Genomic DNA, 214,441 nt, shown 5'->3' on the forward strand with positions numbered 1-214,441 from the left:
TGACAAAACACAAAGAAGGTACCAATGTGAGATTTCTAAAGATAGCTGCAGCACGCGACCCAAGGTTTAAGAATCTGAAGTGCCTTCCAAAATCTGAGAGGGATGAGGTGTGGATTATGCTTTCAGAAATCTTAAAAGTGCAACAGTCCAATGCGAGAAGTACAGAACCCGAACCACCAAAAAAGAAAATCAACCTTCTGCTGGTGGCATCTGACTCAGATAATGAAAATGAACAAGTGTTGGCCTGCACTGCTTTGGATTGTTATCGAGCAGAACCTGTCATTGGCATAGACATGTGTCCCCTGGAATGGTGGTTGAAGGATGAAGGGACATATGAATCTTTAGTGCATCTAGCACATAAATATCTTGCGACGCCGGCTACAACAGTGCTATGTGAATGCCTGTTTTCTCTTTCAGATGACATTGTAAACAAGAAGCGGGCAGCATTATCTACTGCAAATGTAAACAAACTTGTTTGTCTGAGCAATTGGCTGAACAAGAAGTAGGACCGAATGGACTTGCAGGGTCTAAAATTTTACATTGTTTTATTTTTTAATGCAGGTTTTTTTGGTACATAATTAAACTTACAAATGTGGAACTTTCATGATAAAGAGATTGCACTACGGTACTTGTATTAGGTGAATTGAAAACAATACTTTTTTTTTACAGTACAAATACTTGTAATAAAAAATAAACAAAGTGAGCACTGTACACTTTATATTCTGTATTTGTAATTGAAATCAATGTATCTGAAAATGTAGAAAACATCCAAAAATATTTAAATAAATAGTATTCTACTATTAATCGCATTGTTAAACTTTTTAAATCACTTGACAGCCCTAGTAAAAACACATGTGCACTATCTGATGTACAGCTTTGAAAGTCACTGCCAACTGTGGAGCTGCCCTGGTGGTGAATTGCAGGTCCTGAATTTTGCCAGTGTAGATTCAAATCTGTTGTCTCACTGCACAGTATAGTGCACAATGGCTGTATCAGCAGACCAGTGATAGCTGTACTTCCATTTTCTCTAGGTCACTGGCTTGCTCCTGGAGATGGTCTACATTCAGTGAAAATCATTACCATCTCATGGTTAAGTTTTTGCTTTGATGACCTCAATCCTGTTCCTCGTCAATAACTATTCAGTTTATAAAGCAACCACCATAACTGCCAAAATGGATGCTGGTTATGCCAGTGGCAAGAAAAAGGGAAACTACAGAATTAGTGTGCAACCACCCTCCTACAAGCCGTCCCACTGGTACTGAGGTACTCTGGCCAGGCAGTGTAGGGACATTTACGTCTGTGCTGCCCATGTTGTATGTGTTCTCTGGATAAATAGAAGATATCAGCCTCTTGCAATAAGGAGTGGGTCTTCTACTCCCACTTATGCTGTAGGATCCACAACGCCCCAGTTTGAAATTCTCTACCAGCAACCCACCCAGGAGTGGCATGTTGGGCAAACAGATGTTTAGTCTTGGGACGGCATGATTACAGTTCACTAGCACTAAGAGTAACTTAAAAAAAAATGCATTAGAACTGTCATTCCTTAGCTATGCTCTGCCTTAAACAGGCATGTAAGTATCCTGAGGTAGCTTGGAATGATTTCCACCCTATGTCAGAGAAACCTTCACACAGGGTACAATTTAAAAAATGGTCTTTAAATCCCATCATAGATGAAGTTCATCCTAAATAATTCTGCAGGGTGTACCTCTGACTTATCTATTTCCACTAGAGAAACCCAGGAATCAGCCAAGTTGAAGTCTGAACTATCCTTCCCCCATGCCCTGGCCCTTCAGCTAATCACAGAAGTTGTTTCTCCATGATAACTTTCTCACTGACATAGCAAACACCACAGCTTGCTATATTCCAAGGGATGTAAGTATGAGTGTGTCCAGATTTTGCCCTTGGTTACACCAATGTAAATCCAGAGTAACTCCAGTGAAGTGAATAGAGTTAGGCTGACTTTACACTGTTGTAAAGGAGATCAAAACCTGTCCCCCTGTCCTGGACACTGACGAGAATTATTGATGCCATTTGCATCTAGACTGCAAGTAGCTGGACTGAATCCTTTACTGTCTCCTAGGAACAATTTAAGGTTGAGGTGCACTGTGGGTCATCATGGCTAACTTTGCTTAGCATGGGTTGTTTTAGGTAGCAGAACATTGCTGCTTATTTCCGTGGTTCCATCCTTTTCTTACCACAGGTTCATTTGGTCCCTTCTCAAAGTGTGCATAGGCATCTTCTGTGTAACTGAAATCAGGGCTTCCTTGGGGCATCTGTGGAGGTGGGAAGGACAGGAGAATGTTGCTAGGAATGGGTGAGAGGGAATGGGTCACTTGATGATTACCTGTTCATTCCCTCTCAGGCACCTGGCTTTGGCCACTGTTGGAAAACAGGATACTGGGCTAGATGGACCTTTGATCTGACCCATTCTTAATGTCAGTGCAGCTTCGTGCCTTGCATGGTTTCAGAACTTCCTCCGGAGGATACTGAGAAATGCCAGACTCCCCAATATCATTTTGCTGCTATTCTTCCCAGATAACTTAGGTTCCCTGAATCCAACTCTCCTGTAGATGCACATTAGTAATCATGGGTACCTTTAATACATTTAGAAGACTGTGGCCACTTCACTGACGTGGGTCTCCTCAGAGCTCAGGGGTCACTTGCAACATGGCAAAAATTGAACTAATAAATAAAGTTTAAACATTTGTTTTGTTATCTTTAGAGAACACAGAATGCTTCCTGTTCCCCTCTGACACAAGTAATTTGCCATGGCAACCAGCTTATGAAACAGAAAAGTGTTTGGTGCATAAGGTGTTTGGTTGCTATGGTGAGGAGAGAAGCTGAGACCTTTTCCTCTTTGTTCATTGGTGGCCGTGCATCATCTAAGCAGGAGGGTCCAAGTAAAAAAAATCCTTGTTAGGCTTGTAAGACAGCGGACTTGCATTGCATTGTCTGACACATGGATCAAAACTGAAACAGAGTCATCAGTTGGAATTAAGGAAATGCGTACAAGGGCAGGGACAGGGCTGGTTTCTTAGAAATACAGGGCCAAATTCAGTCCTAGTGTAAGCCAGTGCAACTCCTGCTGATGTCATTGGAAGCTGCATCTGCTTACGCCAGAACTGAATCAGACATACCATCATTATCAATTTTCATATTTAGGATCTTCTTTTCCAAAGTTTGTCCAATGGGAAAGCTCCTCTCAGTAGATCTGAGAGATGAGGCTGGCCATAGAGTTCTTGTTGCCTCAAGGTAGACTAGGCAGTCATAGTTGTTCTGTTAACTCACCCTCTTAGCACGTATTGGGACTGTTTGAAAATACTGATTGCTCCTGAGTCACTGTGGAAAATTCAGCTCATTAACTCCACTCTGGGAAGTGAGAGTGGGCAGAGGAAACTGGTTCAGGACAGAAAGGGAGGATGGGGAACCCCAGAAACGTCCTCACTTGGACTGGGGGGGTGGGTTTATGCTGACTCTTATTATGTTATTTCAACAGCTAACAAACACAGCCTAGGAAAAGGGTGAATTTGGGCACTAAGTTAAGCACAAGTAGTCCTACTGCTCACATGCTTACTTATATGCCATGTTGTTGTAGCCATGTTGGTTCCAGGATATGAAAAAGACAAGGTGGGTAAGGTAATATCTTTTATTGGACCAACCTCTGTTGGTGAGACAGAGAAGCTTTTGAGCTACGCCGAGCTCACTCACTTTATGCTTAAAGTTAAGCATGTGCATAAGTGTCTGCAGAATCAAGTTCTAACCCAGTGTGTGTTTCTTCTGTGCTAGAATGGGGTAAGGATGTTGCTTGTTCACAAGACCCAGCATGAATTCAGAATGGAAAGATTCTTTTCCATTAAAAATGAAGATGCCAACAGAAGCATATACTCTTCTGGTTGATTTCATAGTCTGAAAAGTTATCAGCATCATTGACTGACATGCAAATAAGAGGAGCCAGTGGCCTAGGAGTCTGCTTCTGTGTGCACTTAAAAACATAAGTGCATAGTTAGTACCAGTAGCCAGGGGCACTCTTGACCTGAAAGAAGCAGATGGGAGACCAATAAGCCCACATGAGACTTGCAGCTGTGAGTTCACATCCTCTTAAGCAGCTGTTGTTTTTATGCAGCCATAAAGGTGTCTCTGATGTGGAAGCCTTTGTTCCCAACGATACCCAGAAAGAGTACAACCCTGGAAGAACTAATGTGCAGTAACCAGACTCTCACTGGTGGATAGACATTCATCTCTCTTAGACACCGGGGTAAGTTTTATGATCACTATGCTATTGATACCAGCTGGAATTAGGATCCCATATCCCACATGTCTTTACTGAAGAATGATCCCTTAAAGTTTAGGCTATTTATGCAGTGGAAAAGCTCACAAAGCTCAGGAAAGGACAGACAACCTTTTTCTGTCACTTGGGCTCTGTTGAATTTGCAGATAAAACTATAGTGGCTAATGACAGCTCCTTTCCTAATTTCTCATTGAGGCTGTAGAGAAAACTCTCATAGATAACAAGCTGTAATGATAGGCTTCTTTCCAACTGGTGCTATTATGTAGGTTCTTTATGTGTGGAGCAAATCTATACTGAGATGCAAACTCTAGCTTACTGCATAAAATGAATTACTGTATTGTAATTGGCTGTAAAAGTATTACTGTATAAGGAAGAGCTCTGTGAGCCTTCTACACCATAAAGAAACCACGAGATAAATGCAACCCATTGATAAAAACACCACTAAAATTATTCAGTAGTATAATTCAATTAATTCTGTTATACAGGAGAAGTCTGAGGATCAGCTGCAGATTGTACCAAAAAGGACAAAGCCCTAGGAGAAACAGCTTGAATTCCACCCTATGTCAGAGAAACCTTCACACTGAGGGGAGTGGCTTTTTCACACCCCTGCATGATGTAAGTTACATTGACTTAAGCAGTAGTTTAAACCAGTGGTTCACAACCAGGGATATGTATATCTCTGGGGGTATGCAGAGGTCTTCCATGGGGCACATCAACTCATCTAGATATTTGCCTAGTTTTACAACAGGCTACATAAAAAGCACTAGTGAAGTCAGTACAAACTAAAATTTAATACAGACAATGACTTGTTTATACTGCTCTATATACTATACACTGAAATGTAAGTACAATATTTATATTCCAATCAATTAATTTTATTATATGGTAAAAATGAGAAAGTCAGCAATTTTTCATTAAGAGTGTGCTGTGACACTTGTATTTTTATGTCTGGTTTTGGAAACAAGTAGTTTAAGTGATATGAAACTTGGGAGTATGCAAGACAAATCAGACTCCTGAAAGGGGTACAGTAGTCTGGAAAGATTGGGAACCACTGGTGTAGACAAGCCCTCAGTGCAAATGCAGTTTAATATAATACTTCTAAATTCGTGCCTCTCAGTAAAGAAATTACTAATGAAAAAGAGTGTTAAGGTTGCTTACAAGGTCCAGTCAGCTGCTAGGGGTCTGAATTCCAGACTTGTAAACAGGCCCAGTTGCTAATTGAGTTTTCAGCCTTCTTTGGGCAGTGTCCACATCTGATGGTCAAACAGATTCATCCTTGTGTCCTTGAAGGCCTCTTTGTACCAGATGAGTCCACGTTTAAGCCTTTGACCAGTCCTGTTTTTCCCCTGGAAGAGTCAATACAAGATTTTTTTTAAATCACCCATTTACTCTGATTCAACAAATTTTATTCTGCTAATTTCTCAAAACCCCTCAAATTAACACTGAAGAAAACAATTGTTGGAGAAATTTGTGTCACATGAAGATTGCAAAGTTCTATTTTATTGTCCGATCCATTCATGAACTGGTAGTAAAATTATAGACAGTTCTGAAGACCTACATATCCTGCTAAATTGCTGGTTTCTTTTTCTTGGTCACCTTTTAATGTAGTGGCTAAACTCTCACTCCTTTCTCTGCCAATTCTGACCACACCACTCCTTCCCATCACCCATGCTTAGTATCATTTTTTTTTATCTTCTTACAGCTAGTGCCCCACAAAATCCTGTCACTCCTTTCTCAACAAGGAGCCTGATGCTCCACTGCATTGCTCTCACTTTGCCTAGGGGGAAATGGTTACACACGACGCCCAGTTGGTGTAATGTGGAACCAACTCACAATTTAAATAGCTACATGGCAAAGGTGTAAATAGCTACACAACATGCAAGGCCATGAAGGATGCTGACCAACCTTTCTCTTTTCCATCCCTATTACCCAGGCCTTAGTGCAGTGTTTCCCAAACTTGGGACACCGCTTGTGTAGGGAAAGCCCCTGGCGGGCTGGGCCGGTTTGTTTACCTGCCGCGTCTGCAGGTCCAGCCAATCTTGGCTCCCAATGGCCGCGGTTTGCCGCTCCAGGCCAATGGGAACTGCTGGAAGAGGAGGCCAGTATATCCCTTGACCCGCACATCCCTCGTCCCGTGCTGCTTCCAGCAGCTCCCATTGGCCTGGAGTGGCAAACCGCGGCCACTGGAAGCTGGGATCGGCCGGACCTGCGGACACAGCAGGTAAACAAACCGGTCCGGCCCGCCAGGGGCTTTCCCTACACAAGCGGCGTCCCAAGTTTGGGAAACCCTGCATTAGTGTGTGCTCTAGTAATTTCCCACTTTTGGTTATTGCAACCTTCTCACTATATCCACCTTCTTCTTGAGCCTTAGTGATGGTGCTTGTGCTCCTGCTTCTGCCACATGAAATTCAAGCTTCTCCCCCTCCCGCTCAGTGAACGCCAGAAATTTCTTACCTTCCTCATGTTGCTCTCAAGCCGTTAGAGGCCACAGGAGATATCAGCCCCAATAATAGGCATGTGTAACAGAGATTCTCCTTTAGTTCATGTGGTAGGGGCATGTGTTTTTTAGAGTCAGAGGCCCTGAGTTCTAGCTCTGATCCCTTTGTCCGTGATTATGACAGCTATGTACATGTAGCCATGGGTTTACATCCCCCTCTCTGCCCCAAAGATCTTTCCAGGAAGGATCTAGAGAGCCACACACCCATATAAAGGAGATAATTGTTTCCCCACTTTCTGTTCCCAGTTCAATTATCCCCCTTCTTTCTCCTTCTGCTCCCTGACCTGGGAGAGTGAGATGCTAATTCCAAAGCTAGCCTCACTGTAGATAGAAAAACATATTCTTGCAGTAAGGAAAAGTTTCCCCCTCTCCCAGAACTGTGATCCAGGCACAAGGGACCTGAAGACACTTTTTGTCCACGTGGTTGTAGCACCATTACCTTCATTTAAATGTAAGTTTAAAAGCGGGGGCCACATTTTCAGAAGCAACTAATTTATTTTGAGATGCCAAATTTGAGATGCTTTAAACAGGTCTGGCTTTCTGAAAATCAGGGCCTTCAGCTTGGGGGCATCCAAAAATTGAACCATCCAAAATCCACTAACAACTTGTGTAAATCTTGGCCATGAATTTTTGAGCTGCCTCTGTTTGCTCTGACTGGCAAAGCATGACGTCCCCATGAAGAGGGCCATGTGAATTCAAGTGATTGATTGAATTCCAGCCCTTGGCCCCTTATAAAAATATGTGACTAAGCTAATGTTAATCTACAAATGCTGTACTAACACTGATTTTTCAGTATTCATTAGTAACACATCTTAATAAAGAAAGAACAAGGTGATAAATATAGTTTCCCTGCAGTATGCTGTTTAATCATCAGAATTTCCTGGCAAAGGGATCTGGGGGACTTAAATGATCACAAAGACAATTAAATAACATGCAATACTGTCTCTCTGTCATGCTATATGATAGACCTCAGGGAAAGGAATTGACCTCAGGACTGTCCAGTTCCCCAAGCTAATAGACATGGGATATTTCAGGTTTGATATGCTTGGTCTCTGGGTTGGGGGGACTTAGGAAGGTGCTGTGTGAATCCTCCCTCAGTCTCTTAACCTTAGACTATATCACTTTGAGGAAAATACTTGTGATAGCAACCAGGGCCAGCTCCAGGGTTTCTGCCAGCCCAAGCAGCAAAAAACCCCAAAAAACCGCGATCATAATCTGCGGGAGCTCTACCACCGCCGCTTCAGTCTTCAGTGGCAGCTCCTTTGCTCTAAGAGGCAGTCAGGGACCCGCCACCAAATTGCCACTGAAGAAACGGACGTGCCGCCCCTTCCCCATGGTCACCCCAACCACCTGCTTGCTGGGCTGGTGCCTGGAGCTGGCCCTGATAGCAGCTCTCCTGCACTAGTAAGTGCATGCTCCGTGAGCTTGCCCCTGTCTGTCTGTTTGGAGCATTCTCACGTGTTCACTGGGGGTCTGATCCGAAACTTATTGAAGTCAATGGTGTTGGGAGGGAGTAAAGTGATATTTAGGCCTGACTGAAGCCTGCTGTATATTTTAAGAGTCTGTTCTGATAACATTTAACAGCGTAACCATAAGTAGAAGCGTAAGAAGTGCATGTTTGATAAATGGCAGAATAATCGTATTTAGTGTTGAACATGAGTAACAAATTGCAGAGCAATCATGTTTGTGAGAACAAGAAAAGATAAAATAACGAAAAAGTTAGAAGGACCGGTTTGAACTAACACTGAATCTATACTGCTGGGAGAATAGAGTTAACAGAGAAATGAGAGACTAATACATATGTATAAAAAAAAACCAAAAAGTTATAACTAAGCTTATGTGTACACTGTACTTGCGTTCCTAAAACGTTTGTTGGTCAAGGGTGTGAAAAAATACACCTCTGACTTTTCATACCTCGACCGACAAAAGTTTTACCGACAAAAAGCGCCAGTGTGGACAGCACTGTGTCTGCAGGAGACGCTCTCCCACCAACAAAGCTACTGTCCCTCATTGGGGGTGGTTTTATTTTGTCGGCTGGAGAGCTCTCTCCTGCCAACAAAGAGCGGATACGCTGCATGCCTTACAGCGGCACTGTGCTGCTGTACGGTGCGCAGTGTAGACATAGCCTAAGTTGGTGTGATAAAGGGAGGTTGAAGCTGTATTGTTTGGTGCTGAAGGTGACTGATGAGATCATCCTGATGAGCTTCCTATGTGTGAGTAACGGATCGCTACTCTGAGTGTTTTGCCGTAATAAATATTTGGTAGACCCAGCTGCTGAGTAAGTGAACTTTAACCCAACAAATGGCATTTTTTTCATTCATTTCTGTGGGCTTTGGATGGGGACCTGGAAGCACGAACCTTGTTGCAGTGCTCCTATCCTGTCTGAAAGTCTCTATCCGTACAAACAAAAATGAAACTTAAGTGGAAACTGAACCCACAACATCCTGTAGCACTTCAACCACTAGCACCAACAGATTTTCCCTGAGTCCCACCTCACCTCAGGATCTTTGAAGGGGCAACAGTGGAGCAGTTCACTCTGGATTACCATGGAAGTGGCTAGCATGATCTATGTTTTTAAGTCACTTTAAAAAATAATAACAATGCAGTAATAATCTCTATTTTTATCACAGCGTTCATCTGTCTCAGACATGAATTAATCCTCCTACCATCCCTATGACAAAGGTAAATATCTTTATACCTGCCTTATAGATGGGTAGACTGAGGCTCAGAAAAGGAAAACAGCAAGTTTGAGGCAAAGCTGGCAGTAGAATCCCAGAGCCTTGACTGCCATTCTCCTGCACCACTCACTGGACCACACCCACTGGACCAAGAAGTATTAACTACAGCCCAAAAGAGAAATTAACCTTCATAGACAGAGCAGAAGGGTAAGGGCAGTGTCCAGCCAGAGCGAGGGCTGGCTAAACCATGTTGCAGCTGTTTGTATGCATGTATTCACACATGCAACTGAAGAAAGTAAATGAACACAACCAATCTAAGACAATGAATCGAACAGTCACCAGAACAAAGATGCAAGACACAGTAAATCTAAATGCCGTTCTCAGCCATTTGTGTGGAGTAATCAAGCAGATGGGAGTGTAAAAGCTCCCTCGTCACTTATTCCTGAATCATCTTTAGCATGTTATTGCCTAGCACTCTTGTAGCATGTTGTCTGCCAGATAATAAACGACTGATGCTTCATTCACCACTGTAATGAGCAGCAAAGAGTCCTGTGGCACCTTATAGACTAACAGACGTATTGGAGCATGAGCTTCATTCACCACTGCAATGAGGACATTATTAAAAATTATCTCTGGAAAATGATCCATCACATTTTGAATTGAACTCTGACATGGGAAAGAATGATGCATTTTTCTGAAAATCAAAGTTCAAGTTTTGGCTTACACTTTGAAAATGTGGATGCTTTAAACTTCCAGGGCAATCAAAGTGATTGTTGCAAAACACTTACAAAACACAGTGGTTTTTAGGCAGTGCAAAATGCCTAAAGCAGTCCCAGTGGAGATGTATTAGTGGACAGAATCCAAGGGAGGTCAAAGAAGTGTGGTAAACATGGTTGTAACCCAGGAACTTCTTAATATCAACTGGCAAAGGGCACAGAGGCGGTACATAGGGGTTACAGGAATCCCCAGAGTTTGAGGTGTACATAATAGTTCACGAAAGGGTGACATGTAAGGTCTCTAATGAAAGTCTGTGTCACACTGATTATCATCATAATTGTGCAATGTGTGTACAGATATTGTGTAAGGAGTATATATATATATATATATATATATATATATATATATATATATATATATACACACTTAAAATAATGTTCTTAAGATATGCAACTAGGGGGTTGGTCACCAGGAAAGGTGAAAAGCAGTTTTTTTCCAGGCAAGAAATGTTTATCCATCTATCTGATTACATGTAAATTGTGTATTGTCTGGTTCAGAATGGGAAACCATTTGCAGTCTGAGCCAAATGCTAGCAAAGGATTGCAATATCCCCAAAGAGATGAAATTTACAGGAAAAAGACGTGAACCAGCAGGGGATCCCCATTTACACATGAAAACAATCAGCTTCGAGGATATAACTGGGTAGATAGACTTGGGGAAGGTCTACACTTAAAACAGTGCAGTGCAGTTGTGCCACTATAGTGCTAATGTGAAGACATTGCTACACTGGTGGGAGAGCTTCTCCCATTGGCTTAGTTAGCTACTGCCTCTTGAGGAGGTGGTTTACGACAACAGAAGAAGCCCTCCCATCAGCATAGCGCTATCTACGCCAGGGGTTAGGTCAGTATAACTGCAGCACTCCAGGGTGTGGATTTTTCATACCCCTGAGCAATGTAGTTTTACCGAAGTAAGATTATAGTGTAGACCTCAAGTAAGGATATGTCTGCACTAGAAGCACTACAGCAACATAGCTGCAGCTGCGCCATTGTCACGTAGATGCATACTGCAGCGACTGAAGGGGTTCTTCCATTGCTGTAGTAAATCCATCTCTCCAAGAGGCAGTAGCTAGGTTAATGGAAGAATTCTTCCATTGACCTAGCAATGTCTACATCAGTGAGGCTTATGTCAGCTTAATTACTTTGCACAGGCCATAAATTTTTTTGCATCCCTGAGCAATGTAGTTAACCCGACCTAACTTTGTTGTGGAGACCAGCCCTAAGGCTGTATCTTTCACAGAGGCAGCAAGCGGCAGTGTTGCTTGTTTCATTAAAAGAAGATCACAGCCTAACATGGCTGAAATATGCTGGAAATATTTTGGGTGAGGAAAACCTCCTTTCTAAAGAAGATATCCTGTTAATTAAGTTTAAGTTTTAGAGCGCGTGTTATGGTTTTGTTGTATATGTAACCGTTTATTGCCAATATTCTTATTCACTATCACTTCAATCCCTGTTCTTTGATAATAAACTTATCCCTGTTTTCCTATTCTCGTTTTCATTATAAATATATCTAAGTGCTTTGTGTTCAGCAGAGCTGTGTTCTAAGGTATATCTAATAAGCTGCAGTGAATTGTTCCTTTGGGACCAGCAAGCCTGGTAATTCTGTGAGCATTCGGTGGATAAGGGACTGGACACAGCAGGGAACTCTTGGGAGTTGGTGTGTGCCTATCACTACCTGTACAGAGAGAGCAGCCTGCGGAAGCCTGGAAGGCAGTGCTTGTGTTGCCAGAAGCTGGTGGTTTCAGGGAACTGATCCACAAAAGGCACAAGCAAGCTATGGACAGGTGGTGGTGAGATGCCTTATGTCGCTGGGAAGCATCACATTGGTTTATCACCTGGGTGGTGCAGTTTATCACATTGCTGCAGAAACGGATCACACGGCTATTATTACCACAAGTGTGGAATTATGTACATGTTTACATAAATACCAATATATCTATACTTCCCTTCTGAAAAAATCTTATTTTACATCCCATTCCTGGGATATCAGGGCATGTTTGTGTATCTGTTTATAGCTGCGCACCCAGTATATCAGAGATAATGATATAAATTAAGGATTTACCTTAAGTCACTGATTGAATAGGTCAGATTTCTCCTTGCACCCAGCAGCCACATACCGTCCACCAAGACTGATTGTGACAAATCTTTATGAATATGTTTTAAGCAAATTTAGGATTTGTAGAAGGTGCTACAATGATAAACCTAGACAAGTCCTCTTGTCATGGGGTAGCTGGTCCCTGTAGATCAGGAGTAGGCAACCTATGGCATGCATGCCTAAGGCAGCATGCAAGCTGATTTTCAGTGGCACTCACGCTGCCCAGGTCCTGGCCACCAGTTCGGAGGGGCTCTGCATTTTAATTTAATTTTAAATGAAACTTCTTAAACATTTTAAAAACCTTATTTACTTTACATACAACAATAGTTTAGTTATATATTATAGACTTATAGAAAGAAACTTTCTACAAAAGTTAAAATGTATGACTGGCACGCGAAACCTTAAATCAGAGTGAATAAGTGAAGACTCGGCACAGCAGTTCTGAAAGGTTGCAGACCCCTGCTGTAGATAGACTAAGCCCAGTGCCCCAGCCCAGAGCTGGTGAGTCCAATCCAGCCTATTAAAGAGGGCGGGGCTGCACCTGGGCCACTAAAGGCCTGCTAATGGGCAGCTGGGGGATGGACTGAGATCAGCTGTGCCCGGGAGAAGGGAAGCCACAACAGAGTGGAGTTAGCTCCTGTGGTGGGTCCCTGGCACAGGGGCTCAGAGAAGCAGCCTGAGGCTGCTGCTCCAGGAAGGGAGCAGAGCTAACTGAAACTGGGAGGCTGCCAGGAACAGGAGTGCCAGAGACCCTAGGGGAAGGATGGGCCTGAGGCTAAGGCAGAAGTTAAAAGACAGTTTTCCTGTTTGCTTGCCAACCTTGGCTAAGAAAATGAACCTCCTTGCCAAAGATTGGGCGTGGCAGTGCATGTTTTGGGGCTGGGAAGAAGCATGGCCCAGTGACTCCTCTCCATAGAACAGATACAGCATGGACAGTAGCAGTATGTGCTATCCCACACACCACACTGTCCATGCACTGCAATCTTGGGCAGGCAGGATCAGCTGTAGGCTAAGAGAACAGTTATTTAATGCAATCTAGTACCTTAACATCACAAAGAGGTAAGGACCTGAGGCAAAGTCCATTGACCCTGAATTGGCTCCTGCTGAGTACAGTGGGTTCTGGATCAGGCTTTGAGAGCAGAAAATACACTTTTCTCTCATGTCAATACATTGCATTCACTCAGTTGGCCTTGATGTAGCAGTGAAAAGCCAGCTCCCTATCTCAAGATTACAGTTCCTCTGAGCTATTTTCTCCTTGACTTTTCCAGATCCTAAAACCACTTTATTCTTACTCATGCCACTACAGAAAACTGTTTAGTCTAGCAGACAACATAATCCATAAGTAATGACTGCGGAAGCTGGACTACACTTTACTACATCTTTATACACAGGCTTGCAGAAGCATCTACTCGCTGCTAATGTCGCAAGCTGTTCATTGATACGCAGGCAACTATCAAAGGGCAGTATTGAGGTCTAAACGTTTGCACTCAGTTATATATTGCATGTCTCAAGTCTGCAAGAAGTATTTTAAAATGTCATGCTTAAGCAGATACCGCACTCTAGGAGGTACAATAATATAAAGTTCTTGCATAAACACTCTTAAGCATTTCCTGGATGAAAGGAGTTTAAGTTTTAGGTATTCGGATTCCATCATGTCCAAGTCTGTGTCTGTTTCTACTCTAAGCTCTTTCCTTACCCCTTTCATTTCAGAGGCAGTGGTTGAAACATTCCTTATGTTTAATTCATGCTTTTATCTACTTTCCCTCATTTTACTGCCATCCAGATATAGGACTCTTTCACTGTCCCTCACGCAAGTCATTATCTCCTTTTCAGACAATCAGATTCTTTCCTAACTCCTGAGTTGTTGGCCATCTCGCTCAGCCCACTGAGCCTCCTAGCATGAAACACTGGCTGTTCTTTCTTCCTACTCTAGGGGGCAGCCTACCTCATCACAGTTTAACAATTCCTGTGTCTGCAGATGTTCTTGTAACTTTTTGATCCCTGGGATTTCACTTCACACTGCATATTACAGCAACAAAGATTCAGAAGATAACACAGATACCCTCAGGGAGCTGTGTTTGCAAGCCACTTCTGTTTTCTGAGCAGGTTCAGATGCCTGCATGAGCAAAAACCTGCTGTATCACAAAGTTATGTTTGCAAATACTCAGAGATATTCACTCAACATATTCCCTTGATGCTTACAGTGTAAATGATGAGGAAGTAATTTGTGCATAAGATTACAAACATGAAGTTGTATTTGTAAGATATGTATCCACTCTTAAGAGATTCCTGCCTTTGCAGGAGAATTGAATTAGTCACGAATAGGATTTTTCACTTGCTAAATCAGGGGTTCTCAGACTTTTGTACTGGTGACCCCTTTCACATAGCAAGCCTCTGATTGCGACCCCCTTTATATATTAAAAACACTCTTTTATATATTTAACACTATTATAAATGCTGGCGGCAAAGCGGGCTTTGCAGTGGAGGCTGACAGCTCACAAGCCCCCATGGGGGAGGGATGGCTCAGTGGTTTGAGCATTGGCCTGCTAAACCCAGCATTGTGAGTTCAATTTTTGAGGGGGCCATTTAGGGATTGGGGCAAAAATCTGTCTGGGGACTGGTCCTTCTTTGAGCAGCAGGCTGGACTAGATGACCTCCTGATGTCCCTTCTCACTCTGATATTCTATGTAATAACAACATGATCACCTCAGGTGTCTAAACCCCTGTGCTAAATTTAATGATCCTATTTTCATTGCAAGCACTAGGCAACCTTTTACACCAGAGGTTGGCAACCTTTCAGAAGTGCTGTGCCGAGTCTTCATTTATTCATTCTAATTTAAGGTTTCGCACACTAATAATATATTTAAACCTTTTTAGAAGGTCTCTTTCTATAAGTCTATAATATATAACTAAACTATTGTATGTAAAGTAAATAAGGGTTTTTAAATGTTTAAGAAGCTTCATTTAAAATTAAATTAAAATGCAGAGCCCCCCGGACCAGTGGCCAGGATCTGGGCAGTGTGAGTGCCACTGAAAATCAGTTCACGTGCTGCCTTTGGCACACGTGCCATAGGTTGCCTACCCCTATTTTACACCAAGCATGCTACAGTAATAAGCATGATATTTTTCATAGTCATTTACCAAGAGTTGCTAATGGGAGTTCTCTGAAAATGATGTTCTTCAGTGCAATCATACATTTGGAATGCCCAGTAGCCTAGTCAATAATCTGCACCTCCTCACGGGAGAGAGACCATGAGCCTATTCTAAAAGGCTCCTACTGACTTCAGTGGGCTTTGGATCACATCCTGTGATTTGATTTCTCAGGCTTTATTTTTCACTCTCCAGCAACAAGAGTTGTTTGGTCATGCTAAAGCAAATGCCTCATGGGGGAAAGAAGTGCCAAATGCCAAATATCTCTGGACACAATTCCGGACTCCTGATTAAGAGATCCACCCAATTATCTGGAATATAAACATGCGACCTCCTTCAGAAACTAGATGCTAACCAGACAACACTTGTACACAGGTGCACACGCAACAGATCAACTTTGCTTCCATCACTTTTTAAAGGGTATATCTAGAAAATGTAATCTTGGCATGAACTTTACTGGCACTCTGATCTGCTCCATAGACTATTATTAGCCTGCTAACCTGAACTACTCTATTACCCATTGTGTGACAGACTTCTCTTGGACAATGTAGTAATAACCTTTGCTTGGACAATTTGTTAGCATGTGTGTTATGTTACACTGGGAAGGATGTGCATTATACACCCTGGGCAGAGGTGTGTGTTGCATGGCATGGGGAAAGTGTGCATTATGCAGCGTGGGGAAGGCATACATTAAGCAGCATTGTTTAATAGAGTTTTGGATAGTTCTGTATATGTTAGCCTCCATTTTCCTATTTTTCTACAGTGCAGAATAGCACGAGTCAAACAATGGATAGTTGGCAGTCAGTTCCCATCAGAGAGGCATTGAATGTAAACCCCATGAGCCTATTTCACTAATGTATTACTCAAGTTTTATACTGGTGTAACTCTGCTGAAATGAATGAACCTGTGCCAATGTAAAACTGAAGTGAGGCATTGTTGTGAATCAATGCTCATATCCAAACACTCCCCAACTCTGGGGGAGCTCAGGTTCAGATCTTAACTTTGCTACTGGCCCCCATCCCGAGAACAGATCAAACTGGGTTTGTCCCCTTCCCATTGCTTTTTTCTGGAAAGTTTGGATCTGAATCCCAATCCAGGTCTGGACTTGGGTCCATCTCTAGTTCTAACATGGGGATAAGTCTGGGACTGTCAGGTGATTTCTCACACTCAGGTGGCTCCTTGGGTGCCTATAGCAAGTGAAAGAAGAGATCTATAAATACAGCAGGAGAGTCATGATCCCCTCAGGGATCATCAGTAGTCAAGTTCATAAGACTTTCCTTCTTTGATAGGATTATTGACTTAGTGAATAGGGAGGAAGCAGTAGACATGATATAACCTGATTTTAGTAAAGTTTTTGACACCGTTCCATATGACATTCTCATAAGCAAACTAGGGATATGTGATCTAGATAAAATTATTATAAGGTGGATGCACAACTAGTTGAAAGATCGTACTCAAAGAATAGTTATTCATGATTTGCTGTGAAATTGGGAGGACATATTTAGTGAGATTCTGCAAGGGTCAGTCCTGGGTCCCGTAGTATTCAATATTTTCATTAATTACTTAGATAAGGGAGTAGAGAATATGCTTATAAAATCTGCAGATTGACGCTAAGCTGGGAGGGGTTCCAAGCACTTTGGAGACAGGACAAATTGAAGAATTGGTCTGAATTCAACAAGATTCAATTCAATAAAGATAAATGCAAAGTACTTCACTTAGGAAGGAAAATCAAATGTACAACTGCAAAATTGGGAATGATTGGCTAGGTGGTAGTTCTGCTGGAAATGATCTGGAGGTTATGGTGGACCACAAACTGAAAATGAGTCATTAGTTTGATGCAGCTGAAAAAAAAAGGCTAATAAGATTCTGGGGTGTATTAACAGAAGTGTTGTATGTAAGACACAGCAGGTGATTGTCCCCCTCTGCTTGGCATGGGTGAGGCCTCAGCTGGAGTACTGTGTCCAATTCTGGGCACCACAATTTAGGAAAGAAGTGGACAAAGTGGAGAGTCCAGAGGAGAGCAACAAAAATGATAAAAGGTTTAGAAAACCCGACCTATGAGGAAAAGTTTAAAAAATGGGCATTTTTAGTCTTGAGACAAGAAGGCTCGGGGGACCTGATAGTCTTCCAATATGTTATGGGCTCTTATAAAGAGGTTTGTGATCAATTGTACTCTATGTCCACTGAAGGTAGGACAAGAACTAATGGGCTTAATCTGCAGCACGGGAGATTTAGGCTAGATATTAGGAAAAACAGATTTCTAAGTATAGGAGTAATTAAGCTCTAGAATAGGCTTCCAAGGGAGGTTGGGGAGTCCCCATCATTGGAAGTTTTTAAAAACAAGTTGGACAAACACCTGTCAGGGATGGTCTAGGTCAGTGGTGGGCAACCTGTGGCCCATCTCGGAAAGCCACTGGCGGGCCACCAGCCCGTTTGTTTACATTTGCATGGCCTGTTTGTTTACATTTGCAGTTAGCTGTTTCCGGCCAATGGGAGCTGCGGGAAGTGGTGGCCAGGCCCGCTGGATGACTTCTCGAGGTCCCTTCCAGCCCTACATTTCTGTAATTCTATAACTGTTCCCATTCCCTGTCTCTAATCTTCTGATGAAGTGGGCTTGCTCAGCCATGGCCAGTCCATCCTCCTCAGGCACAGGAGTTTCCCATAAACCATTGCAAAGATTCCAATAGGGCCTCCCAGGATGCTAGAGGAACAGTTGAACATAGCTAAATGTAGGTTCATGAAATGAAAGTGGTGGTGAACCCTTGCACTAGCAACTGGCTTGCAGGCAGGGGAGGAGTTGTCTGAACATATACCATGATTAAGGCTACGTTTTAGTCACAGGTATTTTTAGTAAAAGTCATGGACAGGTCACGGGCAGTAAACAAAAATGTATGGCCCATGACCTGTCCATGACTTACTATATACCCCTGACTAAAACTTGGAGGTGCAGCTCAGGAGAGCAGACCTGGGGGTGTCATGGGTGCTGGGGGGGATGGCTAAGGGGTCGCTGCAGGTGCTGGGGATGTGGGTGGTGGGGCTAGGGCAGACATCTTACCTGGCTGCTGGGAAGCGGCAACCCCAGCTCCTAGCTCCACATACTGCCTTTACTTTGCCCCAATCTCTGGTTCTGCAGGAAACCGCAGCCAATGGGAGCAGCGGAGGCGATGCCTGCGGCCAGAGGCAGCATGCGGAGCTAGGAGCTGAGGGAGGGGAGTTGCTGTCACCCTTCCGGGGAGCCTCTCCCCTCCAGGTAAGCCCCCATACCCCAACCCCCAGCCCTGAGCCCCCCCACACGCAAACTCCTGCTGTTGTGGGGTAGGGGGGCCCGAGACTGCCCCAGCAGTGGTCGGTGCACCTGGTCCAGGGGCTGCCCAAGCTGCTTAGGCGACCCCCAGGCCAAGTACTCCAGTCACTGCACAAGTCAGGGAAAGTCACATAATCTGTGACTTCTGTGACAAACATGGAGCCCTAAACATGAGCTGTTTCACAAACCATAAGATAGCAGACAGGCTGCTGACAGACCCAACTTTATTAAAAAGAACATGACTAGGTAGTGAGCCACTACACAAGAGCACTTTAGACATGCTGGCGGTCTGAAGTCTATATGGGCTCAAATATTTTTTATGGTTGTGGATGCTCTGAGATGCAGTTTGAGCAGTTTCCTTGATCTTTCCCTGCCTTGGTGAATTATGTATCAGAGCTATCTTTATACCAAAACCTCTAGCCATTGCTGTAAAATATACTTATTGTGCAGTCCAGGAGCCTGCCAACAATCTTGTGTCTTCTCTCATTCTGTACTAAAGTTAGTTGCTACAACAGCCAAGAGCATTATCTTATTTTGGGGGCCATGCAAAGACTGGGCTGCAGGAATAATGCTCAGAAATCAGACCTGTCCTGCCATTTTCAGGACAGGTAGCCACTATCCTTCTCATGCAAGGAGACGGTTCCCTCTACTGGCCTGCATCAGTGGCGATGTCACACAAGACAGTGATCCAAATACAGGAGGATACTCAGCTGAGGATTTCCAAAGGGTATTTTTATTGGAGTTGGGCACCTAACCCCCTTACATCCCTTTGAAAATCTCAGCACTAGATGCTAGCATGTTGCAGCAGTTTTCACTGCCTTTATCCTAGACTGGGCTCCAGACTGGGTTGTGTATACTGTCATAAAAGCTGATTATGGAAGAGAAAGTAGAAACAGCTACTGACAGCCAAGGTTCTTCTGATAGACCAAAACTGAAGCTGTAATCTTTTGGGCTTGTTCAACTTTAACTTGTACTTGCTGTCATTGAGCCAGAGAGAGGTACAAAGAATAAGTTCAGATTAAGTTTCTAGTAGTTTACATAGAGTGAAATTTACCCATGGGTACAGGAGTCGTGGAAAGCCTCCAAGGCAGAGGAACCACTATGGTCCTGACGCACAGGGAGCCATGAACTCCACATGTTGGACTTAGGTTCTGTTCAGCTCTGCAAAACCCAGAACAGAGAGTCTGGGAAGACGGAGGTCCCTGGGGCATGGTCACGAGGACCGTGATAACACAGATCCAGTTGCCACCAAACCCTTGAGTAGAGGTGTACAGGGTATGCAGCCTCTGATCCAGTCTGAGTCCTAGAATATAGTCCACAGCTGGAGGATAGATTTCTTCCCCAAAACTGCCTCAGAATTCCTTCCATAAAGCCCATTTCCTTTGTTTGAGGACAGACACTAACTGAGAAATTAACTCCCACTCTCAGCCTTTGTCTATACTGGGATTTTATCCATCACTGTAATAGCGATAGCCCTCGTGCAAAGCATTAGTGTAAACTAGGACTGTCGAATGATTAAAAAAAATCACAATTAATCACAGTTTTAATCGCACTGTTAAACAATAATAGAATATTATTTATTTAAATATTTTGGATGTTTTCTACATTTTCAAATATATTGATTTCAGTTACAACACAGAATACAAAGTGTACAATGCTTACTTTATATTATTTTTATTACAAATATTTGTACTGTAAAAAAGATAAAAGAAATAGTATTTTTCAATTCACCTCATACAAATACTATAGTGCAATCTCTTTATTGTGAAAGTGTAACATACAAATATAGATTGTTTTATTTTTGAGAGCAGTTATGTTAAAAAAAACCTAGAGCCTACAAGTCCCCTCAGTCGTACTTCTTGTTCAGCCAATCGCTAAGCTTCCATGCTGATGACAGGTTCTGCTCGATAACGATCCAAAGCAATATAGACTGACACATGTTCATTTTTCATCATCTGAGCCAGATGCTGCAAACAGAAGGTTGATTTTCTTTTTTGGTGGTTCGAGTTCTATAGTTTCTGAATTGGAGTGTTGCTCTTTTAAGACTTTGGACAGCATGTTCCACACCTCTACGGAAAAGGATAAATGGACACAAATCAGATATTAGGAATGCCAAGATACAAAAATCTGTAGAATACTTCAACCTCCCTGGCCACACTATAGCAGACCTTAAGGTGGCCATTCTGCAGCAAAAAAACTTCAGGACCAGACTTCAAAGAGAAACTGCTGAACTTCAGTTCTTCTGCAAATTTGACACCATCAGCTCAGGATTAAACAAAGACCGTGAATGGCTTGCCAACTACAAAACCAGTTTCTCCTCCCTTGGTTTTCACACCTCAACTGCTAGAACAGGTCCTCATCCTCCCTGATTGAACTAACCTCATTATCTCTAGCTTGCTTACATATATATACCTGCCCCTGGAAATTTCCACTACATGCATCTGATGAAGTGGGTATTCACCCACGAAAGCTCATGCTCCAAAATGTCTGTTAGTCTATAAGGTGCCACAGGATTCTTTGCTGCTTTTACAGATCCAGACTAACACGGCTACCCCTCTGATACTTCCACACCTCATCCCTCTCAGATTTTGGAAGGCACTTCAGATTCTTAAACCTTGAGTTGAGTGCTGTAGCTATCTTTAGAAATCTCATATTAGTACCTTCTTTGCATTTTGTCAAATCTGCAATGAAAGTGTTCTTAAAATGAACAATATGTGCTGGGTCATCATCCAAGATTGCCATAACATTAAATATATGGCAGAATGCAGGTAAAACCACGGAGCAAACAATTCACCCCAAGGAGTTCAGTCACAAATTTAATTAATGCATTTTTTTTAATAAGTGTCATCAGCATCGAAGCATGTCATCTGGAATGATGGTCGAAGCATGAAGGGACATACAAATGTTTAGCATATCTGAAATGTAAATACCTTGCAATGCTGGATACAAAAGTGCCATGAGAATACCTGTTCTCGCTTTCAGGAGACATTGTAAATAAGAAGTGGACAGCATTATCTCCTGTAAATGTAAACAAACTAGTTTGTCTTAGCAATTGGTTGAATGAGAAGTAGGACTGAGTGGAGTTGTAGGCTCTAAAGTTTTACATTGTTTTGTTTTTGAGAGCCGTTATGTAGCAAACAAATCTACATTTGTAAGTTGCATTTTCATGCTCATCAGTACTTGGATGAGGTTAATTGAAAAATACTGTTTCTTTTCTCTTCTACAGTGCAAATATTTGTAATAAAAATAATAATATAAAACGAGCACTGCACACTTTGTATTCTGTGTTGTAATCAAAATATATTTGAAAATATAGAAAAAATCCAAAAATATTTGTAATATATTTAAATTGGTATTCTATTATTGTTTAATAGTGTGATTAAAACTGCAATGAATCATGATTAATTTTTGTAATCGAGTTAATTTGTTTTGAGTTAATCACGTGAGTTAACTGTGATTAATTGGCAGCCCTAGTGTAAACATGATTTATGCGGGTGCAGTGTGATGTGGGGTAAGCTACCTCAGGGCAAACTGTTGCACTGGTATAAATTGGGTGTATACTAGGGGTCTGCACTGTTGGCTAAAAATCAGGACTTGAGTCTCCATTGCTCTGTTCTCCATCTGTCGTCAATTACATTGGTGAAAAGGGAATGTAAAATGCTGCCTTTCTGATCTGGTATCATTTCACATTTACTTTGCCCTGATATAAATTATGACACGAGTCAGATCATTGGAGAATCAGGCCCTACATATAGACAGGGGGGTGAATTTCACAGCTTATGCATGCTTGGCAAAACAAGTTCTTATGGAAAGAGTGTGATGCCAGAACTACAAAGGCTGTGACGACATAAAGTTCCTCTGCACGGCAGAGAACAAGTGATTCTTCTGAAAATGACAGGAAAACAAGGTATGGTCAGTGACCCTAACTCCCTTTCAAAAGCAATTCATTTGTTTTTCTTGGTTAATGTTGAAAACAAAGTTGTAATTCAATCATCAACAATAGAATTTATCCCAGAAGAGGGGCAAGGGACTACCTAGAGCATGAACAGGTGCAAATTATAAATAGCACCACCAAGTGACCCCTGTGTCCCACAGGGACTTATGCTACAGTTCATACCAGAGAGTTCTTTTCAAAAATGCCTGAATCTTCACTAGTTACATTTTCTTACAATTTACTTAGACTGTAAATTCTTCAGGGAAGGGACTATCTTTTGATATACAGTTGTACAGCAACTAGCAACGGTGGAGCCCTGATTGAGACCCCTAGGCACTACCACAATAATAAAAATAGTTTCAGGATCTGTAGTTCCTCTTGGCAAACCTCTCTGTGTGGGATGAGAGGCACAGTGATCATAATGATGGCTGCAGAGCAGTTCTAGAGGTGCTCCTGAGCTTGGGAGAGGATTCCATTCCCCGGGAAGCATTCATGCAAATACAGCATATTCGGGCTTTGCACACAGGAAATGGTTTAGCTCAAAGGAAATCTGGAAATGTAGGTGTACTGAAGAAAAATAACACAAGCTGGCAATTTTCAGGGGGTAGAGAGGATATCTCCCATCTACTGTGAGTTTCTGAGGAACCACCCCGAATCTGACCTTCCTCCAAAGATTTAGTTTGTGTACTGACATTTCCCTTCATTCCAGTGATTTATTTGGGAGGTGGAGAAGATATAACTAGGGAAATTTCCCCTTCTAAACTAGCTGACATTGGATCTCAGTGTTCAATAACTTCCCAGCTATAGAATGTATTTGTTCCTCTCTTCCCGTATAGATAGGAAGGGAGAAAAAGATACAGCAAAAGTTATTTTGGTATTTAAACCATTAATTAAATTCAAGGCAGATATGGGAGAGAGGCCCTTAGAAATTAAAAGATTTTTCAAAATTAATGGGTCACACTTAACATAGTATAGTTTCTTGCCTTTATTATACAATATGTCTTTCACATTAAATAATCACTTAAACCACCAATGAAATGCTGTCACTTCTGGGATGGAATACACCAGATGTTTAGCAGCAAACAGCAACAGTGAAAAACAAAATCACCCATTAAAGAGCAGTTGAGGGAGGCAGAATTATCATCTAAGGTGAAATCTATAACTGATCTATAACTCCCTAACTCCAAAAAGCCCCAAGGGGTTCTTTATTGACTACAGACCTTTGGTTTTACATCTTCCCTGGAAGATGGGACCTTTAACTCACAGCATCCCTAACACTAGGCCAGTGCCTTGGTTGAAACTGACTGAGTGAAGAGTGCCACCTACTGAATCACCAGCACGACTTTCTGAAGTGAGTGGATTTTCCTTGGGGATCTCCTTTCGTAGTGAGAAGGCTCAGCCCTGTTTTAGCTAAGGAGATCTGCCCAGATCACTGCCTGAGGTGTTAAACCGATAATATAGATTAGTTTTGCTGTTAGAAACCATTTTGAGTATATGTCTTTTCCTGTTTTGTTTTGTTGTTTAGAACCCAGATAATCTGCCTTGCATTTCCACAGAGTCAAGTATGGGTTTACATTTCTCTTGCCAAACTACATAACAGTGAGAGGGCAGGAACTAATCTGTAGCTCTGGCCCCAATGTAGCCTCTGGAAAGTACTTGGTTGCTCCTTGACTCTGAACAGTATTTCTGGGTTGTTTCAACAAACTAATGTCTTGGTTTATTTGTCTGAAGGAGCAGGGGCAGGAAAAGATGAATATTTCCACCGCTCCAAATTGGATTAAAAATACCCTTGACACCCTTATTGCAAGTTTTCCCAGGCCCAGCTCGGCCTGAAAGGTGAAGGCCTAGTACAATACACTGTATGTTTCCTGAAATATTTTTCCATTCATACTACAATTTACAAATTCAGATATGCTCTTCTCAAAAGCTAAAACAAATGCCCTGATTCAGAGTATCAGGGAAAGTGATTTAAATTGTCCAGTGGGACCTTAAAGACTAACAAATTTATTTGGGTGTCTTGTTTTTCTAGATACAGACTAACACGGCTACCCCCTGATACTTGATTTAAATTGGACTCTCACATTGGGTCCAGCTCGAAAACAAGGAACAGTTGCAACAAAATAAACTTATTGACCCCATGTTTTCCTATCTTCCTTTAGCTCTTTCAATAAGGGTACATCTACAGTACGAAATTATTTCGAAATGATTCTATTTGAATTTTCAGAAGCGATTTTATACATTCGGTCTTGTGTGTCCCCACTAAAGCATGTGAATTCGGTGGAGTGTGTGCACAGTACCGAGGCTAGCATCAAATGTCGGAGGGTGCATTGTGGATAGCTATCCCACAGTTCCCGCAGTCCCCACCGCCCATTGGAATTCTGGGTTAAGCTCCCAGTGTATGATGGGGTAAAAACATTCTTGTGGGTGTTTCTGGGTGTCTGTCATCAGTTGCTCCTCCCTCTATGAAAGCTAAAGCAGACAATAATTTCGCACCTTTTTGGCATGCAGACACCATACTGCTTTCAGCAGACAGTGTAGTATGGTGCACCGCTTCTCTCCTGCTACTATGAATCCACCTCACATTTCCTCTTGCCTTTCTATGTAATCTCTATAAGTATCTACTCTTTCTCTTCCTCATCGACCACTTCCACTGCCAACTCTGCTCGGCCATCGTGAACCAAGCAGCATAGCTTCCGCCGCCAACTCTGATCTCCCACTCTTGCCACGCTACTGAGCTTCTCCATGTTGTCTGTCCTGGGCTCCCGCCTTTGTGAAAGCTAAAGAAGACAACCATTTCCCACCTTTTTCGGCTATCGTGAACTGAACAGCACCTCTTCCGCTGCCATTCTGCTCTCCTACGTTTTGCGCCCTTTTTCCAGGATTAGCTATGCAGGCGTCATAGCGTGGCAAGCATGGAGCCTGCTCAGATCTCCGCTGCAGTTTTGACCATTGTAAATACCTCGCGCATTATCCAGCAGTATGTGCAGTACCTGCACAACTGGGCGAGGAAGCGACGACACTGCGATTACTATACCGATGAGGACATGGACACAGACATTCCTAGAAGCATGGCATGTGGCGATTGAGAGATCATGGTGGCGTTGGGCCAGGTTCATGCCATGGAACACTGATTCTGGGCCCAGGAAACAAGCACAGAATGGTGGGTCTACATAGTGTTGCAGGTCTGGGATGATTCCCAGTGGCTGCAAAACTTTTGTATGCGTAGGGCCACTTTCATGGAACTTTGTGACTTGCTGTCCCCTGCCCTGAAGCGCAAAATGAGAGCAGCCCTCACAGTTGAGAAGTGAGCGGCCATAGTCCTGTGGAAGCTTGCAACACCTGACAGCCAACACAATCATTGACCAGCTGCTCTCACGGGTAGCGACTTTGGGAAATGTGCATACCATTGTGGATGGCTTTAATGCGCTGGGGTTCCCTAACTCCAGCGGGGCGATAGACGGAACACATATCCCTGTCTTGGCCCCGGAACACTGGGACGACCAGTATGTAAACCGCAAGGGGTACTTTTCCATGGTGCTGCAAGCACTGGTGGGTCACAAGGGACGTTTCACCAACGTGGGATGGCCAGGAAAGGTGCATGACGCTCGCATCTTCAGGAACTCTGGTCTGTGTGAACAGCTGCAGGAAGGGACTTCCCAGACTGAATATTACTGTTGGGGATGTTGAAATGCCTATAGTTATCCTCGGGGACACAGCCTACCCCTTAATGCCATGGCTCATGAAGCTGTACACAGGCACCCTGGACAGTAATAAGGAGCAGTTCAACTATAGGCCGAGCAAGTGCAGAATGGTGGTAGAATGTGCTTTTGGACGTTTGAAAGCGCGCTGGCGCAGTTTACTGACTTGGTTAGATCTCAGCACAACCAATATTCCAATTGTAATTGCTGCTTGTTGTGTGCTCCACAATATCTGTGAGAGTAAGGGGGAGACGTTTACCGTAGGGTGGGAGGTTGAGACAACTCGCCTGCCGGTCAATTTTGCATAGCCAGACAACAGGGCGATTAGAAGAGTGCAGCAGCTCATGCTGCGCATCAGAGAAGCTTTGAAAGCCAGGTTCATGACTGGCCAGGGTACGGTGTGACACTTGTGTTTGTTTCTGTTGAAGTTACCTGCCCTCTATAGATATGAAAGGAAATAAAGTCACAATTGTTTAAAAACTGTTCTTTATTATTTGTTGCACAACACATTGAGAGAAATCAGAAGGTAGACCGGGGGCAGGGGAGATTGGGTTAGGGTGGTGGAGGAGGAGGGAAGGACAAGTCCAGAAAGCAAATCAAAATTTCGGATATGACAGCTTTCTGCTGCTTGTGCAGTCCTCTGGGGTTGAGTGTGTGGTCCCCATAGCCCTCCCCCCCATGTTCTTGGGTGTCTGAGTGAGGAGGCTATGGAACCTGGGGAGGAGGAAAGCCAGTTATACAGGGGTTTCAGTGGCAGTCTGTGGTCTTGCAGCCTTTCCCACATTAGATCCACCATACAGCGGAGCATGTCAGTTTGCTTCCCCATGAGCTTGACCATAGCATCCTGCCTGCTCTCATCGCACGCGTCCTTCCTCTCTTCGTGTTCATTTAATGCTTTATGGGACTCTGCAATTGTTTGCCTCCACGCATTCAGCTGGGCCCTATCAGTGTGAGAGGACTGCATAAGCTCGGCGAACATGTCATCCCGAGTTCGTTTTTTCCACCTTCTAATCTGGACCAGCCTCTGGGACGGAGTAGACAGGGGCCACGTTGAAACATTTGCACCTGCGGGAGGAGAAAAAGGTAGGGTAGTATTTTAAAAGACACATTTTAGAGAACAAAGAGGACACTCTTTCTCAGTGAAGCAGGCAATTAATAGTACACAGCACATGTTCTTTCTGTACAAGGTCGCATTTTGCCTCTTATACTGAAGTGCCTGCCACTTTGGTGTGAGTAAGCCATCACATGCAGCTGGGCAACAGAATTCAGCTTGCAGGCAGCCATGGTAAGCCCTAGGGGCATGCAGGGTTCTGCTTCTTCCGCATTCATTTCAATGCTTTCAACCTGCCAGGCCCCCTTTCCCATAGCAAGCAATGCCTGGTGGGTTTGCCATATAAATGGAGGGCCTGCAGGCTCTCTGAGATGATCACTTCACACAACACCCCCCCTCTCCCACACCCACCACGTGGCTCTGATGAGGCTCTGAGCAGGGATGAGCCCTTTAAACGTGAACAGCCCATGGCTGGGTTTCCCCCCAACCCCCACCGCGTGGCTCTGATCAGGCTCTCACTCACCAGAAGTGCCTTCTCCAGGGTCATGGTCCGGGAGCCCATCTCGGGAGTGGTGGGAGGCTATTGGCTCCAGCGTTAAGAATAGTTCCTGGCTGGGGGGAAAAACGGATTCCCCACTTGCCACCTGTGAACTGTCCTCTTCCTCCTCCTCTTCGTGCTCCAATAACTCACCCTCCTAGCTCCGTGCAACTCCCCCCTTGCAGGTGTCCACGGACAGTGATGGGGTAGTGGTGGTGTCACCCTCTATAACTGCATACAGCTCACGGTAGAAGCAGCATGCATAGGGCTGTGACCCAGAGCACTCGTTCACATCCCTGGCTTTTTGGTATGCTTGCCTGAGCTCCTTGATTTTTGTATGACACTGCTCTGTGTCCCTGGAGTAGCCTCTTTCCGTCAAGGCCCTGGAGACTTTCGCATACATATTTGCGTTTCTTTTTTTGGAACATAGTTCTCCAATACTAGATTCATCTCCCAAACATGCAATGAGATCCAGTACCTCCCCGTTCGGACCATGCTGGAGCTCATCTGCGAATCCGGGACTGCGTGGTATCTTGTGATGGTGGACTCTGCATAGCTGCCTGTGATGGTGGACTGTGCTGATGGTCACCTGTGCTGATGGTGACCAAACAGGAAATGAAATTCAAAAGTTCCCGAGGCTTTTACTGCCTACCCGGCTAGTGCATCGGAGTTGAGAGTTGTCCAGAGCAGTCACCAGGGAGCATTCTGGGATAGCTCCCGGAGGCCAATAACGTCAAATTGCGTCCACAGTACCTGTAACCCGAAACTGCGATCTGGATTTTAGCGCTACTCCACTTGCCAAGGTGGAGTACAGAAATTGGATTAAAGAGCCCTTTAAATTAAAAAAAAACTGGTTTGGTTGTGTGGACAGAATCAGTTTTATTTCAAATTAATTTGGCTAATTCCGAAATAACCACATACTGTAGACCAGGCCTTAGTGCTTTCTCCCTCATAGCTTCAGTTTCTCCTTCTGCTTGATCTGACAGTGAAGATGAAGTCCTATGCTTTTAACCTCTGTTTCTATGGAAATTATTGTGATGTCATCAACTGGGCACAATGACTTAAACCATATTAAAGGTAACAGGTTTATGAGGTAGTTAGATGACTTGAAATAAAGTTTTCCCTGGGCCAATAGCAAGTTTCTCTTTAAAGAGGCCTGTGAAAAATTAGCTGCTATGACAGTGATCAAATCATCATGGCTACAGAAATTACAAAAGAAATAAAATACCCCACTTATTATGTGATACAATAAAGAAAGCGCTGTTGAAGAACAGAGGATGGTCTAGTGGTTCAGGGGCTGGGAGTGAGGTTTTAGGGTTCAATTCTTTACGTCCTTTGTGACTTTGGACAATCTACCCTTTTCTTTTGTACCCCTTTGTAAAATGAAGATTGCAGTTGGTAACGAGAACCTTTCGTGGACCCCTTAGATATAGTCCGCGGACCCCCCCAGGGGTCCACAGACCACAGTTTGAAAAACACCGATCTAGATTATAAACTTTGTGGGGAAGAGAGACTGTCTTTCACCTTGTATACGTACAACATCTAGCACCATGAGACTCTGATCTTGGACGGAGCCTCTAAGACAGTGGTTTTCAAACTTTTTTTCTGAGGACGCAGTGGAAGAAAATTGTTGATTCCCATGACTCAATGGAGTTGGGGATGAGGGGTTTGGGGCGTAGGAGGGGTTCAGTGCTGGGGCAGAGGGTTGGGGTGAGGGCTGTAGGGTGGGGCCAGGAATGAGGGCTTTGGGGTGCAGGAGGGGCTCCAATTTGGGGGGGCAGGGGCAGGGGGTCAGGGCTTTGGGCTGGGGATGCAGGCTATGGGGTGGGCTGGGGATGAGGGGTTTGGGGTGCAGGAAGAGGTTCAGGATTTGGGGGGCTCAGGACTGGGGCAGGGGATTGGGGCACAGAGTTGGGATGCGGACTTACCTCTGGCGGCTCCCAGTCAGCAGCACAACAGGGGTGCAGAGGCAGACATCCTGCCTGTTCTGGCACCACAGACCGCACTGTTCCCCAGAAGCAGCCACCAGCCAATCTGGCTCCTAGGCAGAGGCACGTAAGCAGCTCCGTGCAGCTCTCACCCACAGGCACCATCCCCACCCAGCTCCCATTGGCCGGGTTCCTGGCCAATGGAAGTACAGAGCCAGTGCTCAGGGTGGGAGCAGCATGCGGAGCTCTGTGGCCCCCCAGCCTAGAAGCCAGACCTGCTGCTGGCCACTTCCAGGGTGCAGCACGATGTCGGAACAGGGAGGCACTAGCCTGCCTTAGCTGGCCAGCACCACCAATGGGACTTTCAATGTCCCAGTCAGCAGTGCTGACCAGAGTCGCTAGGGTCCCTGGGTGCTGAGCAAGGCGATCCAGTGCCTTACATGCCGCAACCCACCCAAACTTTGAAAAACACTGATCTAAGAGTTACTGTAATACAAATTACAAAATCAATTAATAATAAATCAAATCCATTAATGACTGTGAGGTGCTCAGATACTATGGGGATGAGGGCCATATATGCATTTAAATACATAAGTAGACGGGACATGACTCCAAAAGCAAAGCATGTCCAGTTTGAGGCATTCTAGGCTTGGTTTGCAGAGTTGGTGAGCACCCACAGCTCCCGTTAACTTAATTTACCACCAGTATGAATCCGTAGAGACTCCCTCTAAATCAGTGGAGTTCTACCGATGTAAGTGAGATTGGAATCAGGCCCAGAATTTTTATAGAATTTCATAAACTGTTTATTGTATATATTCCAAGTATAAGAAAATTGGTAGCAAAATTTCTGCTCAAGAGTGAAGTCAGACCCTTTTCTTCTCTCTCTGGATTTATATATATAAGAGAGTTCCTGGAGAGGGATCACATCAGTGCTGTAGTTTTTAATTTACAGTTTTCTTCCTGATCTTAGCTTGGCGCTGGGGATTGTGCCAGAACAATTACATTAACTCTGCACAGTTCAGGCACAAAGCTCCTGTATTTACTCTGAGATTGTGCCAGATTTTGTCTTACTCACTTATTGAAAGATGCATTTTCTCCTTGAATGTTTTAAAAAAAGTAGTTCAATCTGGAGTGATCATAACAAGCTTAATCGCAACAGAAGGAGAGAAATGGTTAATATTACCAAATACATATACAGACACTTAGCCCTATAGAATCATATCATTTCCCCCAATTTACATTTTGGAAACTGAGGCACTGAGAGGTGACTTGCCCTAGGTCATACAGCAGGTCTGGCAGAGTTGGGAAAAATGCTCCCATCTGCGGATGCCCAATCCAGTGTTGTTTCCACTGAATCACACCACTTTCCTGAAGCATGCTACCTCCCACGGTCTTCCTTCCTGTGAAAGTGAACTGCCAGCTTGCATTGACACCAGTGGGAATGAAGTGCTCCACACTGTGAAAGATTAAGCCCCGAATGATATTTTCTGATGTTGGTTGACCATCAAGCCCAGAAGATGTCTCGTTTATTTTTTTAAGAGCACTATGGTGTTTTCTTTGCAATACTGTATCCAAGAGCCATCTGCAGTGGTTGGGCTCTGACACACTTGCAGCAGTATGGTGGATGTGGCATAGCTAAATAACATTGGTCTAAATGACATTGGGTTCATGCTGGCACAAAAATCAAGGAGCTGCAAGTAAACAGCCCCTTACTGGTCCTCCTACTTCTCTTGCTCTGAATGGAGCATCAAGCTTGGTTACTGTTATTCCAAAGAAACAGTTGCTTTAGATACATCATTTTAAACCCAGACATTAAACCTCTGGAAATCACAAGTTAATGTTATACAAACAGTTCTGACTAAGGTGACCAGATGTCCCGATTTTATAGGGACAGTCCTGATATTTGGGAATTTTGCTTATATAGGCACCTATTACCCCCAACCCCCATCCCGATTTTTCACACTTTCTATCTGGTCACCCTAGTTCTGACACCAACCTTAGCTTCCATTCAGTGCAAAGAAACCAATGAATGGAGTTATTGATACTGAGCACCATCAAAGCATCTGTAATTCTGCTCTTGTAGCTCTAAATGATCACATCTGTGTATATTTCAGATGAACTGAACATGTGTATTCCAGAGCAACATAGCATGCATGGAATAGACTAGAGTGTACATAAATGATTATACTCTACCCCACAGAGTTCCTGTGTGATGCTGGACAAGCCACCTCTGCCAGACTTTTCAACAGTTGGCCACTACTATGTGATTCTCATTTTCTGGATGCCCAATTTGAAACTCTGAGATGGTGAAGTACTGAGCCCTCACTGGAGCAACTGAAGTCAATGGGAGCCCTGCCCTGAACAAATAAAGTGCTATAAAATTCTACTTTTTTGTTTGTTTGTTTTAAATCAGGCCATAGCATCTCAAATTGGGCACCCAAAATTAGTGGACACTTTTGACATTAATGACGTGATGCCTTAGTTCCCCATCTCTACAATCACAATAATGCCACTTTCCCTCCCGGGGTCAGTGTGACGATAAATGCATTAATGTTTGTGAAGCAGTCAGATGCTACAGTGATGGGGAAATTAGAACCAGAGGGGTATGGAAACACACTTTTCCAGTGAGTTTCACAGCTGACAGCAAAGGAATGTGGGACTTAGGAATAATAGATTCAATTCCATGTTCTTCAGGGGAGTGATGTCTAGTTGTTATTTGGACACTTCTGCCCATCCTCCAGTAACCTCTCCCTCTTCTGCTGCTATCCACCTACCCCCTGCCAGCTCCTGTTCTTTACTCCCCACTCTAATCCTGCCCCTGTCCCCACTCTGCTCCTATCCTCCCCCACCAGTTCCAGTCCTGTGCCCCCTTTCCCTGTCTCTTTCCTCTGTCTCCCTCCCTTTGCTCCAGCCCTTATCCCTTGCTTCTGCCAATGTTCTCCCCACAACCTTCTTCCAACCCTGTTCCTATTGCACCTCCTCTTCTGTCTCCCTCTGCTCCTGCCTCCTTCCTACTCCCAGCTCCTAACCCTCCACCCCCAGGCTCCTATCCTCCCTTCCCCCATTTTCCTTCAGTCTTCACCTCTCTGCATCTGAGTCAGGCACTTAGTTTTCTCCTCCTTCTCCTCCTCCTCGATGCTTGGGCACCCGCATGGCAAGAATTGGGAGCACAGGAGAGCTAGTCACCTTGTTGCCAGTTCTGGTTCCTGTTGCCATAGTGGCCTCTATAGCTAGGAGGAGCAATAGCAGGGAATGTTTTGCTCAGCCTTTGTACCCCTGAGTGGGATCACACTCATTTGATCAGTAAGGATGATCCATGCACAGTCTGGTCACACACAGGAGCTGTTGGGGGCTGGAGAATTTAGCAGTAGAAAGTATCTACCAAGCATGTGTGAATGATGATTTTTCAGAACCTTATGTTTTGACCAAATTTGGGCACAGTTTCATGGGAAGAGCAATAAGCACATCCATAACACAAAGGCAATCCACCTACCAAATTTCAAGTGCCTGCTCCAAAGTATGAAGATGCTAGTTTCTGAATGAAATGGTTATATGCACTCTTTTACCATCGGCAAAATAATCTGTTTTTCCCTAACCTTGTTCTGAGAAACAGATTAACTGGTTTAGCTGAGATTTTCCCAAAAACTTCAGTCTGAAGCAAAGACCTGCTGTGGAAAATTTCAGCTCAGGAAATTCAAATTTGGAAAAGTTATAAGCAACTGAAAACAAGATTTTATAATGGGAAGCATCAAGCAACCTTAAATACAGGTGTTACTACCTGCACTGCATGTTTGTTTGCTTGTTTATATTAAGTGTGAGATTTAATTCCAACACCAGTAGTGCTGTTTTACTGTAAGGAGCAGATTTTTTATAATCTTGAGTAAAAGATTGGGTTAGATTATGTTTGCACACTAGCTCTCTGGTAAGGACAGTTCTCTGATGAAGCATACTGTTGTAGGAGCAGCAGTGATCTGTATGCTCTGTATAACCTGTATGTTCCAAAGGTCTGTTACACCTTCTCTCCCCCTTTTGTCTCCTCTTCCTCTTTCATCTGACATTCATCTGATGAAGTGGGTATTCAGCCACGAAAGCTTATGTTTCAATACGTCTGTTAGTCTATAAGATGCCACAGGACTCTGTTGCTTTTTACAGATCCAGAATAACATGGCTACCCCTCTGATACTCTCCCTCTTTGAATACTTGTGAAGTGGCTTTCCCCCTCTCCCTCCCTCCTGGAATGCTTGTGGGATGAATGGGCTGCTTGAACAGCTGGAAGATCAGAAGAGCTCCCAGGTAGACAAGGTGGCTGGAACTCTAATTAGGCAGTGATCACACACCCAACGCATGGGCACTGTCCAAGGTGGAGTGTGACCAACCAGACGTGGCCAAGTCATCTCTAGTCGCAGGCCATGAGGACCAGGTCTTTAAAAGGGGAATGGGCCATGTGCTCAGGAATGCACTCACAAGCTTATACCTCCCACGAAGGCCCGTTGCCCGGACCGCCTGGCCAGTGGTTTGCTGCATTGCACTGCATTGCATTCCATCGTGCCTCGGGAAGACTTGCCTTCATCGCACTATCCATCGCTGCACTGTGGGACACTTACCTTGAAGGAGCCTGACATCTCCAGCGCTGTGCCTGTCCTGGGAGCGTGAGTATGCGAGTATGAGTGTGACGCTCTTCCCCTTTCTTTTGAGCTTAGCTCTCAGTATAATAAACGTGCTGCTTTCTGCCAAACTCTGGTGGGTCATTATCCTCCCTAAGCTTACTAGCTGGCCCAATTTCAGGTAACACATACCACTACCACAACTACTGTACACAAAAGTCTTACACCACAATCTTAACTCTCCCTTACTATGGATACCAACTCTCCAGTACACCCTTTACCAAACTTCACCTTTTAAGCATGCCAGACTTCCACAACTGATAGCAAGGGACAGGCCGAAGCAGCATAGTCCAAGCAGGAGGGTACTGAACTAGGACTCAGGAGACCTGGGGTCTATTCCTAGCTTTATTATTAACGTGAGTCAATTTGCCTTTCTGTTTCTCCTCCTTTTCTTTTTCTATTTTGTCTCTTTAGATTGCAAGCTTTCCAGAACAGGACTGTCTCTTACTTATGCGCTTTTACAGTGCCTGGCACAATGGAACTGGCTGGGGCCTTTATGTGGTCCTGTAATACAAATAATAATAAAGGAGGGTGCAGAAGGGGAGTGCAGAAGGAAAAGTTGAGGAATCGTCTGGGGGGTGTTTTGGTAAAGGGGGTGCTGGAAGTCTGGCATCCCTATGAGGGCAGAGTTAAGACTGTGATGCATGCAGTGGTAGAGTCCCTTCCTCTGGGTGAAGTAGAGGGTAAATACCGTGATATGGCTTAACTTTTCATTTCCTTGGTTTTGTGGGTTTGTGACAGGCGTACTATGTGTATAGCAACCTTAAATATTTCATAATTTTTTTTTTGCGGTATGATATATTTTAGGCCTGGATGGAGTTAAAAGGAGATGTGAGGGGAGAACTGCGCTGGGCCCTGTTGAGACTGGGAACATGTAAGAGATCTGTGGGGTTAGGTCCAAAGAAGTGGAGGGGAGGCTGGGTGAGATCCTACTGAGGCAATTGCATGGATATATGGAGGCAGGAGAGGTCAGACAGAGCCACACTGAAGCAACTGGGTCTGAGTACTTAGAGGGGTGTACATACAGAAGTGGAGAGGAATGAGATGGCTGAGTGTGCAAGATGAGTACACAGAGGTGAGGGGACTAGATGCAGCTGCAGTGAGAGGAGGGTGTGTATGAATGAGATGAGAGTATGCTGAAGTAGGGGGAATCAGACAGGGCTGTAATGAAGGGGATGGATGTGTACAGAATATACACGGAGGTGGTGGGCAGGAGATGGGTCCTTTGTGAAGAGTGTGGAGTGGATACACAGAAGTTGGGGGACTGGATGGAGCCACAGTGAGGAGGTTGTATGTATGTGTGTATGGTTAGGTATATGGCGATGGGGAGGACTGGACTGGGCTGTAGTGAGGACGACTGGGTGTAGGTATGGGGATACAGAGATGGTGGGGTGAACACAGCCACAATGAGGCGGCTTTGCATGTAGACACAGGATCAGACAGATTTCTAGTAAGGCATGTGGGTGTGAGTATGGGGACACAGAGGTGAGGGAATTCGATCCACAGTGAGGAAGGTGTGTGTATGTGTTTGTAGTTGTAGATGTAGGTACCAGTCACAGCTGTAATTGTGTACGGTGGGTATGTGCAGAGCTGCAAGTGTCAGGCATTAGGGTTGACAAGGCTCCAGATGCACAAATGGCATGTCTGCCCACAGCCCTGATGAGGTGTCAGTCACTGCAGGCTGCAGTGAGGCAGCCGGGATTCCCCATGCAGAGCCTCTTCCTGGTCTCAGAGCTGCTGTGGTACCTGTAAAGCAGCTAAGCCAGCTGCTTCTCTTCCCATCTAGCTGCTCTCGGCTGGCTGGCTGGCAGAGATGGTGGCTGGTACTGGCTGTTGTAGCACCGCACTGGTGGGCAGGTCAGGGAGGGGAATGGAAGAAGCTGGGAATTGGGGGAGAGGAAAAACAATATCTGTGAGGGATATCACACAAAGGGCTCTAAACAGCTGGGCAACTGTGTGCAAAAGCAGGGGTGTGTGTGTTGGAGGGGGAGGCTGGTAAAGGCAGAAACAAGGGGGCTGGATGATGTAATAAGCAGAAGGGTGTGGGGGAGGTGGGAACCAGTGGTGACCATAGTAAGGTTAGGGCCTGCATACACTGATGCAGGGAGGGGCAGAAGGGGACTGGATGGGGTGGTAAAGAGGAGGCTGGAGCTTGGGTAGGTACATGTGTATGTCTGGTGAGGAATGGAGCTGGAGGAGGTCTTAGTAAGGCTGGGGGTGGGAATGGACGCTGGGTCTGAGAGAACTGGCTAGGGGCGTAATGCAGAGATGGGGGCAGTGGGCACGCGCAGTTGGAGAAGACCAGAAGAGAGGGGAGGACTGAGGGGGCTGGGAAGGTGCGTTGGCCAGGTAGGTGCTGGCTGGACCAACGAGGAGGGTGGGGAATTTTGTGGAGGTGGCTATGCAGGGGGGGGGCGGGCACTGGACAGGGCTGGAGTGAGGAGAGGAAGAGGTGGGCACATGGGCAGGGATGGGTAGGCGAGGGTGGAGGGAGCTAGCCCATTCCCCTCTGAAGCTGCAGGCTGGGGCTGGGGAGGAGACAAGCAGGGGGCCGCATATTCTCTAGGCTTAAGGCTGCTGGCGACATTTCCCAAGGAGCTGGCAGGCCCTGCGAGAGGCAAAGGCGGCAGCAGGAGACAGCACCGGCCATGGCAGAACCCACCGCCCCGGGGCTGGGGCTGGGGGAAACGCGCGCCCACAGCTCTCCTCGCTGCCTGGAGGGAGGGGCTGGCTCAAGTGACTAGAGGTCATGAATATTTAATAAGCAAATTCAAATGAGTCAGTTGCCAGGGCAACCTGAGGCCTGGCCGCTGCCTGCTGCTCACACCAACCTGGAAGCCCGGAGGGAAGCAGGAAGGCTGCGGGTCGGCCTGCGTGGGGCACCCCCAGCTCCTTCACCTCTGCGGGGGCAGAGACTGAGTCTTTTCCCCTGTGGGGCGGGGGAAGATGTGCTGAGCTCCTTCCACCTGTGCTGGCAGCAGGAGATAAGCAGCAGGTAGGAGTCCGAGCCCAGGGGCTGGCTGCCCCCGGGAGCATGTTTGTACCAGAGGCTGTGGGGGAGACACAGCTACCCTAGGGCAGGAGAAAAGGGAAACCGCAGGAAGTGCCTTTCCTGTGCCCATAGCGCGCCCCCTTGCCCAAGCAGGCACTGGGATGGGTGTTGCCATACTTCAGCCCCTTCGTGCCTAGGCGTGACGAGGAGCTGCCCATCCTGGTAAAAACAGCGAGGAGTCCTTGTGCCACCTTGGAGACTAAAGCATTTATTTGGGCATCAACTTTCATGGGCAATAACCCACTTTAGCCCATGAAAGCTGATGTCCAAATAAATTTGTTAGTCTCTAAAGTGCCACAAGGACTCCTCCTTGTTTTTGCTGATACAGACTAACACGGCTACCACTCAGAAGCCCAACCTGGTGTTTGTGGGATTCTCCTTACTTTTGAGGGGTGACCTCCACATCATTTCCCAGTCTGGGCAAACATGGTTCTGTCTTTGGGGTGTTGCATCCTGGCGCAAGATCCTTATAATATAACAAAGTAGTGTCAGACCACGAGACTGCATAAATATCTTAGCCATGGTAGCCTTGCTGGTACTCTTAGCTTTCCACTACCTGTATCTTAATGATATGTCTCTGTGCCGCACATGTTGCGGGCTGCTATTTGCTTTCCAAGCCATTTGCTGTGAAGTTTGTGTTATTGAGACATTGCATTTTGAACACCAGACAGGGAGCCAGAAACTCCTGGATTCTAATCCTGGCTCTGTTTATTGTGTGACCTAGACAAATCCCTCTGTTTTTTGTGCCTTTTTTTCCTTATTTATAATATGAGGGTGATAACACTTGCTTACTTGATGGGGGTGTTCTGAAAGTTATTTAATGTTTGTGTAGTTCTTGGAGAATAGAAATGCTATGAAGTGTAAAGGACTATTCATTATTATTATTTATTAGTAACATATGCCCAATTGAACAGGAGGCAGCAGGCACTGACTGGTACAGTTAAACTCATACAATTATCTGAAAAGACTGGGAACACTGATTTAGACAAGCCTTTCAGAATAAGCAAACATCTTTTTTAGTGAATTTGTCTAATAAAATCTAAGGTTTTAAGACTGAAGACAGTTTGTGTTCCTGTACTAGAGCATCTACCATATTGGAGGGGAAAAAATCCTTTATACAGAATATTTGATGTTCTCTGCTTCTTTCAGGGTTGACAATTAATCTGTTTGGTTTTTTTTTAATTGTGCATTTAAATTGTACAAGTCTGTGGAGCTTTGAGGGGAAGCATATTGACATATAAATAACCCAGGCTAATCCCAAAATGTAGGGAATTATCCCTGATTATTTTAAGAGATGGGAATAATTTATTATTCATAGTTTTTGGCTGCTTCTGAAATGGACAAAGACATTTATTTATTTAGTAATTGCAAATGCTGGTCCTGTAGCGCATTAGGAGCCTGATTCTGCATAGGTGCTGTGCATTCTCAACGCCTGTTGACCTTCCTGGGAGTTCAGCACCATGCTGGACGTGCTTATCACTTTACAGGATCGAGACATAGTTTATTCAGGTGCAGTATGCTCCCAATGCACTATTGGGAGAGTGTTTGGGATGCCGCCTGTTGAAGGCAAGATGGTACATTGTGCCCGTGAGTTCCAACTAGAGAGTGCATGCTCCAGGGAACATGGCCAGCACTCAGCCATGAATCTTCTATGTAATACAGAAGGCCTCCATATTGGGTACCTATTTTGTGCAGTAATTTCCTGAATACTTTAGTTGTTTTCTTCATGAGAACAAATGTGACTGTTCTAATGTAAACATCTATTGCATTTCTCATTCTGACAGTTTTTTCCAGACAATACTTTCTGCAGTGAACATGCAGTAAATGTTGGTTTCAGCCTTTTGTCCAATGCTAGGCTAAAACAAACACTTTTCTTACCACATTGAGTCAGTTTGCTTCTTATGGCCACAAAGACAACTATTGTTTCTGGCGTTCAGTAAATAACTGTTGCCGGGCCCATCAGTTGTACTTTATTAAATCCTTTACCTCGTCCTGATTACTTCTGGAAGCTACCTTCAGTCTTTATTTCTTTATGCTGTTCTAAGTTATATTCGATTAGGTACTGTCATATTTTTATGATATATTGAGCACAGTCCTCTGCTGTTGTGGCTGATGAAGCAACAATTTTTCTCCCATTTATTACAGAATACTCCAGCCTTTAGAGTCCACTTTCCTTTTTATTTTCTTTTTATTAAAGACAAGCATCTTAATGTTGTTTTAATAGGACATGGAGCAGGCACATGAGACACTGCACTAGAAGCCCATTTGCTATTAAAGACCAATGGAGATGGATGAAAGTGTGACTAGTAAAAGAAAATTTCCATAAGAGGAGTGGGAGATGGATATGAAAAGAAGACAAAACAACGGTGGATAGAAAAGAAAAGGTGAAAGATAAAAGCTAGGGGTGAATGACTTTACTTTGTTTGTTAAAAAATTACAAAATACCCACAATGTTTCAGGCTTCTGCATTTTTTAAAATCTTTTTCTATAACACTCTCTATCTCTCTCTCCCACCCTCCATCCTCTAATCAAGTACCTGGATAAGAAAGCAGTGTGCAGTCATGTCAAAGTTCAGGATTGTTGTAATCTAAAAGCCTTGCTGATGCGGTCTCTCCCTGTGTTTGAGCTTTAGATAATATTCATTATTTTCAGCAAGTCACAGAGGAAGAGCAAATAATGTATAGAACTAATGACCTAAGCACTGGCTCTGGTATAAAGTGTGGTGGCTGTGAAGTGTATTCTTCAGTGATAGGATTGCATAGATTCATGCTGCTGAAGACTGACGTGTGCATTCCCTGACATCTTGGCAGCAGCAGCTCCGGGCACCAGCGTGCGTGCCTAGGTAGTCAAGCCATGGAGGGCGCCCTGCTGGTCGCTGCAAGGGCGGCAGTCAGGCAGCCTTCAGCGGTATGCCTGCGGGAGGTCTGCTGGTCCTGCGGATTTGGTGGCAATTCAGCAGCGGGTATGTCAAAGCCGCAGGACTGGCGGACTTCCCGCAGACGCGCCGCTGAAGACAGCCTGCCTGCTGTGCTTGAGGCAGCAAAAAAGCTAGAGACACCCCTATATATTGGAGGAGTAGTTGCTGATCATATGTTCCTCTGTAGCAGGAAGTGGGAGAACAGCAGTTTCTGGTGTAAGGATCTGGTGTCCTATTGAATGAATCTGTAACAAAATCTTTTGGTCTGTATCTTTCCTCGGTGGAGTGTTCATGTGTCAGTGGAAAGAATAAAAAAAAAGTCTATGATGTCAGCAAGCCACCTTTCATGACACTGTGGGTCAGATTCAGTATGTAAGCTGTCCTTTGACCAGATGTGAGTTTGGCTTCTCCAGGGTGGGTAACTACTTGTTCCATTGTCTAACTGAAACATATTTTGGGACAGAACTAGAATACAGCATCCAATCTTTTCAACCTGCAATAGTATAAAATTGTTAATGCTACAAAATTATATGAATAAAATTCCTCAGCTTGGAGTTACTACATTTCATATTAATGTGAAAGGTTTGATTTTTACTTCTGAGAATTATAGATATGTTATTCTTGTTAGAACATCCTTGAGCAACTCACCAACATGAATTTAGAAGTACTCAACTGACTTAAATTTGCTAGAAAAACTGAGTCTGGTTAGTGTTTTTGTTACCATTACATGTTCACAGAACACAGTAACAAATCCACCAAGAAGTATTTGATATGACATAGGCTACACATAGTTGCCATAATACAAGTTGGAATTTGATTTGCCATGGCAGGTATCATATAAAGGCTAATAGAACTGCATTAAAAATGGAAAATCATGGCTCAGGAGCTAAGCTCTTTTAAAGGGCACTGTCTGATTAAAAATGAATATTTAAAAAAAACAGATGGCTTTGCTTGTATAACTATTAACATCTCAGGTTATTAAAACTGGAAGAATGTTAAAAATGTAACTTACTTTTCACTGCATATCTGGTTTATTTCTTGCATTACATTGATCTTAGACAATTTCACTATTGTTTATAGTTGGTTACTAATCCATTTCATGTCCTCCTTTTTATACAATACCAGTATACTGTAGTGTTTGGATTGAAAATGGAAATGTTTTGTTTGATTATTGTGTATACAATACCTAAATTGATTTGACAGTGTTCCTTTAAATTTAAACCGTTTTCCTTTGCCAATTTTTTGGGAGCATTTTGTAGCCAAATGTGCACCTGAGCCATTTTCTGTTCCCTGATGTTTTCCTTTAACTTCTGCTAGACCTGGTTTTCTTTACCAGAAAACTTTGGTGTAAGCACAGTACTGGAAATGAGGACATTTTATGTCCTAATCTCAACACTCAAAGTGACTCCTTTTGTGGCCATGGCCACAATTCATATGACCTCTCTTCAGTAGCGGATTTAGAATTAGTGGCGCCCTGTGCTCAGCTTCATTTTTGGGGGCTTTCCTTGGGACCCAGCCAAGAAAAAGAACATTCTGTCATCTCCCCCCTTCCCCCGTTTTTTTCATTCTTTTTTTCTTCATCCTCCCCCTATAAGTAATAGAAAGTAAATGAAAATAAAGTGAGGTACCTTGATTGTTTTTGTAATCTAACTTATTTTTCCACACACCACTTGAAAATCACTGAGGTCTCGGAGGACCACTTAATGGTCTTTCCAAATATTGTTTATGCTGTTAGATAACTATTGTAAAGCACTTTGGATAAGAGCGCTTTATTTAAAAAAAATGTAAAAAAACATTGAGATGTGGGGTCTGGCTAGGACTTAGGGTGTGGAAGGGGGCTCAGGGCTAGAGGTGCAGGGTTTGGGAGGAAGTTGTACTTGTATGAGGTAAATTGAAAAATAGTTTCTTTTGTTCATCGTTTTTACAATGCAAATATTTGTAGTAAAAAATAGTAATATAAAGTGAGCAGTGTACACTTTGTGTTCTGTGTTGTGATTGGAATCAATATATTAGAAAATGTAGAAAAACATCCAAAAATATTTAATAAATTTCAATTGGTATTCTATTGTTTAACAGTGTGATTAAAACTGAAATTAATCACGGTTAATTTTTTGAGTTAATCATGGGAGTTAACTGTGATTAATTGATAGCCCTAGTATAAGTACAATGTGGCACTAGTTGTAAAAAGCTCTCCTTTAACTGGACCCCTTGTTACTGCCCTATTGTTATATGAGATACCTGGGTTCCATTCCCAAACTGCGGATGCTAGAAAATGCTTTGAAGGCAGCACACTTAAGGTGTGCCTTCACTGCGGAGTTAACTATGCAGACTGGCACTCACGTAAACCTCACCTGGGTGTGGGCAGCCATACTGCAAAGCCACACCTGAGTGACTGTGTCCTCTCTGGTGCTGCGCTCACCCTTCTATGTTCCTTGGATTTCTGTGAGCATATCCCAGGATTCTTTGTGCTGCAGTAGATTAAGCTGCATTGGAATTCTTTCCTAGTAAATTACTGGAAAACTTGTCTGTCCTTGTGGGCACATTTGTTGGGGGTAGGCAGGAAGGGAATTGTGGGAAGGCATTGGAGGACTATCAGCCCTCGAGTGATTTAGTCTGTGTCCTCACGGCAATGTGGGCAAGTTACCAGTCTATTGAGTTAAAATGGCACTTGGGTTTTAGCCTACCAGGTTTAAAATACCACTAAACTCAGGTGAGAGGGTTTTGTATGTGGATGGGTGAGGGGTTTGAGCAACACCAAAGTAAAAGCCAAAGCAAGCTCTGCAATGAAGACATACTCTTAGCATTGGGACGGTGTTTTGTATTGCTTTATAATTACCACGCACAGTCCAGACTGCCTTTGGTTATAAAGGATGTTGAGCTTCTGGGTCTAGAGGAGGGAGTAAAATGGTGGGGCTGTAAACCTTAATATCCCTTTTGGGGACAGAAAAGCACTCCCACAAATGCCAAAAGACGGAGATTTATTGTTGGTTTTTGTTTTACTGTTGTGCCCATCTGCTTTTCACACTCTTACCTTCCCAACTCTCTTCTTTTTCTCTCTCAGATCAGATTATTTAAAGTGCTGTTCTCTCTGAAAACAGATAGTAAAAATGGCATTGTGGTTTCTTAATTTATTGTTTTTTAATGAGCATATAACGCTACAAGTTCCACTCACTTTGAGTGAGAAGGTAGGTTTTCCAGACGATTGTCACCAGATCAGGATTTGTTCCTGGATCACCAAAGGTTTGTTGGTATAGTCAGGATCATGTTATCAGCTTGATATCAAGTGAAAGAGCAGGAAACCACTTTGATATAACAGGTGCATAGCTCAAACATGGACAAGTTTTGATTTTCTCACCTGATATAAATAATTCTCAAATAAATGTGAATGTTTTTAAATATAGCTGTGGGTTTGTCTCTCTTGTAATGGTTATTTCCTGTGAGGGTGTTTTAATCTTCTTTCCTACCTGATAATCTTTGAAATGAAAGATTCTGTGGTTAAAGTGCACTGTTACTTTGTGCTCTCCCCTGCCTTCCCATAGACTGTAAGATCTTTTGGGCAAGGACTGCTTCTTTGTTATATGTTTGTATGATGTACAATAGGGCCTTGGCTTCTAGGTGCCGTTGCAGTACAGATAATTAATAATAAAGCATAGCTATAAAGCATAGCTATAAAACACTCCATTATTAAGGCATGTCTGGGATTAGCTCTGTTTATTCTTATTTCTTAGTGACAAAATATTTTAAAGAAAACTGTTCACTTGAGGATTATCCCCAGCCTGGATATAACAGTTTTAAAGTAGGTCACATTTGGGGTTTGAATTGATGGATGCAAGTACTGTTCCTTAATCTTCACCATTTTACAAGCAGTCTGTTGTTGAACCATATACAACTTTATATTCAGTGCAGCAACTGGTGGAATTCTGTAGAATCAGTACAGATTAATTGACAAACAAGTTTCCCTTAATTAGAGAGTGATCTTGCTCTGATTCTTAGCACACCTAAAATATCATGTCTAGTAGCCTTATCCAATGCCTTCTGAAGTCAGTGAGGGCTTTCCGATTGATTTCTTTGGGCACTGGATTGGGCTTTAAAACATGTTCCTAAATGTTACTTTCTTTTCTAGAATATGGGCAAATCATAATTTTTGTATATTATTTTTCAGGCTACATGCTGAGGAAGCAATACTTTTTTGTTCCCAGTTGTTAAATCTGCTATGTAAGAGAAGAGAACCCTGGAGGTAACTTTGCTTTTCGCCAGTATACAAAGATTTGAACATGGAGTAGGGATAGAAATGGAATGGTATGGTATTCTGGTGCTTTCAGCACTATTCAGTCTCAGTTCTGCAGTCCAGTCCTAGCATCAGAGTCTCAGATCTTGGATTTTGTGTTTTAAGTCTTCTAAGCGAAAGCTAGTCTAATTCCTTAGTCTATGTGGAAATGAGGTCAGAGACGACTTTAACTTCAACTTCAGTTAGACCTATGAGACTTTATGCTAACTTGGCATGGCTGATTAGGAACGGGGAGACCTTCAGACTTCTTTCTGATAGAGTTGCTATGAAGAAGGAATATAAAGCATTGGAAACTCACAGGGATGGCTTTTTATATTCTAAATTATTAAGGCCACATTTAGGCAAAACTTTGCTCACATGCTTAACTTTACTTACAGTGAATAGTCTCACTACTCACTGTGTGTAAAGTTAAGTGTGTGAATAAGCCTTTGTAGGATCAGGGCCTAAAACTGAATGTTGAGCTGTGTCTTCTTCTGGGCTTGGAAAGTGTTTAGCATGATGGGTGCATCTGCACCTTTAATAATATTTCAGTACATAAAGGTAGCCTGAGAATATTCGGTAACTGCGAAATTAGTACTTGGGTTATTGTCCCTTAAATGTCACAGACGATCCAATGTATATGGAGAGAACTTGCAGAATACTGAACTGTAGATCAAATCTTTACTCAGCTCAAGAGAGTACAATTATCAGTAGACTCCATCCCTTGGAGAGGATTTTGGAGCTGGGGTGTAAAAAGAAGGATATTAAGTACTCCCAGGCAAAAAACTTCATTAAATTGGAGTTAAGACTGAAATTAATACCTATATGTTGGGGATGTGTGGGAGGAATTATGGTTGAAGTTTAGATATACTAACTTTTTTTTTTATTTTTTATTTTTTTTCTTTAAATAAAATTAAGGTTCCTCCGCAACTTTAATTATTTCCCCAGTATTGTGCTCCCTGGTTAGGGTGACCAGATGTCTCAATTTTATAGGGACAGTCACAATTTTTGGGTCTTTTTCTTATATAGGCTCCTATTACCCCCAATCCCGTCCTGATTTTTCACATTTGCTGTCTGGTCACCCTATCCCTGGTGTATCCTCCATGTAAGGGTACCATGTGTTTATGATAAACACAATTAGCTGATGTCTTAATTTCTGTATACCTTGGCATTTTAGCTATTAATCCATGATGATATGGAGAATTTAAACACTGTGGCCCTGATTCACCACTACATCCAAGCTGTGCTCAGATGCAGTGAAGGGTAGTAGCCATGGGAAGTCAATTATAGCTCCCCTATCCTTGGTTGTGTGGTGGAAATTAGAACAGGAAGGGGTGGGCAGTGCTGACCTCCACCACTAGTGTAAAGTCTTACACCAGTGAAGGATCAGAAATAGAAGAGCTCTGTTCGACCACAACCCCTGCTGTCCACATCATTCCCCCAGAAAGCCCCTCTCCTTTCCTTATATTAGGTGTGGGAAGAGGCTGGTGCAGAAGCAAACAGAGCCACCTCTGTCAGATTTCTGCTACCAGAGGGTCTCCCTGTGCGAGAGTAATTCTCTACCAGCACACTCTGGCCACTTTGTGCCACAGCAGCCAGTGAATCTAGCCCTGTATCCTTTGGCGCAGGGGTGGGCAAACTTTTTGGCCTGAGGGCCACATCTGGATGGGGAAATTGCATGCAGGGCCATGAATGTGGGGCTGGGGCAGCGGGTTGCAGTGCAGGAGGGAGTGTGGGGTGTAGGAGGGGGTGTGGTGTGCAGGAAGGGGCTCAGGACAAGGGGTTGGGGTGGAAGAGGGATGTGGGGTGTACAAGGGGGCTCATGGCAGGGGGTTGTTGTTCAGGGAGGGATGCAGAGTGCAGGAGGGGGCTCAGGGCTGGGGGTTGAGGGCTCAGGGCAGGAGATTGGGGTGCAGGAGGGGTGTGGAGTGCGGCAGGGGGCTCAGAGCAGGAGTTTGGGGTGCAGGAGGTGGATCAGGGCAGGGGGTTGGGGTGTGGGGTGCAGGAGGGGTGTGAGGTGTGGGCTCTCGCCTGGCGCCGCTTACCTGGAACGGCTCAGGATGACAGCGATGCCACGCCGCTAAGGGAGACCCCCTGCCTGCCCTGGCCATATGCCGCTCCCAAAGCAGAGAACCGTGGCCAATGGGAGCTTCGGGTTTGGAACCCACAGGTGAGGGCAGTGTGCGGAGTCCTCTGCCCTCCCCCCACCCCAGGGGCCGCAGGGACATGGTGCCACCAACTTCCAGGAGCGACACAGGGCATGCAGTGTCAGAGGGTGGCAATCCCGCGGGCAAGATCCAAAGCCCTGAGGGGTTGGATCTGGCCCGCGGGATGTAGTTTGTGCACCCCCACTTTGGTGGTTTGTAACCACAGATTGTGGACTTATATTCATTCTGTGGTGTACATAGAAGTGCATAACCTTCTAGTATTCTGCCTCCACAGGCTGCTAACAATAAAAACTATACCAATTGATTCAACTGTGATTTACTGTTTCATTGATTGCTAATAGCACATGTAATGGAGAAAGAACAACATTTGGCAACAAATCACAGAATTATTTAACGTAGAGGCATTTCCAGCACATATTATAAAAATTTCTCACTTTCATCAGAGATCTGGCAAAGTATTATACATCTTGCTCTTTATACATGCAGTGTGTGTGTGTGCAGGCTTTGTATTATATATGCACTTAAAAGCCACAAACTTCTGTTTTATATTTATGTATAATATAAGCTTGTGGTTTTAAAATACACTGCTTTTTTATTTATCTGTGTTACATTTATAAGAAAATGAAACAAAGCTTTCACCTCCAAGTTGCTGGTTCAAATCCAATCTGGGTTAATAGTGTGGGCCTGCTGCATAGAAGTGAATTTCACTCTGAATGAGCATGAAGACTGAACACGCCTCTCACTCAGGGTGAAATTCACCCCTACACAGAGGGCTGGCATAAAGGCTAGGTATCACTTACTGCCTGTTCTTAGAATTCAAGTGGAAGTTTCACCCCAGTGGTATCTCTAGGTCAGGGTTTATGCACACTGCTAAGATGCTGTGAGGAAGCTTTTGCTGTGGCTATCTCAGTCCTGTGGATAAATAGAGGACTTGGCAACTTTCACAAGCAGTAAATTCACACAGGAAGAATGTAAACAATGGGCCAAATCAGATTTTGCACCATGAGTGAATTTGGCCCAATGAATTGAAGCGCCAATTCAGCAAAGTACTTAGATACATACTTAATTTAAAGCATGGGCTAAATTCTCCCATTGATGTCAGTTGGACTGTGTTTAAAGTTAAGTGTGTGCTTCAGTGGTTTGCTGAATCGAGCCTTCATATGGTTGTAGAGCGAGGAGGGCCTGATTCTGCTCTCAGTTACACCTGTGTGAATTGGATATAATTACATTAAAGCCACTGGGTTTTCAATGCTATAGGCAAGAGGAGAATCGGGGCCTGATAGTCCAGATTCTTTATGAAAACAAGAGACGTGTCAGGGACTATGTGAATGGAATGTTTATTAATGCTTTATATGGTGATTGCTCTTAGCCCTTTACAATTTTGTCTTTGAAAACAAGATAGCATTACTGCAGTGGTCACTTCTTTCCCTGTACTTAAGAATAACAAAAGATGAATGCAGTAACATCTAGCTATCCAAGGTAAAAAGCTGTTGAGGGTGACTGCTATAAATAAAAAACATTTTAAACTTTTTTTTATTACACCTGCTAAAATAGAGTAGTGTAGGAAGCTGCATATTATATAAATTTTGCAGGGAATTGTTTTTCCCCTTTAGGGATTGATTAAAGTAACGGTAGTTTCCTGATGACATCATAGCAGATTCCAGCTGCCCAAACAGTCATTTTCCAGAAGAGGTTATCTGCAGTGCACTTACACAGAATTACTCTTAAAAGGGCACTTACCGTTCCCTTAGGACTTTTAAACGTAACTTGGAGTTGAATCCTTGGGAAACACAGAATTCTTTGTTTTCATTTAGTGACGATGGTAGTGCTGGGAGCACAGCCATGGCTTGTGATTCTGCAGTTAAATGAATAATACATAATCATGGATTGCAGGAAAAATTAAATACTTCAGTGTGGTTCCATATATTGAGAAGACAGCAGTATGTTTTTTATAGAGAATTTTCAGACCTGCAGCATAGGAAGAAGATAATGTGGAACTCCAGTGCCATACCTGAAATTAAACTCATTGCTGCTCAGCAGGGCCGGCGCTTCCATTTAGGCAACCTAGGCGGTCTCCTAGGGCACCAGGATTTGGGGGGGGCGGCATTTTGCCACCCTTGGCGGCGGGGAGTCCTTCCGTGCTCCGGGTCTTCAGCAGCAATTTGGCAGCGGGGAGTCCTTCCGCGCGCTGGGTCTTCGGGGGCAATTCTGCGGCGGGTCCTTTTCTTGCTCCGGGACCCGCCGCTGAAGTGCCCCGAAGACCGGGAGCGCGGAAGGACCCCCCCGCCGCAGCATTGCCGCCAACGACCGGGGGCGCGGAAGGACCCCCACCTAAGGCGCCAAAAACCCTGGCGCCGCTCCTCTGCTCAGAGTAACTTTTTGAAGTCATGAGCAGCCAAAAAGCAGAAAAGGCTACTTCTTCAGTGGCTGGCCTAGGAGAGCAGGACTGTGCTTGTTATGGGGTGCTGACTGATTTCTTTGCTTCCTTGGGTAGCTAAGGAAGAGCCTGAAGAGGAGAGAAGAGAGGCTTAACCAGGAGATGAGAGGGAAAGGAATAATAGAAGCACAAGGAGGGATGTGACTGACAGCAGAGAGATGGAAACTGAGGGGTTTTGGCTCCCATTCTTCAGATAAGAACCATAGGGACTATTTCACTGGTCCAGAAGGCACTAAGAGCTAACCAAAGATTTCAGTTTGTCACTTAGAGCTGTCTCAGGATTTCAGTGGCATTTGGTGGCTCATGTGATGACACTAGCACAATGTATACTGAGGAGTTACAACAAAAGATAGCAACAGTGACATTGAGGGACTTACAAATAGTAAAACTTCCAATTCCGGTGTGCTGTGTCCCCCATCTTCCCCTGGGACATTTGGGGCATTCAGCTATATTTATGTTTATATTTGTTAGAACAGCTTTAATATGTAGATCTATACATTTTCCTGGCAGAAAGCTGGATCAGTCTGTGTAGATGTTTTTAAAAACAACAACAGCCTATTTAAATTATGTGGACAAGAGCTTTTGCTAATATGTTGATGTATGAGCTTAGAAGTGCTAATGGCCAGGCACAGACCGAAGGGTGTTTCCCAGGTTTCAAGATAAAAAAGGGGTGAGGTGGGAATGAACATAGAGGCATATGCTTCTGGTAACTGCCATGTCTGAAATGCATATTTATATATATTTAATGAAGAATGCACTACAGCCTCATTAACTCTCTCATAAATTTTTTTAGAAAGACAGCAAAGTCTTGGAGCTTTACCAACTTGCCAGGACCTAATCACATCAATTTACTAGGAAGAAATTGGCAGAAGAGAGTTAATTAGTCTGTTCTACAGGGAGTTCTAATAACACAATAGTCCAAGGACAATTTTAATAATAATCTTTATCACTTATATACTGAATAACCTTACATGTTCATTGTTTTGTACAAGTGATCTTCACAACACACCTATAGTGAATGTAGGTAGGGTCAGTATTATCACCACCTTTTTAAAATGCAGCCAGTGATGTGATTTGTTGAGACTACTCAGTAAGTGTCTGGGAGATTAGAACTTCTGACTCCATGCCCTAACCAAGGGGTCGGCAACCTTTCAGAAGTGCTGTGCCGAGTCTTCATTTATTCGCTTTAATGTAAGGTTTCGCTTGCCAGTCATACAGTTTAACGTTTTTAGAAGGTCTCTTTCTATAAGTCTATAATATATAACTAAACTATTGTTATATGTAAAGTAAATAAGGTTTCTTAAATGTTTAAAAAGCTTCATTTAAAATGAAACTAAAATGCAGAGTCCCCCGGACTGGTGGCCAGGACCCGGGCAGCGTGAGTGCCACTGAAAATCAGCTCACGTGCCGCCTTCAGCACGCGTGCCATAGGTTGCCTACCCTTGCCCTAACCATTGACTTCAGTGGGGCTAGTCATGTGCTTACAGTTAGCCATCCGCTTAAATCTGTTGCTGAATAAAGACCTGTGTCCCCAATCCTGCAATCACTGATGCGTATTCTTAATATGGCATTTATTCAGATGAGTATTCCCTCTGAGGTCAGGAGGACTACTCATAATGTGGATTTCCTGTTTTGTTTTTTGTTTCTTTGATTGGGCTGAGGGTAGTTGTACTTGAGCTACCTTACCTGTTTCAGAATTTAATGTTGTTGTGTAGGATATGGTAGAGCCTGCAACTGTGTAAGAAGTTCAGCAGCCAGTCTGTGCTGAGAGTAGAGGAGAACCCTATGGAAGCTTTAGGATATCAATAGGGTTACAAGAAACCCTAGGGCAGATGCTTAGTGACTTTTGCTGTTGCTGCTGGCTACTGTCTTCCCACAGTTGACCTGTACACAAGATAGCACAGGAGCATGTGCTCACAGAAATCATAGAGTCCATGATTTTCCATCATTTTCTTTAGCTTAATTTTTCCCCCTTACTTCTCACCTGGAAAAAGGAACTTCTGTTACCATATACTGCATATACCTCCTGTGGGTGCGGTAGTTTTGCCAGCTATCCCAGCACATATTTCTGGGATTAACTGGATTTTTGTTTGAGCAGTGTACTTCACCGTTAGGATTCCTGCATCACGGTCTTGTATTTCTCATTTTGGACATTATTCCTCAAATTTCTGTCTCTTGAGGAAGTTTCAAGATGGTTGAAGTGCACCCTAGAAGATTGATATTATTTACTGACAACAACTCTGTTTCAACACAGACAATTTGTAATGAAAATATTGTTCTCTTTACTACTCCAGTAGATATAAGTAACAGATCAATAGCAGGAAGTACAGAATTGGGAGCATCACTTCAGATATTAAACCACAAATTGATCTGCTTGTCAAACCTTAAGTAAGTGCTGCATGAACACATGTGCCAGAGATGGGAGGACATTTTGAAATGTAGCGATGGACTGAAATGATGAGATAAATCATTTCTTTTATGTAAGTGGGTTAACTCTTTGGTGCCATTGTCTGCACACTCCTGCTATTAGCATGGTTGCATTTTGCAGTGATGGATCACATCAATAATTCAGGACTCTCAATCTACACAGCTCCAGAAAAACATACTGAATGTATACAGTAGGCAGACCTGTCACCTGATGGTGATATCTTTGCTAGAATTAAAAGGAACTATAAACCTTTATAAATAATCTAACAAAACAGCCATACAGTAACTCCTCACTTAAAGTCATCCCACTTAACATTGTTTCATTGTTAAGTTGCTGATCAGTTATGGAACATACTCATTTAAAGTTGTGCAATGCTCCACTCTTACGTTGTCTGGCTGCCTGCTTTCTCCACAGCTGGCAGCCTCCCTCCCCCATCCTCCCTAGTGCTTCCCGTCCGTCGGCAGACCCCGTGGATCGGCGCCTTCCCCCTCCTCCCCCCACCTCCTGCCCTCCGCAATCAGCTGGCTTGTGGCATTTTGGAGGAAGGAGGGAGTGGGGAGGAGTGAGGACTCAGCACGCAGGCTCCGCCTCCCTCCCCTGCCTCCTGAACGCTGCAAGCCAGCTGATTGCCCTGGGCAGGAGGCAGGGGGGAAGGAGGAGCCTTGCTTCTCCTGCCTCTTAAACGCTGCAAGCCAACTGATTGTCCCAGGCAGGAGGGAGGCAGGAGGAGCGAGGACTCGGCATGCCTCCCCACTCCCTCCCCTGCCTCCTGGTGGCAATCATCTGGCTTGCAGTGTTTTGGAGGGAGGGGGGAGGAGGGAGGACTCCGTGCGCAGGGGAGCTCCCCCTCCCTTCCCTGCCGCCCGAACATGGAAATCAGCTGGCTTGCAGCGTTTAGAAGGGAGGGGAGGGGAGAGAGGGGGAGAAGCCAGGACGCAGCCTGCCAAGTAAAGGGGGAGAAGGTGGTGGGGGAGAAGAGGCGGGTCAAGGATGGGGGCTTGGGGGTAGGGGTGGAGTGGGCAGGCCGGGGGTTGAGCTTCCAGCCCCTGGTGCTTGCAGAATAGGGGACGCTGCCCTGGAACCTAACCCACCTATTTACATTAATTCTTATGGGGAAGTTGGATTCACTTAACATCGTTTCACTTAAAGTCGCATTTTTCAGGAACATAACTACAACGTTAAGTGAGGAGTTACTGTATTTATTTATCTGTCGTCCATGTGGTCATATATCCATACAATGGACACTGTAGTCCTAGTCAGACACTGGACAATCAATTCTCCAAGCAAAACTAGGTTTCCTTCTATTGCTTTAGTCTTTTTATTTTAGTCTTCTGTTCTGCTTCATATCAGCAAGACCTGACTTTTTTTAACAATTTGGGGACTGGTATTACCCAAAGTTTTGGATAAAGCTAACATTGTCTAGACTAATTGGACCAAATTCTTCCCAGCAATCTGCATAGGAGTATGCAAGAAAATCCACACTGAACAAGGAAGAAGAAGGATCAAAGCTATTTGAATTGATTTCTGGCGTATCTGAAACAGTGGTGTAAGGATACTTCACAAAACTTGGATGAAAAGGAAACAGAGGAGTGTTACCTGACATGGCCTGGAAATCAGAGTTCATGATTCACACTGATATGTACATACTCCCTGGCCAAGGACAGACCATTAATATCTTCCTGTTCAGGTCTAACATAGGGTTTGCCAACCCCATCCCATTCTCTCAGAGATTATTCTCATACTTATTAGGAATAAATTCTCAGTGGGTTGTGTACAGACCTGGTCATGGCAATAACATGGGTGTAATTTGCAGCAGTACAGGACCTATGTACATTTGGGAGCTGTTTATTTGTTTTTCTATGTTCCAGCTGGAATTTGATCCTAGTTTTCAAGTTAAAACTTGCCTTTCATGATCATTGGAATTCTCCTCTGTAGGAACATGTAAGAAAGAGCCAACCATATAACAAAAACAAGACTTGGAGGTTATACTACGGCGTGGGCCTGGCCGCCGCTTCCCGCAGCTTCCATTGACTGGGAACGGCAAACCACAGCCACTGGGAGCTGCAGGCGGCTGTGCAAATGTAAACAAACGGTCTGGCGGCCCACCGGTGGATTACTCTGATGGGCTGCGTTGGGCCTGCAGGCCGCCGGTTGCCCACCACTGAACTAGACCATCCCTGACAGGTGTTTGTCCAACCTGCTCTTAAAAACTTCTAATGATGGGGATTCCACAACTTCCCTTGGAAGCTTGTTTCAGAGCTTAACTACCCTGATAGTCAGAAATGTTTTCCTAATATCTAACTAAATCTCCCTTGCTGCAGATTATTCCTTCTTCTCCCACCTTCAGTGGACATGGAAACAGCTGATCACCATCCTCTTTATAACAGCCCTTAACATATTTGCAGAGTGTTATCAGGTCTCCCAGCTGAGTCTTCTTTTCTTAAGACTAAACTTGGCCTTTTTTTTTTTAACCTTTCCTCATAGGTCAGGTTTTCTAAAGCTTTCGTCATTTTTGTTACTCTCCTCTGGACTCTCTCCAATTTTTCCACCTCTTTCTTAAAGTGTGGTGCTCAGAACAGGACACAGTACTCCAGCTGAGGCCTCACCTGTGCTGAGTACAGCGGGACAATTAACATACTTCCATACGTTGTTGACTCATATTTAGTTTATGATCCACTATAAACTCTATATCCTTTTCAGAAGTACTACATCTTAGCCAGTCATTCCTCATTTTGTACTTCTGTGTTTGATTTTTCTTCCTAAGTGAAGTACTTTGCCCCAACTTTATTGAATTTAATCTTGTTTAATTCAGACCAGTTCTCCAATTTGTCAAGGTCCTTTTGAATCCTTTCTCCAAAGCACTTCAACCTCTCCCAGCCTGGTGTCCTCTGTAAATTTAATAAATGCATTCTCCACTCCATTTTTCAAGTCACTAATGAAAATATTGAATACTATTGGACCCAGGACTTGCCCCTTCAGGACTGCAGTAGATACACCCTCCCAGTCTGACAGTGAATCATTGATAAACTATTGTTTGAGTATGGTCTTTCAACCAGTTGTGCACCCACCTTATAGTGAATTCATCTAGACCGCATTTCCCTAGTTGGCTTCTGAGAATGTAATGTAGGACACTAATCCAAAGGGGCACCAGACCTGCCATAATAACAGATACAAAATCTGCAGCGATATTTCTAATGCTACAATAATCAATACCACTCACAATACACCTTTCAAGATCCATGGGTCCTATGCATGCCTATCACAATATGTAGTGTACCTCCTCCAGTGCACTAAATGCCTCAATAACAACTCGGGGGGGAAACGAGAAAATCACTATGCTCCCAAATGAACTCATGCAGAAAAATGATAAATGACCTGAACAAGAGTTATCTGTAAGCCTGCACACATATACGCACTCTGTTGACTTTGATATTTCAAAATCAGTTGCTATAAGTTTTGTCCAGAGTAGTAGATCTGGGAACCAAATAATGGTCTGGTTCAGTATGAATTAATTTAGACAATTACTTCAATCCTATCACCTTAAACTTTATCTTATTCCTCCCTTGAAACAGGTTTGATTTGTTTTGTTTATTAAAAAAAGACAGTTTCCAGCAGTAGGAACTAGTCGACATGTTCTGACTGATCCAAAGAGCAGTCATTAACAATTCATATCTGTTTCACATAGTACAGAACATCCTATACTGCAGTCTGTTTTGTCCATGATTAAAGCTTAAGAAGCTGGAGAAAAGTAATTGTATGTTGTCACGTAGTGTGGGGGAGTCCGGCCCTGCACCTCTCTTCCTGGGACCCACGGTGACTCTCGGCCAGCCAGTAAAACAGAAGGTTTATTGGACAACAGGAGCACAGGTTACAGCAGAGCTTGCAGGCACAGTCAGGACCCCTCCACCGAGTCCTTCTGGGCTTTCAGGGTGCTTGGATTCTAGCTAGGATACCCTGAATTCCGCCCACACAGCCCCAAGCCCAAACTCAAACTGCTTCCCTCCTGCCACTCCCTTCCTTTGTCCCCTTCCCGGGCAAAGGTGTTGACCTTTCCCCTCCCTTACCTAGCTCAGGTTACAGGCCCTGGCATCGTCCATCCCCTAAAGTCCTCCCCTGCTCTCCCACTCCCCACACAGACAGTCCCTACTGCATCACATATGTTTTGGTATTTACACTGCCAGTATGAGCTTCTATGAGTTCTTTTCTGTGTCATTTACAATCCTCAGTGGTGTTGGGTAAGGTGCAGGGATGGCGGGGGCGGGGGGAAGTGGGCTATGCTGTTATTGGAGGAGGCAGATGAGTGTAATGGGAGGACTGGGAGGGAAGACCCTTCACATGAATATCCAAGTTTATTATTGTTAAAGAACATTTGTGTATAGAGCATAGTGTTTTATATAGCTAGTAAAAGACAAAGTCCCTGCCCCCAAAAAGTTTACAGTCTAAATTGGTCATGGCAAGACAGGACCTGAGAGGAGATCAGTATAGGCTAAAGGAGGAGAGAGAAATGGAACATACAGAATAAGAGTACTTGTGGCACCTGTGACAGACCCAGGCCAGTGGGGTACAGGAGTCTGGTAGAGGGCAAATATACTGGTCACTGGGTGAGTAGTTTTCTGTTCCCTGAGTGACCAGAGCAGGGGCTGCACTAGAGTAATCAGGAACTTGCTAGAACCAATTAAGGCAGACAGGCTGATTAGATCACCTGCAGCCAATCAAGGCAGGCTAATCAGGGCACCTGGGTTTAAAGAGGAGCTCACTCCAGTCAGGTGGGGGAGAGCCAGAGGAGAGGAAGTGTGTGTGAGGAGCTGGGAGCAAGAGGCACAAGGAGCTGAGAGTGAGAGGGTGTGCTACTGGAGGACTAAGGAGTACAAGCGTTATCAGACACCAGGAGGAAGGTCCTGTGGTGAGGATAAAGAAGGTGTTTGAAGATGGCCATGGGAAAGTAGCCCAAGGAGTTGTAGCTATCATGCAGCTGTTACAGGAGGCACTATAGACAGCTGCAATCCACAGGGCCCTGGGCTGGAACCCGGAGTAGGGGGCGGGCCCAGGTTCCCCCCAAACCTCCCAGCTCCTGATCAGACACAGGAGGAGCTGACCCAGACTGTGGGGAAGATCACTGAGGTGAGAAACTCTGCCAATAAGTGCAGGACCCACCAAGGTAGAGGCGGAACTTTGTCACAAGGTATGTCTACACTGTGGGATTATTCCGATTTTACATAAATCAGTTTTGTAAAACAGATTGTATAAAGTCAAGTGCATGCGGCCACACTAACCATATTAATTCGGTGGTATACGTCCATGTACCGAGGTTAGCGTCGATTTCTGGAGCGTTGCACTGTGGGTAGTTATCCCGTAGCTATCCCATAGTTCCCGCAATCTCCCCCGCCCATTGGAATTCTGGGTTGAGATCCAAATGCATGGTGGTGCAAAAACAGTGTCGCAGGTGATTCTGGGTAAATGTCATCACTCAATCCTTCCTCCGTGAAAGCAACGGCAGACAATCATTTCATGCCCGTTTTCCCTGGATTGCCCTGGCAGATGCCATAGCATGGTAACCATGGAGCCTGTTTTGCCTTTTGTCACTGTCACCGTATGTGTACTGGATGCTGCTGACAGAGGCGGTACTGCAGTGCTACACAGCAGCATTCATTTGCCCTAGCAGGGTAACAGAGATGGTTACCATCCCTATTGCACTGTCTGCCATTGTAAATTGGCGATGAGATGACGGTTATCAATCATTTTGTACCTTTTGCAATTGGAAAGTGGCGATGATCTTTATCAATCATTTTGTACCGTCTGCTGCTGTCATGGGTGGTCCTGGCTGGCCTCACTGAGGTCGGCCGGGGGCGCATGGACAAAAATGGGAATGACTTCCCAGGTCATTCCCTTCTTTATGTTTTGTCTAAAAATAAGAGTCAGTCCTGCCTAGAATATGGGGCAAATCTACTAGACAGCCAGAGAGCACAGCCGCTCCGGGTCAGAGCCCCAGAGATCCCGCAGAAATGATGAGCTGCATGCGATTCTAGGGGGTGCCCCTGCAACAACCCCACCCATTGCTTCCCTCCTCCCACACTGCTCCTGGGCTACCGTGGCAGTGTCTCCCCATTTGTGTGATGAAGTAATAAAGAATGCAGGAATAAGAAACACTGACTTTTTAGCGAGATAAAATGAGGGGGAGGCAGCCTCCAGCTGCCACGATAGTCCAGGCAGGACATTAAAGGGTGAGGGGGAGAGTAGTGCAGCCGCCCGCTGCTATGATAGTCCAGGGAGTACAGAATCTTTTCTTTAGACATGAAAGGGTGCGGGGGGGCCGATGGAGCTCAGGCTCCAACTGCTGCGATGAGGACGGTTACCCACCATTTTGCACCGTCTGCCAGGAATGATGGGGAGTCATTCCCATTTTTATCCAGGCGCCTCTGGCCGACCTCACTGAGGCCAGCCAGGGGCACTCACGGGCTGATGACAGTTTTCCACTGTTTTGTACTGTCTGCCATCAGGAAAGGAAGGGGAGGGGATGCTGCTGTTCAGTGACGCAGCACCGCGTCTACCAGCAGCATGCAGTAGACATACGGTGACATTGAAAAAAGGCGAGAAGTGATTTTTTTCCCTTTTCTTTCACGGGGGGGAGGGGGATAAATTGACGAGATATACCCTGAACCACCCTGGACAATGTTTTTGACCCTTCAGACATTGGGAGCTCAGCCAAGAATGCAAATGCTTTTCGGAGACTGCGGGGACTGTGGGATAGCTGGAGTCCTCAGTCCCCCCTCCCTCCCTCCACGAGCGTCCATTTGATTCTTTGGCTTTCTGTTGCGCTTGTCATGCAGCACTGTGCTGAGTCCCTGCTGTGGCTTCTGTCTATCATAGCCTGGAAATTTTTTCAAATGCTTTGTCATTTCATCTTCTGTAACGGAGCTCTGATAGAACAGATTTGTCTCCCCATACAGCGATCAGATCCAGTATCTCCCGTACGGTCCATGCTGGAGCTCTTTTTGGATTTGGAACTGCATCGCCACCTGTGCTGATCAGAGCTCCACGCTGGGCAAACAGGAAATGAAATTCAAAAGTTCGCAGGGCTTTTCCTGTCTACCTGGCCAGTGCATCCGAGTTCAGATTGCTTTCCAGAGCAGTCACAATGGTGCACTGTGGGATACCACCTAGAGGCCAATACCGTCGATTTGCGGCCACACTAACCCTAATCCGACATAGCAATACCGATTTGAGCAGTACTCCTCTCGTCGGGGAGGACTACAGAAACTGGTTTAAAGAGCCATTTATATCAATATTAAGGGCCTCTTTGTGTGCACGGGTGCAGGGTTAAATCGGTTTAATGCTGCTAAATTTGGTTTAAACGTGTAGTGTAGACCAGGCCACACACCTTAGAGACTAACAAATTTATTTGAGCATAAGCTTTAGTGGGCTACAGCCCGCTTCATCGGGCGCACAGAATAGAACATATAGTGAGGAGATATGTATACATACAGAGAACATGAAAAGGTGGGAGTTGTCCAATCAACTCTAAGAGGCTAATTAATTAAGATGAACTGTTGTCTGCAGGAGAAAAAAAATTGTAGTGATAATCAAGATAGCCCATTTAAGACAATTTGACAAGATATTTAACATGGGGGAAATAGATTCAATGTGTGTAATGGAATGAGGTTGAAGTTGCTTGGGTATCATATTCTGTATCAGTTTAATTTCTGTTTGTTTTTCATCATTTATAGTGCCTTGTAGAAATCCTGCCAACTCTCAAGATAAGTCAAATTAATCTTTGCTAAGAGAATGTAGTAAATACTGAAAAAGAAAACTAGTTCTTGTTCTTGTTTTATTGCTTAGGCCATATCGAAATGGAACTAAACTGGAACCTTGGCAGAGTCTTCCATCCAGGTTCAGCCACAGTCCGGGTGACTGATTTGAGGTGGCAAGGTCTCCTGAATCCTAGCCCATTGGTTAAAGATGATGGAGAGCTACTTATGGATGAATACCTTTCCCCCAGTAAACTGGTGAGTGGCCTCTTGTTTTTGTAATGCAGCTGCGAGGAGCACACTAGCATATAGTCACATTATCCTTGCTTGTTAGCAACTTTAATCAAGATTGGAATAGCTGACAATTAGAATTTCATGTAAAGTGACCTCTGTCTTAAGATCATTTAACATATACATTTGTCTGTTTCATATATAAATATGACCCATGTAGTTCCTTCCATGTTTGTTATTGACCTAGTGAGGCAGGCATAAAATAATGCATGTAGCATAATCATAATTCAAACCAAATCTAATTAATTCTTTCTAAAGTTCATTGAGTTCTATCAGAACATCAGAAGAGGGATTTCTACACGGACTGTGTGGTGGAAATTGGAAACGTAATTAATTTATTTTTTATTCCTGAATAGAGTAAAATCATCCAAACGCCACTCTCACTTGCCTATATGTTAGTCTTGAGAGCCAATTATAAAGTACTGAAAGTATTTTAAGTACTTTCTATATTTATCAAAGTGCCTATAGTTTTCTACTTCTCTCAAAGCATAATTGAAAGCCATTATGCTTTTTGACAAGGGAAAATGATCTTGGTGCAGCCTCTTGTAAGAGAATGATGCGTTGAAATCTATTGTGAAGAAACCCTTTATTTCACAGTGTGACGGTGCCACCCATAAGGCTTTATGGAATATATAAAACATATTCTAGTTATGTCTATATATGTCTATATATATAGACATAACTAGAATGTGTTTTGTTACATGTGCCATGTGACATATCTCTGTAAAGGTCATGATCTATTAATCCTATTTGTATGCATGTTATCATTTTTGTATTTGAAGTTATTAATATTGGCTGCATACTTGTTTGATTCAAAGTAGGCTGTAGTGAAGCAGTTGGTCAGCTTCCAGAGAAAAGACTATTCTCAGTAAGTGCCCCATCAAGAAACACTTAAGCCAACAATGAACTTGGAGACAACAATCCACATCTGGAGTTTCCCAGGAATGTGGATTGACTGATAAGGAACTCCGGGCTGGTCCACACTAGGGGGGAGGAAATCGATCTTAGATACGCAACTTCAGCTACGTGAATAACGTAGCTGAAGTCGAATATCTAAGATCGGATTACTCACCCATCCACACCGTGTGGGATTGATGTTCGCGGCTCTCCGTGTCGATTCCGGAACTCCGTTGGGGTTGATGGAGTTCCGGAATCGATATAAGCGTGCTCGGGGATCGATATATCACGTCTAGATGAGACGCGATATATCGATCCCCGAGCAATCGATTTTAACCCGCCGATACGGCGGGTAGTCTGGACGTGGCCTCAGTCATGCATGGACATGTGACTTGCCTGGGTGACTCCAATACTTCATTTTGTAGCTGGACTTTGCATAGGAGGGAGGAGGGGGTCAAGAGAACGTCTATTTAAGCCCAAAGGAGACCCTCCATTTTGTCTTCAGCTGGCTAAAGAGAGAGCCTCTCCACCCCCAAAGATATCTGAAAGAAACTGGAACAAAGGACAGTGACTGTATGGGGCGTGAGTGGTTGCTGGACCTAGACTAAAAGGAGATTAATCTGTAAAAGGAAGCAGTCTGGAACTGGTGAGGATCTTATCTGTATTCAGTTTCTTACTGTATTAGACATAGACTGGCGTGTTTTATTTTATTTTGCTTGGTAATTCACTTTGTTTTGTCTGTTACTACTTGAAACCACTTAAATCCTACTTTCCATATTTAATAAAATTACTTTTTACTTATTAATTAACCCAGAGTATGTTTAATACCTGGGTGGGCAAACAGTTGTGCATATCTCTCTATGAGTCTATGAGTCTATCAGTGTTATAGAGGGTAAACAATTTGAGTTTACCCTCCATAAGCTTTATACAGGGTAAAATGGATTTGTTTGGGTTTAGACCCCATTGGGAGTTGGGCATCTGAGTGTTAAAGACAGGAACACCTCTGTTAGCTGCCTTTAGGTAAACCTACAGCTGTTAGGGGATGTGATTCATACCAGGGTTTGCAGCAGGCTAGCAAGGCTGGCTCAAACCAGGCAGAGTACTGAAGTCCTAAGCTGACGGGGCAGGAAAGCAGGGGCAGAAGTTGTCTTGGCACATTGGATGGCAGCTCTCAAGGGGGGTTCTGTGATCCAACCCATCACACACAGTATATTGTATTTACTGAGTAGTAGTGAAGAACAGAAACCTTTGGGGTTCTGAGAAGCTGAGAAATGCTGCGGTGTGGAGAGCTAAGCAACAGAGAAGTTGCAATAAAGACTGCACCTTTCTGCGTGTCACAAAGCTGAGTTTCATGGCAGAACTTTGTACAAGAGTGATGGGGCTGAGGTTGTGTTTTGGACAGGCCAGGGGAGTGGTGGGAATATGGTCATTGCATCTGTGAACTGCCTAGACCCACTGGACCTCAACTCCAGATTTGTGGAAGGGTAAGTTGATGACAACTAAAAAGCCAAATGAGAAATCAGTCATAGCTCTAGGAAGAACAGAACTCTAACTCTGGTAAGTTTAAGTGCTCTTCTGCATTCTGCTCTACAAAGTACAGTGCAAGCACTCTGCTACTGGCTGTATACAGTAGCTCCTAGAGTCACGTGATTACCTCAGGTTCTAAGCTTTCATTTTAAGAAAGCAAAAGCAATTTTGTAGCCCTCACAGTTGGGAAGAGAAGATTGAACATGTGACCTGAGTGTAATCAATACAGTGATGTTTGCTTGAGTTTGCAGACAGCTTCTGTCAATAGCTCTGAGCGGTGAAGAAGTGCAGTGGACCTGGCCACCTATACAGATCCACCCATCTGCTGTAAGTAGTGAGGGGCACCTCCGCTGCCACCACCTCTCTGGGGTAAGAGGTGAATCCTGTTGTTCCCAGGGGTGAAAGTAACTTAAAGGACTTACTGATATGCTGGAGTCCTGAGTTGGGTGTGGCCTCAACCGGAAGAGACGTGGCCTTTCAAGATTTAAAAGAGCCCCAGGAACTTTAAATTACTCCAGAGCTACCCACTGCAGAGGCGCTGGGAGCCCTGGGGCTGAGGGGCGAATTAAAGGGCCTGGGGCTCTGGCCGTCGCGGAGCTCCAGGCCCTTTAAATCACCGCGGGAGCCCTGCGGGCGGCAGGGCTCGGGCTAGGACTGGAGTAGCGGTGGCAGGGCTCCTGCAGTGATTTAAAGGGCCCGGGGCTCTGGCCGCTGTGGCATATATAAGTTTTTTTTTATATAGATAGATAGATAGATGGTGTGGACTAAAAAGTGTCCAGAATTTTATGCAGTGCTGTTGTAGCCAGGTCAGTCCCAGGATATTAGAGAATCAAGGTGGGTGAGGTAATTTATTTTATTGGACCAATTTCTGTTGGTGAGAGAGACAAGCATCAGAGCTACACAGAGTTCTTCACCTTGAATGGTCCCTTAGGGTACGTCCAGACGGGTAGCGATTGACTTATGGAACATGCCCCCGTCGACTCCAGAACTCCACCAGAGCGAGCAGCGGTAGCAGAATCGACGGGAGAGCCGCGGCCGTCGATCTTGTGCTGTGAGGACGGGAGGTAAGTCGGAATAAGATACGTTGACTTCAGCTACGGTATTCCTGTAGCTGAAGTTGCGTATCTTACATCGACGCCCCCTGCCCTCCAGTGTAGACCAGGCCTTAGAATATGTGCTAACTACTTATGGTAAATGATCTGTTCCACCTTGCATTTTGCGGTGACACTCTAAGTACCTTTCCCAGACCTGAGGAGAAGCTGTGTAGTTCAAAAACTTGTGTCTCTCACCAACAGAAGTTGGTCCAATAAAAGATATTGCCTGACTCACCTTGTCTCTCTAAAGTAGCCTTTTGCTTTCTTAGGGAGCCTTATCCAAACCCACTGAAGTCAATGAAAAGATACCTATGGACTTCAGTGGGTTTTGGATAAGGTTTTAAGACATTACTTCAGCCAGCATGTATCCCTTCTCTTTCCAAAGCCTTATTGCTTTTTATTAAATAATAAACTATTGTGAGAAAAGCTTTAATGTTACCATCATCCCTAGCAACTGAAATTTCATTATACACTTTATTTTTTGTATTAACAGCCAGTTAGATCCTCCTACAAATATGAATCTCTTCCTTTTTTTCAGGTTTCAGAGTGGCAGCCATTTTAGTCTGTAGCAGCAAAAAGAACGAGGAGTATTTTTGGCACCTTAGAGACTAACAAATGTATTTGGGCATAAGCCTTCGTGGGCTAAAACCCACTTCATCAGATGCATACAGTGGAAAATACAGTAGGAAGATACACACCTCTACCTCGATATAACACGACCCGATATAACACGAATTCGAATATAATGCGGCAAAGCAGTGCCCGGGGGGTGGCGTATGCATTCTGGTGGATCAGCGCAAGATCAATATATCCGTTTCACCTATAAGTGGTAATATTTTTTTGGCTCCCGAGAACAGCGTTATATCGAGGTAGACGTGTATATACACAGAGAACATGAAAAAACGGATGTTGTGGCAACATCCTTTTTTTCATGTTCTCTGTGTATATATATCTTCCTACTGTATTTTGTACTGCATGCATCCAGTGAAGTGGGTTTTAGCCCATGAAAGCTTATGCCTAAATACATTTGTTAGTCTCTAAGGTGCCACAAGTACTCCTCATTCTTTTTTTCCTTTTTTTCAGTGAAGCTAAAGCAGTTTACTTTGTGTCCACACCCTAGTGGATTGGATCAGGTCCAAGTACTTCAAGGTTGCATGTTTTCATATTGATAGGGAAGCCCACTTATCAGAACAAGTATTAAATGAATGTGTTTTGTCTATCTGATTTCTACTGTATATGGTCACTTATTTGCCCTGGAACCTGACTTTTGTGTTGGCATTATTGGAACACACTTCCTCTTCAAAGGAAAAATTATATGACATTGTCAAGGAAACATTAACAATGTTTACAGCTTGTTTTAATAATATATCTAAGTTATCTATTCTTTGACCTTTATGTTAATCAAGTTGAAACAGCTGCTTCCATAAAGTCACTTCCTCAGCTTTTTCAAATGTAAAAATAGAGCCACTGCTCAAACACTTAATCTGAAACAAATCTTCATGTGAGAAGCTTTTAAAACAACCACATGCCATTAATTATCAAGATGTGTGAAAGGCTTTGTTTTATTTTTAAAAGCATATTTACAGTATCTTTCTTTTTGGGTGTTATTTCTGTGTTATAATCTCTGCAGTCTTCCAAAAAAAAAAATTGAATACAAGAGTGAAATTAAAATAAAATTCTCACACACACACTAAAGCCAGATGTATTTTTCATTCATGTAAGAACACGCTTAGGACCTGATCTTTCAAACTGTTGCGTGTGGGCAGACCTCTGCGCCTGCACTGAGCTCCACCAATGGGTCTTTGTACAGACTCAGGAAGTTGCAGGATCAGGAGCCTTATTCCCTCTCCCTCCGCCCCCCCCGCCCCGCACACACACACCCCGTGAAGCATTGTGTAAGCCCCCACTGAAATCTGTGATGCTCCATGCAGGCACAGGGATCCAGCTGCACAAAACATGTTGCAGGCTCAGGCTTTACTTCTTGGTTTATAGCTCTACAGGGTGTTCCACTCTTGCATCTGATTCTTGTTTTATGGAGGCACGGTTGGTTTAAGGAAATATTGGTGTTACCTTCGTGGTATAGTTTGATTCTTTTTATTAGTGTTCTCTCTGTGTGAAATCCCCCAGTGAAGATTTCAGATTAAGGATTGGTGAAGAGGCTCTGTTGCTAAAGACTCTCAAAGTGGTGCAATATTTCTGTTGTTTTGCCCCTTTGAAAGGTTTTTTTTTTTTTTCTTACGGATGGAAAGAATTTGGCCCAAACTGCTTAACTGTGAGGAAAATACTCAAAGTGTAATGCTTAGGCCTTGGCTACACTGGCACTTTACAGCGCTGCAACTTTCTCGCTCAGTGGTGTGAAAAAAACACCCCCCAGAGCGCTGCAGGATACAGCGCTGTAAAGTGCCAGTGTAAACAGTTACACAGCGCTGGGAGCACGGCTCCCAGTGCTGCAAGCTAATCCCCATGAGGAGCTGGAGTACGTGCAGCGCTGGGAGAGCATATAGCACATGAAATACATCCCAACCTCTCTACAGCAATGGAGCTCTCTCCCAGCGCTTGTGCTGCGACCACACTCGCACTTCAAAACGCTGCCACGGCAGCGCTTTGAAGTTTCAAGTGTAGGCAAGCCCTAAGTTTGTCAGGTCCGTACCGCAGACTTCCCATTTGGTTTGGTTCTGTATTGAAAGTAATGGTTGCACCTGGCTTGAATCACTAGTTTGACATTCAATTTTGAGAGACAAACCTTATGTGGGTGTCAGGAAGAATCAGCTCTCCCTTGGCAGATTAAGTCCATTTTAGAAAGTCAAATGCTCTTCCAGATATTTCATATTATTAAAAATAATCTTTTCTGTGACATTCTATACTTTGAGGGAGCGTACTATAACCCCCATATTCCTCATTGTCATATAATCGTGATCTTACATAGAAAGTATCCCTTGTAAGGTATCAGGGGAAAGGTTATGATCTGCTGAAAGTCATTTCTCTATCCATATATGTGTATCATTAATGCACATAAGTTATGAGAATTGTGTTGTATGGTGGTCACTAAAATATGCTGTAAGTTGGGGAATCAGCCAGACTTTAGCTCCCCAGAGGCAACAGCAAGGAAAGTAACCAATGCCCAGGTGGGGTGTCAAACAGCAAGGGAGCTACAATGCAATAACTCACCTGCATGAGGCCACACCAGGGGAATTGCTCGACCTTGCTTGGAGAGACTCAGCAATGCCCCCAGACATGCCTGGATTTGTGCTCCCCGAGCACATGGACTGAGGGTATAAAACAGACAGAGTGGATACATACTGGGCCCATCTCCTTCCCCCACCTTCGCTGCAAGCAACTAAGGGCTTGTCTACACTGGCAATTTACAGCGCTGCAACTTCCTTGCTCAGGGGTGTGAAAAAACACCCCCCTGAGTGCAGCAAGTTTCAGCGCCAGTATAAACAATGCCCCAGCACTGAGAGCCGCACTCCCAGCGCTGGTAGCTATGCTTCTCATTGAGGTGGGGGTTTTTTAGAGCACTGAGAGAGATCTCTCCTTGTGCTATGTCGCGACCACAAGGCATGTTAAAGCCGTGGCAGTGCTTTAGCGGTGCCAGTGTAGACTAGCCCTAAGACACTGAGAAGAAGACAAGACTCCAGCAGAGGAGATTGGCCCAGGTTTAAGGAACAAACCTGTATATTAAGGACTGCAATATCCAGTGGAATGAGAAAAACTGCTTAATTTAGATGTTGCCTAGTCTAATAGGGTTGAGAGTTTAGACTGCGTGCTTATATTTTCTTTTCTTTTGGTAACCACTCTGACTTTTTGCCTATCACTTAATATCACTTAAAATCTACCTTTTATAGTCAATACATTTGTTTAATTGTTTATATGTACTCACTGGTAAAGATAAAGTGGTGGGCAAATCTACTCAGGTTGGCAAAGGCTGGTGTATGTCCATTTTCCATTGTTGAAGTGGTGAACTAATTAATAAATTTGCACTGCCCATCCTGAGCAGTGCAAGACAGTATATTCCTGGAGTCCAGTGCTGAACGATGGGGGGATTTGGCTGGTGCCTTTCTCTGTGTGATTCATGGGTGGGTCTGGAAGCAATCATGCAATCTAGCTGGGTGTGGGGCTCCACATGCTGTTGTGCTGAGTGATCACAACTCCTGGAGGGGTTGCTGCTGTTCACTAGCAAGGCATTGTGAGAGACAGTCTAGGCTGGGAGAGTTCAGGGGGCACAGTCCCAGGCTGCATCCTGGTCCCAGGCTGCACCGTACAGGGATTCCATCACAACTTCTAGTTCTGAATTTCTGATGCTGTCAAGGTTTGTGTGTGTGATCTCTACAGCCGAAAGGAAACATTTTGCTTGTCTTGATTTTTATTGATCTTGCTCCATTACCTTGCCTGATAAATTGCAGCAGTGTTTTGCTCTGCAAAGTGATATACACATATTCAGACGTGGTTGTTACTTCCATTGCTGTAGAGAGGTTGGGATGTATTTCATGTGCTATATGCTCATTCTCTTGGGAGAAAAGAATATATCGGAGGGTCCTGCATCTACAGATTGGATTCTTACTGAACTGACTAAATACTTTCCTTTCCTTTTTTTGCTTGGCTGAAAGTTTGCCTCTGAGGTGAAAACAAAATAAATTTGACAAGAAAGCCACAGATGGAGCAAACAAATGCAAAATCTTGATGAACGATTACAAATGTGGTAAAGGTCTAGAAGAAAGAGAGAGGGGGAATTAGTTTCACTGGGATTTTATGACTCTCTGCGCTAGTGTAGCTCACTATGGATGTTAAGGAATCTCTGCGCCAAGACCCCATTTAGTCTGTCTTTTCTTTTATGCATTTTTACCTAATTTTTAATACTATTAGAAAGTATAGTGAAAGCTTGCATCTGTTGTAATAGAGTGTTTATCCTGCTGTTTAAACATCTGACGTTGCATACTGAAAACATCCTGACAAAAATCTTGATCATTTTGTTCATTAATTAGATTTTGATTTTACACAGTCATGTCTGCTTAGCTAATATACCATAATAACAAATTAAAAATTCTTATCATGTCATATCATGTGAGTTTGTTGCCTCAATGTTGTATCACTGTAGCCTTAACTATTTGGTAGGTAAACAAGGTCAAGAATCATTGCATAACAAGTAGATCTTTTGGTATATCTTTTGGTGTATCTACCCATGAGGAGAGGGAGAATCTTTAAAACAAATTAAAAACAAAAACGGATACATTTTTATATCTCTTCCTCACCCATTCTGGCAAAAACCTTGAATGTTGTTGTATACAATTACAACTGAGAATTTATTACAGAAAATATAAGAACTGATATTGGGAGATGCTCAGCACCTCTTGAAAGGTCCTGAGTGCTGTAAATTTCTTTTAGTCAGGGTCATTGAAGGTTCTCAGCAACTCAGCATGGAAAATATGCTGTTGAGTAGTTAAGCATTTAAGCGCCAATCCTGCAGGTTCCATCCTCATCTTAAACTCTGCCACCAGTACCCTCTCCTACTCTCCACATAAAGACCAGGAAACGCTCCATTCCCACCCATCTTCCTTCCATCCACACGCTTGATTATATGTTGGAGGCCCAGCATCAGCTGGAAGGGAGAGTAGGTAATGCATATGCACAAGGTGGCAGAATGAAAGTTAGTGTAGCAATGCTGGGTGTTTCCAGCCTATACATGGGGGGCATATGGCGGACAGAAGAAAGGTTCATAATGGAACCTTAACTGAGAATTTCCTGACTTTGTATTGTGTAAATTCTCAATTATAAAGTTCTAGTAAATTTTTAATTTTAAGAGGAATTAATTATTAGCCTTATAGCAATGTTAACATTTTTTTGTGGGGGAGTTTAAGCTACAGTTGGAAACATGAGCTTAGAATATCTGTGAAAAGCAAAAAACATGAATGGACATGACTCCAGTATTTGCATACGGGTATGTATTTAGTCAGAAAATAAGCTCATTACTAAGGAATTCCTAAATTTGTCAAATTAAGCAGAACCGGCAGAACAAATGTACAGCTTGGAAAAGCTTCTGTGACAACTGTACACAACTTGTTCTTCAAGGCTTTGTATAGCATCTCTGCTTGTAGAGGAGTACATAAAAAATCTGAGGAATAACGAAAACATTAGTTGTATGCACTAGTATTAAACAAATGTTACTTGCAGTTAAGGAATTTATATAGAGAGGTTTCAAGAGGGACTAGAATCTAATTTCCTAGCATTCCCAGGTGACTGTTCTGGCAGATGAGAAGCGCTGCCAGATCAGAAAACTTTTATTTTATTTTAACTCAGAACTCTGTTAAATATTTATTGCCTTTACTTGTCATTAGGAAGAATAGCTTTCTAAACTAGTGCAAACTTTACCATTAAATCCCTGTCAGCCCCTTCTGGTGATAGGAGTGGTGCATAAGACACCATGGAGTATTTTGCTAAAAATACTGGCGGTTTAGATTACTAATTGTCCCTACAGTTTCACATGGGAAAATGCTTTGAGACGTTTGTTCTTTAGGGAGGCACAGAGATGTCACGTGAACTTTATGCGTCTCTGTTATACTGACAATACATCAGTACTCAAGGAATTGCAAAGTACTTTTCACAGAAATCTCTCCTCATAAATAAATAGTACATGCTCAGAAATTCATTTGTTTAACCTCTGTTGTATAGAAAACTTAGGGCAGCCCATTGGGTTTGCTCGGCTGGACCAGACAATTGGGTCATGTAATTAAGCATCCCACATCAGAAAGGGATTAATATCTGATTCTTAAGAAAGTAACCTCCTCTGCCCATAAAATACCTAGTTTTTTTGTGCAGTGCTTTATGTGGGTGTGGGATGGGGAATTGTTTCCTGATATAAACAGATGATCATTTTATCCCCTGAGGCACGAATTTTGATTCTTTAAATTTATCTTTTCTCACAGTGATCATGAATTCATCCAGCCATCTTTCAAAATCAGCTGTTAGACCAGGTTGTCACCCCTTTCTGCTTGCTTTGGCTGGGACAAAGCAACTGAAAACAACTGAAGATTCCTCTGGTGTAAAGGGATCCTGAGGGGGCATAGAGCCTGCATATCTAGCTTTATGCCCTTTCCCTTTCTGGCTCCTGGCACAGTAGACAATACTGGAGAAAAGAGGTATGGCAAGAGTGACTCTGTGCTCCAGCAATTCCTACCTACCAAAATGTCCGTTAGACAGGGGTGGCTCTAGGCATTTTGCCGCCCCAAGCACGGCAGGCAGGCTGCTTTCGGCGGCTTGCCTGCGGAGGGTCTGCTGGTCCCGCAGCTTTGGTGGACCTCCTGCTGCGGGAGGTACACCGAAGCCGCGAGACCAGTTGGACCCTCCGCAGGCAAGCTGCCGAAAGCAGCCTGCCTGCCGCCCTCGCGGTGTTGGCAGAGCACCCCTCGCGGCTTGCCACCCTGAGCATGCACTTGGCTTGCTGGGGCCTGGAGCCTCGCCTGCCGTTAGAGCTGTGGACAGCCATAACTTTGAGTAGCCCTGAGACATCTCTAATTTATGCCAAAAACTGTTTCGGCCCCTGGCTGGCCCGAAGAACAAAGAGGTACAAAAATGACTTAGATCCAGTTTTACCCTACTGTCCACTTTCATCTGCCCCAAACATTTTTCTGCCCCAGCTTAGATCTTGCCCATAGTGCTTGAGCTTTACTTATTATATTTACACTGTATTTATAGCAGTAAATTCCACAGGTTGTCTGTATACTGTGTTGTAATGCTCTCCTCAAGGCAGCCCAGAACTATAAGCCATTGTGTTACCCTTCTGCCTTATCAAGAGTGATCTTTGCTAGAGATTACACTGTGTCAGCTTCCTGCCACTTTAGTCTGTCCAGGTCCCCTGCAAACTCCTCAAGACTGCCAGTCTAAACCTTGCTTTGCAAGTAGTAATCAGCAAACCCAAGTTCCTGAGTTCCTCAGAGATGTCTCTCTGTACTCTCCAGTATCTCTCACTGAGCACTCACAGAAATTACTAAGTTCACTTCCTCTGGAGAAACAGTATACAGTCAGGCTTCAGAGTGGTAGCCGTGTTAGTCTGTATCAGGAAAAACAATGAGGAGTCCTTGTGGCACCTTGGAGACTAACAAATTTATTTGGGCATAAGCTTTCGTGGGCGAAAACCCACTTCATCAGATGCATGGAGTGAAAAATACAGTAAGCTGTATATATATTACAACACATGAAAAGATGGGAGTTGCCTTACCAAGTGAGGGGTCAGTGCTAATGAGGCCAATTCAGTCAAGGTGGAAGTGGCCTATTCTCAACAGTTGACAAGAAGGGGTGAATATAAACAGAGGGAAAATTTACTTTTTGCTGTGTTAATGAGGCCAATTCAATCACAGTGGATGTCACCCATTCCTAGGGTGACCAGACATCCCAATAAAATTGGGACTGTCCCGACCAATATTTGGTTGTGATGCAATTTGTCACGATATTTTGCAGCACTCTGCTTTTTTTTTTTTTGGCTCCACCGGCGACCCGCCCCTCGCCCTCATGTGTCCCGATATTTTCTTCCTCTCATTTGGTCACTCTTCCCATTCGCAACAGTTGACAAGAAGGTGTGAATGTCAACAGAGGGGAAATTACTTTTTGTGGTGACACAGCCACTCCCAGTCTTTATTCAGGCCTAATTTGATGGTATCCAGTTTGCAAATTAATTCCAGCTCTGCAGTTTCTTGGGAAGGTGGTTTTTTGAAGTTTTTTTGTTGAAGAATTGCTACTTTTAAGTCGGAGTGTCCAGGGAGATTGAAGTGCTCTCCTACTGGTTTTTAAATGTTACAATTCTTGATGTCTGATTTGTGTCCATTTATTCTTTTGTGTAACGACTGTCCAGTTTGGCCAATGTACATTTCAGAGAGGTATTGCTGGCACATGATGGCATATATCACATTGGTAGATGTGCAAGTGAATGAGCCCCTGATGGTGTGGCTGATGTGGTTAGGTTCTATGACGGTGTCCCTTGAATAGATATGTGGACAGAGTTGGCAACGGGGTTTGTTGCAGGGATTCATTTCTGGGTTAGTGTTTTTGTTGTGTGGTGTGTAGTTGCTGGTGAATATTTGCTTCAGAGTGGGGGGCTGTCTGTAAGCGAGGAGTGGCCTGTGTCCCAGAGTCTGTGAGAGTGAGGGATTGTCCTTCAGGATAGGTTGTAGATCCTTCATGATGCGCTGGAGAGGTTTTAGTTGGGGGCTGTAGGTGACGGCTACTGGCATTCTGTTACTTTCTTTGTGGGGCCTGCCCTGTGGTAGGTGACTTCTGGGTACCCTTTTGGCTCTGTCAATCTGTTTCTTCACTTCACCAGCTGGGTAGTGTAGTTTTAAGAACACTTGATAGAGATTCTGTGGGTGTTTGTCTCTGTCTGAGGGATAGGAGCAAATGTGGTTGTATCTTAGAGCTTAGCTGTAGACAATGGATTGTGTGATGTGCAGGGCCGGCGCTTCCATTTAGGCGACGTAGGCGGTCGCCTTGGGTGCTGGGATTTGGGGGGGGGTGGCATTTTGCCACCCTTGGTGGCAATTCGGTGGCGGGAGGTCATTCCGCGCTCTGGGTCTTCGGTGGCAATTCTGCGGCGGGTCCTTCACTCACTCTGGGACCCGCCACCAAAGTGCCCCGAAGACCGGGAGCCATGGAAGGACACTCCCCCCCCCGCCGCAGAGTTGCCGCCAATGACTGGGAGCACGGAAGGACACCCGCCTAGGGCTCCAAAAACCCTGGCACTGCTCCTGGTAAAGTGGTCTGGGTGAAAGCTGGGGGCATGTAGATAAGTATAGCAGTCAGTAGGTTTCCGGTGGTGTTTGTTACCATTGCTTATTTGCACTGTAGTGTCCAGGGAGTGGATCTCTTACGTAGACTGGTCCAGGCTGAAGTTGATGGTGGGGTGGAAATTGTTGAAATCTTGGTGGAATTCCTCAAGGGACTCCTTCCCATGGGTCCAGATGATGATGTCATCAATGTAGTGCAAGTAGAGCAAGGGAGCTAGGGGACGAGAGCTGAGGAAGTGTTGTTCTAAGTCAGCCATAAAAATATTGTCATACTGTGGGGCCATAGAAGTGCTGCTGACCTTGAAGATATAAATCATCCCCAAATCTGAAATAGCTGTGGGTGAGGACAAAGTCAAAGTTCAGCCACCAGGTTTGCCATGACATTATCGAGGATACTGTTCCTGATGGCTTGTAGTCCATCTTTGTGTGGAATGTTGGTGTAGAGAGCTTTTTTGTTAGTCTCTAAGGTGCCACAAGGACTCCTCATTGTTTCTACATCCATAGTGACTAGGGTGGTGTTTTCTGGAAGATCACCAGTGGATTGTAGTTTCCTCCAGAATTCAGTGGTGTATACAGTCAATTGGTTTAATGGAGGACTCACATTTATTTCAGTATAACAGCACTAAGATGGTTTATAGTAAAATTATAAATAAGTTTATTAATAAAGAATAAACATTTAAGTGATACTAAGCAGAGGTAAGAGAAACAGAAAATGGTTACAAACAAACAAAAAACACATGCTTTCCATCCAGTACCTAAATCTTAACTTTAGCAAGTTTGACAAAGTGGGAATGTTCTTAATATTTCCTCTGAATACTGTATGGGTGCCTCAGTTTTCCTCTATGCATTTCTTAAGTATCTAGGTGGTGGGATAAGGGTGCGTGATTGTTGCAGAGCCCTAGAGGGCCAGTGTGAGCTGTCTGCACAGAGAATGGCTGACACACTGTCTCCTGGCAAATCGCGCCCTGCAGGGTGCCAACTGAAGGTGTTGGAGAACAAAGAAATCAGGTGGCCTCCTTGCCTGGGAAAGAGACAGAGGCCAGAGTTGGGGCTGGAGGGGGATTCAGTTTGGAGCTGGCTGGGGAAACGAAGGGAGACCCAGCACCGGGGACTGGGTTCCCTGTCCCCCAAGATGGACCTGACTGAGGGGTCCTGTTGTCTGTACCTACAGCTCAGTTTTGGACTGTATTCTTGTCGTCTAATAAATCTTCTGTTTTTCTGGCTGGCTGAGAGTCACGGTAAATGGCAGGAAGTGGGGGGGTGCAGGGCCCTGACTCCCCTATATTCCATGACAGCAAGCTATATTTTTTTCTTAAACAGTTTCTCACTTACAGCAGCTCCTACCCGTCAGGCCAGGAAGATCACCCATTCACTTGCTTAGAGGGTTCTGTTCCCTGTGTACCCCAGCGATGAATAACTAAAGGGTTCTCTTCCTTTCTTTTCATAGTCCAGTAAGATTTTGAAAAAAATCTTTGAAAAGTAAACCCAGACCAAGTTCCTCTTCCTGCTGGGTTGTAGACGCCATGCTGTCTTCCTCATCCTTTCGTCAACTTTTTTTTCAATTGGCTTAATCACTTTGTTTACTTTAGATGTAATTGTACTTCCAGTGTCTCTGGCCTCACCTTGCTCAATTTACATTGGAGACACAGGCAAACAGCTGAAACAACTTTCCTTTGTCTAGGGCAGGCTCGATTTATGCATTGTCTCCTAAACACATTTTAAGAATATATTTCCAACGTGCATATTTTATTCTTTATCCACATCATGCATTGATATTCTTGCCCAGTGTATCACCAGTTTACATATGATACCTTAGAAGATACTTTTTGGACACATATTATGACAACAAAAACAACGAGGAGTTGTTGTGGCACCTTAGAGACTAAGTTTTATTTGGGCATAAGCTTTTGTGGGCTACAGCCCATTTTTTCAGATGCACCAAGTGAAAAATACAGGAGCAGGTATAAATACGTGAATGGATGGGGGTTGCTTTACCTCACACTTGGTAAAGCAACCCCCATCCTTTCATGTATTTATACCTGCTCCTGTATTTTTCACTTCATGCATCTAATGAAGTGGGTTCTAGCCGACAAAAGCTGATGCCCCAATAAAATTGTTAGTCTCTAAGGTGCCGCAAGGACTCCTTGTTGTTTTTACTGATACAAACAAACCAGGCTACCACTCTGAAACCTGTAACTATACAAATTATGACAGTGTGTGTCAGGTCTGATATGAATTACAGTATAGTGAGCCCTCTGCCAGTGAGCACTGACAGGCTCTTAGCATTTCATTTTATTCTAAATTTTCTCCCTTTTAATTTTGTTGAGTGTCTCCATGTTCTCATGTTATGGGCAAGCCTAAAAAGGAGAGAAACTGGTGAGTGTTCAGTATGATCTTCATAATTTTGAATGTCATCATGAAATTCCTTCCCCAACTCTTCTCCTTTTAGGCTCCATAAATCTAGTTGTGACATGTTGATAGGAAAGATGCTTCATATTTCCAACTACTTTAATATTCCATGAAAAATGCCTTTGGAATAGGAATTTCTCCAACTATTCTTCACAACTCAACTGCCCTCTAACTGCCCTCTCTGCCTTCTGTTTGCTAAAGAGCTTATATGCAGTTTTGTTGTAACCATGTTGGTTCAAAGACTAGAGAGACAAGGTGGGTGAGGGAGTATCTTTAATTGGACCAACTTCTGTTGGTGAGAGAGACAAGTTCAGAGCTCTTCTTCAGGTCTGGGAAACATATTCAGAGTGTCACAGCTAAATACAAGGTGGAACAAATTGTTTAGCAGAAGATTTTGGGGAACCATTCAAGGTGAAGTGACCCGTTAGCACCCCTCCAGGAGGGAAGGGAAGTGGGAGGGGAAGGCAGGTGCAGAGGTGGGGAGATGTTAGTGGGTTATAGATTGTTGTAGAAAGCCATAAATCCATTTTCTTTATTCAGTCTGTGATTTTTGTCTAGCAAAGTTATGAATTTAAGCTTCCAACATCATCTTTAGAAGGTGTTGTGCAGGTTTCCTTTGAGGAGGAGGACTGATAGGTCAGATATAAAGTGATCACTTCACCTGCAAGTGAAGATGCTCTTTTTAATAAACTTGCATACTCTTCCTGTGGTAGCAGTGTCACTTGCAAGGGGCTTACCTGCTCTGCTGCTGGCTGTCATGCCAGGTACTCTTTCCTCATTGTTGCCTGTTGCACCAGGTGTGTCGTGAGGTTGGTTCCGTGGTGATTTTAGTAAAACATGAACAAATGGAAGAAGCTCAGCTGAGCTGATGGAGTTAAGAACTGGGAGCCAAACAGTTAAAGTATTTGGAAGACTCTCATGAGCACGTTAAATAATAAAGAAAGAAATACTTACATGAGCACAATATGCTCCCCCATCCCCCTATGCTTAGTCTGCATGTTCCTGGCTAGACACACTTGGCATGGAGCCGTAGGTGTAATGATGCTGTCTGTGGTAAGCTTCTCTCAGAGCCCTACACAGAGCAGAAATCTAAGGGGCTTTTTGAGCTGAAATCTGAGCAGGAGTCAATGATGCTAAAAATAAGGCTCCGGCGGAGTCCTGTCAATGGATTTTACTGCATAGCCACAACAAAGGGGAGTCAACAGCAGCACCACTCCTAAGAGAGTCCTGGTGGGAGGTAGAGGCTGGGAAACTGTGCAGAGGCAATGCAGAGGACTAAAGAGAGTCCTTTTCTGCAGATCTTTCAATCTGCTAAATTTACAGGCCTCCTCTGTGAATTGCCACAATCTCCTCCTCACTGAGAGAAGGATCAGAAATGCTAAAGCAGCTGAGCTTCCTAAGCCAGTTTTACCCTTCCATGGGACTGTCACATGGCATCTAGTACTAAACCAGTAGATGCACAAACCATGTTATCTGTTGGAAAAGCTTACTGCAACAGGGAATGTAACAGTGAGGAATTTCTGATTTATTTTGAGGATAACGTCTTTTTGATTTGAAGGAAACTACCTCCATGGAAGCAGGGCAGTTTCTGTGGGAGACAAATATGAGTGCTTCTCTGTGGTGGTTGTGGCAGGGACACTCACTGAGGTTCTGGATGTGCTTGGGGAGCTTTAGGCTAGCGCTTTATGCCTTTTTACCTCTCGCCTAATAAAGTCTAGTGGGAACAAAATACATTCTATACATTTTAATGGACCCAGTGATCTTAAAACTGTAGTTTAAAAATCAGTTTAACAAATACACCGCTACCCCGATATAACGTGACCCGATATAACATGAATTTGGATATAATGCGGTAAAGCAGCGCTCGGGGGGGTTGCGCACTCTGGTGGATCAATGCAAGTTCGATATAACGCGGTTTCACCTATAACGCAGTAAAAATTTTTGGCTCCTGAGGGCAGCATTATATCAAGGTAGAAGTGTACTTAAAACTCAGTTTTGTATTAATAGTGTCTTCTTTTAATGAAGAAAATGTTTAGATGCACTAGGACTGAGTTTGATCCCCTCTCTGTAAGTGGACATGGCCCATTAAAGTTAACCGTGTTGTGCCCACTTATATCACATCTCAGTTTGACCCAGTGAGTGGAAATATTGTAATTCCCACATCTCTGTGTTAAGTGTCTAAAGATATTTTGACACTTAACTCCCAATGAAATCAATGGGAATTAGGTGCCAAATACTTTTGAAGATCAGGGATTACATGCTTGTGTTTTTTCCCAGAACACATAAATAGAAGTGGACTCATACATATTGTCTTTCCATAAATCATTTCCCTGCCATTAATGTTATTCTCTGGATTAAAACAAAATAAACAAAGTATGCTGTAACTTTTTTAATGTTAAAATTTCTCCTATACATGGGGACCAACTAATTGCTTTCTGCTCCCTCATCCTCTTCTTAATACAGAGGCAAAGGACAACCCAGATTGTATAAAGAAGAATGCCAGTATGCATGTGCATGCTGACCGTTGGAGCTTTTGGTTGTTTTGAGCCTGATCCGGTGAGGTATTGAGTGCCTCTTGCAAAGTATGGAATGCTTTCAGTTCGTATTATTTAGCACTTCACCGGATTTAGCCCTCTGACCAAGGTCTTCAGAAGTGACTAAATATTTTGGGTGCCCAACTTTATAAAGGAGCCTGATTTTCAGAGGGTGCGTGCTCAGCACTTTCTGAAAATCAGGCCCCATTAAGACATTTCACATTGGGCACTTAAAAATCACTAGTCACTTTTTACAGTTTTTTTTCCTAAGAGTGTAAACAGCAAAACTATGAAAAAAAATATTATATTCATCTCACTGTATACATGTCCTTGATTGCAGTACGCATCAAGAGTAAAATTCATCCGTGTGCAGAGTCCTAGCACAAAGCTTATGTAGTAGTTGAAACCACAAAATAATGCTTCGGTTAGACTTAACTAGTGTGTAGATCTTGTGCTGGGTCTCAGTGCAAGGGTGAATTTCACCCTGAGTGCAGATTTTTTTGTCACTCTAAACAATACAAGTGTTACATGCAATCCGGAGTGATTTGAAACTACTGGAAGAGATCAATTTAGAATATATTGGAAGATAGCCATTGTGATGTGGAGAACATGCTGCCAAAATACTGGTTGGAAGCATTTCCACACCCTGTCACCTGCCTTACTGTCTGCGAGTTCACATCTATTTCTTCTTATCTTTACAGAAAGCGCTGACAGGGGTAGATGATCTGCAGCAAGTAAAGGCCCTAGAGATGCGTGTGGACACGAGAGAGAACAGCTTGGGAAACTTTGGTGAGAAAACACTTCATCCTGTGCTTAATCTCTTGCCATTTTATTTATTTTGGCGTGAAGGCGAAGCATGCTGCACATGAGGGGCTGGTGGCTCAGAAGGCAGTGGAATGTGCAAAATAAAGTCTTGTTAGAGATTTTCTTAAAACACAGGCATCAGTCAGCATCTTATCAGCTTTTTACTGTGAAGAGCTGAATAGAACCATAAATATTATATGTAAATAGGATGAACAATACCAGTTCAATTTCAGATCCATTCAGTTTGTGCTGCTTGTAGCTGGGCGATAAGATTTAGCTGATTTTGTTTTTCTGGTGTCTCATGCCTGATTTTATGCTGCTAGGATGAATAATGTTGCACTCAAAGGAAAACAAAAAGGAAAATTCCAGTCTAGTTTAATTACCACTATTCCTGGATGTGATTGTTCAGAGATCTGTGAGCCAACTTCAAAATCTGCAGTAGTCTTGAAGAGCTGCATTCAACACCCATAGTCTTTAAACTAGCGTGTGCAAGGTTTTCTGGTCCATTAAGGCTGCTCTGTGCTATTCCAGGTGCACAAAACAGCCTAAACTCACCTTAACTGCCCAGTAGAAGATTTTACTTGTAAATGGAAATCTTCTGGTGGCAATAGGTCCATCCTTTTGGTCCCTGATATAAAAGATGTCCGGTGGAAAGGGGTTACAGATAGGGGCCTCTATGTTCCCTGGCTGGTGGAACAGCCCCCTGGGGCCACATGAAATGGGGTGAAAGGTAATGCAGTCCTGAGGCTGCTGATCAGATCAGAAGCTGCACAGTTCCAAGCTTATTTTGGCCACCTTTGCCTTCCCATTCATAGTCCTGCAAAATGTGCATGTTAGCCAGATCAGGCGGTCAGTCGCTTTATTCTTCAATCAATCTGTGGTAGCAGATGCAACAGAACTAATTTCCTCTTGTCCAGTTGTAATCATTGAAGAGTCAAGTGAACAAGGTGTATTTGTTATCTCACTGCTATAGAGATTGGAAGATCCCAGCTCATGCTGACCTGCTTTCTTTTGCATAGAGTCAGTCTGTATCTGCTTACAGTACTTAACTATCTCATCCAGTCCTGTTAAAAATGGCCCATCTAACTATGCTAGAGAATGGGCTTCAGAGAGATTCTATGTGCACCACAATTTTAATGAATGCTGTCAATACTTGTCACTTATCAGTCTTCTTTCTGTGAATGTCAGTGGGCTTGAGAAGCAGGAAGGAAGGTACTTTGAGAGAACTCCTTGTACAGGAAAGTTTACATTGAGCTTGTCAGCGCCAACTCCTCATTTCTTGTTTAGCCTTTTCTTTCAGCAACATGCTGATTCTTATCATCACCAAAAACATCTCCTCCACCATGTTCCAACACAGAAACTATGGTACAGTGGGATGGTCTTGCTCCCTATACCCAGAGACCAACTCCAGGAAGTGGGTGGCAGAGTATTTTCACTCAATGAACTCCTTCTCACCTGCAGTCCACCAAAGTCTGTGGATGGCCACCTTTAGTATGCAAAGGCTGATCTTTTGAAGGAAGCCTTTTAATTTGCAGAGATTTTTAGATAGTGGTTTGAGAAGTAAGGTTGTACAAGAGTTGTGTTGATTTGTCCAGATATTTTGCACCATTTTCTTTGATAATTTTGATGCACAGATCTTTTTATGACATGCACATGATAATTTAGTGTATAATTAAATCCATCTCCTTTGCAGTTCATAATGCACTCAGATTTCCCTAACGGAGATGATGCACTGGGGGGACATGCAGGGTCACGTGCCCACCCAGATTTGCTGCTTGGCTTCACACAGAGTGAACATGCTCAGTAACTCTGCTGAAGCCAGCTGTCCTCACTCTCCCCCTCCACTATCGGCAGGCACTGGTTGTCTCCCTAAGGAAATTTCCTTTTGCCATTTCCATTCTTTTCTTCTCCAAAGCTGAGCTTCCATTCCTCCATATTTTTCCATTGTATATGACAAGCCAGTTACAAGACATACATCCTCCATGCCTTTTCAGCAGGGTGGTTGTTTTAAACCTGTAGCCCCTTCCATTGCCTGCTTCAGTCATTATCTCTGCTGTCTGTTCTTCCTCATATGCTTGTGCAAAAAAATGGATCTATTTATTAGATCTTCCCAATCATTCAGGCTAGAAAGGAAGAACAAAGAAAACTGTTTATTTACCATCTCACTGTTCTCTTTTCCTCTCTCTTGTGTTCCCCTCAGGTATAGTTCCCTTTCCCTCCTAGTACTCAAATAAATCTGTCACTCTCCAGTCCCTTCCTTAGACTTTTGCTAACTTTTCGGGATACAGCGCACTATCTCTGGGTTGCATGCAGACACTGTTTAGTCCAAGTCTACACAGGGAGCTGGCCTTTGGATCCTACAAATCCCATAGCTGTACATCCCCACTGACTTTGAGTGCTGCAAAATATCAAGCCAATCTGAACTGTAATTTTTCATAAGTAACTTTAGCCCTTTTCCTTCCAAAAACAACCTGGAAAATGGCAATAGGTGGCTAGGTTGGAAAGTTTGCCACTTGGATTATTCTTAAATTTCAGTGGTCATTCATTATCTCCCTCCACCTGACAGCTATACGGGGATGATTTTTTTTTTCTGTTTGGACCTGTGGAATGGGGCCTGGGTTTGAAGGGTTATCCCAGGACAATTTGTCTCTGTGGAAGGGGCAGTGCCACGTAGGCTGCCACTGAAAGTGCCAGACTCACTACAAATACTTGCCCAGCCAACTGCATTTGAACCACTTCTATGCTGAGCAGCTATTGTGGCCTCTGGTAGCTAATGTGAGAGACAGAATAGACGAAGTAAGTCCTGCATTCTAAACCTGACCATGACATTGATTTTTCTCGTTGGCCATAGTCAAGTCACTTAACCTCTCTGCTATATAAAGTCACCAGACTTTACATGGAAACCCTCCAGTAGCTAGGGCCCTGGCAGCCGCCAACTCCACAATTTATATTGAGAGCTTCCTCATGAAAATTTTTAAGCATTGATAGCTATGTACAGACCCCAGCAGGAGCACTCAAGATCCACATCTCCCAGAGCACAAGGTTAGGGCGACCTAAAGGTCTCCCCTGTTTATATAAAATTGGTCAGTTCACTTTTGGGGAATGGAGAGCTTTAACAAATAATCCAGTTGACTTTCTCTCACGTTGTCAGACCAGCCTTATGCACAGTGATATGATCCTGGTGGAGAGGAGCTGGTTATAGCAAAGAAAGGGTGTATGCAAAAGTAGTATAAGATAGTCCATGTAACAACATTTTTGCAAGAGTCTATTTTAAAGTAATTTTGGGCTTTATGCCAGCAGTTGAAAATTAAGCGCCATTATTGTTTCAGGTTGTTGCTGAAGTCTCCCGTGATTTGTTTTCTATGTGTTTTGTTGAGTGGCAGGCAAAAAATTGAACTCTCCTGGCAAGTCTCTCTTCAAGGTCCACAGCATTTGGATTTACTTGTGCACTCTCCTTTAGCTGCACATAGTGTTTAATTTAGAGTAAAGAAGATAGACTATTTTTTTTCTCTGTGTTTACCCCTTCAATTTTGATTGCTGACAGATCTGGAACTGTATTCCTGACCAAGTTATAGAAATCCCTGTTTAAAGTAATGGTGGATACATTCATCTAAGACATTACATGGCTTCTCTTATGGCTAGATGATTTTAATCAAGTTGCCCACAATGCTGTTCATTCTGCTTCAATTGTTACCTTCTGGCAGCCATTCTAAGTTGGATCCATTCATGGATCTTTGCATAAAGAGTCAGGATCATTGAAACAATTAGAGTGTGTCTACACTACAGGATTATTCCGATTTTACAGAAACCGTTTTTTAAAACAGATTGTATAAAGTCGAGTGCACGCAGCCACACTAAGCACATTAATTTGACAGTGTGCGTCCATGCACCGAGGCTAGTGTCGATTTCCAGAGCGTTGCACTGTGGGTAGCTATCTCATAGCTATCCCATAGTTCCCGCATTCTCCCCCGCCCCTTGGAATTCTGGGTTGAGATCCCAGTGCCTGATGGGGCAAAAAACATTGTCGTGGTTGGTTCTGGGTACAGCCTCACCCTCCGTGAAAGCAGCAGACAACCATTTCGCGCCTTTTTTCCTGAGTGAACTGTGCAAATGCCATAGCACAGCAAGCATGGACCCTGCTCAGCTCAAGACAGCAATCATGGACATTGTAAACACCTCGCGCATTATCATGCAGTCTATGCTGAACCAGGACGTGCAAAACCAGTCAAAGAGGAAGTGGCTTCGGCAGCGCAGTGATGAGAGTTATGAGGACATTGACACAGAATTCTCTCAAACCGCGGGCCCCTGCGCTTTGGAGATCATGTTGGTAATAGGGCAAGTTCTAGCCATTGAACGCCGATTTTGGGCCCGGGAAACAAGCACAGACTGGTGGGACCACATAGTTTTGCAGGTTTGGGACGATTCCCAGTGACTGTGAAACTTTCGCATGTGTAAGGGCACTTTCATGGAACTTTGTGACTTGCTTTCTCCTGCCCTGAAACGCCAGAATACCAAGATGAGAGCAGCCCTCACAGTTGAGAAGCAAGTGGCAATAGTCCTCTCGAAGCTTGCAAAGCCAGACAGCTACTGGTCAGTCGGGAATCAATTTGGAGTGGGAAAACCTACTGTGGGGGCTGCTGTGATGCAAGTAGCCAAAGCAATCATTAAGATGCTGCTACGAAAGGTTGTGACTCTGGGAAATGTGCAGGTCATAGTGGATGGCTTTGCTGCAATGGGATTCCCTAACTGTGGTGGGGCGATAGATGGAACCCATATCCCTATCTTGGCACCGGAGCACCAGGACACCCAGTACATAAACCGCAAGGGGTACTTTTCAATGGTGCTGCAAGCACTGGTGGATCACAAGGGACGTTTCACCAACATCCACATGGGATGGCCGGGAAGGGTTCATGATGCTCGCGTCTTCAGGAACGCTACTCTGTTTAAATGGCTGCAGCAAGGGAATTACTTCCCAGACCAGAAAATAACAGTTGGGGATGTTGAAATGCCTGTAGTTATCCTGGGTGACCCAGCCTACCCCTGATGCCATGGCTCATGAAGCCATACACAGGCAGCCTGGACAGTGGTCAGGAGTTGTTCAACTATAGGCTGAGCAAGTGCAGAATGGTGGTAGAATGTGCATTTGGCTGTTTAAAGGCGCACTGGCGCACATTACTGACTCGCTCAGACCTCAGCCAAACCAATGTCCCCTTTGTTATTGCTGTTTGCTGTGTGCTCCACAATCTGTGTGAGAGTAAAGGGGAGACCTTTATGGCAGGGTGGGAGGCTGAGGCAAATCACCTGGCCGCTGATTACGCGCAGCCAGACACCAGGGCGATTAGAAGAGCACACCAGGAAGCGGTGCGCATCAGAGAAGCTTTGAAAATGAGTTTCATCATGGGCCAGGATACGGTGTGACTGCTGTGTTTGTTTCCCCTTGATGACCCCCCCACCCTTGATTGACTCATTCCCTGTAAGCAACCCACCCTCCCCCTTCGATTACAGCTTGCTTAAGGAAATAAAGTCACTATCGTTTAAAAATCATATATTCTTTATTAATTCATTATAAAAAGAGGGAAAGAACTGACAAGGTAGCCTAGGTGTGGTTTGGGAGGAGGATAAGAGGGAAGGAAAAGGCCACTAAAAAAATTTCAAAGTAATGACAGCCTTTTGGTTGGGCTGTCCACTGGGGTGGAGTGGGCGGATGCACGGAGCCTCCCCCCACGCGTTCTTACACGTCTGGGTGAGGAAGATATGGAACATGGAGAGTGGTGAGGGTGGTTACACAGGGGCTGCAGCGGCACTCTGTGGATCCTGCTGCTGTTCCTGAAGCTCCACCAGACGCCGGAGCATGTCAGTTTGATCACGCAGCAGCCCCAGAGTTGCATCCCACCACTGCTGATCTTCCTGCCTACACCTCTCATCTCGAACGTCCCTCCTGTCCTCACGTTCACTGGCATCTTTCCTGTAATTTGATACCACGTCCTTCCACTCATTCAGATGAACTCTCTCATTGCTGGTCACTTCCATGATTTCCGAGAAAATTTTGTGTCATGTCTTTTTTTTCCGCCGCCTTATCTGAAATAGCCTTCGGGATGGAGTAAGGAGGTTTGAAAAATTTGCAGCTGCATGAGGGAGGCAAAAAAAGGAAGAGAAGTGTTTAAAAAGATACATTTTACAGATCAATGCTTATACTCTTTCACAGTGAACAACACTATTCACCTTACATAGCACATGTGATTTCACTACAAGGTCGCATTTTGCATCTTAATATTGAGTGCCTGGGGGTCTGGTGTTAGAGATCTCACAGACGCAGGTCCGGGCAGTAGAATTCAGCTTGCATGCATCCATGGTAAACCATTGTCTTTTGGCTTCTGCAGCCTTCATATACACAGTGCCCTCCTTTCCCAAATACCAAGCAAAGGCCGTTCAGTTCTGCTTCTTTCCTGTTAACATGCAGCAGCAGAAACCCCGCCCCCATCCAATTCTCTGGGATGATCGTTTTAACCCTCCCCCCACTGCATGGCTGGTATCATGGAAGATCACTGCTAGCCAAACGCGAAAAAGCTCAGCGCCAATCACCCCCCGCCCCCGCTTGGCTACCTGCAAGGAAGGTTTTCTTTTAAGCAACAGGCAAACAGCCCAGTAGGAATGGCCATCTCTGTCCCCTTAATTACATTCCTGAATTTCAACTAGATTACCATGAACGATATCACTGTCTCCTGAGGATAACACAGCGAGATAAAGAAAGGATGTTGCTTGAATGCCAGCAATCACCGGGACCATACGCAGCTAGGCTTTGTCATGCAATGATACCAGATTACTTGCTACATGCATGGCGTGGTCAAGTGTCCTACCATGGAGGACGGAATAAGGCTGCCCTGCCCAGAAACCTTCTGCAAAGGCTTTTGGAGTACCTTCAGGAGAGCTTCATGGAGATGTCCCTGGAGGATTTCCGCTCCATCCCCAGACATGTTAACAGACTTTTCCAATAACTGTACTGGCCGTGAATGCATCCCAAGTCCTCAGGGCAAATTAATCATTAAAAAACGCTTGCTTTTAAACCAAGTTTTTTATTTACAAAGGTACACTCGCCAGAGGTCCCTTTCATGGCTTCATTGTGTGGGATAGTGGCTTGGGAGGGCTGGGAGGGTAATTCCGTCAGGGTGAGAAAAAGCTTCTGGCTGTTGGGGAGAACGGAGTGCTGTGTGCTCTCTGCAAGCTCATTTTCCTCTTCCTCCTCCTCATCTTCCCCGTCCGCAGAATCCTCAGCCATGGCTGAGATTACCACCCCCACCACGGACAGGGGTGGGGTGCTGGTGGCGGACCCCCCTAGAATTGCATGCAGCTCAGCATAGAAGCGGCATGTTTTCGGCCCTGCCCCGGACCTTCCATTTGCTTCTTTGGTTTTCTGGTAGGCTTGTCTGAGCTCCTTAACTTTCACATGGCACTGTACTGAGTCCCTGGTGTGGCCTCTTTGCATCATGGCCTTGGAAATTTTTTCAAATTTTTTTTTCATTTTGTCTTTTGGAACGGAGTTCTGTTAGCACGGAATCCTCTCCCCATACAGCGATCAGATCCAGTACCTCCGGTGCGGTCCATGCTGGAGCTCTTTTTCGATTCTCAGGAGACTGCATTGTTACCTGTGCTGATGAGCTCTGTGTGGTCACCTGTGCTGATGAGCTCTCCATGCTGGTCAAACAAGAAATGAAATTCAAAAGTTCGCGGGGCTTTTCCTGTCTACCTGGCCAGTGCATCCAAGTTCAGATGGCTTTCCAGAGTGGTCACAATGCTGCACTGTGGGATACCGCCCGGAGGCCAATACCGTCGATTTGTGGCCACACTAATCCTAATCTGACATGGCAATACCGATTTCAGCGCTACTGCTCTCATCGAGGAGGAGTACAGCAACCGGTTTTAAGAGCCCTTTATATCGATATTAAGGGCCTCTGTGTGGACGGGTGCAGGGTTAAATCGGTTTAACGCTGCTAAATTCGGTTTAAACGTGTAGTGTAGTCCAGGCCTTAGACAGACAATGAACTCTTAACATCAGTGAAGCAATTGTATATGTAGTATTAAAACTTAAAGGGAGAGCCTGTAATATTGGAGAGAGATGTTGTAAAATCCTAGGAAATAAGAATCCTGTTGGGAGAATTTTGCCATGATGCACATGGAATGCTTTTTCTGTTAGCTCGCTAAGGAGCCCATGAGAGTTAAACTGTTTGGAAGTTACCACAGCTCGCATTACCATCAGATAGCTTGCGCCCAAGAGCATAGAATGTCTGAGATGGAGGACTGGGTTAGAGGAAAGATAGATGGAGGGCTATCTTGGCTTGTCATTCTGATTGTCACCCTTTCTACCTTCTTGAATCCCTTTTCCACACTAACCCTATATGCATGGAATAGAATGCCCTTCCTGAGTTAGTCTGCAAGGCCACTCCCCTCCCCTCAGTCACATCTCCACTTAATACCCTTTTCTACTATGAAGCCCATAAGAAATGAGTCAAACACATTTATTGACATACTCTTGTTTTTAATACATTTTTTGCTTAATCATCCTGTGAACTAGCCTTTGCTGAGTAACTGCTTAATTTTACTGGTGTAACCTAAGAAGAAGGATGGCATTGGTCTTGTTAAAGCACGGGACTGGGATTGAAAAGATCTGTGTTGTGGTTTCTGCTCTGCCATTTACTTCCTTTGTGACCTTGAGCAAGTCATTTAATCTCTCTGCTGTTCAGTTCCCCATCTGTCAGTTGAGGCTACCAATACTTCCTCTTCCTGCTCTTTGCCTGTCCTGTTTATTTAAAATATAAATTCTCTATAGCAGGGACTATCTCATATGTGTCTATTCAATATCTAGCACAATTGGCCCTGATCTTGGTTGGGCCCTCTAGGTACTACTATAGGCATGTGCAGCACATTTTCATTAGGGTGTGCACCCAGGGAGCCCTGCCCTAGCCTGCCCCCACCATGCCCCCATCCACTCCCTCCTACTTCCTGCCCCTTGACTTCCCCCCTCAGAACCTCCAACCCCCCCCTGCTCCTTGTCCCCTGACTACCCCCTCCTGGGACCTGAGCCCCTAACTGCCCTCAGGACCCAACCCCCTATCTAAGCCTTCCTGCTCCTTGTCCCCTCACTGCCCCCCTAGGACCTTACCCCCTACCTGTCCCCTGACTGCCCTAACCCTTATCCACACCCCTGCCCCCAACCAGACCCATGGGACTCCCAGGTCTATCCAACCACTTCCCAACCCCTGACAGGACCCCCCAGAACTCATGACCCATACAAACCCTCCCTGCTCCCTGCCTACCCCAACCCTTCTCCATACTCCTGCCTCCTGACAGGCCCCCCCCCCCGAACTCCCGACTCATCCAGCTCCCCCAGCTCTTTGTCCCCAGCTCTTTGTAGCATATCTCCACAGATCCCCACCCTAACTGCCCCCCCAGGACCTTCCTTGTTCGCTGTCCCCTGACTGTCCTGACCCCTATCCACCCCCCGCCCCCTGACAGACCTCAGGACTCCCATGCCCCATCCAACCCCGCCTGCTTCCTGACTGTTCGCTCCAGAGACCCCCCCGGTCCTACCCCCCCCCAGGATCCCACCTCCTATCCAACCCAACCTGCTCCCTGTCCCCTGACTGCCCCCCACGCCATATCCAACCCCCCAGGCCCCGGACCCTTTACCATGAGGCTCCTAGCAGCATGTTCTGTTCCACTCAGAGCCAGACACGCTGCCCCATGGGAGCAGGCATCCCCGGCCCCTCAGAATGCTGCGTGTGCGATGTTATGGCTCTGGATGAGCAGGGAGCATGTCTGGTTCCCCGCGGAGCCAAACACTGCCCCGCAGGAGCATGCAGCCCCAGCCCCCAGAGCACTGCGCACGCGGCGGCATGGCTCCAGGGGATGGGGAAGGGGTAGGAGGGGCCGGTGGCTTGCTGCGCTTGGCTGGGCGCTCCGGCCTGGGAGCACAGACCTCGTGGCTTGCCGCACCAGGAGAGTGGGCCCACCCCTACATTAGGGTGTGCCTGGGCACACCCGGCACACCCCGTGCGCACGCCTATGGGTACTACTGTGCTACAAATAATTCTCTTCCAAACCCCTGAACTGTTTTGTTACCTTCTTCCTTGCATCATGTTTGACATTAGATTGCTAGATTTTCAGGGCAGGGATCATGTCTTATTTGTGCTGTGAGGGACATCTAACGTGCTTTTGGTTGCTATAAAATAAGAAGCAACAAGAGAATATAACTTAGTTTCACACAGCGCTTTACATATTTAAAGTGCTCCAAAGACTTTTGCAAAATAATCAGATTAAATATTTTCAGTGCAGTCTGCAGTGCCTGTATAGAAAAACACAGAAGCCAATATGTGGCTGATAATAGCTCTCAAACAGCATTGGACATATCACATAAGTAGCTCATTTGTTGAGAGATGATTCATGGATGTGCTGGGGATGGGAGTATCCCAGGAGGTGCTGGTCAAAATTCTTCCATCAAATAGAAGGGAAAGTTGGAATGATTTCCTTTTTCTGGACTATTATCATTATTTGTATTATCTTAATGCCTTGCCAGAGGTGGCTTATCCCTGGGGCTCACAAAAATACTTTTCAAGAACGTAACTGATTAGCTTTACAATGGCCCATATGGCATCAAACTGATGATGCTTTTCTTATGGTTTGGAGAAAGAGTTCAGACCGCAAAGTGACTGGAAGGTTTGTACTGGGGAATTCCCCCTCTCTAGGGAAATTTCCACCAGTAGAAAACTGGTGGAGGTAGAACCATACCAGGTCTGTTGCTCAACTCTACCAGCTTCTGTGTCTGTCACTTAAATAGAACATTTGTTTCTGACAATTTAAAGGGGTTCTAGTGTACCGTGTTTTATAAAATATGTCATACAACTACACCATATAGTGAAACCAGGATACCCATAGACACCATTTTAAAGTCTTTCCTTCATCTATGATAACTAAAACAAGATACATTGCACTGAATTGTAAGATCTAGAATTATTCAGAGATTAATAGAGATGGTGGCTGAGATACAGAATTTGTACCTGTATCCAAATTGCTCCAAGGTTTAGGGGAGTTTGGTTTTGTGGTTTTGGTTCAGAACTGCCTCTAGAAATAAGTGAAAAGAAAAATGTTCCATGGGATCAGAGTAAAGAATTTAAAATAATTAAATAAAGGTTACTCATGATTATGAAACTTACAAAGCCAAGCAGTAAACAATAGATTATATGCAGAAAATACATGAAAGTAGATAATAATAACAAAATAAAGGTAGGATTTTTGGAATCTTAGTCAATACAATTATAACTAAGGCTATGTTTTAGTCACAGATATTTTTAGTAAAAGTCATGGACAAGTCAGGGGCAGTAAATAAAAATTCACAGCCTGTGACCTGTCCATGACTTGTACTATATACCCCTGACTAAATTTTGCAGGAGGGGGGCAGGGGCACTGCAAGTGCTTGGGGGGGTCAGCCCGGGGGCGCCGTGGGTACTTGGGGGGCACAGTGGGTGCTCGGGGAGTAGGGTGACCAGATGTCTCAATTGTATAGGGACAGTCCTGATATTTGGGGCTGTCAAAAATATAAAGGGAAGGATAACAACCTTTTATGTATGCAGTAGCATAAAATCCCTCCTGGCAGATGTACTGAGGGGGTTAAGAAGTTCAAATAACCTGGTTGGCACCTAACCAAAAAGACCAATAAGGAAAGAAGATACTTTCAAATCGAGGGTGGGTAGGAGGGACAGGAGGTTTTGTTTGGGCTCTCTTTGTTTGTTCCTTCTCTGGACTGAAAGAGAGACCAGGCAGGTAAAACCGCTCCTGAAAACATACCTGAAATAATACATCTAAAATTGCAGAAATTGTTAGTAAGGGCAAGGAAATGCATTAGATTATCTTTTGTTTTAGCTTGTGAATTTCCCTATGCTAAGAGGGAGTTTTATTTCTGTTTTTTGTAACTTTGAAGCTGAACCTAGAGGGGAGTTCTCTGTGTTTAAATCTTTTTATTACCCTGTAAAGTTACCTTCCGTCTTGATTTTGCAGATGTGATTCTTTTACTTTTTCTTTAAATAAAGTTTTTTAAGAACTTGTTTGATTTTCAGTGTCCTAAAGACAAAAGGTCTGGTTGGTACTTACATTATTCTCAAGCCTCCCCAGGAAAGGGGGTGAAGGGACTTGGGGGAATATTTTGGGGGAACAGGGACTCCAAGTGACCCTTTTCCTGAATTTTTGTGTAAATCACTTATTAGTGGCAGCAATACCATCCCAGGACAAGGAAAGGAATTGTACCTTGGGTAAGTTTTAACCTAAGCTGGTAGAATATAAGCTTAGGGGATCTTTAATGCAGGTCCCCACATCTGTACCCCAGAGTTCAGAGTGGGGAGGGAACCCTGACAGAGGCATTGTCTTATATAGGCTCCTATTCTCCCCCTACCCTGTCCTTACTTTTCACACTTGCTGTCTGGTCACTCTATTGAGGGGGAGCAGTCTGGGATCCCTGCTGGTGCGTGGGGTGTTAGCGGGACTGGCGGGCTCCCTACCTCGCTCCTCGTGGCTCCCCAGAAGCAGCGACATGTCCCTCCCTCAGCTCCTAGCTCTGCGCACTGCCCCCACCCAAGTGCCAACTCCACAGCTCCCGTTGGCAGGGAACTGTGGCCAGTGGGAGCTGCAGGGGGCGGTAACTGTGGGTGGAGGCAGCACACAGATCTAGGAGCTGAGAGGGAGGAACATATTGCTGCTTCCAGGGATCCCCTGAAGATACACACCACCCAGAGCCCTCACCCCCCCATGCCCCAGCCCTGAGCCCCCTCCCTCACTCACCCAAACACCTGCTGCTGCTGTGGGGAGGAGAAGGGCAGTGACCTGAGACTGACCCAGCAGTGGCCAGTGTGGCTGGCCCCGGAGCTGCCCGAGCTCCTCAGGCAGCCCCCGAGTCAGCCGCATTGGCCTCCGCAGAAGTTCCGAAAGTCATGGAACCTGTGACTTCCGTGACCTTCGTGACAAACTTGCACCCTTAGTTATAACATGATGGGCTTGTGACAAATAAGATTGCACCTTCTGCTGATTGGCTCAAGAATCACATTTAGAAGACTGTACAGTAAGGGGATTTCAGTTCCTCAAATGAAGTATGACTTGGTTGTAAGAAGCATATGCTGCAATTCGATCACCAGTTATTATAAGGTAGGCAACAGCATATAGAGAGAGTTGTAGAAGAGAGAATCAAGAGCGAACTATAAAAAACATGGGGATATGTTGCACAGAGGGAGATAATAATGTAAATCTTCCTTAACTCTTTAGAATAAGTCATTATTAGTCAATAAGGATATCGAATCAAACTGAGCAACACATGATCACCACCAAGCAAACCTTCTGTTAATGCTTGTTCTTGTCAGGAATGATGCCACATGGTGCTTTTCAGAGGGGAGTTTCAAAGGTTGTAACTGTGAAACCACTGCAGCTAACATCCAAGCTTATACTGAGAGAATGTAGAGGTTGGAATATTGCACAACTGAAATCGTATCAATAACTTTTCAAACATAGTCTAGAGTGTTAGAGGTGGTCAAGACGGGTAAGAAGTGCATCTGAAAAATCTGTGGGCTGCTTGAGCTTGTGAGGTCGGGCATATGTTTCCTATGTTCTTCAACCAGTTCTACAAAATGATTCTTTATTCTGATCCTGCAGGTGCTTATCTCCCTAATCTAAGACAACTGAAATTGAACAACAGTTTACTTGTATCTGTGAGGTAAGAAAGAAACCATAATTGGAATAAACATGAGGAATATGACGCCTTTCCTTTCCCTGTTTGGATGATAAATTGTTCGTTTCTGCTGCCTTTATTCCCTCCCACCTCTTAAAAGCAGTATAGGAAAATTCTATTTATGTCCAATAACCTACAGATTTAGGGCCAGGATCTCAGCTGGTATAAATCAGCATAGCTCCACTGTTACCAATGGTGTTACACTGGTATACCCTAACTGAGGATCTGGAATAAAATGCTGGCCTCATTGACGTCAAAGGGAATTCTGTCATTGACTTCAATTGGGACAGGATTTCGCCCAAGTCTGTAGTGAGATGGGTTATTGTGGTGGGGTATATAAGCCTCGCACTGGGACTGAAGAGGTTAAGTAGCCCTGCCCACTCCTCCTGCCGAGCATGCTACAGCTGTAGGTGGGTCTTAAAAGGGAGCCAGACAGCTCAGCAAATGCCTGGCAGGGCAGGGAGAGAAACCTAACCTGAGAGCTCCTAAAGAAGGATGCTCCGGGAGCCTTTCCCTGGGAAAAAGAACCTGCCTTCTGAGCCCAGAGGGGTGGAAGGTTCCATTACTCTTTCTTCACTACCTTGTGTCAAACTGTAAGACTTTGTTGAGAGAGTGGGCGGTAGGAAGTGGCCCAGGGAGGCAGCCTTAAGGCATTCCTGGCTGCTGGACATTGTTGCCTCTTACAGAGTCCTGAGCTGGGGTCCAGGGTCAGGGCTGCCCTACCAACCACGCTTGTTACGAAGAGCATGAAAACCATCACTTCCAGACTCGCTCTTGGGGAAGTAAGGGGAGAGTAGAGACTTGGAAAACACTGCAACTGGGGCTGGATGCCCGCAGTGGGTCAACAGATAGACTGATCCCCCCCAGTTGTGAGGGCGTGGGACCCAATATCTTCCTTGGAGCCTAATTAGTGACCTGACCAGAGTGTCAAATCAACACCCACCAAAAGGCAGACCTCCAAGGGCATGAGAATGGCCAGTGAGAGACACTGGAGGCAGAGTGAGTAGAGACCTAATATCCTAAACTTTAGGCGACAGCAACAGTGAGCACTGCCCAACACAACTTGAAGGAGAATGTAGTCTCTCATCCCAGGTCTTCTGAAGGGCCTTGCAGGTGGGGGAAAGTATGGATCTAGACAACTCGATGAAGTGACGGATGGACAGCCAGCAACTGCAGGCCTCCCAACAGCAGCAGGAACAGAACCAGCTGTTTCAGCAAATGGCTGCCCAACAGTAAGCAGCACACATCAACAGCAACAACAGCAGCTCATCTGGGAGCTTGAGGCAAAACAGCAAGAGCAGCAATAATGCCTGGTCCAGCAGGTGGCAACCCTTTTATAACTGAGAGAGACTAGCACCCCTGCCCCAAGGTTTCTCATAAAACATACAAAGATAGGACTTCAGGACAACCTGGATGCTTTCCTCTTCAGTTCTGAAAGGGTCACCACAGCAGCTCGATGGCCATCTGTACACTGAGCTATTTTGCTGGCACCTTATCTTACTGGGCTGGCTCAAGCTGTGTATTGGAGCCTCAGCTCTGTGGATACGCAAGACTATGCACAGGTCACGGCGGCTATTTTAGACATCTTTGATATCAGTGCCGAGATCCACTGACAGCGCTTTCACCGGGAAAAATTTCTCTGGGGCCTGACCTTGTGCAGCAGCCCAGAGCTTTAAAGAACATTGTTAGTGGTGACTCCAGTCCAAAAAGCAGACCAGGGAGCTGGTGGCCAAGCAGGTCATACTGGAGCAATTTTTGGAAATTCTCCTGGCTGGGGGATGGGAGCAAGTGTTGTGGCACAGGCCTGAGACATTAACCCTCATAGTACGGCTATCAGAAAACTATATGGCAGCTGCACGCCCAGCCAGTGGAACACCCAGGCCTGAAGATGCTCATTAAGATCTACAGACTGTATAGGCTAAGGATCTCTCGGCCTGGCAATGGGAGCAAGCTCCAAGGAACCAAATACCAAGCCTAGTCCACCAGATGATCCACAGCTATGGCAAGACCCCAGAAGCCTGGTCTCACTAGGAATAAAGTACTGGGGAAAAATCCTATCCTGAGGGAAGGCCCCACTCTGACACCCAGCTTCCCCTAGGGCAGTCAAGGGATAGGGCAAATCCCTTGATCAGAAGTTGTTTTTCACATGGACAGTGAGGACATTTCTGCTGTGACTGCCTGTTAATGGTTAGCAACTCTGAACAGGCATGGACAGCTGATACCATGGCTAGGAAAAGAGGCCTGATCAAGGTATTAGTTCCTGTGTGGGCTACTGGGGTAGAAGTATACTTGGGGTGCAGCCAAACATTGGTTAGGGAACAGCTAACAGTGTCCCCAAAGTTGCCTCCGAATCCTATCTGCTTCCAGTGTGTTCATGTGGATATGTGCCCATATCCCACAAAGGAGGGACAGTCAATTGTGGGAAGCCTTATAGGAAGAGTATGAGCAATTGTGGCCTATACACTAGATTACCTGGTGATTTTTGGGCTGGGATTGGGAGTTTTTCAGGGATGTCATGAAGTCATGGGGTAACAACCCCCTGGAAGGGGCAGGCTCTCATGTAGAGGCCCCTGAGTCACAAAAACCTAAAGTTATCAGGAGTCGGAGAGACAGAAGATCCGAGCAAAGGGAGCTCCCGCAGAAGCAGTGCCCTCCCTGCATTCAGGAGAAGCAGAGGATCTCACAGTCCCTAGACTTAAACCTGCTGGCGGCAGATGTAGATTTTGTAACAAACAGAAGGACAACCCAACCCCAAGCAGGGCATATGCTTGCTCTTTATAAATATATCAGAGGGATTAATATTAGGGAGGGAGAGGAATTATTTAAGCTTAGTACCAATGTAGATACAAGAACAAATGGGTATAAACTGGACACTAGGAAGTTTAGACTTGAAATTAGACAAAGGTTTCTAACCATTAGAGGAGTGAAGTTCTGGAACAGCCTTCCAAGGGGAGTAGTGGGGGCAAAAGACATATCTGGCTTTAAGATTAAGCTTGATAAGTTTATGGAAGGGATGGTATGATGGGATAGCCTAATTTTGGCAATTGATCTTTGATTGTCAGCAGATAAGTATGCCCAGTGGTCGGTGTTGGGATGTTGGATGGGATGGGATCTGAGTTACTGCAGAGAATTCTTTTCTGAGTGCTGGCTAGTGAGTCTTGCCCACATGTTCAGGGTTTAGCTGATCACCATATTTGGGGTTGGGAAGGAATTTTCCTCCGGGGCAGATTGCAGAGTCCCTGGAGGTTTTTCGCCTTCCTCTGCAGCGTGGGGCATGGTCACTTGCTGGTGGATTCTCTGCAGCTTGAGGTCTTCAAACCACAATTTGAAGACTTCAATAACTCAGACATAGGTTAGGGGTTTGTTATAGAAGTGGATGGGTAGGGTTCTGTGGCTTGCTTTGTGCAGGGGGTCGGACTAGATGATCACATTGGTCCCTTCTGACCTTAGAATCTTTGAGTCTATATGACCAATTTGCCAGTATAAATTGATGAGATGGTAAATACATGACTGATGAAGCAGTGGTTTTTATTTGAACTCACAGAGGAGAGACTGTATCAGGTGGCAAAGGACCCTCAAATCAGAGAAGTAAGGAGTACAATTTCTTGTCCTGAAGAAATTCTGCCGCAAAGTGCTGCACTGGTGCATGCAATATCTTGAGGGGACCGAAGGAGGCAAGAGAAGACCCTTAAGAGGGTGGCCCTCAAATTTTATTGGTGGGGGCACAAAAAGAGATTAGGGACTGTTGTGCATTGTGCCCAGCATGTCGATGGGCAGGGCCCCAAAATTTCCACCATGGGCGGTGCATGAACCACCAGCTGGGAGAGGCTAGCTTCCAGCCAGGGCCGGGTCTAACATTTTTGCTGCCCCAAGCAAAAAAAAAAAAAAAAAGAGCGCCACTCTGCCCCCGCGAGCACCGCTCGACCCCTCCCCAAATGTCACATCGCGCCCCCCAAGTCCCTGCCTCCCCAAGCGTCATGTCATGCCGCCTAAGTCTCCGCCCCCACCCCCGCCCTCAGCGCTGCCTGGCTGAACCAAAAAAAACAAAACCAAAGCCTGAGCGCCACCCCGTCCCAAGGTGCCCCCCAAGCACGTGCTTGGTAGGCTTGTGCCTGGAGCCGGCTCTGCTCCCAGCCTCACCCCTTCCACCTGCAGCCCTGGAGCCAGGCCTCAGAGCAGAAGCAGCGGCCTGGGGGCAGAGTTTGGGGGGGGGCCATGCCGAGCTTCCCCCAACCTATGATACCTGCCACTCATGAGCTCCACTACTCCCTCTCCCAAAGTGATTGGAGTGCCCTTTGAGAGGATCAGTACGAACCTGATGGGACCACGAATAGAGTGCAGGTACCAGTGCATTCTGGTGATAATAGATTGTGTCACACAGTGCCCAGAGCCCATCTCCCTTTGCTCAACCACTGCAGCCTCTATCGCCACCGAATCAATGAAGGTTTTTGCACAGGTAGATACTGAAGGAGATATTGATTGACCAGGGGATCAACTTTATTTCAAAGCTATTGGGGGAATTGTGTGATCTCTTGAAAATCAAGGTCTTAAAGACATCAGTCTATCACCTTCAGACATATGAGCTGGTGGAGTGCTTCAGTAAGATGCTGAAAGAGAAATTTATGACCTTGGATCCCTGTCATTGGTAGTGATTGCTCCCACCTTGCCTTTTCACGATCAGCGAAGTACCACAGGCATCTATGGGGTCCTTCCCATTAAAAGAAATCTTTCTAATAAGTTTAGCAGATTTGATCAGACAGTTATTAAGAGAATGGATGACATGGAGCCCCATGATGTCATTTGTTTGGAGTCAATTTCAGGCACAAAATGCTCATTCGATCACAAACGTCCTTATACATAGGGGCTCTGAGTCAATGGGAAAATGGTTAAACAAACAGTACTTAAAAATGAAACTCCTCATGTTTCATACTATGTATTTAGTTTTCCTTGTCCCCTTATTAATTATTAGATAAAGCCTATTTTCATGCTGGCCCATCTATACCTACTTGCTTGAAATGCCACATGACTTCAGTCATTTTCGTAGCAACCTGCTGTTGAGTCATAAACACAAGATTACAATTTTGCTGCAGGAAAAGATATGTGGTGAAAGGAATGATTTTGTTGAAACCATTTTTGCCAATATCTAAGGGAATATGGCAGATATTGCTTTTTGAATTAAACTTGCATTCTAGTTTGCCTCAGTCAGAAGATCGCTTTTTAAACAAAACAGATTTCCCAAAATTTCTTGTCCATGATATTACTCCATAGTAGAGATTTTGTGGAATGTTTGAAGGAAATTGGACAGTGCATAAATGTAATATTAGGGTTCCAAAAATGTGGAATTTTTCAATTCAGGTGTTTTGTTCTGGTTTTTTGCCTTTAATGTTTCAAAACCGGCATGGCCTAGGCACTCAAAATGTGTTTTACTCTATTGCCCTTCACATGGACTGCTGCCTCTTGCTCCTTTTGGAGATTTAGGAGGACAAACTAAGTATTAAAGGGGATTAATTGGAAGAGGTTTGGCCTAAGTTTCAGATTTTAAAAATTGAATTTGTCCCAAAACATGAAATTTTTGATCAAAATTATTTTTCATTGGAAAAAAATGAAAAATTTGCCCAAAATGATTTTTTTTGTTTTGGGCAAAAAGCAACTTTTCCTCAAAAGTTTTGATGAAAATATTTTGACCAGCTCTATCAGTTTTGCAAAGTCCTGTTGACTTGAATTGAAGCTTTAGGGAGATTTTTCTCTTGTCGTTGTACTTGAGGAATCCAACTCCTGGCATGAAAAGATTTAACAAAATAATTCCTGACACCTGACATTCTTTTGGCCTTAGAAACTATCAAGAGTTAGTCTTTAGTTTAGCAGTAATTTGATCAAATACAATTCATAACTGTTTTGGCATGGATATCTGCTTTAATATTACATATGACACTTGCCAGGCTCAGAAGTACCAGTAGAAGCCAGCTCACACCTCTTTTAAGTAAGCATGTCTTCTACATGTCAGTTAAATGAAATTGCAGGGAGTAGGCAAAGAAGAGACTAGAACCTGGCAGTGTTCCCAGACCAGAATTCTGCCTGCTTAGTTAAAAACAAGCAGCTCTGCTAGTGCAACATAGCAGTGGCTTTCAGACATTACTTCCCGTCTCCAGCAGCCTGTCTTGGGATAAACCTGGAATACTTAGGGGCCAAGCCCACACAAGCACAGTCTGTCTACTTGAACTATATTTTTGAGCATCTGTATTGTGTCAATTTAATACCTGTTATTACAACATCCTAAAATAAGATGCTGTCATGGGAGCAGCTATGACTGCGATAGTTAATGCTGCATAATGGTTTCCATCCTAGCCCTCTGTTTTTAGTCACTCATAACTGTCCAGAAATTTCACTTTTTGGGTTGAAATTTTCCATGCTTGATCTCTGTCCAAAAGGTGATTTTTTTTTCTTAAAGAGCAAATAAGAGATTTTATGTTTTTGAGTATGAGGATAGTGGGGGAGAAATTCTCTTTTCTCATTATAAAAAATAATTCCTATGAACTTTTTTGAATAGCCATAAAGCCAGAATGGTTGGGAATAAGAAGCTGAAAACTGGCAGAGGCATTTTTAGTGATAAATTCCAGGTTGTTAAAGGTAGACTGGACCACTGTTCAAACAATGAAAATATGATGAGTATATCAAAGAAGTGTGGGGCTGGAAGGGATCTCGAGAAGTCATCCAGTCCAGCCCCCAGCACTGAGGTAGTACAAGTAAACCTAAACCATCCCTGACAGGTCTTTGTCTAACCTGTTCTTACAAACTTTCAGTGATGTGGATTCCACAACCTCCCTTGGAATTAGAAATCAAACTATCCTTGCAATTAGAATTTTTTTCCAAATATCTAACTAAATCTCCCTTGCTGCAGATTAAGCTCCTTCCTTCTTGTCCTACCTTAAGTGGACACGGAGAACAATTGATCACAGTCCTCTTTAATACAATCCTTAACATTTTGAAGACTGGAATTTTTTTCCCAGATGTTGCGCATGTCTCTAATGTGATAGAAAGAATATCAGATACTATATTGTATGATATGACAAATAGTGTGTGGTCTTGTAATTAAAGACTGTATCATAATGCATGCACATGAGGAGGCATGATGCATATTGTCACTTTCCAACTTATGTGCTTATCCAGGCAACCTTAAATTTCTCAATGTTTTTGGCTGGAATTTCCTATTTTTTTAAAAGGGAAAATAATAAAAGCATTTTTTAAAATCTGAAAACAAGAGAAGGCCACTTCTGGAAATCAAACCACTTATATTTAGGTGCATAAATGAGAATTAGGAACCTACCTGTAGGCAGTGGTGAGCTGGAGCTGGTTCTCACCAGTTCGCAGGAACCGGTTGTTAAATTTAGAAGCCGTTTTAGAACCGGTTGTCCCAGGACAACCGGTTCTAAAAGGGTCGCCCTGCCCCGGCTCCAGCTCACCTCTGCTTCCTGGGCTCCTCCCCTGAAGGCTCTGCTCCTGCCTTCTCCTCCCCCTCCCCTGCTTCCCGCGAATCAGATGTTTGTGCAGGAAGCCTGGGACTCGGGAGGGCTCGGAAACAAGAAGCAGGTTGGCAAGATAAGCTGGGGCGGGGGAACGAGGAGGGCTCCAGGGAGGCGTGGCGGGGCCCAGCCCAGTCCTGCTCCAGCTGAGCAGCCCCAGGCCTGGCCAAATGGCTCCGGCCCCGGGCCCGGCCGAGTGCCCCGGCTCCGGCCCCGCAGCTCCAGTCCCGGCTCCGGGCCTGGGCCCGGCTAAGTGTCCTGGCTCTGGCCCCACGGCTCCAGCCGAGTGGTGCTGGCCCCAGGGCCAGAGCCACTCAGCCAGGGCCAGAGCCGGGGCCGGAGCTGCTCAGCCAGGCCCAGGCCAAGCCAGGCCCGGGGCGCTTGGTCGGAGCAGAACTGGGCTGGGCCCCGCCACGCCTTACTGGAGCCCTCCTCACTCCCCCGCCCCAGATTACCTTGCCAAGCCTGGCACCAGCCAAGCGGCTCCCCACCTGGGCTCTGGCTCAGCCCTGGCCTGGTCCAGTACCCGCAGCCTGGCCTCCAGCGCTGTAAGGGGGCAGAGAGCAGGGAGGGGGTGTTGGAAGAGGGCATGGGAGTTCGGGGGAGTGGTTGGATGGGGTCAGGGCGCTCAGAGGGCAGGGAACAGGGGGATTGAATGAGGGCAAGGGTCCTGGGGGGCAGTCAGGAAGCATCAGAGGTTGGATGGGGCAGTGGGGGCCAGTCAGGGGCAGGGATTCCACTTCCAGGGGCAGTTGGGGACAGAGAGATGGGGTAGGGGCCCCGGGGGGCCATCAGGAATGAGAAGAGGGGTTGGGGCGGCAGGGGACAGTCAGGGGACAGGGAAGGGGGGTGGATGGGGTAGGGATCTCGGGGGGGCGTCAAAGAATGTGAGGGGTTGGATTGGGCAGGAGTCCCAGGGGGGGCACAACCCCCTCGTGAAGTGAAGAGGAGGGAACCGGTTGTTAATTTTTTGACAGCTCATCACTGCCTGTTGGTACCCATTTTTTTAAATCTTGGCATTTAGGTCATCTACCTCACACTGGAGTTAAAGTTGTGAGTGTGATTGTGAGGAAATAGAGGTTGGTTATATAGTATGTTGGAACTGAAAAGGAGTTTGATGTGGAGCTGAGGAATCATTTGGGTAGGCTGACGTTTCATTGGTATGGCTCGTGAGTTGAGGTTGATTGTTGGCTTAAAAGGTGATTTCCTGGAGTTTTTATGATTCCATTGGTAGGGAATGCAGCTGAGCAACCTTAGCTGTAAATTCATGAGTTGTCTTTTTTGTGGGGGTAGTTTATAAGGTTTGCATTACTTTGGGATACCTCAGAATGGAAGGCACTATATAACTGCAAGCTATTGCAATATATCACATAGATGGACAATAAATTGTGGTTTATTTGTCAAATATCTATATTTTTTCAGTTTCAATGTTTTTCCTACAGAGGTCTTTACTTTTTGAGAATATAGTATATGATGAAAAGGAATTAGTTCAGGTCCTTGTCAATTTGCTACATTACACTGATTTTATGAGGTTCTCACTTATTATCTCTATCCTTCTCGTATCAGCCAAGAAACTCTAGATTTATGAACTGATAATTAAGGAAGAAACATGGAACCTATTCTGAAGAGTGTGAGTTAAAAGACTCTCTTTCACTGTTTTGTGATGACACATTACTTGTCTTCCTAATGATTACAGCAAAAAGAACTATATTTCAAAACTAATGAGCTTTCTTCTAGTTTGGCTAGCAGCCTATATGTTTTATCTAATAACTTTCATTCTAATTTCAGTGATGAATAAAGAGACGTGTGTAAAATGTTAGACATTTGCCTTCTTGGAAGGCGCATTTTTTTTTTTAACTGAAGTTGATTCTTGGTAACTTTGTGTCCATAAATTTATAGCACAAGCAATAGTTAACCAGACTGAAAACTCTGCTCTACCAGCTACTACCCACTACCTCCCATTCAGTTGTAGGGGTTGTAGCTCACGAGACAGCTGGGCTTCTCCAAACCTCACTCTTGCAGTTCCTTACAATAGAGAACTAACATCTGCTGCTTGGGGGCTGAAATTAATGTTACTGCACGTATGTGGTTGAACTGAGACGGGAAAGGTGGGTGCACATCAACAGAGCTCAGAGGATGTGGGAGGGAAGTAGGAACTGAGTAAAGATAATGCAGAACTCTGTAATCCAAATACAGACACATTTAAAATGTATCTGTGCTGCAGTCTGTGTTACATTCGGTTCTGAAGCTGGCCATGCAACCCCATTCCTAGGCAATCCCACTGAGATTGCCTAGGAATCTCATGTAATCAACAGCCAGACATGCTGCCTCTGTACTAGGCAGGAGCATGCAGCTCTGCCGCCCAGCGTGCTGCCCACACAGCAGTGTGGCTCTGCAGGGCCGGGGGGGGACAACGTGGCAGGGGCCAGGGGCTCGCCTCCCCGCCCAGGAGCTCAGGGGCTGAGCAGGACGGTCCTGCAGGCCGTAGTTTGCCCACCTCTGGCACAGGGGGATAGAAATCCCACCCAAATAAGGGATGTTTGGGACAGGTACCTTTGAAATGCGGGCACCATTCTCCCCAGTCTGGTTTTCTGCCTGTTACCTTTCACCTATATCTTTCATTTCCATTATTCTGCTACTTTCCGTTCCCCTTTAACTTTTCCATTTTTGAGATACTACATTTGGTACATAATTTAGATGCTGTACATGCATACAGTAATCCTTCTGCAACAATTCTTAGTGATGGCCTGAGAAATAAATCTCTCTGGATTCTTTTAGAATATGAAAGTTCCAAAATTCTAAAATGTTTTGTAAAATCATTTTCGTTTACTCTTTTTATTAAAGATAAATATAATTCTTGACATCTTACTGTTACTGTTTATTTGCATTGTTGTAGTAGTTGAGAGGTGTGAGTGCCACTGCATGGAGACAGACTCATGAGCTTTCCGGGGACTAGCATGCTACAGTAGCAGCATGGAAGTTATTTATTTTATTAATTTAGCAGCAAAGATGCAGAGCAACTCAGAATAATCTCACTGCCCCTCTGGCTCTTGTCTTAGTCCTCATCTCCAGGGCTTCTCAGTCCTTACATCCTTCCCCAGCTGAGGCGTCTCTGCAGCCAACTCTTGCTTGCTGAAACTCTCCAGCACAGGCTGTCTGCCTGACAGGTGCGGTGGATGCAGCCCTCTCCCAGGCCCTTCCCCATATCTGCCCCTCTCCTTGTTATGATAAACAGCTTCCCAACAGGGGAATCATCGTATGATCATGGGCTTGGGCAGCTACGCTCATGTGAAACCCCGGGTAAGAAATTGTTGAACCCCGGGTCCCATCTTGAGATTCCAGCATCTACACTGCTTTATGTGGGCCCAAATCCAAGCATCCATATCCTAGGCATTCTAGTGCCCTCCCAAAATGTGGCTGCTCTAGCCCTTTGTTTGGGGTGGAGTGGGGGAAAACTTCACAGTCCACCAAACTTGACTGTTCAGAAGACAAAGAAAGTTGGCCCGTTGGATTATGGAATACTTTTCACAGATTCTCAGAGCACGAGTCCAGTGAGGCTGCATCTACACTGCAGAGCCATAAGGCTTGAACTTCTAGGTCCTGGCTTGACTCAGGCTCAGACCCTCTACCCGCCGTGGAGTCCTGGAACCCTAGGTCTAAGCCCTGAGTTAGTGTGATTTGTGTGTAGATGGAAAGGGGGTTAGGCTTGAGCTTGAGTTCAAATCCTGGGCTAACGTTGCAGTAGAAATACCCTTTGAGAACTTTACTTTCAGGGAGGGTTTGAGGTGAAAGGAATATATGTATGTTGAGGAAGAAATAATGCCTGGATGTTGCACTGTTTTGGTTTTCTGTTTTTATGCTCACACCCAGAACACTCTTATTTACTCCACTGCTTAAGCTCATGCAAGTCCATAATTTCATAAATATTTTGCCACCCCAGGTCACAGCGTGAATGGGAGGTAGGATATCTTGCCCTAGATAATTTGAAAAAATGGTTCATTGTACCATTTCTTTCCAAGTGCTGATATCTCTGCTGCGGCAGGACCATCTGGGAACTAGATTCTGGTATCCCTAGATCCCTGCCACCTCATGGCACTATCTCGCTATCTGAACTCTGGCTAATTATTTTAGTAGTGAACCTCCCAGTAGGACTAGATCATGCTCTCCCAATGAAAAAATCCTTGATTCCCCTTTCAGCATTTCCTGATAATTTTTCCATGGAAGAGAGGGGGAAGTGTTTTCATCATGGAAAAAGCAGGGAAATCAGCCCCCTCTCAAAACTGATCGATTTCCTGAGACCTACTAGAGGCAGGGGCATCGGCATAAAACTTTGAGCCTGTGTACTAATTCAAGGTCCTCTCACTCTGCCTCTTCCACGTATCACTGTCTCTGGAGCCCCTCTTTAAGTGCAGAGTGGCTCAATCAAAAGCATGGATAGTGTGCTTAGGCTGTATCAGCTGTACGGTTGGTTTCCTGTGGGATCCGTTAAGGGCAATGATGTGAATTTCCTAGCCTGCCCCTTCCTATGTGAAGGGTCTGGGAATAGAAGGATTATGACCTGCCCCTTTGCACATTGAGGGGCAAGACTATCCCCACTCCAGCATTAGTGTCAGGAAGCAAAAACTCTGTATACCCGAACCTCTTCTGGTTCTCACTCTCTGGGTACCCCTTCTCCCTTCCTTTCCTCTTTAATGAAAATGAAACTTTATCATAGCCAAAGAAAATGTTTTAATTGAGCCCAATCATCATTGGTTTGGGTTGTACTTAAAAACATTGATAGTTTACAGTACGTAACTAGTTCAAATGGCCACATTGCAATATGAGTAAATTGAAGGGCCTAGTCTCAGCTGGGCCTGAATCCAATCTCTAATTTTGCAAGGTGCCGTTTTGCACCTCCAACAGATTGTAGACAGAAATGGTGGTATCTCACTATCAAGAGAGGATGCTTTTGGGGTTAAAACACTGGACTGGGATTCAGAAGATCATGTTCAATACCTTGATCAGCCACGATGACCTTAGGTATGTCACTTACTCTCGCTGCACCCCTCTTCCCCATCTGTTAAAAAAAATTGTTATAATTCTCCCTTTGCCTGTCCTGTCTATTTAAATTATAAGCTCTTTGGGTCAGGGATGTCTCTTTCTCTGTTTGTGTACAGCACCCAGCACGATGGGGCCTTGACCCAGCTGAGGTCTCTGTGCACTACTGTAACACAAATAATAATTATAATAACTAATGGATTTGTGTCTGCAGACAAGTATTTAGATGCGCAGCTATTACCATTTGCATCTGCAACTTTTCTACCCACCGTATTAGTGTTCACTTATGGGAACTTAGGCCCAAGTGATCTTTTTAGTCAGTGATGAAAGCGAATGGTTACAGTCAATCTTTGAGGAAACTAGGGTGACCAGATGTTCCTATTTTATAGGGACAGTCCCAATATTTGGGGCTTCTTCTTATATAGGCGCCTATTATCCTCCACCCCCTGTGCTGATTTTTCACACTTGCTGTCTGGTCACCCTAGAGGAAATCCAAAGACCTGAGAGTTGGGGAGTAATGGTAATTCGACTGCTGCTGGTAGAGCTGCCCAACCTTAACCATCTCCATAACAGCAGTGGTCCAAGCAGCTATCAGAAAGGTATGTCCTTATATAAATAGGTCAGAAAACCATAACAATAGTGTAATGGGGGGGTTGTGGGTTGTTTTGATTCTTTCCTCCAGAAGAGCCCGTTGTCTGCAGCTTTTTTTTTTTTTTTCCGGAAACAGTTACATTGAATAGAAAACTATGAGCTTGAAATGCAAGAGGGAAATGCAGCAATTTAGATTTATTTGCCTAATGGTAAATGGCATGCAACGTAACTAGAGGGTGGGGAGGTGAAGAAGAGATGCAGATAATATATATGATCAGTTCTGAGAGTTTGATTTCTGTAAAATCAGATTTCAATTGATTTAGTGATTTTCATCTTACATGAGCGCATTGCAGCTCAAAGGGAACCTGTTGCTATTCCACAAAAATCACACATGCACGTGTATTTCTTTCCCTGTAGGTCTATCATTTCTGTTTCGCTGTTTGTGACAGCCACGCCGCCACGTGTTGTGATCTTAACAGACTGCACAAGTCAGGCATGGTTGGGATGGGTCAGTACTTGCATAAAAGAAATTAATTGACACCTCCATGTAATAGGAAATGGTGTCAGTTCTTTCTGACTCACCACCAATATTCTCTGTGTGGTATCAGATGATGCTATAGTGCCAATGGAATTGGTATATTTTAGATGAGACAAAAAACAAGGTTCCTCACTACATGTGGCCATTAAAGATACCACAGCACTCTTTGTGACTGGTGTTCAGGCCACATTCCAGTTTGGGTAATTACATTTTTTTCACCTAAATTCACCCTGGAGTTTCATATGGAAAAGGAATTCTTCACTTCCTTCCTTAAAATGTTATGTAGTGCTATGGCACAATGTTAGAACCACCCAGAGATGGCTGGATTTCACTGCTGGAAGAAGTGATCCTTTTTTGTTTAGATCTGCATGTGTTAATTTTGTTGTTCCTATACTCCTGGCTCTTTGTAAAGCTTCACAGTTTTTAGTGTGGCATCTGTAATTAGTTGACACTATACTTTACAAATATTGTATATCTGTAAATACACTAAACAAACTGTGGGTAATCAATGTGTTTATACTTTTTTAAAAAATAATGGTAGCCTCTTTTTAGAAGATTGCAAGAACTTGGTGTTTGAATCTTGGAAGTCTTCCTAACATAATACAGCTATGGTAAATACCACATCATAATAATAAATGTAAATAATGGCAGAGCTATATTTGCTTCATTGAGGTGCTGGGAACATGTAATCTGGTTTCTTGGTGGTAGAGAGGGCCGGGATAAAATTTTCAAAAGGTCTGTAGGCACCTAAAGATGGAAATAGGCAGCTAGTGTGATTTTAAAAGTGCCTTTCTAAGTTAGGTCCCTAACTCCCATTGACCTGCTTAAGTGCCTAAATACTTTAGAAACTCTGGCCCCATGCAATTATATGCTGTGCTCACTGTTTTGTACTGTAGAAATTGTGTGATTTCTATTGTGCATCAAGGGCTTGATTCTCCAGTGCTCTGCAGCTGCTTTGTGAAAACCAGGACGTGTTGGGGACCAAATTGAAAAAATCCAGAAAAAAAACCACTTGTTGGTAAGAAAAAACAAAAAAATTCAGTTTGGGTCAAACAAAACTATTTGTTTAACCCCCACACCACACACATGTTTTTTGTTTTGTTTTTTCATTTTAGGTTGTTTTCGGATGTTTTTCACCCTCTCCCTCTTTTTTATATTTAGCTACATTTCTAAATGAACCACTGTGTTGAAACACAAAGTTTTGACCATTTTGAAACTAAACATTTCTAAATGGAAAGTCAAAAAGGCTTGTTTCAAAATGGCTGAAACAAATGGCTTTGGTTTTTTTTCTCTCCTGTGGCTGAAACTGTTGGCAGAATTTGATCTGAATTTGCAAATAGTTTCAGTGCATTAAAAATGCATTTACTGTCCTCCCAAAAAGTTTCACCCAGCATCAGTCCTTAGTCAAGCAAATCTCCCATTGACTATGATAAATAATCTGGGCTCGGTGGTATAGAAATAAATCTTCCTTACTGTGAAATTCACAAATACACAGGTGTAATAATTAGATGAAGTAAGGTTTCCATCTCTCTCTTTACATTATAGTCTAACAGCTTAAGTGCCAGTCACAGCCTATTTATGTAGGATTTGTTCATTTGTTTGTTTCCAAAATTTTTGCATCTTGGAGAATTTTTTTAAATGTTCATCTTAAAACAGTTAACATACATTGAAAGAAAATCATTTCTGTTAAAAAGAACAAGGAGTACTTGTGGCACCTTAGAAACTAACAACTTAATTTTCTTTAATAGAAATAAATAAATAATCTCATTTTCTACCATCTGTACTCTAGCAATGGCTTCAATGGGAATTTTTCCTAATGTCTGGTCTACACTTAAAATTTAGGTCAATATAGCTGTGACGTTATTGACACGAACTGTGACCGTATAGAACATTGTTGCAACCAAGGTCCTATGGTTGCACCAGGTCTTGTACAGAGGAGGTCAAGTGGGATGTCTATGGAAAGGTTATAGTTTGCTGGTTATGATTATGCTGTCTGTATATGTGTATCATTTTTGTATTTGAAGTTATGAATATTGGCTATGTACTTGTATCTTAGTGTGTTTGATTCCAAGCAGCCTCAGTGAAGCATTTGGTCAGCTTCCTGAGAAAGGACTATTTTCAGTAAGTGCCCAATCAAGAAACACTTAACTGATGATTGACTTTGGGAGACACCAATCCACATCTGAGCTTTCCTGGGAACGTTCAAACTAACATGTAATCCAGGGGTCGGCAACCTCTGGCACACAGCTTGCCAGGGTAAGCACCCTGCCGGTCCAGGCCAGTTTGTTTATCTGCTGCGTAGGCAGGTTCGGCAGATCGCGGCTCCCACTGGCCACGGTTCACCGTCTCAGGCCAATGTGGGAGGCCTGAAGCCACGGCCAGCACATCCCTCGCTGGCCAAACCTGCCGACGTGGCAGATAAACAAACTGGCCTGGCCCGCTAGGGTGCTTACCCTGGCAAGCCGCATGCCAGAGGTTGCTGACCCCTGATGTAAAAAATGGCATCGGCCTGCAAAAAGCTGAATCATTCATGGACGTGTGACTTCCCTGGTGGCTACAAACTCCATCTTGTTGCTGTGACTTTGCAGCATAGATGCACCCTTAGTAAACTAATCCAGTTGGTTTACTTAAAAATTAAAAATTACTTAAAATTTCACAGGAACATCAGTTTGGAAGTCATTGTGCTGCTGCATTGGAGAATTATAGGGAGACATTGAAAATTCATAGAGGGCTTTACGTTATAGCATAGTATGAAACTCCTAGAATTAAACAATCTTGTAAGTGAGAGTCTGTTCAGTCATTTTTAAACGGCTCAACATTTTCTGTCTAGGTTTTAATATCACACCCATCTCTGTGGAATCTAGGTATCTGGTCTCATAGCAATTTATTTTGGTTTTTTGAGATAACATTTATTTACAACTTCCAACAGGACGGAAGTTGAATAGTAATCTAATGACTGGCTTCTTTCTTCTTAATTTTTATATGTTCAGTTGTTCTGGTATTTCATTTTTTCTGATTTTTATGTGTATTAAAGTTGTTGGAACAAAATGAAGTTGTTTTTTTTTTAAATGCCAGTGAGCTGTCTCTATAATTGATATTGTGCAATCAAGGCACTTTTACCAAATATTCTTCCTACTTACTCGCAGTCAAAGCACTTTTACCAAATATTCTTCCTACTTACTCTCTCCAGTGTAGAAAGTTTCAGGGGTGTTGATTTTAAAGTGTCAAAACTGTATTAAAGCAAAGTGGAAGCACATCTCTCTTATTTTGCTAAACCTCAAATCTGGAATGCAATGTAAAACAAAGACCCAAAATTAAAAATACAAAGACATTAACCAGGCAGTAAATTGAAAACGTTGAGTTATTTACACTAAAGTAATGCATCCCATTCTGCAACCTTAACTTTATTATTTGTTATTTCCGATGTACATCATTTTCAACAGTTAAAGCGAGGGAATGCCAAATTTCTGTGCAACATAGATAGCTTTGGGGCTAAAAGAGGAGACAGTTGAGATGCAGTTTTATTTACTGTGTATCTAAATTTTCCTCCATTTGAAAGTTCAGTTGCCTGTTCAGAATATGTAATGCTGATGTCAAGATGGAGTATTACATATTGAGGTAGACAGCCTTTATGGGCAAAACTCCCCGCCTTTGCCACGAGTGGAAGCATAATGTAGAAGGAAGTCCCAGGGCTGTATCTGGCTTATGAGCCACACTTTAGCAAATCCAGCTATTTTTAAATTTGTGGAAACTCAGTTAAAGCTGTTAGTATTTCATTATTAATACTCGGTTACCTGCTAAAAGACTACCAAGTAGATAAAATGACAAGCAATTTTCAAGATCAAAAGGAAATTAACACAAAATTACATATACCCCACCCACGCATACATATATTCATGTGTTAGTGAATTATTATTCCTCATTCCAGGTACATCAGCTTTGATCAAGCCAATTATTCTGCTCTGAGTTTTTTGACAACTGAAAATGAGAACATTTTAAATTAAAGCTACATTTCAGAGACTTCCCCTTCATAGTACATTATAACTTATTAAGTCGTACAAAAACTCTTAGTTAATTAAAACACAATTATGACCCCCTACAAAACCAGTGTATTGATCAGCTCTCCTGATTTTGTTTGAAACTACCTTGGTTCAGTTAGTTCAGATGAGCAGGATTTCATATAAAATAGGGTTCTACTCTGATATGCTCTGAATTGTGAAACAAAATATTTGCAGATAGTGCTGCAAGTCTTATGTCATGATTGCTATAGTACATGAATATACTACAAAAGTGAAGATAGGTATAGCCCTGAAACACAACTTGGAAGGGTTGGTTGTATCCTTGCTGGCCTCCTCCACTCCTGTCTGCTTCAGCAGAGCAATCCTAGCCTAGTAAAAGATGCTCGGAGAGTTCACTCCTATGAAAGACAGACTCCTGGGGTGAAATATATGCCCTGTTGAAGTTAATGGGAGTTTTGCCATTGACGTCAATGAAGCTAGGATTTCACCCATGGAGTGCAGAAATGTCTCTAGCTGCCTTGTTCATAGCAAATTTGTCTATGGATTAGCCCGATCATTTTTCCAGTTTAAAGCTACCAATATGGTTGCACAGCCCTGGACAGCAAACACTCAAGACAAGTAACTACCAGCAGCAGTGAGATTCAGAGGAGAAAAACAGTTTGAAGAGAAGATGGACAGTTGTAGATTCTGGGCCAGATCCTCAGCCTCAGACTTGAGTAGTCTAGATGCGTCAGTAATTGGAATCCCTGGTACTGTAGCCATCTCTGCACCTACCCAGCCCCAGGTTAGAGGAAGTGTTGGGAAGAGGGAGTATGGCCAGGGTCCACTCTTCTCCAGTGATCACAGGCTGTTGCAGCAACTCTTCGGGAGCTATTGCTGCTGGCTGCAAATTAGAGCAACTCTGAGGCTGGAGATATAAAGGTCCCCAGTGCAAAGGGTTATGGACTGGGAGCCCGGAAACCAGGGTGCTGTTCCCAAGTGACTGGTGTGTGTCTGGGCAAGTCATTTCCTTCTCAGTGCTTCAGTTTCTGCATCAATAAAATGGAGAATAATGATAGTTTGAGCTCTGTAGAAGAAAAGCGCTATACAGTGCTTTTGCCCCCGCTCCAAATCTGAATATTTAAACAAGAAGAACCCATACAATATTTCTATTAGGAGAAAAACTGACTGTCATCAATACTTGGAAAATAAAGGTTTTAGTTAGTACGAAAGTTCTTGAAAAACCCTATTAAAAACATTCAGCGACACACTGGGCTGCAAAGATATCCACCAACACCACCTTTTTCATTCACAGTGAAATGCAAGTCTGCATTTGCGTGTAAAAAAAGAATAATGGAAATAGAGTTTCACACAACACACTGGTTATTAAACCCAAAGCTGGTGTCGATGCAAGCTTCCTATTCAACTTATGTGACTTGAGCACACTTGCCTTCCCCTGATGTTTTCCACTTGTAAATTTACCAATAGCTCGATAAAGCCTCATTCTCACTTAGTTTTCAGAGTCTGATGTTGCAGAACAAGGTTAGGAACACTTGTTAAGAAAAGACTGCTCAGTTCTGAAGGCAAAATGAGGATGAAATATTAGGCATTACAGCAACGTAGCATTTTAGTGTAACAATAGGCTTTTTGCAACAAAAGTCTGGACCTTATTCACCACTGCCTTGCACCAGGGCCAATCATTTGTACCAATGCAAAGTGGGTACAAGGTATTAACATATCAGAATGGGAGCATTTTCCACCCACTGCATTCAGGTGTAGATGACTGCGAGGTACAAGACAAAGGAGAATCATTATTCCCTAATTATATTAGCAAGTATACAAAATACAAAGTAAGCCTCCAATTCTGCCATCAGATCCACTTGGGTAGATCTTTGCCCCTGCATAGAGCCCCTTTGGCTGCAAAGGGACACTGCAGGGACATAAGGATATCCCCTTATCTGCTTGCTGAGATGGGGGCTGTGTCACAGACTTAACAAAACAAGAGAAGCGCACAGACGCACACACTGTTTTACAGTTCTGAGTACTTTATAGCCATTTGAGAGAACAATGACACTATTATGTAATCTTCCCATTTAAGCATATGTTATTGATTTAAGTAACATGCAAACTTTAAACATTTTTGCTTCTGATGTTAGAGTTACCCATACAACCAAACCATTGTATACTGACATATGGACGAGATCTCTGTTATCATTACACTCCTTAATAAGTCTCTCTTGATCTCTATAACTCAGTGAGAAGATTTCTTTGTTTTTTCTTAAGCAGGAAGCCAGTAACGTGGTCATTATTTTAAAATCTGTATTTAATGGTGAAAGTTGGCTAATAGCTAGCATATTAATCTTTCGGATGGCCTTCTTTGGAAATGAAAAGAACAGCCTCTAAAATGATTTTGGAAGAATATTGCATGTTAGAATTCACTAAACAAAGATATATGTGTTTAGAAAACAGTTATTGTTTGCAAATTGGGCGACTTAGATGCTTTGTGGTTTAGCTGAATGGTTCTGAATAATTTTGAAATTAAACAGTACAGTGTTCCCACTAATAGACATTTAGGACCTGATTCTGCTCAAGGCTGCATTTGTGTAAGTGTGGAGTAGCTCCGTTAACATCAGTGGAGCTTCTCTATACTTACACTGGCAAAACCAAAGCAGAATTTGGCTTTTAAAGTCTGGTCTCCATCCAGTAGAATTTTGGCTCAAGTGAACTAATCCCCAAAGAACCAGTGTGCTGGATTAAAAGGAGAAGAAGTTATTGTTTTTCAAAATGTCATTAGTTATTGTAAACCAAACTTGTTTTTTTCCCCTTATTTCAAAGAGTGATGAGCTGTCTGGAGAATTGGATTTCACAAAAGAAATCATGAATGGTTCTGTGCAAGTTGAAGGATGTTGCAGTACCCTGACAGGAACATAGTACTGCGGTGGTAGGAATTCTCTGGACAAACCTGTGTGGAGAAAATTGGAGCATAGTTTTCATACTGTTATATTCATTTTCTTCAGCCAAAATCAATTTGAAGTGCAGCTTTAAACTCCCATGAATAGAACTCTCCAGCATTCTTCACTGCCTGCAGTGGCTGTGTGAGTACATATTGGTTTCTTAGCACAAGTTCGTTCTATATTTTTGGATAGTAAAGAGCGTGTTTTGGAACTCTGTTCACACTCCTCACACACACAAGCTGAGGCCTGTGCGTGAAATGATGATTGCTTCTGAAAGCTGCTGGTTTGGCACCCCTAGAAACTGTAATCCTTTGTTCATTACCAGAAGATACAGTATGGGAAGTGGCAGCTTCTCACACATAGCTTTGTCAGCGTCACTCAAAGATGACATGGAAGAAACACTTGCAGGAATGAGAGGGTAGTTTAATCTCTATGCCCCTTCGTTTCTTAGCCTTTCTGCTACTTAATATCATTTGTGGTGATCGGGACACTTATCCACTAGGAACAGAAGTGTCTATTATTATATGTGTTTGTGTGCTCCGTGCCTCCTAGAATGGAGTATGGTTTGTCCCAGATCCTGTTTTATACTGTACATAATCATCTGTCTAACTTATCTTCATCATTCATTAGTGCTGGGCTCTACATTTCTTATCTGCCACCTCTCCTAGCTGCCAGAAACACCTCAGCCTTTTTGTGGAATTTCATCTCTACCCAGAAATTAAAATATAATGGAGATATCCTATCTCCTAGAACTGGAAGGGACCTTGAAAGATCATTGAGTCCAGCCCCCTTGCATTCCCTAGCAGGACCAAGTACTGATTTTGCCCCAGATCCCTAAGTGGCCCCCTCAAGGATTGAACTCATAACCCTGGGTTTAGCAGGCCAATGCTCAAACCAATTACTTCTTAGTTAGATAATCCCTGCCCCATAGAGCTGATTTAAATGGTAAGCTCTTTGGGAAAGGTACTGTCTTGTTATCTGTTTGTACAACGCTCTGCACAATGGAGCCGTGGTCTCCGATTTCTGCCTTTTGCTGCTACAGTATATAAATAATAATAATTAACCTAGCACAGTGGTATGAAGGATCATTCTGTATCTTCAAGAATCTTCATAAACACTCTTTCCCTAAAAATTGTAATCTTTTCTGGGCCTCCTCACACTAAAATATAATAGAAATGGATTTTTCCTCTTAATTTCCATCATAAATTGTGGTTAGAATGTAAATCTCCTCTTTTCTGTTTTTATTAGTGAGGCATCAGTTCTGGCTCTGTAGTTCAGGTTCAGTTGAGCGTTGCACTTAAATATATGAACTTACACACAAAATGTGATCAATACGTGTGCAATATTTCCCAAGACTTGCTAATCCCCACAAACTTGTACATTCCAAATGAAGCAGAGCTGGTTCCAGATGAGGCACTCCCATCTTTTGGAATTTCTTAACTTTTCTTCCAAAAGGTCAACAAAAATGTAGAAATACTTTCAGAAATGCAGGTGCATGCAATTATCTTGTCAGGGGCAGCCTACTCTGAGTTCAACTGCTGTTTTACCTTGCAGTCTTTTAGCAGCAGCATTCTCAGTGGGAATTACAGTGCGTTAATTAATCTGGGAATTTTTTTGATGCTGCAAGTGTGAACTTTTTTTTTTTTTTTTTTTGCAAATGTGATCCAAAGCTTTCAAAATGCTCCTTGTGTTAGCTCAGAAATAAAATATTCGCAGATGTGCCTTGCTGTTACAAGCAGTCTGACTTGACATTGTTTTTTATAGAAGTGATATAAAAATACCCTGGGACAAATTCGGAGCTGCACCACTCAGGATTCTGGGCAGTTGCAATGGCTGGCACAGCCCACAGCATAAGTTAGAGGAACCCCATTGCTGTCTCAACTTGCAGTAGCTTCCCTGAACCCAGGACAGACAAAGAACAAAGTGCTCTGGCCAGTCCCCTCCTGCCCTAGAAAATTCACTGGCATCCCTCTACACTGGATGCTGCATGGAAGGAGTGGCACTGGGTCACTTAGTTTAATCCAGTGGTGCCCTTCTGTATTTCCCAGGGTCGAGTTAGCTTTGCTTTGTGCCCCCCTTTGTAAAGGAGAGCACAGACTCAGGCCCAGCGATGGCAAATTGTACATCTTATACAACTAAGGTTCTTGTACTTTATTGTGACTCATTCTTTGATTTGAGTTAATGGTCAGCTTTGCAGCTTTGGACAGTCAGTCAACTTTAGCCCCATATTTAGGCATTGTAGAAATAATTACGTTTTTATAAAACCCAAAACCAAGATAAAGATTTTAATCTGGGTTTTTTAATGCCAAAGAAACTGTTTTTGTAAATCAGCAACAGTAACAAAAATTGTCTTGCTAGTGTTTACATCCCAAACGTTGCAGCATTCTGCATGTGCCTGTGAGCCTGACACAGGCTCTGATTCTTTTGTCACACCAGTTCTAACTACATTAGCTTTAAAGGAGTTGCTAGTTGGATAAGAATCAGTTCCAAAAACTATAAACAGAAGCAGAACTGATTTATGTATTTTTATTATCTAGCATGAACTTTGACAAGTAAGTTAGATTTCTAAAGTTTGCTCAGAGGTAAGAACTTCAAAAAGTAATGTTTATTTTACACAGTGCCCCCTTAAGGCTGTGTCCACACTAGGAAATACATCATGTCTGAAGATGGATTAACTCAGTAGTTCTCAACCGGAGGTCCATGAGCCCTTTCAGGGAGGCCGCAGAGGCCTGCAGCTGAAACCTGGTGCCCCAAACCTCAGCACTGAAGCTGTGAGCGGTATGGGGCTAAAGCTGGTGGCCCCCCCACCCCTGCTGGGAGCAGCACGAGGCTGAAGCTGACGGCCCTCCTCCAAGCCCCCAAAGCTGGGAGTGATGTAGGGCTGAAGCTGGCAAACCTTGCCCCCTCCAAGCTATGAGCAGCAGGGGGCTAAAGCTGGGAGCCCCAGCACCCCACCATCCCTGCTAAAGCTGGGAGCCGCACTGGGAGCCCCCCTCCCGCCCATACACAGCCCCTAGCTACCCCCTCCCTTCACCCTGAGCTACGTCCCTGCCCGTACACAGCCCTTAGTTACCCCCTGCCTGCACCCTTAGCTAGCCCCCTGCCCACATACAGCCCCGAGCTACCCCCTACCTGCATCCTGAGCTACCCCCCTGTCCACACACAACCCCTAGCTATCCCCTGCCTGCACCCTGAGCTACCCCCTACCCACACACAGCCCCTAGCTACCCCCTGCCTGCACCCTGAGCTACCCCCCTGCCCATACACAGCCCCTAGCTACCCCCTGCCTGCACCCTGAGCTACCCCCCTGCCCACACACAGCCCCTAGCTACCCCCTGCCTGCACCCTGAGCTACCCCCCTGCCCACACACAGCCCCTAGCTACCCCCTGCCTACACCCTGAGCTACCCCCCTGCCCACACACAGCCCCTAGCTACCCCCTGCCTGCACCCTGAGCTACCCCCCTGCCCACACACAGTCCCGAGCTACCCCCTACCTGCACCCTGAGCGGTTTTCAAACTTTTTGAACTGAGTCTCCCCTTTGAGTTACATTTTTTGGATGCATCCCCCCACAGCCCATACAGGCTGGGTGGCCTGTTGAGTGAGGCTAGGGGTGGAGGTGGTGCTCCTCCCCTGGACCCTGCTGTGCTGAGCTGGCTTGAGCCCCACTCATCCATGTTAAACATGACTTAGCATCTGGAGTAAACAGGGACAATTCATGTTTACAAATGTGAGAGAAGGTCACTTCGGAAGGGACTGGGATTAAACTTGACTAGCTAACACACTTTTAAAACATGACTTGTCCTTGTACACACTACAGGCACAAATATGTTTAACACTGATAACACTGCTGGAGTCGGTGGAGCTCTGTGAGGGTGCTGGGGTCCGCATTGCAGAATCATCGCTGAAACTATGAAGTGGTGGCAGTCACTCTAAAACAGTCGTGTAAAAAATAGATGTAAATTAATATATTGTTTGGACTTAGCCTCGGTCATTTTAATTCGCAGGAACTCTTAGGAGGCAAACATAATACCAAAAGTTATGATTTGAATAATACACATTCAAATAGAAAGTACAAGACACAAACAAATATTATTTTGGGGGTTTTTTGGCTAAAATTTGGTAAAATATCAAGTTCTGATTGTTTTCCATCTTGTCTTTCACTGCAGCATATGGAGAATTTAACAGAAATAATTTGCTTTCCACTTTAATAGTGTGAAAATATGAATATCCTGGGTAACCTTTTACATTTACCTGGGTCTGATGATATAGAGAAAAGGAGATTTTCACCCCAAAATAACACCACCCACATTTCTCAAAGGCTAATCAGCGCGTCAATGGGTCATGAAATGAGCAATCCATTTTCTTCATATTAGTCATAATTAACAGGTTTGAGTTTATTGGTGTGTTGCTCAGGCAATAAACATTGCCATGCTTGGTGGCAGCTGCTTCATTTTTACATTGTTTCTCCCCTCCATCCGTTGCTTTTATAATTGTAAATTTCAGTAAATATTGCAGTTGGTGCATTCTTGCCTCAAAGATGCCTTGAAATCAGTTACTTTTGAATAAAACAATATACAATGGAAATATTCACTGGAGAGGCTATTTACAAATGCTGGATGGTTGTGATGGCACATTGTGACCCTTTTAGTTCAGAGGCAAACCCTTCTGGATGAACAGACCTAAGCTGGTTCCTGGAAAGAAACCTAACAATTATGCCTCTTCTGCAGGGTCTTATCCAGTACCAGCAGGATTTAAGCAAGTGAGTTTGTTCATCAGATCAGCTTTATGATCCTACCAGTTAAGGAATTGTATAACCTACTGACATCAGCAGAAATTGGTCAGTGAGTCCACAGAAAGGACTGTAATCTTGATAGTGGAGAAGAATGATTCTTCTGTGCCTATTGTTTACTTTATCGTCGTCGTTGCTGTGGCCCAGATTCTCAGCTGGTGTGAACTAAAACCACTCCAGTGTAGTCAAGGCATCTATGCTAATATACATGAGGATCTGCCTTTAACAGCAGCAGTGATACAATAAACAATAGAGACATAAAGGAATCACTCTTCTCTGCTACAACGGAAGCCACAGGCTTTGGACTAGAGACTGGTCAGTGATGGTTCTTAGGTTTTGTTGTTTGCTATGTTCTATGAAGAATCTAAAATAAATACGACTAGGAAGTGAGGAAAACTTTTTTCATTAGTATTGAGACGATGCAGTGTTTTTTCTATGGTGGGGAAAGTCTGGGGTTGGATACAGTGGTCTCTTCTGGGTTTGTCAAGCCATTGTATCTTATTTACATTTAAATGATATGCACGTGTAGCTCAATGATAGAGGATTGATAGTGCTACAGACCTTGGGCTTGATTTGTCCCTACTTCTGTACTTTATGTAGCTATTTATGTCTGTGCAAAGTCAATGGGACAACTCATGCACAAAGTTAAACATACTTAAGTGCTCTTCTGGATTAGGGTCAGAATGCTTAGAGCGTTACAGAATCAATCCCTTACTCACCTGTTGCTAGGCCTATGAGGTGGACAGATGGAATGGGGTGGATTACCATTTTCTGCTGATCCAAGCAATATTATTTGCTAAAATGATTATCACTTCCAATGCAAGGAGAGGAAAGGTGTTGTATAAACTGTGATAAAAGGCAAGAGCAAGGGGTTAAAATCTGATGTATTAATTTGGATTATGCTTATAAAATATGTAGTGAAAACAACAGAAATAAATTCTTACAGAATTTGTAGCATTTATCTAACTTGCTTTGAATTATGGAATAATCACCAAAGTGTAAACCCTTGGCATAATTTTAAATGGATTTCTTGAATTGGGAGCAGATCTGTTCCATGAGGCGTGTTGTCACCGGAGATGAAAAGTGGGTTTGGGGGAAAAGATTAGAATAAAACAGTTCACTATACAACCTTAATCTCTTTCTTCATCTATGAGAGTTGCACTGTTTCTCTATATTTCCTCCCTGTTGAGGATACAGACTATGGGGCTTGGCTACACTTGCAGGTGTGCAGCGCTGGGAGTTACAGCTGTCTTCGTACAGCTGTGGAGGGAAAGCGCTGGAGTGTGGCCACACTGACAGCTATCAGCGCTGCAGTGTGGCCACATTTGCAGCATTTGCAGCGCTGTTGGGAGTGGTGCATTATGGGCAGCTATGCCACAGAGCACCTCATCCCATTTTGGCGCTGTGGGTTGTGGGAAGGAGACGGAAGGGTGCGTTCATTCTGCTTCCTGTCCCAACGCCCCCTGATGCATCGCTTCACATCCCAGCAGTCCCTGTTTTTCCGTCCACGTTTGGCGCCATTGTGACTCTCCCAAAGGTTTTTGTGCAGCACGATTTCTGTGGGAAATGGAGCCTGAACTGCTGAGGAATATGCTGACGAGTCTCGCCAGCACATCACGTTTGGCAGTTGAGCTATTCCTTAAGCTCCAAAGTGATGAGGAGTCTGACGATGATAGTGAGTCGCCTGACACGTACGACATGAAATTGCTGCTGGCATTCACGGAAATGCTCAGCACCGTGGAACGCCGCTTTTGGGCTCGGAAAACAAGCACTGAGTGGTGGGATCACATCGTCATGGAAGTCTGGGATGACGAGCAGTGGCTGCAGAACTTTTGGGACTGTGTGCTGAGCTCACCCTCACCCTGCGGCGCAAGGACACGAGATTGAGAGCTGCCCTGCCAGTGGAGAAGTGTGTGGCTATTGCAATCTGGAAGCTGGCAACTCCAGACAGCTACCGATCGGTCGGGAACCAGTTTGGAGTGGGAAAGTCGACCGTTGGGATCGTTTTGATGCAAGTTTGCAGGGCCATTAATCGCATCCTGCTAAGAAGAACCGTGACTCTGGGGAACGTGCAGGATGTTGTGGATGGCTTTGCACAAATGGGTTTCCCTAACTGTGGAGGGGCGATAGATGGGACGCATATTCCTATTCTGGCACCACCCCACCTAGCATCCGAGTATGTTAATCGGAAGAGGTATTTCTCTATGGTTCTCCAGGTGCTTGTAGATCACTGTGGGCGTTTCATTGACATTAACACAGGTTGGCCTGGAAAAGTGCATGATGCACGCATCTTTCGGAACAGTGGCCTGTTCTGGAAGCTGCAGGCCGGGACTTTTTTCCCAGTCGGAAAATCACAGTAGGGGACGTTGAAATGCCCATTGTGATCCTTGGAGACCCCGCTTACCCATTAATGCCTTGGCTCATGAAACTGTATGCAGGGAAGCTTGACAGGAGCAAGGACCAGTTCAGCTACAGGCTGAGCTGGTGCCGAATGACTGTGGAGTGTGCTTTTGGCCGTTTAAAAGGGCGCTGGCGATCTCTGTATGGGAAGCTAGACTTGGGGGAAAGCAGCATCCCTGCGGTTATATCCGCGTGCTGTACCCTCCATAATATTTGTGAAGGGAAGGGTGAAACATTCAGTCAGGAATGGGCCTCTGAGGTTCAATGCCTGGAGGCTGAATTTGCACAGCCAGAGAGCAGGGCTACTAGAGAGGCCCAGCACAGGGCTGCAAGGATTAGGGATGCCTTGAGGGAGGAATTTGAGGCTGAAAACCAACAGTAATGTTTGGTGCCTTGCACGGGAGTGAAGTGCAGTGGTTACAATGTTAGTAGGAATCTGTTTTTCCTAAGCTGATTTGCAGTGCCTGTTTCTTTCCTGGGCTAAGGTATTTTTGACTTTCTGCAATAATAAAGACTGTTTTCAAAGCCAAGAATTCATTTACTGAAAAGAAAATAACTTTATTGACAGACACACAACATTTTGGGAACCTAAAAGGGCAGGGGGGTGCTGTGGGGAACTGTACAGTCACAGGTTTGAATATGTTCTGTCTGGAGTGCTGTGCAATGACTGCTGCACTTCAGGATGCCTAAACTGCATGGTGATGGGGACTGAGTGCAGAGGGTAAGGGTCGTAGTTCTCAGGGCTGGTTGGTGAACGTACAGGTGTTGGAGGCAGCTGGTGGAGGTAAGAACCTGGATGCTGGGGAAGGGGGTTTGGAGCTGACATTGGGGCACAAGGGAAAGAGCTTTGGGAGGAGGGGGGGCCGGCGCGGTAGTGCTCTGCCTGCATGGCTACGAGCGCCTGGACAGAGTCCGCTTGGCGCACCAGGATGCTTATCAGCTGCTTTGTGCTTTTCTTCCTGGCCGCTGCGTTTCTCTGGCGGATCCTGCTTTCCCTTTGTCACGGAGTGTGGGGGAGTCCGGCCCTGCACCCCTCTTCCTGGGACCCACAGTGACTCTCAGCCAGCCAGTAAAACAGAAGGTTTATTGGACAACAGGAACACAGGTTACAGCAGAGCTTGCAGGCACAGTCAGGACCCCTCCATCGAGTCCTTCTGGGCTTTCAGGGTGCTTGGATCCTAGCTAGGATACCCTGAATTCCGCCCACACAGCCCCAAGCCCAAACTCAAACTGCTTCACTCCTGCCACTCCCTTCCTTTGTCCCCTTCCCGGGGAAAGGTGTTGACCTTTCCCCTCCCTTACCTAGCTCAGGTTACAGGCCCTGGCATCGTCCATCCCCTAAAGTCCTCCCCTGCTCTCCCACTCCCCACACAGACAGTCCCTACTGCATCACATCTCTCCCCCCTTCGAGACTGAACTGAGCGGGGTCACTCTGCCCAGTGACCTGGGGAAGTTCAGGGTCCCCTCTCCGGGACAACGCATCCGCTGTCAGGTTGGCACTTCCCTTCACATGGACCACGTCCATGTCATAGTCCTGCAGGAGCAGGCTCCACCTCAGGAGCTTGGCGTTGGCTCCTTTCATCTGGTGCAGCCAGGTCAGGGGAGAGTGGTCGGTGTACACGGTGAAGTGTCGCCCAAAGAGATATGGCTCTAGCTTCTTAAGGGCCCACACCATGGCCAGGCATTCCTTCTCAATGGCCGCGTAGCTTTGTTCCCGGGGTAGCAGCTTCTTACTCAGGTACACGATGGGGTGTCTCTCCCCCTTTTCATCCTCCTGCATTAACACCGCCCCCAGTCCCGTGTCTGAGGCATCGGTGAACACCATAAAGGGTTTGTCAAAATCTGGGTTTGCCAGAACTGGGTCGCTAACCAGAGCCTCCTTCAGCGCCCGGAAAGCCTCCTGGCACTGCTCAGTCCAGATCACCTTGTCTGGCTTCCCCTTTTTGCACAGTTCAGTGATGGGGCCGGCTATGGCACTGAAGTGGGGCACAAACCTTCGATAGTACCCCGCCATCCCAATAAAGGCCTGGACCTGCTTTTTGGTTTGGGGAGCAGGCCAGTCTCTGATCACCTCCACCTTGGCTGGTTCCGGCTTCAGGCAGCCGCTCCCCACCCGATGGCCCAGGTAAGATACTTCAGCCATCCCCACCTTGCACTTCTCAGCCTTTACTGTTAACCCAGCCTTTCGGAGTCGGTCCAGGACTTGTTTAACCTGGGACACGTGGTCCTCCCAGGTCTGGCTGAAGACGCAGATGTCGTCAATATACGCCACGGCAAAACTCTCCATCCCCCTCAGTAGCTGATCCACCAGGCGCTGGAAGGTGGCCGGCGCTCCCTTGAGGCCGAAGGGCAGGGTCAAAAACTCATAGAGCCCCAGAGGGGTGATAAAGGCCGATTTCAGCCTGGCATCTGCGTCCAGCGGCACTTGCCAGTAGCCTTTGGTAAGATCCATAGTGGTGAGGTACCGAGCACCTCCCAGCTTGTCTAGGAGCTCGTCAGGCCTGGGCATAGGGTAGGCATCAGATACGGTGATGGCATTGAGCTTTCGATAGTCCACACAGAACCGGATTGACCCATCCTTCTTGGGAACCAGCACTACTGGCGAGGCCCAAGGGCTGGAAGACGGCTGGATCACCCCCAAAGCCAGCATGTCCCTGACCTCTCTTTCAAGATCCTGGGCAGTTTTACCAGTGACCCGAAAAGGGGAGCATCTTATAGGGGGATGTGACCCGGTCTCCACCCGGTGGACAGTCAAATTAGTGCGTCCAGGCTGGTTGGAAAACAGCTGTCGGTATAGATGCAGCACCCCTCTGATCTCAGCGTGCTGGCCCGGGGTCAGCTGATCAGAGAGGGGAATCGCCTCCAGGGGGGAACCAGCTTTTGTCCCAGGGAATAGATCTACTAAGGGGTCATCTCCCTGCCCCTCCCAATGTCCACACACGGCCAACACCACATTCCCCCTGTCATAGTATGGTTTCATCATGTTCACATGGTACACCCGACGGTGATGTGCCCGGTTTGACAGCTCCACCACATAGTTTACCTCATTCAGTTGCTTGATAACCTTGAAGGGGCCTTCCCAGGCGGCCTGGAGTTTGTTTCTCCTCACGGGGATGAGGACCATCACCTGATCTCCGGTAGCGAAGGCACGGGCCCGTGCCGTGCGGTCATACCAGACCTTCTGCCTCCTCTGGGCTCGGGCCAGATTCTCCCTGGCCAGGCCCATGAGCTCGGCCAGTCTTTCCCGAAAGGTCAGGACATACTCCACCACTGACTCTCCCTCGGGAGAGGTCTTCCCCTCCCATTCGTCCCTCATCAGGTCTAGGGGCCCCCTTACCCGCCTTCCATACAACAGTTCGAAAGGTGAAAACCCGGTAGATTCCTGGGGCACCTCCCTGTACGCGAACAGCAGGTGAGGTAAGTACTTGTCCCAGTCCTGCGGGTGCTGGTTCATAAATGTTTTTAGCATCATCTTCAGCGTCCCGTTGAACCTTTCTACCAGCCCGTTGGACTGGGGGTGATATGCTGAGGCCCAGTTGTGCTGGACCCCACATTTCTGCCATAAGGACCGGAGCAGGGCCGACATGAAGTTGGACCCCTGGTCCGTTAAGACCTCCTTGGGGAACCCCACCCGGCTGAAAATTGTCAGCAGCGCATCTGCCACTGTGTCGGCTTCGATAGAGGACAAGGCCACCGCCTCGGGGTAGCGAGTGGCAAAATCCACCACCACCAGGATGTATTTCTTCCCTGACCGGGTCATCTTGCTGAGGGGTCCCACTATGTCCATGGCCACCTTCTGGAAAGGTTCTTCTATGATGGGTAAAGGCCTCAAAGCCGCTTTCCCCTTGTCCCGGGCCTTCCCCACCCTCTGGCAGGGGTCACAGGATTGGCAGTACTGTCGGACATGGGTAAAGACCCCAGGCCAGTAAAAGTTCTGTAGCAGCCTCTGCCTGGTGCGTCGGATTCCTTGGTGCCCTGCGAGAGGGATGTCATGGGCCAGGTACAGCAGCTTGTGACGAAACTTCTGGGGAACCACCAGCTGCCTCCTGATCCCCCATGACTCTACTTCCCCTGGGGGAGCCCATTCTCGGTACAGGAACCCCTTCTCCCACAGGAACCTCTCCTTGCAACCTCTCCTCATGGTCTGTACCGCACTAAGGTCAGCCCGGTCCCGGTGCTTCCGCAAGGAGGGATCTTTCTGCAACTCGGCCTGGAACTCAGCAGCTGGGACAGGGATGGGGACCGGCTCTCTCCTGCTGGCTGGGTCTGAGGCCGCAGCCTCTCTGCACTGTGCCCCTGGGTGTTCCCCGCTCCCTGGGTTAGGGTCCTGCACCTCGGGTCGAGTACCTTCCCCGTTGTCAGGGTGCAGTGCCCTTTGCCGACTCTGACTATGAGTCATGACCAGGGCACTCTGGGTGTTACTAGGCCAGTCCTCGAGGTCCCCTCCCATTAACACGTCAGTGGGCAAATATCGGTGTACCCCCACATCCTTGGGGCCCTGCTTGGCCCCCCACTTCAGGTGTACCCTTGCCACAGGCACCTTGAATGGGGTCCCGCCCACGCCCATCAGGGTCAGGTAGGTGTCGGGCACCATCCGATCTGAGGCCACCACCTCGGGCCGGGCCAGCGTCACCTCTGCGCCCGTGTCCCAGTACCCAGTGACCTTCCTCCCATCTACCTCCAGGGGAACAATGCACTCCTTCCGGAGGGGCAGCCCCGCGCCCACCCGGTAAACCACAAACCCGGAGCCTGGCGCATCCACAGGTGGTACGTTGCCAGCCCCCCTTTCCTGGGAACGTAGCCCCTCCTCCGATTGGGTTTTTACCCAGTCCACCCTCTGCGGGTTGGGTCTGCTTGGTCGGTCCCTGAGCTTGGGGCACTGGGCCCGTATGTGACCTCGTTGGCCACAGCGATAGCAGCCCATGTCTCGTGGGTCCCCTTGAGTGAGTCGGAGGGACCTGCCGCTGGATGTTCCCCTTTTGAGGGGGTTCTCCATAGGACCCCGCTGGGAGGTCCCATGATGACTCTCTCTCTGCGTTGAGGCAGGCTTGCTCCTTCGAGACTCCTCCCTGCCATCCCCTGCCCGACTGTCCACAAATTGGTCGGCCAGCTGGCCTGTGTGCTGTGGGTTCTCCGGCTTCTGGTCCATCAACCACAGCCTCAAGTCGGACGGGCACTGCTCGTACAGGTGCTCCAGTATGAATAGGTCAAGCAGGTCCTCTTTAGTTTGGGCCCCAGCTGTCCACTTGCGGGCATACCCCTGCGCCCGGTTGACCAGTTGTAGGTATGTGACCTCACGGGTTTTACGCTGGCTCCGGAACTTTTTCCGGTACATCTCAGGAGTCAGCCCAAACTCGCGGAGCAGGGCCTGTTTGAACAGTTCGTAGTCCCCTGCCTCCGCCCCTTTCAGTCGGCTGTACACCTCCACGGCTGTGGAGTCCAGTAAGGGGGTGAGAACTGCGATCCTGTCTGCAGGGTCAACCCTGTGCAGCTCGCAGGCATTCTCAAAGGCCGTCAGGAAGGTATCTATGTCCTCCCCCTCCTTACGCCGGGGCAGCAAGTGCTTATCAAACCTCTTTGTAGGCTTGGGTCCCCCCTCACTCACCGCAGCCGGGGCCCCACTGCTCGTCAGCTGGGCCAGGTCCAGCTCATGTTTACGCTGTTTCTCCTTCTCCTCCCGCTCATGTTCACGCTGTTTCGCCTTCTCCTCCAGCTTTTGCCTCTTTAACTCGAGCTTCTCCCTTTCATATTCCAGCCGCGTCCGCTCCACGGATGCCGAGCGTTGCCGGGAGGATCCCCTGCTGGGGGGTGAGCTTCGCCAGGCGGATCCCCTGCTGGCCGGGGGTGTCACGGTGCCCTCGGTATACACTGGGCTCCTCCCCGCCCTTCCCCTAGGCCTAGGAAGGGGGGGTCTCGGGAAGCCCTCGTCCGCCGCCTGACCACTCCCAGCGGGGACAGACACTGGTGCCTGCGCTGCATCTGCCCGGCTGCTTCCCTCAGAGACAGGGCTCCGTTCATTCATGCGGTCTCCCTGCTCCAGCTGGGCAATCAGCTGGTCCTTGCTGAGCCTCCCTGGGTGCAGCCCCCTCTGCTTACACAGTTCCACCAGGTCACACTTGCGCCGCTTGGCATACATCTTCCTGCTGGGCACTCACAGGCAGGGGTGTTCGCCGCTCCCCACGGTTTCCAGGGGGACCCCTAGTGCACCAGCCCTTCTTGAGGTCACCACCTCTCTGCCAGGGTCGAGCTGCAGACTCCTCCGCCCCTGGGACTGCTCGCTGCAATCCCCCGGGGGACCCTGTTACTGCAAAGTCCTTCTCACTGGGCACACACTCCCAGGGGTTAACCACCCCTTCGTTTTACTGCTCCCCAGCCACTTACTGCAGGAAGCGCCGTCCACGGGGTGCAGTATATCCCACCGCTGCCACCAGTTGTCACGGAGTGTGGGGGAGTCCGGCCCTGCACCCCTCTTCCTGGGACCCACAATGACTCTCAGCCAGCCAGTAAAACAGAAGGTTTATTGGACAACAGGAACACAGGTTACAGCAGAGCTTGCAGGCACAGTCAGGACCCCTCCATCGAGTCCTTCTGGGCTTTCAGGGTGCTTGGATCCTAGCTAGGATACCCTGAATTCCGCCCACACAGCCCCAAGCCCAAACTCAAACTGCTTCACTCCTGCCACTCCCTTCCTTTGTCCCCTTCCCGGGGAAAGGTGTTGACCTTTCCCCTCCCTTACCTAGCTCAGGTTACAGGCCCTGGCATCGTCCATCCCCTAAAGTCCTCCCCTGCTCTCCCACTCCCCACACAGACAGTCCCTACTGCATCACACCCTTTCCCTCCAGTCCTGCAGTTTTTTATTCTCTCTGGCAGCGTGATCCATAACTGCTTTCAGCAGGTCGTCTTTGCTTTTTCGCGGCTTCTTACGCAGGTTTTGGAGTTTTTGAGCTGTTGATAACATGGGCAGCCGAGAAGTCAAGGTCGCTTGTGGAAAGGCAAAAAAGGCAACAGTTAACAGAGGCAGCATTGTTTACATCTCAGACAGTTATTCCCACACAGTGAAGGAGTTTACAGTCTTCACTTTAGCATAATTTTCCCATGCCAAAGAGAGCGCACATAACCCACAGGAGCCCCGAAATGGTGAGTAAGGGGGACTGATTCCTTCAGGGCTGTGCAGGGGTTTCTGTGCGTTGGGGAAAGCAAACAGCTGCAGGGGGCACCTACACTGAACAGTCTCCCAACATTTTCCACAGGAGTTAATCCTGGAAGATATCTCGCTGCTGCGGGTCACCTGGGAAGAGCGGGAGAGTCTTCTACAGCAATGCAGATTCCGCCCTGGCCCCTATGCAGCTTGCCTGTGTGCAGCAATGGTCCCCCCACCCCTCGCGGCACAGTGGTGCGGACCTGTTATCCTGACTGGGACAAGGACCACGGTGGCTCTCCCTATAAACTTGCGCAAGCGCATTGCCCACACTATGGCTGAAACTTTTGAAGAGATTACCGAGGCCGATTACTGCAATGTGATAGACTACATCAATGGGCTATTCCACATCTAGGCATGCATGCATGCAGCCCTAACCTTCCCTCCTCCCCCGAAACATTTCCATCCTGAAAATAAAAGCCGCTTACGGGAACCCGCTCTTCTGCTTGTCCTTCACCAAACACCAGCTGCTGCGACTAGCTATCTTCCTCCTAGCTTGAGAAGAGCTCCTGACTGCATGCCTCCTGGGACTCCGGGGTGTCTCCCCCAACCCCAGTACCCTCACTCTTGGTTTCCTCCTCCCTCGCTCCTCCTCCACCTCCACCTGCTCTGAAGTGTCCATCGTGGTCCTTGGATTGCTGGTCGGGTCACCCCCAACTATCGCGTCCAGCTCCTTGTAAAAACGGCAGGTCATGGGGGCAGTGCCGGAGGGATGGTTTCCCTCGTGGGCTTTGCAATAGGCACTCCGCAACTCCTTCACTTTAACCCTGCACTGCAGCACGTCCCAGTCATGGCCCCTTTCCAGCATGGCCCTTGATATCTGCCCATAGGTATCGTAATTCCTATGGCTAGAGCGCAGCTGGGACTGCACAGCTTCCTCCCCCCAAACACTGATGAGGTCCAGCAACTCACCATTGCTCCATGCTGGGGCTCGTTTGACGCGTGGAGGTATGGTCACCTGGAAAGATTCACTGATTGCACTCCACGCCTGGCTGAGCAAACAGGAAGGGGATTTTTAAAATTCTTGGGGCATTTAAAGGGCAGGTCACCTGAGGCCAGGGCAGTAGAGTTCGAACTGATGATCAGAGTGGCTGAGCAGGCATTCTGGATTCCTCCGAATACCCCTGGAGGCCAATAACAGAGCTTTTGATGACCACACTGGCGGAGCAGCACTGCATCACCAGCGCTGCAGTCGTTATTCCCCAGGCCGTGGTGGAGTACATGCAGCGCTGTAGCTAGGGAGATACAGCGCTGTATGTGCCTTGCAAGTATGGACAGTGAGTAAGTTGCAGCGCTGTAAAGCCACCACCAGTGCTGCAACTCTCCAGTGTAGCCAAGCCCTATGAGGAAACAATCAGATTTTCCAATGTGGAGGAAACAAAATGTCTTTTAAATTTCTTTTTCCATTTGAATTGTTTCTCTTACAAGGGACCTTGGAAGCACATTGTCTCATCTCCAAGTATTGTGGATGGCTCGCTGTGGGCTCACAGATTTAGATGGAATCTCTTCCTGCAGCTCTTTGAAAGTAGGTAAAACTAGGTCATTTCAATATGCTCCTATGGTTGATATCTTTTGGTTAATATTTCTCTTTCTGTAATTGTACCATTACTTTTTTTAAAGTTCTTTAAGAATTTTGATTGGGCACCTTGAGTTTGTATTTATTACTCTTTGAAGATGCTAAAGCAATTATTTTTTACTACAACACTGTTGTGTGATCCTGAACACACTTACTTATTTCCATGATAGTCTCATTGACTTAAAATGGCAGTAGCCATGATAGGAAACACTATGCCCAAGCTAGTACCTAATCATTCTCATTGATGTTTCTAGCCCTTTATAGTATGCAATATCCTAAAGATTTGAAGTCAGTAAGTGGCTTAATGTACTTTGGGCAAGTCTGTGGTTTATATGTTCTGTTTACTTCTGTTGAGGAACTCTATATAGCCTATAACAATATTTCTGACCTGAGCCAAGTGAGCTTGCTGGATCATCTTGAGATTCTGGACCTGGAAGGAAACAATATTGAGGACATCAACCAGATTCAGTACCTGGGACTCTGCGGCAAACTGAACAGTCTCACAGTGGAGGGGAATCTTATTTGCCTGAAGCCAAACCCAGAGTCTTCAGAGGTGAGAACCTTTTTCAGATTGCTTCTGTTAAATTTTGCACATGTTTATCTTGAGTTGATAAATCAGGTATCCACAGAAATACTTCCTTTGTGGTGTTGTTATAGTAGGTCTTTTCTTTCTCCCTTTTACATTCTATCCCTCTTTCTCTATAGTTTTTTTTTTTTAAAGGCACTTCCCATGAACACAAGGAAGAATAGAGGAAGCATTAGTATCGATTGACAAGACCTTTTCCCAAATGGTTTCAGGGGAGTGTTGATATTAGTAGGAATCCCTTTCATAGCACATCTACTAATACATGTGGGTGTAGGGAAAAATAAACTAGCAAGCAAATTGTTCTGACAAGAATAAACACTTCTCCCACACGCTAGTGGACATATTTGTGCAACATTAAATCTATTACCATCTGCTGCAAACCTGCCCAAGAGTGCTAGAGTTTAATTTCTTCCTGCGTTCTAGCCAGCCAAACCTCTTTCACTGCTCACCAGGGAGCATGGAGCAGGCTTTTAAGATGTGTTTTTTAAAACATCCATTACCTTTTAGCAAGAAAATAATATTTTCTCAGTCCTCATGTCAGTCTTCACGGTGAGCATTCCTCATTTCCATGGCCAGTGGGGCAGCCAAGATCTTTGCACTGAGCCTGTGCTTAGGATCAGGCCTCCAGAAGAACTTCCCAGAATTCTCTGCCTCAAAGCAGACTCCAGGGCGCTCCTCTGAGCAGAGCTTTCAGAGAGCTTTTGAAAGATTTTTAATTAACTGTGTCTTAGGTTTCTTTATGGCTTTGAGGGTTTCTTCTCAAAACTGCTAAACTAAAAAATTAGAAAATTCTCGTGGCTTTCTGAGGAGAGTTTGAAGGACAGCACCTCTCCTCCCCTCAGAAATTGCAGAGACAGCGGGCTGCCTGCACCCAGCTCCCAGTCGGCATATGAGCGAGGTCCACACCAAGAGAATTGAGCAGGCCACAGGAACCCAGCTCCTAGACAGCATGTGGGTCTGGTCCAGGCCAAGAGGCATGAGCAGGCAGCAGTGAAACTGGCCCCAGATGGCATATGGGTCAGGCCCACACTGAGAGAGCTGGGCAGGTCACAATTGAACCAGCTTTCAGTTAGCATGTGGGTGAGAGCCACATTGAGAGATTTGAGCAGGCCACAGGGAAGCCTGGCTGAACATGTGGGCAAGGTACACAAAGTGTCAGCTGAACAGGCCACATTGAAGCTCTCTTCACTGAAGCCAAGCCAGAATTAGTGGCATGGAATGAGGGGGAAGATTTTCAAAGTCCCCTGCCTCACCACAGCTTGCATTGCAAAGCATGTATCCTGCATATCTCCCTAAGGAGTGAGGTAGAGCCAATGAGACAAAGATCCCACTGGTATCAGCTAGGCCTTGCAGATAAAACAGATTTACCTGTAAGTTCTCAGCTGCTCTGAAAGGTGCTAGCTCCTGCAGCCTTTCTGGTACTAATGAGTCATTTTTTTTTATTGGAAATGAGATCAAAGTCTTTCAGCCAGGACACCAGTTTGCATCTTGTCCTAGTTCAGGGGTCGGCAACCTATGGCAAGCGTGCCAAAGACAGTACGTGAGCCAATTTTTAATGGCACGCTGGGGCCTGCCGGGACTCCAGTGTGCTATTAAAAATCCTGCTGGCGCAGCAAATCGCAGGGTCCGCGCTCCCAGGCCGGAGCGTCGGCTGAGCGCAGCAAGCCGCCAGCCCCTCCCCTGCCTTTCCCCCTTCCACTGGAGTCTTGCCGCCACGCGTGCAGCGCTCTGGGGGCCGGGCTGCATGCTCCTGCGGGGCAGTGTTTGGCTCCATGAGGAGGGAAAGACACTTCCCGCTCATCTGGAGCCCTGCCGCCGCATGTGCAGCATTCTGAGAGGCGGGCCTGTGCACGTGGCGGCAGGGCTCCGGATGAGTGGGGAGCCTCATGGTAACGGGTCCAGGGCCGGGGGGGGTTGGATAAGGCGTGGGGGCAGTCAGGGGACAGGGAACAGGGTGGGTTGGATGGGGGGGTGGGATCCTGGGGGGGTGGTTGGGGCGGGGGTCTGCACTCGTCACACCAAATGGGAGCTGCCCAGGTAAGTGCCCCCACACCCAAACCTCCTGCCCCAACCCTGAGCCCCCTCCCTCATTCTAGCTCCTGGCCAGATCCTTCACCCCCAGCCCTGTGCTTAGTGCACTCCCACCCCCAATTCAGCGCAAAGAGAGGAAAAGAATGGGCCAGAACCAGGGAGAAGTTAGGTACCCACTGTACATGGGCAGAGCCGGGACCCCAGACCAGCAGTGGGGTGAGCAGGTCCAGCAGCTGGGATCTTGGCTGGCAGGAGCTGGCGGATGGAACCCCTGAGCGGCAGTGGGCTGAGTTGCTGAGTCCACTGCCGGTCTGGGGTCCCGGCTGCCGATCCCGCACAGCCCACTGCCGGTCTGGGGTTCTGGCCGCCAGACCCTTACCGGCCAGGGTCCCGGCTGCATGGCCCGCTCAGCCCACTGCCGGCCTAGGTGAACAGAACCCCAGACCGGCAGTGGGCTGAGCGGGCTGGCGGTGTAAGATCAACATTTTAATTTAATTTTAAATGAAGCTTCTTAAACATTTTGAAAACCTTGTTTATTTTACAACACAACACTGGTTTAGTTATATAATATATAGACTTGTACAGAGAGACCTTCTAATAAACATTAAAATGTATTACCGGCACATGAAACCTTAAATTAGAGTAAATAAATGAAGACTCAGCACACCACTTCTGAAAGGTTGCTGACTCCTGCCCTAGTTAGTTTAAAACTATTTTTTTTAATCGCTTAATATGGTCCCACCCAAGTGTTCTGTATCCTCACATTAGGGGCCAGTCACCCCCAACATTTCTTATCTATCCTTGCAGTGCCTGAGAGGCCTCTGGAAACCAGTCACATTGTCTCTGCTCTTTGGGGACTAAACTTCTCAAACATGAGAGATCATGGAGCTTTGTCAGATAACCCTACTGCAATGTGTAAAAGCCTCAGCTTCTTGTGCTGTGATTTCAGAAGGATGTCAGCAATACAGTGTAACAACACTAATCTTTCAATTTCTCCTCTTCCTCATCCCCCTCTTTTCATAGCTTTTGGGAGAAACCCAAAATGACCATTTTAAGTTTGAGACTGCATGATTGTTGTCTCTCATTATTACTTTCATATGGGTGTAGTAGTAAAAAGCTGACATGCCAAACCCATGAAAAAAATGCAGAAATTGGGCTTGTTTTTGGCTTAATTGGCTTGTGAGTTGCTTGTTGGCTAGTTTTTGGCTTGTAGCTTGTTGCTTCTTTTTTTTGATTGGCTCCCGGCAAGCAGGGGCAAAGGGGGGAGAGAGTCAGGGGTGCACAGTGGGCCCATCACACTCCCAGACTGCATGCCAGGGGGATCTAGTCACATAGAGTGTTGGGGTTCTTAAGGATTGGCTTGTTTTAGCCTTGTTTTGAAATGAGATTAGCTTGATTTTTGGCTTATTGTGAAAGTCAGGGTGCTTATTTACCACGTGAAAGTTGGCAACTGTGGTAAAAAGCATATTATCACCAGTGTAGAAGAGTAAGGCAAAGCACCTAGAATTAGCAACACACTCATGTGATTATCTTTCCATCCATATTAAATCCTTCTCCTGTCTCTTAAACGACATAAAATACCAATATTCAAGTTGAAATATACCAGCAAAAACTAAAACCTGATATGATTCAGGATTTTGAATTTGGATATCTACCAGATTAATGTGTTAATACAGTGACTCTGGATCATTCTGATAATCTGTTTTGTGGTTTCAAGGAATTCCAAGAGGAGAGGAGACCACCAAAATAAAACTTTAAAGTGGCATGTTAAAGTGAGAAACTCTTTTTTCCACTACATGCATCCAATGAAGTGGGTATTCACCCACGAAAGCTCATGCTTCAAAACATCTGTTAGTCTATAAGGTGCCACAGGACTCTTTGCTGCTTTTACAGATCCAGACTAACACGGCTATGCCTCTGATACTTTTGAAAAGAAATTATCAAACTTTTTCATAGCGTAGGTCAGGTCTTAATAGAGAGATTGTCATGTGGACAGGCCCATCCTCTTTGCAGTCAAAATAACCATCTCTCCTCCCTTCCTGTTTGGATTGCATAACATTCCAGTGGCAACTACAGCAATTTTATACATGCAAAAATAATATTAGAAAAATGCTGAATGTGATGTACAGTGCATGCATTTAACAAGTTAATTCCAGTTCTAGAGATGTTGTTGATTCCAGCAGTATTTCCTTTACTGAAAATGGGGTCTGCCATTGGGAACAGGTAATAGCTCTAAAACTGGAATCTTTGAATCTGGAAACTTTAAATCGTGCACTGTAGCATCTTGAGACAATCAGCAGAGTCAGATTAATTCAATCAACAAGTTCTCTGGTGCATCAGGAAGTGCTCTGCAGACCACTGGTGGTTTGTGGATGACAATTTGGAAATCACTGTTTTAGAACATTTATCCGATAAACTGAAGAAATGTATATTCTTTGCAAGCTTTCCGTGTACATGGAGTATAGTTATTCTGGGTAAAACAAATGATCCACCATCATTTTCTTCAGACAGCTGTAATTGCAGGTCTTCATCAATTCTCAAGAGATAAACATGAGATAAACAAATTAGGTTGAATGTTAATTGCAGCACAAGTCTCCCAAGTTATTAGTGGTAGGCTAAAACCAAGATACAGTATTTGTAACCAAGATGTTTTGGGAGGTAATGTATTTTCTAGGAATTGGAGCATTCTACATTGATGTTACAGAGGACCGGTAATGCATGAGTAAGAAAGAAAGCAAAGAGATGGCACTATGATTGCAGGGCCAGCCTTAGGGCCGGGAAATGGGGATCACGCCCAGGGCGCCATAGTCAGGGGGGCACCAAATGGGGCTCGGGCTTCCCCTGCCTGGCTGTGGCTGGACTTCTCTCTTCTCTGACCCCTCCCCCATGCTGGGCCAGTGGGCTTCTCCTTGACCCTGACCCCACCCCTCTGAACCCACCTTCACTCGCTCCTCAGCCAGTTGGCTGAGGGCTCCGGCTCAACCCCAGACCCAGGGAGCCCAGAGTGGCGCGGCTGGGGCTGGTCTCTGGCAGTGCAGCCCACCGCTAGCTGTCCGGAGCAGAGCCGAGTCCGTCCCTGCCTGCGGCCCTGCGCCACTCAGTCTCCAGTGCGGGCCAGCCGGGCCAAGGTCAGGAGGAGCGAAACTTCCACATGAGTGGGAGGGGTGGAGCTGGGCCGAAGGGGAGTGGGTGGGGAGAGGGAGGTGGGACTTAAAGTGACAGTGCACTCACTGTCTTCAAACTTCCCTAGCACGTGTGCGCACACACACACAGGCTCTCACACCCACATACACTCTGTCTCTCTCAGTCCCCCAACACAGATTGTCACACACACACAGAGTCTCACACTCCCCAACACACACAATGTCACACAGTCCCCAAACACACAGTCACACACCCTGGCTCTGTCTCTGGCTCGCTCTCTCACACACATACACACACTCTTTGTCACACACACACACTTGTATTATTATTGTTGTTATTACTGCTTGGTACTTCCTGTCAAAATACTCGTGGTTAGCCAGGAGTGGCTAGGGGCTGCCGGAGGGCTATGGGCTCTGGCAAGATACAGCCCCCGTGTGAGAGTGCAAAGCCTGCCTTGAGCCACAGGCACCACAAGCTACCGCAGAAGCAAAGAAGTATGTGTGGCAATATACCATATACCATGCCACCCTTACTTCTGCTCTTCTGCTGACAGTGGTCTAAGAATTTGCTAGTTGTAGCAGTTTCTCATTGTGACCTTATCTGATTAAAACATGACCATGTAGATCATTGTTGCAACCATTGTTACATATTTGCAACAAATCTTGTACAAAATGTGACACGTAAGATGTCTATGAAAAGGTTATGATTTGCTGAATATGTTTATGCTATTTGTATATATGTATCATTTTTGTATTTGAAGTTGTAAGTATTGGCTCTATACCTGGATTTCAAATGTTTGCTCCTGGGGTAACACCACAAGGTAGTTAACCAGCACATCTTGAAGGAACTAGTCAAAGTAAGTGGCTCATCACGGAACACTTAACTCACAATGGACCATGGGAGACGCCCATCTACATTGAATGGACTTTCCTGTGACTTCCTTATGAAGTATAGGTAATGGCCTGGAGGTGATGTTGGGAGGGGAGCCCGTAGGAGCCAGGGGTGATAGGGGGAGGGGGACGCCAAAATACAAGTTCACCCAGGGTACCATTTTCACTAAGGCCGGCGCTGTTCCTCTGTATCACATGCCATATAACTTCCCCGTTTACTCTAAACCATTCACATCCATAGAATTCATTTGTGTAAGAATTTAAGCTTGAAAACTTAGATAGCATCCTTAAAAGCTCAGTCATGTAGTGCAAGTGTGAGTATTTCAACCCATGCATATAATAATTGTGAAGATTTCTTTCACTTCCTTATGTTTAATTATTGGCTTGATCACATCTGTCACTGAAGGCAACAGCACAGTGTAGTGTTTTAGTTGTCATGTTTTTTCTTTTCAGAGATCCAGTAGGCTGTGCCTTAACAAATTGTTCTACAGTTGTTTTCCTTCTTTGTCGTTTCAGAGGTGTACTTCAGAGGCAGATACTGTAACTATTTATAACTGAAGTGTTTGTTATTGACATTTCATTCCTTGCTGAAGATGTGATTAGAAACAAAACTCTCTACAAAAATAAATCCATGCCTGCTTCTAGTGGAAAGATCATGTCTTCTTGCCTGTTTTTATTCCCAAAGAGATAATACAGTGCAGTTTCTGTCACTCCATAGTTGTAGTTTACTACAAGAACCTACCAATAGGTACTAGAGCTATAAGGAGTTCATGTCTATCCCCTTTGCTGCCCATCACCAAATGTAGTAACATATTCAGAAGACATAATTATCACTTGGTGTCTTCAGGCTGTAAAAAAACAAAAGCACTTGTGATAGAGTCATGCCATGGTGGAAGACAGTAGAGGCAACAAATGGCTGATTAATCTGTCTTCTCCTAGAATGACCCTGTCATAAATATAAAGGGAAGGGTAACAGCCTTTATGTATGCAGTAAAGTAAAATCCCTCCTGGCCAAGTGTACTGAATCATTTTACCTGTAAGGAGTTAAGAACAAACCATGTTAGACCAATCTGATAGTTTTCTTTGTTTGGATAACAAGTCTTGTGGATAAGGGAGAAATGGTGGATGTGGTATACCTAGACTTTAGTAAGGCATTTCATACGGTCTCGCATGATATTCTTATCAATAAACTAGGCAAATACAACTTAGATGGGGCTACTATAAGGTGGGTGCATAACTGGCTGGGTAACCGTACTCAGAGAGTAGTTATTAATGGTTCCCAATCCTTCTGGAAAGATATAACAAGTGGGGTTCCCCGGGCTCTGTTTTGGGACCGGCTCTGTTCAATATCTTCATCAACGACTTAGATATTGGCATAGAAAGTACGCTTATTAAGTTTGCAGGTGATACCAAACTGGGAGGGATTGCAACTGCTTTGGAGGACAGGGTCATAATTCAAAATGATCTGGACAAATTGGAGAAATGGTCTGAGGTAATCAGGATGAAGTTTAACAAAGACAAATGCAAAGTGCTCCACTTAGGAAGGAACAATCAGTTTCACACATACAGAATGGGAAGAGACTGTCTAGGAAGGAGTACGGCAGAAAGGGATCTGGGGATTATAGTGGACCAAAGCTAAATATGAGTCAACAGTTTGATGCTGTTGCAAAAAAAAGCAAACATGATTCTGGGATGCATTAACAGGTGTGTTGTGAGCAAGACACGAGAAGTCATTCTTCCGCTCTACTCTCCGCTGGTTAGGCCTCAACTGGAATATTGTGTCCAGTTCTGGGCACTGCATTTCAAGAAAGATGTGGAGAAATTGGAGAGGGTCCAGAGAAGAGCAACAAGAATGATTAAAAGTCTTGAGAACATGCCCTGTGAAGGAAGGCTGAAAGAATTGGGTTTGTTTAGTTTGGAAATGAGAAGACTGAGAGGGGACATGATAGCAGTTTTCAGGTATCTAAAAGGATGTCATCAGGAGGAGGGAGAAAACTTGTTCACCTTAGCCTCTAAGGATAGAACAAGAAGCAATGGGCTTAAGCTGCAGCAAGGGAGGTTTAGGTTGGACCTTAGGAAAAAGTTCCTAACTGTCAAGGTGGTTAAACACTGGAATAAATTCCGTAGGGAGGTTGTGGAATCTCCATCTCTGGTGATATTTAAGAGTAGGTTAGATAAATGTCTATCCGGGATGGTCTAGACAGTATTTGGTCCTGCCATGAGGGCAGGGGACTGGACTCAATGACCTCTCGAGGTCCTTTCCAGTCCTAGAATCTATGGAGCTCAAATAACCTGGTTGGCACTTGACCAAAAGGACCAATAAGGAAAGAAGATACTTTCAAATCTGGGGGAGGGGGAGAGGCATTTTCTTGCCTTACTTACAATTTTTGTAATCTTAGATTAATCATTTCAGGTATGTGTTCAGGAGATGTTTTATCTGCCTGGTGTGTGTCTCTCTCTGAAGAGGGAACAAACAAAGAGAGCACAAACAAAACCTCCCCCTTCGCCTCCCCCCCCCCCAGATTTGAAAGTATCTTCTTTCCTTATTGGTCCTTTTGGTCAGGTGCCAACCAGGTTATTTGAGCTTCTTAACCCCAAGTGATTCAGTACATCTGGCCAGGAGGGATTTTTATGTTACTGCATACATAAAGGTTGTTACCCTTCCCTTTATATTTATGACAGGGTCATTCTAGGAGAAGAAGATTAATCAGCCATTTGTTATCTCTACTGATTGGAGGCCTCCTCAGAGAGGCATGTCTTCCACCATGCTCTAAAAGAGGCAACTCACAAATTCACTTTGACCCCTCTGTGGGGAGTTCCACAGCCCTGAGGCCATCACAAAACCCATTCTACCCTCCATTCCTTAGAGTTTCACCCTGGGCTCTGTCCGATGCTTTGTTCCTATAAATGCTTTTGCCAACTGACTGAGGTATAGAAAATTCACCTGGGAGGTAAAAAAAATTGAGGTAGACTTACATTTATGTTCCCCGCTTGGGCAAGTCTAACATTTCAAGCTGCATGCCATACTGTACCCCACAGTACAGCCTCGGTAAGAGCTTGTGTATTTTTTTTTTATCTACAAAATGATTAACTAGATTTACTGCTCTTTCTTCAGGCTCCCTGTTTGCTTTGTGTAATTTGATTTTCAGATGACCTCATCTTCCTCTGTCATCTAAACCAAAAGCAACAACCTGGTGATAAATACTGTAGCCCCTATGACAGCTGCTGTTCGCAGTATTGCCATGTGAGTGTAATATGATGCATCTCTCAAACAGGGCAGCGCTATAAATTGTAAACCTATAGCCAGCGCCCTGTACAAAGTACATGTGCTACGTGAAGGGATGGCGATTGGTTAAGGCTATTCCTAAATTAAGATTAAAGAGTCAGTTAGTCAGGTTAGTGTCTGCCTGTTCTTAGTAGCAACCAGAAAAGATATGCTTTATTTGACAGATACCCTCTGCCAGATTGTGTGTTGCTTTGTGGGAAGGGAATGGACAGTTGTTATACATACTGCTACTACAGAAAGATTTCTTTGTGTGAGAACATTACGGGTGGGCAAGGACTTGGCTGACTTGAATTGGTGATATAACATGTAATATTGTGAAAGATAAAAACTCTATCAGGACCAAACGAGTGACTTATAGGTAAGGCTACATTTTTGTCATGGGTATTTTTAGTAAAAGTCACGGACAGGTCACAGGCACTAAACAAAAATTCATGGCCTGTGACCTTCCCATGACTTTTACTAAAAATACCCATGACTAAAACTTGTGGGGGAGGGCTGCCTGGGAGTGCCTCAGGTGCTGAGGAGGGAGGGCGGCCTAGGTGAGGCAGCCCGGGACCCTGCTGGTGTTAGGAGGGGGGTTGGCGGGACTGGCAGGCTCCCTACTTGGCTCAGTGCCACCATCCCCTACCCCAGCAGCAGCAGCAGAGTTTGGATGTGGGAGGGTGCAAGGGGTTGTTGGCATGGGATAGGGTGAGGCTAGCTCTGGGTGGCGCTTACCTGGGGGCTTCCCGGAGGTGGTGACATACCCCTCGGTCAGCTGCTAGTTGGAGGCGTGGCCAGGTAGCTATGCACGCTGCCTCTGCCCAGGGCACTGCCCCCACGGCTCTCTGTGGGCTGAGACTGCCCCAGCAACAGCCGGTGTGACTGGCGCAGGGGCTGCCTGAACTGCCCTCAGGCCAAGTGCACCGGCCGCTGCAGAAGTCACGGACGTCATGTAAAATCATGGAATCCATGACCTCCATGACAAACTCGCAGCCTTACTTATAGGCAGATGTTTACATTCGGGTGAGCCATCCCCTCACACTCCATCACCAGGACAATCTTGCTTTGTGCTTTCTTTAAACTGTGAGTGAATTTGAGACAGTCAAACATTGTCTGCTGCCTTCTTGAATCTAAATTTTTTTTAACCAGTGTTGCAAAATGCATGTCCTAACCCACCTGTATGCCTCAATAAATTTTCCCAAAGCTGAGATGCCATGTATAGATGTCTTTGCAGTGTCCTAATCTGTTAGAAATGCCCAGCATTCACCAGGAGATTCAGAACCATAGTGTAATAACCACTGTATGTAACACTAAACCTCTCTCTCCTACGATTCATAATTCCTCCATCATTGCGATGTGCACGTGGACCATTTCACATCTAATCTGAAATGTCAGTTTATTAGTCCAGAAAAAGCTGCACCCCCTCAACATGTGTCATAACCAGCCTATGTGCATAGGAGGGGTCATTCCAAAATCTCAGAAAAAAAAAAGCCTGATAAAGTTCATTTGAGCCTTTGTGCATCTGTCCTTGGCATGCGCCCTCTTGCAGGCAAGGGGCTTAGATTTAAATTGAGTCATCTCCTTTAATATACAGAAGCACTCACCGTGCCTCCCAGGGCTGCATGTGCACATGGCTTACAGTTTTGCCTAAAGTCGCAATCTAGCTCTGAGAGATTTGCTCCTTATTGATCCATCAGACACTGAGTTTGGCAGCCTTCCAGCCCAGGCATATCTTTTTAGTCACACTATGGTCTGAAGTTGATGCTGCAACCAAAGAATTCCAAAAGTAGCGAGAGGGGGGTGCTTATGAGTTGAGTTTGTCCAATCTTCCCTTGGAGAGCAGTGTATTGTTTGCAGTTTTGTACGGCACCCAGATGCTATGGTAATAGGTGCTGATGTAATTGATTAAATACATTGCAAATAAGCCTTTTATTTTGTGCAACTTGTGTTGTCAGCTTGAGTAGCAGTCTCATCAGAGAGAAGCATAATGAGATTTGAAATGTGTGGTTACATTTCTATTTATTCTTTGAAGTGGGTTGGTTTGCCCCTTCAAAGCATTCTTCAAACTATCCAGCATTCATACAAAGTGAACAGCTCCATATTGCTTGTCGTAGTCCGGTTTCTCTAGAACAATCTGTTAAAATGACCACATTCTCAATTCTTCCAGGTGCCAGATTATAACTACAGAGCTGAAGTGAAAAAACTCATCCCTCACTTAAAGTATTTGGATGAAATACTAGCAAATCAAATCACCATCCCTCCCTCCAGGAAGATGAACAAGGACTGGCTAATTGTCAAGGAGTCCATTAAGGAGGGCAGTTTAGCCAAAGACATTTCTCGGTTTGGTACGTCAAATTTCTCACCATTTATTGGTGCTGATGTGTAAGAAAGAAAGAGTGCAGCTGGACTCTGAGATCCCAAGCTGAGCTTTCAGGGCTGGGAGATAGGAAACTCAGTCTCTTCACTTGGAAAATGAGCAGATTGGCTATGGAATTCACGGTGGGACAATAAATATGGAACTTCACCATGTCATTTTCATGGTCGTTCTTTGGAATGTAACTGCATTTCAAACTTATGGGCAGAACCTCTGCCCCATTGAGGCTGCTTTGTGCTGCTCTTAACCAGCCAGTGGAGGATTCTTCCCTCCTACATTGGGGAATCCTCTGGTACTCTAAGGATGCCATATTGGCTGCTATGCCTTTGAGTTGGGTGAATGGCTAGGAGAAATGGAGTATGGCTAGAATGCCTCTGCTCTCCAGTGATTGTCCAGAGGTGGCTATGAAACAATGGGAGTAATTTGGAGCAGCCCTGAGGCTAGCCCTAGGATCAGAGAAATGTAAAAGTGGCTTAAACCACCCAGCATCTGTGATCTGCAGCTGAGGTTCTAGCCCTTTGTATTCTTCTTGTATGTATGCTTTGAACTGAGCAATTCAAGTGAAATCTTGGAAATGAATGTGGTAAACAGTGTGATGGCACATAAATAGTGACTTATGTAACTACATGACAGTACATTATTTGGCAAAACTGGTTCATAAGAACAACCATACTGCATCAGAACAATGGTCCACCTATCCCAGTATCCTGCCTTCCGATAATGGCCAGTGCCAGATGCTTCAGAGGGAATGAACAAAAAAGGCAATTATGGAGTGTTACATCCTCTGTCATCCAGTCCCAGCTTCTGGCAGTCAGAGGTTTAGGAACACCCAGAGCATAGGATTGTATCCCTGGTCATCTTGGCCAACAGCCACTGATGGACCTATCTTCCATGAACTTTATCTAATTCTTTTTTGAACCCAGTTATAGTTTTGACCTTCACAACATCGCCAGGTAATGCGTTCCGCAGGTTGACTGTGCGTTGTATGAAGAAGTACTTCCTTATCTTTGTTTTAAATCTGCTGCCTGTTAATTTCATTGGGTCACCCTGGTTCACATGTTGTGCTTTTATATACTGCATGACATGTGCTTTGCCATGGTCAGTTAAATATTACAAAGTATTTCCTATCACTGCTTCTATTGCTTCCCATTAGTGTGGGCAATATGGTTGGCTTCCTGACCCCCACTGTTGTGGTATGCTTGCCAACTGTGCGCCATTAAAAATATAGTTTATTTTGGAATATGTGCACACACTTGTCATTTATTTTAATCCCAGTGGTCCAAATAATTGGTTACAGTAATAGGTATCATAGGAAAAAATCTGTAAAAATATGATCCTTCAGTAATCCCTCTGTTGGCTACATAAGGTTGATTTACAGAAAAATAGTAAAGCAGAAAGAGCATAGAGTGGAACACAGAACAGGGCATTCATATAACTTTATATTCTATTCATGTTTGTATTTTTGTCTTTGACATTAAGCACTCAGGTTAGGAAATTCCAAACATTTTCTCTTCTTTAATAATGTTAAGTTAGCTGCTTTGCACATGCTAGATATTTTATGGTTTTGCGTTAATAACAAAGGCCAAGATATTTTTAATAGATAGGTGCCTAAAATTAGGCTCCTAAATAAATGGGCTGATTATTAAAAGTCTTGTGCACCCAATACTGCTGGACTGTTTTTCTTTTGCCAGCCTATTGCTTAATATTTAAATGGTTTAGAAACTGTGTGAAAAGTGCAGGTGTTCATGCTGGAGGGTGGCCAGATAAGTGTCCCAACATGTGGAAGTGGCAGACACTGTGTGGCTGTGCTGGGTGTAGTGTTTCCTTTTAAGTTTCTTGAAGCAGGAATTGCATTTTCTTCTGTTCTCTCTAGCACCAAGCATGTTGCCATTGCTTTATCATGACTGTGCAATGGTAGTGTATTTTAAATGTTGCATTCTTAGTTATATCATACTGAAATCTCTCAGATGCTCATCCAGAGGCAACAAGAAGAAGACCTGGCTCTGGTCTGAGACCGACTACAGCTCACTTCATGTCAGCTTCCAGACCCTGGACTGTACAGAGGCCTGCTAGTGCAGGGGGATCTAGCAATGTCCATTTGCTATCCTGTGGTAGCACCCTTCCAGACTCCACTGTCTCTGATGAGATATTCCTAGAAGATGACTCCAGTGACTTGACACATGGTGATGAATTTTCTTTGTCTGTTCTTCCCCCACCCACCCCTCTTTCGACCCCCTCTCAAAGTTCTTCCAGCTTTATAAAAGCACATGTGCTCTCAGTGTCCCCCGTCTATACTGACGGCACATTGGATTGTCCATAGGTTTCCAAGTGTGAAGCCCGCACAGTGAGCTTGGGATGCTTTTTCATTTTCTCCTGAGGCAGAAGCTGAAAGTCCTTTGACGACACCCTCCCATTTTACCCTTTAATCCCCCTTCAAAAGTTGTACATTGCTACAAAGTGCCCTAATGAAAGGCTGGCTATGTCTCCCCACCTGCTATTTGTTAAGCAGTCTCCCCTCAGGTAGGGTTTGTCCTCCTATTTTTATTCAAACCTGTTCTCAGTAGCCCTTATCTCTAGACCCCAAATTGGCTGGGGTCACAGATCTAGTTTATATGAAAACATTCAGAACTATTGGACATATCTTTGTGTTAAAACACTGGAGTAATGTCCTAAGATAAACTGTCCCTACAAACGTCTGGAGTTCAGAAGCTGTGTTACATGCCCCCTTCACAAGTAGGTCATAAGGTCAGCGTACATGGTATGCAAGCTCAATACTTATATTCCTATAGGGGTCATTGCTGTGAGTGAGTGACTGTATCCTTAGTTTCCAGGGCTGCATCTCCCAGTGTGAGGGATCTCGTCACTGATTTAAAATTTCTGGCCTGCTGGCCAGCCCAGAGGTCTAATTGTAGCGCAGTACTCAGCAACCTGGTGGCTGGCTCTTCCCTCCTGGGAATACTGCAGAGTCAGCACCACCCTTAGAAGGAAGTGGAGGACTGTCTGTCACTCTGCAAAAATTTTTCTGTCTAATTCAGGCTCACTGCTGATGACTGAGATTTGAATGTAGCTCCGTCCAAGCCCCTCTCAGAGCAGACAACAGTGTAGACAAGGAGCTGGAGAGTGAGGAGATCTTAACGTTAGCTGTAGCAGAGCTGACACTCCGCTGTAATTAAGAGGAAGACAAAGGAGCTTCTGAGGACTACTGGCAGGATGCCCAAGGATGGCTGAATGGGAAATGTCTGGCAGAGTCCTGTTTTGATCCAGTTTTGCAGGCTCCCTAGGATTTCTTCGTCAGTTGTCACTGAGAAGGCCAGAGTGCTGCAATCTAATCAGCTCTTCGGATGCTGATTAAGTGTGTCAAGTTGTGTTCATTTGCCCCAATATTTTGAGGCTGTCTTTCCAGAAAACACCAGTTTCTTCTCAGCTCTCTGAGGCAGGTAGTTCAAATGCTTAGCAGTACTAGCTGAGCCAGTGAAGCTGTCCAGAGCCATGAAGCAGCACCTTGCTAGAACTGGATACTCCGCATTTAGCAAAAGAAATGGAGACCAGCTCCAGACAGTTGATGAATGAAACATGTTATATCCTCGAGAACAGAATCTCATCAGGACTGTAAACTGATTTAAGAACCGTACGAAGTGTCAAAAGCTAGTGAGAACTGCTTTGTTTTGTTTCTTTTTGCTAGGAATCAGCCGAGTTATATGTGGGAACCCTATCAAAGCCCTTCGTGCACGGAGACAAAAGCTAGGTGTACGTTATCTTTCCTGTATGCTTTCCATTCCTGCCTGACACACCCAGATCAGATAAGTTCTGCTGAGATAAGCTGAGACCCCTAATATATTTTATGGATTTCCACTCCAGTCTATAGTCGAGAAAACTATGTACAAAAGCAGTGAGTCTTGGAGAAGGCGGGATGTGTGTGTGTCTAAAGGCCCTGATTCAGCAAAGCGCATAAGCATGTGCTTAAGTGTCCTGCTGAGTCAGGAGATATGGAAGGTCAAGTGAGGCATGGAGAAGGGCAGGAGAGGAAACTTGGAGAGCTGGAAGATCAATGGATAAATAGAGAATGGTGAGGGGGGTCATGAATCTGAGACTTCCAGGCTTCCTGTTCTGGGAGGGATTGGAGAGATCTGGGAGGGAAGTGTCAACACAAAACAAACCAATTGTGTCATTTAATGAGAAAGTTATCGGATATCAGCTATGATTGTATATAAGAAACAGAGGAGAGAAACAGCCGGTAGAGAGAACCGTTACTTTCGCTTTAGGAAATTAAAAACAATGGACTGTAAAAGAACACATGAAAATTACATGCCACATCCTCCATTCCTTACTTACAAAACTTGCATCGACTTCCCTGGGACCTGAGCAAAGCACAGGTAAGGACCACAGGATTTGGTTCTGGCTTACGCTGGAACCCAGGCTCTGGGAGGGGGAAAGGTCACAGATCCTGGCCTCCAGCCTGTGCCTGAACATCTACACCGCAGTTAAACAGGCCTTTAGCCTGAGCCCCACAAACTCAAGTCAGCTGGCATGGGCCAGCCATGGGTATTTAATTGCAGAATAGACGTACCCTTGTAGGCCCTGGTTCAGCAAATCATGTAAGCGTGTGCTTAACTTTATATGTCCTCTGCTGCGTTGGGGCCATGTCACTCACATGATACATAGATCACTACAATGTATATAATTTTACATGTTATCCCTGACAGCAAATATTAGAAAAATCATTGGGGGAGGGCAAATTGAAGTGTCCCTTTTCTCTGCCCCACCCTGCCCAATCAATGAAGCTTTTTGGAATTAATTAAAACAATGAGAATTAATAATAGTGTAGTGTAGCACAGACTGTATAAGGGCACCATAATCATATGCTACATATCACATCCTGCTGAAATGCCTGTTGGTGCAGCTATTACAGGTTCAGGTCAGTGTGCCTAGAGCTACGTATCCATGGGGCCAGAATTAAACGTGTCATTACTCTCCCAATCATCACAGTGCTGGGTTTCTGGAGTGAATGTATAAGAAATGTAGTATCCTAACAGGAGTTGTAGCTGGGATTATCATATTCAGTACAATTTGAAAAAATATCAAAATAAAGAACAGGGTCATGGATAAACTGAAAACCCAACCGTTACATCAACATTCTGATGGCCAGAGTTTGGAAACTGCACTAGAGGGAGAGTTGTTGGCAAAGAGAGGTGAGCAGTAAAGTAAATACCAAGTTATCAGTGGTAACTTTTTTCATTTTATTTTTTAGTCTGTAGCAATGAACCCTTTTCAAATGCCTGGTCCCAAGATGGAGCACACCTATGACTCTGAAGAAGCTGAAGATCTAAGCCGGGAAGATGTCTTTACAGAACTGAGGGCATGGAGAGAGCAGCATAACCAGTAAGAGTTTGGGGTGATTCCTAATAATATTACAATAAAGCAGGGACTCAGTGTTCCACCGCCGTAATAAGGTGAACTCTTCAGCCACCTGGTGGCAGTTTGGGGGAATTGCCTTTAATTTTGTAAATTTATATCTAGGCCTGCAGAGACAACACAGTGGAATCTATTTGCAAACTCCATGCTTAGTCGCCCTTTCTGCTGGAAACCGCATGGGAGGGACGAAGCAGGAGGAAATCTCTGGGGCATTGTCCATGTTGATCCTAGGGGAGGCCAAGATGTCCATGCTGGTTCTGGGTCTGTGAGCCCTCCCTCAGCCCACTTCCTGGCAACCTCCTTAAAGGGACCTCCCTATTGAGGGGGTGGGTGGGCAGAGGAAAATTAATACAACCTGGCAAAACTCCATAAAGCAGAAATGGAAAGGTGGACTCCTCCTTCCACAGCCACTACTTATGCCTACTCCTCCCTGAGCCCAGCAGCTACTTCCCATCCCCTCACCATGTGCAGATTCCAGACCTCTGGAGTGCCCTCTGTGTGGCTAGCGGCAAGTTGTGAAGTGTGTGTGGGATCAGTGGGAAATTGTTGCCCTGCAACTGGTTCTAGCAGTGTTCTCCATTAGACAGTAAAGGCAGGATTTGCAAAAGCAGTTGGCATTCACCTAACTAAATGGGAGTTTTCTCACTGACTTCAGTGTGCTTTGGATCAGGCCACTTTATAGACAAAATTCTTCTCTGGTGTGCATAGCAGTTCTCTGCCCCAGTATTCCATGCACAAAGGCAGAAAATAATATTGAGCTGCACTTCCTCCATGGATCTGAGGGGTGACTATTATCTTAGAGATAAAAATGCCTTTATTTTGACTCTGATGCTCTTCCTTGAAATCTGTCATGTTTCACTTGGCTAATTAAAGGTTGGCTGAATCTGAAACAATAAAAAACAGGCAGTTTAGGTACCTAATTCATAGCCCATTTTTGCATGTGAGATGTAAGCCAATCCAGGTGAATGTAAATCCACGTTACCTATATTTGTCTCTAAACAACAGCGACCCCACATGCATGTACAGTACTCAGAACAGTTCATGTGTACACTCCTCTAAGATAGCACAATGAGGGTCAGCTAAAACCGTAGAGCTTATCATTTGTCAGGTGTCTGCAAATCATTCAGATGGAGAAGGTCCCCCAGGTGCTGAAGATACACAGTGATGAGGAGGAGGATGAAGAATGCAGCATGAGTGACAGCTGTGAGGATGAGCTAAGAGAGACATATGATGAGGACCTAATTGAAAGGATTTCTCCAGATTCCTCCTGCCAGTCTCGTCTTTCCCAGTCCTCCTCAGGTACTGGTCTCACTTAGCCTTCTCACTTTCTAGGGAAGGGTTGACATGTATTACTTTTGTCTGTTTCTCCTCCAAGATTACACCTGTCACTTCTGTGGGAAAATCTGGAGGGCATGAATTGAGCTCCTCAGCCACTTTAAAACTCACCACTGAACCCCCGTGGCAGACATCCTCCTCGCATCGAAGGATAGCCGAAGAAAGAATGTAATCATTCATAGTTCCTCTCAGCTACATGAGAAGGAATACAGGAGATGCAATACCTGGGAGTGTGTTTTCTTGTCACCCAAGCAGTATAATAAATTGCATTCAGTTAGGACATATAAGGCTGTATGTCTCTCCCAGAGGTTTAGTGACACAGTTACTCAAAGGCCATTCTTTTGATTGTGTCCTTAGCCTAAATTCTGTACATCAGTCAATTAGGTACAGTTTAATCTTTTTATGGCCAGCAGCAAATGGATCTCTACTATATATAGAATCTTTCTAAGGATAAATATATACAACATTGCTGTGTCATGCATAGGGCTCTGTTTTCAGTTTTTATTTTATTTAATTTTTCTTAGGAATTTATCAGTTCTTCATCAAGTGCTTGCTCATATCCATTCCAATTAGGTGTGTATGTGCTGCGTGCACGTCCGTTGGAAGATTTTTACCCTAGCAACACTCGGTGGGTCGGCTGGGCGCCCCCTGGCATGGCGCCACTGTGGCACCGAATATATACCCCTGCTGACCCGTCTGCTTCTCAGTTCCTTCTTACCGCCCGTGTTGGTCGTTGGAACAGTGGAGCGCGGCTTAGCTGATCTCCACCTCCCTAGCTTTTCACTCATTCTAATACTTATTGTGTATATAGTTTATTCTCTATAGTTCTAGTTAATAGATTTTCGTAAACGTAGTTAGTGTATATAGTTCAGAGGGTCGGGGATTAGCCCTTTCCCTCACCTGGTGCCCAGGTCCATGTCTGGCTCACCAGATTTCAAACTGTGCTCGGCCTGCCGCCGGCCGATGCCCACGGGAGACCCTCACGACTCCTGCCTCAAGTGCTTGGGGGAATCCCACCTTGCAGACAAGTGCCAGATCTGCAAATCATTCAAGCTGCGGACGAAAAAGGAGCGGGACTTTCGCCTTAAGCAGCTCCTAATGGAGGCAGCCCTCACTCCTCCACCTTTGGCACCAGCTGCCGGACAGTCCGCGCCGGGGAGAAGTGCCTCATCGGCACCAGAGAGCGCCAGCACCGCAAAATCATCTCGGCACCAGCCGTCACTGGCCCAGAAACCGGCCCGGCACCGCTCCCTCTCCCCGCGTGCCAAAAAGCTCAAAGCTCCTGCGGCCCCACTATCTGCACCGCAGTCTGAGCAGCAATCTAAGTCGAGCCGCCCGGCACCAGTAACTGCCGCGGCACCGACAATCTCCGCACCGTTGATTCCGGCCATGCAAGAGCCGTCGAGTCCGGTGCATGACAGCTCCCCGGCACATGCCTCGGCAGAGCTTATTGTTCCCACTACGCCAGAGACATTTCCTACAGTGAGGGAACTGATTGAGTTAACGGAGCCCGCCCTGCCTCAACCCCCAGCACCGCTGGTGCGGGTCATTCAATCGACAGGCAAGCCTGCCATGGTAAGACCACCTTCCATCGGCACCACAGGCAGACAGCACTCAAGATCGAGGTCCCCCCAACGTTCTCGATCTTGTCACCGCTCCAGATCCAGGTACCGCTCACAGTCCTGGTACAGATCTCCTCCTCGGTACCGGTTGTACTCGCGGCACCACTCGAGATCCCGCTCACCGGACCGATACTCCAGGCACTGGTCCAGCTCCGGCACCGTTTGCACCACAGCTGCTCTCATCATAGGTCGTCAAGATCCCGGTCGACCTCCTGGCACCGCGCCGGTCGCAGGTCCCGATCACACTCTCGGTACCGGTACAGATCCTAGTACCGCTCTTCGGTGCGGCACGAAATACGGTACCCTAGAGATAGGGCTCATCCTCAAATGGTCTCCGCCCCGTCATGGCCATCGTGGCACGCGTCTGAGTCATTGCATGCTGATAGTGCTGCCTATGCCGATTCAGAGACACACACAGCTGTGTTTTCCATGAGGCTCAAGGTCCAGATCTGAGTTACTGCAGAGAATTCTTTTCTGAGTGCTGGCTGGTGAGTCTTGCCCACATGCTCAGGGTTTAGCTGATTGCCATATTTGGGGTCGGGAAGGAATTTTCCTCCAGGGCAGATTGACAGAGGCCCTGGACGTTTTTCGCCTTCCTCTGCAGTGTGGGGCATGGGTCACTTGCTGGTGGATTCTCTGCAGCTTGAGGTCTTCAAACCACAATTTGAAGACTTCAATAACTCAGACATAGGTTAGGGGTTTGTTATAGAAGTGGATGGGTAGGGTTCTGTGGCCTGCTTTGTGCAGGGGGTCGGACTAGATGATCACATTGGTCCCTTCTGACCCTAGAATCTGTGAGTCTATGAGTCAGACCAAAGTCCTCATCAGTGGTCCTTTTGGACGCCTTGGGCATATCACCAGGCCCAAGGCGAACCCACAGTACCATCACATTCCGCCCCGTCAGAACATCACGCACCGGAGGCCATTGTTAGACATCCCTCTCCAGCGGGTACAGATCAATCTCCTCAGGCACTGGACCCTGACATACCTCCTGACCAAGAGTCCCTACAGGAACCACTCGTACCAGGTCTGTCATCCTCCTCTTCACCTGACAAGGCAGTGGCCGGTACATCCTCATTGGGCCCACCCCCTATCGACCTCCGAGCTCACCAGGACCTTCTGAGGCGAGTCGCCTTAAATATCAATCTCCAGGTGGAGGACGTCCTGGAGGTTGAAGACCTGGTAATAGACATACTGTCAGCGGATGCCCCAACCCTTGTAGCTTTGCCATTTATCCGCTCCATCCAAGCCAAAGCGGACACAATTTGGCAATCTCCGGCGTCTATCCCTCCTACGGTCAGAGGGGTGGAAAGAAAGTACATGGTACCCTCCAAAGGGTACGAATACCTATATACCCACCCTCCTCCTTGCTCCCTTCTGGTTCAATCCGTCAATGAGCGAGAGCGCCGTGGCCAGCAAGCCCCTGCCCCAAAATCGAGGGAGGCTAGACGGATGGACCTGTTGGGACGTAAAGTCTACTCTGCAGGGGGCCTCCAACTTAGGGTGGCGAACCAACAGGCCCTGCTCAGTAGATATAATTATAACACCTGGCAGTCAGTGGGTAAGTTCACTGAACTGGTCCCACAAGACTCCCGCCAGGAATTCCAAGCCCTTCTGGAGGAAGGAAAGAAAGTGGCACGGACTTCCCTGCAGGCATCTCTCGACGCTGCCGATTCGGCAGCCAGAACCGTGGCCTCGGGAATCACGATGAGGAGGATCTCGTGGCTGCAAGTGTCAGGTCTACCTCCTGAACTGCAACACACCATCCAGGACCTGCCGTTTGAAGGCCAGGGCCTTTTCTCCCAGAAAACAGACCCTAGGCTACAGAGTCTTAAGGACAATCGGGTGATCATGCGTTTCCTTGGGATGCATACCCCACAAACCCAATGAAGGTCTTTCCGTAGCCAGCCTCAGTGCCCTTACCCCCTGCCCAGACTGCTACAAGACTTTGGCAGAAGGTATGGTCGCGGGAAACGCAGACGGCAATCTGGGTCCCCAGGTGGCCACAATACCGGTCCCGCCAAACCAGTGCCGGGTCCGAAAGCGAACTTTTGAAGGTGTGCCCGAGAGCAGAGCACCAGTCCTTCCCCAAGATCCCCTTCAGTTTTCCAACCGCCTTGCCTCCTTCCTCCCTGCGTGGTCCCAATTAACCTCGGATCATTGGGTCCTACGCACGGTGGAATTTGGATACCGCCTCCAATTTATTTCACCCCCACCTTCTCACCCTCCCCGTCCCTCTTCAGGGACCCCTCTCATAAGCAATTCCTCTGGCAAGAGGTTTGTACGCTCCTCTCGATTGGAGCTATAGAGGAGGTACCGGAGGAATTAAGGGGCAGGGGATTTTACTCCCGATATTTCCTAATCCCCAAATCAAAAGGAGGTCTTTCACCCAACCTGGACCTGCGAGGACTCAACATGTTTTTAAAGAAGTTGAAGTTCCGCATGGTATCCCTGGGGACCATTATCCCATCCTTGGATCCCGCAGGCTGGTACGCTGCTCTCGACATGAAGGATGCATATTTCCACATCGCTATTTATCCCCTGCACAGACGGTACCTACGGTTTATGGTGCACCGCCAACATTTTCAATTTGCAGTCCTTCCGTTTGGCCTCTCTACAGCCCCTCGCGTCTTTACAAAGTGCATGGTGGTAGTGGCCGCCTTCCTCCGTCATCGGCAAATACATGTGTTTCCTTACCTAGACGACTGGCTTATTCGAGGGACCTCCGAGGCCCAGGTCAACAGGCACGTAGCCATCATCACGGACCTATTCGAGAGACTGGGCCTGATGATCAATCTAGAGAAGTCTACTCTAGTGCCCACTCAAAGAATAGAATTCATTGGGGCCATTCTAGACTCCAAACTCGCAAAAGCCTGCCTGCCACTGCCCCAGTTTCAGGCACTAGTCTCAGTTATAAAAAGCCTCCAAACCTTTCCGACGACCTCGGCTCGCACCTATCTGAGCCTCCTCGGTCACATGGCCACATGTACTTTTGTAACCAAGCACGCCAAACTACGCATGCGTCCCCTTCAAACCTGGCTCGCCTCAGTGTACCCTCCAGGCAGAGATACCATAGACATGGTGGTCACCATTCCTCAGAGCATCTTAGACTCCCTCAACTGGTGGCTAACACCCTCCCTGGTTTGTGCAGGACTGCCATTCCATCCAAGGCAGCCCTCAGTGTCCCTAATGACGAATGCGTCGTATCTCGGCTGGGGGGCTCATCTAGACCATCGTCGCACGCAAGGCCTCTGGTCATCTCAAGCGGCCTTGCACATAAACGTCCGGGAGCTGAGAGCAGTCCGCCTGGCGTGCCAGACATTCCTACAACATCTGCAAGGTCGTTGTGTTTCAGTGCTTACCGACAACACAACGGCCATGAACTACATAAACAAGCAGGGAGGGACTCGATCCTCCCCCCTTTGTCAGGAGGCGATCCAAATGTGGGAATTTTGCATAGCCCACTCGATAGACCTTGTAGCATCGTTCCTCCCAGGGGTCCGGAACACTCTGGCAGACCATCTCAGCAGATCTTTTCGGTCTCACGAGTGGTCGCTTCGCCCGGACATTCTACATTCCATCTTCCAGAAGTGGGGCTTTCCCCACATAGACCTCTTCGCTTCCCGCGACAACAGGAAGTGCCAGAAGTTCTGCTCCTTCCAAGATCTCAGCCCGGGCTCTATATCGGACGCCTTCCTAATCTCATGGAAGAACCAGCTGCTGTACGCCTTTCCACCCTTCCCACTGGTGCACAGGGTTCTCTTAAAGCTCCGCAGGGACAGGACTCGCCTGATCCTGATCGCCCCTGCGTGGCCCCAACAACACTGGTACACCACGTTGCTGGACCACTCGATAACCAACCCGATCCTTCTGTCCCCTCATCAGGATCTTATAATGCAGGACTATGGCAGGCTTCACCACCCAGACCTGCAATCCCTCCATCTCACAGCGTGGCTCCTGCATGGTTAACCCAGTCGGAGTTACGCTGCTCTGCCCCAGTGCAAGAAGTACTCCTGGGTAGCAGAAAACCTTCCACCCGGTTTACATACTTGGCCAAGTGGAAGCGATTTTCTTGCTGGTGTCGAACACTGAATGTAACACCCACGGAGGTTCCCATTCCCACTATATTGGACTACCTCTGGTATCTTAAACAGCAAGGCCTCGCTATCTCATCACTGCGAGTGCACTTGGCAGCTATTTCTACTTTCCACCCAGGAGAAGGTACTCATTCCATCTTCTCCCGCCCTATGGTCTCGAGGTTCCTCAAAGGTTTGCAGCATCTATACCCCCTAGTACAACGCCCCGCCCCTTCCTGGGACCTCAACTTGGTCCTGACGAGACTTACGACTCCTCCATTCGAGCCATTGGCGACCTGCTCTCTCCTATATTTGTCATGGAAAACAGCCTTCCTTGAGGCCATCACATCGGCTAGGAGAGTCTCTGAGCTTCGGGCTCTGATGGTGGACCCCACCTTACACGGTGTTCCACAAAGACAAGGTGCAGTTACGTCCACATCCAGCATTCCTCCCTAAAGTAGTCTCGGCCTTCCATCTCAACCAGGACATATTCCTCCCGGTCTTCTTTCCTAAACCGCGTAGATCTCGTAGAGAGCAGCAGTTGCATTCCCTCGACGTCCGCAGGGCGCTCACCTTCTACATTGATGGAACGAGACCCTTCCGCAAAACGCCCCAACTTTTTGTGGCAGTGCCAGATTGGATGAAAGGCCTACCCGTCTCTTCTCAGAGAATTCCTCATGGGTAACGGCGTGCATCCGTACTTGCTATGATCTAGCTCGTCTCTCCGGGTCATATTACCGCTCATTCTACCAGGGCTCAGGCCTTGTCGGCCGCCTTCCTAGCTCGAATACCTATCCAGGAGATATGTCGAGCAGCTACGTGGTCTTCAGTACACACCTTCACTTCCCATTATGCCCTGGTGCAACAATCCAGAGAGGACACAGCCTTCAGCTCAGCGGTTCTACATTCTGCAGTATCTCTCTCCGACCCCACTGTCTAGGTAAGGCTTGGGATTCACCTAATTGGAATGGATATGAGCAAGCACTCGAAGAAGAAAAGACGGTTACTCACCTATGTAACTGTTTTTCTTCAAGATGTGTTGCTCATATCCATTCCAAAACCCGCCCTCCTTCCCCACTGTTGGAGTAGCCGGCAACAAGGAACTGAGGAGCGGACAGGTCGGCGGGTATATATTCGGTGCCATAGCGGCGCCACGCCAGGGGGCGCCCAGCCGACCCACCGAGTGTTGCTAGGGTAAAAATCTTGCGATGGACGTGCACGCGGCGCGCACACACCTAATTGGAATGGATATGAGCAACACATCTCGAAGAACAACAGTTATAAAGGTGAGTAACTGTCTTTTTTTATTACCACAACAACAAAAATAGGTAAAAATCAGTGCAAAAAACTATTAATATTTTTCTGGGTAAATATTTGGGTTCATTTTGGTGGATGGAAAGATGGAAAAAAGTATTCAGTAGATAAATGCTTTGAATTTCGTTCATCAGTGTGGTTTGCTGCAGAACTAAAAGAGAACTCAAAACACAATGCCACCTGTGAGTTTAAGAAAACAATATAATCTCTAATCCCCAAATAAAACTTTTGATTTGAATAAACAGTTTACTGTTGTGGACTTAGAACTATTAGCCTATAAATATTTTCATTTACTAATTGGGCCACATCATTTGCAGCACATACACTTAACTTCATCCTTTTCTCCTGTTTTTGTTTTTTGAACACTTTTGAATACTTCCTTGTTTCTGAAACATATTTTGATACAGATTTTAGGTTTCTTCCCATTTTAGTGTGTCAGATCTTTAAACCGTTATCTGCTAACAGCTTGAAATGTGTATGTGGTGGGCGTGAGATTCATCAATACGTTCAGATGTGCACACACCTCAGAGCTTGTGTACGTGCCTGTTTGTTTGTAGACTAGACTAATACATCGCCTTATTTCAACAGGCAACTTTGTATATACACACAGACTAATGAACTCTCGTAATACATATATCTCATGCAATGTATTGTATTTTCCTAATAAAACAAGTTATTTTTATATATTTGAATGATACAAAAGTAGGGTGGAAATCAGAAAAAAACAGAATGATACTTTTTATAAAACCTGGGAATTTTTTAGTAAAAATTGGTTTAAACTGAAAACGAAGGAGCTTGGTCATAGATCATTATCAGGATTCTTCTCCTTCCATGTGTGTTACAGCTGGGGATCATATGAGCTGAACTATAAATGGTAAAAAGAATATACGAAAACATTCTTAACATTTAGGTGCTTTCCCTTATTCTAATGCTAACATGAGAGTCGTGTTTGCACTTCTGAGTTTGGTAAAAGTCAGTATCCCTTGATCTTCAATTTTCTTGTGCCTTAAACATCAGTGAGTTGGGATGCACTCCTCTGAAATGCTCAGAGGTCTCCAATCTTATTGGAAGTAACAGGAGTTGAGGGGACTCATCACTTGATCCACTGCCAATTGAAGTGAAAAGCAGTCTTTCCAGTGACACCAATAATCATGGAATTGGCCCATTAAGAGTTAGGTGAACTAGTCATGCCAGGAAATCAGTGTGCTTCCTTGTTATGTTTCAGATTCATCACATGCCCAAGAAAGTGTGTTGCCCGCTAGTCTGAATCGTTCTCTGGTACCTTCTCCTCCAAAGTGCCCCTCACCTGCATCCATACAGGGTGTTGCAGCTAGACCCTCAAAAGTGAGAGACATCAGGGTCAGACGTCTGAAAGTGCCAAACCAGAAAGAAGCAGCTCAACTGAAGGAATATCCCCAATCAAGAGTTAGCACAGAAATCGCAGCCCAGTTTGTGGGTGAAGAGATTGCTATTCTGAGTCTGCACAGCACACTTGCTGCATGTGAGGCATCACCACTGAGAGCTGAAGGGAGGTATTGGACCAGCGAGAGTGTTGGCAGGCAAACCAGGAGGCCTATTTCAGGACCAGCAGCTGTTGGATCAACAAGTGTCAGGTATGCTCGCTAGTTAGGTGACTTTTCTATGGCATTCTGGTAAGCATAGAAGGGACTTCACTGGGGGAGAAAAGGTGCAGCCTTGTTGACTCTGATGTATATTACACCACAGAGTACAAACTCTTGGCTAGATGGTATCTACCATATACTCTGTAGAAAGCACGGCTTGGTATCTTGGTGACCTATGCATCATTTAGTCCTTCCAAAACTAAACTAGTACAATCTTACATTACTCATACCTTGGTTACTTCTAACATTCAGTCTCGAGATTAGTCACATCAGAGACACATTTTTTCCTTGAAATTTACAGTAATTCGCTTTAAAAGAAAGTTCAGGGGAAAAGGCCTTTCTAAAAATAAAAGAGGGTGTAAAGTAGATAGGTGTCATGTAAACCAAAGCTGGTTGTGATTGGACCCTTCTATTGCAATATCAGCACCTTATTTCTCAAAATGTGGAAATTTTGATTTCCAGGTAACATAATAGTTGTGGTATAGTATCAACACAGGAGCTGTCCCTTGTACTATTTGTTCGGGTCACTCCAAATGAGAGTGAGCTACTTTCTAAAGCAGAGAAAAGTTTTACTCTGCAATCTAGCTCTTCAGTTACCTGCATGCTACTCCATGTTCCAGCCATACCCAGGTAAAAGACATCTGCTGTGCGGCAAGGTAGGATTCCTGCCCACGAAATGCTCGTGGACAATGATGACACAGCAGATATGAGGGGGGCCAGCAGTGAAAGAGTTAAAAATAACCCAAAAAAACAAAGACCCAGTGAATTACATTTTCATATTATGTCCTGATTCGTCTTCTCAGGAGAGAAGTTCAATATCAGCCTTTCTATCAGTCCTTCATCCATATGGAGACTCTGCACATCTGCAGAAATTGGCGAGCAGTCTAGTATTCTCAAAACTGACTGAAGTAGCAGTGTGGACTCCTCAGAGAGTCCTGTTGTGCCAACCTTCCTGTTGTGCCCAGTGCTGGAAGTTCTTGGTGCAGTTCTCAGGTGAATCCAGGGGGCTCACTCAGTTCTCCATAACAACTTGTGCCATCTCACAGTAGCAATTTTTTCTTCCCTTCAGAGCCACTGTGGACAGAAGTCCCCCCAAAGTGATCAACCATCACCAGCCAGTTGTCTGCTCATCCACAAAACCCCCAGAGAGGTTTGCGCTGAGGAATGTGGTCCGTCCTCTGACTGCCAAGGCTGCCCTGCAGAGCTTGCCAAGCAGGCCCAGTGTCTCAACAGCTACTCAGAGCAAGATGCCAAAGTCATAGAAAATACCCCAAGTAGCCGTGTATGTTGGAGCCGAGTCGGACAAGCCCACAGTGCTCAGTTGGAGTTTGTGTTCCCCACACTTAGCACCAGCAGCGCTGATGCTGTGTTCTGACTTCTTATGAGAGCCGAATACGTTGATGGAGCTGCACAAGCAGAGCTGTTTGAACTAACAGCTTGATTGGTCTCAGTTAAAGCTACAGCTGGTCAGAAATGCTTGCTTGAAAAAGCACCTTCTAATCAACTCAACAGTTGATCAACCTCATTAAATAAAAAGCAGCTATTTGTATAGTCTTTGTGTGCTGAAAGGGACAAGACTTGGCACACTTGGCTTCTCTGCATTAATCCCCAGCTATGTTACTAGGGAGCCTGCAGTGATGCCCCCCAGGAAAGGGAAAGTTTGCAGTCCCCTAGACTCTGTGCTTGGCAGCGGGCACCTGAGGGCCCTCAATTTTCCCTCTTGCATTCAGCCCGCAAATACTCATGCACGTGTCCATCTGCTGTCAGCTAAACAGACTCATTGCGTATGCTCCTTGGATCCTATATGTTCAACACACAAGTGAAACAACTGAAAGTGGAGGGGGGATTGCTGCAAAGACCAGTTTAAAATGATTGTATTGCAGATGAGTGTGCGTGTTCCCTACTTACCTGGGGGGATAGCAGAAGTCCAACATGCAGGAAGTCTGTCTGATTTTAGCACTAATTTCCATTCTCCCATTGACATTTAGCATTTTGATCTGTTTCTAAGCTTTCATTGTTCCCCTCAGCTCTATGGCTAAGGGAAGGAATACTGAAGATGCAACTCATTGGAACATCAGTGTGTCAGTCTGCCGTGTCTCTGCTCTGAAGGAACTCTCAGCACTTCCCCAGGACTGCTGTTCTATGACTAGACATCCCAGGTCTGAATTTCACCCAGCGACCTTTGTAAATAAGTTTCATTGGGTCCAGCTGGCTCCCTAGAAAACTCTGTCACCCTGACATTTCAGAGCAAATGAGTGACGAGCAAACAGACATGCAGAATCAAACATTCCCTGATTATTCTTTCAGAGCAGTTACATTTTCCAAATGCATGTGACTTAATTATTTTAAGTGCTTCATCAGCAACAATGAAGTGGGTAGGGAAGGAGCAGTTCTTGTTTTCCATAGGGTATACATTCTATGCTGGGGTAAGATTTAAAGCACTATGAGCTGATCTAAATGATTGCACACTGTGATATAGGTAAGAATGACTGTGGTGTATGCTCTGAGCAATGTCAGGTGTTCTCAAACCAAGCATCAGAAAATCTTTTTTTTTTCTACCTTCAAATTAATATGTTGCAGATATTTTCTGGGAAACAGTTTATAATACATTAAATTATGCAATTATCCCTTGCATAATTTGTTGCCTTTACCTCACTGCTAATATAAACAAAAGGAATAGGATGTACCATAGAGCCCAAATCCTTCAACTTGGTCCCACTGCTCTGATACCCATTCCCCTTACAAAATAGTTGGAGGAGAAGCCAAGTTCACATTCTCTCAGTGGGCATAAGAAAGAATCATCAATCAGATACAATAAGTATTGAGTGACAAGCGGTTCCCCAAAATCATATGAGTGTTGGAGGGATTCCTAGTCAGTCATTGCCCAACAAAGTGCTTGTGTAGTTAAACTGGCATCTAAAATTGACTCTGTGCCAGTGTCGCTGACCCATGAACAAAATAAATGGACAGTGTGGCTCAATCGGATAGAAGAGAGAAGAATGTTAGGGCCTGATTTTCAGAAGTGCTGAGCACCCACACTCCTGGGTGAAGTCAGTAGGAGTTGCGGATGCTCAACACTTGTGAAAATGAGGCCCTGCTTATAAAAACTATTGTAAAAGTGAGTGGTATTTAGGACCACCTGCTCCAAATGGCCCCTAGCTACGCTCTCAATTCCTGCTTGTGACTTTGTATGTGCAGAATCCTACATTCTCATGCATAAATGGGGTTTGGGCTTGCAAATCAGGCAACTGGGTTTGTCTGCCTGATCTGCACACAAACGGCACAGATTCAGAAGCCACTTCTGCAAATGGCTATGGGATTTTTTCCAGGAAAACACAGGCTTGGTTCTGTACTTTTATCGTGCAAGGGGCCTCTCCACTGTATTCCTGTGGTGGGGGACAGGGAGAAATGATCACTAATGTTTTTGTCTATGGACTGGTAAGTTAACAAGGAGCATTGTACAGGAGTAGAGTAAGAGACATTTGGGAAGTGCCTTCGTGGGCTTAGTGGTAGCAATCCCTTCCATTTCTGATCTTTGTCATCATTCATCTCAGTTATCCAGACCTTCTCTCCTGCCCCAGTAATTCTGCTGTCGTCAGATGAGGAACACATCACCAGCAGACCTTACTCTCAGCCTTCACCATGGGCCTCCTGACTGGAAGAGTGGGAACTGGAGCCACCAAAGGCCGCTCCACAATGATCTTTCCTACAGTGTTATGACTTTGCTCTTTGTGGAGTTCTCAAGTGATAAATAACAGCCTTGTGGGTAGCACATCCTCTCAAAACAGCCACCCCCCCATTACTGAGTCTTCTCCCCTTGCTGAAATAAGCCAAGTGGCACCACATTCACTGGAGCAGCATGGCATGTATTTAAGAACCCGTGCAAGTTTCCTGTGTCACCTATTAATCAGTGCATCATCTAGCAGGGCAGTATCTCCTAAGCTGCATGTCAGTAGTGGTAGGTAGGTAAGTCATGTGCTTGAAGCCGTATTTAGATCGAGCACTCTTCTGTCCTGTCAGCGCCACCGTAGGAATTGTTGTATCCAGAGCTGTCTTGAAGACCTAAAAAGTGAAGGTATCATATGTAATAGGCATGTTATAGCAGATGGGGAGTGCCACTGGGTACCTGGCTGGTGTTTGCCTTTCAAGCTCTAGTGAACACTATGGAGTTCATCCATGTCTAATGTTCTCTAATGGGAGGGATTCTTTTATTCCCAGGAGCCTTAGGGTTTCCCCCCCTACTCTGAAATTCAGGACCTAGTCCATTGTGATGGGTCTGTCTGCAGCTTGAAAGCTGCTCTTAGAGGACAATGACAGGAGTATGAATTTACTACGGGCCTTACTATGTCACATTGCTGCATCACGATGATGCATCTGCTCAAATACTGCTGTGATAGAGGCTCATGATGCATCATGGCACGAGGACAGATTGTCCCACACGGACACACCAGGAGGTGCTCCAAACATCCACGATCCAGCACTCTGATGGCACAGAGTCATTATTTTAACTTTGGGGACACACACAGACAAGTGGTTGCCCATCTTCCCTGTGCTTCCCTTTTCTCAGCCTGCTGCTACAGTCACCTTACAGGAGAGTGAGGGTCAGGAGCAAACCCTCTGGAGTGTTGAAGAGGGGGATTGTGCTTCACAGGGGTGACATACTTAGTCTGACTGGACTCACGAATGGCTACGCTCCCAGTCACTGTCACAGGAGACAAGTGAACTATTCTCCCACTCTCCCATAAATAACACCCAGCTTCCATACATTGGTTTGCAGTTGCAGATCTCAAAGTACTTTACAAAGGAGGGTGAGCATTGTTATCCCCATTTTACAGATGGGGAAACTGAGGTAGGTGACGTGACTTACCCAAAGTCTCACAGCAAACCAGTGGCAGAGCTGCTGACTCCCAGGGGCCCACGCTGCCTCCTTCCATATGTGGCATAGTTAACTTTTTCACTCCCTGGGAAAATGCTAAGTTCTAGAACGGGGTAAGGGGAGCTCAGATGACAGCAGAGCCAATTAATAGTTGTTGGGGCTTAGTGGACAGTTTTCTATTACTGGTCTGAACTCCGCACTCAGCCTTCAATACATCCTTCCCCAGGGGCCTGGCCTCCTGAATACTACATGTAAGCATATGTACAATGGGATTTAGTGTGTAATGAGACCTGCAGAGCAGCATAATGCCAGCGAGAATGTAACAGCAGGAAGGCTAGTTAAAGAGAGGAAACTTGTAATCACAGCCTGACATACAAAGGAAGAAGATTGGTGGTCTCATCTCTCTTGCTAGCGAATGCCACATCAAAGCGGCAGAGAACCACTGTACAATTATCAGTCCCTGATTCCAGAGCTGGCACAGTGAACAGGCTGTTGCATATCAGGGCTGAGCTGTCCTGGCAGAGCTGTGGGGTCAGAAGCTGACACTGGTTTTAGCTAGTGTAATACACCCTCCAGCTTTATAACTGCCAACAAAAAAATAAAAAATCCAGGGCCTTGTCTTATCAATCTACTAAGAAATGTCGAGTGGGATGGGATGCATGTGGGAGGGGGGGGACATTTGGATTTAATGGAAATGAGATTAGCTGTGGATTTCTCTGTATATTATTTCCCTGATTAGAATCATGCACTGGCCTCCAGGGCAACGGACGGATCTAAGGGGCCTCTCCCATTCTTTTCATATGAATCTCAGCAGAGTCCCAGTTTAGGATGCTAGTAATCACAGACAGGTCCCGTCAGTCTTGTAACGGGACAAGAACTGCTGATGCCTTTAAGAATCTTTCAGAATTAATGGGATTTGCTCTTTGCTGCCAAATTGATATTTACAGTCTAAGCAGGAGACGGGGGAAAGAACCTCTCCCCCTCTCCAGCCGTTAATAAATCAGCACCAAGGGAAGGAATTTTCTGCCAGACAGCCGAGGCTCCTCAGGACACAAGCTGCTCATTGTGAGTCTGTTCATTTCCCTACAGCGCTTCCTCCTGAGTGCAGCAAGAGAAGCCCGTTCCCTCCTGCCACCTCTTTCCTCTTGCCTCGCTGTGATGCCTTCATTTCAGGCTGCTCTGTCCTGGCTGCTTATCTGCTGCTGGCAAAGCCTGCATATTCTGGGACTAGGTCATGCTCTGGCGCTGTCACAGATAATAGACATATTGCACCTTCCTCTGCACCTTGCTGCAATGTATTGACAGTTGCTGTATCTTTCTTCATGCCCCTCATGGGCACGAGCAGGCCCAGGCAATGCTTGCCACCGGAGAGCAATGAATATCCTGGGACTGTTGCCAAGCATCTGTTCTGCTCTACAGTCCCTGACCCTGCCATAGGGAGCTCATGGATGCATTGGGTAAGGGAGAACAATAGACTAGCCAGCCGAGGGTGCAGATTTCAAATGGCTAGCTGGGCCCTGCTTCCCCTTTCCAGCTCTGTCTGACATAATGTGCGCCTTAAACAACCCATCTCCTCCCACACAGCTCCCCTCCCTCTGTGTCCAGCACTGCCAGAGAGTTACTTACTCTGGGTTTTGGCTCTGCAGTTGGGGGCTGCCTTCCATAAGGAGCAAAATCCTCCTCTTCCTCCTCCTTCTCTTCGCTGGATGAGAAGCATTTCTCCTTGACTGCCATTGAAGAGAGAACCCCAGAGACTTCAGTGGGAGAGGCGTGCGCTCATGAAAACACATTTGAATCGTGAGGAGACTCAGGGAAGTTTCCTAACTTGCTGTTTGGATTAGGTAATGCCAAAAGCCTCCACCAAAGCCAGGGCCGCAGTATGCTCTGCACGGAGTGCACACCCAGAAGCAGGAGCAGTAAATGTCAACCAAGCATTTCAGCCTGTCCTAGGTGGGAAGAGGCAGGGGCCCCACACAGTTCCACCCATTATTCCCCCAAGGCTGTATGTAGGTGTGGAAATGTAGTCTAGTCCAAAATGAGTGCCCTACGTTGCCCCAGAGGTGTCTGCATCTCCCTGCTGGGTGAATAAAACCCTGACATTCTTTCCGTGTACCGGAATGGGGAGCTGGGTTGAAGAGTTTGTTTGGGGGTGTGTGACAGGGTCGTCTTCCCCTTAAGGGCAATAATGCCTCGTGGTCAGCCCAGGGCCGGTGCAAGAAAGTTTCGCGCCCTAGGCGAAACTTCCACCTTGCACCCCCGCAGCCCTGCAGCAGCTCCCCACCCCCCACTCCACCCTGAGGAGTCTCCCTCTGCGGCAGCCCTCCCCCCACGGCAGCTCCCCCCCACCCTGAGGCGCTCCCCCCCACGGCAGCTCCCCACCCCCTGGCCCGGGGAGCCGTGCGGTACCTCCCCACCCCAGCTCACCTCTGCTCTGCATCCTCCTCGAGCACGCTGCCCCTGCTCTAATTCTCATCCCAGGCTTGCGGCGCCAAACAGCTGATTGGCGCCACAAGCCTGGGAGGTGGGAGAAGTGAAGCAGTGACTGCGCGGTGGAATCCCCAGGCTGCTGGCGACATGCTGACCCAGGGGTACCTCTGGGCTGCCAGCTGTGGCTCAGATTCCCACTCCCTCCCAGCGCAGCGGCTGCTGAAACAGCTTTAAAAAATTGAGGGGGGGGGCACTGCTTTTTGGTGCCCCAAAATCTTGGCGCTCTAGGCAACTGCCTAGTTCGCCTAAATGGTAGCACCGGCCCTGGGTCAGCCCATCCCACCAGGTGGCGTAGCCCTTAAGGATCTGAGAAGTCCAGTAGATCTACAGAAGGCTCTAATGGGGGATACGGATAGAGAGAAAGCAGTGCTAGGATTGAGCGGTGTCTGGGAGGAAATCCCATCACTGTAGTTTTAAGAGATCAGGGTCTTGCTGAAAGGGCAGGGCAGGGCAATGCTAGTCCAGAACTCACTCAGCTCCCAGGAGGAGAGCTGGGGAGACTCCTGCCTAAGGACAGCCTGAAAAGGAGCCACCCAGAGAAGACACCCGGAAGGGTTCCAGAAACAGACTGCTCCTGGGCTTGGGGACACAGAGTCTCCTGAAGGAAGGAGCCAGAGATTTCTGGTTGGACTCAGCCTGAGACAACAAATGTCCCCGGGTGTATCTGAGAAAGCTCCTGCTTGTGCTTTTGGCTCTTGTTAATAACTGAGACCCTTGGAAAGGGGTGTGTGCTTTCATGTAATAGGTTTGTCTGGACTCATTTATAACCCAGGCGAAGGGCAGTGAGGCAGGGCTCACCAGCTGGGCCATGCTCAGCCAATCAGGGATGCACAGGAGAGACCTCCATGCCATCACAGGGGGACTGTGAGAGAGTCCCAAAGCTGGCAGGGGAGGGGCAGAGGGCTGGAGATCTGTGGGAGAGCACAGGAGGGCTATGCTGGGTTGTCGGTGGAACACACTCAGTGCTCTAAGGAAGAGTACATTCACTTTGCCAATGTGAGGCAGCCCCATAGCTGCTGAAAGCTGGTGGAATTCCTGGGAAGTCAGCAGTGCTACACGCCACGGGAGGATCTTCTTGATGTTGATGGTAAAGAGAACGTTACAGTTGCCAGACTGAGGTGTGCCTTCTTTCTGGAACCTGCAGTGGGGTTGTGGGTAAGGGTGATCATACTTTCCAGTCCTGGGTGAGGGCCTGGCGTTATGGGCAGAGGAAACAGGCTGAAAGCAGGGAACAGGCACTTTGCAGTCAGCCCTGGGGGTTGGGGAGCCTTTTCATGGCTACCTGATTCACTGTGTGCATCCACTGACATGAAATTGTTTTGTTCAAAATCACCTGAATGCGGGTCGCCTGACACCCAGGGTGAATGCCACTGTGCAAGTCAGTGCTGGATTGGCTGAGCTTGCTTAGTACCAAACTATTTTGTAGGGTAGGTAGCACGGTGCTGCTCTGCACCAACACACCTGATATGGCAGGTAAATTCTGGGCTGAGAAGGAGACAGTCTTGTGAACTGTCTCTCTGGGTGCAGGCTGGATTTTCCTCTTGCCGCCCTTTGAAGGGTCTCCCCGACTGTTGCTGTTTGAAGGGCCAACAGGAAAGTGCTTCCTGTCCCTGTGAGGAGAAACAGGACCCATTCACGATGCACCACGTAAGCTGGCTGGGTATCAGTAATCTGTTACTAACACTTTCCATCAGTTTCAGTCAATTCAGGGGCTTTGTCTTACTGCTGAGAATGTTTCAAACCCTCAGCTACTGGTATGGTAACTCATTTGCAGGGAACCGCCAGCCTTTCTGAAATGTGCAATATCAGCTCAGATCAATATTCTGTCTGCTTTGGCGCCCTGCATCTCACCCATGGAAAGCCCATAATGCACCTAGCCAGTTATGCAATGCTGTCGGTGGGAGAGAATATTCCTGCCTGACCCCAGCAGCAGCACCCAGCTGAGCCCTGAAGCAGGAATTTCTGTTACACCCATGCTCAGCACAAATATTATCACTGCGACAGCTCAGCTCTTATATCCTGGCCATTTGGGGGTGCCTCCCACTTGACTCAATAAACTGCCTTCTGCCTGTTGGCCAAACTTGGCTTAGCCTCTGTCTCTTCTGATTTCCCAGCTTCAACTTCCTTTATGCTACCAGCTGCTGCTGCATGATTCTCCCTGCCCCCGACTCCTAATGCAGCGACTAGATCAGGGGCTAAAGGCCTAGCTGAGCCAGAAAAACCTCTAGAGGATCAGATGTTGCACCCCTTGGCCCTGATTTTCAGCTCTTCTGCCCCTCCACTTGCGGCAGGAAGGGGAGAGCTTGGCAAACGCAGCTTGAAGGCATCGTTTGGTCTTTCCATGTTCTGGGGCCAGGTGGTGGCCTCCCCACCCCTGGGAGTAAGTTAGAGAAGCTCCAGCATATGGTCTGCCTCCCATGGCCTTGAGTGGGTGTTGGGAAGAAGAGACTAGCCTGAGCACAGCGCATTCCAGCCAGCCCGTCTCCACTCCCAGCCTTCCATTCCCCAGCCTGGCCTATCTCCAACCTGCCCTCTCCACTGGGGCCTCCACACCAGCAGTGAGGTCCCTGCCGGGATGGGGTAAAGGAGCCTTTGTGTGACTGAGCATCGGGCCCCTTGTGCCAGGCCTGGGAGAGGAGCTTTGCTGAGTGTTTCGCTCCAGCCAGGGTTTTTACTTTGCCTTCTGCAGTACAGCTGGTGGCCTGCCTATACTCCCTCTGCGTGGCGCTGCAGGGACCCAGGGCTGATCCTTCTGGGGCAGAGGTTCTTCTGCTTCCTCCCCTTCTCCAGCGAGTGGGAACTTGTCCACCGAAAGGTCCGTGTTATCCGTGTAGGCCTCTGCGGCCGCTGTGAGTCTGTGAGGGGCTGTGTACCTGGAGAGAGTCTTGAACAGGGCAAAGCAATGAGGGGAGGAAAGGAAAGAGAGAGGATTATTCTCCAGGCCCCTCTACCGGCTGGATTTATTCCTGCTCGGTGCTTGTCATGGCCCTTCCCACAGCCTGTTACTGAAACTCTGACCCCAATGGGAGCAATAAACTGACCACCACCCAGCAGACTCTGGGGATGGAAGAAAATGCTGCATCTGAGGTCAGGCTTGGCTCTGTAGGGAGGCAAAGGACAACTGCTGACTGTGGAATGACCAGTGCAGCCTTGGGGCGGTGTGGTGACCGACAGGGAAGTGGCTGCTGTTTTGCTGTGAAGCCTTAGAACACTGCGAACACCTGCAGATTTCAGGGTCTGTCTTTCGCCCTTGTGGAATCAGAGGGATGTTGTATAACCCAGACATAGCTCCCAGGAGAGGCTCAGTGCCGGGGAACAGGAACAAGGCCACAAGGCGACATCAGTGCAAAAAGGCTGTTGTCAAACTCAGGGCTGCAATTAGCTCTGCTTCCAGCATCGATCTCAGCTCAGATCCCTGAGCTTCCTGTATTTGGACACAAGGGGGCAGCTTTGTTGAGAAGATGATTGCACTGGCAGCTGCTGGGCAGTGTACCTGGAGCAGCACAGGTGTAGCAGGAAAGTCTTCACCAGAGAGATGAAAGCTGGGAAGCTGAAAATCAAAACCTTTTGCTCATGGGAAGGATACCCTGCTTGTGTGCTTCCCCTCCCTGCAGCCAAGGGGAAGCAAAGCAGAGACACGCCAGCATGCTGGTGAGCGACAGCTTTACTTCCTGGCAGCTGTCACGCAGCAGGGGCCTGTGTCCACTGCCCCCAGTGGCAGCTGTGACAGATAGAGCTGAGTGCATGTCTCCTGAAAACTCACTGTAACGGGCCAGAGAATCCCACTGAGGAGGCTGCTCCCTGTACTCACAATCTTCATCCTCCTCCTCCATAATGCTTTGCTATCTAGCTCCATTTATTGGACACTTGGTCATGGCTCCAGGCATCTCAACCACACAACCATGTCCACTTGCACAGTCCCATGGGGAAAAATTGCAGCCAAGCTCCCCACTCCTTGCCTCCTTCTCCCTCCCTCCCCCCAGCATGCTGCGTCCCTGCTCCTCCAGCACTTCCCGCTGCCTAACAGCTGTTTGGTGGTGCTTAGCGCTTTCCAGGAGGGAGGGGGAAGGAGCAGAGACGTGGCGCGCTCAGGGGGGCACCTGGGGGAAGGAGGTGGACTGGGGGCGAGGCAGGCTGAGGGCGGTGCAGGGGTGGGAAGAGGTGGGGGGTGGTTGAGCACCCACCCGGCAGAGGGGAAGTTGGCACTGTAGAAGTGAGTGGCAGGCGGGGGGTGGAGATGCGAATGGCGGGCGGGTGAGCGAGCAAGCGGGGTGGCAAGCGATGGGTTGGGGACTAAGGAGGGATGCAGTAAGCCAGCAGCAGCCAGGGGATGAGGAGGGGCCTGGTGGGGGGCAGGACCTGGGGCAGAGGAGAGCGGAGTCTGGGAGGAGTGGGGGTGGACTGTGGGTGGGGCTGATGGCACCCCAGTGTGTTCCGATATTTTAGTGTGGTGATCTGGTCACCCTAGGCACAGAGTCAGCTCCATGGCAGGCAAACAAAACTCTGGCTGAAACCGACACGCTGTGCTCCAGCCCTGAGAGCTCCACCAGTCACCAGCTGGTCCCAGCATCTGCCTTTTACACTCTCTGTTTTGCTGTATGTCCCAGTTGTACAGACACCTTGGACTGAAATGCGCCACCAGTCAGCACTGTGCAGGGGGCCTCCTGATTCACTGGGTGCACTATATTGAGTTGCTGAGCGGGCTCCAATATCCCAGCAGCACCCTCCACCATGGGACCCACCCCTAATCCCAGCCCAGTGCAGAGGACAGGCCCTGGGTGGGAGTGGAGAGTGAGCCTACCCTGCAGAGGCAGAGGCTCCCCGCTCTGGGCATTAGGAGCTGGTGCACGGGGGTCACAGATCATCAGTTGAGCTCGGCTGGGCCACCCCTCCATCATGCCCCCACACACCAGGTCACGATGCCCGGAGTGGGAGCCAGCCCCGCGGGACAGGAACCACCGCTGTGGGATGAGTGTGATCCAGCTGCGCCTCCAGCGAGGACCTGCCTTCCGCACTGGCAGCAACAAGGGTCACTGTGGCAGGGCTAGCCACAGAAAGGGCTGCCCCAGGTACACCAAAGTAAAGAGCATCCCCCCTAAAAGGGGGATTTGCCTCCTTCTGCTAGGAGAAGTCCCAGGAGCTTCCCCCAAGTCTCTCCCTGTTCTGGGGCAAAAGGAGCCAGAGGTGGTGCTAGCCCATTGGGGGCCCTAAGCAGGAATAATTGGGGGCAGCCCCACTAACAACACATACTAAACAAGTGAAAAGGGGCCCCCCTTGAGCTGCTTGGGGCCCCAGACAATTGCTTAGTCTGCTTATGCCTAGCACTAGTTCTGAAAGGAGACCGTTATAAACCCAGTCCCATTTCCCAGCAGGCTTTGTCAAGAACCCAGACTATGATCCTGGCTGCCGTGGGGACTACACTTCCCAGCAAGCCCTGAACTAGCTTTGCCCCTCACGGGGGGAAGGAGAGGGGAGATCCCACCCCCCCAGGCTGGCCATGGGGGAACACAGGTCCTGAAAGCAGTCAGGAGCCTGGGTTTTAACCTATGGCCCAGGCTGCCTGTGAAGAATCACTCCTTACATATTAACCCAACCCTGACATATCAATCAGGTCATTAGCAGGGTCACAGATATGTGTGTGTGGCAGAGATCATCCTGCAGGCATGCTCTCTAGTAGACCCACACTGTCTGGGAACGTTCCCATGATGTGAGCCCACCTTGGGGCCATCAGTTACACCTGACACAGAGAGGTATACAGAGTAATACAGGATCCCTCCCACGCCGGCATCCCCCCAGGTGCAACTCACCTGGCCCTTTGTATTGCTGAGGACTGTGGTGCATTCTGGGCCCGTTCTGAAATACTGCTGGGTCCTCAGTGTCACGTCTGCAGGTTTTTTATGAGTGCAAGCAGCTCCTGCAGCCCAGACCTAAAAACCAGGGCAGACTATTACTGCTGATTATTTGTTTTAGTGAAGCACCTAGGAGTGCTAGTCGTGGACCAGGGCCCCATTGTGTGCAGCGCTGTATAAACACAGAACAAAAAGACAGCCCCTGCCCCAAAGAGTTTACAGTCGGCTGAACATGTCCTGCTCCCGGGAAAGGGAATTGTGTCTGTGCAGCTCCCAGAGCTCATGCCATATCGCTTATGCCAGCACATTCCTTTCCATTAAAGTAGCACCTGGCATTTCAATATCCCCTATCATTGGAGGGCTTTCAAATACCTTCCTGACATTAGCCAGCAGGGTAGCTTGCCTCAGCATACGCATGGGGGCAAGATTGGGCCCCCCAGGAGCACAACACCCCTGTGTGGTAGGTATGGTTGTTTCCATTTCACAGATGGGGAAAGAGAGCCCCCAAGAAATGACTCACCAAGGTCACTGTGACGTTGCAGTCTATAGGATTTTATAAAAATTTGATGAGTGAATATAATGTAACTGGAATATGCTTCATGCAAAAGGTCTCTTGTAAGGTATCATTACAAAGCTTATTGTCTGGTGGTCATCCTATTTGTATAAATGTATCACTCTTGTATCTGAAACTAGAAATATGAAATATAACTCTGAGGGCCTATTGTAATTATGCAAAGCGTGGGCCATTAATAGTGGTTTGGAATCTTAATGGCTCCCATAACCAGGACAATTGACTGGATGGCTGTTTTCAGACAAGCCTTCCTGTGAGTTGGGCTGGGAGGCATGAAGCCTTGGGGGTTTTACAGTGACATGGGATCATGTTACATGAACTGGAATCCATCTTTAACCTGGTGCTTTTCCAGTGCGGGGGGGTGGAAACCCAGAGGGACAAAGAATTCCCACCTTACGCAAAAGATATATAAATGGATGGAACAGAACAGAGGAGAGGAGCCATCACGAAGAATCCCCTAGCTACCACCCGAGCTGGAACAAGAGCTGTACCAGGGGAAAGAATTGTGCCCAGGCCTGGAAGGTGTCCAGTCTGAGGAAAAAACTTACTGAAGCATCTCTGAGGGTGAGATTATCTGTATTCAGTTTGATTAGACATAGATTTGCGCATTTTATTTTATTTTGCTTGGTGACTTACTTTGTTCTATCTGTTACCACTTGGAACCACTTAAATCCTACTGTCTGTATGTAATAAAATCACTTTTTACTTATTAATTAACCTAGAGTATGTATTAATACCTGGGGAAGCAAACAACTGTGCATGTCTCTCTATCAGTGTTATAGAGGGTGAACAATTTATTAGTTTACCTTGTATATGCTTTATACAGGATAAAATGGATTTAGTTGGGTTTAGACCCCATTGGGAGTTGGGCATCTGAGTGTTACAGACAGGAACACTTCTGTTAGCTGCTTTCAGGTAACCCTGCAGCTCTGGGGCAAGTAATTCAGACCCTGAGTCTGTGTTGGAGCAGACAGGAGTGTCTGGCTCAGCAAGACAGGGTGCTGGGGTCCCGAGCTGGCAGGGAAGGCAGGGGTAGAAGTAGTCTTGCCACATCAGGTGGCAGCTCCCAAGAGGGTTTCTGTGATCCAACCCATCACAGTCACACAGTGTGCGGCAGTGGAGCTGGGAATGTAGTCCAAGGCTCCTGCTTTAGCCAGTAGGCTGCCTGCTTTACTCCTTGTGATGGTAGCCAATGTTCCATGCTCTGTAGCTCAGGCTGGTGATATCTTTCCATCTGCCTCATAATTTGGCCAGGAGGCTTCCGAAGCTGCTGTGCCCTCACTGATGAGGGGACAGGGTCTGCTGCACTGGGGCCAAGAGTGGTTAAACCGGTAAAGGCCTCTGCAAGACACACCGTGTCAAGTGTTGTTTTAAAAGTGGGGAGGGCTGGGCTGGGCAAAACCCTGTTGGGGGAGTGAGCTTCACAGCCCTGGAGCCCCCACAGCTCGGGCTCTGCCACCTCCCACACCCACCTCAGGAGTGCTGGAGGGGGATGCTGCATAGCCTGGCAACTGACTCTTGTATAAAACTCTGTGTGTTGTTTGTGGTTCTTCCCTCACCAGTTTCCCCTTCCCACTGAGTCAGGCATCACTGAGACTGCACCAGGGACATTGTGATTTGAAGAACTCAGCTGGAGGAGGTTCCTTCCGTCCTTTGCTGAACCCTAATGAGTGAGGCAGCCTTTGTCCTGCCCTCACCCTCTTGTTTGTCCGGCAGCAGCATGCAGGGCCCTTTCTCTCCTTCCCTCCTTTGCTTGGGGCAGGAAGGGAGGTGTGTGGGGTGGGGTGGGGTGTGTGGGGTGGCTTTAAGCTCCCTTTGCTTTTCTCATTCTCGGGGGCCTACTTGCCCTTGGTATAAGTTAGAGCAGCTGCAGGGCTGCTCTGATTTACACTCTGCCTTTCATGTCCTCTCTAGGCGATGCAAGAATAGCCATAGCTCAATGCACTCTAGAAACATTCCCTGACAGTGACCAGATGTCCTGATTTTATGGGGACAATCCCGATATTTGGGCCTTTTTCTTATATAGGTGCCTATTACCCTCCACCCCCATCCTGAATTTTCACACTTGCTATCTGGTCCCCCTACATCCCCTCCCCACCACAGCCCCCTCTTTCAACAACCTTGACACATCTTGACTTTCCCTTTATGCTGAGGGCTGGGACCAGAGCTGGCCAAGAGCTATGTGATGGGGTGTTCTCCCCACACACCCCTGAAGGGGTTAAGGGGTCTCAGAAGGGGCTAATTAACCCATCAGGCTGAATGTGGGAGAAGACATAGGCTTGACTGACAAGCCTGCAGTGGAGACGGAGCCCATTTGGCCAGGAGTAGATGGGGCTTGTATAAAGCCAGGAAGTGACAGCAGTAGGGGCTGCGTCTCTCTCTGGGCCAAGTGAGCAGAGCCCTGGGGGGAAGGTTTACTCACAGGGATGGTGGAGCTCGAGAAGCCTGTGGAGGACAGAGTAGGAAGAGGCCCAGGGAAATGGCAGCAAGGGTTGAGATGGTGCAGACCTGGGCTGCTGGTTGTAGGCCCCTGGACTAGGAAGCAGAGCAGTGGGTGGGCTGGGTTTCCCTACAAGCCATTGGGACAGTGGCACTGCCTAGAAAGGTACTTAGGCTGCTGGTCTGTTGAGACTCTGTTACCCTGCCAGGGGAAAACTCTATAGGAGCTGGCTGGAGACCAAGCCACGAAGGAGAGGCACTGCGACTCCTGGCGAGCAAGAGAGGCAGCAGCTTGAGTGAGCAAAGGAAGGGTGTGTCTGACCAGGCAGAGAAGATGCTGCAGCGGTGAGTACCCTGTTACTAGCCATTATGCCACCTCTACGCCAGCCCTGCACAGCCCTTTAAGGGCACATTATGCCACCAGAGGTGTCAGCAAGGGCTGTAGTGTAATGGAGAATGGGGCCCAGAGTCTCTGGTTTTCTTAGTCACTCAGTTCTCGCGTTTCCAGGCACTGAGCAGGCAGTGCATCATGCCACAAATGGGCCTGCTGCTTACCGTGACATGATGCAGTGCGGGCAGCATGGTGTCTGGGGGGAAGCGGTAGATGGACACAGGGTACCCTCCAATCCACTGCTGGATGATGAAGCCACTCAGGTCCACGTCTTGATCCAATGAGGTGTTGAGGATTCGAACGAATTTGCCCTTACAATTCACGGTGATGATCTTTAGGAATCCTGTGTCCCTAGGAGTCCTGGGGGTGCGGAGACAAATGGAAGGAAAAATGCACCAAAGGAAGAAAGAGGATAGGAGCTTCTCTTCCTCACCTACTGCTAGCAGACAAGGAGAGACTGAGAGAGAGAGACCTATCAGTGTCTCAGCTTAAACTTCTTCTGAAGTAGATAGGAGGAAATTCAATGAGGATAAATGCAAAGTACTCCACTTAGGAAGGAACAATCAACTGAGCACATACAAAATGGGAAATGACTGCCTAGGAAGGAGTACTGCAGAAAAGGATCTGGGGATTCTAGTGGATCACAGACTAATAGGAGACAACAGGATAACGCTGTTGAAAAAAACCCCAAACATCATTCTGGGATGTATTAGCAGGAGTGTTGTAAGCAAGACATGAGAAGTCATTCTTCTGCTCCACTCCGCGCTGATTAGGCCTCAACTGGAGTATTGTGTCGAGTTCTGAGTGCCACATTTCAGAAAAGATATGGACAAATGGGAGAAAGTCCAGAGGAGAGCAACAAAAATTATTAACTGTCTAGAAAACGTGACCTATGAGGGAAAATTGAAAAAATTGAGTTTGTTTAGCCTGGAGAAGAGAAGACTGAGAGGGGACATGATAAGTGTTCAAGTACATAAAGGCTGTTACAAAGAGGAGGAAGAAAAATTGTTCTCATTAACCTCTATGCATAGGACAAGAAGGGAAGTTTAGTTTGGACATTAGGAAAAACTTCCTAATTGTCAGGATGGTTAAGCACCGGAATAAATTGCCTAGGGAGGTTGTGGAATCTCCATCCTTGGAGATTTTTAAAAGCAGGTTAGACAAACACTTTGTCAGGGACGGTCTAGTTCAATGGTTCTGAAACTTTTGTACTGGTGACCCCTTTCACACAGCAAGCCTCTGTGTGTGACACCCCCACCCCCTTTTAAATTAAAAACTCTTCTTTACATATTTAACACCATTACAAATGCTGGAGACAAAGTGGGGTTTGGGGTAGAGGCTGACAGCTCAAGATCCCCCGTGTAATAATCCTGTGACCCCCTGAGGGGTCCCGACCCACAGTTTGAGAACCCCTGGTCTAGTTATTATGTAGTCCTGCCTTCAGTGCAGGGGACTGGACTAGATGAACTCTCAAGGTCTCTTCCAGTCCTACACTTCTATAATTCTTTCTGCTTCCTAGTTACATGACAGCAGCTGCCTGTATCTCTGTCTGATGTTCTCAGAGGTGCCAGGTCATGGCACTCACCTTTCATGTTCTTTGCCTTTGCTCAGATCTGAGGGCATCACAGATGTCTTGCAAACCCCTATCCCACCAAAACTGGCATGAGTGAGATGGCACAGATCCTGGGACTGGTCCGTCTTCAGATCCAGGGCTTTTAAAAGAAAGACACAAACTCAAAATGGTGGTATGGCTACTGAATATTAACATGTGCTAATGTAACCCTCTGAAAGAGGAAACCGTGGTGGAGGTCAGTCTACCCAGTTCTACTCAGAGGTAGGATTGGTTTCAAATAACATCCAATTTACTATGTATATTTGCTTTTTATTTTGGGTTCACAGATTGTAAGGCTAGAAGGGACCATTACGATCCATTAGTTTGATCCATTGCGTAACACAGGCCATAGGATTCTACTCCGTGATTCTCATGGTAACTTGTGGTGGAACTAGTGTGCATCTTCAGAAAGATGTTCAAGCCTGATCTGAAGACTCCAGGTGATGGCGAATCGACCATGTCTCCTGGTCAGGTGTCCCAATGGCTAATCCCCCTCCCAGTTAAACGTGCATCTTGTTCCCACCCCCAGCCAGGCTGCAGGTTCAAACACTGCTCGAGGCGCTGACCTTGTGATGTCTGATGCTGTGCTGTTACAGGGGCTGTCCTCGGGAAGAGTCACTACACAAAATATCTGGCTGGATGTGTTAGAAGCCAGTGCCCTGACGGTGCTTTGCCAATGGAGAAGGCCTAATGCTGATGTCCTGGCCAGCATTCCCTCTCCTAGAAGAGACTTCTACTCAGTGCCTGTGCAGGGGATGTGACACCCATATCCCTTGTGGCCATTCCGATAGCTGTTTAAGATCCCAGAGGCTCTTGCGGAAGAGTAAGGAACACCGCCGTGTGTTCTGACGAACTTCCCTGCACACTTTGTCCTCCTGCTACTAATGAAAACCTCAGCACAAGTTTACTGTGCTTCAGTGGTTCCAACCTGGGGCCTTTAATGGGTTACAGTATTCAAAGCGGTGAGTGAGCTATTGCTCAGGGCCCCATGGGTGCCAGGTCTTCCTGTGCAGTCCCTCTAATCTCTAACTGGCCAGAGTGCCCTAGGCTCCACCGCAAGCAGCAATCCTGCATTGGCAGGGCCCAGTGCCAGCTAATCAATTCTGTTTTCGGGTATGTCTATGCTTGGAGCTGGGGATGTGATTCCCAGCTGGAGAAGATGTTGTTGCACTAGCTATCAGCGAGCTAACAGGCTAAAAATAGCATAGCAGTGGTGATGTGAGTGGTGGGAGAGGGCTCCCTGCTCTGAATACATACCCAGTATCTCTGGGCATGCGCTCAGGGTGGCTAGCCCCTCCTGCTGCTTGTGCTTCTGTGGTGATGAAAGCTAGCACGGGTTTGTCTCCTCTACTGGGAATCATGCCCTCAGCTCCAGGTGTAGACATACACTTAGTGTCAAGTGTTTGGTGATGCCTGGTGTGTGACAAGTGCTGTAGAAAACAGAGTGTAATAGGTGCCTGGGATGGTCAGTTCTCTCTTGTAACAGTACAATGCAGCTGGGTGGGGTTTTTTGAACTAAGCTTAGTTCGTTGGGAGGTTAGTTAAAGCTGCCATCAAGTTACAGCTGCTGTAGATCCCAGGAGGTGGCTGCAGGAGCTATTTATATCATGCAAGAAAAGATCATCTTGTGATTAAGGCACTGAACTGGGACTCAGGAGACATCATTAATTCTGAAGTCTGCCACAGACTTCCTGTGTGGTATTGGGGAAGTCATTTAATCTCTCTATATAATGGGCATAATAAAGCTCCCTTTGTCTATTTAGTCTATAAACTCTTTGGAACAGGGGCTGTCTCTTACTATGTGCGTGCTCGGCACTTAACACAATGGGGCCTTGATCTTGGATAGGGCATCCAGACAGTAGCATAATAATACTTCAGTAAACTCCCCAGTGTGGTTAAAATATACTGAGGGTATGGCTACACTTGCAGCTGTACAGCACTGCTGCGGGAGCGCTCCCGCGGCAGCGCTTTGAAGTGCGAGTGTGGTCGCGGTGCCAGCGCTGGGAGAGAGCTCTCCCAGCGCTGCAGGCACTCCACCTTCCTGTGGGCATTAGCTTACGCTCCCAGCGCTGGGGCACTGTTTACACTGGCGCTTTACAGCACTGTAACTTGCTGTGCTCAGGGGGGGTGTTTTTTCATACCCCTGACCGAGAAAGTTGCAGAGCTGTAAAACGCCAGTGTAGCCAAGGCCTTAGTTCTTGTAGTTTGCCAGCTGGACCCTGACTTCAGTAATGCCAGCGTGACTGTACTGAAATTGGTAGAATAACTGAAAACATTTTTTAACTGTCAGGGGACCACAGTATTGTAACTGGATCCCCCAGGACAGTAGTTATCACATTGTAAAGGAGACATTTAGCATCAACTGTAACTAATTCTCACCCTCTTGGAGGGATTAATCTAGATTACATGAGCCCAGGCCACGTGTCTGCAAGTGATTCCCCTAATGCTAGATTGTATAAAGTGGCAGAATTTAAACTTACAACCAGAGTGTTTGGGCTGGATGTCCTCCCAGGATGGTGGGAGACTGTGGGCCAATACCACAACTTCAGAACTGCTTGGTGCAGAACCAAGATCTGATTTTGGAGAAGAGATCACCTCCCACCAAGAACTTTCTGAGTGTAGTTTCCTCTCCTTTTTCGCAGGTAAACTAGCTAGCTCTTGAGTTCAAGTCAAGTTGCTAAAATCATTTTTCCATCTGTAAGAAGATAAAACATTCAAGGTCTGGATTGATGTACTGTTATTTATAAAGTTTGGCAATCTCTACCCCAGAAATAGAATGAATTAACTAATGAACTATGGGGGAAGGGAAAGTAATCCTTACTAAGTTTGATAAGTAGGAAAAATATCTCGTGTATGTTCTGGCCAGACCCTGGGGGTAGCATATGGTCTATCAGTAGTATATTTAAAGATGAGTTGAATTGCAGACTAAAAGCAAACAACTTCAAAATGTTTTACTGGATGCTTCAGATAGCTCAGAAATGAGAGGCATTCAATACAGAATAAACTTTATATGCGGCTTTCTACAAAGTCCACTTCCTGCCTCATAATGCCCCAACATGCAGTGTGCTGGTAACATGCCCACTCCTTACATCTTATTGTTGTTTTGTAAAATAAGGGGTTTTCTTAGAAAAATTGCAAAATACAATATACAGGTGCTCCCCTGGTTACATAAACCCAACTTACGGAAATCCGGACTTACGGAAAAAAGTTCTGTGAGTTCCGTAAGCTTTTTTTTTTTTTTTTTTTTTGCATAATTGTCGGAGATACGTTCCTGACTTACGCAAAATTCCACTTACGCAAGGCGTTCCGGAACACCAGACTAGTTTTCACACAGCTTGAGTTCCAGCTTCCTTTTCATTGTTTACCAAGGACCACATCCTGTCTGGAACTCTGTCCAGCAAACAGACATCTAGTGGCTGAATAATATAATGTAGATAAACCGACATTGCAGCGGCTGTCATCTCCAGTGAGTTCTGTGCTTTACGTGATAGCATTAGCGCAATGCATGCTGGGGCTGGAGCGGGGTAGCCTTCACACAGAAGAACTTGAAAAACGGGACGTTTTAAGCCCATTTTGTGGTCAGTGCCCCTCATAGACAGTACATAACACTGATGTATCTGGGCTTAAAAATATTGTTTGTAGCAACCCTTTAAATAATGAGTCAAACATCAGTACCTAATCAAATGTATTGCAAAAGCACTTTTTAGTGTGTTAGACAGCTAATAACCAGACAGCTATAGAAAAAGGCAGGTCTATGTGTGCTGACAGGAAAACCCAATGGCTTGCACCAGTGCTTGCTGGATTACTCATATAATGCCATTTTTCCTCTTCTCTTGTTTAGTTTCTCCATAGTATGAATCACTACAAAATACACACACACACACACACACACACACACACACACACACACACACACACACACACATGCGCGCCACAGTGCTGTGTTGCCTTGACCAGCTTTCTCAAGGGAAACTGAGTTTATGAGCAATGCCTGGAGGTTGGCTGATGCTTGGGGGAAACTTGCCAGTAAGGAGAGGGACACACCCCCATACATCCACAATGGAAAACAATGAAGCAACAGACCATAGTAGCTATTGTGGCTATTCATTCTGAGAGGCACATCCAGGGGCAGAGTGAGTGTTTCCCTAGATACATGGGACCCCTGGTTAAAGAGGATTGATTACAAGGCGGTAGTTCAGTGTGATGGGGTGGTATGCTCCTTAAGAGTAGTGGGGCCTAATGGTCAGCCCACCCCATCACATGGCAAGCCTTTAAGAGTTTGAAATGTCTGACTGTATATACAAGGACTTGGGAAAGCGGAAGTGGTTCTAGGAGTAAGAAGTGTTTCGGGAGGAAATGCCATTACTGTTTCTTTAAGGGCCAGGAGCCTTACAGAGAAGATGGGGCAAAGCTCCCCTCTCTCCCAGCTGACTGGGGATGAGTTAGGAGAAGAGGAGCAGTGTACATGCTGCCTCTTCCCTGGTAGCAGGGCAGACACCAGGATACAGCAATAGCATAAGGCTGGCTGAGAAGCCGGAAGGCTCCTTGAGGAAAAGGGGCCAGCTGAGGGGGAAACTGGCTAATCCACAACTCCACTTCAGAGGGGAGAACTGGGGACTCCTGCTTAAGGAAGGGCTGAAAAGGACTAACGCAGAGACAGAACCAGGGAGAGTCCCAGAAACAGACTGCTCGCAGGTGTGGGGAAGCAGAGTCTCCTGAAGGAAGGAGCCAGAGATTGCTGGTAGGGCTGGCCCTAGACCAAATGCTGCTCCAGTGGTGGAGGGTTTTCGCCACCTCACCTCCATTTCGGTGCTACCCACACCACACATACACTTTCACAATTACACAATAAAACAAAGTTCACAATATCACAGCTAGGCTCTCACTTCATTTCACTTAGTTCTTAGTCTCATTGACTGACTGGTGACGTTCCTCCCCTTATATACCCGCCAGGGCATGGCCCACAACATTCTAGGTGGTTTGAGGAAAATGTAGTTCTCAGAAAGTCTTTAAGGTTCCATGAGATTCTACAAAGGTCCAGAATATTCTAGGAGGTTAGTGAAAAATGAACTCACTATGGAATACCTGAAACATTTTACTTCAAACATTCTATTTTCCATTTTGGCATTAACAACAAAAACAGCACCCAAGCCTGGTGTACCCCAAACCTGGCACCCCAGGTGGTTGCCTGGGTTGCCTGCCCCTAAATCTGGTCCTTGATTGCTGGTTGGACTGAGCCTGACACAACAAATGTCCCTGAGTGTATTGGGGTAAGCGCCTATTTATAGCTATGTCAGTCAGTACATGAAACTTTGGATAGGGGGTGTGCTCGTTGATTACCAAGGTCTAGCCTTGTTTATAACTTAGGTGAAGAGAAGTGAGCCAGGGCTCATTGGTGGCACCATGCCTGGCTGAAAGGGGCAGACTGGGGTGACCTCCATACCATCACACTTGGATAAGGGCATGAGAAGGGGGAGTAAGTGGGTTAGGGTTCCCCAGTGAGGGTGGCGGGTGTGAATCTTGCACTCCCTGTAGCAATCCTGTTTCTTCTGTATGTAGCTCACAGTAACAGTGACAGACTAAACACAGTCCTGCTGTAAATCCATTCGGTCTGTTTCTCTCTCATGCACACCAGTGTAAATCAGGAGTGACTCCAACAATCCCAGTGGAGTTTCACTGGGGTAGAACTGGTTTAAGTGTGAATTTGCCACGTAGCCTTCACTGGGGTGCCCCCGACCCTAATTATGAAGCCACTAGCAGTGCTGCAAACATCAGTATTGTGGGGATTATCTAATAGCCCTGTGGTAATGGAGAGCAGGCAGGGAACAGTCACTGGCTTTGCCGTACCTGGCCTCTGACTCTGCAGAGGATGTGCCGTAGAGGTTGAATTCTGCTTGAACTACTTCTGATAGCTCGGTTCTTCCGTTGTCCTTTTCCATCTCAAGTGTTGTTGGATCTCTGTCCTAAAAAACCAGAAGAAGATGGTGAATCTGCCAATCGCTGTCCAGAACTGCAGTCTGTGTGCCAGGTGGATCTCTGCCAACTGCTAGCCCCTTTGGTGTCCTCTAGATACAAATGCCACAGCCAAGAATAGTGGCAGAATGTCTGTCATGTCTGCAGGGTTCCAAGGCTGCATGGTTCCCTACAAGTTTTTGGACACCCCAAAGATCTTGCTCTGCCACGTTCATTGAAAGGGTTGGACAAGGGCCTCACTACCAATGCCAGTCCCAGAAGTGTTTCTCTTCCCCTCCTTGCCCCTCACCAGCTGTTTAATACAATCACACACCGAAGGCACATCAGGCAGTGAAGTGGAGTCTTTTGGCAGAAGGGTCTTCCAGTCCCTGATCTTGCACTTAACCCTGATTCTACCACCCACCATGGAGTTGTGCACTGGACTGACCTTGAAGAATGAATCCAGGAAGCTCATGTGCTTGGGGATCCTTCGCAGCGCCATGTTACTAGGCTCTGCAGCTACGTTGTTGTTTCCTGTCTCTGACCAAAGCTACGTGGAGAAATGCAAGCAGCACATTAACAGAGCCACTCCGTCACTTGTGACCTCTTGAGTCATTTGTCCTGTGTGAGAGTGTTATCCGAGTCCTAACTTCGGTCTTCCTTTCTCATCCCCCCTCCCTCTCCATCAGGTGGACTCAGGTGCTGCAGCCCCAATGCAGGGCATGCGCTTTGATCCTCTAGCTCATGGAGTCTCATTACGGGGATCAAAACGGGGATCCCAGTGGCATGTGACCACCCGCCCTTCCTATACTGGTAGATGAGAGGTGGGTCCTGGCTCAATGTACGAAGAGTCCCAGGGTGGAGGAGGCCTGATATGACACAAGCTAAAGCAGTGATCCTCAGCCAACGTCACACCCTCTTTGTGGACATGCTAAAGCACAATCCATGTTCACTTACTCAGGGGTGAGCATTCAGTTCTGTCCTTAAATAACCTCCCACTCCACCCTCAAACACCAGTAATGGCCTTAACTTGGCTGTGAACTGTCTTATTTATGTCTGTGGTTTTGGGATATTTCTGTAAGTGGCTTTTTTTTTTTTGCCCCCAGAGCAGTCTCTATGCTTTCTCGTGCAGCTGTAGATCTGTCCAGTGGGAAAGATCATAAAAAGCAATACCAGAATTTAGTGCAGTGTATCACTGTGGGCTGCTATTGGGCCAATCAGGTCTTCACTCTTATCTGTAGGGTGGAAAGCGTGTTTATTCACTTGGCATAGAGCCTAGGAGAAGACCCTGAACAGGACTTCTAACCCCACTGTACCAGAGCCAGACTGCTCTCTGTCCTGTGTCGCCGTACTAGCTGGATATTGCCTTTCAGTTTTTTTAACCATGCTTAAGTTGTCAACCGAAGCAGATGTGAAGAAAGAAAATAACATCTCTGAGAATCAAAGGTCTGTCCTGAAAAACACCATGCTGTCTTGTTTTAGACTTGCAGTCTCTATAATCCATGCATGGGCTAGTGGTTACAGCAGGGAACGGGGAATCACAACTTTCTCCTTGACTCTGCTACTGTATGTAGTACAGCTACTCCAATTCCCTTTCCTAAAGGACAGTAATGCTTACCTGCCTACCAAGAGTGGGACAAAACTAACTGTCCTGGAAGAGCTTGGAAATCATTGGAGGAAAGGTGCCATCTTTGTGCCAAGTAATAGGATGATTTTGTAGCATGCCCATTGGTGCAACTGTGCTGCCACCTAGTGGGCAGGGTGCCTCACAATCAATTCACTCACAGGTGATGAAGTGTCTCTGCTACTGGGGTCATAAATATTATTACCTGTTGTCAGAAGAAAAACCTGTTGCTTTTGCCAGGCTCCCTTCCCCCAGCTAAGCAGTTAATACAGTATCAGGTAACAGGAGAAGATGGCAATGAGTCGGTGACAATGCTTAAAAGTTTGCAATCCTGAAAATCCTTGTCTACGGTACAGGAAATATCTCCTGCTGCCAATGGATGTCAGCAATAAGTGCAGTTGTCCCAGTTTAACTGCAAGAGTAGCCAAGTACACACCATGTTCTAGCATCGTTTCAGAAACTGGTTTGTGCTTGGCTATACTTGCAGCTGAGTCATGGCCCACACCCTGTTCAGCTGCACCCATGGGTGCAATTATGATAGTGTAAGCAACACCTAAGAGCCACTAGCTCACAGAGGGGGCTTTGCTATTTTGGTTGTGTTTGTTCTGAATTCCGCTGGGTCTCTACTTCTCTTTCACATTTAACTTATTTTTAAATTCCTGCGTCTCCCATTGCTTAACTCCATTCTCCTGCCTCTCCCTCCAACCCCCGGCTTGGTTTTCCTTTTGAATCTCAAGGACTGAATTCTAAAGAGTCCAGGCCTGTTTATCCCCTTCTCTTAATGGGCTGAGATGCACTTTGCAGCCCCTCAGAGCTGCTGAAGAGCATACCCCTCACTGGTCCTGCAGGTCATCCTGGGTTGCTTCATTCTTTGCATATTGAGGATCCATCTGCCTTATTCGTGATTGATTGTAAGGTTTGAAATATAATCTCCCCCCATTAGTTCAGCTCTGGTTCTGTTTATTTCACTGGGGTGTGTCATGTTTTGACTTCAGATTCCAAAGGATCTCCCACTCCTCTCTTGTGTGTCTGTGTGAAGATGCCCATAATCAGACAGGGCCATCTGCTTTTCCACCACTTTGTTTGTTTTGCCTAAAGTCACAAAGGCTGATTTTAAAAACAGAAGGAAGCTCAGCCATGTGGGGAGAAATAACATGTGAATTCCATATGCAGCAAAGGCTTATTGGATATCTCCCTCTCGTGGCCAAATAGTATAATGAATGTAGGGGTTGATTCTGCTCCCATTGAAATCAATGGCCAAATTCTTACTAACTTCAATTTTGCAGGAATAGCTCCCTCCTTAGCAGTGACGATTATGGACTTGCTTTCAGCCAGTGTGGGATTCTGACACCTCGGCAATGCTGGGTTCATTTTTCAAATTTTATCATTTTTTGGCTTTTCTCACTGGCATTATCTAAATTGCTGAGGTGCCCTAATCTGGCATAGTGTGTTCAGTTCTGGCCACCAAGCCTCAAAGGATACCACAAAATTCATTACGGTCAGAGACAGCCTATGAGAAACATGGCAAAACTGCCAAGGAAGCAAAGAGTTTGTTTGCCTTAGAGAGGAGAGGAGTCAGAAGGACCATGAGACACTGTACAAAGTAATGAACGGTACCGAAAAGGCAGATCAGGAAAGTGTTACAAGAAGGGAAAATAAACAGGAGCAAAGGTACAGGCAATGAAATGGAAAGGTGGCAAATCTGAAACTGCTCAGAGGAAATATTTCTTTCCACACACACGCTGCAAGGTTAAGCTGTGGAAGTCACTGTCACAGGATACTGCCGAGGATTGAAAAAAGGGAGATGAGGTCTAGATGGCTAGCAAGTACACCCTGAGTCACAACACAGGATGTTAAACAAACAAGAAATTGGGAGGCTTTCTTGCATCTTCTTCTGAAGCAATGGGTACAGGCCCCAGAAGGGGTATCTGCACTTTTGTCTATTGCACATAGACGTGTGTGTATGGTGCTGGCATTAGCGCACTAAAAATCGCTGAATCGATGTTGCAGCAGAGGCTTACGATAGCTACCTGAGCTCGGACCCAGGGTTAGGGTGGGCTTGAGCTCACAGGGCTAGCTCAAGCCTCTGCTGGCACCACAACGTCCACGTGCTAGTGTGAGCCCCACTCACCCAAGTCTGTCTGCCTGGGCTGCAAGGCTCCTTGCCAGCTGCAGTGTAGCCATACCCAGAGCCTAGACTAGCCGGATGAGCGCTGGTCCGACTCAGTCCGTTAATTCCTAGGATCCTCTAGTCCTCTTCTGGGGCAAAGAGGGTGGATGGTCCCTAGCAGTCCCCTTTGCAGGGTGGTCCTTAGGCCAAACCCACAGGCTTTCCAGCAACTTTGTGCCACCAGAGCAGACCCCAGCACCTGCCTCTAAGCCTACAGAGAAGTTTTGTTAACTCTGCACATTTCTCCTCCTCTCTTGATGGGTTTTAACTCCTCTTTCCACAGCTCTTCTGAGTCCCCTCTGCATAAGCCACACTGCCAGATATGAGGGGAGTCACAGCAAAATGTGCCCAGCTCCCCATGTGCCCTTGCTGCCTGAAGTCATGGGCACTGTCTCCAGCAGCCTGTGGGCCGTATGGCCCAGCTAATCCAGCTCCGCCTTCTGTTCCTGACCTCATGTCTCCGTAACTGCTGACAGAGCCACCCTCAGCTGACCTGCCCCATGCAGAAACCTGCCTTAAAGAGGGAACGCCTCAGCTGCTCCTTACAAATCTATTTCCAATTGCAGGGGAGGTATTTTGCCACGATATAAGGGCAGCCCTGGCTGTGACCTGCCCCCACGTGCACCCCCACACTATCCTCACCCCTGCTGAATGCCTTCTGCCTGAGCTCTGCTCCGTAACCACATTACATCAAAACTGAGCCATCCAGGGCATGCAGCGCTGTGATTTTCCCTGGCCTGGGGCCATGCCTAGCTTCCGTCCGCTTCTGGATTAGAGCGGAGCTGCCTATCACATACCATTGCTGTAATGCAATTTGCAGATCCCCCAGCACTGCAGGCTCAAACCTGTTCCAAAGTTCTCGCCCCTTTGCCAAAGTTTCTGTGCCAAATGACAGTTCTAATTCCCAAACAGGAGACACTGTGCTTAGCTAGATTGGCTTTGGAATTTCACACACACATTCCTTATAACAGGGCAGCTGTCCAGGAGGGGGCTAAAGGGTGGATTCTAATACCAATGAAGTCAATGGGAATTTTGCTATTGGCTTCAGTGGGAACCAGTCCAAACTCTAATTTTGCACCTTTCTTATTCCTTTCTGCTCTTGTCTTTTGCTTGTGACTTGCTCTCTCTCTCTCCACGGCTTATGTGCGTTTTAGCAGACGGTTATCTGCAAGATCCTTGTCTGTTTGGCCCCTATTCACACTGGTATAGAAACTGATAGCTACAATAGTGCTGGCACAAGGCTATTACTAGCAGGGCTCTAGCACACTTTCCTTGACCAGTGTGTGCAAGTGTTGGTGTTTTTATTTTGTCTGAGATCTGTGTTGTAAAACCATGCTGTGGATTATATAGGCTGCATAGTTAAGCACCTTCATTTTCAGTTTAAACTGATTTTTACTGAAAAAAATCCCGGGTTCTTCAGTGGTGTTTAGTTTTTTTCCAATTTTCACCCTACTTTTGTATCATTCAAATATGTAAAAAAATAACTGTTTTATTAGGAAAATGCAATACGTTGCGTGAGATGTATGCATTATGATAATACATTAGTCTGTGTGTATATGCAAAGCTGCTCATTGAAGTAAGGCTGTGTATTAGTCTAAAAGAGACGCACAATAAACAAACAGGCACGCACACAAGCTCTGAGGTGCTTGCGCATCTGAACATACTGATGAATCTCACACCCACCACGTACACATTTCAAGCTGTTAGCAGATAACGGTTTAAAAATCTGATCCACTAAAATGAGAAGAAAACGAAAATCTCTGTCAGAATCTGTTTCAGAACACAAGGAAGTATTCAAAAGTGTTCAAAAAACAGGAGAAAAGGATGAAGTTGAGTGTATGTGCTGCAAATAGTGTGGCCCAATTAGTAAATGTAAATATTTATAGGATGCTAGTTCTAAGGCTACAACCGTAAACAGTTTATTCAAATGAAAAGTTTTATTTGGGCATTAGAGAGAGATTGTTTTCTTAAACTCACAGGTGGCATTGTGTTTTCAGTTCTGCAGCAAACCACAATGAATTCCATTCATCAAAGCATTAATCTACTGAATATCTTTTTCCCTGTCCACCAAAATAAACCCCAATATTTACCCAGAAAAAAGTTTTTCCACCGGTTTTCACCTGTTTTTGTTGCTGTGGTACTAAACATTGATAAACTCCCAGGAAAAATTAAATGAAAATAAAAAAACGAATGGCCCTATGCATAGTTTATGTTTGGCTTGCCTGAGTCTCATTCAACAAAAGGAGATCCTATTAAAACTGGGCCTGGAAACTGAATTCTGCGAGCCATAACCTTGTTTAAACGTGACTGGCTTGAGCAGTTATCCTCCCAGTGTGCATATGTGTGAGTGTACATAATACTTCCATTCAGCTTTAAAAGCCCTGTAATGCTGTACACCCTCTGAGAAATTCCATTCTGAATAGTCAACAGTCTTGTATTTCCCGTGATTATGTCTGTTAAAATATACACATGAGAAGGTGAGTGTGAGGCAGGGGCAGAGGGAAGAGAGGGAGCAACAGGGAGAGAAGAAGAGAAAATGCAAAGGAAAACAAACTGTTTCCCTATGGGACAGGTATTTATGCACATCCAGTCTTATTTTAAAAACCAAGTATGTTTTGTGGGTATGTGGAGGTGGGGGGATTTAAAAGCAAATCCCCATCAGATGCGCTTCAGGCAGTGATTTAAGACATTAAATAATTTAATTTAAAATTAAAAGTGTCACAGTTCACTTGCAAGTTTCAAAATGGAGTTCTGCACTAAAGAGACATTTTTATGCACAGTCGGGACTCCAGGTAATAAGAAATCCCTCCCTCCCTCCCTCCCTCCTCTCTAGTTGCTCCTCTCTAAGATACCTGAGCAGGCATGTGGATTAATTTATCCCATCTCTCCCCTGTGAAGTAGGGAAGTATCATTAGCCCCATTTCACAGATGGGTAAACTGAGGCACCCAGCTTAAGCAACTTGCCCAAGGTCACACAGTATGTCTGAGGCACAGTCCGGAAATCAGCCCTTATCTGATGAGTCCTAGGGCTAGTGCTTCCCATGAGCCCATCTAGATATGTGCTAGTTATCCTTAGCAGCAGCCCTACAGCAAGGAGGCCTCTTGATCATTGACTGCTCTTCTGGTCCACAGTGTCCAGACCTTGCCATGTTAACCATGGCAGCTTAGTGATGCCCTTGGCCAGAAGGTAGTAGACTGGGCACCCTTTCTAGCCATGTACCATTAAGTTTATACTGAATATTTCTGTAGCCTGTCCCATCCCCGTGATAGCTGACATCCTTTCAGGTCTATACCGGCATCACTGTCGAACCTTACTGAGTTCGGAGTGTCTAGCTGCTCACATTACATGAGGCAATTCAGTCGGAATCCTGTTGTAGGAAGACACTTTCAGCCTGAAGCTTGGAGGTGCTGATCTCCAAGCAGGCAGACTGGCATGCTGCTATTGTTTTTTGTAAGTCCACAGCAAGAGGCAAGGATCTGGGTTTGAACTAGAGGGTGAGCTGCAATTGTTCCATGACTATGAACCTATATAGCTGGCGAAGTCAGTTTGAGTCTGTCCAGTGACATCATGGGCTTTGGATCAGGCCTTCAACTGGTGAATAAAAATTATAGAATCATAGAATATCAGGGTTGGAAGGGACCTCAGGAGGTCCAACCCCCTGCTCAAAGCAGGACCAATCCCCAACTATATCATCCCAGCCAGGGCTTCATCAAGCCTGACCTTAAAAACCTCTAAGGCAGGCGATTCCGTCACCTCCCTAGGTAACCCATTCCAGTGCTTCACCACCTCCTAGTGAAGAAGCTTTTCCTAATATATTACCTAAACCACCCCCACTGCAACTTGAGACCATTACTCCTTGTTCTGTCATCGGGTACCACTGAGAACAGTCTAGATCCATCCTCTTTGGAACCCCCTTTCAGGTAGTTGAAAGCAGCTATCAAATCCCCCCTCATTCGTCTCTTCTGCAGACTAAACAATCCCAGTTCCCTCAGCCTCTCCTTAACACGGCGACCATGTAAAGAACAAATTCTGATCTAATAGCGCCCCTGGCAATGCTGCCAACCTGTGACAAATGAGATTTTAAAAGGATGCTGCTGAGTTACAAATCTTGGATTTTTAGTGGTGGAAGAAAGCAAGTTTCTTTCCCTGGGTTACTAATGTAGGTTACTAGACTTGGAAAAAAACTAAAAATCAAACTCAGTAACTGACTTCTTACCTGTTACACCATTTCCTTTTCTTTATTCAGACTAGAGAATGAAAATGGACTAGTCAGTTCCCCTTCTTAGTTCTCATTCACCAGCCCAGTGCTGTTGTGTTTGGGTTGCAAACAATGCCGGGGAGGTTTAAATGTAAACTCAAATCTTCTAATTAGATTAATGGCATGGAGAAATAAAGCTTGGGAAACCATCACCATGGAAAAAATGACAGATTGCTTCATACTGGGATCAAGCAGATCTTAGTGTATGGTCACTGTGTTTTTTCTTTTGAACAAAATAAATACAGACAACAATAAGAGGCTCACCAAACACAAATGGGCCTTTTAAACTTGACAAATATAGAGGGGGAAAGCAGATGAGGAACAGGTCAAATGATTCCTATATGAAGGGATATACTTAGCAGTTGACTATAACTTACATGCAATTTACGAAAGGAAAATAGCAGAAGAAGGGAACGCTTCCAGAAAGTCTGCTACCTGGAAGGCAAAACAACTATTTACATTTGGACACTATGTGCAGCGGTGGGTAACTAGACTTTTATTTGTTTTGTCAATTGTCTAGAAGTCTAAGTGCCTCTTGTGTGGATTTTTGTTAAAGGTTAAATAAGGTGGAATTAGGAGGCGAGAGATACATGGAAATGGTTATGATTAAGATTGATTGTACTGGTGCTGAAGTATGAATGTGTTAGGTAAGGTTAATCAAGAAAAACATCTACATAATTTGATATTGTTTTTCAGTATGTTAATGACAAAATGAAAAATGTGTTTTTAAACAAGCTTTTCATTAGAATTGGGGGCAGGGCCATTTCTATGCCTGTTCGATCTCGCAAAACCTCTTTATTATCGTAGTGCATAAAGGCCCCAGCTGAAAGCGGGAGCCCATTGTGCTTGGTGCTGTATGAACACATACTAAGACCCAGCCCCTGAAGTGTGTACACTCTACATTAGACAAGACAGACAAAGGGAGCATTATTATCCCCATTCAACAGATGAGGAACTGAGGCACAGAGAGACAAAGTGATGCAGCCATAGTCGCATAAGATGTTGATGGCAGGGCCAGAAGTTGAATGCACAGCTCCTGAATCCCAGGCCAGTCAACCCCTGAACCACAAGACCATTCTTCTTCACCAAAAAGACCCAAATTTGTGGGACTAAACTACCAGATTGTAGCTGTAAGACCTGTAAAGAGACACTGACTTCAAAATTCCTTCAGCCGAAGAGTGAGAGATGTTAAAAATTTTTAGCCCAAATGAGCATGTCTCTCTCAAGAGGCCTGATCAAACACCCACGAACGTCCATGAACAGCCTCCCCTTGCCTTCTGTAACCTTTGGATCTCAAGCACTAACAGAGTGAGACTTGGCACATCTCCGGCATTCTTAGAGTTCTTTCTAAGCCACAAGGTGCAACCTAAAGCTGTGCACCCACTCCCTCCAGCCGTGTGGCAGACTCTGAATGTATGGCACAGAAACTTCCGTAAGGCCTGTCCACTTGCTCTTTCTTGATAGATCCATTTCTCCTGGAATATTTACACTGGCTCCTAGCCACATTTCACCCCATTCTAATTGGCCTATAACCAGAGCTGCAAAACTTGACTCTGGGCTCAGATTTTGAAATCTCCAAAATGTGTGGTGTTTGAATCTGGGCTTCCAGCTCAGGCCTATCTTTTCTGTCTGTCACATGCAAAATGCTTGGGCACTGAATATGGTTGTGTAAAGAAGGTGCAATAGAGGAATATACATGATGATACATGTTCCTTCTTCTCTCCCCCTCCGCTCTCCTTGAATTAGCCACTTGGTTGCACTGCTCCTCTGGCTTTATGTATTGATGATAATAAAGTAATTGCTTGTGACAGGCGCTGTTCTTCCCTGATTCAGCCATACACCTTTCCTAACCTTTTCTGCTAAACTCCCAGAGTGCAGTCGCACAGGCCTCCCCCTGCAGCTCAAGTGACTGACATCTCACCGCTTCAGCTTAGAGCATTTCTCTTTTCCCAGAGAGGCTTTCACAGCTGATCGCCACTCAGTGTCCCCAGGGAGGCAGGCAGGGACTAAAAGGGTAAATAAAAAGGCCTTCTCAAATCTGCCCCCTACTCCAGGCCAGCCACCTTCATTTAGACCTGGCTGGCTCACAGGAGGGGTGGATGGCTCTTCGTTCCCATCTTAATTCTCATTGCTTGTTGGGGCAGGGAATAAAGAGGTTCAGACTCCCCGTAGTGTGTACCACTGCCTGTTACTGGACAGGATCGGTCAGGCCAGCCCCAGAGTGTATCGCTTTGCAAAGGTCTCGCCCTCTGTTGCCTAGGGCCTTGCAAAGAGAAGATGTCGTTGCCACTTGAACTCTGAGCAGTAGGCACAGTGCATGCCGTGGATGAATCTGCTGGATCTTTACTGCTTACCTTCCCCCTGCCCAAACTCGGCAACATACTTAAGCACGGGACTACTTTTAAGCACATAGGGGAGAGTCCCACTGAAATCAAAGCTTGAAGTGAGGCCCCTGTTTAAATCTCTCATTGAATCAGGGCCTGAATGAGCTGTGGGGGAAAGGATCTGTTCAGTGCTCAGCCAGTAAAGGGCTCCCTAATCCCTAGCATCAGGTACAGGAAAAAGAAGCAACATCCAGAAATATCAGGGGATGAGCGGCAGCTTGGAGCCAGAGGTTATGTGGGAGCAGGAAGTATCGCCAGCTGAGGCTGCTTGCTTAGGGTATGGCTACACTTGGAGCCGTACAGCACTGCCGCGGGAGCGCTTTGAAGTGCGAGTGTGGTCGCAGCGCCAGCGCTGGGAGAGAGCTCTCGCAGCACTGCAGGTACTCCACCTGGTGGGGGGTGTTAAACCCCTGAGCGAGAAAGTTGCAGCTCTGTAAAGCGCCAGTGTAGCCAAGGCCATAGTATCACTTATTTAGTGCTGGCACGGTGCAATGCACCCAGTAGTTGCGGTCCCTGCCTGCAAGAGCTTGCAATGCAAAGGAAAGCCGTGCAGAGGACAGAAAGCATTGGAAGAACCAGCAATGACTGTCCTTCCAGCAAGACTTCAGTTTTAGCCACCTAGGGTGACCAGATGTCCCGATTTTATAGGGACAGTCATGATTTTTGGAGCTTATTCTTACATAGGCACCTATTACCCCTCCCCCCCCCGACCTGATTTTTCACACTTGCTATCTGGTCACCCTGTAGTCACCTCTCTCCTCCTTCAGTGTCTTGCGAGCCCCATGTCAGCAGGGAGGGGAGCACCGAGGGTACTGGTATGGCAGACTGCTTGGGCAGGGCAGTGAATCATATCGGTTCTGGGAATGGCCTAGCTGTTTGTGGGTCAGAAAAGCAGCAGGGCGTTTCTTGTTTTTATGCTACAGAAAGGTGGCTGGGAAGAGAATCTGTGGAGAACGGTCCTCGGGTGGAGGAATCTGCAGGGAAGTGATCAAGCACCAGCTGGAGGACTGGAACACCCAGCCTCTAATGAATTACAGCATGGGAGTGACATGGACTCAGATCTCTGGCCGGCCAGTCTGCATGCGAGCCTCCCCCAGCAAGGCCAGAGCGAGTTCAGAGAGCGCCACAGAGGCTAGGCAGCACACAAAGGGACTGCCGCTGAGCCCGGCTCCTTCTGGTGCTGTCTCCTGGAAACGGGGTAGCTCTACAGTGAGGGTGGCTCACACTGACAGCAAGGAGCAGGGTGAGGCTCGCATCCCCTCCCCCGGACTGTGCTATTTCTTTGCCTCTGCCCCTGCACCACAGGCACCCCTCTTTGTACACCATGGCCCTGACCCTGCCAGGAATGGAGGTGGCAGGGGTCACCATCAGGCTTCTGGGAAGGGACCCTGTGCACTTCCCAGGCCATCCCTCCCTGTCTCTAAGGCTCCACACAGGAGGAGGGATGAATAGCCCCCATCCCAGCTGAGGGCAATGTGCTCAAGGCCCTGAGGGATGGCAAAGAGTTTGCAGGGAAGCAAGGCTGGAGATCAGGGTGGTGGTTGACTAGAATCGGGGCCCAGGAGTGTGTGGACGGGGACAGTGTGGGCAGGAAGAGAGGAGAGCTTGTAGGATAGTGGCCACCCCTTTGCAGAGTGGGTGGGGTTTCTGTCTCTGGGGTGATGTGTGTGTTCATTTTAAGAGGATGCTTTGACAGTGCCAGTATCCTTGTCTCCCTGCTGACTGGGCTGGTAAGTCATGGACCGGTGGATTTGTCTGTAGAGCAGGCAATTTAATCTCATTCTAGTCCTGTTGCCTGGAGACTGCAGCCTTCATCTCTGACCCCTAGTGCCTTTCACTTCCCACTCCTCCCCTTTCTCCCTCTGTTTCTTTGCTCTCAGCTCTCTAAAGCTTTAGTTCCTACCTCGAAACTCTCCATTTCTGGCATATCATCCTGCTTCACACTGGCCTTTGTTCCTTGTGGCTCTCGGAGGCCTTGGGCGGGTCTTCCAGGCTGTGACTTCTTCAGCCTCATGATCTCTTCGTACAGTTGCTGCACCAACAGCTCTGATTTGCAGAGTTTCTCCTTCAAGAGCTGCATCTCCTTTTAAAAAAGGAAAACTGTAAATGCCAAAGCCAACCACTTGGGGCCATATTCCCTGCTGGCAGCACCCCCAGTTCCAGCTCCTATGCGACTCTCATTTTTATCATGGGACACTTCACTCCCGCACCATCAATATCTGTGTCATTTCCCTGCTGTTGGAATGAGCCTGGAAGGTGACGGTCAAATTGGCCTCAGGCCTGTAATGACACCCCGCCACTGCATTGGGCTGTACCCGCTACCTCTAAAGCCCCAGCCACTACCACAAACACACTCTCCTGTAAGCAGCAAGCTACAGCTCACCCAGAAAGAGAAAAGAGATGGATGAGTGGTTTGACCAATGAAAGGTCAGTCCCAAAAGACATAGTTTGTGTCCCACATGTAGCCTTATGGATGTACTGATTACTGATTAATCTCTTAGACTGCAACAGTGTGCTCCTAGGGTCTCTTAATGCTAATAATATTCCTGATGTTGTAGCCCTCAGGAGACTGAATCTTTAACCAGAGCAGTCTAAGAGGTTAGTCAGTAATCAGTACACCCATCCATCAGTTCATATTAGCCAGGCTGCAGGTAAGACCCCCCCACAACCCACCTTTTGGGGTCTTTTTCTTATATAGGCTCCTATTACCCCACCCCCACCCCCATCCTGATTTTTCCCACTTGCTGTCTGGTCACCCTACACTCACCTGAGGGTCTTGGACTAGATTGAACATCCAGGGCACAGTCCATCCTATCACAGCTCCGTACATATTTTCTTACGTTCAGTCTATAATAGCTGTGATGGCCTCAGTGCAGAACATTGCATGGGCCCTGTTGTTAAGCATGACAACAGCTACCTACACTGGACAGTCAGCGCACTGATGTGGTTGTTGTTTAAAAGTACATGTGTGGATGAGCCGGTTTCTGCTAGAGTGACTTTGAATTTGTTTGTAGTTCTTATCGGTGAATATTGGCCTGTCAGCAGCTCAGCAGTCTGCAGATGTGGCATGGATGTCATTGGACTCATTTTGCCCATTAATGCCCATGCCTGCCTCTTTCAGAACTGATCTCTCTGTCCTCATTTATAAAACAATGGTATAGGGTGTGTCTGCATGCTACTTAGGCCTGGCCTACACCTAAAACTTAGCTCAACACCTATTTACTTTGCTCAGGGGTTTGAAAAATTCAGATGTTGTTGATCTGACCTAAACCCCAACGTAGACAGCTCTAGGCTAACAGAAGAATTCTTCCGTCAACCTAACTGTGAGGTAGATTTACTACAGAGACAGAAGAACCCCTCTCTCGCTGTAGTAAGTGTCTACACTACTGTGGCATGGTTGCTGTGCTGCAGCTGTGCCACTCTAGTGTTTCTAGTGTACACATAGCCTTAGCTCTGAGAATTACAGGTGATTTTGTTCTGTTATCCAGCTCCACAGTTCTTTCACTACTTCTATTGCTTGTGGGGTGCCCAAGCCCTGGCTAGCCTGGTCCGTCAGGGTATGTCTACACTGCAAAAAAAATGCCTGTGGCACCAAGTCTCAGAGCCTGCCTGGGTCAACTGACTGGTCTCGCAGGGCTTGGAGTGCCAGGTTAAATATAGCAGTGTAGAAGTTCCTGCTCTGGGTGGAGTCCAGGGTCTGAGATCCTCCCTGCTTGCTGGGGTTTTAGTGACTTACCCTCATATGGAGCTCCTTTTCAGCCTGCAATTCAGAGCTCAGTCTGTCTATTTCCTTTTGGAGATGCTCTGGCTGGTCTCTTTTGGTTTGGTACCTGCAGAAACCCACAAGATCATTACACTTCTCTTTCCAATTCCAAACCATGTTCAGAGCTATCTCAATACAATAGACATGTTTCAGCCATTTTAGAGACAACCACTGTGCTTAGTGCCTTATAAATGCCTAGACAGACAGCTAGCCCTAATTTCCAGTGTTTCCTTGTGTGTGTGTGTTTCTGCTTCCCTATAGCCAGAGGATGAATGAAATGAGGTCACAGGAATTACCACCATTGTCTCCTTTTGAATTTCTATCTACACTGCCTTTCCATCCCCTGGGTAAGACTGGATAGGGACTCCCTTTCGAATGCATCAACATTGCTCGTGGGTTAGTACTATGATCTTTACATCAGCAATATGATCGTTATGTTCATTACTCTCCTGAGCCCCTTGCAGCTTCCACATCCTCTTCCACCCCTAGCCGTAAAGCAGTTTGCACAAAATTGTATATGAACTTTTCCTGATGGGGGTGGAATCACTGGGGACTGAAGCCCCCTTCCCTCCAAACTAGTTTTGTGACACATTAACCAAGTTATACCAAGCCAGTTTAAATGCCTGGTGTCCTTATCTTGCAAACTCTGGAGCAATAACAGAAGCTCAGGAGGCTCCAGTATAAAAAGGCCACCCAGAAGGGTAGAAGCAAGAATCCTCTAAAGTTACGTACCTGAGGCAACTAGTGTGCTGAGGCTGAGGCAGATAGTCTGTCTCTGATTATTAATATACTGGATTTAGGGGGAGTTTTATTATAGTTCTGCTACTGTTGATTGTTTTAGGGGAACACCCATTTTCTTTTCAACTTTTCCCCATTTAAAACGTTGCATTGCAGCAGGAGGAGGAGTGATATAGCACAGTGGTTCTCAACTGGGGTATGTGTACCCCTGGGGTACACAGAGGTCTTCTGGGGGTACATCAACTCATCTAGAGATTTCCCTAGTTTTATAAGAGGCTACATAAAAAGCACTAGGGAAGCCAGTACAAACTAAAAGTTCTTACAGACAAAATAAGAAAGTATGCCATTTTTCAGTTCTAGTGTGCTCAGACACTTGTATTTTTATGTTGGATTTTGTAAGCTAGTAGTTTTTAAGTGAGGTAAAATTTGGGGTATGCCAGACAAATCAGACTCCTGAAAGGGTTGCAGTAGTTTGGAAAGGTTGAGCACCACCTCAGTGCTAGAGCATTTAACCGCAGATCAAGGGGGCCCCCAGCTTCAAATCCAGATGCCCTCTCAAAGCAAGATGAGTGATCATGGACAGGCTATGCACTCTGACTGGCTCTTGTAACCCCCTTCATCCCATTCTGAGCACACAGGGTCTGGACCTCCGAGCCTCAACACATGCAGTCAGATGGGGCCAGATCAGGGCTGGTGATTAGCAGTCAAGTGATAGGCTCTTACTGTAAGTGACTTGCCCTGGGTACAGACAGTGTCGCTGGTGGCCCAGGAAGCTGAGGTGGAAGGGCTGCCTGTGAGCTCTCTGATCAGGTACCAGGAAGCTTGCCATGTTAACAGGAGATGAAACTTGAGTACTGTCTCCTTTGGGAAGGCTGGGAGCCACATAGGGCTTCTGCCCTGTGCTGGTTCTGACTCGTGTCTTCTTGACATCACTTCTGATGTGTTGATGTCACGACTGGTCAGACAGCTTGCCTTTCTGATGGGAACATTGCTCCCAGGCAGGATGTGCTCACTCTTGGCTTTGAGTGCAGTGCGCATGTGATTCAACACGGGTTTTTCTGTGGTATGTTCCTTAAATGCAGGAAACCCAGAGTTGTCAGCAGAGCGGGAGGAAACCGAAAGGATCTGAGGGGTCAAGTCAGCATTTGGAAGCCAAGCCAAAACCGCAAGAGTGTGTGTGTATGTGTGTGTGTGTCTGTTGTAGCCGCAAGCATCCCTCTGAGGAAATACTCTGGAAACACAGACCACCACGGTGCCAGCTATGATCCAAGAATGAAAAGGCGAGTGGCTGTACATCAGGTTGAGGTTCAGCCAGCAGGACCCCCGTCAGGTCCAACTCAGACTTTGCCAACTCCAGGGGCTGAGCTGGAATGCACAAAGAATGCACCAAATATACTTCAAAGAGGGAAGCTCTTTGCAGGCTCTTGTCTCCCGCTGGGTCCTAAAACCAGCCAGGTAAACCATGGCTTACAGATCATTGTGATAACACAGCAAATAGCAGCAGAAAGGCTGTGCTAATCTCCCTCCCTTCCATTTCTTTTGCAGGCACCAGAGGCTCAATTCAACTTTCCCCATGCAGTCATTTACATATGTGCAGAGTCCGTGCAAAGTGGGTATAAAAGCAGGAGAAAATCTGAATGGTAACACTGCACACCCACTCAGGGCAGGTGTCAATGACTACACAAGGTGCAAGGCAGGGGAGGATTACGACTAAGGGGCTATACAAAGGTGAAGCTGACCCTAAATGTTCCCTGTTCTGTCGAGGTGTTTGTATTGTGCTCATCCCTGCAGTGTCTGAGCACCTGATGATGTGGCTCCAGTTGAAAAGCAGTCCCAGAGCATGAGAACTACACCCACAACCATCACTTGTCAGCACTACTTCAGGCAAACAGGAACACATGTGACTTATGTCAAAGGCCATTTTATAACACAGAGCAGCTCATGCAGCTCTGCTAATAAGCTGAATCCTGGACAGTCCTGTAAGAACTTTTCTGGGATGAGCTGTGATCTAAGAGCAGCAGTGACTGTAATACGATCATTGCTCCTTGCTCACTGTGGTATAGTCATTGCTCCCCAGGCCTATCCAGAATGATCCCATATGCCCTGCTCTGGAGCCCCAAGTGATTTAGGATCTATAAGGCCAGACCCACAGCTGATGTAAATTGTCATAGCTTCCTTGATTTCAGTGGAGCTAGGACTATGTACACCGGCTGAGGAGGTGGCCCATATATCTGTGTCCTATAATGTATCCATACGGGGTTTCTAGGATACAGGGAGGATGGAGTTTTTTAATAGGCATGGTAGCTGTTCTCTGCCACATACAGTTTATTCATGTTCTGGATCACGGAGCTTGAATGGCTGTTTATATTTTCACTGCCTCCCTTTCAGAAGGAGTGCAGCCTTGTTTGCACGGTGATTCATAGGCAGAGCCATGATGTAGCATGCTCCCTTCCATGCCCTGAGCTCACCGGATTTCCTGGTGGCACGAACTTTGCGCCAGAGAGCAGGCTTTCAAATCAGTGGCACCAGCAGGAGCGGGATCCTCTTATCTGTCATTTCCTGGAAATCTTTCATCTTCCCATCGCAGGCTGCACCAAAACCAAAGTTCCATTTTGTGTTTGTCTTGCAAAGAAATCTCAGAGCTGCCTGGCTTTTTTCCTCTAGGGATTGTGTCTAGTTGAGCAAACAGCCTTTGCTTTTGCTCTAGTCTTGTTTTGGGCTGGTGCTGTATGCAGTTCTTTTCCACAGTCACATCACTTTCTTTCACTCTGCTCTGTTTCCCAGTGAGACAATTCTTGGCTAGCCTCTTGGGCGTTAAAGGCCAGACTTTCAAAAGTGCTCAGCACCCAAAATGAGGAGCAGATTGTCAAAAGGGCTCAGCACCGAGGGCAAGCAATGGGAGATGCTGGGTGCTGAGCTCTTTTGAAAATTGGACCTCAATTATGGGTGCTGATGTCCTGGAAATCTGTTCCCACCGGCTTGCTCCTGCTTCCATTGACTAAGCAAATTGACACCTTGATGCACATTAAGTTTGCAGAGTCTGACAGCTGGATTTGCTTCAAGGGTTTGATAATCAGAGCTGCTGAGCATCTATGGCACTGCTTGGCTTCAGCGGGAGGTGTGGGTGCTCAACACCTCTGAAAATCAGTGCCTGGGTGTATGTATTCTGCATGTGAGCCGAAGGCAGCTGCTATATTTGGGGAGCCAAGAGGAGCTGGGCTAAGCTTTCTCACCCTTACTAGAAGAGATGCTCTGTCTATGTTAGAGTGACTATAGAGTGACTATAGAGTGAAGTAGCTAGTCCAGGGGTTGCTGAGTCATCACCTATTAAGGCTGTAGGGCCTGAAATCTGGAGTTGCCATGGAAGTAATCTGACAAGTATTTGACAAATATGCAAGATATCATTTGCAAAAATTCTCTGTTCGCCTCCCTCCTTCTCCAAAGATTTGCTCCCTTCAGTTCTCCCCTGTGCTGCTCTCTTTGACTCTCTTCTCTCATTTCTATTTTCTCCCAGCCCCCTGCAATCTATGGCAGCCTTCTCTATCACTCATGTTTCCTTATACACTGTCCACCCTACAGTGTGTTCCCTGATTCTAGAGACCAGGCCTAGAACGTGACCCCTGAGGCCCCCAACCCACCCATGGCCATTGTAAATCAGGGCCCATAAATTCATGAGATTCACTTAAAAATCATGAGAATGTAAAATAATATCAATACGTTTTGAGGCAGGAGTCTTGTGGCAAAAGTAGCCTGTGCTCATGCATTACTGGTTGTAGTCTAACGCATACCCACACAAAGGGGGTGTATCCTAACTTTTGGGTGCTGACTTTGCAACCTTAATAATGTTGTTTGCCTGTAGTTTTTTATGGAGGCGATGTGGATATATAATGGTGAGATGGACCTTTTCACCCAGGCAGATTCCCCTCCTTTTGCCAGTTTTCGTGTTGTCACTCAGTGGGACTTTGTCACATTTCTCACCACACCAGTGTCTGACCTCAACCCCTTCTTTTCTGCTGCTCACCTTGTGGGGGTTGCACTCACTCTCTGTCTCATGCTCACTAGCTCCTGCAAAATGAAGGAGAGCCGGGCTGCTGGCTCCTTCTGAGCGGCGCATCTCAGCCCCTGGATTTCCAGGTCCCTCTGATGCAGCAGCAAGCGCAGGACATGGGTGTCATCCGTCTTCTGCAGGACCTTCGGCTGCACAGGCAGGGCTCTGCAATGGAACCAAAGGATATATATTCCATTAAAATGATAACAATCCAAAACCATGCTCAGATCACGGGGAGGTTCAAATGTTCTGTGCACCTCTAGAGTATGTGCTGCTTACTCAAGCAGCTCATTAAGGATTTAGGAGTCTTAACTTTAGTCATCTGGTTTTGAAAACTTGGCCATGGTACTTTTCATGCATATATGAATTGAACAGTGGATGGTTTTATAGAGGATGAAACGAGCACAGAGAGGTGAAGTGACAAGCCCAAGGTCACACAGTAAGTCAGTGGCAGAGCAGGAAATAGAATGCAAGTTCCCTTCAGTTTGGTGCCTTATCAGCATCTGAGTGAAATCTCTGGATGAAGGATCAGAGGGCTGGATTCTATGTTTCATTATAGTCCATGGACCAGGGTGTAAATTCAAGACTGTATACGCCCCACGGTGCACAATGGCATGCATGCCCACAGGTGTCAGTAGAAGCTTTTCACAGTGATCAAGCAGAGAATATGATCTCAGTGTAGTAACTAAACCGTTAGTGATTATTTATCATTTGTTTAGTGCCTCACTGAATGAGACAATCTGCTCCCACTGCTACTTCTGTTCTTGTGTCTCTTCTTTCCCCATCCTCCTCTTTCTGTTTATCTCCCTCTTCCTGGTCTTATTAAACTTCCTCTGCAATTTTGTCTGTGTTTTCTTCCCTGAACCATCTCCTCATTCCTTCCTGTGGGCTTCCCTCCCCCTCACCAACTCCCATTCTGGGCACTAAAATGAACAGTGATTCAGTAGTTCATGTGGACACTGAAACATCAACATTTGGGTTTTACAACAGATACTCTGATTAGATGAATAGGTGACTAGGGAATTCACACAGCTGAGTCATTGTTTCAGGCTGTCTGCAGATTCAGGCAGACATCACAGCATCACCTGCACTCAGGATACACTTGCACAGTTACCTTTGCCGCTGTGAAGGCTAGAAACTTTTTTTGTTTTAAAAGATGAAAACTTAGATTATACAGAATCTGAGTGTCCTGCAAGCTATATAAACACAGTTTGTGGACTGTCCGTCTAATACCCCTGCCTGGAACCTTCCTGAAGATTGCCCATCACTACCCCTTACTATTCATTGTTGCAGTTTACCAGGAGACAAACCTTTTGAGACACATTAGTGCTGCTTTAGGTGGACAGGCGACAGCGGGAAAATAAAGGGACCCAGGAGCTCTGGGTATATGATGCTGAAGATCAGGAAGGCAGCCCCAGAAAATAAATAGTAATAAACAGCAAGGGGAAAATGTAATATGTGGGGAAGTGCGGGGTGGATTTTTCTCTTCGCTCCCTGCCTGTTGGAATATTTTCCTATAATCACCTTGACCAGGCAATAAAATAAAACTCTATTTTCATAATGCTCCTCACTTTCCTCAAAAACTACAGGAAAAAGGCCTTCTGTGGTACCCAACTTCCCATACTCTTCTCCCTTTTCCACTGGCATGCAGAGCCCATGCATCTGTAATGTCACCACATCCCTGACAGTATCTGATGCACAGGTCCCTTTCCCCTAGAGGTGTCCAGGCATCCGGGGCCTCTGTAATGTTTCTTCCCCACGTTCAGGTGTAACCCACCACTGTGTGTGTGTCATGTATCCTCTCTGTGTCTGATCCACAGAGTTTAACCACTTGCCACCGCTCCTGGCTAGGAGGATTCCTCTTTTAGTTCAAGGAGCAGAGGCCTGGGCCGAAGGTCCTGGGTTTAAACTCTGCTGTAAACCAGTGATGGGCTACTACTACACAGGTATCTGTTGTACAGACCTCTTCACCCCTCTGATTCTGTAAAGTCTCTTCCTCATCATGCCCACGTATCTGGCGACAGACCCCTTTCCAATGGCAGTGCCTATGAACCTAGTGCCTCTGCAATGTCCCCTCCCTGTTGCCCAGACTTTGACCACCTTGGCTGGCAGTTCCCGTTCATCCAGTGCCTCTGTAACATTTTGTTCTCATGTGCCTCTATCTGTTTCACAGGCCACTTTCCGATAGGCTGGAATTGCCTATATTCGTGGTGCCTCACTAAGGTCCCCTCCCTACTTGCAGGTACCGATTGTCTCTCTTGTCCGCACAGAGCCAGCTTTGCAGCAGCCTGGATTGCTTGTTGGCTTATTTATTTATTTATCTATTTATTTTTCCCTTCAGAGCCATTCTTTACTCCCATATGTTGTAATAATTACAAGTGATAAGTTAACAGCTGGTCTGCTATTCTGGGCCCAGCAGAGCCGCCCACCTCTTCCTTCCCTCCCTCCCACAGCTCTGGGTCAGCTTTCTGGCTCCAGCAATCAGGGGTTCCTATGATTTCTTAGACCTCTAAGAATCGGAGCTTTTCCTCGATCACCATCTGTCTTCCCCTCTCCCTCCCTCCCTCCCTCCCTCTCGCCATACGGCAAAGTGGTGATTTTGTGATTGTGACATCCATCTGTTGCCATGGAAAAGACTGAAATAGCAAAGGAATGTGACTCCTCTTGCTAGGAGGCCACAAAAAGAGATAGTGAAGGGTATTTTTTACCCCCGTTGGCATCAGCGTCCTTCAGTGTCACTGATCATAACTGAGGGCCTAGTAATAATCCCATGACAGGTGTTGTACAATACTGGGAGTGATTTTGATTGGGTGCTGTCTCCTGGGCCTTGCGTGTCACTTTCTTGACCTGTTGTTAGAGATTGCAAACAAGCAGCTCGAAACAGTCTAAAGCCCTGTGGCCCTGGCATTCAAGTGTGGAATCCCCATCCATGCCCCCAGACCGACCCAATCCAAACACAATTGCTGACAAGATCATGACATTACTATTTATCCAGTCGCTTTTCCCCATGGAGCCCCTGAGCCACCTTGGCCTAGTACGCAGCTGCTATTGCTCCACTCTCAGAAACTCATGCTAAGACCATCCCATGAATCAAGTGTCAGGAGCTACTCTCCCACCAGTAGGTGGATCATTTCAGTGATCTACCACCTTGTGAACAGTGTCCCAAAGGACATTCAGGGAACTGGTCTTTTATAGCACAGGGAGGAGCACAATCACCATTAAACATACTCTCTTCGTGGAGATCTTCTAGAATCCCTCATTTACTCCCCCCGTCCATCACAGAATCTAGGGCTAGTCTATATGAGAAGTGCAACGCTGGCGCAGCTGCACTGCATCTGGTGAAGATGTTCTATGTAGATGGGAGAGAGCTCTCCTGTTGGCGTAATAAAACTACCTCTGCAAGAGGCAGTAGTTATGTCAGTGGGAGAGCGTCTCCCGCCAACATAGTGCTGTCCACAGCGGTGCGTAGGTCGGTGTAACTTATGTTGCTCAGTGCGGTGTCTTATTCACACCTCTGAGTGACATAAATTGTACTGTCATAACCTATAGTGTAGACAAGTCCTAGAAATGTAGGCCTGCAAGGGACCTCGAGAGATCATCTAGTCCTTCCACCTATGCTGAAGCAGGACCAAATAAATGTAGACCATCCCTGACAGGTGTCCAATCTGTTCTTAAAAACCTCCAATGGCAGGGTATCCACAACCTCCCTTGGAAGCCTATTCCAGTCCTTAACTTTTTAACTCAAAAGGTAGTTTTTCCTAATATCTAACCTAAATCTTCCTTGCTGCAGATTAAGCTGATTACTTCTTCTCCTACCTTCCTAGACACGGAGAACAATCTCCTTTCTAACAGCCTTCAAAATATTTAAAAACTGTTACCAGGTCCTCCAAGTCTTCTTTTTTCAGAACTAAACATACCCAGTATTTTTAACCTTTCCTCGTGGGTCAGGTTTTCTACACCTCTTAATAATTTTGTTACTGTCCTCTGGATTCTCTAACTTGTCCACATCTTTCCTAAAGTTTGCAGCCCAGAACTGGACACATTGCTCCAGCTGAAGTCTCACCAGTGCCAAGTAGAGTGGGATAATTACTTCCTGTATTAATAACACTCTTGCTAATACACCCCAGAATTATATTAATGTTTTTCACAACTGCATCTCATTGCTGACTCCAAGAGGTAGCAAGGTTTAGTGGCTCGAGCATCGACCAAGAACCAGGTAGTTCGGAGTTCCAGCCCTGCCTCTGCCATTGAGTCATTATGTTGTCTTAAGTGACAACATCTCTCATCTCTGGGGATAATACTTTGCAAATGAATTGAGAGGAGGAGCTGGTTGATATGTGTACAGTGCTTTGGGAATGTAACATACAATGTATGTTTTTAGCAATAGTATTCTCTTAGTTTTAGCACCATGCATTATCCCAGTTATGGATGCTAGACAGGGACCCATGTTCTCTGAGCCATTTGAGGGTGGAAAGAAATCAGAACTATCTTGTGAGGATTAACCATCCCATTGTTCAATGACACTCCTGCTGGCTAATTAATGGCCGCATCATTGTTCCTTTTAGACTCAACCCTTGCTCTCAGCTAGAGGAGAGCTGTGTTAGGTGTATGGCCCGGGAAGTGATAAAGAGCCTTTGTATAGGTGCTGGTCTGAAATCATGTGATGTCCAGGTTTCCTTACTTTCAAATAGGTCAAGTTCTCTCTTACGGAAGGCGCTGCGCATTATGGGTGCTCTTATGCAAATAACTTGCTAACATTCTGCATCTGGGGGGAAATGCCAGTAAGCTTGCCTGCTTTTCAGAACTCTCCAGAAACCATGCTTTAAAATGAATAGTGGAAATAAACTCAGGCATGTAAATCCACAACATTGGTTCTCATTTACATGCCTTGTTACAAGGTAACAAGGTGGAGTTTGCTAACAGTGACCAGGAATTTATTTTAATAGCAATCCTCTAGGCCCAATTTTCAAACCAGGGGCTTGAGAGGGAACCTATATCCCATATTAGAGGATTCTAATTGGTGCTTGCCACCAGCTGTGTAAAAAGGGGACTTTCCTGCATGCTGTGTATCTGAATGCAGGACTGCCTGTCCTAGTAACTCCCCAATTTTGAAAATTGTATTCCATGTGTTAATTAGAATGGGCAAGTGGTAGGAAATGAGAGCTATGAAGAGAGAGAGGTTTTTGTGGTAGGACATGGTATTGGGACTCAAGAAAATCTGGATACTATTCCCTTCTCTGCCTCAGACTTTTGAGTGGCCTTGGGTATGTCCTTTCACTTTTCAGTGTGTCAACGTAGTCTCTCTAAAATAGGGGTAATACTTACTTCCCACACCAGATTTGTGAAGCAATTGATGGATGTGAAGGGCTTTCAGCTCTTCAGAGGATGCTATTGATATACAAAGGGGGTGTTATGCTGATGGCACATTTGAAAACTTAGCTGCAGAACGAGTGCATTGATACATACTTGGGCTGTTGCTCAGGGGCCTCAGAAAGAATCCAATAGCAGCCTGTGCCATCTTCTCCCTGGCCCACATCCTCTCTGGCAGGCTGCATGCTGCTTTCAGTGTCTATGGGAGGAGACTGATTGTAGATGGTGGTTTTTCCCAGACCCTCACTCCTATTGGAGTGCAGCCTGTGAAGCTTGTCTTCTTTCTGTGTTTCTCCCATGGATCTAGGATCATCTCCAGGCAGCAAAGGCAAATTCTCTGGAGGCCTCCTAGGAAAGGAGAAATAATTGTGTATAGAAAGTGTCTGTTCCTCCCAAACGAGCCAATATGATGCCCTTCCTTCTTTCCCTCTCATCATGGACCTCTCCGACATCAGGAAATGATGCTCCAGCTCTCACCTCCACTGATGTATATTATTATTAGCCCCACCTGCTACCACTTGCTTACCATAGGGCCTTAGTCACGAGGCGTAAGACTTTATAAATAATTCCACTGGGATAGATTGTGCCTTTAAGCACAGCCCTAAGCAAGGAGTTCTGCATAAGCGACCCTCAACCAGGAATAGCCCCAGGAGGCATCGTGCCTGAGACATAATTCCTTGCTCCAGGAGAGAGGGGGGTGAGGAGTGGGCTGTACCAGCAGCAAACTTCAACACTCCCTTGCTGGCTCAGCTCCACGGGTTGTGGCATTTGGTGGGGGACCCAAAACTTCTCCCATTCCTTGCCCCTTCCTGCATGCTCCCCACTCCCCTGCTCTAGATGGGAAGTAGAGCCCAGAGCAGGACTATTTTTAATTCTGCTCCCATCAGGTCCCCTGGGATCCTGGTCCCACTGCAGGGCTCTACACTAGTCCTGGGCAGGGCTCTAATGTGGAGTAAAGTGGGAGCTGCGTGCCTGTAGCCCATGCAGCCCCCACAAGGATTTATGGGGGTGGGGAGGGTTCTTAGTCCTTTTACTCCCCTGCATGGGTCTGTAGTCCAAGGGCTTGTCTGTACTTAAAACACTGCAGAGGTGCCACTGTAGACAGTGCTTCAGTAAAGAGACTACCTATGCCCACAGGAGGGCTTCTTCCAACAGTGTAGGTACTCCACCTCCTGGAGAGGCAGTAGCTAGGCTGATGAGAGAATTCATCCATTGCCGTAGCGCTGTCTACACAGGGGAGTTAGGTCGGTTTAACTGCATCATCCAGGGGTGTGGATTTTTCACAGCCCTGAGCGAAGCAGGTATACCAACCTCATTTTCCAATGAAGACCAGGCTCAAGTCACAGTCTAGCACTCAGTGCAAAGGCTGAGGAGGGTGCTTATTTGCCTCTATTGTCCTTGTTACTAAAAATCAGGAGCATAAGAAACTAGAATACCCAGCTAACTTGAGTCTGAGTTCAGCAAGAACAAAGGCTACTCCAGGTTGGGGGATTAATGAAGATTTTACAACGTTTCTGTTCACCTACTGCAGCATAGCATTTCCCATTCTCTTATTCTATTAATGATAATTATATATACAAACATGTTGTATAGGCTAATAAAAGATGGATAGTTTCCGCCTTATTGCTTGCGCTGTGTTTGATGTCATCATAATTGTGCACCTGATTCAACAGTGCGTTACTCCAGCTTTACATAACTGTTTCTCCCAATAAAACCGATGTGATGCTGAAGTCATGCAGCTTGGATCACATGCTGTGTGTGCAAATAAAGTGCTTATGAACGGTAATGGAGACTCAAGTCCTCCATCTACAGAACAGGTGCGGCATGGACAATGAGAGCGCAAACCTTACCCATGCTATCCAATTAACGGGCCTCAGCTCTGATGTGGGAGACCTCTTGTAAAGTGTCCATGGCTCATTCAGTCCCCAGCCTCCCTGCTGAGACTGCCAACCAGGGTGCTAACTGCTTTCCAGTTGTGGTTTGTGATGTGGACACCTGTCCCTAGGAACTGGACTGAAAGTATCAGACTCATTTCACATATGGGCCACCCAACAGAGAAATTGAACTGCCTAAACTAGGGGCAAGGTTGGGTTGAATCGAGGGTCAGAAACACGGGAGGGAAAGATGGTTGATGAGTACAAAATACACAGGTAAGTGGATCTAGTACATGCAAGGAAGAAGAGAGCTCCTATTGTGTGGACAGTGCTTCCAATTTTGTGGACACAATCCATAGCATTTAGACCTGGTCTGTAGAAAAAAATAATTTTGTTATATCGGTGCAGTCCCCTAGTGTGCATTCAGTTATGTCAATAGAAACATGGTTATTTCAATATAACTTGTTCTGATTAAACACTTCTCTGTTGACATAACTGCATCTCTGCTAGGGGGCTGCATTGATTTAATTAATCACTGAATAAACTGAATGTAGGTTAGGCCTTAGATGTCTAAGTGCTATGATTTGTGCCTGTAATTAAGAGCGGGTGAAAAATTGGGCCTATAAAAATAGAGGCTGCTTCTTATATCAGGATCTTAATGTCTCCAGAGAGGTCTGTATTCTAAAATAGGTCAGTCTCTGCATGTATGGCGGCAGACGGAACAGGTGCAGCCTATGGTTTTCTACCTCTCTGTTGTATATCAGATCTTTAAGAGTCTGGGCTTAATGACACTAAGACCTGCTCTATGCTTAAAAGTTTTATTGGCATAGCTATGTCGGATAGGAATGTGAAAAACCTCACAGCCCTGTCCACAAGAGTCCTAGTCTAGACACGAGTATACCAGCAAAACGGTCCTTTGGCTGTTGTAGCTTATTTTGTTCGGGGAACTGGGATAAGCGATACCGGCAAAAGAACTCTGTTGCTAAAAGAAGCTGCATCTCCGCTAGGGGTTTTTGCCTGGTTGGCTATACCAGTATAGCTGTACTGCCAACCCCTTTCTAATACAGACAAGACCTAAGACTTGAGTTGTGTTGATGCTCCTTTACTGAGGATTTATATCCCGCCCTTGCAGAGGAATGGACTCCATTGATACATAGGCCTCTTTCCAGTCAGCTCACAGCTGTGTGTCTGGAGGTCTTGTCTTGCCTTAGGCTTTGTCTACACTGGCACTTTGTCAGCAAAACTTTTGTTGTTCAGGAGAGTTAAAAAAACACCACCATCACCACCGCTACCCCCAAATAACAAAAGTTTTACTGACGAGAAGCTCGACAAAGATATAAATCTCCTGCTCATTTTCCCTCAACTTTTGCTCAGCTTTCTCCATTTCCTAGGCCCATTCAGCATTAGGAGCTTAAAAATGACTTTCCATTCCCTGGGTTTCATGTTTTCCCACCTGTTTTTCACTGTACACCTTCTCTTTTTCAAACAGAAAGAGCTGTGTGTCTAACCAGAGGAGGCCTGGAAGCTTTTCTGAAGATATCTAACAGCATCTTTCCCTTCTAAATCTGAAATGCCCAGAATATGGATATTGTTTCCCCTCGCCTGTTTTCCAGGTCATCCAATTTCTCCTCAGAGCTGCTCATCCCCTCAGCTCAGGGAAGACATATCCCCCTTTATCCCACTTGTTTCACCAGCTGCTTTTTGTAACATTTTCTAAGTAAGACATTTGGGATTTGACATGAGAGTCCTTATCTCTGAGGGACTGTGTGTTTATTAAAATGACTGTTTTTTTCTTTCAGCTGCTATTTCCTCTGCTAGACTCTGCATACAGGAGGAGATTGCTTAAGCAAGTGAGTCTTTGGCCTCTTATATATTTATCCATTTGAATCCATCTGCGGCAATCCGGGAAGTATCTGGGCAATGTTTTTTGGTGGGTTTTCTTTTTTTCACTTTTTGAATTTTTGTGCTTGATGGGGTGTTTACACCCCAGGTGGGCAGCAAACAGGTTACTGGGAGCTCAAAGACTCAGCCAGCTGATTGGTGGCACCTGGAGGGTGCATTAGGTACAGTTCATTAGCAGACCCAGCTAATGTTGTCCCATAAAGGGAGACACCCAGAGCAGAGAGTGTGAGAAGACCATGGGATCCTGTCCTGAAAAGGGAGCTCTGGCAAAGGGTCAGGGATGGCAGAGACACAACAGGAGTGGCCTGAGCCCCTGTGGCAGGCCTTGACAAAGGAGCAAGACCCCAGGCAGGCAGCCCTGAGGGTTGGTGCTCTGGAAGAGGAGCAAGGAGCTGGGGAGAACCCAGAGAGACTGAAAGCTGAAGCGTAGGATGGGCAAAGTGGCTTATGCCGTGTGTGGTTCTGTTTGGGGCTTTTCTGTGGGCGAGCACCAGGGAGAGGTCTGGGAATCCCCTGTTCTGAAAGAGCCCTGGAGGGGATGGAACCTGTGTTGGTTACTACTGATGTGCAGGACATTGATTCTCCGGAAGGGGAGGACAGTAGTGCGACCTGGCCTGAGGGCCATATCACCATGCCAGGCTGTAGGCGTCCAGAGGAGGTGAAAGTGTTGCCACGCTGCCTGTCACTGGGAGGGGGCGCTCTGGGATGGTGAGTTTGTCTCATTGTATTTAATGAGATATGAAAACACTGACGAATAATAAGATCAAATTTCACTTGAGGAGAGCAGACATCAAGCTGTCATCATCTCCCAGGCAGCATGTGACCCTCAGCATGCCTTTCCTCTTAAGCCTATCATTTTAATTGAAACACACCCACTCTCCTGCTGGATGTGTAGGTGGCAGTAACTAACACTCTCAAAGTGTCCTTGTGTGCACTGGATCTTGTGGAAAGACTGGGATGGATTCTTCTTGAGGGGGAAGGCGAGTCGGTCTCTCTTTTGGTTGTTCCCAAGTCTTGGTCAGGAATACAGAGTGGGCAGGTGGCGGTGGGTCGGATCTTTCCAGTCTGGGAGTTCCTGGAAAATCTAATTTCTGGTTCAAAGCAATGCTGTGCCAGGTCATTGCCTGTGACTGAAGATCAAAAAAGCTCTGCTGTGAAGCTCTGTCAGCACTGCCGATGCGGGAGGGTGAGAGCGAGCATAGCTGCTCCGGGTCCTGGCTGTGTGGTGTGCTGTGTGCACAGTGTTTGTTGCCTAGTGAGAAGACACAGGGAGGGGGCAGGAAGCCTTGAAGTTTGTGTCTCTTTGGTTGGGATCCGAAATGCTGCGCACAGTGCACCCTCTGCTTGATTAGCATTAAAGCTGTGAAGAGCCTCTGCTGGACTGTAATTATTACAACAGGGTCCACACAAGTTGGCAGATTCCACTGGGCTCTGCTTTAGTGGAGGTTTTTGTTGAAGGGAGAGGAGAAGTAGAAGCTGGTGGGCAGCTCTTCCCCCTCTAGAAGACAGCAAAGCCCCTTACAAAGAATATGGGACCCTAATTAGAGAAAGTAAGCCCTACTCCTACAAAGTGGAGGGGTTAGCTTATGGCTTACACAAGAGTATATATGATACCTTGCCATCCCATTAAAGTCAGCAACATGTAATTGAAAAGGTAAAGTTTTGGAATCAGCAGTTTTTGCTGAATACTTTACTGTCTCCACAGTCAGATCCAGGGGGAAGGGCCATGCCTTGTGGGCTAGTGCATAAATACATAAGCTGTCATGAGCTTTTGCCACATTGCAGATTCCTTGGCACCTGCACTCATCTTTGGTCTACTAAGGTTATGTTTTCACTGCCAAAAACCTGAGTTTTTGCCTGTTAAGGGTATGTCTTCACTAGCAACGTTAAAGCATGTGCTGTGTAGTCATGGAACCAGCCCTGGGAGAAACCACCCCCATGAGGGGAGTAGCTACCAGCGCTGAGGGGCACTGTCTACACTGGCATTTTAGAGCACTGAAACTTGAAGTGCTCAGGGGTTTGTTTTTTCACACCCCTGAGCGAGAAGGTTGCAGTGCTGTAAAGTGGCAGTGTAGACAAGGCCTTACTTAACCTGTGGTAAAACCACACCTTGTTGTAGCAGTGAAGACAAAGCCTTAGGTGATAATGGGGTTCTTTGTTCCAGTCTCTTCCCTTGGGAGCATGTGTGAAGGGGTTAAACCACAATTAGCCTGACCTTTAAAAGTCAGATATGTGTAGAAACTAGGAATGAGATGTATTGCCCTGTGCCTTTGGCATCAAAAGATGGGAATCATTTTATGGCCTTGTCTACAGCAGCAATTTTAGGGAAATCTCCCAAACTGGGACTAAGAGTGGGAGAGTTACAAGCCACTGTTGTTTTTACTATCATGTTGTCTAGACCTGATCTGTGCAAGTCTAGACAACATGGAAATAAAAATGCCTGCATCAAGACTACACTATTATTATTATTTATCTCTTTATTTGTATTGTGGTAGCACCAATGTGCCCTGGTCCATGTGCCAGCACTCTCACCCTCCCTAATACCATTGTTAGGAGAAAGATAGGAGATCTCCCTAAAATTGCCAGTGTAGATGTAGCCCATCAGGCAGTCTCTGCGCTTAAGATAAGCTCATGATGGACTCTCTGATGTTTTATCACTGTTTGCTCACCTGTTGTGCACCGATACTGGCCAGTTAAGCCTCATATGGTTATTTCATTGTCTAATTTAAAGAAAAGGGTAAAGATTTAATTGCCCTGAGCTGGGGAGGTTTGAAAGAGCCCTGTGTAATCCACTGTTTGTATCACTGTGGTGTGGTTTGTCTCAACTCCCTGTTTGCAGCGCTGGCCGTACTCCCGTTTTGTCTCGGGTGTAGAGGATCCAGCGCTGGTGATCCAGCGCTGGTAATCAAGTATAGACACTTACCAGCGCTTTTCTTGACCTCCGTGGAATAAGCAGGTATCCCAGCATACCTGAGGAAGCCTCTGGTAATCAAGCTGGTCTCCTTCCCCGGCTTGCTCTCGCGTTCCCCGAACCCCGAGCAAGCAGGTCTCCTTCCCTGAGGTTTGCTGGGTGGTTCGGGGAACGCGAGAGCAAACCGCGGCGAAGCTGGTCTCCTTTCCCGGTTTGCTCTCTCGTTCCCTGAACCCCCGAACAAGCAGGTCTCCTTCCCTGCGGTTTGCAGGGTGGTTCGGGGAACGCGAGAGCAAACCGCGGCGAAGCTGGTCTCCTTTCCCGGTTTGCTCTCTCGTTCCCCAAACCCCCGAGCAAGCAGGTCTCCTTCCCTGCGGTTTGCAGGGTGGTTTGGGGAACGCGAGAGCAAACCGCGGCGAAGCTGGTCTCCTTTCCCGGTTTGCTCTCGCGTTCCCCGAACCCCCCTTGAAGCCGCCCAACAGCGCTGCAGTGTGGCCACATCTAACACCACTTGCAGCGCTGGTTGCTGTAAGTGTGGCCACTCTGCAGCGCTGGCCCTATACAGCTGTACTAATACAGCTGTAACAACCAGCGCTGCAAAATTTTAGATGTAGACATGGCCTAAGTGGCTTAATTTCTCTGAGATTTGTGCATGCCCTCTGAAGCGCTGATTTATAATAATTCTTTCACTTATATATAAGGATCTTAAAAATGCCCTAAAAAGAGTTGCAAGGGTTATTACTCCCATTTCACAAAGGGGAAACTGAGGCATGGAGCCATGAAGGCCAACATTTTCTAAAAGGCCACTGATTTTTGCCCAAAAACTGAGGGTATCTCAAATCACTGACTACTTCTGAAAATTTGGAGGCAGGTGACATGCAAATAACACAGCAAGTGAGTCAGGAATAGATCCCAAATCTCTTAATTCTGTGGGCCTGATTTTCTTCGCACTTACACTCGTGTAAATCATGAGTCGCTCTGCTGAAGTCAGCAGCTGAGACTTGAACCATTTGGTATTGGAGAGAAATATATGAAGAAGTGTCTGTTCCTTGACCCCTTCATGTGGCTTTGTTGTATTTTAGAATTTGAGAAATTTGAACTGCTGGCCCTAATGGAGTAAGGTTTATTGTGAGTTTCTGATGTTCCCGTTCTTTGGCTTCCTTGGGATAATTTTCCTTGGCTTCTCTAAATCAACATCAAAATGACATCAACTATTGCATTTTTAATTGGATTAGTCCACTATTCCCTACCATAAAATTCTGGGGTAGGCAGATTCTTAACAGGTTATTAAAAATACATAAACAGAACCCTGAAATGAATCCTGGGTCTTTTTACCTTCTGGGTCAAATTCTGAAATCTTTACTTGGTCTTTAGTCAGACAAACCTTCCTTTGGAGTAAAAGGAAGAACTGCAGGGCACAGCCCACAGGTTTTTTATGAATTATGCACACCATTCCTCCCCAGCCTCATTGGTGTATGTTCATGGCTCCATTTTGCAGGTGCCCAAAGAAGTTCTGTCCATTTGCTGTCTGGATTTGCTAATAGCTGTAAGCACATGGGGCTTGCAATGATTTCCTTCTCATTTTAGACTCTCCTGGGATCAGACCAGTGGCCAGTCTAGTCCAGCATCTTGTCACAGATAGTGGCTGTTACCAGCAGCACTTAACTACAGACAAAAACCCTGTGTGTGATCAGTTAGGTGAGGTAATATTTTATTGGACCAACTTCTGGTGGTGAAAGAGGGAGAAGCTCTGAGCTACAGAGAGCTCTTCTTCTGGTCTGGGAAAGGAACTCAGTGTGTCAAGATGGAACAGATTGTTCAACATAAATAATTAGCACCATAGTTGCCGACTTTCCCTCTTTCCTGTGGGTGCTCAACCCCTGCCTCTGCCCCTAGCCCTGCCCCCACTCCACCCCTTCCATGAGGCCATGCCCCTTCCTCGCCTCTTCCCAACCCCATTCCAATCCCTTTCTCAGAGTCCCCACCCCAACTCTGCTCCTTCCCTGCCAATATTCCAACTCCTTCCCCAAATCCCCACCCCAACCCCACCTCTTCCCTGCCTCCTCCCCTGAGTGTGTCTCGTTCCCACTCCTCCCCCTCCCTCCTGGAGCGTGCTAATGCTGCCAGACAGCTCTTTGGCAGCGTCTGGGCGGGAAATGCTGGGAGGCAGGCGGGGGAGCGGTGACACGGTGTGCTCAGGGGAGGAGAAAGAGGTGGGGCAGGGAGTGAGGGGAGCTCGGATGC

The 214,441-nt window shown here is 46.1% G+C and overlaps 2 protein-coding genes and 1 long non-coding RNA gene across 7 annotated transcripts; 2 read left to right on the top strand and 1 right to left on the bottom strand.

Moving 5' to 3' along the window:
• The first annotated feature begins 4,778 nt into the window (after positions 1-4,778).
• Positions 4,779-32,260, top strand: LOC127051119 (uncharacterized). The gene is made up of 3 exons (XR_007774400.1): positions 4,779-4,903; positions 9,416-9,467; positions 32,135-32,260. It is a non-coding gene; the product is annotated as an uncharacterized LOC127051119 (long non-coding RNA).
• A 7,618-nt stretch (positions 32,261-39,878) lies between these two features.
• Positions 39,879-159,586, top strand: LRRC56 (leucine rich repeat containing 56). Of its 5 annotated transcripts, none has more exons than XM_050952863.1 (14): positions 39,879-40,054; positions 44,730-44,804; positions 59,704-59,870; positions 78,836-78,923; positions 92,625-92,685; positions 129,156-129,252; positions 129,659-129,856; positions 141,390-141,567; positions 143,564-143,779; positions 145,279-145,343; positions 146,845-146,975; positions 148,117-148,307; positions 156,581-156,968; positions 158,047-159,586. In XM_050952863.1, the coding sequence occupies exons 3-14, from the start codon at positions 59,715-59,717 to the stop codon at positions 158,237-158,239; spliced, it is 1,962 nt and encodes a 653-aa protein (XP_050808820.1). In that variant the 5' UTR covers positions 39,879-40,054; positions 44,730-44,804; positions 59,704-59,714; the 3' UTR covers positions 158,240-159,586. The 5 variants fall into 5 exon arrangements, with proteins under 5 accessions (XP_050808820.1, XP_050808819.1, XP_050808821.1 ...); XM_050952862.1 differs by having other exon boundaries at positions 39,879-40,034; XM_050952864.1 differs by lacking the exon at positions 44,730-44,804.
• A 1,279-nt stretch (positions 159,587-160,865) lies between these two features.
• On the bottom strand, positions 160,866-206,723 carry LMNTD2 (lamin tail domain containing 2). The gene is given in 15 exon segments (XM_050955968.1): positions 160,866-161,039; positions 163,480-163,607; positions 165,802-165,950; positions 167,016-167,224; positions 170,148-170,267; positions 173,755-173,950; positions 175,176-175,302; positions 177,683-177,897; positions 181,050-181,165; positions 181,603-181,704; positions 193,495-193,674; positions 195,328-195,421; positions 200,114-200,305; positions 205,607-205,858; positions 206,680-206,723. Coding segments are annotated over 15 exon segments (2,271 nt in total). The 3' UTR covers positions 160,866-160,892.
• Positions 206,724-214,441: the final 7,718 nt, after the last annotated feature.

This window comes from Gopherus flavomarginatus, chromosome 5, assembly GCF_025201925.1.
Source record: "Gopherus flavomarginatus isolate rGopFla2 chromosome 5, rGopFla2.mat.asm, whole genome shotgun sequence".
In the NCBI taxonomy this organism is placed as follows: domain Eukaryota; kingdom Metazoa; phylum Chordata; order Testudines; family Testudinidae; genus Gopherus; species Gopherus flavomarginatus.

Bases quoted from the DNA above. Each gene is read 5' to 3' on its own strand.
- LRRC56 (XM_050952863.1), top strand. From the start codon at position 59,715: ATGGAACTAAACTGGAACCTTGGCAGAGTCTTCCATCCAGGTTCAGCC. The intron at 78,924-92,624 runs GTGAGAAAACAC...CTGATCCTGCAG, and splicing joins GAACAGCTTGGGAAACTTTG to GTGCTTATCTCCCTAATCTA. The intron at 146,976-148,116 runs GTAAGAGTTTGG...ATCATTTGTCAG, and splicing joins TGGAGAGAGCAGCATAACCA to GTGTCTGCAAATCATTCAGA.